Here is a 206,269-nt window from a genome sequence, read left to right on the forward strand (position 1 = left end):
TCGGCTGGAAGGCTTAAACCACATGGAGCGGAAGATTCCTGGCCTAAAATCAGGGCCACTGGAGCATGAGGACCGTCTGTGCACATCATCTTAATGGCAGGCTCACAAAAATGGCAAAGAGAAAAACTTCCAGATGGCTTTTACTAACAGTCTATAAACTCCAAGCCATTATTTCCTCTCCTTACAAAAGTTTCAGAAACCACTGCATGGAAGCACATAGGTAATGTGGATGACCCTCACCCTAGACACCAGAGCCTCCGAGGTCCCCAACAACAGTCAGGCTCCCCTCCTGCTACAGCCTTCGTCACCCATGGCTCCCCTAAGCCCTACCCCACAAAGGACAGGGAGATCAAGGGAAATTAAACCATGTTTACTGTTTCTGCAGGGCCTTTAAATTTGGGAAGCACATAAGACTGTTGTTCTATATTATTTGGTATATCAAGCCGTCTAAAAGCACTGGATTGCACCTTTTCTTTACTCATACAAACAAGTTACAAAGGTTTTCAACAACAGATCATTCTTTAGGCTAAGGAAACACCACACAAGCACCAACTTCATTTTATGATTCAAAGTTCACCATGCCCACAAAAAGAACACTATTCCTCATCTCTGAGAAACAAGGGCAGGGCAGGAGTTACACTGACCAATTTTAGTGTTTGCTAAAACTAACAAATTCTAGTTCTCCTTTCACTTTCAAGTTTTGGTACAAAAGTGTGCATTCAGATAGTAGTGCTGTCTTCTTCCATCAGGCCTTAGTCTGGCAACAAACTGTTCTGCTGAGATCAATTTGGCTTCTAAACATAACGCTTCTTTAGAGGGAAGAGCTACTGAGATGTTGACGCTTAACTTATGTTAGTTAATAAAGTACCTTCAGCTGAAGGTGTTTTTACCCCCTTGACTAAGATTCTCTCAATGAAATCCCAAGCCTCCCCATTTTCCTTTGGTTGTCTTTTTCACCAAATGCCATTCTACCACAGAACCAAAACAGCCTTCATTTTAGGAGGAAGTTGAGAGAGACTGCCAGACCAAAACAGAACTCCCCACAGAGCCATGCCCCTGCCACATTCCCGGAGACAAAGACCAAGAGAGGACGTGGACTCTTCAGAAATTTCCAGATATAACTCCCCACCCCCACCAAACCTAATGTGTTCTGTTGAGGGTGCCTGGCTAAACAAAAGCCCCAATGAAACAGACTTTCCAAAAAAACATCTGCTTCCAGCTTCCTATGTCAGTGCAGCGGCACAGCTGAGTCTCAGAGGACCTCAGGCCTCTTGTGCCCCCATCCTGGCCGGCTGCTGCTCGGCCTCTCCACATTCACAGAATCACTTCTTGTGCAAAACAAGCAGTCTACGTAGAAAGAATGCCCTCATAGTCTAATAAAAACTGTAGGAAAAAAATGCTAGAGAGCGACCTCTCTTCCCACTCCCTCTTTATCTGCAGAGTGAGGGCATCTGTGCGTGGACAGGGTAGGCAAGCCTGACGTTGAGGGAGTCGTTGTGCTGAACGAGGGAGGTCTGCTGGTAATGGAGCACCAGCTCCTTCAGGGAGCTGTACAGGTTGTAGGGCTCTGCAAAGCCATAGCCCCGAGCAGTGCTGTAGATCACACAGTGCTTCACTTCCCCGTCGGCACTGCAAAGACACAACACAGACACCACAGGGAATTAAGGCAAGGAACGATAGATAAAGAGACCCCCAAATGACCAGAAGTCTGAACAATTTTTCTGCAAAGGAGGAGGTGTAGAAGTGTTTTGCCAAGGTTTGTAAAATGTCACGTCCATGTGTGTCCCCTCGCCCTCTTACAGACTTATCACAGAGATATCTTTCACCTCGCACCAAGACCTGGTGGAATGAAAATGGATGGCTGAATTTAATCACTCAGCTCTGCATCTCATGAGGCAAGAATGCACGGGAAAGAGAACACTTTTTTTTTTTAAGTATACAAATCAATGATTTTTAGAATATTCACAAGCTTGTGGAACAATCGCCACCATCTAATTCCAGAGTATTTTCATCACCCTAAAAAGAAACCATGTACTCATTAGCAGTCACTCTTTCTCCTCCCCCTGGACCTTGACAAACACTAACAACTTTCTGTCTCTGGATTTGCTTAATTTGGCATTTCACATAAATGGAAACCTTCACTATCACACAACCTTCTGTATCTGATTTCTTTCACCTTAGCACATTTTCAAAGTTCATCCAGGCTGTAGATATATCAGTACTTCATCTGTGGCTGCGTAATATTTGGTCTGGACAGCCACATTCTGTTTATCCATTCATCAACTGATGGGACACTTGGGTTGTTTCTAATTTTTTACTATTTCTGAATAATGCTGCTCTGAACATTTGTGTACAAGTTTTTTGTATGGATGTACGTTTTTAATTCTCTTAGATATATAGAGAGCCAGGCGTGGAACTGCTGAGTCATATGGTATCTCTTTTTGAGGAACTGCCAAACTGCCTTCCAAAGTGGTTGTACCACTTTCTATTCTAGCCAGCAGTGTACAAGGGTTCCGATTTCTTTACATCCATGTCAACACTTGTTATTGTCCATCTTTTTTATTATAATGATCCTAGTGGTATCTCATTGTGGTTTCAATTTGTACTTCCCTAAGGACTAACGATGTGGAGCATCTTTTCATATGTTTATTGACCATTTATAGATCTTCTTTAAAGGAATTTCTATTTTCTTCAGGTAAGTACCCAGTAGTCCACTTACTGAGTCATATTAATTCTATTTTTAATCTTTTGAGGAACCTCCATACTGTCTTCCATAGTGGCTGCACCAGTTTGCATCCTCACCAATAGTGCACAAGGGTTCTTTTTTCTCCACATCCTTGCCAACACGTGTTGTTGATTTTAGCCATTCTGCCAGGTGTGAGGTGGTATCTCATTGTGGTTTTGATTTGCATTTCCCTGATGATGAGTGATGTTGAGCATCTCTTCATGTGTCTGTTGGCACTCTGTATGTCTCCTTTGGAAAAATGTTCAGGTCCCCTGCCCATTTTTAATTGGGTTATTTGGGTTTTTTGTGTGTTGAGTTGTCTAAGTTCTTTATATATTTTGGATATTAACCCCTTATTGGATATATCATTTGCAAAAGTCTTCTCTCAGTCAGTAGATTGCCTTTTTGTTCTGTTGATTTCCTTCACTGTTCAAAAAGATACATGCACCCCTATGTTTACTGCAGCATTATTTACAATAGCCAAGATATGGAAGCAACCCAAGTGTCCATCAAGATAGATGAATAAAGATGATATGGGAGACACACACACACACACACACACACACACACAGAGAGAGAGAGAGAGAGAGGAATATTACTCAGCCATAAAAAAGAATGGAATCTTACCACTTGCAACAACATGGATGGACCTGGAAGGTATGATGCTAAGTGAAATTAGTCAGAGAAAGACAAATACCATATGATTTTACTCATATGTGGAACTAAAGAAACAAAACAAATGAACAAACAAGGGGAAAAAAGACCAAAAAAACCTCAGACTCTTAAATACAGAGAACTGGTGGTTACCAGAGAGAAGATGCGTAGGAGGATGGGTGAAATAAATAAAGGGGATTAAAAGCACACTTATCTTGCTGAACTTTGGGAGAAATTTATAGAATTGTTGAATTATGTAGCACACCTGAAGCTAATATAACACTATGTTAATTGTATGTGAATTTTTTTAAATGTCTATCCAAATCCTTTACCATTTTTTTAAACGTCCATCCAATTTTTAAATTGAGGCCCTTGGGTTTTTTTTTACTGTTAAGGGTTATGATTTAGACACTAGTTGCTTAACAGATACATGATTTGCAAATATTCCATTCTGTGTGTTGTGTTTTCACTTTGATAGTGCCCTTTGATATAAAATGTTTTTAATTATGGTGAAATCCAAATAATCTAGTTCTTTTGTTGTTTGTGCTTTTGGTTTGTAAGAAACCACTGCCTAATCCAAAGTCACAAGGGTTTATGTCTATGTTTTCTAAGTATTTTATACTTTTAGCTCTTACATTTAAGTCTATGATCCATTTTGAGTTAATTTTTATATATGGTGTGAGGTAGGGGTCCAACTTTATTCTTTTGCATGTGGCTTTCCAGTTGTCCCAGCTTCATGTGTTAAAATGATTACTTCCTCCCCACTGAATGGTCTTCAGGCCCTTGTTGAAAACCAACTGACCATAAATGTAAGGGTTTATTTCTTGACTCTCAATTCTATTCATTGATCTACATGTTTATCCTTGTTAGCACCTCACAATTTTGATTACTACACCTTTGTTTTTTAAGTTTTGAAATCAGGAGGTGTACTTCAACTTTCTCTATTCTTTCAAGATCATTTTGGCTGTGCTGGATCCCTTGTACTTTCATATAAATTGTAGGATCATTTTGTCAATTTCTACAAAAGTCCCCCTGAGATTTTTGATAGGGATTACATTGAACATGTAGCTCAATTTGGGAAGTTATTTCTATCTTAACAATATTAAGTCTTTTAATCCATGAACACAGGATGTCTTTCCACTTAAATTTAAGTCTCCCTTTGAGTTCTTTCAATGATGTTTTATAGTTTTCACCATACAGCTCTTGCATTTCTTTTTGTTTTAATCCTACTGGTATTTTTGATGATATTATATGTAGAATGCGTTCTTCATTTCATTTTCAGATTGTTTATTACTGGTATTTAGAAATACAACTGATTTTTGAATCCTGATCTTTTAACCTGCAACCTTGCCGAACTTATTTATTAGCTCTAATAACTTACATCTTCCTTACCAAACTGGATGCTTTTTATTTCTTTTTCTTGTCCAATTACCTTAACTAGAACCTTCTGTACAATGATGTTTAGAAGTGGTGAGAGTGGACATCTTTGTTTTCTTCCTTTCTTAGGGGAAAGCACTATCTTTCACCATTAAGTATATTAGCTCTGAGTTTTTCATAGTTACCCTTTATCAAGTTGAGGAAGAACCCTATTCCTAGGTTGTTCAGACTTTTTTTAAACATGAAAGAGTGCTAGATTGTGTCAAATGGTTTTTGTGATTCTATTGAATCATGTGATTTTTGTCCTTTATCCTATTATGCAGTATATTATGTTCATTGTTGTTTTTTGGGTTTTTTTAAATTGAAAAAACCCTTGCCTTCCTGGGATGAATTCTACTTAGTCATGGTATATAATCCTTATATGCTGCTGGAGTTGCCTTGCTAGTATTGTTGAGGATTTTTGTGTCTGTGTTCCTAAGGGATATTGGTCCATAGTTATCTTGTGATTATCTTTGTCTGGTTTTGGTATCAGTAATACTGCCCTCATGAAATGAGTTGGGAAGTGTTCTCTTTTTGTGGGGAAGAGTTTGTGAAGGACTTCTGTTAATTCTTTTTTAAAATATTTGGCAGAATTCACCAGTGAACACAATTGGGCTGGGCTTTTCTATGTGGGTAGCTTTTTAATTATTAATAACCCAAGTTCTTGTTATAGTTCTATTCACATTTTCTGCTTCCTCTTAAGCCAGTTTCAGTGGTTTGTGTGCTTCCAGGAATTTGTCCATTTCATCTGGGTTTTAATTTTTTGGTATATGATTGTTTATCGTATTTCCTCATTATCTTTTTTTTTATTTCTATAAGGACTATAAGTAATGACCCCTCTTTCATCCTGATTTTAGTAATTTGTTTCTTCTCTGTGGGGATGGGGGCAGTTTAGCTTGAGGCTGTAATTCAGTTCCATCCCAACTTTTGGTTTCATGGATTTTCTCAATTGTTTTCTACTCTTTATTTCATTTACTTCCATTCTAATCTTTATTATTCCCTTTTTTTTGCTTGGGTTTAGTTTGCTCTTCCTTTTTTAGTTTCTTAAGGTGGAAGGTTACTTTATTAATATGTGATCTCCCTTTCTTAACATAAATGTTTACAGTTATAAATTTAGCATTTAGCACTGCTTTAGCTGAATTCTGTGAGTTCTGATAAGTTGTGTTTCTTCTTTTACTCATCTCAAAGTATTTTCTAATTTCCCTCATTTTCTTTTTTTGATCCACTGGTTATTTAGGAATGTGTTGGTCACTGTCCACATTTGAGGATTTCCCAAATTTCCTGTTTTTGATTTCTAGTTTCTTTCCACTGTGGTTAGAAAGCATATTTTGTGGGATTTCAACACTTTTAAATGTATTGAGACTGTGGCCTAACCTATGGCCTATCCTGGATAATGTTTCATGTGCCCTTAAGAAGAATGTGTATTCTGCTGTTGTTAGATGGAGTGTTCTGGATAGGTCTATTAAGTCTAGTTGTTTTATAATATCATTCAAATCTTCTTCTACCTTTCTGATCTGTCTAGTTCTATCCCTAATCAAATTTTTTACCCCAAATGGCAATAAGGATCACAAGTGTTCACTACCTGAATCCTTAACCTAGTGAATACAGGCATTGCTGGCTGCAGGTCTTTAGCGTAAGAAGGTTGTAGAGTTAAGCAATTTTTCTTCTTAGGCTTCTTGATGATGTCATTAACAAATTAAAATGGAAGAACAAATGAGTTCCATGTGTGACTTCCTACATGATCATGTTAATTCTGCTATGAGAATCTCCTAAAAAACTGAACATATTCATATTCCTACTTCAGCAAATGTTCTAAGTATACTGGGAGATTACTGTAGGCAGGCTTCCTATAGCCAGAATGGCTGGCAAACAAGTGGGAGTCTTTGTGATGCCGGATTCTTTTGCTTCCAACCATCCTCAGTGTGAATGCCAACATGATTACGACTGCAGATGTTTTTCATAAGCAAGGGAATTCCACACTGCTGTGGACTTAATGGTCAAGTCTGTGGCTAAAGGAAGGAGAAAAAGAATACACCTCCTCAAGATACTCAAGCTGCTCCTTGGTCTCCCAGGAATTAGCTGAGCTGCTGGGCAGTATCTTCCACCAGCCAAGTCCTTGACCCACAGGCTGCCACCAATGACCTAGGTGAGGGTACCAATGCACTGGGCTTACTTACTGCCTTTCTTCTTTTTATTTTTAAAAGATCTCAATTTCTATAAGAACTACCCTATCTTGGCATTTCCACTCAGGTAACTTAAGCAGCCCGGGTAAGAGAAAAAAGAAATGTTTTAAATAATTGTAGGGGCACCTGGGTGGCTGAGTCCGTTAAGCATCTGACCCTTGGTTTCAGCTCACGTCATGATCTTGGGGTCCTGGGATCAAGCCCCAAGTCAGGCTCCATGCTCAGTGGGGAGTCTGCTTCCCCTCTCCGTCTGCTCCTCCCCCTGCTTGCATGCTCACTCACTCCCACTCTCACTCTCTCTCTCGAATAAATAAATCTTTAAAAAATATTTAAAATAATTGTATCTTTGCAAAACAGTAATCCAATGCACTTTTCATGTCCTCCCCCATATTCTGCCCATAGATATCCCATTATTCATCCTTTCAAAGTCCAGTTCAAATGCTACCTCTTCCACAAAACCTCCCAACCCTCTCCCTCTCCACCAGAATAATTCTTCATGTGTACAGCCTACTGATGATACCTATTTCACAGTGATTCTATTTATCTTGGATATTTAATTGTGAAATGAAAAAAGTATGGTGCAACAGAAAAACGTGGGCTTTGAAACCAGGTAAACTTGGATTCAAACTCCGACTCCATAGACCAACTAAGGATGAGATGATCACGTAAAGCACTGAGCACTCTGTTAATATGAGTGTCTTTTGTCCATTCTCACCACCTTGCCCTCTTTGAGGGCAAAATCATTTTGTTATTTTTGCTTGCTTTCTGCCATGTCCATCAGTAGCATCATTATCATAATAATACTGGTAGATAACATTCACTTATTATGTACCAACACTGATCAAAGCACATTACATGTATTAACTAATTTAATACTTATAAAAACCCTCAAGTAGATATTATTATCCTTATTTTTCAGATAAGGAAACTGGACAAAGAAAGGTTAAGTAATTTACCCTAGGTCACACATCTGGTAAGTAGAGTCAGGATTTGAATGCAATATATTTGGTACCAAAGCTTGCTCTCATAACAATCATAATATACCTTCATTCTAAGTATGGTCTTTGTCAGTGAAGGAGTATACACAACACTTAGGCAAAATGTGACAGACATGGTTAGTTGTCCCCAGAATTTCACCTTCCATTAAAAAGAAACTAATAGAGGCATCTGGGTAACTCAGTCAGTTAAGCCTCGGACTCGTGATCTCAGCTCAGGTCGTGATCTCATGGGTTGTAGCGCGGAATCAGGCCCCACGGCGGGCTCTGTGCTCAGCAGGGAGTCTGCTTGAAGATTCTCTCCCTCTGTCCCTCCCCCTACTCTGCCATGCACTTGCTCTCTCTCTCAAATAAATCTAAATAAGTAAATAAATAAACAGATGGGTGGATGGATGGAAACTAATAAAATAGGCTTTTCCAAACAAAGTCATGAGATCATCTTACGGAAAATACCAACATTTTCGATACTACCCCAACAGAAAACTACTTAAGTACAAAATTTAGATAGTTTTTCTTCTGAAGTAAAAAACAATTCTTAATCAAGCTTACTTAAACGGACATTGAAGCCCAAATTAGACATGCAGGAGACTACTACAAAATTATGATTTTTAAAAAAATTTTTCAATTAATTTATCTATTTAAAGTAGGCTCCACAACCAATGTGGAGCTTGAACTGATGACCCTGAGATCAAGGGTCACACGCTCTACTGACTAAGCCAGCCAGGCACCCCTCCTTAGGCGATCTTTCAATTGAAGATCTCATATTACTTTTCACAAATGCCTGAAAATCCAATAGCAACATGCAGGGCTAATCTGCTTTCCATTTGAAATTAAAATCCCCCAAATAATTTCAGATATCATTTCTCCTAAAGCAACTAACTGTTTTCTTTATATAAATATTAAAGGTCTAAGCCATGGGTCCTCATTACTGTACTTCAAATAATTTTTGAATTATTTGAATTTTATGAAGGGTTGAGTTTCTATTAATCAATGCAGAAATTTTCAAAAGGTTAAACCGCTAGAGAAGACTTACACCACAGAGCAAGCATAACATCCTTTCTTGCTACTCTCACGAATTAAAAATGCACCATCAGGTTTCCCATAAAGCAAGTCCTCTGCTTGTACTCGATTGATATCCTCAACAAACCAGGTTTTCTCATCATAATGGGGCAGGTTTTCATCTTCCTCATTGATAAAATAGGTCCTAAAAATTAAATGTTAAAATATTATTCTAACAATCAGGTTACTTACACCTAAACGCAAACTCATGAATAAAACACTCATTCTAAATCTTTAACCACAAAATGACGAAGTAAAACTACAATTACTTGGGATGTTTTTTAACAACTTTGTTATTTGCTACGGTGCAGAAAACAGGAAATTCACACCTCTCATCCAATCAGCTGACAAAGAATGTCTGAATGAGCAATGCTCATGCACCAAGATTTCAAGTGGCTCAGCAGGTCTCTGACCTCAAGTGCCCGTAGGGTACTCTACTCTTCAAGCAATTCAATTTAAAAGAGGTGCAAAGTTCCTGATTCAATGTCCTCAACTGACAATGAGAGCCAACACTTGGCATGTATAAAGAAGCCCCACATCTTAGATTGGGGACCAAACCCCTCTGATAGAAAGGTAGAGAACTTACTCATCAGCATCCTCATTCTTGATTCCCAGCCAGGCATTTAGGCGCTTCTGTCTCACTCCTTTGTGATTGAGCCATCTGCCAGAAGGAAGACACCAGTGTCAGTATCTGTGCAAACTCTGCCCAATGTAGACATGTCCAAGCCAACCAAATTTCCAAATTCCAGGAACCTCTTATTTTAACCCACTCCCACTAAAAGGGGCCAGAGATTTCCTTAAACTAGTTTCTCCTTAATTTTTCCTCCAACTTTCCGCAAAAAAGCAGAAACACAGGAAGTTTACTGAAATTAGGCACTTCTCTCATTTTTCATTTTCCTTTTCTAGAAGTTTGTACCACCATAAGCACACATATACTTTCACTTAAACACATGGGGACATCTGTTTCTGAAATCATTAGTTATGTGAGCATGGTGTCACATTTGCAATCTCCACTAAGCCAGAAGACTCAATTCCTGTGTGGCCCACTACATTGAGTTAAACATTCTAAAACAATTTCAAGGTCTATTCTCGTACCTAAGCAAGCCACAAGAAATTCAGGATGGCAATCTGAGTAATTAATATAAATTTACCTCATCACTAGGCAAATCATAGTATTTTAAGATACACCAAAACTTTAAATGTAAAACAACATACCATTAAATTTAGTTCCACTGACATGGCCACTGGACTAAAAATTTGAGTGAGTATAAAAACTCTTTCACTCATCACCATCCTCCAACCAGGCTCCGATCATTCAGGTCTCATCATAAACACCATCTCCTCAGGGAGGACTGCCCTAATTATCCCAACTGACGCAGTCCCCTTGTCACTCATTCTCTATATTTTACCTTATTTTATCATCTTCATAGCACTTGCCTGAAATTCATTATTTTATATTTTCACTTATGTTTGTCTCCCCCACTAAAATGTAAGAAAGGGGTCTGTCCTATTGTTCATGACTATTCCCAATGCTGAAAACAGTGCCAGCATATAGCAGATACTCAATAAATATCTCCCTAAACACCCTAGTTATCTTTACTAGCAGATCATGATTTATCACCCATGATGTTATCTAAACTCTCTTCTATATTTAGTTTACATAATTTGTTAAAGGAACTTTCAAGGTCTAGTTTGCCACACTTATTCATGCCTCTTGGGATGGTGTATTTTTTAATAATCTCATCACTTTCCAGAGCAAACAAGGGCTTCCATTCATTCCTTTGGTCTGTGGCATAAGCCTTCTTCTTGGGCCTTTCTTCAGCTTCATTATATGACCAGAATCACATAAGCTTTCTGAGAGCAGACACACCCTGATTTTAGACAAGGTACCTCCTTGCCTTGTTTCCAAGGCTCTTCTATATGCTTTGTGTACTTGCTTGACTTTTGTTTTTTGTCCACAATAGCAAACAAATGATCTCTAGAAAGGAGTTACTAAAAACTACTCAGCACAGCATAGTTCTAATTGTTTGCCCCCAAAACTTATCACCTTAAATTTTACTCTACTCAATAGCCACTGTCCCCACCTCTTAAGCTTTTATTTTCTCCCCTCTCCCTTTCTCATACAAAGAAACCCTGAAGTCTATGGAAAATCCAGTCAGAGGTCTTTACTTTGTGTTCTACCAAGAGTTTGAATCAAGTTGTGTTCCATGCATGAAAGTCACCTATAAACATATTTTGTAGCAGTCTATTCATTACCTAGAACAAAACATATTTTTGTTTCTCATGGATTCTCTCCTATAAGTCATTTGTCCTAAAAATCTATCATCTTGTTCTGATAATATACCTTTCAATCTATATTTGAGTAATATCCCTATATCTATCTAAATCATACAGTTTTCTATAATACTAAAGAGCTGAGTTTCATTCCTCAGGTCAGATTACCTTGCATGCCTGCTATTGGCACATTTCTATTACTTGAATACAGAATTTCATTTCTTATATATAAAAACCCTTTAGGAGACTGTCCTGTATACTTATTTGTAGGCCCCCACTATCAGTGTTATTATCTGTGCTCATGAGGGGTAATTTCTATTTCTGTGGTTCTACTATGTAATCAAAGATTCTGGTTTTTGTATTTAGGCAAACATTAACCTGTCCTTTTTAAGCTACACCACATTGCTCATGCCACACCCAACCTCTGAGATTTCCCATTTGTATGGACTAGAATCTAGAATGCTACATTGTGGTTTGCCCCACATGTTGACTTTAGGTAAACTCGGGTACCACCAAATACTACCAGGATTGCTTTCCTAAATTCTTACAAATCTCACTGGCCAGTTCTCAGTTACAAATCTCTTCTACCTCTAACGAGTCTAGTGCCAGCAGTAATCTGGTGCTGGTATTTCCTCCCATACCGGCCCAGACTACTCACACAAGGTGCTGATCTCGGATCTTGCGCAGCTGGATCAGGTCAGGTTTGATACTGTTCATTTTTTTATCTATTTCCCGGTTGTCCAAAGCTTGTTTCTTCAAATCCTGCTCTAGACGCATTTTGCTATCATGAATCTCACCCAGACGTGATTTCAATTTGTCATAATTCATCATAATTCTGTGAAAATATTGACATATTAAGGCTTTTAAAACAGGAACCAAGCAGAAACATTCTACAATGTGAGCATAGTCTTAATACCTTAAGTGTGGTAGACATCTGTTGTTTTTGCCTAGCCCGTATCCATTCTCATTCTTTTGGTAATGGCACCTTGATGTTCCCTGTAGGAAAGGGCTCCCTGCCCCCATCTCAGAGTCACAGGTGAATATTCACACAACCCAGCCCAGCCATTAAGAGTATTCCATTATATCCTATCGCTACCCTCAGGCCACAGTGACTGATTCAGGAATGGGAATAATACCCTTACTGACCCAATGAAAATCAATTCTGGTTTGCTAGAACTATTGTAAACAGAGGTTCTCTCTTCTCACTGAGATTGCTAAATTATAAATATGTGATTCTAGGACTCCCAGCAGCTATACTGCTACCCCACAGGGAAAGCCTGCCTGAGGATGAAGCCAACACAGAGAAAAAATAAGGCAAAGACAGAGTATGAGAGAAAATCCTGATGACCTTGTTTGGGCCCTGGATCCAGACATGAATGAACAAGTAAAGCTGTATGGATGATCTTCAAGAGGTAGCACCATACAACAGTTAAGAGCAGAGCTTTGCAGTCAGCCTGCCTAAGTCTGAATCTCTGCCCTGCCACTTACTGCATGGCCATGGGCAAGTTATTCAGCTTCTCTGTGCCTTCATTTCCTCATCTGTTTAAAATGGGTAGCTACAATAGTACCTACTTCACTAAGTTATTATGTGAATTAAATGTGATAATACATGTAAAAGGACCAAACAGTGCCTGGTACATCTTGGCAAGCACTCAACAGATAATGACTATAAGCTTTCCAGCATGCAAACTTTTGTTGTGCTCTGAAGGCAATAACTGTCCACATCACTCATTTGTCACTCAAAAAATACGTTTTATATTACTATTAAAACTTCATCATCAGCTACTTTACCTTCCTTTGCAACAAAACTAACAGGTTCTTTTCTATCCCTTAATTGTTAATAATAATAATAATAGCTATTTATTGATACCATATGCCAAGATACATTCATACATACACACACATGACTTTCTGTACCATAAATAGGCATGTGTATATCTATCACCTGATTCTCACAGCATTTTAAAAAGATATTATCTACAGTTTATAGAGGAGGAAACAGGCTCAGAGTTAAGTAACTTACCCAAGATCACACAGCTAGTAAATGATCAATACAGAATTCAAGCCCATGGTTTTAACCATTAAGCTATACTGCCTCAACAGCTCTTAGCCCTATTCTTATGCACACAGAAGTTCACTGATACTTTGGTGCTAATATGAGAAATAATTTTGCTTTTCCCTTGCAGATGATTCATTTTTATTTATTATCCAATTTTTCATTCCTCAGCCCACTGTTATCTGGATCAGTCTCCCAACATTCCACTAAATTTGCTATGATAAAGACTTCCAATATCAATTTAGTTGCCAGACCCAATATTTCTCATGCTGCTCACTCTCTATAATCTTCTTAGCATCTACTATCACATGTACACTTATGCCTCCCAAATCCTTTCTGTACCTTGAGTTCCAAAACCAGATAACCAGCTGTCTGCCTCTCAGACAACTCCATTTGTTTTCTCACAGGAACCTCAAACTCATTGGTTCCAACTCCGAACTTACCTCATGCACGTCCTATTGTGAGTAACATCATTCCTTATTCATTCATATCAGAAATCTAGGAATAATCTTTGACTTCTCCCACACCTATCATATCTGGTCAGGTATCAAGTCCTCAGCATTTCCATTAATTCCCCCTCCTTTCCTGCCATTGCTCTGGTCCAGGCCCTCACCATCATTTAACCTGATGACCACAAACGCTGCCATCACCTGCAACAGTCAAGCTGGTCTTCCTGCCCATGGTTTTTCTCAGCCTCCAATTTATTCTCAGAGTGCTGCTGTTGGTTTTCAGTTCAAACAAAAATTCAGTGAGCATCACCATGTACTCTCAGGGACCACAACAGTTGCTAGAGCTATTAGGAAAAATAAGCCACCATCCTTATTCCACTAACAAGCTTACAGTTTAGTGGTTGTGATCTTTGGTAAATGTTACAGTAGGAATCAGGACCAGATACAAAAAGCTTTTTGTAGGGACAAAAAGCTTCTAAACCTGTCTAGGTAATCAGGGAAATTTTTCTTAGAAAAGTCATGCATAAGCTGAATCCTAAAGGATGAGCAGGAGTTAAAAATTTGGAAGGATGTAGAAGGAACACAGAAAAGGGAAGGTTCAGTGTGATGCCATTAGTCAGAAGAGCAAATAGTTCCATATATGACGTTTAAGGGGGTAAAAGCAAACACAAAAGAGATTATTGGGGAATAAAAGAAGTCTCATCTCACTGAAGAACTTGGAAGGGTTAGGTAGATTTACCGTTCAATTTCCTTTTCATTCCCCTCTCTGCGAAACCGCTCAATATATTCTTTGCTATGTTGTTCTTGTGTGTGACACTGCTCTTCAAATATTTTAATTGTTTCATTAAAAGCTTCAATTGCAGTCCTCTTCATCTGTATTTCCTATAGGAGAGAAAAAGGAAAGACATACTCTTTATTATCTTTATTTTTTTTATAACCTTGGTCTTAAAACAAATCTTAAAATTCCAGTTAAAGGGCGCCTGGGTGGCTCAGTTGTTAAGCATCTGCCTTCGGCTCAGGTCATGATCTCAGGGTCCTGGGATAGAGCCCCGCAATGGGCTCCCTGCTCAGCAGGAAGCCTGCTTCTCCCTCTCCCACTCCCCCTGCTTGTGTTGCTGCTCTCGCGCTCTCTCTGTCAAATAAATAAATAAAATCTTAAAAAAAAAATTCCAGTTAAAATTCCATATAAGACTGAATTAAGATGCCTAAAATAACTCCTATTTACCTCCTACCCTTATTACTTATATGCAAAATACATCATTCAAACCTTAAAATAAAAGAAAAAGAGCTATTACTTGAAATATAGCTGAGAATCACCACAAAAAGGCCTGAGTTGTTGAGAGAGATTAACCCTGAACTCTTTGAAGACCAGGATAAAGTTATGCGTTTGCACTTATTATATTGCTGACCCCCAAAAGGTGCTAAAGAAGTGAATGAATAGAATGGAGAAGTCCATACACCAGTGTGCATAGCCTTATTCCCAGAAGAGTCCTTTAGAGTCTATTTATTCTATCAATTCTAAAAAATGTAATTTTCCAAACAGATTCATCAATAGATTAATCTGATCAGAAGTAGAAAACGAGGGGCGTCTGGCTGGCTCAGTCAGTAGAACATGGGACTCTTGATCTTGGGGTTGTAAGGCAAGCTGCACATTAGGTATAGATTACTTAAAAATAAAAAAGATCTTTAAAATGAAAAGAAGCAGCAGAAAATAAAGGGGGGGGGGAATAGCTAAAATCAGATGCAGAATAAAATGAAAAACTAAAACTTCACAAAACAAATGCCCAGTAGGCTAAGCCATTCAACATTAGGATAAGTAGTCCTATACATTTTGATGAGCTCTGAGGTTATTTGTAGACTTTAGCATCTGAACCCTGATTCCCCAAAATCTTCAGAGGGTTAAACTTTGTTCAATTTATATTAGAAAGTCAAGAATGATGCATAAACGTCTAGAGAATTGCTATCCTGTATGTTTACAATTTTAAAAGTTTTGCTGCTTATGGGATAATTCCTCAAAACTATCTAGCATTGATTAATTTCAACAAATGATTACTGAGAATCCACTGTACAGAAAGTATAACTGGTGATAAAGAGATTAATAAAACATGAAGCCTGCTCTGTAGGTTTTAGAACACAGGTGAAATTGATTTCTGAACTCCAATAACGTTCTGTTTCATGTCATGGTAGAAGCAATCAAGTTAGGGTGAATTAGTTATTTACTGCTTTACAGAGGCTTCATGGAGGAGACAAGAATCTTATGCTGCTCCATATGGATGAGATTATATCATACATATCTCAAATAGTACTGTGAACTTATTGGAATGCCCGCATCTAAACAGCTTCAAATTCTACAACTCTCAAATTACAGTGAAGGGTCTTGGCTCCCTTGCGAGGTCAAAAATTACCTACGAAGCTCTGGCCTTGTATCCTTAAAGAAGACACTAATAATCTACACTTTACTAACACTGGTGTGTTTTACAGCATTGTCAAAGCAGTAGCTGCCCCATAAACAATGCCACTATACCTACCACAAAAACTATGAATCTACCTGTATCTACACCCCCTTCTCTCCTTTCTTTTCTCCAACCCCTCTTATGATTCCTTCTCATCAGCATACAGACAAGTTCTAGTAACACCACTTTGAAAAAATAATCCCTTAACCCTAAATTCTCTTCCGGTCAATTAAGTTTCTTGAACAAATAGTCTGTATGGGCTGTCTTTCTCACACTCCAGCTCACTCTATTCTGGCTTCTGTACCTACCATTCCACAGAGACTGCTCTTTCCAAGGTCACCAATGATCTCATTGCCAAATTCCTGTCCGTTATCCCAATCCATCACTAAGTCCTATCACTTCCTCCTAATTACATGTAATCCAGATGTCAAATATCCCCACATGCAGTCTATTCTTACCCTGTGCCAACTATGACTCAGGATACACAATGTCTTCCCATTCTCTGGGAAGAATTCACTTACATCAAAGCAATCCAAATTTTATCTAAGATTTCACAGAAAAAACAGAGGAGGTCTATAACACTTACAGATACTTACAAACAGAGGAGATAAATTCTTTAATTTCCCTTTAACACTCACCGTCCCAGCACATTTCCTGTACTGCTAATCACTGTATCCCTCCCTTTCTCCCCGCCACCTCCCAAAGCTTTAAGCCTCCACAGCTCTCCTCAGCTCAGCCATCTCACGTTTTGCTCTCAGTTCTCACACAGTTAGCCCTCTCCCAGCTTTGACCCCGGGGCTTTTTTGGCTTGCCTCCATCTACTCCCATATCTAGCTCCCCAACCAAGGATTCCAAGTCCAGAACCCAATCTCACATCAGCTGCTCAGAACTCATATTCTGCTGTTAAACCCTCAATATTACTGAGCATATGGGCAGCATTTTCTCTAGCCATGACAAGAAAACAGAAATGCAGTTCTATACAAGCCAGAGCTGCAGGCATCAGGGGCCACTTTTACTAGCCTTTTTCACAGGAGGGTTAGTGCCCGCCTATACTCTAGTTCAGACCAGGAGGCTGACTCTGGGCCCTGCCAAGATGGAGTGCTTTTGGTTCATTATCTTGTATAAATTCATTCAAAAAATAAGTGAATGCTAACTATATGCCAGGCATTACTTGAAGCATTTGGGATATATAAGTAAGCGAGCTTAGGTAAATATTTCTGCCCTCCCAGAACTTATAGTTTAGAGTGTTATACAGATAATAAATAATAGACATAATAAGTAAGTAATTCACGTAGTTTGTTAGAATTATTAAGAATCTGTAAGAATTGTTATGGAAAAAAGAAAAGTAGAGTGGGAAAGGAGGACTGAAATGCGAGTTGCAATTTTAAATCAAGCTGCCAACTAGGTGACTACGGGGCGGGGTGTGGAGTGTTTCAGGCAAGGAAGCAGCCAGTGCAAACACTCAAAGGTAGGAAGCAGGCCTAGTATATTCAAGGAACAGCAAAGAGGCTAGTGTGGTTGGAGTATACTGAGGAAGAGAGAAGAAATGAGGTCAAAGAGGAAGAGTGGCACAATCATACTGGGCATTATAAAAAGCACTCTGGCTTTTCCTATGTGTAAACCATGGAACAGAGATATGTCTTAAACAAAGGAGTACTGTGATCCTACCTATGTTTTACAAGTACAGCCTTCCCCAGCATTCTCAAAGTACACAGTTCCTATGAAAATTTTCATAAGCCAAAATGGCATAAAGCAAAGAAGCAATTGCCATTAATTTACGTGGCAAAAATCTTTAGTGTTCCTAGAGTCAAAAAATAACTTCCCTAGGCTTTTTTTCTGATACCTTAGGACACAACTTTCTTTTTTATTTTTTTAATTGTTATGTTAATCACCATACATTACATCATTAGTTTTTGATGTAGTGCCTTGGGACACATCTTGCTAAGGGATACACAAAGTAAATGGAGATAAAGCACAGACGCTCACAGACACAGTTCAAAGTTATGGTGGCTTGATGCTGAGAGGCTGAATGCAGTTCTCAGGGAAGGAACAGCACCACTCTCACTGCTCGAGGATGTGCACTGCTTCTAAAAGCTCACTGCAAAGCAAGCTCAGAACATTATTGTCACTTTTCACTCTTTTTTGTAAAAGCAGAAGTCTTCAGATTTCTTCCAGTTAGTGAAAACAAGTACTAATGTAAATCTTTCATAAAAGCCAAGTGGTGTAACATGAACTTGCAAAATGCAGGAGACACCTGTATTACCAGCTACTCTACTGAGAATTGATCAGGGGGAGGGGAGCATGGATAAGGGCAAGAAGATCTGTTAGGAGGTTTCTGCGGTAAATCAAAGCAAGAAATGATAGTGGGCTTCGATCAGGGTAGTAGCAATGGATGTGGCGAGAAGGGGTTGCATTCTGGCTATATTCTAAAGGTAAAGTAAACAGGAATTCCCGATGGATTAGATGGAAGATGTAAAAGAAAGAGTCTTGGATGGCTTCAAGGCTTTTGACCTGAGCAAGACAGATACGACTGCTCTCAACTGAGATGGGGAAGGCAAAGGGTAGAACAGCCTTGAGTTCAATTTTGTTCATGAATTCAGTTTTGACATGTTAAATTTGAGATACCTATTAAACATCCAAGTGGAGCTGTTGAAAAGGTAGTTGAATATATATGAGTCTAGAATTAACTTAGAAGAAGCAGAGATGTAAGTTTGGGAGTTACTAGCATAGAGATGGTATGTAAAATCATGAGACTGTTTGAGATCAACAGAGTGAGTAAGTAACCAGAAAAAAGAAGAGGATCAATGTCAAAGAGGAGAAATCAGCAAAGAAGTCCAAGAAAGAACTACCAGGAAGGTCAAATTCTCAGTTGTCTCTACTTATTTCTAGATCTGGAAGTTCCATTTATAATTATTATTATGGTTTTCTGTTCTACTTCTGATCTATAGAAATAATATTGTTTCTGCATAGAGCCATGTTTTTAGTGTGAGATATAATAAGTGCATAAAACAAATACACAGTTGAACAAATTATTATAAAATGAACTTCCACTACTAGCAACCCCAGAAATTCCTTGTGTGTCCTTTCTGGATCGTAACTCCCTTGCTTCTTCCCACTCCACCTCCTCCACCTTGGTGATAACACTACCCTGCCCTTTATGATGATCATTTCCTTGTTATTCTTCATGATTTTACCACTTTATATACCCATCCAAAATAAAAAAAAAATTAACATTTGCCTGGTTTTGTACCTTATATGAGTAGACTCATAGTATATATATATTCTTTTGCATCTTTTACTCAATAGTCTTTGTAAGATTAAACACAGTGTTGTATGTTGCCCTTTAAATAAATATGTGCATGGGAATACAGTAATCCACCATTGCTTTGTTTGATGCAGAGAAAAGGGATTAAAGTATGCCATTTTGGCAAATGCACACTGTGTTTGACAAATGTCTCAGAGTACTTCAACCTTTTGTGGAATAGTCTCTTCTCTCCCTCCGTGTTTCTAAAGTCAAGCACAGTATCACACCTGGATACTACAAATGAACTAAACTGGAATTTAGGAGATTTATATTCTAATCCTGATTATGCTGAAAATTGGTTAAGTCCCTTAAGAGAGTCTTTCTATGCTTCAAGTTCCCATCTATAAGATGGAGATAATGGCAACCCCAGCTATATTTGAGAGAGAGAGAGAGAGAGAGAGAGAGAGAGAGAGAGAGAGAGAGAGTGTGTGTGTGTGAGACAGAGAGAGAGAGAATCAGGTAAAAAAAAAAAAAGGGGGGGTGATTATACATCCAAAAACATTTATTGAATACCTTAGTCTAGTCATGATATATTTTAACCATAGATGACAGTATACCACATATATTTTTCCCTATACTCAAAATCAAGGGGCACCTGGGTGGCGCAGTCAGTTGAGCGTCCAGCTCCTGGTTTCAGTTCAGGTCATGATCTCAGAGTCATGGGACTGAGCCCCATATCTGGCTTCACTCAGTGTAGGGTCTGCTTGGGATTCTCCCGCTCCCTCTACCCCTCCCCCCACTCATGCTCATGCATGCTCTTAAAAAAAAAAAAACTAAAAAAAAAAATTACTCAAAATCAGTAAATATAGGCCATCATTTTCTGATGGTTATAGAATAATTTTGTATCATTTTGTTTAAAAAAAGTCATTGTGTTATATATATTATTGTTGTTATTAATGTGCATACTATTATTTCTATTATTTCCTCCTTTCTAACTATTTTTCCCAAATCCCCTTAATTCTATCACCTCAAACATCCCAGAATATCTTCATAAAGTGTTCCCTTCAGGTTACTGGTTATACTCATAGCTGAAATCACTCTGTTCACACATTTCTACATGCTGTCTCCTTTGCCTGAAACTATATCATAAGCATTTCTCAGGTCATCAGGAATTCCTAAAAAGCACTTAGTCACAGCAGTTGCCTCCAGGGAATGGGAACTTTTACTTTGTATGCAATAATTCACATAGAATTCAGCAATAATTTATACCGAATTTTATAAAAATATTTATATAACTTTTGTACTTTTTAAAAATTAAAGTTTTAAAATAATTTCTGGAAACTATTTTAATAGCTGTATAACATTCTATTATATGTATGATCATTTCACCATCCCCTGATGTTGACCATTTATGTTGATTCAATCTGAAGAAGCATCAGTGACTTTTCCCCCATTCTACCCCAAACACTGGCCTCATCACAGATAATTCATCTGGAAGAGCTAAAGGAATACAGAGCAGTGTTTAAAAATGTACAAAGGCACACCAGAGATATAGCTCAAGTATCGGGTAGAAAGAAAAAGTTACTAAGATCACTCTGAGTAACTAACTAATAAAATAAAACCTGAAAATAAAATGGAATTAAACATCTCACATAGAAAATAGACCATTAGAGCATTTCTAGCCACTGGAATCCCACATCTTTTCCCAGTCAGTACTATCTCATTCCTAATCGATAATCCTCATAGGGCAGTGTCCCCTAGCGAGCCCCACAGCCTTGAAGATCCAGGTGTAGTCTCTATCTTAACACTGCCCACCACAGACACTAGCTTGGATATAAGATCAGTGACTTTGGGCTGGAAAATCAATAGTATAAATACTAGGGCCAAAACAAGAAACCATGAGTAACAATAATACTAGAATAGCTCATAGCTGACCTTTCCACAGGTAACAATTATAAACTATAGACAAAGATATAAGAAATATGTATTTTACATTATAGTCAAATTGTCAAAAGACAAAGAGAGAGGGGCGCCTGGGTGGCTGTCGTTACAGTGTCTTGCCTTCGACTCAGGTCATGATCCCAGGGTCCTGGGATCGAGCCCCACATTGGGCTCCCTGCTCAGGGGGAAGCCTGCTTCTCCCTCTCCCACTCCCCCTGCTTGTGTTCCCTCTCTCGTTGTGTCTGTCAAATAAATAAATAAAATTAAAAAAAAAAAAGACAAAGAATCTTGAAAGAAGCAAGAGAGGGGCGCCTGGGTGGCTCAGTTGGTTAAGTGACTGCCTTCAGCTCAGGTCATGATCCTGCAGTCCCAGGATCGAGTCTCACATCGGGCTCCCTGCTCAGCAGGGAGTCTGCTTCTCGCTCTGACCCTCTTCCCTCTCGTGCTCTCTATCTCTCATTCTCTCTCTCTCAAAGAAAGAAAGAAAGAAAGAAAAGCAAGAGAGAAGAAATTTGTCATGTACAAAGGATCCTCAATAAAATTAATAGCTGGTTTCCCATCAGAAACCATGGAGGCCAGAAGGCAGTGGGATGGTATATTTAAAGTCTTAAAAGAAAAAGACTGTCAATCAAGAATTCTATATCCAAGTAGTACCATCCTTCAAAAATGAAGAGGAAATTAAGATATTCCCAGATAAACAAAAGTTGAGGGAGTTTGTTACCACTAGATCTGCTCTACAAGAAATGCTAAAGACTTTCAGGCTGAAATTAAAGGACACTAGACAGTTACTCAAAGCCACATGAAGAAATAAAGAACACTGGTAAAGCTAACTGCATAGATAAATATAAAGTCAAGTAGTACTGTACTTTTGGTTTGTGACTCTTTTTTTCTATATGATTTAAAGGATAAATGCATAAAACAATGATTATTAATCTACATCAATGGGCATAAAATATATGAAAATGTAATCAATGACAATAACAATATAAAGAGGGAGGAACAATATGTATAGGAGCAAGGTATTTATATACCACTGCAAATATGAATAATAAGTTATAATTGAAACTAGACTGTTGTGCAGTTACATATTAATTATAATCTCGAAGGTATCTCCTAAGAAAAACTTCAAAAAATACAGAAAAGGAAAGAAGTGGAGCATCGAAAAAAAGGTACATTACAAAAAATCAATTAAATACTAAAAAAAATCCAGTACGGGTAGAACTGAAGTGCAAAAGACACATAAGACATATAGAAAACTAATAACTAAATGCCAGAAGTTAGTCCTTCCTTACCAGTAATCAGTAATTATTTTAAATATAAATGGATTAAACTCTCCAACTAAAAGGCAGAGACTGCAGATGGATTAAAAATTATAAACAACCCGGGGTGTGTGGGTGGCTCAGTCGGTTAAGCATCTGACTCTTGATCTCTGCTCAGGTCTTGATCTTAGGGTTGTGAGTTTAAGCCCCACGCCCAGCGTGGAGCCTACTTAAAAAATTAAAAACAACCCATGATCTACCCATATGCTGTCTACAAGAGACTTGCTTCAGATGCAAAGAATACTCATTCTTCTCAGGTATAGTGGGAAATCCACAGATATGTGGAAATCAAAATGTTCTTAAACAATCAATGGATCAAAGAAGAAATGAGAAATTAGAAAATACCCTGAGATAATTAAGAAATAAACACAGCATACTGAACTTATGGGATGCAGCAAAAGCAGTGCTCAAGGGAAATTTATAGCTGTCAATACCTGCTTTTTTTTAAGATTTTATTTTATTATTTTATTTATTTATTTGACAGAGAGAGACAGCGAGAGCAGGAACACAAGCAGAGGGAATGGGAGAGGGAGAAGCAGGCTTCCCAAGGAGCAGAGAGCCCAGTGCAGCGCTCGATCCCAGGACTCTGGGATCATAACCTGAGCCGAAGGCAGATGCTTAACGACTGAACCACCCAGGCGCCCCAAGATTTTATTTATTTTAGAGAGGGAGAGAGAGAGAGCACACACATGAGCAGAGGGAGAGGTAGAGGGAGAGGAGGAGAATCCCAAGCAGACTTTCCACTGAGCGTGGAGCCTGATGTGGGGCTTGATCCCATGACTCAGAGATCATGATCTTAGCCAAAACCAAGACTCGGATGCTTAACTGACTGAGCCATCCAGGCGCCCCTGTCAATACCTACATTTTAAAAAAAGAAAAAAAATCTCACATCAATAATCTAATTGTATACCTTAAGAAACCAGAAAAAGAAGAGCAAACTAAACTCAAAGCTAGCAGGAGGAAATAATAAAGATTAGAGAGATAAATGAAATAGAGAACAGAAAAATAGAGAAAAATCAACAAAACTAAAAGTTGGTTCTTTTTAAAAAATTTTTATTTATTTATTTATTTTTTTATAGACAAAGTCTTATTTATTTATTTGACAGAGAAAGAGAGAGAGCGAGAGCACAAGTAGGGGGAGTGGGAGAGGGAGAAGTAGGCTCTCCACTGAGCAGGGAACCAGATTTGGGACTCAATCCCAGGACCCTGGGATCATGACCCGAGCCAAAGGCTGACAACTAACCAACTGAGCCACCCAGGCACCCCTAAAAATTAGTTAACAAGATCAACAAAACTGAAAAACCTTTAGTTAGACTAAGAAAAAAAAAAGACTCAAATTACCAAATTCTAAATTTAAAGGGAGAATACGAGCCACTCTTCAGAAATAAATATTGTAAGAGAATGCTATAAAAAACTGTATGCCAATAAATTGGATAACCTAAATGAAATGGACAAATTCCTACAAGCACATAATTACCAAAACTGATTTAAAAAGAAACAGAAAATCTAAATAGACCTACACTGGGGTACCTGGGTGGCTCAGTTGGTTAAATGTCTTTTTTTTTTTTTTTTTTTTTTGAGAGAGAGAGAGTGGGGGTTGGGGCAGAGGAAGAGAGACAGAAAGAATCTTAAGCAAGCTCCACATCCAGTGTGGAGCCTGACACAGGGCTCAGTCTCACAACCCAGAGCCTGAGCCAAAATCAAGAATCAGACATTTAACTGACTGAGCCACCCAGGTGCCCCTAAGTGTCAGACTCCTGATTTCAGCTCAGGTCTTATGTCTGGGTCATGAGTTCAAGCCCCAAATTGGGCTCCACACTGGGCATGGAGACTACAAAAGCAGACAGACAGACAGACAGTCAGACCTCTAACCCCATAGGGAGATTGAAATAGTAATCAAAAACTTCCCAACAGGGGCGACTGGGTGGCTCAGTTGTTGAGCGTCTGCCTTCGGCTCGGGTCATGATCCCAGGGTCCTGGGATTGGGCCCCGCATCAGGCTCCCTGCTTGGCAGGAGGCCTGCTTCTCCCTCTGCCACTCCCCTTGCTTGTGTTCCCACTCTTGCTATCTTTCTCTGTCAAATAAATAAATAAAAATCTTAAAAAAACTTATCTCTTAAAAAAAAAAAATAAAAACTTCCCAACAAAGAAAAAGCCCAGGACCAGATAGATTCACTAGTGAAGTTACCAAACATTTAAAGAAGAACTAAGGGGTGCCTGGGTGGCTCAGTAGGTTAAGCGACTGCCTTCGGCTCAGGTCATGATCCTAGAGTCCCAGGATCAAGTCCTGCATTGGGCTCCCTGCTCAGGGCAGAATCTGCTTCTCCCTGGGACCCTACCCCGTCTCGTGCACTCTCTCTCTCAAATAATAAATAAAATCTTAAAAAAAAAAAAAAAGAATTAACACCAATCCTTCTCACTCTTCCAATAACTAGAAGAGGAGGGAAGAGGGAACACTTTCTAATTCATTCTATGAGGCCATCATTACTCTGATACTGACACGGGATCAAGAGACTACAAGAAAAGAAAACTATAGAATGACATCCCATTTGAATATAGATGTAAAATCCTCAACTAAATACTAGCAAATATTAAAAAGCATATTAAAAGGACTGTAACTATACACCATTACCATGTGGAATTTATCCCAGGAATGCAAGGGTGGTTCAACATACAAAAATCAGTCAATACACAACATTAATATACTGAAGGGAAAAACCCACATGATCAGATCATCTTAATTGATGCAGACTAAGTATCTGACAAAATCTAATATACCCTTGCATGATAAAAACAATAAACTAGAAATGGAAACTTCAACATGATAAAGGCCATTGTTATAGATTGAATTGTGTTCCCACATAAGATATGATCAGTCCTAACCCTCAGGACCTTAGGATGTGACCTTATTAGGAAAAAGGGTCTACTGTGAATTAAGATGAGATCATATTGGATTAGGATGGGTCCTAATCCAATGATTAGTTAATATCCTTATAAAAAGAGAAAAGAGAGACACAGAGTGAGACTATCACTGATAATGAAGGCATTAATTGGAGTGATATGTCCAACCCAAAGAATGCCAAGGACTGCCAGCAACCACCAGCAGCTAAGAAAAACAATGAAGGTTCTTCCCCAGAGCCTCCAGAAAGAGAAGGGCCCTACCAAAAACTTGATTTTGGACTTAGAGTCCCCAGAACAGTGAATGATAAATTTCTGTTGTCTTAGGCCATTCAGTTTGTCATTCTTTGTTACAGCAGACATAGAAAACTAATACAGCCATATATGAAAAACACAAGGTAAACATCATGCTCAATGGTGAAATGGGAGAGCTTTCCACCAAAGATCATGAACAAGACAATGATATCCACTTTCACTTTATTCAACAAAATACCTGAAGTTCTAGCCAGAGCAATTAGGCAACAAAAAGCAATTACAAGACATCCAAATTGGAAAGGAAGAAGTGAAACTATCTCAAATGATATGATCTTATAGGTACAAAACCCTAAAGAATCCACCAAAAATTGTAAGAGCTAATAAATTCAGCAAAGTTGCAGAATGCAAAATCAATACACAGAATCAACTGTATTCTATACACTAGCAATGAATAATCCAAAAGAGAAACTAAAGAAATAATTCCATTTACAACAACATTAAAAGGAATAAAATATTTAGGAATAAATCTAACCGAGGAGGTAAGAAACTCATATACTGCAAACTACAAAAAAATGCTGAAAGATATAATTAAAAAAATGCTGAAAGAAATTAAAGAAGACATAAATAAATGGAAAGACATCCTTGTTCATGGATTGGAAGACTTAATATTGTTAAGATGATAATACTACCCAAAGTGATAAATAGTTTCAATGCAATCACTATCAAAATCCCAACTGCATTTTTTACAGAAATAGAAAAACTGAACCTCAAATTCATATGGAATTGAAAGGGACCCAGAAAAGCCAAAACAATCTTGAAAAAGAACAAACTTGGAACACTCACACTTCCTGGTTTCAATATTAAGAAGCTATGGTAATCAAAATATGGTACTGACATAAGGATAGACATATAAACCAATGGAATGCAACAGAAAGCCCCAAAATAAACCCTCACACTTATGATCAATGTCTCACTTCAGCAAATATCCCTAGATCATTCAATGGAGAAATGGTGTTGGGACCACAGTGCAGGGAAAATGTATTTTCACATGTAAAAAATAAAGCTGGAACCTTAACACACCACATATAAAAGTTAACTCAAAATGGATCAAAGATCCAAATTTAAGAGTAAAAACAATAAACTCCTAGAAGGAAACATTGGAAAATATCCTTATGACACTGGATTTGGAACAACTTCATGAATATGATACCAAAAGCATATGCAACAAAAAACAAATTGGACTTCATCAAAATTAAGAACATTTGCATGTCAAAGGATATCAATAAAGCAAAAAGACAAACTACAAAATGGGAAAAATATCTGAAAATCATGTATCTGATAAGGGATTAAAAAAAAACCAAACCCTAAAACTCAACAATAACAAAAATAGTATCACTTCATGACTACTAGGCTGGCTATAAAAAATTGAAGTAAAAACACAAAAAATAACAAGTCTTAGAATGTGGAAAACCTGGAATCTTTATGCATTGCTGGTAGGAATGTAAAAGAGTTTTGCCAGTATGGAAAAGTTTGGCAGTTTCTCAAAAGGTAAAATATAGAACTGCTATATGATCCAGCAATTCCACTCCTAGGTATATATCTAAAAGAAATGAAAGCAGAGACTTGAACAGTTACTTGTACATTAATGTTCATAAACAGTATAATTCACAACAGCCAGAAACTGGACCCAAATGTCCATCAATAAATGAATGGATAAACAAAATGTCACATACACATACAATGCAATATTATTCAGCCATAAAAAATGATACTGTGATATATGCTACAACATGGATTTTCCTTGAAAACATTATAATTAGTGAAGTAACCAAAGGACAAATATTGTATGATTCCACTTACATAAAGTACCTAGATTCAGGCAAATATTATAACGATAAATTATGGAGTTAACATGTAGATATAAAATACATGACAGTAGTAAGAGGTGGAAATAGAATTATATAATAGCACAGTTATTATATTCACATGTTACATGGTGCAGTATGAACTTAAGTGACTGTGATTAAGAATGCATGTTGTGTGCTCGCTTTGGCAGCACGTATACTAAAATTGGAAAGAATGCATGTTGTAATCTTTAGAGCAACTTCCTACAGGAAAACAAAAAGAGAGACAGACATAACTAAAAGGCCAGATGAGGAATCAAAACGGAATACTAAAGAACATTTGATGCAAAAGACAACCATGAAAAAGTTGCTGAGGAACAAAAACAGATGCAAAAAAACAAATAGCAAAAAAGTAAATATAAACCCAACCATATCAATAATTACAAGACATCCAAATGGATTACACACTCCAGTTAAAAGGCAGAGATTGTTAGGCTGGATTGTTTAAAAAGCCAGACCCAACTATATATTATTATCTATAAGAAATGCACTTTAACTATAAAGGCACAAATACATTGAAAGTAAAAGGATAGAAAATAAGTAAGTAAAAGGACAGAAAAAATATATCATGCAAATATTAAGTGTATGAAAGCTGATGCAGATATATTAGAAAAAGTAGACTTCAAGACCAGGAAGATTACCAGATATAAAGAAGACTATTTCATATTTTTAAAAAAGATTTATTTATTTATTTGAGAGAAAGAGAATGTGTGTGTAAGAGGAGTGAGGGGCAGAGTGAGAGGGAGAGACAGAATCTCAAGCAGACTCAGTGTGGAGGAGGAGGGGCTCAATCTCACGACTCTGAGATCAAGACCTGAGCTGAAATCAAGAGTCCAGCGCTCAACCAACTGAGCCACCCAGGCGCTGAGGAATATCTCATATTATAAAGGAGTAAATTTACTATTAATGTGTAAGCTCTTAATAGAATTTCAATACATATAAAGCAAAAGCTAACAGAACTAAAAAGAGAAATAGACAAATCTACAATGGTAACTAGAGACTTTAAGACTCCTAATTAACTGACAATACTAGTAAAAAAAAAAAATCAGTAAAGATATAGAATATCTGAATAACACCATAAATCACTTTGACCTAATTGATATTTATAGAGGACTATACTAACAACGGAAAGAGCACTATACCAAAAACATTATTAGTTTTTCTCAGTGTGCAACTAAGATAAGGCATGCACTAGGTCATAAGTCAATAAATTTCAAATGATGGCAACTTTAATGAATTATGTTCACTGACTACAAAAAAATTAAACTAGAAATAACATAGTATCCAGAGAAGCCCCAAATATTCAGAAATTAAAGAACATATGGTGAAAGAAGAAATCACAAGAGAAATTAGAGAATATTTAAAACTGAATTAGGAAAATAACATAACAAAATTTGTAGGATGTACCTATAGCAGTGCTTAGAAGAAAATTTATAGCTTTAAATGCTTATTTTAGAAAATAAGAAAGTTTTAAAGCCAATGAACAAAATTTTCACCTTAAGATAGTAAAAGAAAAGCAAATTAAATTGAAAGCAGGGGCGCCTGGGTGGCTCAGTCCTTAAGATCTGCCTTTGGCTCAGGTCATGATCCCAGGGTCCTGGGATTGAGCCCTGCCTCAGGCTCCCTGCTCCGCGGGAGGACTGCTTCTCCCTCTCCCACTCCCCCTGCTTGTGTTCCCTCTCTCGCTGTGTCTCTCTCTGTCAAATAAATAAATAAAATCTTAAAAAAAAAAGTAAAAATAAAAATAAATTGAAAGCAAAAAAAAGGAAATAATAAAAAGTAGTAAAAATAACAAACAACAGAAAACAAACGCTAGAAAAAATCCATTACTCTCATGTCCAATAAAGGATTCAGCCAAGTTATTATGGCATTGAGAATTCAATATGAGTTTAGTAGAATGGACTAATGCTACCATAACATGGACTAATCAACACAGACTAATGCTTCTATAAGTTATTTGATGTTCAAAGTAATAACCTGTGTTTCAAAAGAATGTGCAAAAAAAGGGGAGCCCAGGTGACTCAGTCGGTTAAGCATCTGACTCTTGATTTCAGCTCAGGTCATGATCTCAGGGTGGTGAGATTGAGCCCTGCAATGGCTGAGCACAGAATGTGCTTGTCCCTCGTCCTCTGCCCCTCACCCTCCCTCACGCCCCCCCCACTCACCCTGAGCATGTGGACCCTCACTTTCTCTCTCTCTAAAATAAATAATCTCTCTCCAAAATAAATAAACAGTCCTAAAATAAATAAATAATCAAAAGAATGTGGATAAGAAACCCAATTAGACATATTTTCTTAGGCCACTACTGACCCAAATATTGCAATGGATAAACTTTCCCTGAAGACCTGCACCTTCATAAAAATTCCCAGCACCTTTTATATATTAGGTAATGACTCAGGGCAAATTAAACCAATTCAAGTGTAACTAAAAAAGAATCAGAGTAGTTCTAGGAGGGGTGCCTGAGTGGCTCACTTGGTTAAGTGTCTGCCCTTGGCTCAGGTCATGATCCCTGAGTCCTGGGATCTAGCCCAAAGGCTCCCTGCTCAGCGGGGAGTCTGCGTCTCTTTCTGCCCCTCCCCCTTCTTGTGCTCACTCTTTCTCCCACTCTCTCTCAAATAAATAAAATATATATTTTTTAAAAAATAGTTCTAGGAAAAGAACTAAGGAAAAGAAGTTCTAGGAAGAGAACTAGAGTATTCTTCAGAATTTTGTTCTATCGCATACATATGATAAAAGAAATATTAGTGATTATTAAGATTTATGATCTTGGGGTACCTGGGTGGCTGAGTTGGCTAAGCGTCTGCCTTCAGCTCAGATCATAATCCCAGGGTCCTGAGATCAAGCCTCACGTGGGGCTCCCTCCTCAACAGGGGAGACTGCTTCTCCCTCTGTCTCTGCCCTCCCCCTGCTTGTATTTGTTCTCTCGCTCTAATAAATAAAATCTTTTTAAAAAAAGATTTATTGGAGCGCCTGGGTGGCTCAGTCGTTGAGTGTCTGCCTTCGGCTCAGGTCATGATCCCAGGGTCCTGGGATCGAGCCCCACATCAGGCTCCCTACTCCACGAGAAGCCTGCTTGTCCCTCTCCCACTCCCCCTGCTTGTGTTCCCTCTCTCCCTGTCTCTCTCTCTCTGTCAAATAAATAAATAAAACCTTTAAAAAATTAAAAAATTAAAAATTAAAAAAAGATTTATGCGGGCGCCTGGGTGGCTCAGTCGTTGAGCATCTGCCTTCGGCTCAGGTCATGATCCCAAGGTCCTGGGATTGAGCCCTGCATCGGGCTCGCTGCTCTGCGAGAAGCCTGCTTCTCCCTCTCCCACTCCCACTGCTTGTGTTCCCTTGCTATGACTCTGTCAAATAAATAAAATCTTAAAAAAAAAAAGATTTATGATCTAAAAACTGTGGTTAAGACTACTAGTTGTCTCATAATTCTCATTAATTCCTTCTTCCTCAGTAAACTCTCAAATGTTAGTTGGGTATACCCGACCAAATAAAAATTAGCTTTCTTAGCCTCCCTGCAGCTAGTTGTAATCTGCAGCTGTCTTACCAGTGGGATGAAAGTAGAAGCAGTGTGTACTTCTTCTAGGAAGTAGCCTTAAAAACAGGAAACTTTAAAAAAAAAAAACAAAACAGGAAACTTTCCTTCCTATTCTTCTATCTTGTTTGCTAGAATATTGTTGTGATGGCTGATATTGGAGTAAGCCAACTTCTACAGATCGCAAAGCATCAAAACAGAAGAACCCTAAGCCCTAATGACAGTGTAGTTGACACAATATCCCTGGCACTGTGCCTATACATGAAAGAAAAATAAATTTCTATCTGAAGACTTTGCTATTGTTATTTTTTGTCATTTGCAGTCAAACCTTATCCTAGTTAATACTAACTGAAAAAAATTATACCTTTAACCAACAACAAAGTGATTTATGAATGGGAGAAGAATTTGTATCATCACAGTCTCAAAAACGCTGTTCAAGACATTAAGACAGTTAAGGACTGTCAGGTGAATTATAGAAAATCTGATGTAACTGTAGCGTTGCATACTTACTGGCCTAAACAACAAATATTTACTAACCTGGGACGTTCTGGTATATTCCTCATATAGCCTGTCATACTCTTTACTCTTTTCCTGATACTGAGAGTGGTACTCTTGCAGTTTTTTACCAACTGCATCAATGTTGTCTTCTTTTACCAACTGATCCTGTACAGTTAAACAAAAGAAATAAAGAATGTTAACAATTCTGACACATGAATTTTTCCACATCTATTTATTTTTAAATTGCATTTCTACTGTAAGTTTAAGCCACTGTATTAATATTAAGCATGCAAAAGCACCTAATCCTTTTGTTAACACTCAGCCTTTAGATCACATCAAAATAATTAATACTTGAAAAATTAAGAAATGAAGTATAAATAGGAAACAAAAACAGAAGTATTTTTATATAAAGTTAATAAGTACATGCAACAAGCTATTAAGGACTAGTAGTCACAACATAAGCTCCAAAAATATCTTAAATCTTAAGTAGGAAATTTAAAATGACCAGATTTCTTTTTTTTTAACTGATAAGCCTGGTAAATTAAAATGAAATGATGTTAAAAATGACTTGTTGAATAGCTATCAAGAACTTCTATAGGGGCATGAGGGTGGCTCAGTTGATTAAGCATCTGAGTTTGGCTAAGGTCATGATCTTGGGGTCCTGGGATCGAACCCCACATTGGGCTCCCTGCTCAGTGGGGAGTCTGCTTCTCCCTCTCCCTCTGCTCCACCCCCCCAATTCTCTCTCTCTCTCTCAAATAAATAATCTTTAAAAAAAAAAGAAACTTCTATAATCATACCTGTTGGTATCTGGACACTGGGTACATTAGCTTCACATCAAGTTTGGGATTGTACTGAGCAAGAGATTCATGATGATAGTGGTTAATGAGCTCCACCACAGAATTAAATGTCAGAGGATCAGAAAAGCCGTATTTACCATCTCGATGATAGATCTTTATTAACTTATTATTGCCTCCCTTCCTGTGAACAAGACAGCAACTGTAGATTTTTTCCCCAAAATTCTATCAAAGTACTACTTTCATATGGAGATATAAAAGTATAGTGTCTCATAATAAACAAGTTTTACTAGGTTAATCAGATTAGAACAGTTGAAAAGGCATATATAAATATGTAAAAGTATATACAATATCTTATTATTTTTACCACTATTTCATTTGTCTATAAAATATCTTGGTAACTAAAGGCAAATATACCTAACCAGCAGTATCAACAAATTTAACAAAAATAGTCACTTAAGAAAAATAACTAAAACAGAAGTAAATTATATCTTTTGGTTATTTTCTGAATGAATTTTCTAATTTAAATTCTATTTATATTTTTTCCAGGAAGAACAGAGACAATCTCTTTGGGACCTAAAGATGCTAGGTTGTGTGTCTGTGGGGAGAAGGAGACCATCTCTGTATGAAGGTGATTATGTGTGACATATGATAAACATGTGTCACACATAATCACCAACACCCTCAAGGTTTTATTGTGAATGCATAAACATGAATGATTTATGACTGAGTAATTAATCTAGCACCTTACATTATTTTGTCTTTTATATTTGCTTATAATTCTTGGAAACGACTATTTATTTAGACCATCACAGTAAGTAAATGATTCAACTGTCATTCAACTGTTTTATAAAGTATAGCTTTTGAAGAGCCATTTATATTAGAATGAGGTAATTTGATGCTTAAATAGTTTACACCACTTTTGTTTATTGAGTCATATACAATGGTCCCTTAAAGATAATTTATACCCAAAGCTTAAAATGGCAATGTTTTCCAAGTCCCACATAGTATAACCAAACCACAGCAGGTTGATTCATTCTATCATAGCAAAACACTGCACCATTCCCATTCAACTCTTCTTATAACAGCATGCAGACTTAATGGGGGGAAAAGTACATCTCCACATCTCTTTATGCCATGCTATTTACACATGATAAATGAGGCACCGGGATTTGTGAAAGGTCAAACACAATAGCTTTGAATATATGGAATGATTTAATAATGCTTATAGAAAGTCAGGATTTAGATGAATGAGGAACTATTCCTATAAAATGTACATTAGAAGAACCACCTAATCACATGTAGTTACTATAGATAGATACACCCATACATACATTCACAATAAATGCAAGCTGGTCTCTCTGCTACAGAAAAGTTAAAAGGCACTCATTCATTCAAAAAAACTTTATTTGGGGTGCCTGGGCAGCTCAGTTGGTAAAGCATCTGACTTGATTTCAGCTCAGGTCATGATCTCAGGGTGGTGAGATTGAGCCCCGCATCCAGCTCCATGCATGGTTAAGATTCTCTTTCCCTCTCCCTCTGCCCCTCCCCACTCTAAAACAAAACAAAACAAAACAAAACCCAAAAAAACCTTTATTCTGAATATCTACTATGTGCCAGGAACTGTATGAGGTACAGTGCACATAGGAATGAACAAGCCAGACTTGGTTTATGAAAAAACATAACAATAAACAACTAGATATATCAAATGGTAATAGGTCCTATGGAAAAAAATAAAGCAGAGTAAAGGAAAGAGATAGTTCTGGGGGTAGAGGGTTTGCTATTTTATATGTTGCACAAGGAAAACCACTCTATTCAGGTGACATTTAAGCACACTCTTAAATGAAGTGAGGGAACTAGCACAGCAGATACCTAGGGGGAAAGGTTTTCAGGCAGAGGAACAGCAAGAACAAAGCCCCTGAAATAAAAGCATGGTTGGCATGTTCAAGGAACAGCAAGGAGACCAGTGATGCTGGGGCTGAATGAGCCAAAGGTAGAATACTAGTAGGAGAGAAGAAGTAAGAGCTGTAAAAGGAGTTCAGATCATGTAATAGTCTGTAAGCTTTGGCTTTTACTGAGTAAGATGGGGAGACACCAGAGGATTTTGAGCAGAATAATATCATCTATCATGTATTTTAAAAGGCTCACTCTAACTGCTGGGTTAAGAAGAAACCGGTCAAAGTGAGCAGGGGTAGAAGTAGAAAAATCAGCTGGGAGACTATTTAAATAATCTAGGCAAGAGATGATGGCATCCTGAACAAGGATAGTAGCAGAGGAGGTAGTGAGAAATGGTGGGATTCTGAATATATTCTGAAGAGAAAGCTGACAAGACATGCTGATGACATGGACATGGACATGGATGGGTATAAGAGAAAGACAACATAAAGATGATTTCAAGGTTTTTATTTTAAGCAATTAGAAGAATGGAATTTTTATTGAAATGAAGAAGGCTATATAAAAAGAACATGTTTAAAGGGGGAAAAAATTTTGTTTTTAGACATGTTAAGTCTGAGATGCCTAGTGAACATCTGAGAGTAGATGATCCAGCAGGCTACTTGAAGAATCTAAAGTTCAGGAGCTGTCAGCCTATAGATATTACTTGAAATGAGCATAGCTGAACAAAAGAAGAGGTCCAAGGTCTAAGTCCTGGGGTTCACCAATGTATAGCAGTTAGGAAAATGAGGAAGAACCAGCAAAGGAAACCAAAAGAGAACGATTTAATAAAGTTAAAAGAGAACTTAGATCCTTGGTATATTTAAAAAAAAAAAGATTTTATTTGTTTGACAGAGAGAGAGAGACAGTGAGAGCGGGAACACAAGCAGAAGTGGGAAAGGGAAAAGCAGGCTTCCCTGCTGAGCAGGAAACCTGATGCAGGGCTTGATCCCAGGACCCTGGATCATCACCTGAGCCAAAGGCAGACACTTAACAACTGAGCCACCCAGGTGCCCCAAGCATGGTGTATTTTTAAGAAAGCATTTCAACAAAGAGAAAATGATCAACCAGATAAATGATCTCGGGGCTTGGTGAAGTACAGATCACTAAGTGATCTTGACAAAACAGTTTCAATGGACTGTAATGGATTAAAGAGAATGAAAGATGATGAAAAAGAAATGCCCACAACTGTCTTGAGGAGTATTGCTGTAAATAGGGAGCAAAGAAATAGGGAAGTAGCTGGAAAGAGATATAGGCTCAAGGGAATTTTTTTTGGGGGGGGGGAATTTTCTTTCTTTATTATTCTTTTTTTTTTTTAAGATTTCATTTATTTATTTGACAGAGCCAGAGCACAAGCAGGGGGAATGGGAGAGAGAGAAGCAGACTCCCCACTGAGCAGGGAGCCCGAAGCGGGGCTCAATCCCAGGACCCCGGGGATCATGACCTGAAATGAAGACAGACACTTAATCGAGTGAGCCACCCAGGCGCCCCTCTTTATTATTCTTAAAAGGGAGATAGTATCACATATTTATATGCTGACAAGAATGGCTCAGTAGAGAGACAAAAACTACTGATCGCCAAAGAAAAAGGACAATTCCTAGGGTTATGTCCTTCAACAGAATACATTGATGGGATTTAGCCCACAAGTAATGATATGGATCCTAGACAAAAACTTGAACTGTCATCCACTGGAACAGGAGAAAGAGGGTATTCACATTCAGGTGTATATATGTTGATAGCTGTGGCAACAGGACCATGAGGGAGTTAGGTATCTTCTGACTACCTCAAAGTTACCAGTGAAACAGGAAGCAATTTCTTTTTTTTTTTTAAGATTTTATTTACTTATTTGAGAGAGAGAGAGAGCACAGAGGGAGAGTGAGAGGGAGAAGCAGACTCCCTGCTGAGCAGAGAGCCTGATGCGGGTCTTGATCCCAGGACCCTGAGATCATGACCTGAGCCGAAGGCAGACACTTAACTGAGCCACCCAGGTGCCCCAGGAAGCAATTTCTTTAGTTAGAAGGGGGGAGATGTGTTGCTGATTTGAAGGAAAAAAAAAAAGAACACATGAAATTGTCATCTTGGAAAGTGGGAGAGCAAACCAATTGCAGAAATAGAGAAATTTAGCTGAGCTATACTAAAGGCCTACTTAAGATCAGTAGTCACCAGTGAGCATAGTGTATTCTTCTCCACATTTAGCTACCCAGGTACAGGCAAGAAACAGATAGAGAGTTTAATTTAACAAGTGTTAGAATAGAGTTGGATGACTACAGTGTAGGAAAAGAAAAACAAGTTTACTGAGGATATATTCACAAGACTAATTTTAATAATAGATCCTGGACTCTAAGCAGAGAATGAGGGAAGTGAAGACATGAAAGAACTAAAGAATGGTGAATTTTTTAAAGATTTATTTTAGGGGCGCTGGGGTGGCTCAGTCGTTAAGTGTCTGCCTTCAGCTCAGGTCATGATCCCAGGGTCCTGGGATAGAGTCCCGCATCGGGCTCCCTGCTCGGCGGGAAGCCTGCTTCTCCCTCTCCCTCTCCCACTCCCCTTACTTGTGTTCCCTCTCTCGCTGTGTCTCTCTCTGTCAAATATTAAAAAAAAAATAAAGATTTATTTTATTTTATGTATTTGAGAGAGAATGAGAGAGAAAGAACACCAGTGAGGTGAGGGGCGGAGGAGAAGCAAACTCCCACTGATCAGGGAGCCTTGATGCGGGGCTCAATCCTGGGACTCCCAGAACTCCAGGATCATGACCTGAGCTAAAGGCAGACACATAACTGACTGAGCCACCCCGGTGCCCCAAGAATGGTGAATTTTCAATTATATGTCTCTCTCCCTCACTGGACTCTTCTTAAACAGAAGAATCATGCTATTCCTTCTAGTATCCTACAACCTGGCCTAATGCCTGGCATATAGCAGATTCCTAAAGATTTAACTATCCAGGGGCACCTGGGTAGCACAGTTGGTTAAGCACCTGACTCTTGGTTCAGCTCAGGTTGTGATCTCAGGATTGTGAGATCGAGCCCACATTGGGCTCCATACTCAGCACAGAGTCTGCTTATGACTCCCTCTGCCCCTAACCCCTGCTCTCTCTCTCTCTCAAATAAATAAATAGATCTTTAAAAAAAAGATTTAAATATGCATATTTTCTACAATGAATACTATTTTAAAAAATGGTTACTGGGGGCGCCTGGGTGGCTCAGTAGATTGGTCATCCAACGCCTGGTTTCAGCTCAGGTCATGATCTTGGGTCATGGAGTCAAGCCCCACATCAGGCTCTGAGCTCAGCACAGTCTGCTTGTCCCTCTCCTTCTGCTTCTCCTCCCACTCATATGCGTGCCCTCTCTCTCAAATAAATAAAATCTTAAAAAAAAAAAAAACAGTTACTGCTTTCGAAAACTTCTATTTCCCTATCACTTACCCTTCACAGTCTGATTTAACTCTCATTCCTCTCATTTAAGGGTCACCAACTTTTTTTTTTTTTTTGAGAGAAAGAGTGAGTGTGGGAGAGGGGGTGGCAAAGGAAGAGAATCTTTTTTTTTTTTTAAGATTTTATTTATTTATTTGAGAGAGAGACAGGGATAGCAAGAGAGAACACAAGCAGGGAGGAGAGGGACAAGTAGGCTCCCCACCAAGCAGGGAGCCCAACTCTGGGCTCGATCCCAGGACCCTGGGATCATGACCTGAGCCGAAAGCAACAACCAACAAATTGTGCCACCCACGTGCCCCAGGAGAGAGAGAATCTGAAGCAGGCTCAATGTCAAGCACGGAGCCCAACCTCACAACCCTGAGATCATGACCTGCGCGGAAATCAAGAGTCAAGACACCTAACTGACTGAGCCACCCAGGCACCCGGAGGGTCACCAACAACTTTTACTTGATTCAGACTCTGTCTCCCTCCTCCCTCTACCCCAGGCTCAGATTCTTTGCAGTGCTGAGATTTCTACTTTCCCTTCCTTCTTCCCCCCACCATTTGTTTTTAATATTTTGTCCTCCCATGACTTCTATGACATTACACCTTTCTCAAACTCTTATTCTTCCTCTACTCCTTCCCTCTGCTAAACACAGTCAGTCCCTAAAAATATTTGTCTTCAGCCTCTACCTTTTCTTCCCTCTATATACTCTTTCCTCAAAATTCCATTTACTCTATGTAGATGGTACCTGAATCTTTTTCTAGTTTTATGCTCTCCTCAAAGCATTAAATCTGCATTTCTAGCTATATTCTAGATATATTTTTACCTGGAAGTTCTGGAGCAGATAAAAATCAACATCTTTCTCCTGTTCTCTATAAAACTGTTCCTGACTTGCCTATTTCTATAAATGGCACATTCATTCTAAGCCCAGCAGGCTCAAACGAGTCATCTTTAACTCTCCCCCCAACCTCATACCTACTCTGTTATTAAATCCCTTGTGCTCTTAGCTGTCTTTTGCCTCTTACTTTGACTCCTCAACTCCTTTCCTAGAGCTGCTATCCTGGCTAATAGTGTATTCCACCTTTCCATCATTTCATTCCCCTGTTTAAAACACTTTCTTGGTGGTGGTTTTTGTGAGTTGTTTGTTTTTTTTCACTTAGAAATAAAATTCAAATTCCTTACCATGGCTCATTAGGCTCTATGCATCTGCCTCCTTCCCACTTTCAAGTCCATCTCCTTCCACTCTGTGGTTCACACTATAAGCCAGCCACAGCAGTCTTTGTATTCACTGGATCCACCAAATCTTTCCAAAATCAGTGTGTTGGCATTTCCTGTTCCCTCTTCCTGGAACACTTTTCTGGCTGGTTCTTACATATCCTTCAGTTTTCAGAGGTCATTTCCTCACAGAGGACCTCCTTCTCAAAATTATCTTAAATTCCCTTTCCCTATATCCCTATCACATAACCAGGTATATTTCCTATATAGCATTTCATATACTGTGAAGTTATTTTTTACGTATTTATTGTGTCTCCCTCTCCTCTACTCCTATCTCTACCTCCAAATATAAACAGTATAGACAGGAGACCATGTTCAGTTTGTTCATCATTTCCTTTTCCTAGAATAGTACCTAGAACATTGTGGGCACTCCATAAATATTAAATGATTAAAGAATAAATTCTATTCTGGATCACCATTACCTCTCAATTGATAATATTCTATGTTTTTAAATTTTCTTTTTTTAAGTAAGTTCTATGCCCAAAGCAGGGCTTGACTCATGACCCTGAGATCAAGAGTAGCATTCTCCACCCACTGAGCCAGCCAAGCACCCCAATGATTCATGATATTCTAACCTTTTACTAGCATCTATCCTCTTTTATTCTTTCTATTCAAATAGAGTCTGATCATATGCTTCCCTGCTGAAAAAATGCAATGGTTTCCTCTGCCTACCTATAATATTAAATGCAAACTCGACATTTTAGAATTCAAGGCCCTCCTTAACATGACCCTTTTCCAACCCTCCATCCGTTATCACCTGTTCCTCTTGTGGACTTGACCCTCTAGCCAAATGGGACTGCCGCTCAGAGAACAGGGCACTATGATTTCTCACCTCCATATCTCTGTTCCTATTGTTACCTAATCCTGCAATCTCCTCTCCCTCTTTCTACACGGCCAAACCTATCCCCTTCTCCCAGATACATGGCAATGCAATTTTTTCCATGAAGGGCAGCTTTCTATATCCTCTCAACAAGCTATCTCAAAAAAAAAAACAAAACAAAAAAAAAACAAGCTATCTCTTTCCTTCCTTTCAGCCCCCAAAGCACACTGTTTGAACTTCTATTATTTTGGTTTAATTCAAGGCAGTTTTCTTATTCCTGTTGCCTTCACCAGACTATGGCTACTTTGAGACAAAAATGTTAACTCTTTGTCAGATCCTCTGCAGAGTAATTAGTACTGAGCTATGAGTATTTACTAAACCCTAGTAAGATCATCACTTTTCTGCCTAACAAAATCTATCAAGGCCCAGCTAAACTGTCATTCCCTCTGAGAAAACTTTTTGTCTTTCTCTCATTTATTCTTTCCTTTCAAATAGTTACTGAGTACCTACATGTCAGACCTTTTGCTAGATGCACAAAAACTTTAAAATATTCTTGCCAATGTCCATTGACCAATGGATAAACAAAATGTATACATATGCAATAGAATACTATTCAGCCTTAAAAAGGAAGAAAAGTCTGACATGCTACAACACGGATGAACCTTAAAAACATTACTTTATATAAAATAAGCCAGACACAAAAGGTTAAATATCGTATGATTCTACTTATATGAGGTACTTAAAATCATCAAATTCACAAAGACAGAAAGTAAAACAATGGTTACCAAGAGTTAGGGGAAGGGGTGAATAGGGAGAATGCTAATATAACACCACAATGCATTAAGGTATAGTATATATGTATCTCTCCTCTTCCACCATTACACACTGAGATTATGAACTCTTGAGGGTAAAACCATATCTTGTTCATGTCCTGATTCCTGGTCCTACCATAATATCCAGCACAAAGATAACCCTCTAAACTTTAAAGCTGCAACAATAAAATGGGCTGCCTCAAAAGGAAGATGCTAGCTCCTGCTGACTGAAAGATCACATGGAAGTTCAATGACTCTGAAAAATGTTATGCAGGGAATTCCAACATCTGCAGAAACCCAGTTGAATGAGGTAGTATTAAAGATCCCTTCCAGCTGTAGGTCTCTAGCAGAAGAATTCTCATGGTGGCTGTGAGTGGGACCCCTTGCCAGCCTTTGTTCCTGAACAGCACTGCAACTTCAGGTAAGTAACGGAACTTTTGCAGGCTCTTTTCCTCATCCCAAGATACAAAAACTGTTGCTTTTAGTTAGTTGCATTTAGGAATCTAACCATGATAAAATAATGCCTTAGTGTGGGATTAAAACCATTTTTCAGGGGCACCTGGGTGGCTCAGTCCATTAAGCATCTGCCTTCAGCTCAGGTCATGATCCCAGAGTCTCGGGATCGAGCCCCACATCGGGCTCCCTGCTCAGTGGGAAGCCTGCTTCTCTCTCTCCCACTCCCCCTGCTTGTGTTCCCTCTCTCGCTGTGTCTCTGTTAAATAAATAAATAAATAAAATCTTTAAAGAGAAAAAAAACACACAAAACCATTTTTCAGATAAATGAGGGCATTCATTCTGTTAATAAATATTTATTAGGCATCCATTGTCTAATGCCTATCCATTACCACACACTGGAGTCTGGAAATGTAACAACGATTAAACGAAGTCCCCAGTAGCAGAGAACTTAAATTCTAGTGGGGTGAGACCTACAAGGTGGGAAAGGAGAAGATACAGAAGTAGCCCATACAGAAAATTAAATTGAGGAAATATATATCCTCTAATAGCTACTTTGGACTGAGTGGTTGGGGAAGCCCTGAAGAGGTGGCACTGATGCAGAGATCTGAATGACAAAAAGGAAACAAAGATTCAAAGATCAGAAAGACCTATTGCAAAGGCCCTGGGACTGGAATAAGGCTTACTTGCCTGAGGTACTAAAAGGCTAGTGAGGTTGAACGTAGTGGGGGGAGGGAAGAGGGAAGAAATGAATGTAAGAAGTAGACCAAGTCCAGGTCAAATAGAGTTTCATAAGTTAGAATAAAATCCAAATTCTTTACCTTAAGTGCAGTAGGGAAACTCTTAAAAGAATTTTAAGCAAATGACTAATCAGACTCATACCTTAAAATGATCACTCTAGTTTCTGTGCAGAAAATGGTCAACAGGGGTGGGGAAGGTTAGAAATTGTAAGATGTTGAGAGGCCTGTCAGGAAATGACTGCAAAAGATCAAGCAAGATGATGGTGGCTTACTGTTGGGTGGGAGAGAAGTATGATGAGATTACAAATACAGATTTGGAGGTAAAGTTGGCAGGACTTGTTTAATGATGAATTTGGATGTGAAGATGAGGGGAAAGAGAGGGGGGAAAAAAGAGCTGTAACGTGAGTACTATAGAGATGGTGGTTCTATTTCTGGAAAAAAAAGTAAATAGAAGAGAAACAGTTTGGGTAGGAGGAGTTGGGTTAGAAATCAAGAATTCTTCTTTGACCATGTTCAAATTAATATGTCCTCTAGTTATCTAAGTGGCAAAGTCAAGTAGGCAAGTGGATATATGCATGTAGAGTTCTGGAGGTCAGAGCTGGAGATGGGGTTTATGGATCATCAGCATGTAATTGCATATTAAAGCCGTGGAACAGGATAAGCTCACCTTGGGAGAACCAATACAGAGAAGAGAAGGAGGCCCAACTCCAAGCTTGGAACACTTAACATTTAGATATTGAGCAAAGAAATGGCTGGCCTAGAGTTAGGAAGAAAATCAGGAGAGTGTGATGTCACAACAGCCAAGACAATAAAATGTTTCTAGGAAGAAGTGCCTATGACTAATGCTGCTAAGAGGTCAGGTGAGGTAAGAAGAGAGAAGTGGTCATTGGTTTAGCAGTCCTTCTAAGAGTGGTAAGGACAGAAGCCTGACTGGAGCAGGGGGAAAAAACTGAGTCAAATGAATCATTACAGAACTTTGATTATTCCTCAACACAACTCAAGTTCCAAGGTATTAACTTCTTATAATGTCTTTACCAGAAACTCCAAATTTCTAGCATAAAATAAATGATTTTTCCTAAAGATAGTAGGCAGAAAGGCAGAAAAGAGATAAATCTGGATCTGAACATATCCTCTGCCATTTACTAGCTATAGGTCTTTAGGAAAGTTTCTTAACCAGGTTAAGCTTCAGCTGCCTCATCTATAAAATGCAAATATTAATAATACCTACCTCAAAGGCTGTTGTGAGGAATAATAAGATATTGCGTGTCAAATGTGTAGTACAAGGGAGTTGTTATCGTTACTGTTTTCATTATATTTTTCTTTAGATAGTCCCTTTTTTAAAAATCACAGTACTTTATTACAATTAGACTATTTTAATTGTTAAAATTAAATGTAAAAATATCTGATGCAGTTTTCCTAATCTTTTAAAATATATGTCCCATCTTTGTAAATATAAAAGGTGATACATCCACCACTTAGGAAATTCTAATATGGATTCTACATCCATTCTACATGGATGGCATGATAGAGGGTAAGAATTGCTTTATCTTCTACATAACCTCATCAGCCTAAACTATGTTAAGTTTTACTCTCTGAAGTCTCCATTGAGGAAAATAATAGGGTTATTAGAGGGGTGGATTCCCAACATATCATTAATAACCTCAGGCTGTGCCCATGACGTCTACTTCTCGCACAAGGTCAACAGTATAATTCTTCCTTCATAACTTACTTTTGGGGATTTTATTCCTACATAAAAATTAAAATTGTTGCCATCTTTACATAAGACATTTAAATATTTAACGTATGGAGAAACGACAGTTAGCCAAACAACTAAAAATTGTGTATCTAAATTAAGTAAAAATACTTTAAAATGTATAATCATTTAAATAAATACAAAAATCTCTGTATACCCAGAAATAAATAACGCTAGTAGAACACTAGTCAAAATGCTGAAAAATACTCACCGCAAAGTCAAAGTGTAATCCCCCTGCATTTTTGTTGAGGCATCTCTGACCAAGAACGTACCATCTGGCATATCCCGTAATTTGTCATTTACCTCCTCCCTGAAAAATAGAATTACAGGAAAAATGAAAAAAAAAATTAATCATCAATTGTTCTCTTCAAATATTACTAAGGTTAGTTAGGAGGTGAGTATGTCTAAGGTCATAGAATGATAGGGGCCTTCACAGGTCATTTAATTCCTGCCCCTAGATATGATCTTTCTGTTTTGATTCTCAGTATTATGCAATCTAAGGAAGGGCTATTTGCTTTTTAAACTCTTCTAGATTTCAACCCGTCTGTAGGGGATAGTATTTCCATTAAGCCTTTAGGGCTTCCTTAGGCAGGTCTAAACTTGAAGGGTTTCAGGAAAAACCTGCAGCTGTTTAGAAAGAAGGTTGTGTTTAAGCAACAGTGGCAGCTGTGTCTCATCAGAGGAGGGGAAATTCACTAAGTTCACAACCTTTCAATATAATCTTCTCCAATTTGAATTTATACTGATGATAAATTCCTCCTGCAGAGTTGGTTTAGGACTTTAAGAAAAAACACTAGAACACTCAGGATATGGCAGGGCACAGAAGACTCTTGAGTTACAGACCCACAAGGTCTTAGAATATAAATTTAAATGGAATTTAAATATAATAGATCCTTTTATTGTACAATTATAACAAAAATTTTCTGATCCATTTTAATATAAAATATATTAAGTCTCCTTCAAAAACTTAAACATAAAATTACCATATGACTTAGAAATTCCACTTCAGGGTATGCACCCCAAAGAACTAAAAGCAGGGACTTGAGGGGCACCTGGGTGGCTCAGTCGGTTAAGCAGCCAACTCTTGATTTCAGCTCAGGTCATGATTTCAGAGTTGTGAGACCAAGCCCCATACGGGCTCCGCGTTGGGCGGGGGGCCTACTTAAGATTCTCTCTCCCTCTGCCCCTCCCCCCTTAAAAATAATAAAGAAATAAAAATTAAAAAAATAAAAGCAGGGACTTGAATAAACATTTATACACCAGTGTTCATGGCAACATTATTCACAATAGCCAAAAGCTGTAAACAATCCAAATGTTCAAAGCCAAATGTCCAGATGAATGAATAAGTAAAAATGTGGTATATACACATAATGGAATATTATTCAACCTTAAAGAGGAAGGAAATTCTGATACATGCTACAACATGGATGAACCTTGAAGACATAGTGCTAAGTGAAATATGCCAGTCACAAAAGGATAAATATTGTATGATTCCACTTATGTGAGGTACCTAGAGTAGTCAAATTCATAGAAACAGAAAGTAGGATGGTGGTTTCCCAGGGCTGGGGAGAATAGAAGGAAAAGGCAGTTAGTGTTTAATGAGTACAAAGTTTCGCTTTGGGGAAGATGAAATAGTTCCAGAGATGGATGATGGTGATGGTTGAACAATACTGTGAATGTACTTAATGCCACTGAACTGTACATTTAAAGATGGTTAAAATGGTAACAAAGGTAAAAAAAAAAAAAAAAGAAATGAGTGCCACTTTGGTAGTTGAAAAGAACAGACAAGAGAAAGAGAAACACAAGCATATTGAAGAATACAGCATCAACCTTGAACTCAATTTGACAGAAATGGATAGGTCTTTTTTAAAACAAAATTCAAGAAAAACAAGAAATTTGAATATTCAAATTCAATATATGTTTTCCCTTCTCTAGGTTCAACATTTCCCAAAACGACATTTTACCTAAAAAGCATTCTACTGCTCTAGAGTCCCATTTCTCAAAATGAGGCATGTGAAGAGTGCATCAAAATCACCTAGGGAGGTTAAATGCAGATTCCTGGGCCACACCCCAATTGATTCTTGCGCATGCAGACTGTGGAACCATTGCCTTAGACACAGAAAGGTAAAGAAAATGAAGTACCTGTAACTATCTTTTTATAGAAAAACACACGTAGCTATCCTAAATCTTTTGTTTCATTTATTCAGAAATCTATCCTTAATACAGAATTAAAAGTAATGATCACACCTATAATTTAAAGATTTTCTTGTCATTTTCTTGTGGAAGGACAGCATTTAGAAACTTTTGAAGCGTTCTCACAATTTTTAAAATGGTAATTTTTAAATGACAACTAGTAGGGCACTTCTCAAAAATGATTTGTTTCTAAACTGCATTGAATTATAGTAGCATTCTAGTTACCTTGAAATATCCCCCCAGTACCATTCTGCATCCTGAAGAGAAACAGAACTGTCCTTCATTCCATTTGTAACGGCTGAAGTCATTGGCTTAGGTGGCTTTGGTGGAAGAGCTAGAAGAAAAATGAATATTATTTTGTAGATGTAAATTACTATTTGTTTTCTAATTTCCTCACTCAGGAACAGCTCATTAACCAATGTACATTAAGATTCAAATAATTATAAATTCAATAAAGTGTTATTTTATGTTAAATGTTAGCCAAAGAAGGAATCCTTCTAGAACTCTACCAATTACTGCCTAAAAGGTAAAATTTTCAAGCTACTTGGGTTTTTTTTCCTTCTTATAATAAAGTGTTAACTTTTAATTCTGAACAAATATCCAAAAAAAACTTCGTCGTCTCTCAAAAGACAATGTGACGCCCCTTCACAAATAATTCAGTCCAACAGCCATTAAGTGAGACTGGTCACGATGGCCAAGAGTTGGTGTCAGAGCCCAAAGCAGGTGAAGGAGGATTATGTCCATATAGGAGGGCAGCAGCAGAGCACAGGATCTCAGAGCTTCAGGAGGGTGAGGAGGAGATCCTCACTGGTGCAGGCTGGCATGAGATGTTAAAGCGGAATGCAGGAAGAAGGGCAGTGGCACAGGGCCTGGGTGGCACAGAGTAGTGGAGACCGAGCCAATGAGGACACAGGCCTCAGAAGACGGACGGCATACCACCAGTACAATGGGACAGAGCCAGATAAGGGTGAAGAGCTTCTACTTGGGGAAGGGGAGACTGAGAGGTACCAGGGGGAACGCAGCAATGGCTATAAGAGATTGGGTACATACAGAGACATAGATCAAATAAGTACAACTATTAAAATAATAGGAACCAGGTTTCTCATAGTCTAAAAAGGAAGTTACAAATATGGAAAGGCAAAAAAAACCAAAATGATCCCTCTGGTTTGAACTGGAATTACAGCTATTGATATGAACTCATGAAATTTTATAGAAAGATGAATTTTAATAGAAATTTAATACAAAGAAATTTAATAGAAAGATATGTCTATACATATAGAGAATAAAACTATTCCCTAGCTCTGTCCCCTGAGAGGTCCTAGATGAGCAGCACCCCCAATATGCATAACTAGCACCCAGATCTTGGTTTTTGTTTGTTTGTTTTTGAAGGTTTTATTTATTTATTTGACAGAGAGAGAGAGATAGCGAGAGCAGGAACACAAGCAGGGGAAGTGGCAGAGGGAGAAGCAGGCCTCCTGCCAAGCAGGAAGCCCAATGCGGGGCTCGATCACAGGAACCTGGGATCATGACCTGAGCCTGGCAAACACTGGAGAAGCCTGGCAAACACTACCTTAATCAAGTAATCAATCAAGTTAAAACCACCAGTAATGATAAAATCTTGGGCCTCCAATAGGATGCACTGAGAAGGACATTAATATCACTTCTGGGATATTCTTGCCAAATACACATAAACTGAATTTAATCATGAGGAAACATTAGACAAATCACAATTTAGAGACATTCTACAAAAAAACTGGCCTGTAATCTTCAAAACTGTCAAGGTCATGAAAATCAAGAAAGATTGAGGAACTGTTCCAGATTGAAAAAGACTAGAGAATCATGACAAATGCAATGTGTGATTCTGGGCTGGATCCTTTGTGTTATAAAGGATATTACTGGAACTTGAATGGAAGCTGAGGATAAGACTGGTATTGTAATGCATCAACACTAATTTTCTGATTTTGTGTCACAGTTATGTAGGAAAATGTTCTTATTGGCGGGAAATACATACAAACATGATCATTGCGGGGTATCATGTTGGCAACTTACTCTCAATGGTTCAAGAAAATAAGTTATTTGTATTGTACCTGCAACTTTTCTGTAAGTTTGAGATGGTTTCTGCATTTCTTTTAATTAACAAAAAAGTTAGAGACAATATGGGGGGAAGGGGAAAAATATGAATATGTTCTTCAAAAAGAAACTCTTTACTGTCAAATGTCCTTAACAAGGATGTCAAAAAATTCAATGGTAAAAGAATAGTCTTTTTAATAAATGGTGCTAGGACAAATGGTTACCTGCCAGATCCCCATATCATACCATATGCAAGAATTAATTCAAAATGGATCAAAAACCTAAATGTAAGAGCTAAAACTGTAAACCTTTTTTTTTTTAAGATTTTATTTATTTATTTGCAGAGAGAGAATGAGAGAGAGTACAAGCAGGGCAAGCGGCAGGCAGAGGGAGAAGCAGGCTCCTCCTGGAGCAAGGAGCCCGATGCGGGACTCAATCCCAGGACCCTGGGCAAAAGGCAGATGCTTAACCAACCGAACCACCCAGGCATCCCAAAACTGTAAAAGTTTTTGAAGAAAATAGGCTTGAATCTTCATAACTTTGGACTAGGCACTGGTTTCTTAGATAGGAACCAAAAGCGCAAACTAAAGAAAAAAAACAGATAAACTGGATTTGATTAACATTAGAAATTTTTGTGCTTCAAATCACATCAGCAAGAAAGTGCAAAGACAACACACAGAATGGCAGAAAATCTTTGTAAATCATATATCTGATAAAGTTGTATCTAGAATACATAAAGAAGTCTTGTAACTTAATAAAAAGTCAAATAACTGAATTAAAAATGGGCACAGGATCTGAATAGACATTTCTCCAAAGAAGATATACAAATGGCCAACAAGCATATGAAAAGTTAATACCAGCCATCAAGGAAATGAAAATCAAAATCACAGTAAGATACTACACTTCAGGGGTGCCTGGGTGGCTCAGTCAGCTGAGCATCCAACTCTTGGTTTCAGCTCAGGCCTTGATCTCAGGGTCATGGGATCAAGCCCCGTGTGGCTCTCCACACTCCACATGGAGTCTGCTTGGGATTCTCTCCCCACCCCCTGCCTCTCCCCTTGCTTGCTAGAGTGCTCTCTCTCTCTCCTTCAAACAAACAAAAAAAAAGATACCACTTCACACCCACTAGGATGACTATACAGTTGACCCTTTGACAACAGGGGTTTGAACTGCATGCATGGGTCCTCTTACACACAGATTTTTTTCCCAACCAATACGTTAGAAAATTTCTTGGAGATTTGCAACAGTTTGAAAACCCTTGCAGACAAAGCACAGAGCCTAGAAATATCAAAAAGCTTAAGAAAAAGTTAGATATATCATGAATGCATAAAATATATGTATATACTAGTCTATTTTATCATTTACTACCATAAAATATACACAAATCATAAAAAGTTAAAATGTATCAAAATTTTATGCAAACACATACAGACTGTACATGGCCCCATTTGCAGTTGAGAGAAATGTAAACAAAGGTAAAGATACAGTACTAAATCACAACTGCATAAAACTAACTGTAGTACATACTGTGCTACTATAATTTTGTAACCATCTCCTGTTGCTATTGCAATGAGCTCAAGTGTGTTCATCTCTCCAGTGAATTGTATATTGCAGTAAAAAGTAATCTCCTATGGTTTTTGCATATTTTTTGTGTTACCATAAACCTTGAATAACACCAGAGGACCTATACAAAGTGCCACTAGTGATACTGGAAGCTCCCAAGAAGCAAAGTCATGACATTACAAGAAAAAGTTGAATTGCTTGACTGAAGTCTGCAGTTGCCCGCCAGCCTAAGGACCATTGGTTTTTTGTTGTTGTTGTTCATTTGTTTTGTTTTTTTAATGGAAATTTGTGAAACCATCCCTGCGGCTATGCCAGTATGTGCAAAAACCTTATACCTTTTAGGAAATACCTTTTTATCCTGTATTGAAAATGCAGCTTTTATGTGGGTGCAGGATTGCTGTAAGATACCTATAGACTCTAATATTATTCAAGAAAAAGCTAAGTCATTATGTGACAACTTAAAGCAAAAGGAAGGTGAAGGATCTAAAACTGGAGAATTTAAACAGCATAGGATAGTTTGATAATTTTAGAAAGAGGCCTTAAAAATGTCAAGATAGGGGGCGCCTGGGTGGCTCAGTCGTTAAGAATGTGCTTACAGCTCAGGTCAGGGTCCTGGGATTGAGCCCTGCACTGAGCCCACATCGAGCCCCACATCGGGCTCCCTGTTCGGTGGGGAGTCTGCTTCTCCCTCTCCAACTCCCCCTGCTTGTGTTCCCTCTCTTGCTATGTCTCTATCTGTCAAATAAATAAATAAAATCTTTAAAAATAAGTTAATTAATTAATTAATTAAAAAACCAGCAGAAGCAGTTTCTGCCAACCAAGAGGCAGCAGACAAGTTCCCAGGGGCCATTAAGAAAATCATGAAGGAGAAAGGATGTCTACTTGAACAGGTTTTTAATGCAGACAAAAGTGCCCTTTTCTGGAAAAAAAATGCCACAAAGAACATTCATTAGTAAGAAAGAGAAGCAAGCACCAGGATTTAAGACAGGAAGGCATTAAAAAAAAAAAAAAGGAAGGGATAGGCTAACTCTACCATTTTGCACAAATGCAGTCGGGTTTATGATCAGGACTGCCCTTATCTATAAAGTTGCTAGCCCCTGAGCCTTGAAGGGAACAAATAAACACCAGCTGCCAGTCTTTTGGTTATACAACAAGAAGGCCTGGACAACAAGAACCCTTTTTCTGGATTAGTTCCATTGATGCTTTTTGTCCCTGAAGCCAGGAAGTTATCTTGCCCTTTAAAGTTCTTTTGATACTGGACAATGTCCCTGACTATGCAGAACCCCACAAATGCAACACCAAAAGTATTAAAATGGTCTACTTGCTCCCAAACACATCTCTAAATCAGCCTTTAGAACAGGTGGTCATAAGGATCATTATACACAATACTCTTTGGAAAGGACTGTCACTGCTATGGAAGAGAACCCTGATAGAACATCATGAAAGTCTAGAAGGATTACATCACTAAAGATGCCATCACTGATAAAGAAAAAGCTGTGAAAGCCATCAAGCCCGAAACAATAAATTCCTGTTAGAGAAAATGGTGTCCAGGTGTTGTACATGACGACTTCACAGGATTTACAATAGAGCCAATCAAGGAAATCATGAAAGAGATTGTGGACATGGGGGGAAAAAAAAGAAAAAGATGGGGAGTGAAGGGTTTCAAGATATGGATCTTGGAGAAATTCAAGAGCTAAGTGACATCACACCAGAGGAATTAACAGAAGACAACATGCTACTGAATGATGTCAGATGATAAGAAGGTGAAGAAGCAGTTCCAGAAAACAAATTGACATTAGACAGTCTGGCAGAAGGGTTCCAAATACTCAAAACTGCTTTTCACTTCATTTAGGATATGGACCCCTGTATGATACAAGCACTGAAACAAAACAAATGGTGGAAGGATTGATACTGTATAGAACAGTTTTTTAGAAAAATCAAAAAGCAAAAATGTCAGTTAGAAATTACTACATATTTCCATAAAGTGACACCAAGCATGATAGCATCTCCTGCCTCCCCTTCCATCTCCTCCACCTCTGCCGCCTCTGCTACCCCAAGACAGCAAGACCAACTCTTCCTCTTCCTCTTCAACCTACTCAACATGAAGACAATAAGGATGAAGATCTCATGATGATCCAATTCCTCTTAACAGCAAATAATCATCATACTGTATAGTTAATAAACTTATCTGTTGTACATGTGTCTTGATATGAAAATCTCATCTATATAGCAAGAACTGCATGAGACATTTTTGTCATCATCATTGCCAATCATACTGATGCTTCATTATCAATGCATGAATTGTTATATCTGCAAATATGAATTTTTTCACATTATCTTTTCATTTTTGATGTCTAGTGTTAGCTGTATGTGTAACATCTTACAGTGTTTTGTATCATATCATATTGACGTAGGTACTGAAAGACAGATGATTCATTTTGTAAACAGACAACATAAACTTACACAATCGACAAATACAGTACTGTAAATGTATTTTCTCTTAATTTTCTTACTAACATTTTCTTTTCTCTAACTTGCCTTATGGTAAGAATACAGTATATAAATACATACAACGTATGTGTTAAACAACTGTTTCTGTTATCAGTAGGGCTTCTGGTCAACAGTAGGCTATTAGATAAGGTTTTGGGAAGTCAAAAGTTATATACAGATTTTGGACTACACGGGATTGGTGCTTCTAACTCCCACATTATTCAAAGGTAAACTGTAATCAAAAAGACAAGTGTTGGTGAGAATGTGGAGAAACTGGAACTCTCACTGCTGGAACTTTCCACTGCTGATGGAAGTATAAAATGATGCAACTGTTTTGAAAACAGTTTAGCAGTTCCTCAAAAAGTTAAACCTAGTCACCATATTACCCAGCAATTTCAATCCTAGTTATATATTCAAGAGAAATGAAACATACACCTACACAAAAATTTGTGTATGAATGTTTATAATAGTCAAAAAGTAGAAACAACCCAATATCCATCAACAGATGAATGGATAAATAAAATGTGGTATATATCCATACAGTGGAATATTATTTAGCAGTAAAAAGGAATGAAATATTCTATAAAATGTACGCAACATGAAAACATTTAGGCTAAGTGAAAAGCCAGTCATAAAAGACCACATTAGATGATTCCACTATCCAGAACAGGCAAATTTACAGAGACAGAAAGTAAATTAATGGTTGCTGAGGGCTGGGGGTGGGATTAAAGAGGAAAAGGGACGGACAGCTAATGTGTGCAGAGTGGGGTAATAAAAACATTACAAAATTGTGGTGATGTTGCAAAACTGTGAATATACTAAAACCTACTGAATTATACACTGTAAGTGGGTGAATTATACCCTATGTGAATTTTATCTCAATAAAGCTGTTATTTAAAAAAAAAAAACTATCAGGCTACTGAAATTACTACATGAGGGAAGAGCTTGCTATAATCCATACTTTTTTTCTAATGCTATTTATACCTATCTTGTTTGAAAAGGACTTGATGTGGCTTATAAAAAGTAGCTACAGTAGGACCTATAATTTTGCAAAATTTAAAATTCTTCTACTTATCCATTTTGCAAGGATTAACAGTTTAAACTTATGCTATATAAAGCACTGTGCTAAGGCTATGAAAGGTCCAAGGACGTGTCTCCCGCACTCAAAAGAACATATCTACCGGGAACGACATATAGAAACACCTAACCATAACACTCAGCAGAACGAAGTAAATACTATAATAAAGGTAAAAGCAAAGTGTAATGGAAACCCAGCAAACAGAGCAATTGATTCCCTCCTGTGGAAACTTTAATTCAAACACTAAGCTTCTCAAACCTAGTCCTCAGTGAACTGAGTGCCATGACCAGCAGGGCCCAACAAGAACCAATATACCTCCTTGAGTTAGCAGTGGGTTACACCCTAATCACCAAAAGGAATCACAGAGACCTGGTGTTAGCTATATCCCTTCTCTGGAGACACTCTCTGCTAAATTGAGCTGACCACGCTGCATGGGAAGATGCTATTTATGGATAATAATAGTTCACTGGTAGCTCTATCACCAGCAAACATATAATGACCATTTCATCTATTACAAAGGGCTGCTCAGAGCTTCCTTGTATCTTTTCTCATCTGCAGAAATAAGAATGAAATGGTGTTCCTAAAACAACACAACTACAATGAACTATAAGATCTGAAATGAGTACAATACTGGCCTATTTATACATTCTTATCTATCATCATTCTATACATATATTAAACAAATAATTATTGAATACCTATGTTCTAAAAGCTGGGAATAACAGCAATAAACTAGATAGACACAGTCCCTATACTTAAGGACTCTACAGTCCAAAAGGATGAATTTCAAGGTAATTCATTATTCCTAAAATCATGAGTATGTTCAAATTTAGCTCCACTAAACTAGAGTCTTCAAACTAAGTGTTTTGATTTCTCTGGTATTTGATCCCCAATTCCATGAAAATTGCAGAATTTACTAAACAAATAAAAATTTATCTTAACCTTTTAATTATATGGATAAGCAGATTTGTATCCATATGTTGCTTCCAGATTATATTATAAATAAGGTTAAAAAATTCCAAATCACATATATTTTAAGTAGGTCAAGTGCAACACAGTAAGAAAAGCTAATTAGGGTACATTAATTATCTTTCAACCATTTGACAAGGTAGTCCTCACGGGGTGAGGACTTAAGTGCTGAGTAATGTTAAATGCACCTGAACAAATATCTTCCTCAATAAGTATCTGTAAAATACCTAGCACTTTTGTTTCTGTTTAGTAGATGATATAAAGGATTTCTCTTGGGATGCCTGGGTGGCTCAGTCGGTTAAGCGTCTGCCTTCACCTCAGTCATGATCCCAGGCTCCTGGGATTGAGTCCTGCGTTGGGCTCCCTGCTCAGCAGGGACCCTGTTTCTCCTCCGCCTCTGCCTCTCTCTCTCTCTCTCTCTCATGAATAAAATCTTTTTTTTTTAAGATTTTATTTATTTATTTGAGAGAGAGAGAATGAGAGAGAGAGAGCATGAGAGGGAAGAGGGTCAGAGGGAGAAGCTGACTCCCTACTGAGCAGGGAGCCCAATGTGGGACTCGATCCTGGGACTGCAGGATCATGACCTGAGCCGGAGGCAGTCACTTAACCAACTGAGCCACCCAGGCGCCCATGAATAAATAAAATCTTAAAAAAAAAAAAAAAAGGATTTCTCTTTCCATTTTCAGACACTATATTACAAGTTTTTAAAAATCAACAATACACAATGATTGTTAAATTCAGTTTTATTATGTAGATATATGAGCATATACACACAAATACATGTGTGTTATTGTGTACATGTGTGTATATATATGCATAAAGACATCTGGAAAAATACAGAAACAATACTCTATATAACAGGGATGGGGGAGCAGCACAGGAGAGCACTTTATGTGTGTATGTTTCCTTTATGTATGTTTTAACAAAAACAAAAATGATGGTTATGAGTAATATTTCATTTTAATCCATTGTGTTTTCCAACTTAGAGAAACTTTCAAAAATTCACTTTGGTATTTTCTTTTTAAAGATTTTATTTATTTATTCAAGAGAGAGAGAGAGAGAGCACAGGCAGGGGGAGCAGCAGAGGGAGAGGGAAAAGAAGACTCTATCCTAAGCAGGGAGCCCAATGTGGGGCTTGATCCCAGGACCCTGAGATCATGATCTGTGCTGAAGGCAGACGCTTAACCGAATGAGCCACCCAGGAACCCACTTTGGTATTTTTTAATTAAGGAAAGTATTCAGGCGCTACAGCACTGTAAAAAGATTACTTCTTTAGTCGTAATCTACAATCTATAAACAGTAAAGTATCATATCAAAGTTAAATGTACTGAAGTTGACAACTGTGGTAACTGTGGAATGTAAAGGAACATTCCTATTCTTAGGAAATATATATTAAGGTATTTAGGGGTTAAGGGCCAGGATGATTGTAACTTATTTGCATAGTTGAGAAAAAAGCAGTATGACTTTATATAAAGAGAGAACATGAATGATAAAAAAAATGGAATAAAATGTTAACAAGTGAACCTGATTGTTCTTTGTATTCTTATTTTTGAAACTTTTCTGTAAGTTTGAAATTATTTCCAAATAAAATATTTAATTAAAAAAATTAAGAATCAGAGTTAGGTACATATTAAAACCAGGGAGGAGGGGCGCCTGGGTGGCTCAGTCGGTTAGGCATCTGCCTTCAGCTCAGGTCATGATATCAGGGTCTTGGGATCGAGCCCCGTGTCAGGCTCCCTGCTCAGCAGAGAGCCTGCTTCTCTCTCTCTGTGTGTCAAATAAATAAATAAAATCTTTAAAAAAAAATAAAAATAAAACCAGAGAGGAATGGCAGATCTCAGCCCTTATAGTCCATGCTAGGGTTTGACTTTATAAGGATGGCTTTAAATAAAAAATGGAAGAAAAAAGGCTAAAACAACATTTGAATGTAGGTCTCCAGTCTGTGCTAGGGGGAGAAGAGGCACACCTAAGTATATAAGCAATCAGAGAGAGTGTCAAGCCTTTTGATTCCAAGTACCACAAAACCAGGAGCCAGCTATATATCCCTCATTTCAGGGTGAAGTTTTAACCAACATTCTGTCTGAAACTCTGACCAAAGACTTTCTTAATTCTGTAACCCAAACATGTATCACAGTGCCCAGTACACAGTACACACAATAAATGTGTTCATTCAACAGTGCTGATCTACTTATTCTAGGCCTTTGTCTCCTCCATCCATAAAATAGGGCTAGAGTAGTATCTACATGGTATGAGAATTAAATGATTCAATATATGTAAACTTAAAACAGTGTATGACATACAGCAATCAATAAATATTAGCTGTTAAATACAGGTGCTAGACTAGGTGCCAAAGATAGTAACAAGACAGTCCAGTGGGCAATTTAAATAAGTAAAACATATAATTACCGTGCTATGGTTAAACACAGTAAAAGTATTTTTAAAGTATATCCTAAAAGGTAAATAGTATAGTATATGATTTGTATCTCAATTTTTAAAGAAGAATTTATGTATTTATTTGACAGAGAGAGACTGAGACAGAGAGAGATCACAAGTAGGGGGAAGGGCAGAGGGAGAAGCAGACTCCCTGCCGAGCAGGGAGCCCAATGCGGGGCCTGATCCCAGGACCCTGGGATCATGACCTGAGCCAAAGGCAGAGGCCTAACCGACTGAGCCACCCAGGCGCCCCTGATTTATATCTCAATTTTAAACAAAAAGAGAGATGGGAGCCCCTGGGTGGCGCAACTGGTTGGGCGCCCACTATTGGTTTTGGCTTGGGTCATGATTTCAGGGTTGTGAGATTGAGCCCACCATCGGGCTCCACAGAAGTCTGCTTGAGATTCTCTCTCTCCCTCTGTCCCTCCCACCCACTCTTTCTCAAATAAATAAATCTTTAAAAAAAAAGAGAGAGAGACAGAAAGAATAGGATGCCATGGAGCACAAAATAAGGGCACTGAATCTTGAGAGAGTCAAGGAAGACAAGATAGTGTCCCAGACTAAAGGAACAGCATGTATATCCAAAAAAAAAAAAAAAAAAGCCCAAGAGAAAATTTAAAGAAATGCCTGAAACATGGAGAATTACAAGGTGGGGAATAGTGGAAGTTCATTTTAGCCACTTGTCATTTACTGTGTTCTCACCCCAATGTAGCCGCCTCCCCACTAAACCATCTCCTCATTGCTCATTATTCCATTGTTTTCTGGGGCTTCCTCCTTGATCATTCTCCCTAGATTGTAATTAAACTATTTTATAATTTCAATATCTTCCCAGAAAATGTATTTTCCCCACTTCCTAGCCTACTCTGAAATCTGGCTCTTCCCGAAGAACACCACTAATCTTACAGCCCTTACAGCCCTTACACTAATCTTACTGCTCTTAGAAGGTTGCTCATTTTCCCACACCTCATGTACTCTGGGCATCTGTTCTTCCTTAGCTCTCAATTTTCCTAGAAGGCCCTTTCTTCCTTCATCCACACCTTAAAACTGATATTTCCTTGATCCACTTTTTACTCTGTACTTGCGTCTACTCCCATAGCAACAAATAATACCTATACTCTGATCCCAAAATAGTATTCCTAACTACAGAATCTTTTCTAAATATCTGAGCGTCCAACAGAAGACACCTAATATGTGTCAAGCACTGTGCCAGGCACAGTGAATTAGACCAATGCATCTCACATTTTAATAAATTATAAGTAACCTAGGGATCTTATAAAAATGTAGAATAAAGGGGCACCTGGGTGGCTCAGTCATTAAGCATCTGCCTTCAGCTCAGGTCATGATTCCAGGGTCCTGGGATCAAGCTCCACATCGGGCTTCCTGCTCAGCAGGAAGCCTGCTTTTCCCTCTCCCACTCCCCCTGCTTGTGTTCCCTCTCTCACTGTCTCTCTGTGTCAAATAAATAAACGCTATCTTAAAAAAAATGTAGAATATGGTTTGCTAGGTATGGGCTGGGGCCTGGAATTCTGCATTTCTATCAAGCTCCCAGGTTATATCGATACTGCTGGTCCGAATTTTGAGTAGCAAGAAGCTTATAGAGCTCTCTCTTTGGAAAGCTTCCATGGGATTAAAAAAAAAAAAAAAATTAGGCAAGTAGATTACAATAGCTAAAATGCAGTTGATTTAATACATGTCATTCTTTACTACCTCTAACATCATTCCAAATTGGCAATAAAATATATATTTTTAAGATTTTATTTATTTATTTGACAGAGAGATACACAGCGAGAGAAGGAACATAAGCAGGGGGAGAGGCAGAGGGAGAAGCAGGCTTCCCGCTGAGCAGGGAGCCCAATGTGGGACTCAATCCCAGGACCCTGGGATCATGACCTGAGCCAAAGGCAGACACCCAACGACTGAGCCACCCAGGCACCCCAATAAAATATATTTTCAACGGTACAAACACACAATAGCAAAGAGATGAGGAGAGGAAACAACAGCAGGTGATAGCAACAAAACTTTAATACAGAAAAAACAAACAGATGAATTTGACTTGGTAGAGTGCAAAAATTGAAACCTAAGCCTGGAAAGAGAAAGTCTAATTAAAAAAACAATCTAATTCGTACCACTGTACTCTGGGAAGCCAGAAATTGAAGGCACAACACATCTCTGAAGGGAGGATTGAGTGATGGGGCCATAACCTGAAGAACCGGCTGACAGTCTACAGAAAGAACAGTTGAACTAGTTCTCCACCCCAAACCCCAAGCAACCAGTCAAATACCCCTCCTCCACCCCACACACAAAGGCTGCCTGCCAACTTATCGATCCAGAGAAACAATTAGAGAGGCTCTGTTCCCTGAGGAACACCAACCACAGCTAGGACTAAGGGTAACTCCTTTATTGAAAATAGCAGAATTAAGGAAAAGATAGATGTCCCAACTCCCTTCACCACCTCAGTTCTTTGAACACTGAACCACCAAGTTTATATTCCCAGGGAGGAGTCAGGGAGACTTTTCTCTGGGGAAACTGACAAGAATTCAAAAAAGACCTAAAAATATGGGTATTTGGGGGTTACCAATGAAAAAGATATTCACCATCTTATCAACTTTCAGTGAAGGCCTCCAATTAACACAGCCTGACCACTGACATGGAGTTTCCAAACAGCTTTTCAGTATATCATTCTTAAATAAGTACAAACCCTTTAAAAAAGAAGGAAGTTCTGACACATCCTGTAACATGGAGGAATCTTGAAGACATGTCACAAAAGGACAGAAAAGCCAGTCACAAAAGGACAAATACTGTGTGATTTCTCTTATATGAGGTAGCAAGACTAGTCCAGTTCAGAGACAGAAAGCAGAATGGTGGCTGTCAGAGACTGGGGGAAGGGGAATGGGAAGTTAGTTTAACAGGTGCAGAATTCCAGTTAGGAAAGATGAAAAAGGTCTGGAGATGAATGATAGTTATGGTTACACAACAATGTGAAAATGTACTTAATGCCAAAGAATTCTACACTTAAAAAGTATTAAAATGATAAATTTTATGTTATGTATATTTACCACAATTTTTAAAAAAGAACCAGAGGACATTAAAAGAAAGCTATCAAAATTAAAGAAAACCAAAACCAAACAAAACAAAGGAACTTAAAAGTAAACAAAGAATTAAAGGAGAAGAAAACAGACACGCAAAAAAGTATAACATCCTCAGGAAAGGAAATATTGCATCTATGAAATACAAACAAGATCTATAATAAATTAACATTAAAGAACAAGAGCCCTTACATATTAAAATTACAATAGAGGTTTTAAAAAAAAAAAAACTCAACTGACAAGGTGGCAAATAATGTTGAGGAAATTTCCCAAGAAGTACAAAAAAAAGAGAAAGTAATGAAAACAGAAAATAAAATAATTAGGGGATAAACCCAGAAGACCGAACATTGAACTAACAGAAGTTCTAGAAAGCAGAAAGAAACTTTTAAAATAAATATAAGAAAAAATGTTCAGAAATGAAGGACATAGATTTCCAGAATAAAAATCCACACTAAAGGGGCTCCTGGGTGGCTCAAGCAGTTAAGTGGTTGTCTTCTGCTCAGGTCATGATCCCAGGGGTCTTGGGATCAAGCCCTGCACCAGGCTCCCTGCTCAGCAGGAAGTCTGCTTCTCCCTCTCCCTCTGCCTCCCACCGCTCATTCTCTCTCTCATTCTCAAATAAATAAAATCTTAAAAAAAAAAAAGGTCCACACATAATGAATGAAAAATACCCGCATCAAAGTACATCTCTGTGGAAAATCACATCAGGGATAAAGAGATAGTTCTAAAAATCTATCATAAGAGGGGGAAAAAAAAAGTCACAAAGGACTAAGGCCTGGAATGTCTTTGAATTCCTCAACAGCAAGGCTGGAAACTAACAACACTGGAGAAAAACCTTTGCATTTGATGGCAAATGATTTTTCTACCCAAAATTATATATCCTGTCAAATTATCAATTATATGAGGGTAGAATTAACATTTTCAGACATACAAGTTCTCAAGCAACTTATAACCTATCTCTTGGAATCCTTTCTTAGGAAGCTCCTGAATGGGGGTGTCTGGGTGGCTCAGTCGGTTAAGTGTCTGCCTTTGGCTCAGGTCATGATCCCAGGGTCCTGGGATCAAGCCCCACATCGGGCTCTCTGCTCGGCTTCTCCCTCTCCTTCTGCCTGCCGCTCTGCCTACTTGGGATCCCTCTCTGTGTCAAATAAATAAATAAAATCTTAAAAAAAAAAAAAAAGGAAGCTCCTGAATGATGTGCTCTAGGAAAATGAAGAGATAAACCTAGGAATGAAAAGATGGTATAGGATTCAGGAAAATGGATGCCAATACTAAGAGAAAAGGAGAATGGATGCCAATGCTAAGGAGAAAAGCAAAGGCAATCCCCAGGGTAATGGTGAACAGCAGTACTAGGATGACAGTTGTAAATAATTGTTGGGATTCCAGCAATAGAATGAAGGGCAACTTAGCGAGTTGAAGGGGGAAAAAAATGGAAATAATTATCTAATGTTTAACCATACTGAGATGAGTTTTATAGTTCTGTCACAGAGTATGGGGATAATACTGTCATAAGTACCTTTAAAAACCAGGCAATTATTAATTTCAAAAAATTATATAAGAAGATGTAATCATAATATACTACTGGTTGTATGCACTGTTTACATGATCATAACATGTAAATACTGAAAGATAATTTAAGGAGCACCTGGCTGGCTCAGTCAGTAGAACCTGAACTCCTAATCTCAGGGTTGTAAATCTGAGCCCCCCTTTGGGTGTAGAATACTTAAAAATAAAATCTTAAAAAAAAAAAGGTTAATTTAAGAAACAATTATAATTGTCATATATTAAAAAAATGGGTAAAGAAGAACATGTAAAGCATAAGAGAACTAAATCCCCATCTGCCTTAGAAGGAATCAATAATATCAAAAAGTGAAAAAATTTTTTAAAAAGTGTAAGCACATTATGAAAAATAGGGAGGTAGAAACCAGAAGAAAAAGCTAAAATAGTTAAATGTTAGCACTGTAGATTAGAAATTGGGGATAGAGAGGGTAGATCAGGGAACTGGTGTTTTTTTGGGGGGGTTCCCACTATAAACCTTGAAGTATCTTTTGACTTTTTAAACTATGAGCTTATATTGTTTTAATGAAAATAAAAATCAGGGGCACCTGGATGGCACAGTCGGTTAAGTATCTGACTCTTGGTTTCAGCTCAGGTAGTGTGTAATCTCAGGGTCAAGAGATTGAGCCCAGCATCAGGCTCCACACTCAGTGTGGAGTCTGCTTGAGATTCTCTCTCCCTCTCCTTCTGCCCCTCCTGCTCGTGCTCTTTCACAAATAAATCTTTAAAAAGAAAAATCAAATTAAAAGAAACAGTTTAATCTGATTCTGGCACTTAAAATCGATTTGGGAAATTATCTCACCTCTCTAGCCTTCGCTTCAATGGTATGCTAAAGCCACCTCATATAGGCTAGCAAAAGATGATACATTTTCAGGAATTTTGCAAGCCAAGGTTATATACAATCATTAAAAATTAAATGCACAATGAAGTTATATTAAAGATAAAGATGGGGTGCCTGGCTGGCTCAGTCAGTAGAGCATCTAACTCTTGATCTGGGGGTCATGAGTTTGAGCCACCCCACATTGGCTGTAGAAATTACTTAAAAGAAGAGGGGGAACCTGGGTGGCTCAGTTGGTTAAATGTCTGACTTCAGTTCAGGTCATGATCTCAGGGTCCTGGGATTGAGCCCCACATCAGGCTCCTCGCTCAGCAGGAATTCTGCTTGTCCCTCTGTCCTTCCCCCTCTGCTCATGCTTTCTCTCGTCCAAATAAATAAAATCTTTTAAAAAAAGAAAAAGAAAGAAAAAAGGTAATAAACAGTCAAAATTCATTACTTCATTTTTTACTGTTTTATTTACCTAACTAAAACTGTTATATTTATATAGCAGAAATACTTTGTGCTAATGCACATCTCTTTCAAACTCTTCATTCAAAATAACACATTGGTAGCTTAAAATCAGCCACAGTGGGAGTATTTACACTTCAGAAGCCAGCAAATGCTACAAGTCGGAGATTGATTTATTGTTGTATTATTATCTACCAGGGGTCAGCAAACTATGGCCCTCTGCCTTTTTTGTACAGTGCAAAGAATGGTTTTTATATTTTTTAATGGTTGGACACACACACAAACACAGAATATGCAACAGAGACCATTATGTGAGCTACAAAGCCTGAAGTATTCACTATCTGGCTCTCTACCAAAAAAATATATATATATATTATATATATATATTATATATATATATATATATTATATATATATATGCATCTGTCCCTGATCTAAACTTAATAGAGAAAATGTCAATTCAGCTTAATAATCTTAACTCTATGGCTACAGCTTTAGTGCAAGAAGAAATCAGATGGTGTTCAAAAACAAATATATCTTGGGGCACCTGGGTGGCTCAGCTGGTTAAGCGACTGCCTTCGGCTCGGGTCATGATCCTGGAGTCCCGGGATCGAGTCCCACATCGGGCTCCCTGCTCGGCAGGGAATCTGCTTCTCCCTCTGACCCTCTTCCCTCTCATGCTCTCTATCTCTCGTTCTCTCTCAAATAAAAAAATCTTAAAAAAAAAAAATATATCTTCCTCACCATCCACATCATTGCAAATGATAAGATTTCATTTCTTGTTGGCTGAGTAGTATTCCATTGTATATATATACCACATCTTCTTTATCCATTCATCTGTCATTAGACATCTGGGTTCTTTCCATAGTCTGACTGTTGTAGACATTGCTGCTATAAACATTGGGGTGCAGGTGCCCCTTCCGATCACTACATTTGTATCTTTAGGGTAAATACCCAGTAGTGTAATCGCTGGGTTGTAGAGTAGTTCTATTTTCAACTTTTTGAGGAACCTACCTACTGTATTCCAGAGTGTCACCAGTTTGCATTGCCACCAACAGTGCAAGGGGGTTCCCTTTTTCCACATCCTCACCAACATCTGTCATTTCCTAACTTATTAATTTTAGCCATTCTGACTGGTGTGAGGTGGTATCTCATTGTGGTTTTGATCTAGAGGGTATTATGCTAAGTGAAATAAGTCAATCAGAGAAAGACAATTATCATATGATTTCACTCATATGTGGAATTTAAGAAACAAAACAGAGGATCATAGGGGAAAGGAGAAAAAAATAAAATAAGATGAAATCAGAGAGGGAGACAAACCATAAGAGACTCTTAGGAAACAAACAGGTTTGCTGGAGGGGAGAATGGGTGGGGGTATGGGGTAACTGGGTAATGAGCACTGGGTGTTACACGCAACTGATGAATCACTGAACTCTATCTCTGAAACTAATAATATATATTAATTTAAATAAAATAAAATAAAAAATACCTTCCTCACCAAACCTATTCCTCCGGTCTACTCTATCCTGATAAAGGGCATCACTATGCATTTGTCAAACTCTTAAAACTATACACTAAAAAGAGCAAATTTTACTATATGTAATTTTAAAAATTTTTCTTTAAATCACGTGAAACATTTTTTTAAAGATTTTATTTATTTATTTGACAGAGAGAGCGAGCACAAGCAGGGGGAGCGGCAGGCAGAGAGAGAGGGAGAAGCAGGCTCCCTGCTGAGCAAGGAGCCCGATGTGGGACTCAATCCCAGGACGCTGAGACCATGACCTGAGCCAAAGGCAGACACCTAACTGACTAAGCCACCCAGGCGCCCCACATGTGAAACTTTTTAAATGAAAATGCCTCAGTCCAACTCCCTAGGAATAAGTCAGTTGATCCAGAATGAGACCTGAGCATCTGTGTTTTTTTTTTTAAACACAGCTGGCAATTCTGATTTAAAAAAACAAAAAACAAAAAAACTGTTCCTTTTTTATTTTAATTTTGGTTAATGAACATACAGTGTTATATTAGTTTCAGTTGTAGAATTTAGTGATTCAACAATTCCATACATCACCCAGTGCTTATCACCTGTTTAACCCATCCCCCCTACCCACGTCCCCTCTGGTAACCATCAGTTTCTTCTCTATAAGTAATCTATTTCTTGGGGTGTCTGGGTGGCTCAGTCAGTTAAGCGTCTGCCTTTGGCTCAGGTCATGATCCCAGGGTCCTCAGATACCTGAGTCAGGCTCTCTGCTCAGCAGGAAGTATGTTCTCCCTCTGTCCCTCTCCCCTCCACCCTATGCTCGTGCTCTCTCTCAATAGATAAATGAAATCTTCAAAAAAAAATCTATTTTGGGGGGGCACCTGGGTGGCTCAGTCGTTAGGCGTCTGCCTTTGGCTCAGGTCATGATCGCAGGGTCCTGGGATCAAGCCCAGCATCGGGCTCCCTGCTCAGTGGGGAGCCTGCTTCTCCCTCTCCCACTCCCCCTGCTTGTGTTCCCTCTCCTGCTGTCAAGTAAATAAATATTTTTTTAAAAATCTATTTTTTGATTTGTCTTTTTCCTTTGCTAGTTTGTTTCCTAAATTCCACATTTGAGTGAAATCATATGGTATTTGTCTTTAACAGACTTACTTCACTTTTACCATTACACTCTCTAGCTCCATTCATGTCATTGCAAATGGTAAGATTTCATTTTTTTATGGCTATATATATATATATATATATATATATATATATATATCAATCACATTTTCTCTACCCATTCATCAGTTGATGGACACTTGGGCTGATTCCATAATTTGACTATTATAGATAATGCTGCCATAAACATCGGAGTGCAGGTATATCTTTGAATTAGGGTGTTTGTATTCATTGGGTAAATACCTACTAGTGTGATTGCTGAATCATAGGGTAGTTCTATTTTTGACTTTTTGGGGAAACTTAATACTGTTTTTCAGAGTGGCTGCACCAGTTTGCATTCCCATCAATAGTGCACATTCTCCACATTCTCACCAACACCGGTTGTTTCTTGTGTTGTTGATTTTAGACATTCTGACAGGTGTGAGGTGGCATCTCATTGTAGTTTTGATTTGCATTTCCCTAATGATCACTGATGATAAACATCTTTTCATCTGTTGGCCATCTGGATGTCTTCCTTGGAGAAATGTCTGTTTATGTCTTCTGCCCATTTTTTAATTGGATTATTCATTTTTTGGAGGTGTTGAGTTTTATAAGTTCTTTATGTATTTTGGATACTAACCCTTTATCGGGCACCTAGGTGGCTCAGTTGGTTAAGCGACTGCCTTCAGCTCAGGTCATGATCCTGGAGTCCCGGGATCGAGTCCCGCATCGGGCTCCCTGCTCAGCAGGGAGTCTGCTTCTCCCTCTGACCCTCTTCCCTCTCGTGCTCTCTATCTCTCATTCTCTCTCTCTCAAATAAATAAAATCTTTTAAAAAAAAAGAAAGAAAGAAAGTGGTCCAGGGTGCGCCTGGCTGGCTCAGTCAGTACTGCATGTGACTCTTGATCTCAGGGTCATGAGTTCAAGCCCCACGTTGAGTGTAGAGTTTACTTAAAAATAAAATTTTAATTTAAAAAAAGTGGTCTAGTTTCTTTCTTTTGCATGTTGCTGTGTAGTTTTCCCAACACCATTTGTTGAAGAGACTGTCCTTTTCCCACTGGATATTCTTTCCTGCTTTGTTGAAGATTAACTGACCATATAGTTGTGGGTTCATTTCTGGGTTTTCTATTCTGTTCCATAGATCTATGTGTCTATTTTTGTGCCAGAACCATACTATTTTGATTACTATAGCTTTGTAATATAACTTGAAGTCCAGAATTGTGATGCCTCCAGCTTTGCTTTGTTTTCCCAAGACTGCTTTGGCTATTTGGGAAGAGAACCCTGCCTAATCATACAAACATACTCTGATTTCTATCTCTACACAGCTTTCCCAATTACTCCAGTACTCCCCCTGTTCTTTCACCTCTGTTAGACCTCCAATTCCACAACTCATTACTTTCTATACTGTACTGGTCTTCACGCTCTCTCTGTCTCAAACTAATACCCACTTTGATTTTGTCCCTTTCATCCTCCCAACTGCACCTGCCTGGCAAGACCCCAATCACACTCAATCCATTTTCATGCTTTTTCTGCTCTCTCCTTGGGGTACTAGAGAGGGAAAAAAAAAAAACCATTTTCAATTTGGTTTCATTAGTAATGATCTTCACTCACAAGTCGACCCTCCACATGATCCAAATATCTTTCCTGGGGCACCTGAGTGGCTCAATCGGTTAAGTGTCTGCCATTGGCTCAGGTCGTGATTCCAGGGTCCTGGGATCCAGCCCCATGTTGGGCTCCCTGCTCAGTGGGGAGTCTGCTTCTCCCTCTGCCCCTCAGCTTGTGTACTCTCTCTCTCTCACTCTCTTTCAAATAAATAAAATCTTTGAAAAAAATAAAAAATTTTTAAAAATTGTGCACATTGAACTACTCCAGTTTCCTGCCATTCGCCTATAAATGTAATTGCATCTACACTCACTTTTTTTCTTTGTCTAAATTTAGTCCCTCTAACAAATGCTCTGGATCTCATCTCCTTTTACACTAGAAAGACTTCATCCTCCACAACCCTATTCCTACTCTCTAGCTCTCCTGCTTTACTGGCTCCTTTCCTACCAGTTTATAAGTTTGCCCAATTCATTCAATTACAGGTCGCCTCACAGAAGTTGTTCTTTTGGATTATAAACTCTTTTGAAGAGCTGATGCCTTCTCTCCAAAAAATTTACATACACACAGAGTTTGCATATAATACTGAAGGTGGGGTGTCCATAAATACCTGGTTAAGAACCGATACTCTATAACTTTTTTTTTTAGATTTTATTTATTTATTTGACAGAGAGAGAGCAGCAGAGGGAGAAGCAGACTTCCCACCGAGCAGGGAGTGCAATGTGGGGCTCAATCCCAGAACCCCAGAACCTTAGGATCATGACCTGAGCCGAAGGCAGATGCTTAACCGACTGAGCCACTCAGGCACCCCAATACTCTATAACTTCTCTTCTTTCCTTCATACCCAAGCTTTATCAAAGAGCTGTATACTGTCTCTCTCCACTTAAATTCTCTCCTGAGTCTATTGCAATCTTGCCCCCCAACCTCACAACTCCACTAAAAACACTCTTGTCAAGGGTGCGTGACCCTTGTTGCTAAATTTAGTAGACATTTTTCAGTCCTTATCTGCAGAATGTGATGCTGCTAATAATTCCCTCCTTTTTGAAACACTATCTTTACTCAGCATCTGAGACCCTCTAATTCTCTGTACTTTTTCTACTTCTCTGGATTTCCTCCCTCCCTTCCTTTCGATTCACATTCATTTATTATTTTAGAGAAGAGAAAGAGAGCATGAGCAGGAGGGGCAGAGGGAGAAGAAAGAACCTCAAGCAGACTCCACACCGAGTGCAGAGCCCAACACGGAGCTTGATCCCACGACCCTGAGATCACAACCGGAGCCAAAACCAAGAGTCGGAAGCTTAAGTAACTGTGCCACCCATGTGCCCCTCCGGACATTCTTTCTAAATCTGCCAGAAGCAACTTTTCCCAGGCCAGTTAGGGTATCATTAGGTTGCCTCCTTACCCACCACTCTACACAGCAGACATCACAGACTGGCAGTCCACAAGGCTGATTTTAATGGTCAGAACTCTATACCTATTACAATGCATATTCTCCTCCACCAACTCCATTCTCAGAATGTTTTGATTTGCCAACACTTAAAAGTTAGGGAATTCCACATCAAAATTTTCACCTGTTTCTCTCAAAAAAAAGGAAGGTCTGGAAATTCTGAGCCCATTACCACAAAGCACTATTCCTTAGAGGCTCCCAAATACTTAAAGTGAAGTATCAGTTGTTATTTTTATTTTGCTGGTGTAGCATTTTTTAAAAATATCTGGCCTGTTTCACTCAATGTTACTTATAGACATGCAAGTTTGCAACACTACGCTCTGTACACTTTCCTGGGGTAATTTCACGCTATAGACCTCCAAATCTTATTTCCAGCCACCCAGTCCCCACCTGCCTATTTTCTATGTGTAATTCATTCTCTACCTCTTCATGAAGGAAACTTCTCAGATTCCCCCTTCCCCTGCAAGGCTAAAGTGACCCTCTATTTGATACCATAAGCATTCCCTACTTACCCTTATTATAGTACTTGTCAGTCTCTGTGAAAATAATTTCTGGGGTGCCTGGGTGGCTCGGTCCCTGGGCATCTGCCTTGGTCTCAGGCCATGATCCCCGGGTCCTGGGATTGAGCCCCGCATCTGGCTCCCTGCTCTGCGGGAAGCCTGCTTCTCCCTCTCCCACTCCCACTGCTTGTGTTCCCTCTCTGGCTGTCTCTTTCTCTGTCAAATAAATAAAATCTTAAAAAAAAAAAAAGAATTTCTTTTTTGTAGTCCCTACTAGCCTATAAGATCCTGGAAAGCAGTGTATACTGGTCATCATTATAACCTCTGTACCTAATATAGTGCTGAATCTCCACAAGTATTTTGTAGAGTTAATAATGGAATTTCCTGATATACTAATTAACCTTTAGTTTATCAAAGCAAACAATGACTAAAAATCCACTGTACAGAGCTTAATAAAAATATGTGGACCAAAATTCCTCTTCAGTGGGGACATGTACTACCATTTATTGAATGTTTACATACTGTATGTCAGGCATTGTTCTAAGTGATTTATATTATTAGTTAATTTATACCATGTTACAAATGGAAAACTGAGGCACAAAGAGAAAGAGATTAAGTAACTAGCCCTTGCCCAACTAGTAAAAGTTGGAGCTGGGAAATGAACCCAAGCAGTCTTGGCTTTGCTCTAGATTCTATCATTTTAACCACTTTGAAGACCACTTCTTACTCATATAGAAATGAATGATCCTTTTCTAAGCCAATAATTTACAACATGCTTTGGGAGATGATTTTGAATGAAAGTGGTCCTCCCTTCATAAGTCAACATCTTGAGCAAATAAAATAATTAGGAAAATGTTTAAACATGAGTACCAAGGGGCATCTGGGTGGCTCAGTTGGTTAAGCAACTGCCTTCAGCTCAGATCATGATCCTGGAGTCCCAGGATCGAGTCCCACATCGGGCTCCCTGCTCAGCGGGGAGTCTGCTTCTCCCTCTGACCTCTCCCCTCTCATGCTCTCTCTCTCATTCTCTCTCTCTCAAATAAATAAAATCTTAAAAAAAAATAAACATGAGTACCAAAATGAAGTTTTGATACAAGAATGCCTGAACAATTCTTACTGGATGGAGAGTAAAAAACTTAAAACATAAAATGCTGTATATACATTTTCAAAATAAACTTGTAGATTAGGGATTTTTGAAAGAATTCAATATTACCCATTAAGTTTTTCTATGTAATGCAGTCTCATTAAATTGTGGAAACTGGTAACAGTGAAAATTCAAACCTATTGAACTGAGTATTCTAAGAAAATCTGTGGTTAAAATGTAACAAAAAACCACTCGAACACCAGACAAAAATACTGTTTTATGAATCAAGGGACCTGGGCTTCAGTCTTAGATTGTCACAAGTGATAATGACCAAATAGGGCCTCGGAGCCAAAAGGTATTTGTTTTTTGGTTAGTTAGCATCCATCTCCCCTTCTCAGGTAATAGTACCATATTGCATCTAGTAGAATAACTCCTTCACCACATGTACATCTTGGTAAATCAAGGTCTCTTCCTATCCCCTAGGCCAAGCGGCTAAGGGATGGGCACATAATCTGAATAGAGCAAATTGGATCTTTTCTTACAGGACTTTGAAACCTGAGCAAAATGATGCAAAAATGGAGCTTGGAAGTTCTAGCCAAAGTAATTAGGCAAGAAAAAGAAGTGAAAGGCATCCCAATTAGGAAGGAAAAAGCAAAACTATTTCTATTTGCAGATAACATGATTCTAAACATAGAAAATCCCAAAGAATCAAAAAATGTTGTAGGGTTCCAAGATAAACACATAAAAATTTGTGTTTCCATAAATAGCAACGACTTCAGCAATGAACAATCGTAAAGGAAATTTTAAAAAAATTGCATTTACAACAGCATCCAAAAGAATAAAATACCAACTCCATGCAATTGAAAATCCATGTATAACTTCTGACTCCCCCCAAAATTTAACTACTAATAGCCTACTATTGACTGGAAGCCTTACTGATAACATTTGATTAACACATATTTTATGTTATATGTATTGTATAATGCATGCTTACAGTAAAGTAAGCTAAAGAAAATGTTACTAAGACCACCTCACACCAGTCAGAATGGCTAAAATTAACAAGTCAGAAAACAGATGTTGGCAGGGATGAGGAGAAAGGGGAACCCTCCTACACTGTTGGTGGGAATGCAAGCTGGTGCAACCACTCTGGAAAACAGTATGCAGGTTCCTCAAACAGTTGAAAATAGAGCTACCATATGATCCAGCAATTGCACTACTGGGTATTTACCACAAAAATACAAATGTAGGGATCCGAAGGGGTATGTGCACCCCAATGTTTATAGCAGCAATGTCCACAATAGCCAAACTGTGGAAAGAGCCAAGATGTCCATCGACAGATGAATGGATAAAGAAGATGTGGTATATATACACAATGGAATATTATGCAGCCATCAAAAGGAATGAGATCTTGCCATTTGCAATGACGTGGATGGAACTGGAGGGTGTTATGCTGAGTGAAATAAGTCAATCAGAGAAAGACATGTATCATATGACTTCACTGATATGAGGAGTTCTTAATCTCAGGAAACAAACTGAGGGTTGCTGGAGTGGTGGGGGGGTGGGAGGGATGGGGTGGCTGGGTGATAGACATTGGGGAGGGTATGTGCTGTGGCGAGTGCTGTGAATTGTGCAAGACTGTTGAATCACAGATCTGTACCTCTGAAACAATTAATGCAATATAAAAAAAAAAGAAAATGTTACTAAGAAAATCGTAAGGAAGAAGTAATACATTTACAATACTGTACTATATCGAAAAAAATCCATGTATACATGGACTCACACCATTCAAACTCGGGTTGTTCAAGAGTCAACTGTATTTGCAAATCATAAATATGATGAGGGTTTAATACCTAGAATATATAGAGAACAAATCAAGAACAAAAACAACTCAATCAAAAAATGCGCAAAGGACTTGAACAGAATTTTCCAAAAGAAGACATACAAATGGCCCATAAGCACATGAAAAGATGCTCCACATCACTAGCATTAGGAAAATGCAAATCAAAACCACAATAGGTTATCAGTTCATAACTGTTAGGACGGTGGCTATCATCAAAATAATGGAAAATAACAAGTACTGGTAAGGATCCAGAGAAATAGTAACCCTGGTGCATAACTGGTGGGAATATAAAAACGGTGCAGATGTATGAAAACAGCTTGATGATTCCTCAAAAAGTTAAACATTAAATTACAATATGATCCAGCAATGCCACTTCTAAGTATATGCCCCAAAGAATTAAAAGCAGAGACTCAAAGAGATACAAGATACCAATATTCACAGCGGCATTATTTACAATAGCCAAAAACTAGAAACAACCTCATGTATATCAGCAGAAGAACAGACAAACAAAATGTGGTATATACATATAATGAAATTCTTCAACCTTAAAAAAGAATGAAATTCTAATAGACTACAACATGAATGAATCTTGAAAACATTATGCGCTAAGTAAATAAGCCAGACAAAATAGAAGAATATTGTATGATTCAGTTTATCTGAGGGACCTAGAATAAATTTATAAAAACAGAAAGTAGAACAGAGGTTACCAGAAGCTACAAGGTAGGGAAAATGGGGAAATATTAATAGGTACTGAATTACTGATAAGGAAAATGGAAAGTTCTGGAAATGGATAGTGGTAATAGTTGCACAACATCATAAATGTACTTAATGCCACTGAATTACACACTTAAAAATGGTTAAAATAAATTTTACATTTTGTATTTATTAGAACAATTTTACAGAAATCACAACCAGAATTTTTTCTTTTTGTCTTCCTACACAGTCCTAAATAAACAGCCAGGGTGATTTTCACTAAAACAGTCATGACATAGATAAAGCACTCTTCTCTTGATATAGAGCAGCAGTTTTCAAAGTGTGTTCCACAAATCCTTGGAAGTCCCTGAAACTTTTTCAGGGAATATACAAGGTCAAAACTATTCTCATATTAACACTTCCTTTTTTCAATGTATATGGTTCAGTGATAGTGTAAAAACACCTTGGATAAAAGATAAAGCAGTGGCATTAAACTACTATTTCATCATTATATGTACTCTATTCTTCACTATCACACACCTGGAGTCTTTTTAAAAAAAGTCAATGGCACTTTGGGACACATGGGTGGCTCAGTCTGGGATGCCTGCATGGTCAGTCGGTTGAGCATCTGCCTTTGGCTCAGGTCATGATCCCAGGGTTCTGGGATCAAGCCCCGCAATGGGCTCCCCGCTCAACAGGGAGTCTGCTTCTCCCTCTGATCCTCCTCCCTCTCATGCTCTCTCTTATTCTCTCTCTCTCAAATAAATAAAATCTTTTAAAAAATGACTAACTAATTATTCAAACTTGGCTTTTGGCAGACATATTTCTTAAAAATAAAGTACGCCTGTCACTTTACAGAAAACTACAGTGTTTGTTGTCACTGATAAAATCAAGCTTTCAAAAAAAAATATTAGAATTCTGCAAAACTTGAAAGCTTCCCAATAACTTAAAAACTGTTCTACTGAGATCAATGGTGAAATTAATGTGATTACTTCATGTTGCAGAATAACATGTGAAAACATCCCGAAGATCTACATAATTCAGTCAACTGATATTTCCAAAAAGAATGCTATAGACAGTGCTTGTATCCCCAGAAAATTCATATGTTAAATCCTAACTCCCACAGTGGTATTATTTGGAGGTGGCGTCTCTGAGAGGTGATTTGGTTACGAGGGTAGGGCCTTAATGAATGATATTAGCACCCTTACAAAAGGAACTTAGAGAGCTCCCTTGTCCCTTCTACCACGTGAGGACATAGTGATAAGTGGGCCCTCATCAGATACCAAATCTGAGGGGCACCCTGATCATGGACTTCTCAGCCTCTAGACCGTGAATAAATGTCTGTTGTTGGGGCACCTGGGTGGCTCAGTCAGTTAAGTGTCCAACTCTTGATTTCAGCTCAGGTCATGATCTCAGGGTCCTGGGATTGAGCCCCGTGTCAGGCTACACGCTCAGCGCCGAGTCTGCTTGTCCCTCTCCCTCTGCTCTTCCCCCCTGCTCATGCTTGCTCACTCTCTCTCTCACAAATAATAAATAAATAAAATCTTTAAAAAAAAATGTCTGCTGTTGATAAGCCATACAGTCTACAGTACTTTTGTTACTGCAACCCAAATGGACTACAAATCATGCATGGGTAAGAAATCCACTTAAAGTGTAAGACAGACCAAGCAATTGTAATATAACAGAGTATGAAAAGTTCTTCAATATAGTTTCTGATTCCATGTTTCAAATAACCTTTAAGAAACTACCACTTGTCAAGTTTTGGTGTAGTATCAAGGAAGAACTTAAATATTAATATTAATTGATATTAAAATAGTCCTCCTGTTTGCAATTATGTGTCTGCATGAGGCCAAATTTTTCTTCATAGACTTCAACCAAAACAACATATCACAACAGATTGAAAAAAGCAGCTATAAGAAACAATCTGCCTTTTATAACATCTGCCGTTTATTAAACCAGAGATTTAAGGGATTTGAAAAAAATGTAAATCAATGCCATTCTTCTAACTAAATTTGTTTTGGAAATTAAATTATTTTTCATTAAAAATGTGCCATATATGTTCCATGTAACAGTTCTGTTATGTTATTTTTAAATAAATAACATTTTTAAACTTCCTCAGTTTCAATTTCTAATATAGTAACAACAGATATAAGTCACATAAACAAAAAGTCTGTGGGGTCTTCGATAATGTTTATGAGTGTAGAGAGTCCCAAAACAAAAAGTTTGAGGGTGCCTGGCTGGCTCAGTCGGTAGAGCATGCAGCTCTTGATCTTGGGGTTATGAGTTCAAGCCCCGCACTGAGTGCAGAGATTGCTTAAACTTAAAAAAAATTTTTTTAATAAAAAATAAATTTAAAAAAACAAAAAATTTGAGAACTGCTAACCTTTGTTTCAGAAAGGGACTTTTTCAGGCACCTGGGTGGCTCAGATGGTTAAGTGTCTGCCTTCGGCTCAGGTAATGACCCCAGGGTCCTGGGATCGAGTCCCACATCGGGCTCCCTGCTCCTTGGGAGCCTGTTTCTCCCTCTGCTTCTCTCTCCCTCTCTCTCTGTCTCTCATGAATAAATAAATAAAATCTTTAAAAAAAAGGGGGGGGACTTTTTCATTACCCCCTTTGTTCAGATACAAAAAGGGTTTAGGTGTAACTGAACTGTACCCTGAAACAAACAAACAAAAAAAGGGCTAGAATAAAGAAGAGGCTCAAGTTCTGATCCTACAATCTATTCAAAAAGCCATATTTGTTAAGGAACAAAGCATGCTCAGTGAAGGGAATGAGAATATGCCAGCCCAAAATATGTCACTTTGGCATAAGGATTATCTTGAGCTGAAGGCAATTAAGAAATAGCGAACACAGGAGGAATTCTGTGCCCTCCCTCTTTCTGCCTAAAAAGCAGGGCATATATTTTCATTTATAAAGATGTCTCCCTCTCCCATACCAAGAAGAGGAGAATGATTCTTAACCAGTGGGGATTATTCTTAACACAGGTGTCAGCCAACTTGTGTCTGCATAAGACAAACTTTACTAAAATAACCCTTAACTTCCATTAGTTTCTCCTACATTTTGCCTTCCCATAACTTATGGCCTACACAAGCCTAAACCCCTTTTACTTTGTTTAATCACTTCTCCACAATTTACCACTCTTTCTTAAAATGGTATATAAACACTCACTGGTTTTTTGAAAAGATAAACAAAATAGACAAAACTTTAGCTACACTTAGAGCTAAAAGAGAGTTCAAATAAAATCAGAAATGAAAGAGAGGTTACAACTGATACTACAGAAATACAAAGGATCACAGGAGACTACTATGTACAAAAAATTAGACAACCCAGAAATATGGATAAATTTTTAGAAACATACAACCATGACTGAATCATGAAGAAATAGAAAATCTGAACAGACTGATTACTAGTAAGGAGATTGAGTCAGTAATCAAAAACCCCACAACAAACAAAAGTCCAGAACTAGATGGCTCCCCACTGGTGAGTTCTACCAAACATTTAAAGAAGAATACTACTCCTCAAACTCTTCCAAAACACAGAAGAGGGAAGACTTCTGAACTCAATTTGCAAGACCAGCATTACCCTGATACTACAAGAAAAGAAAATTACAGCCCGGGGTGCCTGGATGGCTCAGTCCTTAAGTGTCTGCCTTCAGTGTCTGCCTGTCATGATCCCAGGGTCCTGGGATGGAGCCCCACATTGTGCTCCCTGTGTGGTGGGAAGCCACCTTCTTCCTCTCCCACTCCCCCTGCTTTTGTTCCTGCTCTTGCTATCTCTCTGTCAAATAAATAGAATATTTTTTAAAAACTGGTTTAAAAAAAAAAAGAAAAATACAGCCCAATATCCCTGATGAACAAAGCCACAAAAATCCTCAACAAAGTATTAGCAAACCTAATTCAATAAGAATTACTGATTCAATTCAAAGGATCATACACCATGATACAAGGATGGTTCAACATGCACAAATCAATCAGTGTGATATTAACAAAATAAAAGATAAAAACCATATGATCATCTCAATAGACAAAGAAAAAACATTTGACAGAATTCAACATCTATTCAATAAACTCTCAATAAAGTGGACATAGAGAGACCATACCTCAATATAATAAAGGCCATATATGATAAGTCTATAGCTAATATCACATTTGATGATGAAAAGCTGAGAGCTTTTTCTCTCAGATCAGAAATAAGACAAAGATTAACATAACAATAAAAAAATTAAAAAAAAAGAGAGGATATAAACAAATGAGACTTTATTTTGAAAAAAAAAAAAGAAATAAGACAAAGATGTCCAACTCTTAACATGGCTGTTTTATTATTTATATTTTGCTTTTTTAAAATTAGAAATGGGGTCATACATATAAAGTAACTTAAAAAAAGATGCCCAGTCTTACTTTTTTTTTAAAGTTTGCTTATTTATTTATTTATGAGAGAGTGAGAGCACGCATGCAGTAGCAGGGGAAGAAGCAGAGGGAGAGGGAGGAGCAGACTCCCTGCTTAAGCACAGAGCCTGATGCAGGGTCTGATCCCAGGACCCAGAGATCATGACAAGCTGAAGTGAGACGCTTAACCTACTGAGCCACCCAGACACCCACTCTTACCACTTTTAGTCAGCACAGTACTGCAAGTCATAGCCAGAGCAATCAGTCAAGAAAAAGAAATAACGGTATCCAAATCAGAAAGGAAGAAGTAAAACTGTCTCTTTTTGGAGATGAGATTATGTATAGAAAACCCTAATGACTCCACAAAAAAACTGTTGGAATAAATGAATTCAGTAAATTTGCAAGATACAATATCAATATATAAAAATCAGTTGCATTTCTACATACTAATAACTACCAGAAAGAGAAATTAGAAAATCCCATTTACAACTGCATCAAAAAGAATAAAATACCTAACAATAAATTTAACCATAGAGATGAAAGATCTCTATACTGAAAACTATAAGGCACTGATGAAAGACATTGAACACACACATAAATGGAAAGATATTCCATGCTCATGGATTAGAAGAATTAATATTGTTAAAATGTCCATACTATTCGAAGCAATCTATAGATTCAATGCAATCCTTATCAAAATTTCAATGGTATTTTTCATAGAAACAGAACAAACAATCTAAAATTTGTATAGAACCACAAAAGACCCTGAATAGGCAAAGCATTCTTGAGAAAGAAAAGGAAGCATCACACTTCCTGATTTCAAACAATATTACAAAACTAAAGTAATCAAAACAGCACGATATTGGCATAAAAACAGACACGCAAATCAACAGAATGGAATAGAGAGCCCAAAAATAAACCCACATATATGTGTCAATTAATTTATGAGAAAGGAGCCAAGAATATACAGTGGGTAAAGGATAGTCTCTTCAAGACAGTACTGGGAAAATTGGAACATATACATGCCAAAAAATGAAACTGGAGCAGGATGCATGGGGAGCTTAGTTGTTAAACGTCTGCCTTTGGCTCAGGTCATGATCCCAGGGTCCTGGGATCGAGCCCCACATCGGGCTCCCCACTCGGCAGGAAGCCGGCTTCTCCCTCTCCCACTCCCCGTGCTTGTGGTTCCCTTTTTCACTGTCTCCCTCTTTGTCAAATAAATAAATAAAACCTTTTTTTTTTTAACGATTTTATTTGACAGAGAGAGACACAGCAAGAGACGGAACACAAGCAGGGGGAGTGGGAGAGGGAGAAGCAGGCTTCCTGCAGAGCAGGGAGCCCAAAGCGGGGCTCGATCCCAGAACCCTGGGATCATGACCTGAGCCCAAGGCAGACTCTCAACGACTGAGCCACCCAGGCGCCCCTAAATAAATAAAATCTTAAAAAAATGAAACTGGAGCACTATCTTCCACCATAAACAAAAATCAACTCAAAATGGACTAAAGATCTGAGTGTAAGACCTAAAACCATAAAATTCCTAGAAGAAAACATAGGCAGTAAACTCCTGGACATCAGTCTTGGCAGTAATTTTTTTAATTTGATACCAAAGCAAAGGCAACAAAAAGTGGGACTACGTCAAACTAAAAAGCTTCTGTACAGCAAAGGAAACCATTAACAAAATGAAACAGCAATCTACGAAATGAGGAAAATATCTGCAAATCATGTATCTGACAAAGAGTTAATATCTGAAATATATAACTAATATAACTCAATAGCAAAAAACAATCTGATTAAATGGGCAGAGGATCTGAATAATTTCCAAAACATACAGATGGCCAATAGGTACATGAAAAGGTGCTCAACATCACTAATTACTAGGGAAATGCAGATAAAGACCATAATGATATCCCCTAACACCTGTAAGAATGGCTATTCTCAAGAAGACTAGAAATAACAAGTGTTCAAGATGATGTGGAGAAAAGGGAGCCCTTGTGCACTATTGGTGAGAATGCAAATTGGTGCAGCCACTGTGGAAAACAGTATGGACATTCCTCAAAAAAATTAAAAATAGAACTACTGTATAGGCCAGCAATTCCACTTCCGTGTATTTATGTGGAAAAAAAAAAACTAACTCAAAAAGATATCTGCCCTCCCATGGTCGATGCGGAATTTTTACAATAACCAAGATATGGAAACAACCTACGAATGAATGGATAGATAAAATGTGATTTTATACACACACACACACACACACACACACACACACACACACACACAGAGGAATATTATTTGATCATAAAGAAAAAGGAAATCTTGTCATTTGCGACACCATGAATGGACCTTGAGGGCATTATGCTAAGTGAAGTAAGTCAGAGAGAGAAAAACACATACTGTATAATCTCACTTACATATGGAATCAAAAAAAACTCAGAGAGGGGCGCCTGGGTGGCTCAGTCGGTTAAGTGCCTTTGGTTCAGGTCACGATCCCAGGATCCTGGAATCGAGCCCTGCATCGGGCTCCCTGCTCAGCAGGGAGTCTGCTTCTCCCTCTCCCTATGCCTCTCCCCCCAGCTTGTGTTCTCTCTCTCTCTGAAATAAAATCTTAAAAAAAAAAAAAACTTAGAGAACAGATTGTTAGTTGCCAGCAGGGGTTGGGAGATGGGTGAAATGGGTGAAGGTAGTCAAAAGGTACAAACTTGAAGCTATAAAATAAGTCATAGGGATATAATGTACATCATGGTGACTACATTTAGTAATACTGTATTGTATATTTGAAAGTTGCTAAGAGGGGTGCCTGGGTGGCTCAGTTGGTTAAGTATCCAACTCTTAGTTTCAGCTTAGGTCATGATCTCAGGGGCATGGGATCAAGCTGCGTGTCAGGCCCCGAGCTCAGTGCAGAGTCAGCTGGAGATTCTTTCTCCCTCTTTCTTCTTCCCTGTCTCCTCCTCCCCCTGCTTGCTCTCTTTCTCTAATATAAATAAAATCTTTTAAAAAGTCGCTAAGAGAATAAATCTTAAACATTCTCATCACAAGAAAAAAATCTGTAACTACATGTGGTGATGCATGTTAACTGGACTTATTGTGATCACTTTGCAATATATACATATATTGAATCATTATGCTGTACACCTGAAACTAATATGTTATATTCAGTTATAGCTCAATAAAAAAGAAAAAAATGGCATACAAACTATCAAGCTTAACTGCTGCTTTGGGTTTCTACTTCTTTCCCATGAAGCTTTCTGGGTATATGAGTAATAAACCTTTTCTCCTGTTAACCCGGTGTTTATCAGTTTAATTTGCAGACCTCAGAAACTGAGCCTATGACAGTGGAGGAAAAGTTTTTTTTTTCTTCTCTGCCCTACACTTAAGCAAAGGTGACATGTAGACACCAAAAATATTAGTCATTCATAGGATATTTCAGTTATCACTAAACCAGGACCTAACACATGCAGAACCAAAATGAAAAACATAAAAAAGCAGTCATCTCTGTATTATTAAAAGTCCCTAACACTTCTGACTTAGCTGTTACTGTAGAAATGATGAACTAGTAGAACAGAAATTATCTTTAATTTCATAAAGAAAAGGAAGAAAAAGAAATTTATGTCTCCTTTTTGTGGTTAACTCTTTTAAATTACATTCAGTTACTGGTTCTGATCAATCAAAAAGAAACAAAGGAATTTGCAATGCTCTCTTAATATCTCCTTTTCTTTTTCAAATTCTTAAATTTGGTTTTAATTTTTTTTTTAAGTAGGTTCCATGCCTAGCGTGGAGTCCAATGCATGGCCTGAACTCATGACCCTGAGATCAAGACTTGAGCTGAGATCAAGAGACAGAGGCTCAACCAACTGAGCCACCCAGGTGTCCCTGGTTTCAATTCCTAATATTTACCCTCCAAATAGTAAATCCTATCTTCTACAAATACCCTTGACACAAAAACTCTCAGTTTAAGAAAACTATTTCATTTATGTAAACCTTTGCTATATGGTATTGGTGGTATTGTGTCTAAATACTAAGTACATAAAAAAGATTATCCTGTTAAATATTGCTAAAGTCAAATGATATTATCAAACACACATGACAAACCCTGAAATATTTCATCAGATGATAAATTCTGACTACCTTAATAGAAAGTTTTAACCATGGTACTCTGATTGACCACATTAGTAGAAAGGTATCTTAGATTTCTGGAAACATTACTTTACTTATTGTAAATTAGTACAGCTTTTACCTACTACTGCTACGGAACCAGGGAACAAGAAAACAAAAAACCCAGTACCTATATTTGTGAATAATCAGAAATTATACAAGGTTTCATATACAAAAAACAATAAAACTAGTTTTATTAGAATACATTTCCTAAACTTATAATCTATTTTATTTTAGAGGAATACAAATAAAAATGATTATGTACCTGAAACTAATATAATACTTTATTTTAATTATACTCAAATAAAATAACAATAAGAATAAAACAAAAATAATTAAATAATTAAATAATAATTAGATGTTATAATATAATCTTAGGTGCAGAAAAATGCTTAGGAAAAAATGACTGGTTGATGAAACTATCCAGAAGAAAATAACAATTATCTTCAGGGGAAAGAAAAAATTTTTATTTAAATTAAATCTTCAGCTTTTTGAAACACTAAAAATGAAATTATAGAAACAGGAGGAGAGAAAGAAAAACAACATTTTAGCTCTCTAAAAGGTAAATCTTACCATTTGCAATGACATGAATGAAACTAGAGGGTATTATGTTAAGCAAAATAAGTCAAAGAAAGGCAAATACCATATGATTTCACTCATATGTGGACTTTAAGAAACAAAACAGATGAACATAGGGGAAGGGAAGGGAAGGAAAAATAAAATAAGATGAAAATTGAGGGGGAGGCAAACCATAAGAGACACTGAACTCTAGGAAACAAACTGAGGGTTGCTGGAGGGGAGGCGGATGGGGGAAGGGGTAACTGGGTGATAAGCAATAAAGGAGGGTACTTGATATAATGAGCCCTGGGTATTACATGCAACTGATGAATCACTAAATTCTACCTCTGAAACTAATAAAAAAATAAAAATAAAAAATAAGGGGGAAAAACTGACAGCTTTAAGGAACTTCTTTTTAAAAGACGATTAAACAAAATTTCCCCTCAGCATCAGTGAGCTGCCACATTCAAATCGACTTCACTATTAGGCATGCAGCATTGAATTACAGAACAATTTTGCTCATGCATGGACAAATGCTATTTTTCACCACTGAAATTATTTATCTGTAGCACACTCATTAGTAACACTAACCCCCCTTCCTATGTTCCAACAACCAACCTGCTTTGTGAGCTAAATCCCAATCCCAAATCAGATGTTGTTGGCAAAACTAATCTCTGAATGAAAACGGTACAACAGCCAATCAGAACACAGAATTTAGATCGTATGTTACTGACGTTGAAAGAGAAAAGTATGCAGTTTCCAGCAAGTAGTTTTAGTCAGGTTTCTTGGCTCAGCAAAATTGAAATATCATCTTTGGAGACATATATGATATTTTCTTATAATTATATTGCTAATTTTTTTTCTTGGAAAATATGTTTTGGGGTTTTTTTTTTTTTTGAAAGTACGTTTTTCTGTGCTCACTTTGGCAGCACATACACTGAAAGTATGTTTTTCTAAAAGACTGTCTCACAACCCAAGCAATGATTTTAACAATTAGGATAAATAGTCTGTAATATTTAATTAATTAAAAGTTAAAACATTTAGGTTGGAATAGTAATAAGATTTTCTCTCCCTCTGTGCTATTCCTCAAACTAGAAGAGAGCTCCTTCAGATTTCAATTTATTTTGACAATGCCTTTTTTTGCCCACTCACTTGATATAATTTAGGTAAACAGCAGTTTGTTCAGTTAAAATTAACTGCTTTGAAGATTTCAAAATGCTAATAATAATTTCCTCCCAATAACAATGAATTAATTATATTTTCAAGGACTTCTCCAGTTGGAGAATAGGATGATTAAGGCATGTAAGTTTTAGACATATTCCATTCAAATAAACAGAATACTGTTTCTTAGCATTGTTCACAAACACATAGATGGAATTGAAACAATTTCTTTAACTTATCCTTTTCACAGATTACTAATCACGTGAATGAAAGCTATTGGTCTAAAATAAAATCTCCTGGTTTGGCCATAACCTAGCAATATAATTTTGGACAGTTCTCTTACACTTTCTTGACTGCTTATCTATAAAATGTTTGATTACATCTACATAGTCCCTCCTGTCTCTCATTTTAAATGGGCTCTTATAATTGGCCATCCAAGATAGTATCCTAGGCAAATTTCACAAATTTCATTAAAACTTGACTGGGGTGGGGAGGGGGGGAATGCTCAGTCTGTTGGGCATCCAACTCTTGGTTTCAGCTCAGGTCCTGATCTTAGGGTCCTGAGATTGAGCCCCTATCAGGCTCCTCGATCAGCAGGGAGTCTGCTGGTGATTCTCTCTCCCTCTCCATTTGCCCCTCCCCCCTGCACTCACTCTCCCTCTCTCTAAAATAAATAAATAAATCTCTAAAAAATTTGACTGGGTACCATAAGTCATATTCCCAACTGGTAACCTAAATGTAATTATGAAGACCACTAAGTTTTTCTGGGTTTTCATAAAAAAAACAGAACCAAAAAGAAAAGCATTAATATTTTTTTTAAATGAGTAATAAAACTAAGGAAAACTGGTATTAGATTTAGGGGTAGGGGAGTGGAGAAACAAAAGAGAGGATGGAACACTTTCCAGATCATTATATGAGGCCAGTATTACCCTAATGCCAATACCAGAAAAAAACAATATGAAAGGGACACCTGGGTGGCTCAGACAGTTAGGCATCCAACTTGATTTTGGCTCCAGTCATGATCTCAGGGTTGTGGAATTGAGCCCTGTCTGGGGCTTCGTGGTGGGCATAGAACCTGCTTAAGATTCTCTCTCTCCCTTTCCCTCTACCCCTACCCCCTCCCCCACCCATTGTGCGCATGCTCGCTCCCTCTTAAAAAAAAAAAAAGACAATACAAGAGAAGAAAACTACAGACCAATACCAATATCCCTTAGGAACAGAAACACAAAAATCCTCAACAAAATACTACCAAACCAATTCCAACAACACATAAAAAAGATTATATACAATGACCAAGTGAGATTTATTCCAGGAATGCAAGGTTAGTTCAACTAACAAAAATTAATAATGTATACACCATATTGACAGAATAAAGCTTTGGTTATCAAAATAAATACAGCAAAAGCATTTCACAGAAATCAAACACCCCTTCCCAATAAAACACTCAAGAAATAGGAAAGGGCATTTCCTCAACCTGATGAAGAGCATCTACAAAGATACTATCAGCCACCCCTCACAGCCCCGGGGCAGCAGCTCTTTCTGCCCGTGGGTCCTGTCCCCATGCTTTAATAAACCACCATTTTGCACCAAAGACATCTAAAGAATTCTTCCTTGGTCGTCGGCTCTAGACTCCACCCCATTGAACTTTGCCTATATCCCCAAACCCCATCATATGGCACCCAAACGTGGGGCTTTGAGTCTTATATCTGGACTCAGCTTTGGCGGAAAATTGTGTCTCAGGCACCATGGCTCCTCCCTTCACTGTCAAGGAGCAAGAAGAGCACCTCCTGGACCTAGCACCACCTACTCCAGATTTCCCCACCAGTGTCTCAGTGTCAAGACTTCTTCAGTGCCATAACTTCCAGCTAACAGATGATCCTTTCCACTCAAGGAAGTTCATCGATGTTGACCGTGTTGGATTCAGCTGCCTCCCCTTTTTTTAACTCCCCTATACATTCCCCAACTGACCAATACTGACCCATAGGTAGAGACATCTCTATGCCCCTGTTCAGCAGGAAGACATTACAGAAGATGAGACCTTCCATCTTCTAGAACCTTAAAGATTTAAGGGTCAAATTGTAGGGGAGAATGATGAGGGAACAGAAGGCAAGCTGAGGACAAAGCAGAAGCTGACACCCCACAACCCACCCCCCCATGGGATATATATGTGACATTCCTCAGGCACTTCTGGCTGCCCTAAAGGAAAAACTAACTTAAAGAGTCTCCCTCAGTTTACAAACGTCTTAGCAATCTACAAGAACAAAGCATTCGATACTATCATCAATAACCTAGCTTCCAGAAGGAAATGTAGATACAGTTAAAGACTTTATAACTTGCAGCCCATCAACAGATACTTGAAGTGGGCAGAGAGTAATGTTCCTCCAGGAAGTTCCCAACTATCTTCATGTGTAAGGCCTTACTAGAGGGGTAAACAACCTTAACTTGACAAGGGCAAGGCCTCCGGTATCCTGAGTCTTCTTTAGCATAGAAAGTTCTTTCAGAAACCTCCCTTTCTCCTTACCTCCCCTAACCCCATAGTATATTATCAGCCACTGCTGACAACCCCAGGGCAGCTGTTCTTTCTGCCCACGGGTCCTGTCCCTGTGCTTTAATAAACCACCGTTTTGCACCAAAAAAAAAAAGGGGGGGCATCTACAAAAATCCTACAGCTAACATCATACATAATGGTGAAAGACTGAATGCTTTCTTCTAAGGTTGGGAATAATACAAGGATGTCTTCTCTTGCCAATTCTAGTCAACACTGTACTGGAGGTTCTAGCCAGAGCAATTAGGGAAATAAAATAAATCAAAGGCACCCAGATTAGAAAGTAAAACTACCTCTACCTGCATATAGAAAATTAAAAAGAATACACAACACACAGACACACACACACACACACAATTAGCTAATAAACAAGCTCAGCAAGATTGGAGGATAGAAGATCAGCACAAAAATCAGTTGAATTTCTATACACTAGCAACAATCCAAAAATGAAATGAAGGAGTGCCTGGGTGGCATAGTCGGTTAAGTGTCCAACTCTTGATCTCAGCGTCATAAGTTCACGTCCCACACTGGGCATGGAACCAACTTTAAAAAAAAAAAAAAAAAACAAGAAAATGAAATTAAGAAAACAATTCTCTTTAAAATAGCTCCCTAGAGAATAAAAAATTGAATAGATATGGGGCCTGGCTGGCTCAGTTGTTAAGCGTCTGCCTTCAGCTCAGGTCATGATCCCAGGGTCCTGGGATCGAGCCCTGAACCAGGCTCCCTGCTCAGTGGAAGCCTGCTTCTCCCTCTCCCACTCCCCCTGCTTGTGTTCCCTCTCTCGCTGTGCCTCTGTCAAATAAATAAAATCTTTAAAAAAAAATTGAAGAGATATTTCAGCAAAGAAGAAATACAAATGTCCAATAAGCACTTGAAAAAATGTTCAACATTATCAGTCATTAGGGAAATACAAATCAAAACCACAATGAGATACCACTTCACACCCACTAGGATGGCTATAATAAAAAAAGACAATAGACTAAAAAATACAAAAAGATAATAACAAGTGTCAGTGAGGATACAAAAAAGCAAAACACTCACAAAAGCTGGCAAAAAATGTAAAATCACGTAGCCACAACACAAACATATAGAAAACAGTTTGGCAGTTCCTCAATAAAGCTAAAGGTACCATATGACTCAGTAATTCCACTCCTAGCTATATACCCAAGTGAACTGAAAATGTCCATACAAAAATTTGTACATGTTCATAGTAGCATTCTTCATAACAGCTAAAAAGTGGGGAAAAGCCAAATATCCATCAACTGATAAATGGAAAAACAAATGCGGTACATCCATTAAGTGGAATATTATTCAGCCATAAAAAGAAATGAAGTACTGACACATGCAACAATTGGATGAACCTTGGAAACATTACACTAAGTGAAAGAAGCCAAACACAAAAGGCCATATACCATATCATTTCATTTATGAAGTGTCCAGAACAAGTAAACCCATGGAGACAGGAAGTAGATTAATGATTGCGACAAGCCTGGGGAAGAAGAATGGGGAGAGACTGCTGCTCCCCCCGCCCCTGCTCATCCTTTCTCTCTCACTCTCTCTCTCAAATAAAATCTTTTTTATTTTTTACTTTTTTTTTTTATGTATTTATTTGACAGAGAGGGAGAGAGAGACAGCGAGAGAGGGAACACAAGCAAGGGGAGAAGCAGGCTTCCTGCAGAGCAGGGAGCCCAATGTGGGGCTCGATCCCAAGACCCTGGGATCATGACCTGAGCCGAAAGCAGACACTTAACAACTGAACCACCCAGGCATCCCAATAAAACCTTTTTTAAAAATTAAGTAAAAATTTGGGCGCCTGGGTGGCTCAGTTGGTTAAGCGACTGCCTTCGGCTCAGGTCATGATCCTGGAGTCCTGGGATCGAGTCCCACATCGGGCTCCCTGCTCAGCAGGGAGTCTGCTTCTCCCTCTGACCCTCTTCCCTCTCATGCCCGCTATCTCTCATTCTCTCTCTCTTAAATAAATAAAATCTTTAAAAAAAAAAAAAATTAAGTAAAAATTTTTTTAAAACCCACTGAATTATATATTTCAAAATGATGTATATTGTCATGTAAATTAGATCTCAATAAAAGAGAAAAAGTAGCCAAACAAAGGTACTTTTAAAATTCCACCTAATTTGGGGCACCTGGGTGGCTCAGTTAGGCATCTGACTCTTGGTTTTGGCTCAGGTCATGAGCTCAGGATCATGGGAGGAGCCCCAAGCCCCGCATCATTGGGCTCTGCGCTCAGTAGGGACTCTGCTTCCCCCTCCCCCTTCCTCTGCCCCTCCCCTCCACTCATGCACTCTAAAATAAATAAATCTTTAAAACATAAAATAAAATTTCACCTAATTTAAAACAGACTTTTATCAGACCTTTTAAAGTCATGGCAAAGAAAAAATAAAAATACATAAAAAGACCAATCACAGAGAGGAGGATTTGTTTCAATTCGGGGCTTACTTTCAACCCATTACCACAATTTTATATGTAACAGAAAAACTACCTGGTTCTGAACATTTTAGTTATATGTTTAGTTATATGTTTTGGTTGCTCCTTTTTAAGCTCCTAGCCTCATTTTCTTCCTCTGACACTGTTTTTCACCCCTTCCAACTTCCTTTATTTTTCCCCAGGAGCTCTGTCTCTCCCAACATACTTTGTCAGTTTATGACTTGCATAGGAGGAATCACCCCATAATATTTCATTCTACATTGTGCTTTTTTTAAGATTTTATTTGAGAGAGAGAGAGAAAGAGCATGAGTGAGCAAGCACGATGAGGTGGGGAGCGACAGAGGGAGAGGGAGAAGCAGGCTCCCTGCTGAGCAGGGAGACTGACACAGGGCATTATCCCAAGACCTGTGGATCATGACCTGAGCTGAAGGCATACACTTAACTGACTGAGCCACCCAGGTACCCCTCATTCTGCATTGTTTTTAAGGTTCACTTATATTGATACATAACTATAGTTATGTTCACTGCTCTCTATCTTTACATGACTAGTCTATAATTTCTTCATTCTGTTATTGATGAATTCTTTAGTTGTTTCCAGGTTTTGCTTTTACAAATAATATTGCTATGAACTTTCTTCTACTTGTCATGGGTACAAACTCCTGCCCACCTCCTAGAGTTACCATAGGGTATATACTTTACTCGATACTGCTAAATTATCCTTTTCTAAAGTGGCATTCCAACTGATACTCTACTCCCCACAGCAGTATATGATGAGTTCTCATTATTCCACATCTTCAACAAAATGGTGAGTATAAAATATTGAGATTTTTAACTTGCATTTCCATTACAACCAAGGAGACTGAACACTCTTTCATATCTACAAGTCATTTGTGTTTCCTCTTCTATGAATTTCCAACCCACTATCTATTATTATCATTGGTTTATAAAATATTCTTTATACCATCTGGATATTAATCCTTTTTAAATGTTCTGCAAACATTCTCTCCCAGAGTATTTTTCATTTCATGTTGTCTTTTGATAACTGCACATTTTTAATTTTGATCTAGACCTATTTATTGATCTTTTCCTCTACAATTCAAATTTGAAACCTTATTGAAGAAATCTTTCCTACCTTTTCCACCCTGATATCATAAAAATATTCTTCCAGTGTCACCTGGGTAGCTAAATAAGTTAAGCAACCAACTCCTGGTTTTGGCTCAGGTCATGATCTCAGGGTCATGAGATCGACCCCGGCATCAGGCTCTGCACTAGGTACGGGGTCTGCTTGAGATTCTCTCTTTCTCTCCCTCTGCCTCTCCCCCACCACTCACTCTTGCTCTCTAAAAAAAAATAATAATAAAGTAAATATAAAAAAATTAAAATATTCTCCCATATTTTTTTCTAAAAGTTTTGCTTTTCACGTTTACATCTTTAATCATTAGGAACTTACATATATGGTGTGAACAGAAATTCCATTTTATTATTTCCCATATAACCAACTGTTTCATTATCATGTATTGTTTAGTCAGTTCATCATTGTCTCACTCATCTACAAAGCTCTCACTATCATATGTTTTAGTTTCCTTATATGAAGGAGTTCAGATTCTTGTGCCTTTGTTCTGCTCCCTTGTTTGGTTTATCCTGTGCCATTAATTAACATGTTGTTAACACATTAGCACATTGTCTTCTGTTGGGTTTTTTTTTTTAAAGATTTATTTATTTGAGCAAGTGAAGGGAGGGGAGGGAAAGAGAGAGAGAGCACAAGCAGGGGGAGAGGCAGAAGGAATGGGAGAAGCAGACTCCCTGCTGAGCAGGGAGCCTGATGTGGGGCTCGATCCCAGGACCCTGGGATCCTGACCTGAGCCAAAGGCAGACGCTTAACTGACTGAGCCACCCTGGCACCCCCCAGCACACTGTTAATTAGTTTGGCTTTATTTATAAGTTATATTATCTGAATAAGTAAATTCAGTTTTTTTGGCAGCTTCTCTCCTATTATAAATTTTGGACAGGAACTGTTGCATTATATGAAATATCCTATCATTATATTAAATAGAATTGTATTACATGTATAATTTGGAAAGAACTAATGTGTTTATGATACTGAGTCTTCCTACCCACTAATATGGTATCCCAATTTATTTAGATCTTCTCTAATGTCTTTTAATAAAATTTTACAATTTTCTCCATAAAAGATCATGTGCATCTTTTGTTGGGTTCCAAGGTAATTTTTCAATTGTTGTTGTTGCTCTAATAAATTTTATCTTTTTAAAATTACATGTGTTGTGGGGCCCCTGGATGCCTCAGTCCATTAAGCGTCTGCCTTTGGCTCAGGTCCTGATCCCAGAGTCCTGGGATCGAGCCCCGCATCGGGCTGTCGGCTCAGCGGGGCATCTGCTTCTCCCTCTCCATCTGCCTTTCCCCCATTTGTGCTCTCTCCCTAATAAATAAATAAAATCTTAAAAAAATAAAAAATAAAAAAAATAAAATTACCTGTGTTGTAAAAACACAAGTGTCTATCAACAGATCAATAGATATACAAAAGGTGGTATACACACCACATAATGGAGTATTATTCAGCCATAAAAAATGAAGTTCTGAAAAAAAAAAAAAAAGAAGTTCTGATACATGTTATAAAACCTGGGGCGCCTGGGTGGCTCAGTCATTAAGCATCTGCCTTTGGCTCAGGTCATGATCCCAGGGTCCTGGGATCTTCCTGCTCTGCAGGAAGCCTGCTTCTCCCTCTCCCATTGCCCCTGCTTATGTTCCCTCTCTCACTGTGTCTCTCTGTCAAATAAATAAATAAAATCTTAAAATAATAATAATAATAATAATATGGATAAACCTTAGGAACATGCTAAGTGAAATAAGCCAGACAAAAAAAAGGACAAAAACTTACGATTCTACATTTATGAAATACCTAGAACAGGCAAATTCATAATTATTCTTCTAGACTCAGGTAGAGTTTATCTTAAGCTATGATTATCCATAAATATCAATATACTCACTTATAAAAAACTATATAAGCTTGATTTGACTACTATTAAAAAAATGAGAAAATAGCAAGTGTTGGTGAGTATGTGAGAAACTGGAACCTTGGTGCACTGTTGGTGGGATTGTAAAAATGGCACAACACTCTGGAACATAGTATGGAGGTATCTCAAATCCAGCAATTCCAATTTGGGTTTATATCAGAAGAATTGAAAGCAGGGTCTAGAAGAGACATCTGGACACCTATGTTCATAGTTGCACTATCCACAATAGCCACTGGTGGAAGGAACCCAAATGTCCATTGACAGATGAATGGATAAACAAACGGTAGCATATGCATACAATGGAATATTACTCAGCCTTAAAAAAGAAAGAAATCCCACAGCAACTTCTTGCTAGACACCTCTCCAAAGGCAAGAGAAACAAAGGCAAAAATGAATTATTGGGACTTCATCAATATAAAAAGCTTTTGCACAGCAAGAGAAACAGTCAACAAAACTAAAAGGCAACCTACGTGATGGGAGAAGATATTTGCAAATGTCGTATCAGATAAAGGGCTAGTATCCAAAATCTGTAAAGAACTTCTCAAACTCAACACCCCAAAAAACAAAAAACCCAGTCAAGAAATAGGCAGAAGACATGAACAGACATTTCTCCAAAGACATACAAATGGCTAACAGACACATAGAAAAAATGCTCAACATCACTTGGCACCAGGGAAATACAAATCAAAACCACAATGAGATACCACCTCACACTAGTCAAAATGGCTAAAATTAACAAGTTAGGAAATGACAGATGTTGGCAAGGATGTGGAAAAAGGGGAAGCCTCTTGCACTGTTGGTGGCAATGCAAACTGGTGCAGCCACTCTGGAAAACAGTATGGAAGTTACTCAAAAAGTTGAAAATAGAGCTATGCTACAACCCAGCAATTGCACTACTGGGTATTTACCCTAAAGATACAAATGTAGTAATCCGAAGGGGCACCTGTACCCCAAAGTGTATAGCAGCAATGTCCAATTATAGCCAAACTATGGGAAGAGCCCAGATGTCCAATGACAGATGAATGGATAAAGAAGATGTGGTATATTCAGAGTTTTTTCTACTTTCCTTTTCCAACCTATCAGTTCCTCTTTCCCCAGGGGAGGTCTATATTTTTTAAATGGTAACCAACATAAATGATATATGATCATAAATAAATAGATTCCACAAAAATAAAAGATGTGGTGTGTGTATACACACACACACACACACACAATGGAGTACTCAGCTATCAAAAAAAAAAATGAAATCTTGCCATTTGCAACAATGTGGATGGAACTAGAGGGTATTATGCTAAGCAAAATAAGTCAATCAGAGAAAGACAATTATATGATCTCATTGATATGTGGAATTTAAGAAACAGAACAGAGGATCATAGGGGAAGAAAGAAAAAAAATAAAACGACGAAATCAGAGAGGGAGACAAACCATAAGGGACTCTTAATCATAGGAAACAAAACTGAGGGTACTGAAGGGGAGGGGTTGGAGGGGGGTGGGGGAACTGGGTGATGGACATTAAGGAGGGCTTGTGATGTAATGAGCACTGGGTGTTATATACAACTGATGAATCACTGACCTCTACCTCTGAAACAAATAATACATCATATGTTAATTAACTGAATTTAAATTTAAAGAAAAGAAAGAAATCCTGTCACATGCTACAACAGAGATAAGCCCTGAGGACATTATATTAAGTAAAATAAACCAGTCACAAAAAGGCAATCACTGTATGATTCCACTTTATATGAGGTAACCAAAGTAGTAAAATACATAGAAACAGAAAATAGAATGGTAGTTATTGGGGCCTGAGGAAAGGAGGAAAAGGGAGTGGTTATTTAATGGGGATAGCATTTCAAATTTGCAAGATGAAAAAGCTCTACATATATGTTCCACAACAATGTGAATATGCTTAATGCTACTGAACTGCACACTCAAAAATGTTTGTGCTGGTAAATTTTATGGTGGTTTTAAAATTGTAATTAATTAGATGGGCCTAATATTGTTTGGGTAGGTAGATTTTTTTAAATTACTAATTCAATTTCTTTTATGGCTAAAAGAGTATAAAGATTTTTAATTTCTTCTCAAGTCAGTTTTGGTAAGTTATTCTTAGTTGTTTTTAGAATGTGCTTTTGCTACTGAAGCTACCTTTTCATAGCTCATTAAAATGTCTACATTATCTTTACTTCTTTGTAGTTACCAGATGGGCCCTATTAGAAAGTATCAAGTATTCATTTAAAGCCATAAGCCATTACATATGGACTTGATCCTAAAATTAGACAAATTATAATGGTGACTACTTCTGTAGAAATATACAGATGCCAATTACAGACGTCTCCAAATATAAAAACTGACAAATAATATATCTACACATGGCAATCCCTACTTTATGAGTAAAGTGAGATCATTCTTAAGTCCTTTCTGATAATTCTTGAAGACTTCTCATATGTAAAATGTTTTATATTCAAATGCTTCTTGCACTAAAACCACAGAATGAAAGTGCCAAGACTGGAGAAAAAGGTTAAGTGGAAATTTACCCTAAAAAAGGTCCTTATTTTTCTTTCAGCTCAGCATGGAAGAGCTAAATCCCTGGTTTCAGTGGCCTTTTAACTACTGTTTCAAAAGAAGTGTTTTCTTCCATTAACCATAATAAGCACTCAAATATAAATGATTGTTTAAGGGGAAAAAGAACTAGATAGACAGATTTATAATTATATTTGAAACCTATTCTAGAAGGCCTACCAATGAGTTCATGATTCAACTTGCAAAGTTAGTTGGAAGACATTATTTCTTCCATTCTCTCCAAAGCAGTCTCAAAAGTGATGCACTAGAGATCCAGAAATTATGTTGGGTCCCTTTATGACATCTACAGATAGGCTTGGTCTTTCATTAAAAATAAGCAAGGAAAAAAAAAAAAAAGCAAGAATAGTATTTTTTTTCCTTATCTGAGCAAAAGGCTCCAGAAACATGACATAGACTATTATAAAGAATCTTTTAACATGAAAAAAACAAGTCAAAGAGACCAAAAAAATAAGACTAGCCTACATATCCTTCAGTCCAAGTTCAAATATAATCATCTACAGTCTCTCTTCTACCCTAGTCTACAACATCTCCTTCGGCTGAACTTCTAAAGCACTTGTTGGTATCACTCTTTCGACAGTTATCTATTGTTCATATTATTACTCACCTCAGAATCTGTTTTAACTGGGAAATAAAAATGAGGAAAATATTAAGACTGCATATATAAAACAATACCTGAGACAGTAACTATTCAATAAGTACTATAAAAGTTACCTCTCTCTCTGCCATTTATCAAATTTATGACTCTGAACAAGTCACTTTTGCTAACTCTCATTTTCTTCATCTTTAAAGTAGAAATAACGATCCCTGACAAATGACTGTCTATGCGCTAATAGGGATGACCAATACTCTTTGGTTTTCAGAGCATTTTTTCATCATTATGCCTAACACAATCCCTTGACTATTACAGTTGATCATTACTAAACCTTTGTACAACATACACTTTTATTACCTTACCATTATAAAATAAGCACTTTATAAACATAAATATCAATAGCTAGAAAATAGTTTATACGAATGTGTCATAATTTACTTAACTATTCCCTCAAAGTTGTGCATCAACTATTCTCTTGTCAGTATCTCCACCCAGCTCCCTGTTCTTTTACCACACCAGCCCAGTAAATCTCTCAGCCATGGGGAATCAATCCAACCATCTGCTGAATTCTGAAGAAAATCACAAGCTGGCAATTTGTGCCACTACAAATTTACGAGTCTCTAATTTTGAGATCAACTATCCTATTAGTAATTTATCTACATGCCTCTGATCAGTGACCTACTCCATCCCACGGTGATCAGCGGCTATGCCATATCTGAAGCCTAACACCACACACCTCTTCTCTCACAACTGCCATCTGCCAGAAAGAAACCTGATTTCATCCAATTTTCCAATCTACATTCTTCTTCAAACCCATCCTCTTCCTTCCAAATGTTAGACAAAAGTATCTCTCCTTCCCTGTGGTTATAATCTCTTCTCACCACCAAACCCATCCTTCCTGTCCCATCAAATCACACCCCATTTAACTCAACTTTATCTCTACCTTATCATCTCCACCAAAACATAATATACATACAACTCTTCTATCTTTGAAAAAAAATTGTTTCTCAGATCTACATCTCTCTCTAGCTACCTCTCACTTCTGCTTCACAGCAAGTTTTCTGAGCGGTCTATACGTGTAGTCTCTATTTTCTTACCTCCCACTCAACTCTTGAATCTAATTTGATTTCTACCCCATTCACAAAATATAATCTTGTTAAGGTCTTCTCAGCAACAGAGTCCAGCAGAAACTTTTTTTTTTAAGATTTTATTTATTTATTTGAGAGAGAGAATGAGAGACAGAGAGCACGAGAGGGAAGAGGGTCAGAGGGAGAAGCAGACTCCCCCGACCCCGAGCAGGGAGCCCGATGTGGGACTCGATCCTGGGACTCCAGGATCATGACCCGAGCCGAAGGCAGTCGCCCAACCAACTGAGCCACCCAGGCGCCCCAGCAGAAACTTTTCTATCTTTATTTCACAACCACTTTAAATTTTACACTGTTAGCCATTTTTTCCTTCTTGAAAGGGTCTCCCTGGATTTCCCCAGAGACCAGTTTCCTTGTTCATTTCCTACCTTTCCTGCTGCTTTTGAGTCTTGAATCTAGTCATGTTGGTTTAGCATACAACGTTTCAAGAGTTCGTAACTACCTATAGGATAAAGTCCAAACTCAAACTCTTCATTCAGCATGGCATATAAGGCCCTTCATGGTCTGGCCTCCTTTTTTTTTTTTTTTTAAGATTTATTTATTTGAGAGAGGGGGAGAATGTGAGCAAGAGAGCAAGGGGGAGGGGCAGAGAGAGAGAGAAACTCAAGCAGCACAGAGCCCACAACCCAGAGATCATGACCTGAGCTGAAACCAAGAGTTGGAGGCTTAACCGACTGTACCACCCAGGTGCCCCTCTGCTTACTCTTCTACGCTCATTCTCCTATTACTTTCCCACAGGCACCTTTTACCCTAGGCACACCAAAAACACCCACAGCTCATCCAAACAAACACTTTCTCATGCCTTTGTACTTATGTTCCCTGTACTTCACAAAATACCCATTCCTTCCTCCCTCCCCTCCAGCCCTTTCTCTCACCATACTCCTTTATAACCAGCTACTTTTGCGGGGGCGGGGGAGAGGGGGATCAGGTCATACACAATTTTTTCTGTGAAACCTTCCCTCACATCTTTAGTCTAAACACCACTACTTCTTTGATTCCACAGAGCTTTTCTCAACCTTCTAATATAAAGCTTATTCATTATAGTTTAGCTATTCACTTGTCTTTGTGATAAACTGTGAGCTCCTTGAGGACACACATTTTCTTATTTATCTTTTATATCACCATTGTTGAGTGTCTCACAAAGAGAAGGCACTCAATAATATTTGTTGAATTAATACAAGAGATGACCAGCATTTAGGCTTACCAGAGAGAAGTGAAGATCCAAGAATAATCATGCTGTAAGTACAGCATGGAATTTTACTGAAGGCAGGGGGGAAAAAATGATCAGCCTGGAGAGAGAAAAAAATTTTTGAAATTTCCCATAGAAAAAGGTAAAATAGGCTAACAGAAAAAAAAATGATAATCAGCCACATCTGCTATGAATATTAACTCATTGCTTCTTTTTGCCCAAAATTTTACCCATACGGATCTTAGAGCCAAATACACAATAGAGTCAGGTAGCTTCTAGCAAGTAAGATGTACAGCAGCCTCTAGCAAAACTTCCAGCATAAACCACTCGCCTTAACCTCTCTAACATTTTCTCACTGTTATCACAAAAACACAGACCTTCCAGAAGAGTACCTGCTACATGCCAGATACAAGCTAAGTATTATTTCATTATATGTATATGTATGTATATGTAATAGTTTTATAATTCTTATAAAAATCTTTGTGAATTAAGTATTACTACTCCCATTTTATAGAGAACTCTTCAATGCCACATCATTGTTAAGCAGACTAAATTCAAACCAGTCTTCTAACAAAGTATAATTATCCTCTCAAGGCAGCAACTACATGAAATGAACATGTGATCTGAAAGTTTCCAGTTGTCTTTCAGGCACCTTTACATCATGTGTAAGGCTAACTCTAAGCTAGCCTTCTACAGCAGATGTTGTGGAAAATTCAAGATAAGACATTCACCAAATTCATTCTCTGCTAGTAAGAGTCCTCTGTCTTTTATCCATACTTCCAATTCCTTGTTCATCAAACCCTAAGAAACAAGGTTAGTGAAAATTTTATTCTCAAATTTAGAGTCTGTGAGGTAGATAGAATAATAGTCCTACAAAGATGTCCACATCCCAAACCCTGGAACCTGTGAATATTTTATATCACATAACAAAAGGGATTTTGCAGATGAGATTAAGAACATTGACACAGAAAGATTATTTTGGATTATCCATGTGGGCCAGAGAAATCAAAAAAGTCATTATAAAAGGGAGGCAAGAATATCAGTCAGAGAAACAGATATGACAACAGAAGTAGAAGACAGAAAGAGAGATTTAAAGATGCAACATTACTGGCTTTGAAATGAAGTAAGGGGCCAGCAGCCAAGGAATGCAGGCAGCTCCTAGAACAAAATGGATTATTCTCTAGGGCCTCCAAAAGGAATACAGCCTGCTGACATCTTAATTTTAGGACTTTTGATGTCCAAAACTGCAAGATGATAAATGTGAGTTGTTTTAAGCCACTAAATTTATGGTAATTCATATGGCAACAATAGGAAACTAATAAGAGTTTTTACTTATCAATGCCTGAGAGTAAGAGGTGATTAATTTTTTGTATTAAATTTAGTATTTACTTGTAAATCTTTTAACTTTTTATAGGTACTTTCGACATTGTTTTTGCTATATAATAATAAATCTAGGACAAAAACTGTCCACAATCCTGTTATCAAATCAATGTTTCCATTTGATATTCTAGGTCTTTTCCTTCACCATATTCTATTTTTATGTATTTGTGGTAGTATCAAGGAATGGATTTTGTAATCTATATTTTTACTAGTAATGCTTACTCCATGAGTTCTTTCCCATTTTGCTTCATTTTTTTCTGAGATCCTCTTAACCTGTTCTTTCTAAGCTCAGGTAAGCATCTTTCACTGCTCCTGCAACATTTCAAAAATACTCCTGCATCAAGTTCTTTGTAATTGCTGTTCACTCTTCCTCTAATACCCTTCATTCAGCTATCCCCACAACTCACTCCTTCAACTTCCGCCAGGTCTCTGCTCAAAATGTCATCTTAAGATATTTGGAATACATGTAAAAGACAAGAATATCCAGAATCTTTAACTCCAACAAACCAATAAGAAAAAAAGACAATCCAATAGAAAAATGGGCAAAAGACATGAAAAGGTGTCTCATACAAGAGAATAACCAAATGGCCAACATGTGAGAAGATGATCAACCACATTAGGAATCAGGAAAATGCAAATGAATTTAAACCGTAATGAGATGCCACTACACACTTAGATGATTTGCAAAAATGTAAATATATGACAACACCTAGAGATTAGTAGATGTAGTTAACGCTCAGATACCGTTACAGATAGAAATAATTTGGCATTCTCTAGAAGGGCTGAGATACACATATTTTATAAACCAGAATTCTCAATCCTAGATATACCTTAGAGAAATGCATTCACATATGACATATGTGCAAAATCTTCATAACAGCATTGTCCATAATAGCCAAGATAGAAACTACCCAAATGTCTATTAAAAGTAGAAATAGGGGCACCTGGGTGGCTCAGTCATTAAGCATCTGCCTTCAGTGCAGGCCATGATCCCAGGGTCCTGGAATCGAGCCCCGCATCAGGCTCCCTGCTCCATGGGAAGCCTGCTTCTCCCTCTTCACTCCCCCTGCTTGTGTACCCTCTCTCACTGTGTCTCTCTCTGTCAAATAAATAAATAAAATCTTTAAAAAAAATAAATAAATAAAAGTAGAAATAAACTGTTCTACAACAAAATACCATATAATAAAAAAATAAGAAACTACGGCTACATAAAAACAGTATAGATGCCTCAGCATAATAGTGAGCAAAACACACAAAAGCAGACATACAGTGTAATTCCATATATAGCAAATTCAAAAACAAGCAAAACTAAAATATATTATTTAGGAATACAATTATAAAGAAAAATAAGAAAATAATTACCATAAAAATTAAGTCAATGGTTTACTCTGGTGGGAAGAAGGGGGATATATGCCAAAAGGGCATGCTTTTGGCTTCTGGGAAGCTGGCCATCTTCGACATCTTTATCTATGTGGTAGTTACATAGTTGTTCACAAACGTCAATAAACTACATTTATGTTTATATACTATATAAATTACATGTATGTTTTATACACTTATTAACATGTATTTTATTTCACAATAAGAAGGTTAAACCACCATATCAGTGAGGCCTCTATCCAGAATAAAACAGTAATTCCTCTCTGCCCTCCATCCCCTTTAGCCAGTTGGGTTTTTCCTCCATAGCATTTATCTTTGCCTAACATACTATATATTTACTTCTTAATTTATTGTCATACCTCCTCCTGCATAAAACAAGGACTATATTCCCAGCCATTAGAAGAGTACTTGGAATAAAATACACCTTTACACCTTTCTCTATGTGCATATAATGCTAAAAAAAAAAGTATGTATTTATATCTTTATTTTACAAAAATATTATACACATTTCTTTATAAATTGCTTGTTTTAATCTATAACCTCTCAGATATCCTTCTAGGTCACGATACACAGATTTAACTCATTCTCCTTGGGTTGCATAATATTCCACAATATAAGTATATTACAATCTATATCCATGCCCACTATTGATAGACATTCAGGCTATTTCCAATTTTTGCCATTAAAAACAACATACTTTCATTTCTACAGAATAGATTTCCAGAAGACAAATTTAACTAATTATTATTGCCAAACCTTCCAAAATGGCTATAGCAATTCACATTTTTACCAATACTGAACCTAACTCATGAAACTTAACAGTTTTCTTTTTTTAAATTTTTTTAATTATTTACACATAATGTATTATTTCTTTCAGGGGTACAAGTCTGTGATTCATCAGTCTTACACAACACACAGCACTCACCACAACACATACCCTCCCCAATGTCCATCAGCCACCCCATCTCCCCACCCCCTCCCCTCCATCAACCCTCAGTTTGTTTCCTAAGATTAAGAGTCTCTTGGGGTGCCTGGGTGGTTCAGTCATTAAGTCTCTGCCTTCAGCTCAGGTTATGATCCCAGGGTCCTAGGATCGAGCTCCACATCGGGCTCCCTGCTCAGTGGGAAGCCTGCTTCTCCCTCTCCCTCTGCCTGCTGCTCTGCCTACTTGTGCTCTCTCTGTGTCAAATAAAGAAAATCTTAAAAAAAAAAAAAAAAGTCTCTTATGATTGATTTCTCTCTGGTTTCATCTTGTTTCATTTTTTCCTCTTCCCCTATGATCCCCTGCCTTATTTCACAAATTCTACATATCAGTGAGATCATATGATAATTGCCTTTCTCTGACTGACTTATTTCACTTAGCATAACATCCTCTACTTCCAACCATGGCATTGCAAATGGCAAGATTTCATTTTTTGACGGCTGCATAATATTCCATTGTGTGTGTGTGTGTTTGTGTTTGTGTGTGTGTGTGACATCTGGGCTCTTTCCATAGTTTGGCTATTGTGGACATTGCTGCTATAAACACTGGGGTGCTAGTGCCCCTTAGGATAACTACATTTGTATCGTTGAGGTAAATACCCAAGTAGTGCAATTGCTGGGTCGTAGGGTATTAACAGTTTTCTTATAATTTATGCCCACTTGCAGTGCAGCAAAAGTGGTCCTAAGAGGGAAGTATATAGCAATACAGGCCTACCTCAAGAAGAAAAATCTCAAACAACCTAACCTTACACCTAAAAGAACAATAAACAATGCCTAAAGCCAGCAGAAGGAAAAAATAAAGATTAAAGCAGAAATAAATGATATAGAAAATAAAAAAAAAAAAAAAAAAAAAAAATCAATGAAACCAGGAGCTGGTTCTTTGAAAAAATTAACAAAATTGATGATCAGATTTATCAAAAAAGAAAACAGGAAGGGCCCAAATAAATAAATTCACAAATAAGACAGGAGAAATAACCAACACCACAGAAATACAATTAAAAGAATATTATTTTTAAAGATTTTATGTATTTATCTGAGAGACAGACAGAGCACGCACAAGTGGGGTGAGGGGCAGAGGGAGAAGCAGGCTCCCCGCTGAGCAGGGAGCCCAATGCGGGGCTCGATCCCAGGACCCTGGGATCATGACCTGAGCTGAAGGCAGACGCTTCACTAACTGAACCACCCAGGTGCCCCCAATTATAAGAATATTATGAAAAAACTATATGCCAACAAATTGTGGACAACCTAGAAGAAATGGATAAATTCCTAGAAACATATAAATTACCAAAACTGAAACAGGGAAAAACAGAAAACATGAACAGACCAATAACGCATAAAGAAATTGATTCAGTAACCAAAAAACACCCAACAAACAAAAGTCCAGGACCAGATGGCTTCGCAGGTGAATTCTACCAAACGTTTAAAGGAGTTAATACCTATCCTTCTCAAACTATTCCAAAAAACAGAAAAGGAAGGAAAACTTCCAAATTCATTCTCTAAAGCCAGCATTACCCAAAACCAGGTAAAGACACCACTAAACAAGAGAACTACAGGCCAATATCCCTGATGAACATAGATGCAAAAATCCTCAATAAAATATTAGCAAACCAAATCCAACAATACATTAAAAAATCATTCACCATGATTAAGTGGAATTTATTCCTGGGTTGCAAGGGTGGTTCAATATTCACAAATCAATGTGATACATACACCACATTAATAAAAGAAAGGATAGGAACCATATGATCATTTCAGTAGATGCAGAAAAAGCATTTGACAAAGTACAACATCCATTCGTGATAAAACCTTCAACAAGGTAGGTTTTGAGGGAACATAACCTCAACATAATAAAGGCCATATATGAAAAACCCACAGCAAGTATCATCCTCAATAGGGAAAAACTGAGAGCTTTTCCTCTACAGTCAGGAACAAGACTGAGATGTCCATTCTCACCACTTTATTCAGTAAAGTACTGGAAGCCCTAGCCACAGCAATCATACAGCAAAAAGAAATAAAAGGCATCCAAATCAGCAAGGAAGAAGTAAAACTTTCACTAGTGCAACTGACATGATACTCTATATAAAAAACCTGAAAGACTCCACCAAAAAACTGCTACCACTGATAAATGAATGCCATAAAGTTGCAGGATACAAACCAACTTACAGAAATCTGCTGCATTTCTATACACCAAATGTGAAGTAGAAGAAAGAGAAATTAAGGAATCAATCCCATTTACAAGTGCACCAAAAAGAACAAAATACCTAGGAATAAACCTAACCAAAGAGGTGAAAGATCTATACTCGGAAAACTGTATGACACTCATGAAAGAAATGAAGATGACACAAGAAAATGGAACGATGTTCCATGCTCCTAGATTGAAAGGACAGATATTGTTAAAATGTCTATACTCCCCAAAGCAATCTATACGTTTAATGCAATCCCTATCAAAATACCAACAGCATTTTTCACAGAGCTGGAACAAACAATCCTAAAATGTGTATGGAAGCACAAAAGACCCCAAATAGCCAAAGCAACCTTGAAAAAGAAAAGCAAAGTTGGAGGCATCACAATTCTGGACTTCAAGTTATATTACAAAGCTGTGGTGATCAAAACAGTATGGTACTGACACAAAATTAGACACATAGATCAATGGAACAGAATAGAAAACCCAGAAATGAACCCACAACTATCTGGTCAATTAATCTTCAACAAAGCAGGAAAGAATATCCAGTGGGAAAAGGACAGTCTCTTCAACAAATGGTTGGGAAAACTGGACAGCAACATGCAAAAGGATGAGAGTGGACCACTATACCACACACAAAATCAAAATGGATTGAAGACCTCAATGTGAGACCTGAAAACTAGAGGAGAATACAGGCAGTAACTTCTTTGACATCAGCTGTAGCAACTTCTTTCTAGGCCTGTCCCCGAGGCAAGGGAAACAAAAGCAAAAATAAACTATCAGGACTATATCAAAATGCTTCTGCACAGCAAAGGAAACAGTCAACAAAACTAAAAGGCAACCAACAGTATGGGAGAAGACATTTGCAAATGACACATCTGATAAAGCATACATATCTAAAATATATAAAGAACTTCTAAAACTCAATACCCAAAAAACAAACAATCCAATTAAAAAGTGGGCAGAACAGACATTTCTCCAAGGAAGATATCCAGATGGCCAACAGACACATGGAAAGATGTTCATCATCACTGATCATCAGGGAAATGCAAATCAAAACCATGATGAGATATCACCTCACACCTGTCAGAATGGCTAAAATCAACAACAAAAGAAACAACGGGTGTTGGTGTGAAAGTGGAGAAAAGGGAACCCTTTTGCACTGTTGGTGGGAATGCAACCTGGTGCAACCATTGTGAAAAACAATATAGGGGTCCCTCAAAAAGTTAAAAACAGAACTACCCTACAATCCAACAATTGCACTGTTAGGTATTTACCCAAATAATACAAAAATACTAATTCAAAGGGATACATGCTTCTCGATTACAGAATTATCTATAATAACCAAATTATGGAATCAGCCCAAGTGTCCACCAATTGATGAATGGATGAAGAAGATGCACTATATATATATATATATATATACAATGAAATATTCAGCCATAAAAAAGAATGAAATCTTGCTATTTACAACAACATGGATGGAGCTAGAGAGTATTATGCTAAGTAAGTCAAAGACAAATACCATATGATTTCACTCATATGTGAAATTTAAGAAACAAAACAAATGAGCAAAGGGGGGAAGAGAGAAAGAGGCAAACCAAGAAACAGACTCTTAACTACAGAGAACAAACATGGTTACCAGAAGGGAGTTGGGCAGGGGGATGGGTTAAACAGGTGATGGGGATTGAGAAATGCACCATTGTGGGCGCCTGGGTGGCTCAGATGGATAAGCGTCTGCCTTCAGCTCAGGTCATGATCCCAGGGTCCTGGGATCAAGTCCCGCATCGGGCTCCCTGCTCAATGCAGAGCCTGCTTCTCCCTCTCCCTCTGCCATTCCCTCTGCTTGTGCTCTTCTGTCTCTCTGTCAAATAAATAAATAAAATCTTAAAAAAAAAAAAGGAAAGAAATGCACCATTGTGATAAGCACTAGGTGATGTATGAAAGTACTGAACCACTGTATTACATACCTGAAATGAATATTACACTGTATGTGAACTGCAATTTAAATAAAAACTTTTAAAAAGAACATACAAAATAAAGTTTATGCCCACTTGCTTTCAAAAAGCTGCTTAAATAAGATGAAGCAAATTAAACGTCTGGAAATTTTTTTTTTTAGTCAACTCTTTCCCTAATGTGGGGCTCGAACTCATGACTCCAAGATCAAGAGTCCCATGCTCTACCAACTGAGCCAGCCAGGTGCCCCACTTCTAGAAATTTAAATTGACCTCAGCAACTAATACCCTGGGAGTAGTCAAGGACCCACTGCAATCTCTCCCACACTTTTAGGAACTTAATAGTATCTGATTTACTACTATCTGCTCTAGGTTTCAAACCTAGAAGCAGTAAAATCTGTTCCCTTTTCCTCCCCCAATAAAGCCTAAGAGAAAAAGAACTCCTCCAAAAGGAGAAAATCTTTTCCATTTCACCTCTGCCTCATTTTGATTTAAAAAGCCATATGATCCAAGCCTGTCCTTCCTTCTTAAACTGTGTCTCTTCGTTTATAGTACCATCATCTCCCAAGCCAGAAAACTAAGTCATTCTAGATTCTTTCATTTTTCTCAGGATAGTCTAAGTTCCATCAATTCTACTTTTTAAACAATTCTCCTATTTATTCTCACTATTACTACCTTATCTTAGGCTTTTGGGGGGGTTCTCTTTTTTAATGATTAGAAAATTAAATAAAAATACAATCTCCAGTTACAAATATTAAGTGGGTGTGGATGCAGAACTAGGGATCACTAGTTAAGATTGGCTAATAGAGGGGCGCCTGGGTGGCTCAGTTGGTTAAGTGTCTGCCTTCGGCTCGGGTCATGATCTCAGGGTCCTGGGATCAAGCCCCTTATCAGGCTCCCTGCTTTGCAGGGAGTCTGCTTCTTCCTCTGCCTGCCACACCCCCTGCTTGTGCTCTCTCTGCCTCTGTCAAATAAATATTAAAAAGAAAAAAAAAGACTGGTTAATACAGGGGCACCTGCCTGACTCAGTTGGTGGAGTGTGCGACTTTTGATCTTGGGGTTGTGAGTTCAACCCCCAAGTTGGGTGGTAGAGATTACTTTAAAAATCTTTTAAATCTAAAAGAAAAGGGGGGGGGGCTCCTGGGGGTCTTAGTCGTTAAGCATCTGCCTTAGGCTTGGGTCATGGTCCCAGGGTCCTGGGATCGAGCCCCACATCAGGCTCCTTGCTCAGCGGGGAGCCTGCTTCTCTCTCTCCCACTCCCCCTGCTTGTGTTTCCTCTCTCGCTGTGTCTTTTTCTGTCAAATAAAATCTTAAAAAAAAAAAAAAGGAGTGGCTAATACAATGTCTCTACTGCTAAAACAAAATTAAATTTACAGTGGAAATCTCCATGAGTCCACATGAATTCTGTACACCAGGTCTCCATCTCTCCACTTCTTCCATTTTTTTTTCACCTTAGGCTTTCATAGTATCTTTCATCTGTACTGAAATAGCCTCCTAACCAGTTTCTCTTCTTTAATCTCACTCTCCTCCAATCCATTTATCACTTTTGCAGCTAATATATTCTTTTCCCTACTTGAAACCAGTCAATGGCTCCCCAACCTGTAGGTGTAGAATTCAGGGCTCTTCATGATTTGGCCCTCACCCTCTCTCCAGATTCATCTACCACCACTTCCCACCTCATACGTCATGTTTCAACAAAAGTGAATTACTTACAGTTCCCAAAATACACCGAGGTGTTTCAACAATCCTGTGCATTTATCCAGGCTGTTACATCTCCACTACCCCACCAGTAAACCAATCATTCCCTCTTCATTTTCTATATTTTTCTATTACTACAGTTAAAACATTCATTTAACCCACATTTACTGAGCACCTCTATGTGCCACAGAGAGTGCTAGGTACTAGAGATCCAGCAGTTAATTATAGTCCTTATCCTGATGGAACTTATAATCTAATGAGGACTAAGACATTAAACAACTGATAATAAATGTGGTTAAGGATTACAAAGAAGTAATACAGTATATAATGGAAATGTGTATTAGATGGAAGCCAGGAGAAAGGGAGGGAGTTATAAAGAGAAATACTACACGCATTTGTTTACATGTTGGTATTCCTTAGTCTGAGCTTCCTTTTTTTTAAATGTTAGTTCATGTCTTTTAGTATTAACCCATATACAATTACTCGTCTTCTGGTTTGTTGAAGCAATAAGTCAGACAACATTTGCCACAATAATGTCTGTCGAAGTGGCTAGCCATGAAAACTCCAGCACCACACTCATGTGAAGGGCACTCTCAATGAAGGCGGCTGATTTTGCCATTCTCATCCACCTATAGTATTTCAGGACGACCAGTTTAACCTTCTTTCTCTTATGCTTATTCTTCTTGGGAGTCGTGTAAGACTTCTTCCTTTCTTAGCACCACCACGAAGTCTCAACACAAGATGAAGAGTGGACTCCTTTTGAATGTTGTAGTCAAAGTGTGTGCCTCTTCCAGTTGCTTCCCAGCAAAAATCAGTCTGCCGATCAGGAGAAATTCCTTCCTTATCCTGAATCTTGGCCTTTACATTTTCTATTCAACCCCGAGAGTTCAACCCCGAGAATGATGGTCTTCCCTCTAAGGGTTTTCACGAAAATCTGCATCTTGGTGGCAGTTCCACCACAGATGGCAGATCGGAAAGGAAAGCATAGTCTGAGCTTCTTAAAGACCAGAATTATGCCATCTTTTATCAATAGCCAGGACAGTAAATAGTAATGTATAGTAATGTGCATTGACTGTTTACAAAGATGGCTGCCCTATTAATTCCTGAGCTAATCACTGAGGTCAGGTGAATGCAATAATCTTAATGGCCAGGCCTGGGTCATGTGCCCACCATTAAAGCCAATGGGTTAGATCAACTCTACCGAAGCCACACTGATTACAAATGGGGAATGAGTGGTTAAGAGAACAATTGGAAGCTGTTACCTAAATAAGAGGGCAGGAAAGCTGGATAGACAAAAACAGCAGTCCTCTCCTTAGTGGACATTGTAATTATCTCTTCAAAACATGTCTTGGTCCAGGGCACCTGGGTGCCTGAGTTGGTTGAGCATCCAACTCTTGATTTCAGCTCAGGTCATGATCTCAGCGTTGTGAGATCAAGCCCTGCATCAGGCTCCGTGCTCAGTGGGGAGTCTGCTTGAGATTCTTTCTCTCTCTCCTTCTGCCCCTCCCCACACTCATGCTTGCTCTTGTACTCTCTCAAATAAATAAATCTTTTTAAAAAAAGGTATCTTGTTTCTTCCACACACTAGTAAGGTATTTGGGTGGGACTGACCCCTTCCCCAGCTCCAGGAGTAGGCCCTGATTTGACACAGCAATGTTTCTCAAAGTGTTTGTAGACCAGCCAAATGAGGAACATCTGGAAACCTGTTTCAACTACAAATTCTTAGAACCCAGCCCCAAACCTACTAAAATCAGAAATCAGGGGGTTGGGCTTAGCAATCTGTGTTTTAACAAGTCCTCCAGGTGGTTAAGATACATGCTCAAGGTTAAGAGCCACTGGTCTAGACAGAAAGTTACAGTTAATAGTTCAGATTTTAAGAGTGATCCTTTGGAACACGGGGATAGTCTAATGTCAAGTTCAGAATTTTTGTGTTATATTTGTGGGAAGCATCCTTTTTCTCCCCTAGATATTAGGAAACATGTAATCCCCGTCATCTGTACTACAGTCATCTTGTACTACACCAAGGAAGCCTGCCTAAGAAACTGATAAAGGGGAGAGCCAAGAGAAATGCAGAAAAACAGGGCCAAAGCCTGATAGTCTTGATCAAACTATGTCAGGGGCCCTTATTCCCTTTGGACTTTTCAATTACATGAAACTATAAATTCTCTTTGTTTAAACCAATTTCAGTTGGACTTTTTGTCATGGAAACAAAGTATCCAGAGAGCCACTATATCAAGTTACACATCTATCCCTAAACACCATAGGGAAAGTATACTAGGAAATACTATCTAGTCAACTGTCTAGCCTCTCTCTAAATTAGGGTTGCCAGATTTAGCAAATAAAAATATAGGACAGCCAGTTAAATTTGAATTTCAGATAAACAATTTTTCAGTATTAGTACATCACAAATATTGCATGGGACATTGCATGTATTTATCTAGCAACTCTACTCTAAATGCCTTTTGTTGATCCCCAGTAATCAAAAGAGAGGCCTGAGGGCGCCTGGGTGACTCAGTCGTTAAGCGTCTGCCTTCGGCTCAGGTCATGATTCCAGAGTCCTGGGATCAAGCCTCACATCTGGCTCCCTGCTCGGCGGGAAGCCTGCTTCTCCCTCTCCCCCTGCTTGTGTTCCCTCTCTCTAGCTGTCTCTCTCTCTGTCAAAATAAATAAATAAAATCTTTAAAAAAAAGTCATCTTTAAAAAAAAAAAGAGAGAGAGGCCTGAGTCAGTTTCAGTCAGACCGATGTCATAGCTGCTCTTGGGGTTTATGACTAGTAGGGGAAAAGACTAAATCCAAGTCCTGAACTAATGTCCTGCAACAGGTCTGTACCTGATAGTCCTTTTAAAGCTAAGCAGACTTTTCTAAAAGCCAAAACATATACTCTCTGTAACAGCTTAGTGTGACAAAATCAAAAATGTTGTTGTGTGAGCATTCATAACTTCCTTTCTTTACTCCCTTGGTTCCTGACCCTTATTATAAAAATCAAAGCAATGAAACAGGCAAAGGAGAGAGTTAAAGGGAGACGGATACTCCTGGAAAAGGGAAGAATAAATTTGAGAAAGGGAGGAAAAGACAAGAACGAGACCATTCAAATTGTTAAAGAGTTCGGCAAGTTTTAAAAAAGAAAAGGAAGTCTGGGATTAACCATGCAAAGACTTTGATCAGAAATGGAGAAATCAGATTATAAGTAGTATTACAGTATGGTATGAATGTTATCCCCTTTGGCATCTTTGAGAGGCTGGAATAAAGATTTAAATTACTTTTCAACCTAACTGAAATGTTAGGCTGGTGCTTCCTCTGAATGGAAGAGAGGAGATATATCACAAAACATCCCAGGTTAATAATGAAAATAATAAAACAATAGATAACTGCACTAAGGGTCTTACATGTGCTAATTCATATAATTCTTTCAATAGCCTTACAATGGGGTTAATGTTCTTCTTCCTGCTATACAGGTTAGGAAACTGTCCAGGGTCACAAACTATAAATAGACAGGGCTAGAATTGGAAATTCAAGCAATCTGAGTCTAGAGCTCCTAAACAGTGAGCAACACTTCCCTATTTTATAGCATTCTCTATACTCAAGCACTTAAGGATTACAGTAATAATCAAAACCACATGTAGTTTAATTATTCTAAAATACCAACAACTTTAGCATATAAAATAAAATGAAACATGTATGGCATGACTTTAATTCTCTTTAATTTCTTCTCCCCTTGGCGTACCTGGCTGGCTTAGTCAGTAGAGCGTGCAACTCTTGATCTTGGGGTTGTGAGTTTGAGCCCCACCCCTTTGGATGCAGAGATTAGTCAAAAATAAAATCTTTTAAAAAAAAATTTCCTCTCCCCTTCAGAGCCCACCATGAAAACTAAGAACCTTTTTTTTTTTTAAATAAGATTTTATTTGACAGACAGTGAGAGAGGGAACACAAACGGGGAGTGTGAAAGGGAGAAGTAGGCTTCCCACTGAGCAGGAAGCCCAATGAGGGGCTCGATCCCAGGACTCTGGGATCATGACCTGTGCTGAAGGCAGACGCTTAACAACTGAGCCACCCAGGTGCCCCAGAAACTAAAAACCTTAAGATAGCTTCCTTTCCAAAGTTACTTTTGAAAGTAAATTATAGTACAGTCCAGATTTATAACGTTCATAAAAATAACTCATGACTAGGTCTTCATCAAGTAACTAACTCCACAGATTATGCTGCTTTACACCCAGATGTCAGAGATCAGAAATCATAACACTTTAAAAAAGAGAAAAATGGGGCACCTGGGTGGCTCAGTCAGTTAAGCATCCAACTATTGATTTCAGCTCAGGTCATGTCTCAGGTTCCCGCGATCTAGCCCTGTGTCAGGCTCTGTGCTCTGCGGGGAGTCTGCTTGAGATTTTCTCTCCCTCTCCCTCTCCCTCTGTCCCTGTCCCCCAAGCTTGCTAGTAAATCTTAAAAAAGAGAAAAATACATCAAAAAATATAAAAATGGCTTGGCATTATTTTAAAAGTTAAATCTTTTAATTATTAAAGCATATGGTGAAATATAAAGCTAAGAAATTCTAAAATAGTTAATATAACTAATAACAATGTTCAGAATCCACCTACTTCTCTCTACCTCTGGAGCTTCCACCTTGTCCAAGGCACCATCATCCCTCAGCTTGTTTACTGCAGTAGCCTCCTAACCACTTTCTCCACTTCCACCTTTTCCTATCCTCCACCAGCAGCCTGAATGATCCTTTTAAGCAAGAATCATAATACATCACTGTTTAATACACTTGGATGGCTTCTCATTTCAGTCGAGTTTTTAAAAGCCAAGTTCTTACAATGTCCTATATGGTCTTCCCTGACACCACATAACTTTTCATTTTTTTAAACTACATATCACATTTTTTAAAATTTTTAATTTATTTAAATAATCTCTACACCCAACAAGGGCTCGAACTCATGACCCCAAGAGCAAGAGTCACATGCTCTTCTATCTGAGCCAGCCAGAGGCCCCTACTCATCTTCATTACTTTCCCCTTATTCCACTCCAGCTACACTAGCCTCCTAGATGATCCCTGAACACAAGACAGAGATGCTCCTTCCTCACAGTAAGCCATCTGGTATTCCCTCCACCTGGCACATTCCCCACCCTTCCACTTCCCAAAGATCTATGTGCCTTGCTCCCTCACTTCAAGTCACGCCCTCCCTGTCCTCCTATTTAAAATAGTACTCCTTTTGGGTGCCTGGGTGGCTCAGATGGTTAAGCGTCTGCCTTCAGCTCAGGTCATGATCCCAGGGTCCTGGGATCGAGTCCCGCATCAGGCTCCCTGCTCCTTGGGAGCCTGCTTCTCCCTCTGCCTCTCTCTCTGTCTCTGTCTCTCATGAATAAATAAAAAGTTAAAAAAAAATAAAAATAAAATAGTACTCCTTTTTTCCGTCTGGGCTGCCGACATGCCATCCAGACTGAGGAAGACCAGGAAACTTAGGGGCCACGTGAGCCACAGCCACGGCCGCATCGGCAAGCACCATAAGCACCCAGGAGGCTGGGGTAATGCTGGTGGCATGCATCACCACAGGATCAACTTCGACAAATATCACCCAGGATACTCTGGAAAAGTTGGTATGAGACATTACCACTTAAAGAGGAACCAGAGCTTCTGCCCAACTGTCAACCTTAATAAACTGCGGACCTTGGTCAGTGAGCAGACACGGATAAATGCCGCCAAAAACAAGACTGGAGCTGCTCCTACCATTGATGTGGTGCGATCAGGCTACTACAAAGTTTTGGGAAAGGGAAAACTCCCAAAACAGCCTGTCATCGTGAAGGCCAAATTGTTTAGTAGAAGAGCAGAGAAGATTAAGGGTGTCGGGGGCACCAGCGTTCTAGTAGCTTGAAGCCACGTTGGGGTGGGTGTTCATTAAATGCTAACAAGTGCTTTAAAAAAAAAAAAAACAGTACTCCGTGTGTTGTTGATTTTAGCCACTCTGATAGGTGTGAGGTGATAGCTCATCATGGTTTTGATTTGCATTTCCCTGATGATCAGTGATGTTGAACATCTTTCCATGTGTCTGTTGGCCATCTGGATATCTTCCTTGGAGAAATGTCTGTTCATGTCTTCTGCCAACTTTTTAATTGGGTATTTGGTTTTTAGGTATTGAGTTATCAGTTCTTTGTATGTTTTGGATACTAACCCCTTATCAGAGATGTCATTTGCAAATATCTTCTCCCATTCTGTTGGTTGCCTTTTAGTTTTGTTGACTGTTTCCTTCGCTGTGCAGAAGCATTTTGATATAGTCCTGATAGTTTATTTTTGCTTTTGTTTCCCTTGCCTCGGGGACAGGCCTAGAAAGAAGTTGCTACAGCTGATGTCAAAGAAGTTACTGCCTGTATTCTCCTTTGGTTTTCAGGTCTCACATTGAGGTCTTTAATCCATTTTGATTTTGTGTATGGTATAGTGGTCCACTCTCATCCTTTTGCATGTTGCTGTCCAGTTTTCCCAACCATTTGTTGAAGAGACTGTCCTTTTCCCACTGGATATTCTTTCCTGCTTTGTTGAAGATTAATTGACCAGATAGTTGTGGGTTCATTTCTGGGTTTTCTATTCTGTTCCATTGATCTATGTGTCTAATTTTGTGTCAGTACCATACTGTTTTGATCACCACAGCTTTGTAATATAACTTGAAGTCCAGAATTGTGATGCCTCCAACTTTGCTTTTCTTTTTCAAGGTTGCTTTGGCTATTTGGGGTCTTTTGTGCTTCCATACACATTTTAGGATTGTTTGTTCCAACTCTGTGAAAAATGCTGTTGGTATTTTGATAGGGATTGCATTAAACGTATAGATTGCTTTGGGGAGTATAGATATTTTAACAATATTTGTCCTTCCAATCCAGGAGCATGAAATGTCTCACCACCAGGGAAATACAAATCAAAACTATGATATCACTGCACACCTGTCAGAATGGCTAAAATCAACAATGCAAGAAACAACAGGTGGTGGTGAGGATGTGGAGAAAGGGGAACCCTCTTGCACTTTTGTTGGGAAATGGGAATGCAAACTGGTATAGCCACTGTGGAAAACCGTACGGAGGTTCCTCAGTTAAAAAGAGAACTACCTTACGACCCAGCAATTGCACTGTTAGGTGTTTACCCAAAGAATACAAAAATACTAAATCAGAGCAATACACGCACCCAATGTTTATAGCATTACTACAACAGCCAAATTATGGAATCAGCCCAAGTGTCCACTGATTGATGAACGGCTAAAGATGTGATACACACACACTATGGACTATTAACCATAAAAAGTAATGAAACCTTGCCATTTGCAGTGACATGGATAAGGCTAGAGAGTATCATGCTAAGCAAAATAAGTCAGAGACAAACATATGATTCCATTCATGTGGAATTTAAGAAACAAAACAAGCAAAGGGATAAAAAGAGAGCCAAACCAAGAAACAGACTCAACTATAGAGAACGAATGGATGGGTTACTAGGGGGGAGGTGGGCAGGAGGAGGAGTTAAATAGGTGATGGGGATTAAGGAAGACCCTTGTGATGAGCACCAAGTGTTGTATGGAAGAGTTGAATCACTGTATTGTACACCTGAAACTATTACACTATATGTTAACTGAAATTTAAATTTTCAAAAAAGGAGCACCTGGGTGGCTCAGTTGTTAAGCGTCTGCCTTCGGCTCAGGTCATGATCCCAGGGTCCTGGGATCAAGCTGAGCATCAGGCTCCCTGCTCAGCGGGAAGCCTGCTTCTCCCTCTCCCACTCCCCCTGCTTGTGTTCCCTCTATGCTGTCTCTGTCAAATAAAAATAAAAATCTTAAAAAAACTTTAAAAAAAGTAAAAATAAAATAGTGCCCCTCCCTCCCAACCCTATTTTCCTTCTCTGCTTTTTTTCCTTATCATTTATAACCATCACTATGTATTTTACTTATAAATTTGTGGGGCGTGTTTTTTTTGTTTTGTTAAGAGGCTTTTTTTTTTTTTTTTAAGATTTTGAGAGATCGATGGGGTGCCTGGGTGGCTCAGTCTTTAAGCGTCTGCCTTCCGCTCGGGTCGTGGTCCCAGGGTCCTGGGATCGAGCCCCACATCAGGCTCCCTGCTCAGTAGGGAGCCTGCTTCTCCCTCTCCCCTGCCTGCCGCTCCCCCTGCTTCTGCTCTCTCTCAAATAAATAAAATCTTAAAAAAAAAAAGATTTTGAGAGAGAGAGAGTGTGTGTGTGTCTGTGTGTGTGTACAAGCAGAGGAAGCGGAGAAGCAGGCTCCCCGCGGAGCAGGGAGTCCCACATGGGGCTTGATCCCAGGACCCTGGGATCATGACCAGAGCCAAAGGCAGCCGCTTAACCAACTGAGCCACCCAGGCACCCCTAAATAGCATGTTACGATTTTTTAAAAAGATTTTACTTATTTGAGAGAGTGAGCAGGGAGCCTGATGTCAGACACTTAACCCAACTGAGCCACCCAGGTACCCCATAAATTAGTTTATTCTCTACTTTCTCCCCTCCCTTAAAACATTTCATGAATTTATCAAGTTTTGCTGTTCTGTTCACTGTTATACCTAGAACAGTGCCTAACCATCAAATATTTGTTGAAAAACATGAATATATGAACAAAAACATTTATGGGGGGCGCCTGGGTGGCTCAGTTGGTTAAGCGACTGCCTTTGGCTCAGGTCTTGATCCCGGCATCCTGGGATCGAGTCCCACACTGGGCTCCCCCTGCTCTGTGGGGAGCCTGCTTCTCCCTCTGCCTGCCACTCCCCCTGCTTGTGCGCACACACTCTGTGTCAAATGAATAAATAAAATCTCTAAAAAAAAAAATTTATGGGTGCTTCGTATGTTCCAGGCACCATGTTAAGTGCTTTACAGTCATGAATTTACTAAATCCTCACAACAATCCCATTGAAGTAGGGACCGTTATCAGCCCTAATTTGGGGGTGAAGAAACCAAAACACAGAAAATATAAGTTGCCCCAGGACACATACTAGAAAGCGGCAGAGACACAATCTAAACTCAGGCAGTCTGATTCCAGAGACAGTGCTCTTAACCACCCCACTATACAATTTATACTGAAAACTCAATACTTACCTATAGTACATTTTAATTGAAAGACATGATCTATAGGTTAGTGTCCTAATTGTTTAAGATTTTATTTATTTATTTGACAGAGAGACACAGCGAGAGAGGGAACACAAGCAGGGGGAGTGGGAGAGGGAGAAGCAGGCTTCCCACCAAGCAGGGCGTCCGATGCGGGGCTCGATCCCAGGGATCTGGGATCATGACCTGAGCTGAAGGCAGACTTTTAATGACTGAGCCACCCAGGTGCCCCAGTAGTGTCCTAATTTTTAAGGCTAGTCATTCAAATCATAAATCATGCCACAGGTCTCAAGCTTACTACTTAACTTACTAAACTTTGGAATGTGGAATTTATCGTTTGGTAAAATGTTCTCTCATACTCATTTAACTGACACACTAATATACTCTATTCCCAATACCTACATGCTTCAAATAAGGAAACGGAGAAGTTAGCTTCCTCATCTTCTACTAAGCAACTGACAAAAAGACCTGTCTTTTTTAAAATATATATTATTGGGGTGCCTGGGTGGCTCAGTCGTTAAGCGTCTGCCTTCGGCTTCGGTCATGACCTCAGGGTCCTGGGATTGAACCCTACATCGGGCTCCTTGCTTAGCAGGAAGCCTGCTTCTCCCTCTCCCGCTCTCCCTGCTTCTGTTCCCTCTCTCACTGTCTCTATCAAATAAATAAAATCTTTAAAAAAATAAAATAAAATAAAATATATATTATTTATTTTGGAGAGAGAGAAAACGTGAGCAGGGGGAGGAGGAGAGGAAGGGAGAGAATCCTCAAGTAGACACTCCTCCTGCCCCGCTGAGCATGGAGCCCAATGCGGGGCTCCATCCCAGGACCTTGAGATCATGATGCAAGCCGAAATCAAGCGTGACTGCTTAACTTTAATATTAACTCTCAATACTATGTGACCCTGTGAATTCCAATTTAGAATAAGGAAACGTATTTCCCACAACTAGATTAATTTTGAAAAAGGAAAAAAAATGCTAATTCTTTTTATTTACAAACACAAAGAACTCCGGAAGGAGCTATGGTTCTCCAAATTACTTTCCAAAATGGCCACTATTGATTATCTATCTACCTAGCTAGCATTCATCCCCTCCTTCCTTCCTAACAGAATCCCTCCCCAATACAAAACCTCAGGGGAAGTTATTACCACTCCCAAATTCAGGCATGGCCATGATTAGTTCAAGGGCAGTCACTAGTGATTGAGTCAGGAATAAGCATAGGACTCAATTCTGGCCAAAAAGATGTGGAAAAAACTCTGCTAGAGGTTTTTAGAGAAAATTTCTTCTCTCTGTAAAGAAGCATAGGAAGACACCTCTTTCTTCTTTTAGAAGTTCTTGTGGAGGTGTATAGAATTGTTGAATCACTATATTGTACACTTGAAACCAATATGGCATTATATGTTAACTATACTACAATAATCTTAAAAATTTTTGGTCAATTTACAAAAAAAAAAGTTCTGTATGGATATGACACCTGGAATCACTACACCATTTTGCTACTAGTCTGTGGATGAAGCCAATTCCAAGGAGAGCAGAATTGAACAGTGGAAATATGAGATTTTACTGACATTGTTGGACTGATGTAATCAACATCTGAAGCTGCTCATATGAGAAGATAAAAATTCTTATTTCTTAATCCATTTTGAATTAGATTCCTGCTGCTTGTAGCTGAAAATATACTATTTTTTTTTTTTATGAAAGATATCCCAGAACTAATCTCAAAAGTTTGTGGTTGGGATGCCTGGCTGGCTCAGTTGTGAAGTGTGCAACTCTCGATTTTGGGGTTGAGTCTGAGCCCCACACTGAGTGTAGAGATTACCTAAAAATAAAATCTTTAAAGTAAAAAAAAAAAAAAAAAAAGGTTTGTGGTTAATTCCACAAATGCATATTAGAAACTCAATATGAATTATACTATATTAAGTGTTCTTGTGGAGTTAGAAAGTTAAAAAGAATAGTGCACATGAAAAAAATTCTGAAGTGGTATTTTTCAAGCATAAACAATTCATTTCAATAAGGCATTCTCCAAAACAATTTACATAAATTTTAAATTTTGACTTGTGATTGAATTTTTTTCTTAGGTTTCAAAACAAAAACTATAAAATATTTAAGAGGACATAGACACAAGCTCTTGATTTGTTGCCCTATACGCTTAGACAGAGGTAAACAATCTGGCCCACAAACAATCCAAGGCTGGATAATGGTAGATGGTATGACATCATGGTATTGACTTTAGCTTTGTGTTGCTTATATTCACAGGGCACAGGGCAGTTTTTATATTGACAAGACACATGCAAAATGGTAGGATGTGGCAGACTGGACGTAGCCTACTGCCTCTTTTATATTAAAAAAAAGATAACATTATATGAATTTACAAATATTCACAAAGAACAACAAATAGATCATATATCAGCAAACAATATGGAAACTAATCTTATGAGGCTACTTGGCTGACCTTACCTTGTTATCCCAAATCAAGTCCTACACATTCTAAATTTAACTGGTATAACACATTGGGTAATTTCAATCTACATTTGGCACAGTGCTGTGTACAACTAGCCTAACTTTCAAAATTTACTACTCACTTCTAATTCTTCAAAATTTCAAAAATGACTAACTCAAAACCATAAAATTTTGCTAACATTAAGGATTGTACTTTTTCATTATTTCCCTTGTTAGAATAAATTATCTTGGGGCACGTGGGTGGCTCAGTTGGTTAAGCATCTGCCTTCGCCTCAGGTCATGATCCCAGGGTCCTAGGATCCAGCCCAGCATCAGGCTCTCTGCTCAGTGGGAAGCGTGCTTCTCCCCTCACCCTCTGATGATCCCCTTACTTGTTTGCTATTTGTCGGAAAGGGAGAGAGAGAGAGAGAGCTAGCACAAGGTGGGGAAGCAGCAGGCAAAGGGAGAAGCAGGCTCCCCACTGAGCAGGCAGCCCGAAGTGGGACTTGATCCCATGACCCTGGGATCATGACCTAAGCTGAAGGCAGACACTTAACCAACTGAGCCACCCAGGCATCCCAATAAATAAAATCTTAAAAAAAAAAAGAATAAATTATCTGTATAAGCTTAAAGGTCACATGTTGTTTAATAAATATTATCAACATTTTAAAACTTAAGTCACAAAATGAAGCTGGTTAGATCCACAGGCCTACGACTTCAACAAAATATTTAAGAACAGGCTATTTTGAGGGGAAAAAAAAAAGAAAAAAGAAAAATATATAGTTTGACCTCAAGAAACTGATCTTGTTTTGGGGAGACAAATTATATTCACAAAATAACTAAATGTCTCTAACATAACATGATTTTGTATCAAAACAATAGACTGTAGTCCTAGATAATTATGGGACTCAGTGCTAGAAATTTTGGAGGAAGAAAAGAAAGGAGACCTGCAAAGGATCCAAATTTGAAGATGGGGGTGGGATGGGCATAATCTAACACAAGCAGCAGCATAAGGAAAAGGCTGAAGATTGGAATAGGAAAGGGCATGCAGTGGATAGCAAAGAAATGGGCTAAAAGCAAAAATGAGAATGGGGCGGGCAGTGGTGGGGGGGACAACCTGACTGTCTCAGTCAGTAGAGCAGGTGATTCTTGATCTCGGGGTCATGGGTTTGAACCCCAGTTTGAGAGTAGAGTTTACTTTTAAAAAATAAGAATAGAGGATTAATAATTAAGTTGGAAATGTAAATTGGTGCTAAAGATCATGTATGCCTAGTTTAAGAATATGGCCTCTGCTTAAAAGAAATGGGATAGCTTCTGATTATTTCCTGTATTTAAAAATTATTTCAAAATAACATTTGAGCAGGATTAACCTGGATGAAGAACTCTGGATACATTTATAGGGGAAGAGAAGAAGAAATTAGAAACAGAGCAACCAGTTAGGAGGTGCTTACTGGTTAAGAACCAGGGTGTTAGCAAGACAGACCTGCTCTGCTACTTGCTAGCTGTGAGGCACTGAATAAGTTATTAAACATATCTAAGTCTGTTTCCTGTCTGTAAAGTAAGGTAATAATAGTACCTATCTTATAAGGTTGTTGTGTGGCAAACAGTAATAGTACATGTAAAAACATTTAACATAATGCTTGGTCCATACATTCAACAAATGTTAGTAACTATTACCTTCATTATAAGTCATTTCAAATATGTGGTGATGAGGAATTAGACAAGGGCAATAGAAACTAAAAAGAAAGGATGACTTGGAATGACATTTCCATAGACTCATGAGATGCTATAATATAAAAAGACCCTAGAGAACTCTTCCAAAAATAAAATTACCCCAGTTTAAATGTCAGGGATGAAGGGGAAAAAGATAGAGCAAGATAACTCAAAAGGTTCTGACTGCAAGAGTAGTCAAAGAGGTAGACTTGGGATAATTACATGTTAACAACATGCTTTAAGATATAAGCTACAATGGGGCACCTGGCTGGTTCATTCAGAGAAGCATGTGACTCTTGATCTTGGAAATGTGAGTTCGAGCCCCATGTTGGATATAGATTACTAAAAAACAACAACAACAAAAAGATATAAGCTACGATCAATCAGGTCTATACCATGTACCAAACACTGTGCTAGATATTGATATAGTACATCTAATCCCCAGTACAACTCTGAAAGGTAAGGTACTAAATCAATTTTACAAAAGAGCACTGGCATCCTGCTTCTCAGTGCAGAAAGAGGTTAAGTACGAGCCATATAACCTGGGTAATGGTAAGAAGCAAAGCTAGGTTTGGAAGCCCTGTCATGTTTCCAAAGCCTGTGTTCTTTCTACTTCACTCACACTGCATCCCCCTTTAATATCAATAAAATTATATCACATAAACATACTTGTAATTATTTTTCTACCTACTTTCTTAAATATGGTGACCATAAACATGTCCAATCTTAACTACATTCTAAGAAAAATATAAAGGTACTCAGCATGAAACGATGAGAATGAATTTTTTTTTTAATTTGTGAATATGATATCTTTATTTCTTTTTTTTAAGATTTTATTTATTTATTTGAGAGAGAGAGACACAGCGTGAGAGGGAACTCAAGCAGAGGGAGTGGGAGAAGGAGAAGCAGGCCTCCCGCCGAGCAGGGAGCCTGATGCGGGGCTCGATCCCAGGACCCTGGGATCATGACCTGAGCCGAAGGCAGATGCTTAACGACTGAGCCACCCAGACGCCCCGAGAATGAATTTTAAAAGCATTATCAAATGGAGAATTATACTAATGAAATATAGCTGAGTATACTATAAACTATAATATGTTAAATGAAAGCAATGACTAATCTTTTTCAATAAGAAAATGCAAACAAATTTGGCATGGCTTTTCCATCATTTGATTATATTAACATTTGTCCCACACTAAAATATCATTTTAAAAATGACACTAAGCTCATAAAAGAAATATCTTACCACACACAGGAGACACATTTATATAATAACCCATCAAATGTTCAGTTACAAAAATTCAACCACAGTAAAATGCCCAACCTGCTAACAGTAAGGACCACATGGTGGCAGGTGACCTATTTCTTCAGTGTGTTTCTCAGCAAATATTTTCCCCAACCACAGGGCCAGTGTGCTAGTTCTCTACCAGAATGTTAATCTAAATTTCACTAGGATGAAAATACCAAGTATGCCAGAGTAAGCAAGTAAGTTTCCTGAAACAATCTTTTCATCTGTATTCAAAAAAAGTCAGAAAATACTTTCCTAGATTGACCATCAAACTAGTCACAAACCATGTAACTTCTAGACTAGTTCTCAGTAGTCCATAGACCCCCTGCGTGTCTCCAAGACCCTTTCAGAGGATCCAAGGGGCCAAAAGTATTTTCATAGTATTACTAAGACACTATTTGCCTTTTGCACTCATTCTCTCATATCTTTACAGTGGAATTTTCCAGAGGCTAAAACCTGTGGTATCTCAACATATTGAATACAGGAGCAGACATGGGAATTTTTTTTTTTTTTTTAGGATTTTATTTGACAGAGAAAGCAAGAGAGCACAAACAGGGGGAACAGCAGAGGAAGAGGGAGAAGTAGGCTCCCTGCCAAGCAGGGAGCCCGATGCAGGCTCAATCCCAGGACCCTGGGATCATGACCTGAGCCGAAGGAAGACACTCAACCATCTGAGCCACCCAGGTGCCCCAGTTTTTTTTAAGATTTTGAGAGAGAGCAAGCGCACATGCAGGGTGAAGGGCGGGTGGAGAAGTGGACTCCCTGCTGAGCAGGGAGCCAGATGTGGGACTCGATCCCAGGACTCCGGGATCATGACCTGAGCCAAAGGCAGACGCTTAACCAACTGAGCCACCAAGGCACCCCAGACATGGGAATTTAGATGTTTTCCATTAAGCCAGACATTAAAGATTAAAATGCCAGACATTAAAATCATTTGCAAAAATGTAAAACAATGGCCACTCTCTTCACTTGTTTCTTTTTAATATAGTTATTTTTTCATTAAAATAAATTACGTTAGGGGAGCCCCGAGGGCTCAGGTGGTTGAGCAGCCAACTCTTGACTATGGCTCAGGTCATGATCTTAGGGTCCTGGGATCAAGCCTGTCAGGCTACACACTCAGTGGGCAGTCTGCTTGAAGATTCTCTCTCTCCCTCTCCCTCTGCCTCTGCCCTTCCCTATTGGTGCTCTCTCTCAAATAAATAAATCTTTAAAAAAAAAAATGTTAACATGTAGTACTTTATTATTTTTAAATGAATTAAATTTTTAAATTTCTTAATTTTATTCTAATAGAGTAAATATTAGTAAATAGCTCTTTGAGATCCTCAATAATTTTTATTATGAAAGGGGTACTCAGACCAAAAAAAAAAAAAAAAAAGCCGAGAACCACTTTTCTAGACCTTCCTATATTTTGCCAATAAAAACTTGTAATTTTCTAATTATACTTTAGAGATGTTGCTGCCCTACAATTTCAGAAATTTGTCTTGATAAGAAAAATGTCTATAGACAATCTTTAAAAGAATGTATCCATTAATTATAAAAAGAAATCACCTGTTATATCGTCCCAAAATAAAAACAACAACGTCAAAACTAAAGTGCTAGCCTACAGACCACTGTCTATAGCTTTGGGCATGAGTTTATCATCAGCTATATATCTGTAATCCTCCAATAGCTCCTATACAAGAGACAGGGCTCTTTGAGAGGCCTACCCAGCAACTATTCTATTACGGAATAATCCTGATTCCCAAATCGCAACAGGACTAACCACGATACTCAAAAGCAATTCTTTGTACCACACTCTTAACATTTCCAAAATAAAAAGTTTTGTTTCATCTTAACAGTTCACTATTTCTACTGCTTCTGGGAAATAAAGATTAAGACATCGAACATTTGGATCCAATCCTTACATTGTCAGTGAATTACAATAGATGTAGCAATCCATGCAGTTATTAGAAACCTTTGGGATGCATGGTAATGGTAGTTTTTTAAAAAACAGGCTGGAGGGAAACACCTTTGGAAAACAGTTTTTGAGGCCACTGGAAGCAATAATAGATAAAATTTTGCATTTATAGTTCAGTCTTAAATGAAGATGAAAATCATTTTTAAAATTAATATTAATATTACAGTTAAGGGCACTAAGTCAACAACTGTCTAAATCAAGTTATTTAACTCTAGGCTATTGTAATAGGCAAGGAATGAGGTGACCAAGGACCATAAGTAGAAAAGTACTTAGAGGCTAGAAAGAAATGGTGCTCCTTAGATATTTATTAATTCAACACATATTTATTAAATTGTCTACTGCTTGCAAGAATTGAGCAAGCTAAGAAGCTCATAACTTGATGGGAAGACAATTCCATAGGGGGAGGGGGAGGGAGTATACATAAACACAGAAGCTACTCCATAGACAGAATGAAAAGAAGTTCTGAGAAGCGCTAGAAGAGAAAAGAAAAGGAAAGGAAAGGAAAGGAAGGATGTCTTCTAACAGGAGGGATCGGGAAACATACATCCTTGCAAAGAAGGCATCTAAGGGTAGACCTTAAACATATATAAGAGTACAGCAAGTAACCAATGGTAGTGAAAAGCATCCTAGGAAGAGGAAAAAGCATACATTCAAGAAACAGCAAGTATAAAATAGCCTTCCACAGTACCTGTGATGGACTCTAGGAAGAGACCAGACTGGAAAATTAGGTTGGAAGCCAAAAAAAAAAAAAAAAAAAAAAAAAAAGGGAGGGGGAGGACTTATATGACAAGGCAGGCAATCTGGGACTCTTTTTAATAAGCAAAGGAAAGCCACCGGAAGGTTTTCAGAGTCATTTGAAGATTTACCACTGGAAGGCAAATCATCAGACGGTACTTTAATAATACTGTGGATTGAACAAAGTAGAAACAGGGAGAACAGTAAGAATAGTTAGAACACTATCAAAACAGTCCAGTCAGGAAATAAGAGGTTTGAGCTGGGATAGGAGGTAGGAAGAAGACAGACACAAGACATGCTGCAACCTCTTCACTAATAATTTACTTAGTTTTAAATGTTTCAAAACCTTTTATCACACAAAACAAGACTGGCATTCACATTATTTCCATTAAAAACCATTCGCATCACAGGAAATATTCCAGCATACTCAAGTGTGCTTCCAAAAAGCTGTTAGGCATAACTAGCCATAATCTACATTAAGGCTACAAAATGGTTTGTAATAAAGAACAGCATATGCATATTTCCAATATTCTGAATAGAATCTCAGTATGCAAAACTTCATCCAAGAATGAATATTTTGAACTCAAAAGTTTGTTTCTATGTAAATGCACAAAGTTTGGATCTGAATTTTCTATACAACCTTGTAAGACCCACATCGCTACATAATTATAATAGTCAACTTTTTTTTTTTAATTCACTTATGGACAACTCAATTCAATTTGGCCAATATGGGCCTCATAGAAAAATATTTTTCAAACATCAGTGCCTGCTTCATTTTCTCCCCTCCTCCTTACTCACCTCTCCACCCAACAAATTCCCTTTGTATGTCTGCAAGGCAAGATACTATGATACAGTGATTCTGAGGCAGTTTGAATATATAATCATTATAATAGAAATCTAGAATTATTTACTTTTTGCAGGAGGACCCAATGCTGTACTAAATTTCCATTTACATGAATGACAAATACATCTAATAGAAATGATGCTTTACCGTTAGGGGGAAACAAAGGGGGAAATACACACAATAGATGGGTGGCAAATCTTACAAACTTTGCAAAACACTGAAAAGCTGCATCTGGATTGCAGTCACAATTACAAAAGCAAATAAAGGCGGCTCCAAAATGAAGGGAAAAGAGAAAAATGTTAAGTGATCATTAAGAGTAAAAAAGATTGATTTAATAGGAGTTTTTGATATAGCATTATTTAACACTCTAATTGGAAAAAAAAAACAAAGGATGATTTACAGCTCACAAGGACACAAGAAATAATTTCTATATACATTCTACAAGACAGTTATACTTCATTACACTTGCATGGGCTCCAATCCTTTCAAAGGTTTCCAAAAATACACAGTCTTATAATAATTGAGGTTCCCCAATGACACACAATTTATTCTGTAAGCTTAACATATTTACACATTTTTAAAAGACAATCAATTCAACCTCAACAAAAATAAGGAGTCACAAAGGCCCTCTACTTATTCAAAATCATTACATAAAGCACCTATAGCTGCAAAAAAAGGGTTTGAAAATCTGACAGCTAAAATATCATAAAATGGGGTTAGAATTTAAAGAAAAACAATTACCCAACTTTTCCATTTTCCCTTCCTTTTCCTTTCCTACCAGATACACAAAATGTCTGTAAGGGTCTCAGACAAAGCTCTGAAGTAAAAATACAGTATATGTATACTTTACATCATGTGTATTCAAACCTATCACATATATGTACACATCACATATATTCACACAAAAAAGGTTCGTTTTTTTTTACCCTAAGAATTGAAGTTACATTAAACCCTATCCCATAAATTAAATCACCATAAATTAAAGAGTAATAAAATACTGCACGCAGATCTCTCTGATACTATATCCTGAGAAGAAAAACCTCAGACTAAGACCATGACTGAATAAAAACGCCCAATCCCTGAAAATCACTAACCGGCATTTGGTTTCTGTAAGAGAAAAAGGGGGTCTTAAAATGAATAATCACATAGGCAACCCAGTTTCAGAAGTTAACAAAGGTAAAACACAAGGAACCAAATAAGACAAACGTATGAAATGACAAGCTTTAAAGAATTCCCCCAAAGGGAAAGACTGACTTCAAGGCTCGGATATAAAGCATCCTTTGCAGGTAGAAGAATCTTTAATTGAAAAAAAATGGGGGGGAGGGGGCACAACAAAAACCTGAACGACACGCAAAGGCAAAGAAGTAAAAGAAACGGGTCTTTCCTCCCACCCCCACTCCAGCCCCCACCCCCACCCTCGCAGGACAATAGGATCAGGGTCCTAACTGCAAACTTTAAACGGATAAACCAGAAGCAGTTTTACTGCAGCTCTAACTGCAAATCTGCCCCTCATCCCAAACCTAGCGCTCCCAGGAACACTTAATGCCCTGAAAACACCACCAAGGTCTCGTTATATACAAATCAGACCCATCACAAGATTCTTTTCTCTCCCAAGTACCTGGAGGATCCATTTCAATATAAAATATCAGTTCTGTCGAATAGGGCATCATCACCTCCCTCCAGTCTGCGTCATCGCGGTCCATACTCCACACCGTATTGTACATCGCGCTGTCAGGGGCAGGTCGTCAGGAAATATATAGAAAGCATATATATTTTTTTATCTGATATTTAAAAATCTAAAAATATAGATCTGTAAAGTCCCACACGGATATGTACTTCGGGGTTTCCAACGGCCGGTACAAACAAGTCCAGCCAACTACCAGGGCGAGGATGAGGTCCTCCCCCCTCTCCTCTTACAGCACCCAGCAAAATGCCCCCCGAACTTTCAGTCTACGGGCTTTTTCTCCTCAGAGGTACAGGGAGGCTTGGGGGGGGGGCAGAGGGCTGAGGTGTTAAAAAGCAGCTTCCCAAAAATCCCTTCCACACAGTCGCTCTCCAAAGAGAAAAGCTCCCACTGCCTCCAAATCTTTCCTCGGCAGCCACTTTTGTGTCCTTCGAGGGAGGGAGAATGAAGAGCGGGGAGAAAAAGAACGCGCTGGGAGAAAGGTGAGGAAGTGACAAAGGAAGGCATAAAAAGGGGGGTGGGTATTGCGTTCAAGTTTCGGGGTCCCACTGGTCTGCAGAAAGCGATCCCCTCAGGGGCCGGGACTCGGGTTCCGTCTCAGTCAACCTCGGAACCGAAGCTGCTGCAGCCTCGAGATGAGGGCCCGTCGGAAAGTCCAGTTAGCGCTGCCCGGTTGGGCGCTCCCGCCCGGCGGTAAGCAAGCCCGCCAGTGCCGGCTCCCCTCACGCTCTGCCCCGACTCCAACCACTAGAGTTTCATTTTAACGGCGCGGAGGGGGACACCCTCCTTCGCCTCACGCTCCCCCGCTGAGGCGCCACCCAACCACACCGGGAAGGGGGGGACAAGCGACATCACTATTGCTCCTTCCCCTCTATCCCGACTCGATGTACTGGGGATTCTATCAGGTGCCTGTGAAAGTGTTCAGAAAACTGTCCTCCAATTCGGCTTTCAATTCTCTCCAACACTCTCTGGGTTTCGACTTCTTAATCATACATTCTCTCTCCCCCCAGCCTCAATCAGAATGGTACGGTCCGGGCGCTGGCCGCACGCCAGGAGTCAGTGCCGGGAGCACGCGAGCCCGGCCGGGAGGGAGAGGAGAGAGGGAAGGAGGGGGTAGAAAGAGAGGATAAGGTGAGTGGTGATTGGCTGATCCCGGTTGCCGGAGCCCGGAGCCTGCGTCTTTTGTCTGCCTTCCTCCAGCAAAGGAGCGGGAGACGGCTGCGCGCCCCAAGCGGGCCAATCAGGAGCCAGCCGGCGCTGGCCGGCCAGGCGGCGATTGGTCAGAGCCCAGTTACTAAGCGGGACAAAGGCAGAGGGGGAAAGAAAAGAAGAGAAAAAAAAAAAAGAAAGAAAGCGCAAACGGCGGTTACTGACAGGCTGGGCGGGCGCTCAGGGGCTCAGGCTGCCCGGAGACAGGCGGGGCTCCCGCTGAGGCTCGGTCGGGCCGGACGGGGGGGGGTGTTGGGGGGAGGACGAGCTGGCGCGAGACACCTCTGCCCGGAGACTGGCCGCGGGGGAGGGGAGCGAACTGAGAGGGGCGCGTGCTGTCACTTGGCGGGACGTGCGCTCCTCTGGTCGTTAGGAAGTCCCCGGGCAGAGTCCCTCCCCACAGACCTCTTCATTGGGCTGGGACAGCCCCCCACCCCCCGCGATAAGTTGTCAAATAAAGAAAAGGTCCCTAAGCCCACTGGCAGGACCGTTACCACTCGGTGAGAGGAGATGCCCATGGACCCCTGTAGCCTTCCCAGGCCGCTACCAGAACCCAGTCCCCGGCTTTTTCCTCTGAGCAGTTCGGCTTTTCTTAAGGAGGCATTTCGCAATTCTTCTGCGCGTCCCACCCAAGGACTTTTGAACCCAGAGGTAACTCCCCACACCTGAAATAAATAGGGAGCCACAGCAGGCCTGTCAGCTCGGGTGCTCACGCCAGAAACCATGCCTTGAAATTACCGTGCGTGTGTGATTTGAGATAAATCACAGGTGTTAGAATCCCCAGCCAACAGGGCTCTATTCTGTTTCCCTGACAGACCCCCTTCCGCATACACCCAGTCCCTCCCCCAAGCTTAAAACTATGATAGGCTTCACTATGAAAATGCTGAATATTACCATGCATTTCAGAAACAGCTAATTAACTTGCTGGGGAACACTGAATAGCCAAAAGCAGATTTGTGTCCCCCGAAGGTTATGCCTGGAATTGCCATCCTGCATACTCTACAAATATAATCTGGGGAGGCCAAAAACTGCTCCATTTCCTCTTTACACAGGAGTAACAAAGCCCATTGTGTTTGGGTTGACAACCTGATTTAAGCCCTAGTGAAACCTCCTACCCTGTGGATCTGCTATATTGATTCCTTCCTGTGGAAGAGTTGCCACGTTTCACCCTCTACCTTCTAAAGTTATTCTGCCTTCCTTAAAGGTGCTCTAAGTTGAGACAGTTCCTGGGAGCCAACAGTCGAAATGTGTATGGGCTCTGTATAGAGTCTTGAATTAAAAAGAGCCAGTAAGAATAAATGGACAGGGTGGAACTGAGGAAACACATCAGGATTCTTACATGCTTTCTTTTTTTACATTTCTGAAATCCAAACCTGATTCAAAAGCCAGATCAACTTTGGGACAGTGCATGTTGTTAATTTGAATGTCCTGAGCCATTTCTCAAGGTAGAAGTTGCTGGAAAATCAACTCTAATTTGTGGCTGGCTTCCCAGCAGTCTCTTTACTTCACCATATCTGGGAGCCAGAAGTACTCACATGTGATAACTCGGAAGGCAGAACAATCAGTCAAGGGCAAGTTGGTTTATTTTTGTTCACGGGTATCCCTGTGCATTCCCAAACAAAATGAAGGTGAGGAGAGGAAGTGTGGAAAAGATAATGGCTTTCAGATTTCCACAGCAGCTTTTGCCTGGACCACTTTTCATCCTTTAGTGGTGGGGTTTCAATTTCCAATATGCAGAGCAATCACCCAGCCTTTTCCACACCTAAGACCTGGAGAGATGTAGTAAAGAAGCAGCACAGTATATGGTCTGATCCTCAACACTGGCACATGGAGTAAAGTTTGAATCAACCTTGCCACCTAAAATTATATGACCCAACTATCCAACAAATAAAGCTTTGAATAGGAGACCTCCAAAAAAATAACAGTGATGCAAGAGGCAATGATGAATCAAAGGGAAGCACATTTCCTTTGGATGGGCTTGAACCACTGCCCTGTTATGGTGGGAAACGCCTGTCATATGATGCTGGCCTTACTTTCCTTCAGTTGAGAAATAAAAGTGAGGTTGTGACTGCATGTCATCATACCACCTCAGGCTCTTTGGCAAAGGCAGAGAATGTTAGCTCTGTGTCCTGGACCATTTCCATCCTGGAGAATTATATTTGGCCTGGGTGTGGATTAAATTCAGCTCTAAGAGCTCTAACTTCTGGGTCACAACCTGCTACTTTGGGATTTTTTTTTCCCCTTTGCCTCCCTCCTTTCTTTTTTTAATTTTTAAAAAAATATTTATTTAGGGGCACCTGGGTGGCTCAGTTGGTTAAGCATCTGCCTTCGGCTCAGATCATGATCCTGGGGTCCTGGGGTCGAGCCCCACATCGGGCTCCCTACTCAGCAAAGAGCCTGCTTCTCTCTCTCCCTCTGCTGCTCCCCCTGCTTGTGCGCTCTCTCTCTCTCTCTCTCTCTGTGTCAAATAAATAAATTTTTTTAATCAAGTTGGTTTTTTTATGTTTTTTTTTTAAGATTTTCGTTATTTATTTGTCAGAGAGATAGCGAGAGAGAAAGAGAGAGAGAGAGAGAGGAGCAGCAGGCAGAGGGAGGAGCAGGCTCCCCGCTGAGCAGGGAGCCCGATGTGGGACTCGATCCCGGGACTCCGGGATCATGACCTGAGCCGAAGGTAGTCGCTTAACCAACTGAGCCACCCAGGCACCCCAATAAATAAATCTCTCATCCCATAAATAAAATCTTTAAAAATATTTATTTATCTCTCATCCCATAAATAAAATCTTTAAAAATATTTATTTATCTCTCATCCCATAAATAAAATCTTTAAAAATATTTATTTATTAGGGTGCCTGGGTGGCTCAGTTGGTTAAGCGACTACCTTCGGCTCAGGTCATGATCCCGGAGTCCCGGGATCGAGTCCCACATCGGGCTCCCTGCTCAGCGGGGAGCCTGCTTCTCCCCCTACCCTACCCCCTCTCATGTACTCTCTCTCACTCTCTCAAATAAATAAATAAATCTTTAAAAATATATATATTTATTTATTTATTCATTTATTTGAGGTGGGGCTGCAGGCAGAGGGAGAGAGAGAATCCCAAGCAGACTCCCCACTAAGTGCAGAGCCCAACGCAGGGCTGGATATAGGAGATAAAGGCTGGATAAATCAGATTTATGCAAGCTTCTTAGCTTATTGTGAAACACTGAGAATAAAAAAAAAATGCCACTTATGTACATAGAATTAATAGTACCTTTCTGTAACTCCAAATGAATAGGGTGTCCACTTTTCACCCTGGTATGGTCTTGCTATCAAACTGTTCAAATATGCTCCATTTCCCCCTCTTTATTTCAGAGATGGATGAAATATTTTTCCTGTGCACTGAATATAGGGTATGATCTCAGAGCTCTCCGTGCCAGCAGAATCAGCCTGGAACTCAGCCAAAAGTTCTTCGTGATTAAAGGTGCCATCTGAGCACACAATATTTTTTAAAAGTCTTGCAAAATGGAAACACACTTTTATTATTTTTTTAAGGTCACTAGCTTTAATGCCAGGACTGACTTTAGCCTTTGGGGAAGGATCACTGGCCTCAATCCCTCTATTTTTTTTCCCTCTCTCATCATCTTTCTTGACCAAATGTCTTATGATAAGGCCAAGTCCAACAGCTAAATAAACTCACTAAATGGTATTCCAAGAAAACTCTACAAATCATCAGTTGCAGATTTGAGGACCTCAGCCATATGCCTTTGTAAGTTGGGCATATATCAAGTTTTGATGGAAAAGTTTGCCTTTACTTTTGTAAAAAGTAAAAAGACCAATGTTAGTGGATCTTCCAGAAAGACCTCTCACCTGGGAATTAAGTCTTCTCTTCAGATAGTAGTGTCTAAAATCATGATTTTCCATTTTTTCAGAATGGTATTCCTTTTACTTAGCATTTATAATTTTTTCTCTCCTGCACACCTTACTTAAAATGTGAAAAACTATATAATGGGGATTAAGGAGTGCGTTTCTTGTGATGAGCACCAGGTGTTGTATGTAAGTGTTGAATCACTAAATTGTACACCTGAAATTAATACTATACTGTGTTAACTAACTGGAATTTAAATAAAAACTTTTTTTAAAAAAAGGAAAGAAAAAAGAAACTATGATAGTGTTAATGATATCAGCCCACAGCACTGAAAAATTGCAAACATTGAATGAATGAGTGGTCTTCATAGAAGTGGCATTCCTCCAGATGCTGCTAAACTCCTGGGTTTAGGGGACACATTTGAGGGCTTCCTTAGACCCCTCAGCACATGATATCGATTTCTGCCTCACTTACCCCACTTTGGGTCCTCCTGCTGCACCATGGGGTCACAAAAAAAAAGCAGGTATCTCTCTCACTCTAGCCTAACATACTCCCCTCTTTTTGTTGTCTGCCCTTCCAGCAACACAGGGGCCACCTGGATGGTATGTATGCGGCTGCTGCAAACTTCCCCTCCATCAAGGCAACAACTTTCAGCTCAGTTCTCACCAGGAGAGAGAGAGCAAATGAGATCCAAATGACAGAAACAATAGTCTAGGCTGTTTGACAAGGGCAGGGCACAAAAAGGGCAGGCAGCTGGTGAGCTCTGTTACCTCATTTAATCTCCATAACCCTGAAGAGGAGGGTTGTATTGTTATTCTCATTTTACAGATGAGGAAATTGAGCCCCAGAGCAGTGAGGGGACTTGTTCAAAGTCACTCAGCCACTTGGTAGCAGAGCCAGGATTAGAGCCCCAGGTCCTGACAGCCAGTTCAGTACCTTTTCCACAGCTTCCCTCTCCCCTTCATTCACTTAGTGAATGTTTATTGATGCTTCCAAACACTGGGGGTACAAAAATGAATAAAACAGAGTGTTTAACACTGAGTCTGGAGCCCACAGAGGAGGGGCCAACAAAGGAATAAATAATTACAGGCATGTAAGTGCTATAATAGAAAAATTGACAAAGTTCTATGTGAGCACCCAAAACAGTGATGATCTCTGCCCACCTGCAGGTGAGTAAAGACTTCCTAAAGGTGCTGACATTTGGGCGGCCCAAACCTATATACGCCTGATTTAAATATATGGTCTGTTTATTTCTGTTTCCCAAATCTGTATGATTAGCTCCAAGCCTGAAAAAGTTTCACTGAAAGCTGAACCAAAAATCAGGTCACCAAAGAGTCCCTCATCATCTTTAATCAGACTCTGCAACCACCTCCTTATAATCTCCCTGCATTGCCTCCTCCAGTCCATACTCTGCATAGAACGATAGTTCTAAATAAAAAATGTGATCATATTACTCCCTTGCATAAACCCTGCCTTAATTCCTTCTGCCTTCAGGCTAAACTTTAAGTCTCAGCCTGGCATTCAAGGCTTTGATGACCTAGCCCCTGACTACATCTTCCATCTCTTCCCACACAGTTTTTTCCTGTCACTCCTAAGACTAGTTGTACTGCAGTCCTCAAAACAGTAGAAATTTCTCCTCAAAAACATACTCCACTGTTAAGAGGCAAACTCCCACTTACATGCATCTGATCTCTCAGACTCTGCTCAGGCAGCCACCTGAGCCAGCCTCTGTACAGCCCTTGGCACACCATGTTCAAAGTGTCTGTTTCCAGGCACCTGGGTGGCTCAGGCGTTAAGCGTCTGCCTTCAGTTCAAGTCTTGATCCCAGGGTCCTGGGATCGAGTCCTGCATCGGGCTCCCTGCTCGGCGGGGAGACTGCTTCTCCCTCTCCCACTCGCCCTGCTTGCGTTCCCTCTCTCACTGTGTCTCTCTCTGTCAAATAAATAAAATCTTTAAAAAAAAAACACACAAAGTGTCTGTTTCCAGGTCTATCTCTCCCCCATGATGAGGGATTTCCTCATGGATGGAGACCGTGTTCTTGAATCATTAGTGCCCAGCATTAGGCCTGGCACACAGTGGGTAGCCAGTGAATGTTCTTTGAGCAAATAAAAGTTGTAAGAAACTCTCCAAGAAGGTTCTGGGGCAGTTTAAGTTCAGGTTACCCTGATAATCCTTTCTGTAGGTCTTCAGCTGATTCCTGTTTATTTAAGAGAACAAAAAGAAAATCAAAAAACTGTACAGTTGGGCGCCTGGGTGGCTCAGTTGGTTAAGCAACTGCCTTCGGCTCAGGTCATGATCCTGGAGTCCCGGGATCGAGTCCCACATCGGGCTCCCTGCTCGGCAGGGAGTGTGCTTCTCCCTCTGACCCTCTTCCCTCTCATGCTCTCTATCTCTCATTCTCTCTCTCAAATAAATAAATAAAATCTCAAAAAAAAAAAAAACTGTACAGTTTTTGGTTACAGAAATGCAAGGGACAGTGACCCTTCTATCCTGCTGGCTGCCTCTAGAGTCGTCATCACAGACCCTGAGTTCTGCTGCCTTTCTATTTTATCAGCTGTGAATTGTTTGCAAAATTCCAAGCCGCTTGTAGGAAATTCAGGAAAACTCAGCAGCAAGAAGAGAAGCTGGTTTCATTTTCCAGCCCAGCTCATTTCTGAAATGTAACACCATATAGGGTTTTAAAGTATGCTCACTTCCTGTGGTCATTATTTCAATAGTTTGGAACAATTTGCAGTTCGTGCCTCCGTTCTGGAATGTACAATAATTACCCTATAATTCCACAGGTCTCAAATCTGAGCTGTCTTACATGTTTTGTTGTGACAGGACAAAATCAGTGCGGTTCCTGTTTTAGATATTTTGGTTTAAAATTAAAAAAAAAAAACAATAGCATTGTCCCTGCTTCTGTGAACAATAAAATTGCAAGCATCCTTTAGAAATATTTTATAAAATCAGTATGTTAAAACAAGGCCTCCTGCCTCCTCCACCCCCCCCCCACACACATTTGCAGGGGCATCATTCTTGAAATGTGGGGAAATGATGCAACCTCTGGGGCTTAAGGATCACCATTTGAATGAGTAAAGTACAAGTATAGGATGTGAAAGGCCTGGTCATTTATATCTTCAGCTCTTAGAATTTGAAAAATGATACACTCACAGTGATGTTCTTTTAATTCAAGAGTAGAGACTACCCTGTGTTCTGCTCATCTTATGCTTCTTGCAAAGGAGGCACTCACTGAAGATCACTATTATTCCCTTTGGAACCTGTTTCTCCCCTCTTAGTACCAATGTGTGAAATTCTAAATTATGTAATTTAGGGCTAAGTAAAGTCACCCAAGGTGCTGGGAATATATATTCAAAAGCAACATCTTTTCATATTGTAATTGGTCATCACATATATCAAATATGCAATATGATAGTTGCCCTTAAAGTAGATTTATCAAATGTTAAAAGTAGAAGGAAAGAACGGTCCAAAATGACAAGCCTTTTCAGTTTAGTTCAACCTGAGCCCCTTCCACAGGCTAGACCTTGCGCTGAGTGCTCATAAAACACTATTTCTGTCCTTGATGAGCCCACTACCTAGTAAGGGAGACTCAGGTGAACAAGCAATAACAGTTTCTAACCCCTGTGCTTTCAAACTGACAAATTCCCTGAGGCCTTAAGATCAGGGCAAGATAGCACCCTTTATTCATCCTTTCCACAAGGTTTCCTTTCGAACAAGTTTACTCTGTTTCCTAGCCTCTTCCTGGACTGCTGAATCTCAACCTCACACTCCTCATTGATGCTGTTCCTGCAGCATTGACTGCTGGCTTGTGTTGCCGAACCACGACTCAAATGTGTCCCTTGTCTTCCATCCATCCATGAACAGTTATCCCTTGACCACCCCTTTGGTCTAAAGGTACTGACACTGACATTCCTTTCTGTCCTTAGGAGAACAGATCCATGGAGAAGGCGCAATGCAGGTCTGGGAAACAAGATCCGTGAGGTCATTTGGGCACAGAATTCCAAGAGCGTGATTGAGAAGAGGGAAGGCAGAGGGCTCTGGATGGTTGAGTTCCCTTGACTCCACTGATTTCTCATCCTCTGAGGAGAGGTGGGCTCAGAGCCCTTTAGACCGTGTCCTGGGCCCCTCTTTCCCCGGTCTAATAGGGGCTGCTTGTATGAATTCCTTGTTTGTTTAAGCAGGTTCCAACTAGATACTTGCAACCCAAGAATCCTAATTAAGGCCATTACCTTTAACCTCTGAACTATTGTCCAGTTTTTTCACTCTTTCCCCAAAGGGCCTGTAAAAGTGTCTGAGAGGGCTTCCTCAAGAACCCTAGTGCTTACTGTGTGGGCCAGAAATAGGCAAGCAGCTTTTTTCACAGGTTCTCCCTGCAGTGGTAAATTATTTTGATCAATCACTGTGACTTTCCTCTCCCTCTTTCAGGCTATACATTATACTTCCAATTAGCTATTTTGAGTTTAATGGGCAGCCCCACATCCTAAAACAGCATTTTATTTCATTCTTGTATCTTCTAGCACCACCCTCAACATCATATTAGAGTTTATGGGCCTTGCCTCCCATCTGATTTGGGAGTCCTCCAAAATGCGAAGGGTGTTCAAATGCTAGGCAGCCAAAAATGTCAAATGTTCTGTATAACCCCATTAATCAGGACTTGAAGCCATCTCCTTTGGAGGATGCTCTGGTCCTCTCCCTTGGGAAGCTTAGAGCATTTTCTTTGGGGACAACCCCTGTACACATACACTTGGCTTGGGTCCTGCCAATCACTCCTCTCCCCAGTTCTACATTCACAGTTCGGGTAATTGATTTGCCCTGGACCATACAGTCAAATGCCACCATAAGCATGGTATCTAAGGCTTCCTGCTAGACCTGTCTCAGAGCCTGACTCTCAGAGGCCTATGAGTATAGTTAGTGAAGAGAAATCACCAGCATGCTCACAGACCTATCGTAGCCAGTTATGAGAAGCAACTAGCCTAGCACTGGGAAACATGAGCACCTGAGGTGTAGTCTAGTACCTGACACAGCTGGTCTGTCTCAGAATTTACCTGTGATTTCCTTCTTTTGATCCAGAAACTCTTTTTTTAATAGTGTTGTACCTCACTGTTGGACAAAGTAATTTGGCACCCCTGGAAGCAAAGTTAACAAAAACTATAAACTTTTCCTCTTCATTTTTCTAACGTAGTACCTACTCTGATGCCCTCAAAATTGTTATCAGTGCGGGTGAGCAATATGTAGGACAAGCCTGAACTAAGTAGCTCATCAAGGTGACCAAGGCCATGAACTCCAGAAAAGGGTCAAGGGAGTGAGGGAATTGACTTCCTTCTGGATTTTAAGCTAACTTCTGAATTGGTGTTCTGGGTCTGTCTTGATAATGCCAAGTTAGAAAACAAAAAATGTTTCCAATGTGGGACGCCTGGGTGGCTCAATCGGTTAAGCGGCTGCCTTCGGCTCAGGTCATGATCCCAGGGTCCTAGAATCAAGCCCCACATCAGGCTCCTTGCTCAGTGGGGAGGATGCTTCTCCCTCTGCCCCTCCCCCTCCTTGTGCTTTCTCCCTCTCTGTCTCTCTCTCTCTCCCCCCAATAAAGAAATAAAATCTTTTTAAAAAAAAAAGTTTCCAATGTAATCCTGGAAGAGTTTTTCATAAATATAAACGTTATAAATATTTCTACTTTTCCATATTTGATAGGGTGGGACTAGTTATTAACAATGAATATCTTCTGGGGCGCCTGGGTGGCTCAGTCATTAAGGGTCTGCCTTCCACTCAGGTCATGATCCCAGGGTCCTGGGATCGAGCCCCAAATCAGGCTCCTTGCTCGATGTGAAGCCTGCTTCTCCCTCTCCCACTCCCCCTGCTTGTGTTCCCCTCTCACTGTCTTTCTCTGTCAAATAAAGAAATAAAATCTTTAAAAAAAAATGGGTATCTTCTCTGTTTACCCCCTGTGTGCTATTACATATCACCACCTCTTATTGAGATCAAACAAAATTACTCAAGTTGTAAAATCTCCCACATGGTCTAGTATCACCACTGTATTAGAGTGGCTTTTTTAGTTATAAATGACAGAAAATGAACTTAAGCCAAATAAAAGGGTGGTCTTACTTGACACACAGCTAAGTAGAGGTGCTCAAACAATGTTAGCAGGAACCAGATTCACTCTCAGTTCTCCTTCCCTCTGATGTTTCCCCAGGTGGTGACAAGGATAGTCTCCAGCAGCTGCAGGCTACATTCTACCTGCATAACAACTCCCTCAAGCAGAGTGCAAGTTTCTCCACATAATTACAGAAAAATTCTGGGGGTTGAGTCTCACTGGCCTAGCTTGGGTCACATGCTCACCCCTGAACCAATCACTGAGTCCAGTGAGCAGGAATGTTCTTTTTTTTTTTTTAAAGATTTTATTTTTATTTATCTGACAGAGAGAGACACAGTGAGAGAGGGAACACAAGCAGAGGGAGTGTGAGAGGGAGAAGCAGGCTTCCGGCAGAGCAGGGAGGCTGATGCGGGGCTTGATCCCAGGACCCCGGGATCATGACTCGAGCCGAAGGCAGACGCTTAACGACTGAGCCACCCAGGCGCCCTGAGACAGAATGTTCTAATTGTACAGGCCTAGGTCATGTGGCACCCTTGGAAGCAGAGTATGGGGTCAGCTGCACCCAAGCTACGTAGATTGAGAATTCGGGAGGGGCAGTTTCTCAGAAACAATCTGGGCAGACAAAAAAAACACTTTCACTACTCTTTTTTTTTTTTTAAAGATTTTATTTATTTATTTGACAGAGAGAGACAGCGAGAGCAGGAATACAAGCAGGGGGAGTGGGAGAGGGAGAAGCAGGCTTCCCGCTGAGCGGGGAGCCCGATGTGGGACTCGATCCCTGAGCGGAAGGCAGACGCTTAACGACTGAGCCACCCAGGCGCCTCTCACTTTCACTACTCTTGAAGAGCCATGGTTCATGCTTTTCCAAGGTTTTGGAGAACTTACATATGTATGTATATATATATAATGACTATATAAATATTATATATAAATGAATAAATAAAACACTTCCAGATAAATTCACATGACCAATCACTTTGTCTAGTAATCTCTGAACAGTAACAGGGGTCCTGAAACCTCCATCCCTTCATATTGTTAGATCTACACAAGACAGATAAAATCCACCCTGTTTATGTCCTCTGCAGTCTAGGGACTTTAAAATACCTGCTCTGACATCCAGTGTTGAAAACAACCGACTCTATAGGAAGTGGCTAAGCCAGCCTGTATAAGGAACAGAGTGTACTGGACTATTTTGGACTGTCTATTCAGAGCCAGGAAATCCACACAAACTCAGATCCAACCTGATTTTTTTTCTTCTCTATCACAAAAGGGAATCTATGGGATATGAAACCCAGAGATGGTGCAGTTAATCAGTAGGTCTTCAAAGTGATCTAAAAAATCATCCATCTCAGACAATATAGACTTCCTGCACTGTTTTCTAAAGGGCCTGGGTTTCCAACTTCAAGCTTATGTTGCTTATCCTAAGCCCAGTCATTCCTCATTCTTAGAGAGAGAAAACTATTCCCGGTTTTGGTCCTTCCATGACACCTTCTCTTTCCACTTTTGAATTTGGGGAATCCTCAAAATTAAAGCTTTAAGGTAGAAAACCCAGAGTGGAAACAGAGAGGGTGGGAATTTTTAGCTCTTCCTTGCCTTGATTTTTCTGGCAAAAGATACCTGGTATCTTTTCTCACACTCTCTGATAGAGCAGAGGGAAAAAATCTGAGCACACCTGTGGTTATAAATTCTGCAGGGGCGCCTGGATGGCTCAGTCGGTTAAGTTTCTGACTCTTGATTTCAGCTCAGGTTGTGAGATCAAGCCCCACATCGAGCCCTACATCCAGCCCTTCACTGAGCCCTGTGTTGGGCTCCATGCTGGTCATGGAGCCTGCTTAAGATTCTCTCTCTCCCTCTGCCTCTGCCCCTCCTCTCTCTCTCTCTCTCTCTCCCTCTCAAATAAGTAGTTAGATAGATAGATATTAAGCCCTCCAAACTGCTAATTTGGTCAGAACATTGAACACTCAGCCAACTGACACTGAAGGCTTGGTAGCCTTGAAAACTTCCTTTGTCACTCAGAGGTTCTGCTATCACTTCTCCACATCTGGTATCCACCACTCACAGCATCTCAGTAGACTGCCCAACCAGGAGCACACTTTCCTCATGCCAGGAGTGGCCTTCCTCAAAAATACTCCCAACTTTTGGATTCTCATAAATCTCTATATTAACTGAGTGGCCTTTCCTTTCACCTGTCTTCAGTCATTAGGCCAATAATTCTGGTGGCAGCTGGGGCTCTTTTCATATAGGAGAACTTCTAACCCAAGACTGAAACTCTGTTCCCTGTTATTCCCCTGAGACTGCAGGCTAGTTCACATCTTTAGCAAACTAAAGGGCTGTATTCTTACCCCTCCTAAAGACCTCACTGAGTCCTCTTTATCTGCTCAAGGACCTAATAGAAGTTCACAGGGCTTCTTCAATTTCAGGTTTTTCACAGTTCCTTCGAATCTCATAATTCATGGAGGCTTCTAGAAGTCTATTCTACCTCCATGTGCAATTTTCAAATGTTATCTTGGCCACTGTCCTAAACATTTTAGTTGGCTTTATTTCTAGTTGTAGAGATGAGTCCATGGTACAGATACAAACTTCACTAAGATATAAAGACACACAGGTCCAGGTACACAGATAGCATGTAGAAATCCCAGATAGAACGCCCAAAACATAACCCACATGTCCTCAGGCTCATTTGCCCATATGAAATGAGATATTATTTAATAACCTCCTTATAGCAAGTTATTCTAGCATGAGCACCCATTGGCCTACTTATAGGAATTAACCCACCTCAAAATGTCTCTCAGCTATTTCTGAGAGTCTCTCCAGGGTCTCTTGAGGCTTCAAGAATAAGTTCAAAGGTTGGTCATCTTGCCACCATATTTTCAGCTTTGGTGGCAGATGACTCCCAGGAGCTGGCACTCCCAGGAGTTTTACTGCATCTCCAATAGGGGCCACAAGCAGCAACCCACTCCAGCCTCCAGGAGAGATGCCTCATTCTGTCATGGCTGTTCCCACCTTTGCTGGCAGGGCTAGAAACTGCCCTCTTGAGGCTGGTGTGACTTACAACTGCTGTGCCGATGCCACCTGCCTTCCTCTTTCTCTCCTTCCTGTGGTAGTTTCCCAAGATCTGAATCATTCAGCCTTACTGCCCCTGATGTCTCATTAGAATTGGATGTGGGCACGTTCTGCATGGAGCACTGGGTGTTATAAGCAAATAATGAATCATGGAACACTCCATCAAAAACTAATGATGTAATGTATGGTGGTTAACATAACATAATAAAAAAATAAATTAAATAAATTAAAAAATAAAAGAATTGGATGTGGGAGTTGAAGAGGAAGGAAGAATGAGGGCTATCTGTGCTCCCATACAACTCACTCCTCACAGAGTGCACTATCACTACTTTGCAATTACTCCATCACGTGTCTGTTTTTCTCTCCAGACCACAACTCCTTATTCATCACGGTGCATGCCTTCTATTAGGCTCCTAGTCAGTGCTCATTGACTGAAAAGAATACTATGATAGCTGTACGTGCAGAGTACTGTGAGGGCACAGAGGAAGAAACAATTAGCTTTCCCTGGAGAGGATGTGAAAAGCAGTACTTAAGGCCTGGTCTTGAAGGATAAATAAGAGTTCACCAACAAGATGAGGAAAAGTAAGAGTAGAAGCAAAGTTGCTCTAAGCCAACATACAGCATATCAAACAAGACAGAAGTTTCTTTTCTGTCATGTAACAGTCCAGAGGTAAGCAAGTAGTCCAGGGCAGGTAGGAGGCTCTATCCATACACCCAGCTTAAACTCAGGAAAATCCTACTACTCAGAGGAAGCAGAGAATGGTTACAGCCACACATGCTGGCTTGAGGGGACAGACTGTGCAAATGTCAAGAAAAGAACAGCTTGTTTGGAGAACAGAAAAGTTCAGAATGCCTGGAAAATAGAGTGTGAGGGGCAGATCAGTGGGAGATGAGGAGGAGGCACGGTGGAGGCTTGATTATAAAGGTTCCCCCATCTATCTCTTGCCTCATGTTCTTACTCATCTCCCTACACACACTCACACTTTTGCATCATCAACTTTGGCCTTCCACCTGTCAGGACCAGAGAGGCCTCAGGGCCCTCTCTGTAGAATATTCTTTATCCCAGATCTTCACTATAACTTCTCATCATTGAGGTCTCAGCTCAAATGTTACCTCCTCAAAGTGGCCGTCCATGATGATGCTAGCCAAAGTAGTTCCCTCTACATCAATTTTTATTCCAGCACCTATTTTTTTTTTACTACTAACACTTACCACAACCTGAAATAATGTTGCTTACATGTTTTGTATTGACTATATCTCGAGGTAGAAAGTAAATTCTAGGGGCGCCTGGGTGGCTCAGTCAGTTAAGCATCTGCCTTCGGGCTCCCTGCTCAGCGGGGAATCTGCTTCTCCCTCTCCATCTGCTTCTCCACCTGCTCATGCTCTCTCTCACTCTCTTTCTCTCTCTATCTCAAATAAAAAAATAAATAAATAAAAATAAATTTAAAAAAGAAAGTAATTTTTAGGGGCACCTGGTAGCTCAGAAGTTTAAGTGTCTGCCTTCAGCTCAGGTCATGATCCCAGGGTCCTGGGATCTAGCCCCGCATCAGGCCCCTTGCTCAGCGGAGAGCCTGCTTCTCCCTCTGCCTGCTACTCCCCCTGCTCGTGCTCGCTCTCTCACTTGATCTCTCTCTCTCTCAAATAAGTAAAATAAAATAAAGTAAATTCTGTGAAGTCAGATGTTCAGATGTAAATTCTGTGAAGTCAGATGTTCAGAGGTATGGTTTGTATTTCTGTATAACCAATACCTAGAACACTGCTCCATAAATGTTTATTGAATGCACTTAGTTCTTTTTAATTGTGACCTAGAGAAGCTATGGAATTTGCTTGAAGCCATGGGTGTTTCAGTGTTCTCTCAGCACCCTCACACATCTGAGTCATCAACTCTGCCACCCCACCAACTTTGTTACAAGATTTCCACCAAAATGTAAGTTTTGGGTTTTAAATATTTCATAATCTTGGATGTGTTCAGCATGCCAGAACACTTATTGGACACATAATCATTCCAAAAGAATTCACCTTTAGGAGTTTTATTTAAAATGTGCGATTAGACAGTATGGTATTAGCAAAATTAGCATTGACATATAGATCAATGGAACACAATTGTGATCCCAGAAATAGTCCCACACATATAAGCTTATTGATTTTTGACAAAAGTGCAAAGGCAATTCAATGGAGAAAGGATAGCCTTTTCAATAAATGGTGCTAGAACAATTAGATGTCCACATTAAAAAAAAAAGAGCCCAACATATACCTCATACCTTATATAAAAATTAACTCAGAATGGATCACAGACCTAAATGTAAAACCTAAAAATATAACGTTTCTAGAAGAAAGCATAGGAGAAAACCTTTGCGACCTTGGGTTAGTCAAAGACTTCTCAGAAATGACAATCTATAGGGGGTGCCTGGCTGTCTCAGTGGGTTAAGTGTCTGACTCTTGAATTCAACTCAGGTCATGATCCCAGGGTCATGGGATTGAGCCCTGCATGGGGCTCTGCGCTCAGTGGGAAGTCAGCTTGAGGTTCATATTCTCTCTCTCTCTCTCTCTCTCTCTCTCTCTCTCTCCCTTTGCCCCTCCCCCAGCTCGCCCATGCTCTCTCTCTATAAAGTAAGTAAATAAATCTTTTTTTTTTTTTTAAGTACAATCCAGGGGCACCTGGGTGGCTCAGTGGTTGGGTGTCTGCCTTCGGCTCAGGTCATGATCCCAGAGTCCTGGGATGGAGCGCCTCATTGGGCTCTCTGCTCAGCGGGAGCCTGCTTCTCCCTCTGCCCCTCCCCCCCCCAACTTGTGCGGTCTCTCTCTCTCTTTCTCTCTCGCTCACTCTTGCTCTATCTCAAATAAATAAACAAAATCTTAAAAAAAAAGGAAAAAGTACAATCCAGGCGCACCTGTGTGGCTCAGTTGGTTAAGCGTCTGCCTTCAGCTCAGGTCATGATCCCAGGGTCCTGGAATGGAGCCCTACGTCAGGCTCTCTGCTCAGTGGGGAACCTGCTTCTCCCTCTCCCTATGCCTGCCGCTCCCCCTGCTTGTATTCTCTCTCTCTCTATCTCTGTCAAATAAATAAATACTTTTTAAAAAACTAAAAAAATTTAAAAAGTACAATCCATAAAATTAAAAATTGATAAACTAGACTTCCTAAAATTAAAAGGTTCTGCTTGCAAAAGATACTGTTAAGAGAATAAAAAAAAGCTATGGACTGAGAGAAAATATTGGCAAATCACTTATCCAACAAAGGTCTTGTATCTAAAGAACTTAGATAAAACAAACCATTTAAAAAAAGGGCCAAAAATATGAACACTTCACCCAAGAAGATATACAAGTAGCACATAAAATGATGCTCAACACCATTAACCATTAGAGAAATGCAAATTAAAACCACAGTGAGACACCACTACATACCTATTAGAGTGGCCAACAAACAAACAAACCAATCAACCAACCCTGACAATACTGAGTGCTGGTAAGAATGTGGAGCAGATGAAACTCTGAACCATGGCCAGTGGGAATTTAAAATGGTACATTCACTTTGGAAAAGCTTAGCAGTTTACTATAAAATTAAACATACAATTACCATATGATACTAGGTATTTACCTAAGAAAAATGAAGTCTTAACGTTCACACAGAAACCCACACGCAAATGTTTAAAGCAGCTTCATCCATAATCACAAAAAAATTGGAAACAACACAAAAACCTTTTAAATGGTGAGTGGACAAACTGTGGATTATCCATATAATTGAATACTACTCAGCAATAAAAAGGAATAAATTACTGATACACTTAACAACATGAATGAAGGTCAAATGCATTATGCTGGGTAAAAGAAGCCAAACTCGAAAGGAGATTGGCTGTACGATTCCATTTATATGTTGTTTAGAAAAATACAAAATTATAGGAACAGAAAATAATAACTACAACGAAGTAGGAGGGAGGGAGGTGCTGACTATCAAACGATAGTATGAGAGAGACATTTTTTTGAATAGAACTGTTCCATATCTTGAGAGCTTGTTTAGAGGTGTTAGCGGAGAGTGCAGTTACTGGCACACCCTTGACCAAAGATCTGTCCTCCTCTATTGGGGGAAGGTTGTCCTCTTTGACAGAGTTCGAGCAGCTTCAGGAGGGACGCACATGGAGCGGTGAGGGCAGAAGGGGATATCGCCTAGCTAGCCAGATCAGCCCCATCAACCCTTGTGATGAATGCGGTGACAGATGTCGCAGCCAGATTGCCCTCACATCCAACAACTGTTCTGTATCTTGACTGTGGTGGTGGTTAAATGACTGTATACAATTATTTAAACCAGTGATTCTTTTTTTTTTAAATAGTTGTTTTATTTTATTTATTTATTTATTTTTAAAGATTTTTATTTATTTATTTGAGAAAGAGAGAATGAGAGACAGAGAGCACGAGAGGGAAGAGGGTCAGAGGGAGAAGCAGACTCCCCGCTGAGCAGGGAGCCCAATGTGGGACTCGATCCCGGGACTCCAGGATCATGACCTGAGCCAAAGGCAGTCGCTTAACCAACTGAGCCACCCAGGTGCCCTTTAAACCAGTGATTCTTAACTGGGAGCAATTCTGGTCCTTAGGAGACATTTGGCGATGTCTAGAAACAGTTTTACTTATCACAACTCAAATGGAGATCGGATGCTATTGGCACCTCTGGGTAGAGGCCAGGGATGCTGCTAAAGATTCTACAATGCAACAGGACAGCCCCTACAGCCAAGAATTATCTGGCCCCAAATGTCAATAGTGCCAAGGCTGAGAAACCCTGGTCTAAGTCAGAGGTCAGAAAGTATAGCCCAAGGGCTAAATTCAGCCCAGCACATTCCTTTGTACAATCCATAGGCTAAGAATAGTTTTTAGATTTTTTTAATGATCGGGAGAAAAATCAAAAGAATAGTTCATGAAAATTATATTAATTCAAATTTCAGTGTCCATAAATTAAGGCATGCTTATTTATTTATGTATTATCTGCAGATGTTCTGGCATTCCAAAAGCAAAGTTGAGTACTTATGACAGAGACTATATATCCACAAAGCCTAAAATACTTACTACTTAGCTCTTTACAGTTAAGTTTGCTAACCTGTCTAAACCATGGAATTATACACAAAAAAACCCAGTAGGTTTTACTTACATAAAATTTGTAAGTGAATTTAAAAATGTGAAATTATAAGATGCCTACACTGATTTAGTAGGAGCTGTGCTAACACTCATTTCTGTAAATGTGCATGTCCTTTCTGGCTTTTCTGATAGAAGATAAACAGTAATAGGAATTTATCACTGACTGGGTTCTGATGTGAAATTTTCCTATTTTAAAAAAAAATCATATACAACATCTCTAACCGTGAAGAATCTCATTCAGCTTCCTGGACACAGAGACAGTTCTCCAGAGAAGACATCTGTGATGAAGCAGCCAACACCCCATGCACTTGTCATCAGATCAGTAACGGGGTCTGACTGGGTCTCTCTGACTGTGACAGCTCCTGGACTGAATGGGGCATTAATCACACTGTCTCGGGCAAACCAGCTGACCATCATGCACATGGGCCCAAGAGCCTGTGAATTAGCTCCTGTCCATTAGCCCCTGTCCAAACACTCTGGCCCTAGTACTGTAGTCACGTTATCAGTCCCCTCCAGACCCTGGAAGCGTGATCAGGCATGAGCTCCCTGTCTCCTACCATCCCTCATCTCCTCTTGGACCAACTGTCAGTTAATTAGTTAATGTGGGTAAAAATGCTCGTAGCTGAAAAATGCTCAGCTGGGCTATTATGATAATCATCTGCTGGATCCCCTCCCTCCAAATCCCTCTACCCCAAAGTCAGCCCACAGGACTCCTTGCCGTCTGCGGATGGGAAAACTCTGGAGGAGGTCATTGAGTGGTCACCCATGTTTAAGGCCGGAGTTCCCCTAGCCTCCTGATGCTATGCCAACTGGCATTGTAAATCCTGAAGCCCAGAGTCTGGATTGACTTTCCTTATTTAAAGGGCGCCTGGATGGCTCGGTCAGTTAAGCGTCTGCCTTTGGCTCTGGTCATGATCCCAGGGTCCTGGGATTGAGTCCCATATCATAGGGCTCTCTGTTCAGTGGGGAGCCTGCTTCTCCCTCTCCCTCTGCCTGTTGCTCTGTGCTCTCTCTCTCTCTCTGCCAAATAAATAAAATCTTAAAAAAAAAAAAAAGCGGGGCGCCTGGGTGGCTCAGTCGTTATGCATCTGCCTTCGGCTCAGGTCATGGTCCCAGGGTCCTGGGATCGAGCCCTGCATCCGGCTCCTTGCTTGGTGGGAGGCCTGCTTCTCCCTCTCCCACTCCCCCTGCTTGTGTTTCCTCTCTCGCTGTGTCTCTCTCTGTCAAATAAATAAAATCTTTAAAAAAAAAAAAAAAAGCAACATGGCAGATCTAGGATTCCCCCAAATTATCGAATTTTGGATGATCTTTGATTTCTTTCTTCAGCTAGGTAGATCATTTAGAAAGTCAAAACAGCCTTTTGAAAAGATTATGTGGGAATCATAGCATTATCCGCTCCAAGTTTACAGAGCTTTAAGCCTGACATTCCTAGGGCCAAAACTCAATTCTTCACCTCTCAATTCAAGCTGTTTTGAGAAATCCCTGTTCAGAAAGTTGATCCCTGAAGGACAGGGTGATGGCTAGAGTGCCCCAAGCTGCTGAAGTTTTGGGCAGTTATCAAATGCCAAAACAGGAAGGTGTCTAGGGCAGACACGTATTCCTATCTATCTCCCCATTCTGAAAGGTCTTTCTGTGGGATGGGACTGAAAATAGCTGGCCTCAATTGCCCAAAGCCCAATTTCAGAAGAGTTAACAGCACAATTTCATTGTAGCCATATTTGGTCAATTCCTATATGTTCCCTGATGATCTTTCAGAGAGCAGTTAGAGGATCCTGTTTCTCCCTGCATCTCTATCATACTTCTTCTCCATCTCCACTCCTAAAGTCCCATCAGTTCTCACCAAGGCAGCTGTCACAGCCTCTTTCCTGGGTCCCTGCTACCATCCTGTGTCCCTGCTGACTCCAAGCTCTCCTCCTCTATAGCCAGACAGATCATTCCCAAACATAATTGTGACCGTGTCACTCCCTGCCCAAAAATATTTAATGGCTCTCTATCATTAACAGAGTAAGTCCAAACTCCCTAACTAGACAATCAAGTCCCTTCAAAATTTTGTCCCCACTTCTCAACCTTCCAACACACTCTGCTTGTACCATATCAAGCCATTCCCCCTTCCCCACCTGTGACTTGGACGTGCCAGCCTCTGTGCCCAGGCTCACACCTTTTTCTTCCTTCTGGAATGCCCTTTCCACCTCATCTGCATCCATGAAAAACCTTTCTTCAAGAGTCAGCGCAAATTCCACCTCCTCCAGGAAGCCTTCTATGAGCTCACCTCTAAACTGCCAGAGCCCTTTGTTAGTTACTCTCTTGGGCCTGCTTTGCTTTCTATGGTGGCTATTAAGGTACAGATGTACTTTCCCCCATGGGACAATAGGCATATTTTTAAAAAGCCCTATAACCTAGTGTAGCATATAGTAGGTGCTGGTAATCATTAGTGACTGACGAACAAACTGTGGCAGAAGATATAGGCTAGTAGACTAACAAGAGTATGAATCAGAGGAAGGGAACTAGGATGGAAGGAGAAGCACAAGTCATCCAAAAAAAAAAAAAAAATGGCCAACATGGTTAAGATTTAGCTGTCATCTTAATAACAATAGCTTGCAAGTCCTGGGAATTTTCCTAAGCATTATCCCATTTATTCATCACAACCAGTCTAAAACACAGATACTATTGTCATCGACGTTTTTCAGATGAGAAACTGAGGCTCAGAGAGGATGAATTCACTTTCAGCCACTAGCCTCCTTATTGGTCTTTAAATACATCCCATATACTCCCACTTCTGAGTCTTTACACTTGCTCTACCCTCTGCCTGAAACATTCTTCCCCCAAGTACAGGCAGGGCTTGCTTCCTTCCTTGTTGTAAGTCTCTGCTCAAATATCACTCTACCAATGAGTTCTCTTCTGGCCACCCTATATAAAATGGCAAATAATCCCCCGGTCAGGGGCAAAGCCCAGATTTAAAACCAGTTCTGACTCCAAAGCCAGATGACAAAGCTATAGTCATGTAGGTGAAAGGGACTAGAAATGCCCATCACAGTGATGATTGGTCAGGCTAGGGTCTCAATGCCCATCCCTGGAATTGGGTGGGGTGGGAGGGGAGGCCCATTTGAACCACATGGATCAAAATGGAGGAGGGATGTTCCCCGACAAAAAACTGAAAAACAAAACAAAACAAAACAAAACGCTGGGAGACTGCTACCCAGAGGAAGAGAGAATTCCAGGCAGGTAAAAACAATAGATGTTCACAACAATAGCCAAACCCTACCGATTTAGTGAAGGAGACTGTCTGATCAGTAGATGAAATCACCAGTCAGACTGGACCAAATCATCGACCTAGTAGACCCATGTTGCTCTGGCCTCCAAGAAACTACTCATCAGCACCAAAAAAATGAGATTCCATTTTTTACTTATCAAATTAGCAAGAATTTTACTTTTATTTATTTTTATTTTTTTATTATTTTTTTTCTAAAGATTTTATTTATTTATTTGACAGAGAGAGAGAGACAGCGAGAGACGGAACACAAGCAGGGGGAGTGGGAGAGGGAGAAGCAGGCTCCCTGCAGAGCAGGGAGCCCGATGCCAGGCTCGATCCCAGGACCCTGGGATCATGACCTGAGCCGAAGGCAGACGCTCCAATGACTGAGCCACCCAGGTGCCCCAAGAATTTTATTTTATTTTTAAAGGTTTTTATTTATTTATTTGAGAGAACAAGAATGGTGGGGGGCTAGAGGGAGAAGGAGAAGCAGACTCCCCTCAGAGCTGAGAGCCCAAGGCGGGGATGGATCCCAGGACCCTGAGACCATGACCTGAGCTGAAGGCAGATGTTTAACCGACTGAGCCACCGAGGTGCCCCAAGATTTTTTTTTTATGTTAATACCTTTATCAGGGTGATGGAGTATAACTGGTAGAACCTTTCTTTCTGGAAAGCATTTTGGAAATACATATCTAGATCTCAAAAAATATTTTGATTCTCTGACTCAGTAATTCCTCATCTAGAAAAACTTGTAAAAAAAAAAAATCCAAAATATGGGCAAAGATTTAGGCACCAAGCGGGCGCCCAGGTGGCTCAGCCAGTTGAGCAGCTGACTGTTGATTTCGGCTCAGGTCATGATCTCAGTGTCCTGGGATAAGCCCCATGTCAGGCTCTGGACTTAGTGGGGAGGCTGCTTCAGGATTCTCTCTCTCCCTCTGCCCCTCCCCCTACTTGTGCACACACTCTCTCTCTCAAATAAATAAATTTTTTTTAAAGATTTAGGCACCAAGATTTTCATCACAGAGTTTTTATAATAGCAAAAAGAAAAAAGACAGAAAAGAAGGAGGAAAGAAAGAAAATTTATATGTGTAAGGATTAGGGTTTGGTAAAATAAAATATAGTAATTCCATACAGAAGATTAGGCAGCCATTAAATTAAATGATACGGGATAGTTCATATCAATTTGTTGAGTAAGAAAGCATGATACAAAACTGTCTACATAGTATATTAACCATGTAAAAGAAAGCCACATATGCCCAGAAATGAAAAAGATAAATATATAAAAAATGCTAGTAGCATTTACCTCTCCTTGATGGATGCTTTATATAGTTTTTCTTCTTACTTGCATATATTTTCCACAATGAGCAAATATTACTTAAACATTGTTTTGCAAGTAACCCCTTTTAGCTCCTAAGAATTTGGCTACCCATTTACCATCTCAGCCATTTAGACACCTGGGGAGAAACAGCTGGTGGGTGACACAAGAAGGTTAGCAACATTTTTTGTGTCTCACAACTTTTCCCCAATCATTCACAGAAAGAGCAGTTTTTCTTGCATTTTGCTAGTCCGCCCTTAGAAAGAATCCATCACTTCCTCACATGATGCCTCTTTTTTTTTAAAGTAAAACAAAACCTGGGAACGGACCATAAACTTGTGCTGAACTCTGATATGAAAATGGGTAGGTCTTGGGCGTCCAGCTGTCAGTGGAGTGACAGGACAGAGGGGATGCCCAGGCTGATAGGTGCCAGAGACAGGTAAAAGTGCCCCACCGCAGGCCTGAAATGCCTGCAAGAATTCCAGACTGCCACTTTCTGGGTTCTGTGGACACATTCTGCCTAGAGGCCCCTCAGAAGCCAAGGTCTCCCTCACCGCAGGCAATGACTGATTGCCAACGATGGCTGGCCTGGGAGACAGAAAACAAGATTATGCTTCTATGACAACACAAATGGCACCACCTCCAGGAAGCTTTCCCTGCCTCCTTCCCTGGTCCCCACCAGCCCTCCAGATTACATTTCTCCCCCAAGGAGCCATGGTCCTGGGTACTTTCCTTGCCCCTCTTGGAGCAAATGTCACCAGTGATGATGTGGCAGCCAGTACTATGAGAAGACATCCCACAGACCTTGGTTCCCTCCCTGGCTCTGCCACTCACTTCCTGAACCTCAGTTTCCTCAGCTGTAAAATGGAGACAGTAAGCAGCACAGAGAACTGCCCCCATTCTGGGACCTGACAACCCTATCCTCAAGCTCCTGTAACATGACTGTAACCAAAGAAACTGCCGGGCAGCCCAGAGCCACAAAAGAATACTCACTAGGCCCAGCCCAGTGGCGGCAGCCCCCCTCCCCCGACCTCTCCACCCAGACCTCCAGCCAGCCGCAGCCAGGGAACAGACAGCCAGCGGTGGCTAATGATACCTCTCCCATCTTCTGGACAGAGTAATTGCCAGGTGGGATGGCAGGACCCCAATTATTGAGGGTCTGTCCAGGGGTGTGGTCACAGGCATGTCCAAAACTGAATTCAGCTTCCCCTCAAATGTGTTACCCTTCCTGCTCCCCATCTCAGAGAATAGCACCACCCCGGGGTGGGGTGGGGGGAACCCACATTGGAAACCAGGATATGGTCCTCACATCTCCTTGTCTCCCATTCAATCCATGTGTCACTAAGTCCTGCCATTTCTACCTCTCAAATCCATCCATTTCTTTCCATCCCAGGGCTGCTGCTGTAGTTCATGCCACTATCCACCTCTTCACAGGTCTCCTGGCCTCCACACTGCCTCACAGGGAGCCTCTCTCTTCCTGCCGCTGCTGAAGACCCCCAATAGCTCTCAGAAAACCAGCCTCAGTAACTTTAAGCTCCCCACCTTGCTCCAGTTTGGTCCCAGCTTACCTTTCTAACCTCATCTCCATTCAGGAGTTTCCCCCAATTCGCTGTCCTGTTTCTCACCAGCCTGTTTTTGCTTATGTCATTCCCTGTCATTAATGTCCTTCTCTTCCACCCTTTTCTTTTTTTCTTCCTCCCTTTTCCACTGACTAGTTCCTTTTCATATTTCAAGACTTAGCTCAGATTTCCATTCTTTCAGAAGGCTTTTTGCTCCCCCATTCCCCACACACAATCCCAACCAAACCAAGTGTCCTCACTGTTGTCATTTACTGTGAGCACTGTTCCAAGGACCTCTGATGCTTTAACTCATTCAGTCTTCACACCAAACCCTGTGCCTAGGTTCCCCTATAATTACTATCTTCAGATAAGAAAACTGAGGCTTGCAGAAGTTAAAGCAACATTTCCAAGGCCAAATCAGTGGGTTAGCAGTGCTGAAACCAGGTCTATTTTTTTCCCAATAAAAAGACCTGCATTGTTCTTTTCTATGAAAGTACCAAGAAAAAAGTAAGAATCACTCTTTTTGTCAGTTTGGTGAATACCCTTAGTCTGGCATGCAGTGGGCACTCAGTAAGTGCCATTTCTCTATGCCTATATATACATGCCCATTTGGAGAGCATTTTATATAACCTGCTCACACCAGTCCTGCAGTTTCCTGAATCTGGAGCTCCTGGGAGTGCACCGAGCACCCCCACTCCTGCATCCATCCTGTCCCTAGTAGTGTCAGGCTGACAGGCCTCTGAGGTGTAACTACAGCTTGGTTTCCCTGCGAGATAAGGACAGGGATCGGTGGAATTTGTTCTCACTGCATAAACCACAACTGTACAGTGACCAGACACCAGAGACCTGGCGAGGTGCGGAGCCGCGCTCAGGCTGGGGGTGGCCCCTCCTAGGCTGGAGGATTCCCCCTCGATCCACCCTCCAACGCTGTCCAGCCCTACACCTTCTAATCTTTCTATCAAAACCTCCGGCCCCGGACCTGGAGACCAGAGTCCCTACCTGACCAAGGTGCCCCCACCCACACACTCCCAGTCAGGTTCTCGGTGGCTCCCACTCGGTGTCTGGGGTCTTACACACCGCGGCTTCCGGCTCCCCACCCCCGCGCCCCGCCCCCCCTCGAGCTGTTAATTACAGCCCCGCCCCCAGGCCCACGGCCCCGGCCGCCCCATTCCCGGGCTCCCACCGTCACCCCGCCCGCGGGCTGCAGCCGCCGCAGCCGCTCGCTGGGAAAGTACCGTCCCCGCCCCCCGCCCCGTTCAAGGCCCTGGCGCCCTTGGGTCAGGGCGGGAGGAGTCACTTCCAGACAAGGGCTGGCGCCGGGTGCGTCGCACTTTACGGAAAGGACTCCCGAGAATAAATCCGGGGCGGATTTGCATCACAGCAGCAGGGGAGGAGCCCTCCGAAGTTCCAAAGCGGAGGATGTCCCCGTCCTGTCCCGGACCAGTGGCGGGTTTAGAAGCAGTGGGGGAGTGGGAGGGAAGCTGCTTCAAGGGAGGAGGTGTGCGCCCTGGACGTGAAACGGGGCGGGAAGTCAGCTAGCAGGGAGTAATCTCTTCTCTTCTCCTTGCCTGGGCGGACCTCAGCCCGGGCCTGGGTCCTCGTCGAGGGAAGTGGGGACCGAGGTTTTCTGTGCATGTGTGTAACTTGGACTAAAGGAAACAGCCCCGGCCCGGGGGTGGGAGAGCTTAGCAGTCCCCTGCCATACTGCTAATAATCTCCTGAGATCCCCCCTACCACCCGCTGGGGCCCCTCTACCCCTGTGGCCTGCACCTCTGTGACGGACTACTGTGCTCTCACAGGGCAGTCAGTTCTGACCTCAAGTCCTAGCCCGGTCTTAGACTGCTGCCCGTCAGACTTCCACTCCACCCACATGGGCCAGTCTTTGCAGGGCAAGTCATTCATGTCCTTCAGTGAGGCAGCTCATGCTGTCTCAGCCAGAAAGTCTTTTACCCCTTTATATCAGCTAAAACGTTGCTCCCTCTTTTAAGCCCAACTCCAAAACCACCCATACATCTTCAGTGAAGCCTGTAGGGGTCCGTGCCCCCGCCTTTCTAAGCCCCCAGTGTCCCAAGTCTGAACCTCTCTTTTAACCCTGACACCTCTCTTGGTGTATCTACCAAGCCTGTTTTCTCCATTAGGCTGCAAGTTTTCAAGAACAAGATTCAGCTGTGTCCTCAGTGCCAAGGGGAGTGCCAGGCACTTGGTGGGGACAGCATTGGCAGCTGTGTGATCTTTGGCAGGTCCTGCTCCCTTTCTGGACTTCAAACTCCTTCCTCACCCTCACATGAAGCATTTGGATGGGATGGCCCCCAGGGTTGCCTCCCTCTCTGACCCTGTGAGCCAGTGACTTAACCGGATCTCCAAGCCTCCTGTGATGACCCACCTTGGGAAGGGCAGAAGTCAGCGTTCCATTTGAAATTCTTCCAGTCCACTGAGTCAGTTAACAGAGGCAACTGTGCAAGCTTGCTGAGGCTTAGGGATCCAAAAGGTTCCTAGAGATGAGTCTAGTGCCAACACACCATGATGCTATCCCACCTGGAAAGTCCCCTGCAACCAGGTTCCAGAGCCCTGAAAACGAGTTTCATTGGAGGCTGGGGGAAGGGTGGTTAGGCGATCCCAGAAAGTGAAGAAGCTCCCATTCCCCACTCCTCCCCAACACAGACACACTCTCTCCGGGAGCAGTGGCAACAGCCCCTCAAGCCCCTGAAGACCAGCCCAGGACCACCCCACTCTCCACTCAGACCCCACATTATACCCACCCCCCAGTCCAGCTCTCTCCCGTCTGAGCTGAGAACACCCAGAGTTCCCAGTAGGAAGAGACTCAGTTCAGCTTTTCTCACAGCACAGACTGTCAGCCCCTATCCCACACTTCCCTAACTGGAACTCCTTACCTACCTAGGGCTGGCCACACGGACTACTGCTCCCTGAAACTCCCACCCATGGGTTTTCATTTGACCTGTTGACGCCACATGGATTAATGCTAATCTGAAACGATAGCCCTCAGATTAAGACAGACCTCGCTGAGATTCCAGTTCTCTCTAGTCTGATGACCTTGGGCATGTTGTTTATCCTCCCTGAGCCTCAGTTCCTTCATCCACAAAATGGGAGCAATGATTTATATACACAGGGTGGTTGTGGGCATCACGTAAGAGTTATAAAACACCCATCATGGGGCGCCTGGGGGCTCTTTGGTTAAACGTCTGCCTTAAACTCAGGTCATGCTCCCAGGGTCCTGGGATCGAGCCCCGCTTTGGGCTCCCTGCTCCGCGGGAAGCCTGCTTCTCCCTCTCCCACTCCCCCTGCTTGTGCTCCCTCTCACTGTGTCTCTCTTTGTCAAATAAATAAAATCTTAAAAATAAATAAATATAGGGTGCCTGGGTGGCTCAGTTGGTTGAGCGACTGCCTTCGGCTCAGGTCATGATCCTGGAGTCCCAGGATCGAGTCCCGCATCGGGCTCCCTGCTCAGCGGGGAGTCTGCTTCTCCCTCTGACCCTCTTCCCTCTCGTGCTCTCTATCTCTCGTTCTCTCTCTCTCAAATAAATAAATAAAATCTTTAAAAATAAATAAATAAATAAATATAAATAAATAAATAAATAAAACACCTGTCACATAGGGATATCGAATGTGAGCAGTATTTATACTCCCTATTCCCTCCATTCTCCCCTGAAGCTGCCTGACACTTTTTCTGGAAGCTGAGCACGGAGACGTCTGAAAGGGAACTGATCTGGACAAAACCAGGAATATAAAATACTAAAACCTGCGCTTAGGACCCAATTATCGACTTCAAAAGAAAGCAAAGGAGGTTTGAGGCTTAGGGAGGGGCCATGATTTGCCAAAGCTCAGGCAGCAGATGAATGGAGGTGGGGAGACTGGCAGGCAAGCAGGGAGAGGGAGGCAAATGAGGATGTGGGTAGGGGTCAGGGCTGAGGTGTTGAGCTGAATCCAAGGACAGGAGGCCGAGCAAGAGGATCTCCAGCTGACATTGCCCCATTCCCCATGCCCAGAAGAGCTTGGCATTTGCCTCTCTCTGGAACTGCTTCTTCTGGGTTCCTGAGTTTGCAGTAGTTTCCCAGAAATGCTAGGTAAATATCCCTGTTGTTTACTAAGTAACCAACCCCATAATCAGGCATGAATCCCCATATCAAGTGCTGCCTCAAGTTTGGCTCCCTTTGTAGAGATGCCCCTCCCAGGCACCACCCCAGGCAGATGCTCTCCACAAGGTCCCTTACCAAGGCCTTGCTAGGGGCTCCACACCCCACCCCACAGCATGGCTTTGTTGGTCACAGCTCAGTATCCTCTTTGAAGAGTCTGCTCTTCCCAGCAGCCCCAAGAAATTGTGGTATACAGAATATTTTCTACTTGGTGCTTTCCTTCCCACAAAAGCCAGATGTGGCTTGCCGTTCCAATGTGATAAGGAGTCTTACTAACCTTGGAAAATGTCCTGGGCTGGTGTTAAACCCAACCATGGAGAAATCGGGAGGCATTGTGGCTGGTGTATTAGGCTACTTGCTAATCTTTTCTTTAGGCTATGTTTTCTTTGTTTCTATAGTTCCCCTCTCTGTGCCCCCTTCCTGCCACCCTACTCCCCTCATCCTTAGAAACCAAGAATGTGTTCTCATGGAAGATGTCTGTCCTCTGTCTGGTTTGTTGCAGGCTTCTTATCCTAAGCTCGTGTGTCCTGAGCTCTCTGCCTCCTCCTTAGTGTTCATGCGTGAACTCCTTTGCCCATGCCCAATACCCATCCTCTAGTTTAAACATCCACCTGAAGGTGAAGACTTCACTCATTGATTTCTCAAGACTTCTCTATTCGAGGGACACCTGGGTGGCTTAGTCAGTTAAGCGTCTGCCTTTGGCTAAGGTCTTGATCCCAGGGTCCTGGGATCAAGTCCCACATCAGGCTCCTTGCTTGGCAGAGAGCCTGCTTCTCCCTCTACCTGCTCTGCCTGCCGCTCCCCCTGCTTGTGCTCTCTCTCTCTGACAAAAAAATAAATAAAAAATCTTTAAAAAAAAAAAAAAGACTTATCTATTCGAGGATACTCTAACCTTGTGATCTGGGAATCAGTGATGCCAGAATTCTATATTTCTGACTGTAACTCAGATTTCACCATGCTAGAATTCTGTGATGCTAAGATTCCATGACTATGGATTCTATGCATTTAGAATTTTATGGGTTTTGTGTTTTCATGAATTTATCGCTGACTTAGTGACTACAAGCAGGACTCACTTGTCCTGGGTTTTTGTGTTTGCTTTCCAGAGGAAGCAAGCCTCAGCTCTGGGCTCTCTTCTCTGAATTTGCTGAAGGCACAGGAAGATTGTTGGATAGGTAAAGGGTAATATTCCCACTTCCCCTGGGGCTGGAATATGCCAGGGCAGCCCTGTCCTAGGCCCCAGCACTCAGTCCACCCTCCTCCTCCCAACCCCCTCATTTGGGCTTCAAGTATCTGATGGTAGCAGGAAAAGCAGGCTCCTGTGCAGGCCTTCCACCCAGCTTCCTTTCCTCCTGGGCCTGCCCCAGGATCCAGGGACAGAAAGTTTACTGGGAGACTGGCCCCGTCAAGTGGAAAGAGGGGGAGGGAGGGTTGAGCACAGGGCAGGAAGCCAATGGAGTAGGTACAGGAGATTCCCCAGGGAGCCCAGTAGCTTTCTCTGAAGGTGAGGAAGGAACAGAGGACGGAAGTAGGGGTGTGGGTGAGGGTACTGGTAAGGGTGGGGTGACCCATATAGCATTGTAGGGCTGGAGCTAGGCTTCCGGCCATTGACCCATTGATGACAAGGTACCTCCAGCCTGGTGCCCTGGGGGCGGTCTGTTCCCGTCCCAACCCATTGTCCCAAACACAAACTTTGTGTTTCTTTGCCCGAGTCAGACTCCCAGGAAAACCCAGAGGGCAGGAATTGGGGATAGGGAAAGTAGTCCTCCAGCGCTCCTTCCTGGGAGGGCCCACTCAGGCCAAGAAAGGGCGCAGCACTTTCCAAGGATCACACTGAGGTTTGGGGCAGAACAAGGACTGGAATTCCGGCCTCTTGCTTCCAGCCCAGAGCTGTTCCCCCCACACTCCAAAGGGTCCCAGTATTACAAAATGCTCCCCCAACAGGACAGTTTGGCCCGGGGCCTGGCCGGACTCTGGGTCGGAGGATAAGCCTGCCCCCAGGCATCCTCCCCAGAGCTGCCTGGACCCCTCCTCCAGCCCCTGGGCACTTGGCCCAAGCTGCCAAACCCGATTTTCTGGTGGCTGCCCAGAGGCTGGCTGGAGCAGGAACCCTGCTCTGGGCAAGGACCCCTCGGGCCACAGTCCTCCTCCCCTCCTGACCCCAACCTTCACCCCCCCACCCCCCCACCCCCCCACCTGTGCCGCCACCACTTCTTCCTCCCTGGGCCTGCCATCTCCTTGAGTTGCCGCCTGGGCACCAGGAGGTGTGGTCCAGCCCTACTCCTCTCAGAGTTTTGCTTTTCTCATCCATAGATGGAGGACTAAGGACTGGCTCCCAGGGGTCAACGGGGGGGGGGGGCGGGGGGCGGAGGTTCCAAAGAAAGGGGGCCATGAATCGTGAGGGGCCACCACTTGGAGGGTGGGTTGGGGCAATGTTGGGGGCACAGCCTGGGGTGTGGGGAGGAAGCTCTGCTCTGTGGAATTCTGGAGTGTGGTTTTTGGGGTGGAAGGTGGAAGGTCAGGGAAGGTACCCCTCTGGTTTCCTCAGGTTATCTCCATGAGATAGAAAGAGAGCATCATCCCAGACCGAATCCCCTTGTTACCAACGTTCAGAGTCCTTGACACAGTTTGGTGCAGTGCCTGTGAGATCTGTTTAATGTCTGTCTCCCACCGAGCTGTAACACCCACCAGGAAGAACTCCTGCTGTCTTGCACACTGCTCTATCTCCAGAACTTGGCACCCTCCCTGGCACATGGCAGGCACTACTGATGGAGACAGTTTCAGATTGAAAAGCAGAAGCGGAGGCACCCTAGTGGCTGGAGACCAGCCAGGTCTGCTCACCTAATCCAGGCCCCTGTTCCAGGCTGCCACATGGCCCAAGCCTCCTCCTCTGGTATTCTCAACCTCCAGGGAGCTCTGGTGGGGTGGGAATGAGTGAGCTGTACCCAGTCATCCAGGGGTCACCTAGACTGGAGTGGTGGGTGCCCTCTGGCTGCGGCTGCCTCCGGGAGCCTGGAAGGGGAGGGACCGCGGGGGAGCCATTGCAGAGGGAGCTAAAAATAGCCAGAAGAGATGATGTCATCAGGTTCCCACAGCTCAGCACCCCCCCCAGTCACACACATACACACACACTCTCACAGACACAGATACACACAGACACAAGTGGGGGCGCACGCACACACACACACACACACATTCTTATAGGGGAGGGAAGCTTCTGGGTTCCAGGGCCGGGCAGGGAAGTCTGGTGAGTGTGACTGCATGTGTGCGTGTGTCTGTGTATGCCTGGGTTTGTATGAGTGTGATTGCACGTGTGTCTGTCTATATGCTTCTGTGCTTGTCGAGATGTAAGCATGTTTACGTCTGTGTGCGTTCTTTTATAGGGACGTGTATGTGTGGTTACATATGCCAGCTGGGGAGGTCCATGTGCATCAGTGGCAGTGTGCAGCTCTGTTTATAAGCCTGTACTTGCATGCACCTGTGTTTGTTGCATTGTGTGTCTGTGAGTCTACTTCTACTTACACGTCTGCATATGTTCATGGACTGTGACATGTGTCTTTAAACGTGTGGGCCCCTTTGTGGGCCTTGGGCGCTAGCCCAGCCACCTTCCTGCTTTGACTGAGGTTCAGCGCCACTTCCCCCATACCCTGCCGAGCCTCATCCCCCAGCCTGCGCCCTCTGTGCGCAAAGTGCCAGTGACTTCTCTGTCCCGTCCCTCCTCTCAGGGTCCCGGCAAGCCTTGGAGTTGAAGGACACAAACACAATTCATTTTCTCCTCACAGGTTTCCTGAACCCTGGGGGGGAGGGGAGGGCCAGGCCCAGGCTCTCAGGCTTCACTCCCACCCCCAACCCTTAGGGAAGGGAGCCCCGGACACACAGCCACGCATACAGTGACACGTTAGAGAAGAATCCCTCACAGTGTTTCCCGCCACTGAGACAGAGTTCCATGGAGACACACCCCACAGCAACCCAGTTACACCTGATGACACATGGGCACACACTCAGAAATCCAAATGGAAAATCCCCAGGCCGGAGCGCTCAGCACCCTCCCCCTTTCTGGACTCAACTCAGTCTTGCCCCACCCCTAACCGCGGAGGCTCAGCTGACACTCCTGGAACACACTGGCCTCAGGGAATAGCTAGGGGGCTGAAGGTGGCCCGCCCTCCTCACAAGCAACCCTCTCCTGCCTCAGGCTGCCCGCACCCCATTCCTGACCTTCATTCCTCTCAGCCTTGCCTCCCTCTGGCACAGCCAGACCCTTACGAACATACCTGATGCTCTGCCGGCCACAGAGGCACAACCCATTGAAGAGGCACACTCAGCCACATATCTGCTCACAGTCCCATTGTCCTGGCCTCTCTCTCTCTCTCTCTCACACACACACACACCAACATCTACATCTGCACGCTCACCGTCGCAGGCACAGAGCCACATACAGCTCACATTGAAGCGCTCTTCGAGTTAGACTCAAGCCCTGAAATCTCTCATGCCATCCCTGTCTGATCCGTGCCTCTACCTCCCTCCTCAAGGATCTGGTTCTCTATAACTTCCAAGATGTCTATGGAGACCCTTTTCCCTGTGCAATGCAGGAAGGCCCCCTACCTCATGGGGCAGATCAATAGCTGAGGCCAAAGATGGAGAAATGGTGTGTGTTGCTGACCTTGTGCTGTCCCTCCATTGTCTAACTGTGATCCCATCTGTCCTCACCGAAGCCTGTCCCGGGGAGCGTTCAGCCCCAGGCCTGCCCTCGTACCCCGCATAGTTGTCTGGAAACACCTTGGAGTGGAGTAAGGCCGTTGGAGCAGAAATGATTGTATTTGCCTGCTGTCAACCACTCATGGCCCCTAGAAGACGCAGGTCCGGAGCCAGCCAAGCTTCTGGACTAGTTTCTGGACATTTCTAGAAGATCAGAAAGCTGCCGGGTTGACAAAGGTGTCTGAGAACTGAGGAGAGGAAGGAGAGGGAAGAGTGTGAGGAAGACAGCAGTTCTGGAAGCTCCACTGTTCTTAGATTCACAGTTCCCCAGGCCCTCCACTCTCAGCCAATACACCCTCCATTAAGGCTCTCAGCCTTTAGGAGTCTGCCATCAAGACCCCACCATATTTTGGGGGTGGTATTTCACACAGGGTATACCCCCTAGAGTGCCTAGGCAGGGCTAAGTTGGGGGAAACGAATGGCCCTGGTTTTTCCAACCCCCACCCTGCCTCAGGGCCCTTGGCTAACTTTGTGGCGGAAGGATCCACACACTGGTGGTGGCGGTAAGAGTGTTGTTGATATCTGTGGCCACGGTGGCAGGATTGGTGGCTGCAGTGGTGGCAGCTGGGCCTTGGGGTTTCTGCCGGTACCTTCTGTGGCTACACTTGAACATCCTGGGATTTCGAGGCTGAGGCCAGCCCAGCCCTGGCCTGCGGTAGGGGGAACTTAGGCCCCGGGGCCGAGGGGCACGGACAGGCTGAGAAGGCCCCATGGGCACAGGGAGCTTCTGTAGTGTGCCCAAGGGTGCTCCTGGCTAGGGCAGCTGGGGCCTCTGTGACATAGTCTGCATAAGGGTAGTGCTCTTTATTATAGGTCCTGGTCCCCCGCCCCTCCCCATGGGTCAGGCTCCCTCAGGGTTCTCTCAATGGGTCCAGCCCAAGGGCCAGAAAAACCTCAGCTTGGCCCCCAGGGAAAAGGAACTCTGAGTAGGGGAAAATTACTCCCTCCCTTTTTCATTTATCCACAGGGACAATATTAACAACGTTTCTTAAGCATTTACTGTGTGCCAAAGAGCGCCCAGTACTCTACACTCTCTCATTAATCCCACAACAACCTTACAAGGAGACTATCGTTATTCCTATTTCATATACAGTCGATTCTCATTATTCACAGTAGTTATGGTCTAATAAAGTCCCCACCACAAATAGCGCATTAGCAAATCGAGCCAATGTACCTATCGGGTTAGATTCCTACCAGCCTCGGGTCATAACATTTTTGTCAACTGATCAATCAGAACATGACCTCGTTTTATGTGTGTTTCTGTTTATAGATACCTAATTTAAACTATATTGTTGTTGAATCATTAACATTGAACTCATAGCCAACAGCACTCTAACTTGTACCTGGATGACATTTATCTAACATACTTCCTCGTAGGTCACATCACAGCCTTCTTGCGCTCAGAGACACTAGACAGCACTTCAGCAGTATTTGATAAACAGCAAAATCATTAACCAAAAGTACGAAAATGGGAAAAATGTGACATTGAATAGACCACAAGAAGAACAGATGTACATTATAAGAGGTGAAACAAGGAGGCAGAGAATCCTCTTGTTCAGCCTCAGCTGAGAACATGTGGATGGGGCAGCTCAACATTTTTGCAGCTCTGCAAATGTCCACGAATAACCACAAAAGTGACATGAGTATTGGTGCGGGGTTACAAATAAATTCTAGTGAGTAGGTAAATTCACAGATATGGAAGCCATGAATAATGAGGATCGACTGTATAAGGAAACTGAGGCTCAGTTAGGTGAGGTCACACAATTAGAGGCAGGCAGGGGTTCCCATCCATGATGGCTACGGTCCAAAGCCCAGACATTTAACTCTTGCTGTTCTACGCTCATTTACTCATTCAATCATTCAGGAATTGTTCACTAACAACTTCATGTGTGCTGGGCACTGAAGTCATAGACGGAGGTGACCTGGTTCCAAGTCTTCCTGAGGGGAAAGAGAAAGCCGTTCATTAGTGCAGGTGGAGGAACAGCTGGGTCCCTACGGGAATGTAAGCTGTGTCAATGCTTTCTTGTAGCAGACAGGAATGTCAGTGGCTCCGCCAGGACTTGCACTGAGTTGTTGTGGAACACTGGACTTCAGCCCCCTCTCTCTTTCCCTCTTACTCCACCTCCAGCCCTCCTTCCCAGCCTCCATCTTTTCTCTGGACCTGTAGGAACCTGCAAGGAGGGTTTGGGCACCACCCTTAAAGGCCCTACACCACCTTCCCCTCCCTTTTCTACTCTTGCCATCCTTAGTCTTAGAAAATGGACCTTGCTCCCATCAACTTCTAGCCCCTACTCCTGTAAACCCACTTGCCCTTGGCCATTTTCTTCCTCAAGCCCCAGACCAAGGCCTCCTCTCCTGTTCTTTCTGGAAGTCAGCTCCTCCTGCCTTCTTAGAGATTCCATCACTAAAGACAGTCTGCTTGGTGGTTAAGATACAGACTCTGGCACCAGACTGACTAGGGGTGAATCCTGGATTCGCACTTACAAGCTGTGTGATCATGGCAAGTACTTAACCTTCCCGTACCTCTGTTTCCCCATATTTAAAAAGGGGGAAAGGGGCGCCTGGGTGGCTCAGTCGTTAAGCGTCTGCCTTGGGCTCAGGTCGTGATCCCAGGGTCCTGGGATCGAGCCCCACATCGGACTCCCTGCTCGGCGGGAAGCCTGCTTCTCCCTGTCCCACTCCCTCTGCTTGTGTTCCCTCTCTCGCTGTGTCTCTCTCTGCAAATAAATAAATAAAATCTTTAAAAAAATAAAATAAATAAAAAGGGGGAAAAAGAGAATCTATCTCATAGGATTGTTGTGAAGAGGGGGGAAAAGACCATATATGTAATGCATTTAAAACACAATCTACACAGATATTAGCATTACTGACCCCCCCCGTTTCTTCAGCTGCTTCCTCCCATTATAAGAAACAAAAATTAGTGTCAAATATATTCAAATTTTTAAAAAATTTTAAAAGTCCCCTTTGTCCATCCCACACCCCCTCTGGCCATGACTCTCCCTACTCTGACTTTCCCTGTCTGTGGTCATTCCTGTTTTTCCCAGAGTGGGGAGAAAATCTTATATAAAATCCTTATAACTATTCTGTTATATAGACCAGGAAACAGGCTTAAAACTGAGCTTAAGAAATCCCCCCACCCCGGGGTCACACAGCTAGGAAGCATCAGAACCAGCATGGGAGTGCCTGGCCTGAGTGGCTCCAAAGCCAGAACTTCCACAGCACCTCGATGTGGGAGCATTGGAGTGAAAAGAGGCAGGCAGGGGTTCAAATGAAGCCCTTGAGTGATTCATGTAGACTGAGACTGCGAAGTTTTAGAATTGGGGGTGATGCTTTTGTGGGATCATGGTGCCACCTTCTGGCAGAAAGGAAAGGGGTGCTTGACAGATTGCTAAGAACACTGGATGGGGGGGAAGCAAGAGAAAGGAAGGGGAGGGAGGCGGGTAAGGAGGAAAGACGAAGGGAGGAAAAAGATGGGGAAATTGAAATTTTATAGAGGGAAAAGGTCTAGGAGTCACATGCTACTCAGAGGAGGGGGTAGAAGCTGCTAAACCTGGGTCACTTCCTTGAAAGTGTGTGTGTGTGTGTGTGTGTGTGTGTGTGTGTGTGTGTGTGTGCTTGAGAGTGTGTGTGAGAGACAGAGACAGAGAGAGAGAGACTTTAAGTATGTCCCTCGGATGTTGTTTTGTGGTTTCTTACTTGCCGGGAGTCAGTCCACACACAGTGCAGTGTGTGAGGCATGTATGCGTGTGTGCACTCATGAGCACGGGTAGGTGTTTATGTATGTATCTGTGTGTGCAGATGTGTGTGCCCATGAGCACATGGGGTATGGATGAATGGATCAGCAGATGTAGGCCAGAAAGCATCCATGCACCGTTGCGGTGGAGGGCACTTGGAGATTCTGGGGGCCGTTGCGGTGGAGAGCACTCAGAGATTCTGGGGGCCGCTTGCTTACCCTCCGACTTCTCTTCCTTCTTCAGATCAGGAAGGGTGTTGCTGTGGTTGGCGTTGCCAGGCCGACAAGGCCTGTGGCTATGGGGACAGATCTCCAGGCAGCAGGGGGCAGCAGGGAAAGAAGAAGCTGACTGGCTGCGGGGTGGGGCAGGGTGGGAAGGTAAGCAGAGGACTTTAAAACTCCTGCCCCACCTGCAGGTGAGCAGCAGTGCCCGAGAGCCAGCTCCGTCTCATGGCCTGCACCCTCGAGTGGCAAATCCCTGGAGTAGTCTGTCCCCTCTGGAGCCTCAGCAGATCCTTCAGTTCCTTCAGAACTCACTACCAAGAGCCCTGAACAGGTGATGGCACAGGATAGAGATAGTCCTATGAAGTAAAATCAACCTGGAAACAGGTTTGGGAAGCTGGAAGGCAAATGGGGAGGGTCCTAAAAGAGTCCAGGGTTGGTTTGGTGGAGGAGTCCAGGATATGTAGGTGCCAAGGAAGGGCGTGGAGTGACCTGTGGTGTGGGGGCTGGGCTTGGGGTGCCAGTGGAGAAACCTGGGGTGTCAGTATCTGAGTGTCAGGCGCTGGGAGAGGGCCTGAGCCCTACAGAGAGGCAGAGGTGTCAGGATAGGACTTCGGAAAAGTCCCGAGGTGTCAGAGGCTAGATGCGGGGGAATTTGGGTGATTTATGGGTCCTGGATGCTGGGGTCTCGTATGTCAGGGTCCAAATGCCAGGGCTAGCCCAGGTGGCAGTGGAGGCGGGCGGCACGAATTCCTAACTCACACTTGTCTGCCTCCCAGGAGCCACCATGCAGTGCTTCAGCTTCATTAAAACCATGATGATCCTCTTCAATTTCCTCATCTTTGTAAGTATGAGGGTTGTGGGATTTTCGGGCCTCCCTGTGGGAGTGGGTCACAACCTAAGCAGAGCTCAAGCTGGGAAATGGGAGATCGCTGTGCCCAGACTCTGTTGCGCAAGTTTCCCATTATGATAAGGTGCAGAAGTCTCCCCAAATGCTGAGTACTGGTCTCAGGAGCAGCCTGGCTGCCACATAAGTTGGGGTAGAGAAGCTTAGGAGAAGCTCCTCCTTTCCAGGAAACTTCAGACCCGACTTAGAGCAGGGTAGGATAGGCTAACAGGAATGATGTCCCCGTTTTATAGGCATTGGGGGCCCAGGGAGGGGAAGAGGTTTGCCCAAGTTTACCTAGTGTACAAGGAAATTCAGTGGCCTCTGTAGGGTGGACGGAGAATTGAAAGGAGAGATGCCCAGAGACCTCAGAGCAGAGAGTCGGCCTACAGCAACCCTTATTCATTCAACAAACATTTATTGCCTAAGACTCTGTGCTAAGTGCTGGGGGAAAGGTGAGTGAGCTCTTTCTCTGCCCTTGAGGATCTCAGGTCCAGCAGGCCAGATAAGCAGACAGTTGCAACATGCAACGCCTGGCCTTAGCACAGGGGCTATGGGAGCCCCCAGGAGGGGGGCTTGAACCCTGGTCAGAGAAGACTATCTGGAGGAAATAGCTGAGACTGGACATTTATGCTGGGTGAAGGGGTTGTAAAGCATGCAAAAAGGCCCAGAGGCAATGAAATCAGGTATCGTTCAGGAAACCAGGAACAGACTGTGTAGGGCATGTCTGAGGAAGCTGAGTAATGAGGCATGACCCTGGAGATGGTGGTGGAGATGGGGAGAAATGGACTAAGGAAAAGCCCACAGATGCTGGCTGAGGGACAGAAGGAGGGGCAAGGGAAACAGAGGCTTCAAAGATAAAGCCCATGTCTCTGGTCTGAGCAACCCAGGGGATGTCTCCCCGGCAGCTGCGTACCCAATGGGGTTGCAGCTCTGGTTGGAGCTGGACATGGATATTTGGAAGTCACATGACCACAAATAATCAGCGAAACCATGGGAGTGGGTAAGAGCTCTCAGGCTGAGTGAGTTCAGCGAAACCGAGCTTACAAGGGATATGTGGAGAAATGGCCACCAGGAAGCAGATAAAGAGTAACAGGAGGAAAACAAGGAGATCACAATCTCAGAGAGGTCAGGAGGGTATGGCGCACAAAGTGCCCACCCGATTTAGCTCAGGATGGCACCACAGACCTTGGAGCCACTTTAGAGTGGCTTAGAGTGAGTAGAAGGTGAGGAGGTGGAGACGTGAAGTATAGAGGGATTTGGAGAAATTGGGCTACGGGTATGTGACCTCTCTGACTCCGATATGGTGCATGCCCTGGGCTCCTTTTGGCTTCAGGGAAGTAGCCTTTATCCATATATCTGGGGAAGGCAGAGGGATCCCAGCAATATGGAGAGCAGGTGTTCTGGCCCGAGGGGGTTAAAGGCAAATCCGGTTTGGTTTCTGGCCTCTGTTGCTCAGGCTTTGCCAGGCTGGGCAAGGCAGGGCAGGTCTCAGGCTCCTTGAAATTTGACCCTGTAGGCTGGGGGCCCAGCTTTCTGTCCTTGAGTAAACATGCCTGGGATCTAGCCACAATCTGCCGTCTCACTCCTGGTTCTAGCCTCAGTTTCTACAGCTGGGGACTGGGCACCAAGGTGGTATCAGGCTGGTTCATCCACTGATGCTCTGGATCAGCAAGGCTTTGCTCTAAGAGCTGTGGCATCTGGACAGCGTACCTCCTCCCCCTCTGGGCCTCTGGATTCCCTGAGGTTTGGGGTTGAGCCAGAGAGCCTCTAAAAGAGGCCCCGGCTCTACTCCCCCTCTGGTGCCTCAGTTTTCCTAGTGAGGCAACGAGGGGTCTAGGTTAGATGAAGGGCAGGCCTGGAGTTTAATCCTGGAAAGGAGGCAAATGGGGCCCCAAGGTAGGTGTCCTTTCTCACAGAGTCCCACTCCACGGTTGGAAGCAGGTGTAAACCTCAGCCCCGCCTCTATTGCTATGGTGACTGGTGAGCCTGTTCAGGGCTTCCACCCCACTGTTTCACCTGTCCCAGGACAGAGGCGGTCAACTCCACAAGGAAATTGGGTGGGAGGCCCTGCTGGCCTCACCCGCTTCCCTCCTAGCTATGTGGCAGGACCCTGACAGCAGTGGGGAAAAGTCTTGCCTTGCCCTCCCCCATCCTGTGGATATTTCTAGAACCCCCGATCTCATTTATATCTGCATTGGTGTGCAGCCTGGTGCTGGCTATGGGTGGCCCAGCTCCCATCCTTCTGGCTCTACAGAATGTTTTTCCTCCCTGCAGGATGAGTTTTTAGACTCCTTAGCCAATAAAAGGAGAAATTTCTCATTTTCCATCTTCCTGACTCAACTGCGTGGTAAGGAGCTGCTTGCCCACACCGCTTTAAGGCCTGCCTCTCTGTCCCCAGCTGTGTGGTGTCGCCCTGTTGGCCGTGGGCATCTGGGTGTCAGTCGATGGGTCGTCCTTCCTGAAGATCTTCGGGCCGCTGTCGTCCAGTGCCGTGCAGTTTGTCAACGTGGGCTACCTCCTCATCGCTGCGGGCGCAGTGCTCTTTGCTCTCGGTTTCCTGGGCTGCTACGGTGCTCAGACTGAGAACAAGTGTGCCCTCATGATGGTGTGTCAAACCCAGCTCCCCGGGCCCATACCCGAGACCCAGGGTCCCCACACCCTTGAATCCAGGCCCTGGGGATCCCCAAACCATGCTCTGGACTCCAGGGCCCTCAGTAGAGGGGGCCGCGGCCTCCTTTTACTGGGTGGTGGGTTACAAGTAAGGCTTGAGGGACCGTCTCTCTCTCAAACTCAGAGTTCTGTTCCCCATCCAGTTCTTCTTGATCCTCCTCCTCATCTTCGTCGCAGAGGTAGCAGGAGCTGTGGTTGCCCTGGTGTACACCACCACGGTGAGGGGGGGCGGGGCGAACCGCGGTGGTGAGGAGGGGGCGGGGCGAACCCACGTGGTGAGGGGGCGGGGCGAACCACCATGGTGGGGGGGCGGGGCAAGGGGGGAGATGGGGAAGGGCCCTGCAAGTGGGCTGTGGCCTGTGCGTGGCCACCTTCCCGGGCCAGGCCCTGAGCACTGGCCTGCCCCCCGCCCCTCCAGGCTGAGCAGCTCCTAACCTTGCTGGTAGTGTCCTCCATCAAGCACGACTACGGTTCCCAGAAGGATTTCACCCAAGTGTGGAACACCACCATGGATGGGGTAAGGTGGGCTAGGGGAGATTTGGGGGTGGGGGGGGGGGAAGAAGCAAGGCCCTGCTGACCACCCATCCCGCCTCCTCTTCAGCTCAAGTGCTGTGGCTTCAACAACTACACGGACTTTCAGGACTCTCCCTACTTCATGAAGAACAGTACCTTTCCCCCGTACTGTTGCTCCGACAATGGCAAGGGCACAGCCCCAGGACCCTGCACTGAGGAGAAGGCGAAGGAGGACAATGTACAGGTGTGGCATGGAAGGTGGGGGCTGCATTCATGGCCTCAAAGTGCTGAATGAGGGAGGGGCACAGCTGCTGACTGGCTGCTCTCCCCCACCCCAAGGGTTGTTTCAGTCAGCTTCTGCATGATATCCGAACCAACGCAGTCACCGTGGGTGGTGTGGCAGCCGGAATTGGAGGCTTGGAGGTAAGGGGATGAGGAATGGGGGGGGGGGGGGGGCAGGATAACCCCACTGGACCAGGCTGCTTGACCCATCTTGGAGGCCTTGCTGGAGGAGACAGACTTCTACTGGAGCTTCCTGCAGGGTATCCGGGAGGCAGGGGACTAAAGCGTAAGGGCCCTCAGCACATCCCTCACCTCTGCCCGTTCCTTTCCCACCAGCTGGCTGCCATGATTGTGTCCATGTATCTGTACTGCAATTTGAAATAAGTCTGCTTCTGCCTCCGCCACCGCCTGCTGCCACCTAAGAACTGGGGAGAGGCACCCTGGCGCCGCCAAGCAACAGTGACTGGGGTGGGGACAGTATCCAACGGTGTCACTTGGGCCAGAGTGGGCTGGCCTTGCTGCTCTGGACTTGGGGCCAAATAGGGGATGGCCCCCTTCAGGCTGTGCCTGACTTTTCCTTCTATGGGTGGGGTCGGGGTCAGAACCTCTAAGGCAGCCAGTTCTCCTGCCCACGCTTCCAGTCTGTCCCTCAAACCCTTGGCAGCCCCTCCAGCCCAGGGGTCCTCTTGGTGACCCCAGGAGGCCTCTGGGGGATGAGAGAACGACACCCTATCACGCAGGCATATGTAAAATCAGCAGGCACCGACAGAGAGGTAGAAGGCACTTCAGAACTCATTACCCAATTAAAATGTCTTCATTCGAACTCTTTCCATGCATTCTTGGAGAGGCAGGCCCGCCTTGCCCAACCTGGCCTCAGATTCCTGAGGGGCTAATGACTCAACAACACCCTGGTAAAGGTCGCAGAAGGAAAGTAGGGTGGAGGTAGGTGCCTATTCCTCCTTCACTTGAATTTCAGGCCTGGGAGGGAGCCTAACAGGGATGACCAAGAGGGCACTCAGGGAGGACTTGGGGGCTGGGCCAGTCTGCCTACCTATAATGTGGGGGGACTTTGGCCTGAAACTACCCCCTCCTGGGTGGGGGCAATGGACTGGAAAGCTATGAAAATAACAAGCCTGTGCCCAAGTGGGGGCGGAGAGACCAGAAATACTGCAAGGCAATGGGAGAGGGTCACTTCTTAGGCTCTGGAAACCCTCCAGAAACCCCTATCACAGGATCCAAGCTGCCTATCCTTCTCAGTCGGGTAAAGCCCCACACTTGTCCCGGCTTTGGGTATTTTAGAAAGAACTTTGTTTATTCTTGGTCTTGGCTTGTCTCTGGGACTGTACAGATCTGATCTCTTATTTAATCTTAACCACCCCCCAAGCTCCAGAAACTGGGCCTAGAAAGGCCAAGTGACTTGTTCTACACCCACAACCTTCCCTGAAGGGCTGAGCCTTGATTTGGGCCCAGGCTGTCTGACTCCAGAGCCTGATGGGGTCCTGGCTGGCGTGGAGTCAGATTTACTTGAAGGCCAGAAGATCCCAGGCATAGATCTGATTGCTGCTGAACCAGGACAGCACTATTGAGGGAGACAATGGCCAACAAAACCCAGCCTGACAGACCATCTTCCTCCTTGCTTCCCTTTGACCCCCGGTCCTTCCTCCCTGGCTTTTCTAGGGCAGCCCAGAACTGTTTATTATCCCCTGCTGAGCCCAAGAAGGAACAACAACCTGGCCAGAGCCACACGGTGCCCGAGAGCTAATCTGAGACCTAGCTCAGGAGACTGCGGGGGGGGGGGGGGGGGGGGGGGGGGGGGTTGGAGGGGGGGGGGGTGGGCGGGCAGGGAGAGCAAGTCCCCACTAGTCCCTCTCCCCCCTTCGCCACCTGACCATTTCTCGCACACCAGGTGCCTACACAGAGGCTGTAGGGGATTTGTTTGCCCAGGGCGGGCCTCCACCTCCTCATGGGCTCACTTGCCCTCAACCTGGCTGTTGTGGCGCCTCAAGCGCTATCTCGATCTCCAGCAAACACTGAAGGCGTCAGGGTGGCAAGAAACGGTCCAAGCAGTGCACCACCTGTGCCACCTGTGCCATCGGGGAGCTGGGCTCCAGGCACCGGTAGGGGAGGGAGGGCTATAGCTGGTGAAAGGGCAGGAGTTCTAGTCAGTTCCTGCCTCCCTGGCCAAGGCTCTCTATAAGGAACTCCCCAGGCTCACCTTGGAAGGACTCTGCAGGCTGACCCCTTCTCAAGAGGTGTGTTCTACACTCACCTCCCTGATCCTAAGTCCTGTGCAGATCCCTTAAATGTCCTGCCCTTGCCTTAGGCTTTCTCATCTACTACCTCCAGACAATCACCTTCATTTCCTGATGCTTCTATGACTATCTAAGTTAGATCTTCCTCCTCTCTTTGGGTCACTGGCTGGGTAAAAATCTGATGAAAATGATGGCTTTTCTCCAGAAAAATGCCTAGGTATGTAATCTGCATACAAAGTACCCTGAGGGCCACAGATCCTTGCTCCTATAACTTTCTATCTGCAGCCCAGTCCCAACCTCCTGAATAATGCCGCCCCGGTTCTGTCTCACCCACTTCCTTTCTATCCCTACTAGACTCACCTACTCTCCCATCGCCTCCCCCACCCCCAAGGATCTCTTTTTGCTCTCTTGCTCCACCTTTGGGGACAGGTACCTGCCCAGACAAGCTAGGCAGGTTAACAGCTCTGTTGGGAAGGGGTTGGGGGTGGCTGCTCTAACCTCAGCCCCAAGTAGGGTGGGGCTAAGGTCAGGCTCAGTTGTCCTAAGGTGGAGCTTAGAGAAAAACCTTGGAGTGTGAGACTTGGGCATCCCCTGGTGGCCAAATGGCCCCAAATGGAAGCTAAACCCTGTGGAGGACAGTAAAGAAAACTCACTATCCATCACGACCATTCTCTCTCCTACTTATCTATTTCTCTCTCTCTCTTTCTCATTCATACCATCCCCCCACCCCACAATCATAAAACACATCCCCAGAGGTTTTCTCCTTTTTTAATCAATGACCACCTTATCCAGCTTTGGAAACCTGGACAAAGGGGAGGCTGAGAAGAGGCCTGGTTCCGTGTCTGAGGGTCTCTGAGTGAGTCTGCATCAGCAGGAGGGCCCTAGTGGGCCTGTCCATGGGTTGGGCACAGGGCACAGCAGGTTCCTGAGTAAGAGCCAGCCCCACCCTCAGGGCAGCACCCCAGCCGAGAAAGGAATCGAGGCCCTCCAGGCTTCAGCCTCTTCCCAAGGCCCTCAGGACAGTCAATAAATAGGTTAGATTCTGAGCCAGGCCTGGGAGGAGGGAGTGTGCAAAGGGCAGGATCAGCTGCCCAGGGATCCCAAAGATTCCCAGGTACTATCCTGCCCCTTCCCAACAGGGAAGTAAATAAATAGACCTCCAACTCAGGTACAGGGGTGTTGGAGCAGGGGAAGCCTCCCCTTTGAGTTAGTAATTAAGTCTCATGTTAAAAACAAGCCAGCCCCAAACCCTACCAGTGTCTACAAAATCCTACAGGATGGGGTGAAGGGCCAGCCTGCCTGGGGGTACACAGTACCCAGCCCTGCAGGGTCCTGGAGGAGGTCTCATGTCTGTTCTGCGGCTCCTGGGGCTCCCTCTTCCTTTGGGGGTGGCTCCAGGAAAATTGGGGTGATTGATGGTGGCTTCTTCACCCTGGGAAGATAATTTGAAAATGTGCCCGGAAGAGGTAATTAGCTATGTCCTCTAATCCCACTAGTGTCCCATTTCCCAGCGCAGAAAAGAGTCACTCACGAGTAGGGGGAGGCTGGGACGCCCACCACCAGGAAGTGATTCTTCTTTCGAAACAATCTCCACAGGCCCCGGTGGTTGCCACGCACATCCAGGTCCCAGATATGGAGGCACTGGTAGAAGTGGGGGAGAGGAGAGAGGCAGGGGTCAGAGAGCTGTGGGGAGGGGGCACTGAGGACCCCTGGCAGTCTCCTCAATTTTCAAGATGTAGCACCTTCTAGAATATGGAATTGGACAAAAGGGTTGGAAGAGGGGTTCCCAGAGTATGAAGAGAAGGTTCTAAGGCAGAAGATTCCAGAACAAAGGCTCCCTGTATTGGGTGGGGAGGAGTAAGCCTGGGGTGGGGTGTGTTGGTGGAGCACCTTGGCAAGCTGGGTCCAGGTGGTGAAGTCATCATCTTTCTCCATTCGGATGAAGGCCACATAGGTGTGGCCCTCTGTATCTGGCAGGAAAGAATCTTCACAAGGGTTCTTGCTGTGGTCCAGAACCTCAGCCTCACTGTAGCAGGGGGTGGGGGAGAAAGGCCAAGACGGAGCCTGTGTCACAGGTGTGGCTACCCAAGGCCCTATGCTTAGTTTAATGCTCTGCTGTTGCTGTCTTAAAATTCTTTTTTTTTTTTTTGTTAAATTCACTTTTATTAAAATTTCTTTAAAGGGCACTAGGGCTTTTAAATCTAACACAGATAAAATAAGCCATCCAAAGAAAACAAAATACTTCATAATGTACCTTTTAGCTACACTGCCTTTTAAAAATGTTCTTTTGCTAATTGCATTTAGTGATTACAGAAACAAATCTGTTGCATTCTTTGTTAGTCAACTTAGTTTATGAATGATCAGGCGTTAACACGAAATAATTTGTTTATGAAACAGAGTGGTCACGTAAATGCATTTTACTCAAAATTATATTTGATGTACAATTTTAACCACTCTTCCTAAGTTACATTATCTAGCAAGCTATTCACATTCTTCACGTGGACATAAGCCAGAGTTGACCTGTTAATGGTGTTTGTAACATTACTTAGGAGCCAAGACTTGACCAAAATCTTTATGGAATTAGAATATATCTTGTCTTTGTTATCCTACCCTTTTTGTCCCTTAGAAACGGTTTAACACGGGTGCCCGGGTGGCTCAGCCGTTTAGGCGTCTGCCTTCGGCTCAGGTCATGACCCCGGGGTCCTGGGATCGAGCCCCGCGTCGGGCTCCCTGCTCCGCGGGGGCCTGCCTCTCTCTCTCTGTGTCTCTCATGAATAAATAAATCATGATCCGATGATATTGACGGCAACACTTCCCTTGTACCAACTTTTTGGGCCCTCGCCCGTTCCTTTGACTTTGGTGACTGCGGCACAAGCCCTGAATTTCCTTCTCAATTCATTCCCTCAATTCATCCTGAGTCGTGTCCCGGTCTCCCCGGTGCCGTTTTCTGGTCCCCCCCTTTGGGGGGCGGGGTCCGCTGTTTGCGGGGCTGCAGGGCCAGGGGCGACATGGCCGGGCGCCCGAGTGGGCGCGAGGGAGTCGCTGTCTTAAAATTCTTAATTTTTGAACAAGGTGCCCTGATTTTCATTTTGCAATGGGACCCAAACGTGATGGGGCCAAGACCCCCAGGATTTGCCCCCTCGCTCCCTGCCATATATCCCTCCTGCCAGAGGCCATACCTGAGCAGCCTGTGAATTTCTACTTCATAAGCTTCCTTCTTCAGACTGAAGGAGAAGGAAAAACGGGTCAGGGGAAGGGGTCACCCTTCAGGCTCCAGGGGCAAGGCAAGGGACCACGTGGGAATTGGGTGGCAGCAGGGCTGGGGTAAAAAACCAGGCCCCGGGGTTGAAAGGGAATACTGCAGATTGGTCATCAAGGCTCCTAGACGCCCCCCCTTTGCCCTGTCCCCAGCCCCCACCTGTTCACGTTCCTGAGCTGGACACCTGGCACCGTGTTGAACTTGTGCTTCTTGAAGTAGGCCTCCTGGAGTGGGTGTGAGGGTGAACATCAGGCCTTCCACTGGCAGGCCCACACCTGCCCACTGATGCAGCACATAGCCACAAGGCCCACAGACGAAGTCCTAGACCCACAGAGGTTCCCCTAACCACCGCCCCCATCTTCCCCGTCCTCTTCTTTGTAGAATCCTCGGCAGGCTCTTCCTAGCTTCAGTTTGGGCTCCACCATTGCCAGAGAGCTCATGCCCACACGGGCAGCTCATGCTACTGACCCCCGAGCTAGTCCCTGTTCCCAGTGGTTGTCCTTGGGTCTGCTGTTGTAGGGCCACAGCAACCAGAGCGGGCCCTACGGGGCCTGGTGGGCAAAAGGATAGGTTGTGCTGAGAGGAAGCAAAGTGCTGTGACTAAGGTACTGACAGTGACCTCAGGTAAACGCCTGCCCCTCTCTTGTATAAGCCAGCCTCTCACGGTCCTTCCAGCTTCTAGGAGGTTCCAAGCCATCCATCTGCTCCTTTGGGCTGGGCTGTCTCAAGGCATACTCTTGCTGTAACTGGGGAGTGGCCCTTTAGACGCAGCTAGGTTAAGGCCTGGGGGCCTGGGGACATCCCTGTTCACTTCAGGCTGAGGCTTGGCCCCCCACATTTGCAAGGACAGGAGAAGGCAGAGCCTGCAGGGCTGCGTAAGTGCCTGGTGGCAGAAATACCCTCCCCACACCGAGAGTCTGGTGCTAAGAATAGTAATAATAAAAATAATACCAGCTAACCCTTATATAATGCTTGCAGTTCAAAGCATTTTCCATATAGTAACTCATTTAAACCTCATCACCTCAAAACCTTATGAGGTAGGTAGTACTTTTATCCTCATTTTACAAATAAAGAAACTGAGGCAAAAGAGGATACAGAACTTTCCCCCAGGTTAGTCAGTGGCAGAGCTGGGAATGCTCTGGAGTCCATCGTCTTGCCTGGTCTACCACACTGTGCCCGCCTCCGCAACACCCGGCTTGCCACTCACGTGGAAGTAGCCGTTCATGTTGAGGCCAACAATGCCAAAGTGGTAGGATCGGGAAACATCAGGGATGATGCACTCTCGGCCCCGGCGTTGTTCGGGCATCCGCATCCACATGTCCCAGTCCCAGAGCTGGGGGCATGGAAGATTACAAAGGTGAAGAGGTTTGGAGCTGGTGGGGGACTCCAAGCCCACTCCCCCTACCCTGCCAGGGCACCTTTTCTGGTGTGGGCCACTTGGGCTCAAGCTCCTCCTTGTACAAGGACTTTCTGAGCACCCAGCCCAGCCCAGGCATGGTCTCCACACGGTACAACAGTGCCGGGTCCTCAGCCGTGTGTTCATATCCCTGGGAACGGGTGGAGAGGGAGGTGTGGTGGGAGGTCTTAGCTTGGTGCTTGTACCAGCTCCCCAGCTGACCCCTGGCCCCTGGGCTTACCTGGTCATTCCAGGCAGAGATACAATACAGGCTGTCATCCTCCTCCAGCAGGTGGATGGACTGGCTCAGGAAACTGAGAGAGGCAGGGTCCAAGGGTTCAGGGAAGGGCAAGGACAAACGCAATCACAAAGTGATGCTGGGGGAGCTGGAGATGGGACTCAGGAGTCGTGCCTGCTGGTTCTGGCCCCCGGAGTCCCACTGTCTCCACCCATCCCTTCTACTCTCTACTCCAACAGCAACACCTGCCACCCTACCTTTGCGCAGGCTTTTCCCCCACCTTTGAGCTGACTTCTCCCACAAGGCTCTCCCAGACACCCTGTGCCTTCTTCTCTGGAGAGCCAGTTAAGGAAACAGGCCTGAGGCAGCTGACAGAGGCTGCATGGAGAGGCAACTTATGGAGGGGCACTCCCCTCACCTGAAAAAATCCACAGCAATGTCCAGGTCCTCTTCCAGAACCACGGCAAACCTGGCTTCCTGCGGGGGTAGGGGGGACAAGCATGACCCCCAGGGGGCCTTTCCCATCCTGTGCCTCCTCCACCCCCATCTCACTTCCAGGCAGCACTACTCCCATTTTCCAGATCAGGAAGCTGAGGCCCAGAGAGGGGAAGAGCTTGCTGTCTAATAAAACCAGACTTTATACCATGTTTCCCCTCCCCAGGTCCAAGGGCTTTGTCCTTACTACTCACCGGAAACAGGTTGAAAGTGGCAGTGAGGCTGGCTTTGTAGTGCTGGGTGGGGAGTGGAAATAGGGCACATGAGTCTTGGGGTGGACAGCGGGGTCAGGTGTCTGCCCCTTCCATCCTTGCCTAGGCAGTACCTGAGATACACGGGCGTTCTTGATGCTGATGGGAGTGTGCTGGATGCCCCTCAGACCAAAGAGTGCCACCACATCCATTGGCTCCTGGGGGGCATGGCTACTGGTCACCATGTGAACCACCTGCCCCCTGTCCATCCACCTTGCAGGCTCCGCCATGCCAAGCCATTCACATTTCACAGCCTTTGCCTGGGCTGTCTCTCTTGTGATCACTGCTCCTCCGCACCCGCAACCCTGGGCTCTGCTTTTCCCATAGCCCCCAAACCCCACTCACCTCGTAGTAGCCATCGATGAAAACTGTTATCATCTGAGGAGACACCCCCTGGGCTGAGAGTAGAGAGCGCAGCATCCTGGGGAGCCCAGGGATGGGTTAGGCCTCTCTGTCCTCACAACTCAGGGCCCCCCTGTGCTTACAAATGGGCTCACATTCACCCTGTTCACCCCCATGGTGAATGGGCCTAGAATCTGTTGCCTTTCCTCCCACTGCAAGAGTTCCTCCTGCAGGCCGATGAGCCCGAGGTTCCCCCGTGCTAAGCACCCTCCCGTTCAGCGCTGGAACAGCCCGCTCCCAGGCTCACCTGTACAAGTAATTGGGCCGGTTCCCTGCAATGACAGCCACAGGCACGTTGAGGACCTTGTTGTCTGGGAGCTGAGAGAGAAACAGCTTTTAGCTCTTGCCTCACTCCCTCTTCAAACTGGGATCCCCACCTAGGGAAGAGTTCTTTGGGGAGCAGGCGACTCCGGAGTAGAGAGGGAAATGGCAGAGGGTCTCCCTGTCCGGGCCCTTCCACACACTCAACCCAACTCCAACTCCGGGCCTTTGTTCACATGGCCCTAACACCCCGGCACACACACACCTGTCTTTCAGAGGTCAGTGTAAATCCCCGGGTCCTGGTTCCCTCTCAGGCTGGGGTCGGCAAAGCCCAACGTGGCTCTTTCCTAGATCCCCCTGCCAAGCTGAGAAGGAGTCTAAGCCTCACTGTCTAAGTCCCCACTCACTGGGTCAGGGCTGAACTCGATGGGAGTGGGGTCCTTGCAGCTGCACACACTCCCATAGCCCTCCACTTTGCTGCAGAAGCGCCGGCGGCGACGGTTCAGCTCGGTGTCTGCCCAGTGGCACTCCGCCTCTGAGGGAGGGATGGGGTCAATGGATGAGGCATGAGGGGGCTCAAGGCTAGTATGGTTTACAGAGCCCCAGGCACCCAGTCAAGAAAATAAAGCTTCATAACCTAGGACCCAAATGCCCGCCTCCAGCCCAGGCACTGCCCTGGAGCCCAGCCCCCATTAACCCCACCTTCAGCTGAGCTCAGCGGCACATCTGTCTTCAGCAGGACTGGGTCCCCCCAGGAGGAGAGGGCAGGTGACCTAGAATGTTTCTCCCCAAGGACAGGACCTAGCAGGGGACAGGAATGAGGGACAAGGGGGGCCCAGGCTCCAGTTTTAAAGCTTCTTCCCATCTCTCTGCCCACTTTCACCCAGCCCACCACTTCTGGCTCCTCTTCGCCCCCAACCCCACCCCATCTCTTGGGGTTTTCTGCTCCTCCCAGGCCCGATACTATAGGGTGGATGGCCTATGGTGCCGGTACCTCCTTTGCGTCCCACGAAGGCCCAAGTGTCCCTCCAGCCCAGTGCAGGGCCAGCCTGGCTGCCCAGGCTCCTCAGCAGAGCCTTGGCTGTGTCCTTGAGGTGGAAGGAGCCCTCGTCCTGGGAGACCAGAGAAGGTAGTCAGCCTGACCAGCATGGTGCTGGGAGACCTGGCTTCACGGAGCACTCACTCTGTGTCAGACACCATGCGAAACCTTTTATTTTAAATTAGCTCATGAAACGGTCACGACACCCCTCTGAGGTTACTATCCCTTCACATAAGAAAACTGAAGGCTTAGGGAGATTCTGAGAATCATCCAAGGTCAGCGGGCAAGTAGATCCTTACCAGGATCCCACACAGTTTGCACCCTCCACCCTCTTTCCCCACCCCTCCCCACCCCTCCCTGAATCTCCAGCTCCAGCAGCACCCCTGCAGTTCCTCAGGCACACCAGCACCTTCCCACTTCAGGGCCTGCCCCCTCGCCACTCTTCTTATCTAGAACAGTCTTCCTCCAGATATTCACCTGGCCCTCTCCTTACTTCCTCCAGCTTTCTGCTCTCATGTCACTTCCTTACAGAGACCCTCCCTTTCTAAAATACATCACCCAGGAACGCCTGGGTGGCTCAGTCGGTTAAACGACGGCCTTCGATTCAGGTCGTGGTCCCGGGGTCCTGGGATCGAGCCCCACATCGGGCTCCCTGCTCCGCGGGAAGCCTGCTTCTCCCTCTCCCACTCCCCCTGCTTGTGTTCCCTCTCTCGCTGTCTCTCTCTCTCTAATAAAAAAAAACCTTAAAAAAATAAAATAAAATACATCACCCATTACTCTGTCCCCCTTGCTTTATTGTGTTCAAGTTGTTTCCTGACGTTATACCTGACGTGTATTGGGCTTTTTTTGTTGTTGATCTTGCCCTGTGGAATGTAAGCTCCATAGAGGTTGCTTCCTGTTGTATCTCCAGCACCCAGGGCGGTGCCTGGCACACAGTAGGTGTTCAATAACTACTTGCTGAATAAAAATGACAAGGCTAAGATTGGAACCTGTATTACCTTCCTCCAGAGGCTCCTCCCACTATGCTTTATTTTTTGAAAGATTTTTTATTTATTTATTTGACAGAGAGAGAGAGACAGCTAGAGAGGGAACACAAACAGGGGGAGTGGGAGAGGGAGAAGCAGGCTCCTGGCTGAGTAGGGAGCCCAATGCAGAGCTCGATCCCAGGACCTGATCCGATCATGACCTGAGCCGAAGGCAGACACTTAACGACTGAGCCACCCAGGTGCCCCCCTTCCCCCACTATACTTTATTAGGGGTAGAGAACCCAGAGGCGTGAGCAAGGGTGGAGGTGGGGGCAGAGTCACTGACCTTGACAGTGCAGATGAGCACTCGGCCAGGTGCCACCATGTTAAGGAACAGCACCATGGCCTCATCCTCATGAGGTGAGTATGTGTCAAACACACGCTTTGCCATCACATGGCCCTGGCAGGGGACATACCGCTTGTGAGTAAGCGTCACCAGCAAGGAAGGCTCAGCTTCAGCCCTCCAGGCCCCCCACCCCTAGAATCTCGCCCCCCACCCCTAGAATCTCACCGTAGCCTGGTTGAGAACGATGACGTGGATGCCGCGGCCTTGCTCCCGAGCCTCGTCCTCCAGCACCTACCAGGCGGCAGAGACCAAGTCCAGCTCTTCACTCGGGCATTCAAGGTCTCTGTCTTATGGGAACTCAAAAAACCAGCTGCACGAAACCTCCCCTCCTGCCTGTGCTTCTGTGAACAGCTCTTTCCCGACCCGGCCTGAACGCCACCTCTTCCAGAAAAACTCCTCAACTTACCCATCAAAAGAGATCAGATCTTTCTACAAACCTCCTCTCCACGGCTTTCAGGCTCTTAGAGCCCTTGAATGTCTCCTCCTCATGCTGGGGATATCATAATCCATCAGATAGAGCCCCTCAAATTGGAGCCAGGTCTGATTATCCCCCTAGGTCCCCAGTGCCCAAGACAAGGCTGAGGCCAAAGAAGGGACCAGAAAATAGTTACAAAATAAATAAATCAATGAATTATTTGCCTACTACTGCTAATGAGCACCTTTGATAAGATCCCACTACATGTAACACATTTCACACACTTTTCACTTAATCCTGACAAGTAGAAGTCACTAGTCCCAGCCTACAGATAAGGAACTGAGGCCTCCAGAGCCACATAGCTCAAAAGTGGCAGAGATGCAGTACCCACTCAGGCAGTGGATCCCAGAGCCAGGGGACCACACCCTGAGAAGAATACAGGGACACTACACCAGACACGGGCCCACTCACCGTAGTGCCATCCACTGCCACATATACTTTGCTGCGGCTTGAGTACACCTCCACATCCAGAACCCGTCGGGGACCACTGCCTCTGCGCCGTGAGGGCTCTAATCGGCCCAGGGCCTCCTCTGTGGGGGTGCAATAGGTTATGGAGATAGTTTCTCCAGCAGTCTTATCCCTTGTGATCTGCCTATCCTTTCAGCTGTGAGATCCTAGGGGACCCCCCGCACCCCATCCTTCACCCCACCAGCCAATCCCATCCTCAGCTTGGCCCCACCATAGTCTTGATCTGGCTCCGGGTCTCCATTGGCCTCGCTGATTGCTCGCCGTGTGTCCAGGATCAACTTGATGTTGACAATGACGGTCACCAGTAGGAAAAGCACCGCCCCTGTCTGAGGGGAGCAGTAGGGATGACTAAGGAGGGGTGCCCCGCCAGATCACTGAGGGTCTTCCTGAAAGGAAGGCCCTGGCTGCAGTGAGGACATAGGGAGAGCCTGGGGCATGTCTTTCCTCCCTCTGTCCGTCCAGTTCTACTCCCCCAACCAGGGTCCAGTTTCAAGACCACCTCCTCCAGGGAACCACCCCTGACCCTTCTCACTTCATCAGGGCCCTCCTTACCCAGAGCTCCTGTATTCTTCCATTTGAGGCCCTGATTTCCTTGGTCCCCTCCACAATTAGTTCCCAGAGATGGAGCCAGTCCCAGAGAACCAAGATGGGGATCAGAAGACCTGGGTCTTAGTCCTGACTGCCTGACAGGTGTGTGCCCCTGAGCAGAGCCTTTCTGATCAGACTTCAGGTTTCTGTCAGAAGCCTAGGGGGTTATACTTGGGTTCTGATTCCAGAACTCTGGGCCCAAACTACCACCTCGTAGGGGCATGACACAAAGAGGGTCCTCTCTAGGAACCTGCTGCTGCCTTTTTCCAGGGTTGGGAGCAGCCAAGGTAGGTCCCAGTGCCCATAGTCTAGGCTAGGGTAAAGCTGGGAGGGAGCCCCTGGGGGAGTTGGGACATCTCTATACCTGACAGAATCTCCGCAGGGCCCGCTGGTTGGTGAGTTTATACTTCCAGGTAAGATACCAGCTCCGCTTCTTACGAGCCCCAAAGGGCTTGATGAGGGAGCTGGGCTTCCAGTCGTCCATGCCGGATTGGGAAGTCACCACTGTCCTGGCCAACCCATGCCTTCCGGAATCTGAGAGGACCAGAGGGTCAGAGGGAGAAGGGTGTATCTCCCAAAGTCTGATGCTTTCTGAGGAGACCAGGGAGGACCTCCCAGCAACTCTTCCCCGCCGACATCCAGGCTGTGTGACCTGGGAAAAGTGGCTCAACTGCTCTGGAAAGGAACCCTTCGGAGGGGTCAGATCACCTGGAAACTCCCCTGGGGCTGGGGTAACTGGCAGAGCTGCCCAGGGCCCCCCAGAGCAGAGGCCAAGTAATCAGCTCTCAAGGTTCAGCAGCCCCTAAAAGGACCAAGCCCCGGGCCTTCCTGGTCCTGGGGTGGGCAAAGGGCACAGACACCACCCCCCAACCCTGGCCCCCAATCCTCCACCTCCTTGCGCCCTCGCCCTCTCCTATCTGGCCCCGCTCTTCTCCTTCCAGGGCTCGGGGCCGCCCTGAGGACTCGAGAGACCTGCACCGGCCGCGCCACCCCTCCGGGACTCCCGCCCAGAAGGACTCACGGCTCAGGGGGCCCGGGCCCCGCTCGGGCCCCTCTCGGGCCCGCACTGCTCCGCCCGGCGCGCCGCGGCCTCCGCCTCCTCCATGCCGCTCGCGGCCCCGCCCCGCCCCGGCCCGGCCCGCCTCCCCGCTTCCGCCGCCGCCGCCGCCGCCGCGGGGTGAGAGGGCGGCGGGCGGTGCTTAGGCCGGCGGCGGCGGGTGTTCGCAGCCGGCGAGTACTCCGAGTACTTAGTCCCCCAGCGGCTTCGCAACTGGCGGGCAGGGTGGCTGCTGGGGGAGAGCAGCAGCACCCCCGCCCTTAGCCTTGGCCCCCAGCATCGTGGATGGCAAACCCGATTCAAGTCGGAGTCCCAGAGCCTTGGACGAGACCACTCGGGATGCCAGGGTCAGAGGGCCTACAGGCCTCGGACACAGCTACCCGCTTTCCCTGCTTGGGCAAGGCTGAACCCAGGGCTGCGGTATGCCTTTGCAGGCTAAGAGGAATTAAAAATCTACGTCTAACACTACCCTAGACCTTGGGCAAGTCACTTCATGTCTCAGCCTGGGTTCCCTAATCTGTGAAATGAGAGTATGCTTATATGATGCTTACTCTATGCCAGTCACTGTTCCAAGCACTTTACTTACATCAACTCACTTAATTCCACAACAGCCATGAAATAGGTACTATTAGTAATGAGGCCCAATGTCACAAAGCTGGGAGAGCTAGAAATCAGACCAAGTTATCCGATTCCACTCTTAACCTGCCGCCCTATATTGACAGGAATAATACAGAGTTGTCCTTAAGGTTTAATGAGATAATACCTACAATGCACTTAGCTTAACACAGTGGTTCTTAAACTTTACCTTGCATCAGAATCACTCAGAGGGCATCTTAAAACACAAATTACTGGGCCCCATTCCTAGAGTTTTCGATTCAATAGTCTGGGGCAGAGCAGAATACTTCGTTTCTAACAAGTTTCTAGATGATAGTGATGCTTATTTGAAGTGAGTAGGTAGACAGGGAAGTTTTAAGCAGAGGAGTGATATATTCCTATTTAAGAGAAACTTTACTGTTTTGTGGAGAATGTTTTAAAAGGAAACGGAGGAAGCCAGAAAACCAGTTAGATTTTTTTGAGCTCTTCATATTCCACCCGCTTCCTAAATGGTGGGATGGTATCCCCCAAAATGTTAACATGAGTGATTTTTCCTTTTTTTCTTTGTATTATTCCTTATAAGTATGTATTAGAGAAAATCTAAAACATTTTATTAGCATTTGAAAAAGATGTCCCTCAGGGCTCCTCCCTGATCTTCACTGCCCAGTCTCACTCTTCATGGTAGATTTTTTTTTTAAGATTTTATTTATTTATTTGACAGAGAGAGACACAGCAAGAGAGGGAACACAAGCAGGGGGAGTGGGAGAGGGAGAAGCAGGCTTCCCGCGGAGCAGGGAGCCCAATGCGGGGCTCCATCCCAGGACCCTGGGATCACGACCTGAGCCGAAGGCAGACGCTTAACGACTGAGCCACCCAGGCGCCCCGATCTTTTTTTTTTTTTAAGATTTTATTTATTTATTTGAGAGAGAGAGCATGAGAGGGGAGAGGGTCCGAGGGAGAAGCAGACTCCCTGCTGAGCTGGGAGCCTGATGTGGGGCTCTGGGATCACGACCTGAGCCAAAAGCAGTCGCTTAATCAACTGAGCCATCCAGGCATTATCCACTCTCCTGACCTCTATTACGGCCTAGATTCTTACACTCATAACTACAGTCCCAACATTTCTCCTGAGCCCTAGGCTGACCTGTGTCCAACTGCCTGCCGGAAATCTTCACAGGACCCTCCAACTCAATGCAAACCCTGCTGTGATCATCTCTTCCCATTCCTAGACTTCTTTTTGGGTTCCCTTCCTTTTTGAATGGCATCAGGCCAAACAGCTGAGAGTCACCCATGAATCCTCTTCTCCAGTGACCAGTCCAGATATGTTTGCTCATCACTGTATTCTCTGTACCACACACACTGGCTAGCAAATAGTAGACTCTCCATAATATTTATTGGAATCATTTGTTTTCTTGAACAAGCCTTCATGAATGCCACTATAAATGAATGTAACCAGTCAGCAAGTCTTGTCAATCTTACCTCCTTAAGAGTTCTCCATTCTGGCCTAACTCTTCTCCAACCTCACAACCAGCCCCTGGTCCAGTCCATTTCAGTTTCTTGCCTTCCAATCAGTTTCCTTGACTCCAGATTTGTACCCCTCCAATCCTTTCCCCTTGCAAAATCCAGAGTAATTTTTCAAAAAAGCAAATCTGTTTTTTTAACCTCTGATAACCCTTCTGTGGACCAAGAGATACTCAGGAAAAATATTTTACTTAAGGTTACAGAGATAACCATTAAATGATCTAAAAATAATGATAGAAATATATAGGTCAATGGAAGAGGGCAAGTACAGAGTGCGAGACAAATATTTATCATAACAGGAAGTCAGTAGACAATATTTAAAATTAATAAATAGTAGTGCTGTATAAGTGTATGTGGGTTGTTTTTTTTTTTAAGATTTTATTTGACAAAGAGAAACACAGCGAGAGAGGGAAAACAAGCGGGGGAGTGGGAGAGGGAGAATCGGGCTTCCTGCCGAGCAGAGAGACCAGGAGCCCGATGTGGGGCTCGATCCCAGCACCCCGGGACCATGGCCCGAGCCGAAGGCAGACGCTTAACGACTGAGCCACCCAGGCGCCCCAGTGTATGTGGGGTTCGTTGCCGCCGGGGAGTGGGGCTGGAGTGGAAAAGGATAGAGCAAGTTAACTATCTTTACGTAAATCCTTCTGTGACCACGCACTGGAATTACTTGGATTAAATACCCAAATCAAGCCAAACAAAAAAAGTTTTTCATGGTTCCCCATTGCCTATAAAATATAATCCAAGCACCACAGAACTATCGTCTATAACCCTTGTTACTCAAAGTGTGGTCCCTGGCCCAGCAGCATGGCCATCACCTGGGAGCTTGTTAGAAAAGGACCTCAGGCTCCTCAGATCTACAGAATCACCATCTGCGTTTTAACAAGATTCGCAGAAAATTCATAGCCACAGACAGTCAAGCTTAAGAAACATCAGTCTACAGGATCAAGCATGATCTGGCCCATGTGGACCTTTTCATCTTCAATACTGGTTGCTTCTCATTGGCCAGAAGAACGTTATTTTCTACTTCTTTAAACTCAGTGACAGGGCACTGGGCTGGCTCAGTCAGAAGAACATGTAACTCTGGATGTCCGGGTCTGAGTTCGAACTCCATGTTGGGTGTAGAGCTTACTTTAAAATAAATGAATAAGTAAACTTTAAAAAAATAAAAAATAAATTCAGTGGCTACATTGAAAGTGTATGTGTGCGTCAGTAGCTAGCTAAATTCTAACCATTGCTGTAGATCCAGCCCCTCTACTCCAAGAAGCCTTTCAAAACCTTCTGCAGCTTCTGTCACCTCTGTTCCTTAAACGCCCATATCCCTAACTGAGGATGCTTAGCTTTTTTCAGCAAACACTTACTGGGCGCCTGCTGTGTGACTGGCTGGATTCAGTTGGCGGAGTGGGGAGAAGGCACTGAACTCTCCTAGTGCTCTTTCAAGTACAAATCCAAGTACAGATCGCCCAGACCCGCTCTGCGCGGCTTTTCTGAGTGTTACGGCGCCCTCCGCCCGCCCCCGCGCGGCGCCCGCGGGGACCCACCGGTTCGGCTCCGCACCAGCAGCGCGGAAAGGAGAACCCCGGGAACGAGACCCCGCCGTCCGGTCGCCCGGTCCTCTTCAGCCGTAGGCCCGCATGGAGGGGACTGCGGAATCCCAGACGCCTGACCTGCGAGATGTGGAGGGCAAGGTGGGCAGGAAGACCCCTGAAGGGCTGCTCCGCGGGCTGCGAGGCGAATGGGAGCCGGGAACCCCCGGCGCCCTGCTGCTCCCGGGGGCGCCTAGCACCGGCCACGGCCACGGCCTGGGGGACAAGATCATGGCGCTGAGGATGGAGCTGGTGAGTGTGGGCTCCATGGGCCAGGAGGACGGAGTCCCCAGCTAGGGTTGGAAGGGACAGACTTGTGCCCCGAGTTGGAGTGGAGAGGAGCGGATTAAAACTCCGTATCTAACTCCTCAGGATCCCCCCCAGGTCAATCCTTAAACCCTGGGGTCCATTAATTGCCCCTCCAAAGGTGAGTGGGTCCTGAAGACTTGAGCTGGGAGGCACTGGCTCTTGGAAGTTTTTCCTGCCAAATATTTGGGAGGGGAGTGGTGGGGCTGGGAAGCACTGAGACTCTAGCACAGCACAAATCTGCCCCCGCCCGACCCCCCACCTTGGGCCATCTATCCCCTGGCCGCCATTATAGGGCAACCAGTTTCTTCTACTGCAAACTGGGTGCAGCGTTTGCTAGTCTGAGGCCTCGGTGTCCATGACAGGATTCAGCACAGAAGAGACCTGGGTGAAAACCGCCTGGACTAGGGCCACTAGAAACACCCTCCCGTTCCCCAACCTCCCCCGACCCGACCCCCACTTAAAGTACTTGGAAGTTCCTAGAACTTGGGCAGCGTAGCAGCAACATCAGTGTTGGTGCCATCACCCCTGAGCCCCCCAGGTATACTGGATTTTTGCATGTCATCTGTACCTTCTTGGGGAGAAAAGAAGGAAATAGGCACCCTCCCCCTCCCCTGTTGCTGCTGGTCTAGACTCAGAGCCAGAAGGGCATTTGGGGCTGCCTAGGCTCCCCAAGGCCCTGGTTCCGGTGAAGGGGTAATTTACACCTGCCACCACTTTGCAGCCAGTTCTGGGGAACTGAAGAATTCTCTCTGGCTCAGAACCAGGAGGCCACAGTAAGTGTGTCAGCTAATAGGTCTTTCTGGAGCCCACCATCTGCCTAGCTGGGCTGTGAGAGAGCAGAGAAGGAGGGCATGGGGGCTCTTAGGCTGGGAGGAGAACTTTCTGGGCAGAGCAATCAGGGAAGGCTCCGTGGGGGAAGGATTTAAATGCCAGGTGTGCACTTGGCCCGAAGGTTGGAAGTGAATGCCAAATTCTTCAGAGAGGGCTGTGACTGCCCACCTAAGGGAGGGGCTTGACTTTGCTTCATTGTACAAAGTGGTGCCAGGCATCATGCTGAGCCCTTTACAAAATATTCGCTTAATCCTCACAGCAACCTTATTAGGCAAATGATATTTTATAGATAAAGAAACTGAGGTACAAAGAGGTTAAGTAACTGCCCAAGGTCATACAAAAAGTAAAAAGCAGAGCCAGGCTTTGAACTCAGATGATCTGCCTGCACTTTACATTTTTACCATTGAGATCTGCTTTGTGCCAGACACTTTAAAGACATTTTATGTCATTGAAGTGAGAAAAGCAGTCATCTTTCCCCAGTCCCATAGATGAAGCATGCTTGCAGGTGTTAAGGGGCTCACCTGCGCTTACACAGGGAGTCAGTGGAGAAGCCATGCCTCTTCTCTGGCTCTCACTCTTTTGCCTTTGATGGAGATTAGCAGTTTGTAAACTTTAAGGGGGTACCTCTAAATTCTGATTAGGTCTCTACGTTCTTGACCTAGCCTGGCCTGGGACCCTAGGCTGCCCATTAAAGGTACAAAGGAGGGAGCCTGCTGGGGGCCAGAACAGGGAAAGGCTCCCCACCCCATTCCTTTCTCCTTCCTTGGCCAAGATGTCTTTGTGTACTCAACCCTGCCCACTTGGGGCGGGGGGGGGGGGGGGGGGGGGGCGCTGGGCAGACGGTTTCCCTTGGAGCCACTCACTGGTGGCAGAACTGGTCCAAGCTCTTTAAGCACTCCTGCAGGGAGGGGGCAGGCCTGCTCCTAAGGCCAAGGTTATTCCTGCCTCTAGGCTCCTTTCCTCTTGCTTCCCTCCCCGTCTCACAGGTTGAGTGAACCAGCCAGACTCTGGGATTTGTGGTAAGGGAAACAATAGCAACCTCCCCTACTTAATCCTCCTACCCAAAGAACTGTTGCTGCGACAACCCACCCCCACAGAGCAGCTTGAAAAAAAAAGCTTTAGGCAAGGAGGGGGAAGTCATGGGTTCAAGTCCTGACTCAGCTCCTGCATCATTTTGAGATCTTGAGTAGAGCCCTGACTTTCTGTTGGCCTCAGTTTTTCTGCCTCTTGGAGGATGAGGGGACAGGGGCTTGTGGGATCATATAGTCCTAGTAACAATAGTGTGAGAATCTCAATCCATGGCCAGGGGGCTGGGCCTGGGATCTCTGGGCTTTGCCCCAGGGCCTGATGTGGATTGAGCAAGGAGGAAGCCATACTTGTGACCCTGGGGCTGGGCAGAGTCTGCTGTGTATGTGTTAAGAGGGTAGTGGGGGACTTGAATCCCCCTGGGAAGAGAATTGTTTTGGAGTGGCTTTTGAGGCTGTATCTGTCCTGAGGATTTATCCTCTTTCTGTTTCCAAAGAGATGGTATGGAATGAGTGTTTCTTTTTCTGGCAAGAAAGCCTTGCTTTTTTCTATTCTGGGGAGTGTTGCTGTCACAGTCAGGGAATCCCACTGTCACAGGACTATAGAATCTAGTTCTCAGATTCATTTCCCATCAGCATGGCAAAACTCAACCCCCTGAATCCTGGAGACCACCAGAGGGGCCAAGGATATTAAAGGCAAGAGATCACAAAGCTGACTCTGACCCATCCAATCTGAGGCTAAGCGCCATCAATGAACTGTGCAGGACCTGCTGTCAGGGAGCTCACAGGCTGAGTTCACAGGAAGGAGGGAGACAGACTAGTAACTCTGGTACAGGATGATAAGTGTTACTAGAACCCAGGATGGGCTTCCTGGAAGAGTCTTCATTAAGGAGTGACATGGTCAGATTTGTACTCTGGAAAGACTACTTTTTTTTATTTTTAAGATTTTATTTTTGGGGCTCCTGGGTGGCTCAGTTGGTTAAGCGCCTGCCTTCAGCTCGGGTCATGATCTCAGGGTCTGGGGATTGAGCCCCGCTTCAGGCTCCCTGCTCACTGGGGAGCCTGCTTCTCCATCTCCCTCTGCCTGCCACTCCCCCTGCTTGTGCTCTCTCGCTCTCTCTCAAATAAATAAAGTCTTTATAAAAATTAAGATTTTATTTTTAAGTAATCTCTACACCCAAAGTGGGACTCGAACCTACAATCTCTAGATCAAGAGTCACACACTCTACTGGCTGAGCTAGCCGGGCACCCACGGAAAGTCTGCTTTGAATTGGAGGGGTTACATGCTGTGCCCTCTGGTTGGAATGCCTCTCTCCACCGCTTACTCAGGCTAAGTCCTACTTAACCTTTGTTTTTGTTTTTTTAAGCTTTTTTAAATTTAAATTTAAATTTAATTTAATTTATTTATTTGACAGAGAGAGAGAGACACACACAGCGAGAGAGGGAACACAAGCAGGGGGAGTGGGAGAGGGAGAAGCGAAGCAGGCTTCCCACGGAGCAGGGAGCCCGATGCAGGGCTCCATCCCAGGACCCTGGGATCATGACCTGAGCAGAAGGCAGACGCTAACCAACTGAGCCACCCAGGCACCCCTGTCCTGAATAATTTAATAAACATTTGTCAATTAATATATATTTTTAAAAAAATTAGCACCGAAGGTCTCCAGATTGAGAGACAACAAGTAAAGTTGAGGGCAAGAGGGATTAAGTAGGGGCACCTGGGGTGGCTCAATTGGTTAAGCAGCCAACTCTTGATTTCAGCTCAAGTCAGGATCTCAGGGTGGTGAGATTGAGCCCCACGTGGGGCTCCATGGTCAGTGGGGAATCTGCTTGAGATTCTTTCCCTCTCCCTCTGCCTCTCCCCGCATCCCCACCCTTATCCCCCCCAACCCCGCTGTCTTGCACACACACACTCTCTCTCTCTCTCAAATAAATAAATAAATCTTTTAAAAAAAGAAAGATTAAGTAAAAATGTACGAAGTGGTTTTTTTTTTTAGGATTTTATTTACTTATTTGACAGAGAGAGACACAGCGAGAGAGGGAACACAAGCAGGGGGAGTGGGAGAGGGAGAAGCAGGCTTCCTGCTGAGCAGGGAGCCCGATGTGGGGCCCAATCCCATGACCCTGGGATCATGACCTGAGCTGAAGGCAGACGCTTAATGACTGAGCCATCCAGGTGCCCCTGTACCAAGTGTTCTTAAATACCCTTACAGCCTTTCCCCTTCCTTGACAGCTTTATGTTATATTCTTGAGATGGGTAGAATATGATGAATGTGATGAACCCAAGAGAAAAATACTGCAAGAGATACTGACTTCAGGGCTAACCCAAGTAACCCAGCCAGATGATTACTAGTGAGGCTCAGAGTTGGCAAGCCTCACATATGTACGTAAAGTTTGCAATCAGCTTTTTAGAGACCACTCTGAAGTCTGAGCAGCTGCTAGAGGCTGTACGACATATGATGAGACCCTCTGACTATACAGACATAAATAAACAGAAAAAACACCTTGAATGAAATGGAGATAATACCAGGAGATGAGAACTTATATAAAACATTAATTATCGGGGCGCCTGGGTGGCTCAGTCCTTAAGCGTCTGCCTTCGGCTCAGGTCATGATCCCAGGGTCCTGGGATCAAGCCCCACATCGGGCTCCCTGCTCGGCGGGAAGCCTGCTTCTCCCTCTCCCACTCCCCCTGCTTGTGTTCCCTCTCTCACTGTGTCTCTGTCAAATAAATAAAATCTTTTTTTTTATTATTTTTAAAAGATTTTATTTATTTATTTGAGAGAGAGAGAGAGAGAGAGAGAGAGCATGAGTGGGGGAGGGTCCGAGGGAGAAGCAGACTCACTGCTGAGCAGGGAGCCCGATGCGGGACTCGATCCCGGGACTCCAGGATCATGACCTGAGCCGAAGGCAGTCGCTTAACCAACTGAGCCACCCAGGCACCCCAAATAAAATCTTTTTAAAAAACTTAATTATGTCCTTAAAAAGATAAGAGGTATTATTGCAGCCACAGCAGGAACCTATAAAAAGGAAAACATTCAGGAGCGCCTTGGTGGCTCAGTACATTAAGCGACCGACTCTTGATTTCGGCTCAGGTTATGATCTCAGGGTTGTGGGATTGAGGCCCGCATGGAGTTGGCTGGGGATTCTCTCTCTCCCTTTGCACCACCCCCCTCACTCACTCTCTCTCTTTCAAGTAAATAAATCATAATTTTTTTTTAGAAAGGAAAATATTGGGGTGCCTGGGTGGCTCAGATGGTTGAGTGTCTGCCTTCAGCTCAGGTCGTGATCTCCAGATCCTGGGATTGAACCCCGCGTGGGGCTCCCTGCTCAGCGGGAAGTCTGCTGCTCCCTCTCCCTCTGCCTCTCCCCCTTCTCATGCTCTCTTTCTCTCTCTGTTTCTCTGTCTCAAATGAATAAATAAAAAATCTTAAAAAAAGGAGAACATTCAGAGAACTGGAACAACTCTTAGAAATAAGAACATGAGAGGAAAATATGAAAAAACTCAATAGAAACATTGATAATGTTGAAATATTTCAGAAACTAGAACAAATATAGAAAAAGATGGAAGAGAGAAAAAGAAAAGGATCCATCCAGGACACCCTCTATTCAAATAATAGGATTTCCAGGAAGAAACAGAAAAATAGTGGAGGAGAAATAATCATCAAAGAAATAAAGAAAATCTCCCAGAACTGAAGGACACGAGTCTCCAGTTTAAAAGGGCTCAACACAGGGCGCCTGGGTGGCTCAGTCAGTTAAGTGTCTGCCTTTGGCTCAGGTCACGATCTCAGGGTCCTGGGATCGAGTCCCACTTCGGGCTCCCTGCTCAGCGGGAAGCCTGCTTCTCCCTCTCCCACTCCCCCTGCTTGTGTTCCCTCTCTCGCTCTGTCTCTCTCTGTCAAATAAATAAATAAAATATAAAAAATAAATAAATAAAATAAATGGCCCAACAAGGGGTGCCTGAGTGGTTCAGTCGGTTGAGCGTCCAGCTCTTGGTTTCAGTTCAGGTCATGTTCTCGCTCCCCCCACCCCAGTCCTATGTCAGGGTCTGCACTCAGCAGGGACTCTGCTTCCCCTCTCCCTCTCCCTCCGCTCCTCTTCCCCCCCCGAAATAAATAAATTTTTTAAAAAATAGAAGGGCCCAACAAGTGGCCAGTTCAATGGATGAAAACAGACACACCATGGCAGATTATTGGGATAATTTAGAACACTGGGACCAAAGAGAAGATCCTGAAAACTTCCACAAAGAATAGGAAGACCGTCACATATGAATGACCAGGAATCAGAATGGCATCAGACTTTTCAAGCGTAACACTGAAAATTAAAAGACAACGGAACGATGCCTTAAATCCTGAAGAAAAATTATTTTTAACCTAGAACTCTATACCCAACAAACTGTCAACAGTGTGAGGGGAGAAGAACAGCATTTTAAAACATGTGAAGCTTCAACAAATGTACCTTCTATATAAACTTCCTCAGGAAACCACTGGAGGAACTAACTGGAGGCAAAACACCACACACACAGTGAAGGAGTGAATCAAGAAAGAAGATGACATGGACCCAGGAAACAAGAGATCCAACTCAGGAAAAGAGGCAGAGGAATCCCTAGGTTGCTAGTGAAGGGGGATCCATGGAGGACAGTTGTGCAGCTGGTTCAGATTGGGGCAGATCAGAAGGCTTCTGAAGAGCTGCCTCTAAGAACATGGAATAGATAGAATATGTGATATGTTTAAATACCTTGAGATGAAAATTCAGACAATTGGGAGAGGGTTTGGGGATGACTTACTGATCACTGTGTAGCAAACGAAGCAAAAGAGGAGTAGTAATGTAGTAGTAATAATATAACAATAATGGAATAAGGTATGGTATATATCATTTACTATTATTCTAAGGCATAAATTCTAAGGAATAATAATAATAATTGTTATTATTGGGACTCCTGGGTGGCTCAGTCGTTAAGCGTCTGCCTTCGGCTCAGGTCATGATCCCAGGGTCCTGGGATCGAGCCCCTGCATCGGGCTCCCTGCTCGGCAGGGAGTCTGCTTCTCCCTCTGCCTCCTGCCCCCCCGCTTGTGCTCTCTCTGACAAATAAATAAAATCTTAAAAGATCATTAAAAAATTATTCTAAGGAAAACATGAAGTAAGAAATGAAAAGTAACCATAGTAAACTGTACAACTCAGCTGTGAAGACCATTTTCAGATCCTTATAAGGTAATCACCAAACAACTCATTTTATTGCATATGTTGGGAATACCGGGAGATGGGAAAGGTGTCTGTATGGCAGAGGAGTGGGTAGTAGGATGAGAATTAAATCCTTAACCTTCCATCATGTGGGAAGTCAATAGAAAACACCTAAAACTTAAAAGTCAATAAGTAGCATGTTATTTGGAGATTCGAAAGTAAGTACCAAAATAAACAGCTAAATGATTAATAGTTGTCTCAGGGGAGTGAGATTTAGGATTAGGATGGGGGCGTAGTACTTTCGTGATAAATCTCACAGAACTGTTTGCCTCTTTAATCTATGTGCACCCATTACTTTGATTACAAGGAAAAGCAAATAAAACAAAATCAGAAGGTCGTGTGTGACAAGACACACTGCTCCCGGGGCAGTAAACTAGAGGTGAAGCTGGAGAGACGTGCAGGGGCCGCATCCTGAGAGCTTTGGAATGCCAGCGCTGAAGGGTTCAGATTTTCTTCTCCAAGAGCAATGCAAAGCCCAGAAAGGCTCTTGAGCAGGGGAGGGACAGATTCAGACTTGTGTTTGGGGAAGATAACTTAGGGCATCTGAGCTGAGAGGGACCCTGGAGATTCCCCGGTCAATCAGACTTACTCCCAGTACAGACGGAGACAGGTGTGTGGTGAAGAGAAGCCCCGAATCCCCAGCCAGCAGGGTTCTGACCCTTTGAACAATGGCGACCAACACCCTGAAGGGACTGGGGAACCAGGTTAGCTTCCTCTTTCTTCCCCAGCTCTTGCCTCCCTTTGGCCCTACTTCCTAATTAACACCAGGCTCCCTATCAGGCTGTTCTTTGAATCTGGACGTTTCAATAGTTAATACTCTGTGGAAATTCAAAGCTCAAAAGGATCAGATTTCAATACTAAACATTTACTGAGGGGCGCCTGGGTGGCTCAGTCATTAAGCGTCTGCCTTCGGCTCAGGTCATATCCCGGGGTCCTGGGATCGAGCCCCGCATCGGGCTCCCTGCTCCGCGGGAAGCCTTCTCCCTCTCCCACTCGCCCTGCTTGTGTTCCCTCTCTCGCTGTCTCTCTCTCTCTCAAATAAATAAATAAAATCTTTAAAAAAAAAAATTTACTGAGACCCTACTCTGCGTCAAGCACTGTGTTGAGTACTTAATAAATAGCATCTCAGAATTCTCACGGCCATCCTGTGAGATGAGTGATGTAGCCCAGTTTTACAAGGAAACCAAGGCTCAAAGAATATAAGAAAGTTGTCCACAGGGTGCCTGGGTGGCTCAGTCGGTTGAGCATCTGCCTTCGGCTCAGGTCATGATCCCGGGGTCCTGGGATCGAGTCCCAAGACGGGCTCCCTGCTCAGCGGGAAGCCTGCTTCTCCCTCTGCTGCTCCCCCTGCCTGTGCTCTTCGGCTCTCTTTCTGTCAAATAAATAAGTAGAATCTTAAAAGAAAAAAAAAAGAAAGTTGTTCACAGTCATCCACTAATCAGTGGTAGAACTGAGTTTTTTTTTTTAAAGATTTTATTTGTTTATTCATGAAAGACAGAGAGAGAGAGAGAGAGAGGCAGAGGGAGAAGTAGGCTCCCAAGGAGCAGGGAGCCCGATGTGGGACTCGATCCCAGGACCCCGGGATCATGACCTGAGCCGAAGGCAGACGCCTAACCATCTGAGCCACCCAGGCGCCCTGAGATTTTTTTTTTTTTAAGATTTTATTTTTAAGTAATTTCTACACCCAACATGGGTGTAGAACTTAGAACCCTGAGATCGGGAGTCACATGTTCCAGCGACTGAGCCAGCCAGGCACGCCCCCGAACTGAGATTTTAAACAGTGATCTGTCTGCTTCTAATGCCCACACTCTAAACCAACCGTGCTTCTATTCCCAGCTTCTTGAAATTGAAGCATGGTTGGTTAGAGTACAAAGCGGGGTCTCTGGAAACATTTGGGAAACCCCTGGCTCAGAACCTCAGACTGATTCCTTCTCTCACTCCCCCAGGCTTACCTGCGAGCCATCGATGTGAAGATCCTGCAGCAGCTGTTGGCCTTGAATGAGGGCCTCGAGGCTGTGCGCTGGCTGTTGGAGGAGAGGGGGACACTGACCAGCCACTGCGGCAGCCTCACCAGCAGCCAATGTAGCCTGACGGGCGGGAGCCCAGGCCACTCAAGGAGAGGGAGCTGGGACAGCCTGCCTGACGCCAGCTCCACTGACCGGCTGGACAGCCTCTCCGTTGGCAGCTTCCTAGACACGGTGGCCCCCAGCGAGCTGGATGAACAGGGACCCCCTGGGGCTCCCCATCCTGAGATGGACTGGGCAAAGGGTATACCCAGTGTGGACAGGGCCAGGACTGAGGTGGACCTGACAGCCAGCAGGCTAGGGAGCTTGAGGGCTGTATGGAAGCCCCCAGGGGAGGGGCTCCAAGGTGGACCTCCTGAACCACTAGAGGATGAAAGTGCCAAACTGGGCTTTGAGGCCCACTGGTACTGGCAGTGCCAGGATGATGTGACCTTCTTATAATAACTTTCCCACCCTTTTGTATCTCTATGACTCTTTCATCGCTAGGCCCTGGTCTCCCTAAAATTTATTCTCCCTCGTTCTGGGTCCAGGAAGAGGCTGCACTGGAATCAGTTACCATGGAAACCTGGCCTTATCATCCTTCTGGTCCCTGAGGAGGCTCTCTCTGCCTTTATCCCTCAATTATGGGGACCCTAGAGCTATTTCCATAGATACATTGACTCTAGAGGCTTGACCTGTGGCTTATGGTACAATAGCACCTTTCCCTTTCCTCTGCAACTAGGTAAGGATTTGAGGGATTTAGGATGCCTAAGAGATCACTGAGGAAGAGATGGGGTAATTACCTCACCCAACATCTAGGAGTCTTGCCCCTTCTTGGCCAAGATGGAGAACTGTGGAGGGACATGGACATTCAGGGCCAACGCTCCATGGAGTCGTCCTCCCAGAAGCCTTTGGGGTTGGTAGAACCATCCCTTCCTGTCTGGTGAGTGATGTCATTTCCTGCCAGGATGGCTTAGCCTTTCCTCTGTACCAGTCTCTCGGGGGTGGTAGGTCAGTATAGTCAGTATAGCAGCCCTTGCTGCTAGGCAAGACCATACCGTTTATTCTCCATACTGTTACTTCTTGCAAGCAGGACCATACCCTCCCCCCCTTCTGGTAGGAAAGCTTCTCACTGTCAGAGGTTTGTGCTTCTTTTCAGAAAGATTCTTACTTTTTAAACGGGGTGCTCTCATTTTATTCTAGAGGGTCTCACTTCCTCTGTGCCCACATCCCTGTCTGATGCAAGCACTCCTACATCTGTGCTTTTAGGAAGGGAAACGCAGGGGCCTCTACCCACGGCTCTCCAAAGTTTGTCCAGCCTGCCCTGTTTGGTCCCCTGTCTTTCCCTGTCCCGGGGTTGCCCCCATTCGTGTATTCTGGCTCCAAATCTGTCTGCCAGGACGTCCAACCTTTGTGTCTCCACACCTTCTCGGTTTTCACTTCCACAGGCCTTTTATATGCCAATGAGTCCTCCATCCACCCCCTTTCTCTCCCCATTGCCGATGGAAATCAGAGAGAGGAGAAGCTTGAAGTCTCCGTTGCGCTGGAGGTGTATCATAATTTCCAAAGGGCGGGGGGAGGTGTCTTCTTGGATCCTGTGATTTCCCTTCCCCCATCCTGCCCCGGACTTTCCTCCATTTGGTCACAAGGATGTGTGCCAGAGGCTGAGATACAACAAATCCCCTTGTCTGGGTTACAATGGGTGGTGGTGAGGGTGTGTGGCAGGGAAAGACAGAGGCTCTTTGGTCCTAGGGCCCACATCCTGGGAGGGGGAGAGATCCAGAGGAAGCCTGCTTTCCTTCCTCCCTTAGAGCAAGCCCTGGACTCCTGGGACCTGAGGAGAGGGCGGGAGACCAGCTCTGGGCCTGGGTCCTAGGGCCCTAGTGATTTACAGCAAAGAAAGAATACACAGAAGCTGCCAACCTGGGGCCCAAGGAGGGGACAGGTCAGAGGTGGGGGGGCTATAACTGATGTCAGAGAATGAATGCTTGGAGATGAACCCTTTGAACCCCAGCTAACTGTCCATATTTTGGTCCTTATCTTTCCTGGGGCCTGAAACTAATTATTGGAAGGCAAAAAGGAGAGAAAAGGATGTCAGGTGATCCTTGCCTAGTTGCTGTGCCATCTCACGTGAAGAAGCGGTCTTCCCCAAATCCTAGAATAACTCCTGCAATGTCTTTACTTTTCATTCTATGCTGGGGAAGGGAAGGAAGCCAAGTTCACCTCCACTTCCCCTAAATTCCTCAGGTTTTGTTCTGCAAGCACCACTCCAATCCTTTTGGGGCAATACATTCAGCCTGTGGCTCTCCCCTAAAGACCCTCTCTTCTCCCATCCCCTCAAAGTGATGGAAATCTCTAAAGTATATTCCTAGCCCCTTCTCCTTTGCTACCTGCCAGCCCTCTCCATACCACCTCTCCTGGTCTTGGGGGGTCCTGATTTCCCCTCTGGCTGGGAATACAAATACCCTTTTCCAGCCCCAACTCTGTTGCCATTTTGTAGTGTGCTCTTGGGTAAACTACCTTTTTCACTTAGAAGCCTTGTGTCCCTTTTTGAAGCTTACTTGTTTGATTAGGCTACAAACTTCTGAGCTGAAGGGGTTGCACGCCCTCTCGTGGCCATTATGCACCATTGCCAGGAATAGCTGCATAGAACCTCCAAGCTCAAGTACAGCCTTACAGAACCAGCCACTTAGTGCACAGACAGGCTAGAGAGACAGGCCTAGAGAGGGCAGAGATTTGCCCAGTGTCACCCATTGTAGATGCACAGCAATGCCCGGGTTAGAGAACCCAGATCTACAGTGCCATCACTTGGCCAGCCTATCTGTTCCCCTGCCCCACCCAGTCAACACCACTCAAGCCCAAAGGACAGAAAGCAATTTTTCCCATTTAACATTTGGGTTCTTAATCCCACCCTAGAGAGGCAGCTCAGTGTTTGGAGAAAGAGCTATAGGCTCTGAGGGAAGAGAACCTTGGACCTGGATTGGGTAAAGCGTTCATGAATCTGGACTGCAGATACAAGAAAAATTATCCTGGACCAACTATTTTTCCAGGGAGGGCCAGTAGGCCCAGATATGATGGAGGCAGAGAGCTCAGCATTTCGGACCAGGAGGTTAGAAGTGGGGTGGGGGTGGGGAGCTTTGAGATGAGGAAATCCAGATGGGTCCTGTGAAGTTGGGGAGCTCCACACTCCACAGGTCAAGGGAGTACATAGAGCCCAGTTTGATAGGCACAAATGGGTAAAGGCAGGGATGAGATATGGCAGCTGCAGAAACAATGTCTAGGAGGGTAAAGGGTGGTGCTGACAGCATGATGGACCATCACGGAGATAGGAGACCACGGGAGTGGGCAAGTGTGAGGGCCCGCATTTAGGATGGGATGGTAAGGCTGAGCACTGGGCGGACTGGAGGCTCAGTGGCAGCTTGGGTGAGAAGTGCTCAGGGCTTGTAGCAGACAAGCTCACTGTGTGCAAGGGGCCAGGCACTGCTGGGTGCTCGGTCACACCTATTGAATGAATGGAAGAATGAATGTGTGTAAACCCACAAGGAGATGTGACTCATTTTTTTTAAGTGGGTAATTAGGTAGTAGTAGGTAATTTAAAACATTATTTAATTCTTAGCAACCCTATAAATAATGCATTATTAACAATGTATTGTTGCTTAAACATTTGCTCAAGGTCAGATAGATAATAAAACAACTGTAATATGAAACTGGGTCAGTCTGGCTGCTTGGGCTTCCAGAAAGTCTTCTCTGATTCCCCCATCCTCGGTGTCACAGATGTCCCTCTTCTAGAACAGGCTACGCTGCCCAGCAGCAGGGCCAATGTACTCGCTTCCTGCTGCTGCTGTGATGATTTACCACAAACTTCTTGGCTTAAAACAACCCAAATGTACTATCTTACAGTTCTGGAGGTCAGAAGTCCCAAATCAGTTTCATTGGGCTAAATTAAAGTCAAGGTGTTGACCTGTCTGTATTCCTCCTGGAGACTCTAGGGGAGAATCCATTTCTTTGCCTTTTCCAGCTTCTAGAGGCTGCTTGCATTCCTTGATTCGTGGCCCCTTCCTCCATCTTGAAGGCAGCAGATAGCATCTTCTCTTCTCTCTGACCTCTGCTTCCATCCTTTCATCTCTTTCTAATTCTCCTTTCTCTTACGAGGATTATGTTGTGATTACATACGCTTGTGATTATATTGGGCCCCCTGGGATGATCTAGGATCATCTCCCCATGTCAAGATCCTTAATGTAACCTTATCTTCCAAGTCCCTTTTGTCATAAAAGGTGAAATATTCACAGGCTTTGAGGATTAGAACATGAACATCCTTGGAGGCAGGGCCATTATTCAGCCTACCGGAGATGGAGGGTGGGCAGATGGATGCATCCAGGCCCAGAATGAGCCCCTATGTTTTGGCTAGCCTCCCTCAGCCTGGAGTGAAGGGTGGTGGGAAGGTGGTGGCCAGGTCCAGGCCCCATGTCTGGAGAATGCATCATCTCTACCAGGGAGAGCTGAGACGGAAGGGAGAAATTCTCAGCTTGGGGAATTTTCAGGCTTGACACTTTTCCTGGTGAACATGGTGGACGGTTCCAGAAAGTTCTCTCTTCAACACTGCCTCCTCTCTAGAACCATTCTGTGCTCCTCAAGGCAGAAGATAATTACCAGCGAACTAGCCTGGGCTCTCTCTGGAAAGGGTAGATTCGTTGTCACGTTTTTATTTTTATTTTTATTTATTTTTAAGATTTTATTTTATTTATTTGACAGAGAGAGCACAAGCAGGGGGAGCGGCAGGCAGAGGGAGAAGCAGGCTCCCTGCTGAACAGAGAGTCTGATGCGATTCAGGGCTCCATCCCAGGACCCCGGGATCATGACCTGAGCTGAAGGCAGACGCCGACTGAGCCACCCAGCCGCCCCTCCTTGCCACCTTTTTAAATTATTATTTTTTATTCCTTAATAAATTAAACCATACTCCTCAGAGCATGGTAAACTCTCATCCTCAGTTGATACGAGCCCCTCTATTGCTTTATTTTCTTCTTTTGGTCCTTGAGCCCTATTCTCATTCCTCTCCCTGACCTAGGCATACCCTCTAATGTTTTAGTATGTGTTTGGATATGTTTGTATCTTTAAATATATATATAATTGTGTTCTTATGTGTTTTACTATATATAAATGATATTCTTTTACAATAAGCTAACTTCCATAATGAATTGCCTCATATTTCAGTGATTGAACACAATAAAGATTTATTTTTCACTTACAGGGGAATACAGATGTTCCTGCTTGGACTCCTCTCTTCCACTGTCCATTTCAGGTCCCAGGTTCCTTCTGTTTTTCAGGTGGTGATAGACTGATTCTGCATCATAAAGTTCCTGTCAACTTTTTGCCAAATTGTTTTAACATCCATTAATGTCCGTTTTATAAATTGGTTATTTCACTAGAGGTTACAAAATGATGACTTTTCTAATGCTGTTATGCCCTCTTTTATTCTAATTCTATAGAGAAAAACTTTTTCACATCCTCTAGGACTATTTTGTTACCCTAAAATAAAGTTTATACCAGAATAGCAAGAAGAATGCTTAAATCTCTTCCCTTATTTATCACTGTTAAAGTAGTAAATTGATGCCCTAGCAACTTGGTGTTCGACGATTTTGTTTTGTTTTGCTCTCTCTTCAAATTATTATTGTGAATTTGTAGTTTTTAATATATTTAATGTCTTTTAATCACTTGCAGTTGTTTTGTTTTATATAAAATGTCAAGCATAGACAAAATAGTAGAGTTGACCCTTGAACAATGCCATAGGTTAGGGGCACTAACCCCCTGCCCAGTTGAAAATCCGCATGTAACTTTTGACTCTACAAAAACTTAACCACTAATAGCCTAATGTTGACTAGAAGCCTTACTGATAACAGAAACAGCCGATTAACACATATTTTGTAGTTATATGTATTATATATTTTTCCTTACAATAAAGTAAGCTAGAGAAAAGAAAATGTTAGGAAAATCATAAGAGAAAATACATTTATAATAGTATACTGTATTTATAAAAACAAAATCCATGTATAAGTGAACCTGCACAGTTCAAACCCATTTTTCAAAGGTCAACTGTATAGTGTATAAACCACCCCTCACACACAGACAAACATACATATGGTAAAATACCTCATGAGTACATATTAATACTTTCAATTCAAATTCACGATTAAAGAGCTTTTACTCAATCTCTTGTCTAGCTCCTTTTCTCTGTACCAAGAATCCTGGTTTTCAAGGACACAGGTGATAACAGAATTAGGATACTCCATAATTACTCATTTCTTTTATCTAATCCACAAAGCACTCTCAGAATAACAATATTAATACTACCACCAATATGATTACTGAAAACATTAAGAAAGCATTTCGCAAATGCATTTCCCATTCTCTACTTCATTAAAAAACTGTAGTAAATCATTGTCAGGGAATATAATCATTATATAATAGATCTCTCCTTCTTAGCCCTTATATGTTTTAGTTCTATGAGTAATCTTATAATTAACATTAATCTCTAGTCTTTACGTCATTCTACTCTCTTTGGTTGTCAGAAGCTGATTTTCTAGTAGATTCCCCAGGAAGGGCACTTGGCAACAGTGTTCTCTGAGATCTTACATGTTGATAAGTCTGTGCCCTTTATTTTTTTATTTTTTTTATTTTTATAGGACTTTAGATGTTTTCTGGGTTTTGTTTTGTTTTTTTTTAAGATTTTACCTATTTATTTGACAGAGAGAGACACAGTGAGAGAGGGAACACAAGCAGGGGGAGTGGGAGAGGGAGAAGCAGGGCTCCCGTGGAGCAGGGAGCCCGATGCGGGGGCTCGATGCGGGGCTCAATGCGGGGCTCGATCCCAGGACCCTGGGATCATGACCTGAGCTGAAGGCAGACGCTTAATGACTGAGCCACCCAGGCACCCCAGTCTGTACCGTTTATACTTACAAAGTCTGTTTTGCTAGGTTCACACTTTCCTTTCTTGGGTCTCTTAAATGTTACTTCATTTTCTTTTGGCATAAAGTGTTACTATTAAAGCCTAATGATGATTTAATTTTTCCTCTGTGTGTGTGTTTAGATGCCCAAAGGATTTTTTCATTTTCTTTTTTCTTTTTAAAGATTTTATTTACTTATTTGACAGAGAGAGACACAGCAAGAGAGGGAACACAAGCAGGGGGAGTGGGAGAGGGAGAAGCAGGCTTCCCGCGGAGCAGGGAGCCCGATGTGGGGCTCGATTCCAGGACCCTGGGATCATGACCTGAGCGAAGGCAGATGCTTAACGACTGAGCCACCCAGGTGCCCCAGGATTTTTTCATTTTCTTTAAAGTTCAGTCATTTTAGGGGTGCCTGGCTGGCTCAGTCGCTGGAGCATATGACTCTTGATCTCAGGGTTGTGAGTTCAAGCCCTATGTTGGGTGTAGAGATTACTTAAAAATAAAATCTTTAAAATAAAATAAACTTCATCATTTTATTAGAATGGCTTTGTGCTGGTCATTTGGGGACCACATTCTCAGCTTTGCAGTATGCTCTTTGAAGACATAGTTTTGAGGTTTTCCTTTATTTCAGGAAACTTTCTAGAATAGTTTTTAGTATTCTATTCCTTTGCTCTGGTTTTCTTCTTCTGGAACTCATCTATCTGATTTTTTATCTTTTTGCCCATTTTCATTATTTGTTAATGTCTAACTCTTTATCTCTTCATATTTTTTATTTTTAAACTTTCCCTCTTTTCCATCTTATATCTAAGGCATCATCTTTTGTGCTCACTGTTCTTTCTAGTTTAGTGTACTTTTAGTCTTCACTTCTAAAATGATTTTTTTTGGGCGCCTGGGTGGCTCAGATGGTTGAGCGTCTGCCTTCAGCTCAGGTCATGATCCCAGGGTCCTGGGATCGAGTCCCGCATCCGGCTCCCTGCTCATTGGGAGGCTGCTTCTCTCTCTGCCTCTCTCTCTCTCTGTCTTTCATGAATAAATAAATAAAATCTTTAAAAAAATATATAAAATGATTTTTTTCTTTCATTTCTCATCCGTCCTGAGTACTGTTGCATCATGTCTGAATTTTTCTAATTCTGATTTATATTGTCCTTTCATGTATCATATCATGTTCTTAGTGTCTTTTGGCTTGTTGTGAAATAGTAGTTAGCAGTTTTGGTCTGTTTTTTGGCATGCCTTTCTGGTGTGCTTCATTATCTGTAGTAATGTGACTTTTATGGTTCTTTTATGATAACTATGTGGAATTTGACCTTGATACTTTTGTATTGTTCATTTTCTGTGAAATTAGTTTTCCTGAACTGAAACAATGAGGTGGGGTTCGGAAAAACTTTTATCACATCACAGTGCTCCCTCCTCTGTTACTTTGCCCGGCTTGCTTCCTGGGGTATCCTGGCTCTGTTCCCCTCCTCTAGCCTCTCCTTTCCTTCCTCTGTGTTGTCCCCACCTTACTACATTTTGATTCCACTCCAAGCAACTTCTCGGTGTGCGGCACAGTACTAGAAGGAAGCTGGGGTGGGTCAGTTTGACGGTTCATAGGAGCCAGACCTGCCCCAGTCCCTTGGACTTTTCTCACTGCAGGCCCTCCGCACTCTCCTGCTATTTTAGATGGCAGATCCCTCCTAGTTTCATTTACTGTTCTCAGTAATTGGCCTGTCTTGGTTCCGGTGACTCTCTGTAGGCTTTTTTGAGCTCTCCTGTTCTTGTTCTGTCAGAGGTCATCCCTTCGTTTCCTTCTTTCTCTTGCACCGATGCTGATCCTGTGCAGATCCGGTGGCTGTTGGTAGTTTGTTCCCACTGCTTACATTTGGGGGTTGTGGAGATGCCTTTGTCACCAAAGTTTGTTGTAAATGTTGTCCGTGTTTTTTTCTTTTTTAATTTTACTCTCCAGTCACCACATAAATTTTTATGCAGGGATCTGAGGACGTAGAACTACGCCGCCACCATTACCATCGTCTTCCCAGAATCCTCTCCTTTTTATGCTTTGATGTCTATAAAATCTGTTGTCACATCCCCTCTTTCATTCCTGATATGAAAAATGTGTGCTTCTTTGTTTTATTCTTGCTCAATCTTCCTAGGAGTTTGCCCATTTTATTAATATTTTTAAAGAACCAACTTTTCCAGGCACCAGGGTGGCTCAGTCATTGAGTGTCTGCCTTCGGCTCAGGTCGTGATCCCAGGGTCCTGGGATCGAGCCCCGCATCGGGCTCCCTGCTCAGCGGGAAGCCTGCTTCTCCCTCTCCCACTCTCCCTGCTTGTGTTCCCTCTCTCGCTGTGTCTCTCTCTCTGTCAAATAAATAAATGAAATCTTTAAAAAAAAAACAACAACTTTTTGGCTTTGTTAATTTTCTCTATTGTTCATTTTGTATGTCATCGAACTTTAATCTTTATTTCCTTTATTCTATTTGGGTTTAATTTGCTCATCTTTCTCTAGTTTCTTAGGTGGAAACTGAGATAATTGATTTTTAAGCCTCTATTTTCTAATATAAGCTATAAATTTCTCTCTAAGCACTGATTTACCTGCATTTCATACTTTTTTTTCCCTTTTGAGAGAGAGAGCTGAAGGGACAGAGGGAGAGAGAGAATCTTAAGCAGGCTTCACGCCCAGCGTGGAGCCCTACTCGAGGCTCAATCCCACAACCCTGAGACCACTACCTTAGCAGAAATCAAGAGTCTGATGCTTAACTGACTGAGCCGCCCAGGTGCCCCCATATCATACATTTTATATATATTTTATTATTATTATTATACAGTTAAAAATGTTTTATGATTTCCTTTGCTATTTCTTCTTTGGCCCATGAGTTAATTAGAAACATTGCTTACCAGGTATTTGTGGCTTTTTAGAAAGCTTGTTATTGATTTCTAATTTAAATCTAGAAAATATATCCTGTATGATGTCTCTTTTTAAAAATTTATTGAGTTTTTTTATGGTCCAGAATATGACCTTTCTGGCTGAATGTTCCATACCCTCTTGAAAAGAACGTGCACTTTGCAGTTGTTGTGTATGATGTTATACAAATGTCAATTAGGTCAAAGTATTTGATAACGTTGGTTTAGTATATCCTTGCTGAATTTTTATCTGCACCGTGCTCAGCAGGGAGTCTGCTTGAGCAGGGAGTCTGCTTGAGTCTATCTTGCTCTCTCCCTCTGCCCCTCCCCCCACTCATGCGCACACACTCTCTCAAATAAGCAAATAAATCTTTAAAAATAAATAAATAGGGGTGCCTGGGTGGCTCAGACATTAAGTTCTGCCTTCGGCTTAGGTCATGATCCCAGGGTACTGGGATCAAGCCCTGCATCGAGCCCCGCATCGGGCTCCCTGCCCAGTGGGAAGCCTGCTTCTCCCTCTCCCACTCCCCCTGCTTGTGTTCCCTCTCTCACCGTGTCTCTCTCTGTCAAATAAATAAATAAAATCTTAAAAAAAAATCAAGATGTGAGCAGGGTTGCATTCTTTCAGGAGCCCCTAGGCGAGAAACTGTTCCCTTTCCTTTTCCGGCTTCAAGAGGCCATCTGCTCTCAGACACTGATTCCTCTGCCTCCCTCTTCCATTTTTAAGGATACTTCTGATTTCTTTGGACCAGATAATCCAGGATGATCTCTCCATCTCCATGTCATCTGATTAGCAACCTTAATTCACCTTTGTCACTATCATATTCACAGATTCTGGAGATTAAGCCAGGGACATCTCTGATGGGCCATTATTCTGCCTACCACACCCACATATTTATCATTTCTGGTGATGCCTTCCTGTAGATTATTTTGGTGTCATTTTCCTTTAGTCTAAAGAACTTTCCTTAGCATTTTTTGTAGTATGAGTCTGGTGGTGATGATTCTCTGTATTTGTTGATCTGAACCTGTATTTATTCTGCTTTCATTTTAGTTTTAAAAAACTAAAACTTTATTGAGGTATAATTTACATATAATAAAATGAACCTACTTTACAAATACAGTTTGATGTTTTTTTTTTAAGATTTTATTTATTTATTTGACAGAGAGAGACACAGCGAGAGAGGGAACACAAGCAGGGGGAGTGGGAGAGGGAGAAGCAGGCTTCCCGCGGAGATCCCAGGACGCTGGGACCATGACTTGAGCGGAAGGCAGACACTCAATGACTGAGCCACCCAGGCGCTCAACAGTTTGATGAGTTTTGACAATGTATACACTCATGTAATCATTATCACAATCAATACATAGAACATTTTAACCATTTCAAAAATGTATCACATGCCCCTTTGCAGTCAGGCTCTCTACTGCCCTGGTTCCAAGCAACCACAGATCTGCTTTGTATCGATAAAGATTAGTTTCTTCTTGTTTTAAAACTTCATATAAGTAGAACAATACAATATGTACTTTTTTAAAAAAAAGATTTTATTTATTCATGAGAGACAGAGAGAGAGAGAGAGAGAAAGGCAGAGGCAGAGGGAGAAGCAGACTCCCCCACAGAGCAGGGAGCCCAATGCGGGACTCGATCCCAGGACGCTGGGATCACGACCCGAGCCCAAGGCAGACACATAAACTGAATGAGCCACCCAGGCGC

The 206,269-nt window shown here is 42.3% G+C and overlaps 4 protein-coding genes and 1 pseudogene across 7 annotated transcripts; 1 reads left to right on the forward strand and 4 right to left on the reverse strand.

Moving 5' to 3' along the window:
- Positions 1-457: 457 nt before the first annotated feature.
- Positions 458-157,968, reverse strand: PIK3R3 (phosphoinositide-3-kinase regulatory subunit 3). Of its 2 annotated transcripts, none has more exons than XM_027574524.2 (10): positions 157,865-157,968; positions 46,268-46,376; positions 44,061-44,159; positions 32,655-32,835; positions 31,894-32,019; positions 14,551-14,693; positions 11,965-12,141; positions 9,619-9,693; positions 9,007-9,177; positions 458-1,629 (listed from the first exon to the last, which is right to left on the reverse strand). In XM_027574524.2, exons 2-10 carry the CDS (start codon positions 46,348-46,350, stop codon positions 1,431-1,433), a joined length of 1,254 nt encoding a protein of 417 aa, XP_027430325.1. In that variant the 5' UTR covers positions 46,351-46,376; positions 157,865-157,968; the 3' UTR covers positions 458-1,430. The 2 variants fall into 2 exon arrangements, with proteins under 2 accessions (XP_027430325.1, XP_027430315.1); XM_027574514.2 differs by lacking the exon at positions 157,865-157,968 and adding an exon at positions 125,366-126,205.
- On the reverse strand, positions 106,181-106,641 carry LOC113911711 (annotated as a pseudogene).
- TSPAN1 (tetraspanin 1) lies at positions 141,499-168,910 on the forward strand. 2 transcript variants are annotated; one of them, XM_027574550.1, is made up of 9 exons: positions 141,499-141,557; positions 163,928-164,067; positions 164,513-164,577; positions 167,021-167,227; positions 167,436-167,510; positions 167,711-167,809; positions 167,894-168,049; positions 168,145-168,228; positions 168,424-168,910. In XM_027574550.1, exons 3-9 carry the CDS (start codon positions 164,521-164,523, stop codon positions 168,469-168,471), a joined length of 726 nt encoding a protein of 241 aa, XP_027430351.1. In that variant the 5' UTR covers positions 141,499-141,557; positions 163,928-164,067; positions 164,513-164,520; the 3' UTR covers positions 168,472-168,910. The 2 variants fall into 2 exon arrangements, with proteins under 2 accessions (XP_027430351.1, XP_027430343.1); XM_027574542.1 differs by lacking the exon at positions 141,499-141,557 and having other exon boundaries at positions 163,894-164,067.
- P3R3URF (PIK3R3 upstream reading frame) lies at positions 159,529-160,516 on the reverse strand. The gene is made up of 2 exons (XM_027574583.2): positions 160,247-160,516; positions 159,529-159,966 (listed from the first exon to the last, which is right to left on the reverse strand). The coding sequence occupies exons 1-2, from the start codon at positions 160,488-160,490 to the stop codon at positions 159,923-159,925; spliced, it is 288 nt and encodes a 95-aa protein (XP_027430384.1). The 5' UTR covers positions 160,491-160,516; the 3' UTR covers positions 159,529-159,922.
- Positions 168,911-169,931: 1,021 nt separating the features above from the next.
- Positions 169,932-199,521, reverse strand: POMGNT1 (protein O-linked mannose N-acetylglucosaminyltransferase 1 (beta 1,2-)). Of its 2 annotated transcripts, XM_027574500.2 has the most exons (23): positions 195,549-199,521; positions 194,690-194,761; positions 180,947-181,116; positions 180,206-180,320; positions 179,938-180,056; positions 179,217-179,282; positions 178,992-179,105; positions 177,636-177,753; positions 177,344-177,442; positions 177,049-177,176; positions 176,628-176,698; positions 176,324-176,399; positions 176,053-176,136; positions 175,922-175,963; positions 175,651-175,709; positions 175,236-175,308; positions 175,017-175,145; positions 174,806-174,931; positions 173,758-173,822; positions 173,519-173,563; positions 172,230-172,365; positions 171,871-171,980; positions 169,932-171,771 (listed from the first exon to the last, which is right to left on the reverse strand). In XM_027574500.2, the coding sequence occupies exons 1-23, from the start codon at positions 195,553-195,555 to the stop codon at positions 171,684-171,686; spliced, it is 2,112 nt and encodes a 703-aa protein (XP_027430301.1). In that variant the 5' UTR covers positions 195,556-199,521; the 3' UTR covers positions 169,932-171,683. The 2 variants fall into 2 exon arrangements, with proteins under 2 accessions (XP_027430301.1, XP_027430309.1); XM_027574508.2 differs by lacking the exons at positions 180,947-181,116; positions 194,690-194,761; positions 195,549-199,521 and adding an exon at positions 180,547-180,696.
- Positions 199,522-206,269: the final 6,748 nt, after the last annotated feature.

Source organism: Zalophus californianus, chromosome 4 (genome assembly GCF_009762305.2).
Source record: "Zalophus californianus isolate mZalCal1 chromosome 4, mZalCal1.pri.v2, whole genome shotgun sequence".
NCBI lineage: Eukaryota > Metazoa > Chordata > Mammalia > Carnivora > Otariidae > Zalophus > Zalophus californianus.

Coding starts and splice junctions, on each gene's coding strand:
- POMGNT1 (XM_027574500.2), bottom strand. Junction 177,754..178,991: donor TGCTCATCTGCACTGTCAAG/GTCAGTGACTCT, acceptor CTGGTCTCCCAG/GACGAGGGCTCCTTCCACCT. Junction 175,146..175,235: donor TCTCTGCCTGGAATGACCAG/GTAAGCCCAGGG, acceptor ACCCGTTCCCAG/GGATATGAACACACGGCTGA.
- PIK3R3 (XM_027574514.2), bottom strand. CDS start 125,471: ATGTACAATACGGTGTGGAGTATGGACCGCGATGACGCAGACTGGAGG. Junction 32,020..32,654: donor CAGTGTCCAGATACCAACAG/GTATGATTATAG, acceptor TTAACTGTACAG/GATCAGTTGGTAAAAGAAGA. Junction 12,142..14,550: donor AATGAAAAGGAAATTGAACG/GTAAATCTACCT, acceptor ATATTTTCACAG/AATTATGATGAATTATGACA.
- P3R3URF (XM_027574583.2), bottom strand. CDS start 160,490: ATGGGGCCTTCTCAGCCTGTCCGTGCCCCTCGGCCCCGGGGCCTAAGT. Junction 159,967..160,246: donor GTGGATCCTTCCGCCACAAA/GTTAGCCAAGGG, acceptor TCCTCTCCTCAG/TTCTCAGACACCTTTGTCAA.
- TSPAN1 (XM_027574550.1), top strand. CDS start 164,521: ATGCAGTGCTTCAGCTTCATTAAAACCATGATGATCCTCTTCAATTTC. Junction 167,511..167,710: donor CCCTGGTGTACACCACCACG/GTGAGGGGGGGC, acceptor CCGCCCCTCCAG/GCTGAGCAGCTCCTAACCTT. Junction 167,810..167,893: donor GGAACACCACCATGGATGGG/GTAAGGTGGGCT, acceptor CCTCCTCTTCAG/CTCAAGTGCTGTGGCTTCAA.